The 274,312-nt window shown below is 35.7% G+C and overlaps 35 protein-coding genes, 1 long non-coding RNA gene and 2 other non-coding genes across 49 annotated transcripts; 20 read left to right on the plus strand and 18 right to left on the minus strand.

Moving 5' to 3' along the window:
- Positions 1–7,879: 7,879 nt before the first annotated feature.
- On the plus strand, positions 7,880–8,557 carry LOC121247489 (L-type lectin-domain containing receptor kinase S.4-like). Its single transcript, XM_041145825.1, has one exon. It carries the CDS (start codon positions 7,880–7,882, stop codon positions 8,555–8,557), a length of 678 nt encoding a protein of 225 aa, XP_041001759.1.
- Positions 8,558–9,743: 1,186 nt separating this feature from the next.
- On the minus strand, positions 9,744–11,433 carry LOC121246478 (immediate early response 3-interacting protein 1-like). Of its 2 annotated transcripts, none has more exons than XM_041144657.1 (2): positions 11,264–11,433; positions 9,744–10,141 (listed from the first exon to the last, which is right to left on the minus strand). In XM_041144657.1, exon 2 carries the CDS (start codon positions 10,135–10,137, stop codon positions 9,904–9,906), a length of 234 nt encoding a protein of 77 aa, XP_041000591.1. In that variant the 5' UTR covers positions 10,138–10,141; positions 11,264–11,433; the 3' UTR covers positions 9,744–9,903. The 2 variants fall into 2 exon arrangements, with proteins under 2 accessions (XP_041000591.1, XP_041000592.1); XM_041144658.1 differs by having other exon boundaries at positions 9,744–10,171.
- A 556-nt stretch (positions 11,434–11,989) lies between these two features.
- On the plus strand, positions 11,990–13,714 carry LOC121246474 (60S ribosomal protein L35a-1-like). Its single transcript, XM_041144652.1, has 5 exons — positions 11,990–12,142; positions 12,271–12,306; positions 12,800–13,028; positions 13,109–13,151; positions 13,458–13,714. Exons 1-4 carry the CDS (start codon positions 12,111–12,113, stop codon positions 13,148–13,150), a joined length of 339 nt encoding a protein of 112 aa, XP_041000586.1. The 5' UTR covers positions 11,990–12,110; the 3' UTR covers position 13,151; positions 13,458–13,714.
- A 2,175-nt stretch (positions 13,715–15,889) lies between these two features.
- On the plus strand, positions 15,890–21,475 carry LOC121246416 (probable sugar phosphate/phosphate translocator At3g11320). 2 transcript variants are annotated; one of them, XM_041144567.1, is made up of 6 exons: positions 15,890–16,176; positions 16,291–16,505; positions 18,695–19,162; positions 19,717–19,820; positions 19,934–20,162; positions 20,937–21,475. In XM_041144567.1, the coding sequence occupies exons 1-6, from the start codon at positions 16,122–16,124 to the stop codon at positions 21,081–21,083; spliced, it is 1,218 nt and encodes a 405-aa protein (XP_041000501.1). In that variant the 5' UTR covers positions 15,890–16,121; the 3' UTR covers positions 21,084–21,475. The 2 variants fall into 2 exon arrangements, with proteins under 2 accessions (XP_041000501.1, XP_041000502.1); XM_041144568.1 differs by lacking the exon at positions 15,890–16,176 and having other exon boundaries at positions 16,378–16,505; positions 18,337–19,162.
- Positions 21,476–23,107: 1,632 nt separating this feature from the next.
- On the minus strand, positions 23,108–26,925 carry LOC121246459 (LIM domain-containing protein WLIM2b-like). Its single transcript, XM_041144633.1, is given in 8 exon segments — positions 23,108–23,683; positions 24,981–25,070; positions 25,200–25,237; positions 25,328–25,399; positions 25,402–25,426; positions 25,748–25,981; positions 26,508–26,623; positions 26,735–26,925. Coding segments are annotated over 6 exon segments (570 nt in total). The 5' UTR covers positions 25,883–25,981; positions 26,508–26,623; positions 26,735–26,925; the 3' UTR covers positions 23,108–23,473.
- A 1,304-nt stretch (positions 26,926–28,229) lies between these two features.
- LOC121246408 (L10-interacting MYB domain-containing protein) lies at positions 28,230–31,226 on the plus strand. 2 transcript variants are annotated; one of them, XM_041144559.1, is made up of 4 exons: positions 28,230–28,449; positions 29,264–29,611; positions 29,715–30,311; positions 30,449–31,226. In XM_041144559.1, the coding sequence occupies exons 2-4, from the start codon at positions 29,294–29,296 to the stop codon at positions 30,917–30,919; spliced, it is 1,386 nt and encodes a 461-aa protein (XP_041000493.1). In that variant the 5' UTR covers positions 28,230–28,449; positions 29,264–29,293; the 3' UTR covers positions 30,920–31,226. The 2 variants fall into 2 exon arrangements, with proteins under 2 accessions (XP_041000493.1, XP_041000492.1); XM_041144558.1 differs by having other exon boundaries at positions 29,272–29,611.
- Positions 31,227–32,371: 1,145 nt separating this feature from the next.
- Positions 32,372–33,050, plus strand: LOC121247490. The gene is made up of 2 exons (XM_041145826.1): positions 32,372–32,380; positions 32,471–33,050. The coding sequence occupies exons 1-2, from the start codon at positions 32,372–32,374 to the stop codon at positions 33,026–33,028; spliced, it is 567 nt and encodes a 188-aa protein (XP_041001760.1). The 3' UTR covers positions 33,029–33,050.
- A 1,422-nt stretch (positions 33,051–34,472) lies between these two features.
- LOC121246393 (laccase-4-like) lies at positions 34,473–38,795 on the plus strand. The gene is made up of 6 exons (XM_041144536.1): positions 34,473–34,611; positions 35,177–35,328; positions 36,205–36,449; positions 36,570–36,698; positions 36,901–37,821; positions 38,408–38,795. Exons 1-6 carry the CDS (start codon positions 34,522–34,524, stop codon positions 38,536–38,538), a joined length of 1,668 nt encoding a protein of 555 aa, XP_041000470.1. The 5' UTR covers positions 34,473–34,521; the 3' UTR covers positions 38,539–38,795.
- Positions 38,796–38,845: 50 nt separating this feature from the next.
- TRNAR-CCU lies at positions 38,846–38,918 on the minus strand. Its single transcript has one exon. It is a non-coding gene; the product is annotated as a tRNA-Arg (tRNA).
- A 274-nt stretch (positions 38,919–39,192) lies between these two features.
- On the plus strand, positions 39,193–41,508 carry LOC121246443 (transcription factor DIVARICATA-like). The gene is made up of 2 exons (XM_041144603.1): positions 39,193–40,282; positions 40,824–41,508. Exons 1-2 carry the CDS (start codon positions 39,891–39,893, stop codon positions 41,287–41,289), a joined length of 858 nt encoding a protein of 285 aa, XP_041000537.1. The 5' UTR covers positions 39,193–39,890; the 3' UTR covers positions 41,290–41,508.
- Positions 41,509–45,066: 3,558 nt separating this feature from the next.
- Positions 45,067–52,731, minus strand: LOC121246390 (coronatine-insensitive protein 1-like). The gene is made up of 3 exons (XM_041144533.1): positions 51,791–52,731; positions 46,436–46,907; positions 45,067–46,064 (listed from the first exon to the last, which is right to left on the minus strand). Exons 1-3 carry the CDS (start codon positions 52,270–52,272, stop codon positions 45,249–45,251), a joined length of 1,770 nt encoding a protein of 589 aa, XP_041000467.1. The 5' UTR covers positions 52,273–52,731; the 3' UTR covers positions 45,067–45,248.
- A 7,104-nt stretch (positions 52,732–59,835) lies between these two features.
- LOC121246379 lies at positions 59,836–65,291 on the minus strand. Its single transcript, XM_041144515.1, has 4 exons — positions 64,657–65,291; positions 64,205–64,320; positions 61,562–61,802; positions 59,836–61,390 (listed from the first exon to the last, which is right to left on the minus strand). The coding sequence occupies exons 1-4, from the start codon at positions 65,041–65,043 to the stop codon at positions 60,047–60,049; spliced, it is 2,088 nt and encodes a 695-aa protein (XP_041000449.1). The 5' UTR covers positions 65,044–65,291; the 3' UTR covers positions 59,836–60,046.
- A 2,917-nt stretch (positions 65,292–68,208) lies between these two features.
- LOC121246458 (probable signal peptidase complex subunit 2) lies at positions 68,209–73,869 on the minus strand. Its single transcript, XM_041144632.1, has 5 exons — positions 73,616–73,869; positions 73,355–73,506; positions 72,661–72,742; positions 68,715–68,857; positions 68,209–68,557 (listed from the first exon to the last, which is right to left on the minus strand). The coding sequence occupies exons 1-5, from the start codon at positions 73,715–73,717 to the stop codon at positions 68,461–68,463; spliced, it is 576 nt and encodes a 191-aa protein (XP_041000566.1). The 5' UTR covers positions 73,718–73,869; the 3' UTR covers positions 68,209–68,460.
- Positions 73,870–74,664: 795 nt separating this feature from the next.
- Positions 74,665–81,214, minus strand: LOC121246426 (peroxisomal nicotinamide adenine dinucleotide carrier). 2 transcript variants are annotated; one of them, XM_041144585.1, is made up of 11 exons: positions 80,951–81,214; positions 80,766–80,843; positions 80,545–80,619; positions 79,145–79,275; positions 78,829–78,883; positions 78,115–78,225; positions 77,364–77,432; positions 77,190–77,297; positions 76,979–77,047; positions 76,413–76,467; positions 74,665–75,214 (listed from the first exon to the last, which is right to left on the minus strand). In XM_041144585.1, the coding sequence occupies exons 1-11, from the start codon at positions 81,029–81,031 to the stop codon at positions 75,021–75,023; spliced, it is 1,026 nt and encodes a 341-aa protein (XP_041000519.1). In that variant the 5' UTR covers positions 81,032–81,214; the 3' UTR covers positions 74,665–75,020. The 2 variants fall into 2 exon arrangements, with proteins under 2 accessions (XP_041000519.1, XP_041000520.1); XM_041144586.1 differs by lacking the exons at positions 80,545–80,619; positions 80,766–80,843; positions 80,951–81,214 and adding an exon at positions 80,007–80,116 and having other exon boundaries at positions 79,145–79,243.
- Positions 81,215–84,882: 3,668 nt separating this feature from the next.
- Positions 84,883–86,087, plus strand: LOC121246435 (protein SRC2 homolog). Its single transcript, XM_041144595.1, has one exon. It carries the CDS (start codon positions 84,946–84,948, stop codon positions 85,885–85,887), a length of 942 nt encoding a protein of 313 aa, XP_041000529.1. The 5' UTR covers positions 84,883–84,945; the 3' UTR covers positions 85,888–86,087.
- Positions 86,088–101,157: 15,070 nt separating this feature from the next.
- Positions 101,158–103,079, plus strand: LOC121246397 (uncharacterized acetyltransferase At3g50280-like). The gene has a single exon (XM_041144539.1). It carries the CDS (start codon positions 101,229–101,231, stop codon positions 102,816–102,818), a length of 1,590 nt encoding a protein of 529 aa, XP_041000473.1. The 5' UTR covers positions 101,158–101,228; the 3' UTR covers positions 102,819–103,079.
- A 1,757-nt stretch (positions 103,080–104,836) lies between these two features.
- LOC121246369 (probable LRR receptor-like serine/threonine-protein kinase At3g47570) lies at positions 104,837–108,849 on the minus strand. The gene is made up of 2 exons (XM_041144501.1): positions 106,105–108,849; positions 104,837–105,523 (listed from the first exon to the last, which is right to left on the minus strand). Exons 1-2 carry the CDS (start codon positions 108,815–108,817, stop codon positions 105,087–105,089), a joined length of 3,150 nt encoding a protein of 1,049 aa, XP_041000435.1. The 5' UTR covers positions 108,818–108,849; the 3' UTR covers positions 104,837–105,086.
- A 2,130-nt stretch (positions 108,850–110,979) lies between these two features.
- LOC121246442 (eukaryotic translation initiation factor 3 subunit F-like) lies at positions 110,980–114,375 on the minus strand. Its single transcript, XM_041144601.1, has 6 exons — positions 113,998–114,375; positions 113,474–113,553; positions 112,692–112,921; positions 111,796–111,917; positions 111,608–111,721; positions 110,980–111,370 (listed from the first exon to the last, which is right to left on the minus strand). The coding sequence occupies exons 1-6, from the start codon at positions 114,217–114,219 to the stop codon at positions 111,281–111,283; spliced, it is 858 nt and encodes a 285-aa protein (XP_041000535.1). The 5' UTR covers positions 114,220–114,375; the 3' UTR covers positions 110,980–111,280.
- A 3,495-nt stretch (positions 114,376–117,870) lies between these two features.
- On the minus strand, positions 117,871–119,725 carry LOC121246441 (probable aquaporin PIP-type 7a). The gene is made up of 4 exons (XM_041144600.1): positions 119,239–119,725; positions 118,747–119,045; positions 118,466–118,606; positions 117,871–118,325 (listed from the first exon to the last, which is right to left on the minus strand). The coding sequence occupies exons 1-4, from the start codon at positions 119,576–119,578 to the stop codon at positions 118,233–118,235; spliced, it is 873 nt and encodes a 290-aa protein (XP_041000534.1). The 5' UTR covers positions 119,579–119,725; the 3' UTR covers positions 117,871–118,232.
- On the plus strand, positions 119,088–119,160 carry TRNAK-CUU. The gene has a single exon. It is a non-coding gene; the product is annotated as a tRNA-Lys (tRNA).
- A 59-nt stretch (positions 119,726–119,784) lies between the features above and the next one.
- LOC121246481 lies at positions 119,785–144,550 on the plus strand. 2 transcript variants are annotated; one of them, XR_005937114.1, is made up of 4 exons: positions 119,785–119,795; positions 134,633–134,643; positions 143,136–143,145; positions 144,447–144,550. It is a non-coding gene; the product is annotated as an uncharacterized LOC121246481 (long non-coding RNA). The 2 variants fall into 2 exon arrangements; XR_005937115.1 differs by lacking the exon at positions 119,785–119,795 and adding an exon at positions 126,705–126,717.
- On the plus strand, positions 128,022–131,538 carry LOC121246429 (glycosylinositol phosphorylceramide mannosyl transferase 1-like). Its single transcript, XM_041144590.1, has 5 exons — positions 128,022–128,553; positions 129,724–130,120; positions 130,650–130,813; positions 130,939–131,009; positions 131,212–131,538. The coding sequence occupies exons 1-5, from the start codon at positions 128,357–128,359 to the stop codon at positions 131,370–131,372; spliced, it is 990 nt and encodes a 329-aa protein (XP_041000524.1). The 5' UTR covers positions 128,022–128,356; the 3' UTR covers positions 131,373–131,538.
- Positions 131,794–134,991, minus strand: LOC121246424. 2 transcript variants are annotated; one of them, XR_005937110.1, is made up of 2 exons: positions 133,186–134,991; positions 131,794–132,293 (listed from the first exon to the last, which is right to left on the minus strand). XR_005937110.1 is itself a non-coding variant. In XM_041144580.1 (2 exons), the coding sequence occupies exons 1-2, from the start codon at positions 133,614–133,616 to the stop codon at positions 132,176–132,178; spliced, it is 549 nt and encodes a 182-aa protein (XP_041000514.1). In that variant the 5' UTR covers positions 133,617–134,983; the 3' UTR covers positions 131,794–132,175. The 2 variants fall into 2 exon arrangements, 1 of the variants encoding a protein (XP_041000514.1); XM_041144580.1 differs by having other exon boundaries at positions 133,186–134,983.
- On the minus strand, positions 136,657–138,449 carry LOC121246407 (nematode resistance protein-like HSPRO2). The gene has a single exon (XM_041144557.1). The coding sequence runs from the start codon at positions 138,273–138,275 to the stop codon at positions 136,866–136,868; it is 1,410 nt and encodes a 469-aa protein (XP_041000491.1). The 5' UTR covers positions 138,276–138,449; the 3' UTR covers positions 136,657–136,865.
- LOC121246433 (60S acidic ribosomal protein P0) lies at positions 144,447–148,463 on the minus strand. The gene is made up of 5 exons (XM_041144594.1): positions 147,905–148,463; positions 147,727–147,795; positions 145,284–145,382; positions 144,815–145,207; positions 144,447–144,679 (listed from the first exon to the last, which is right to left on the minus strand). The coding sequence occupies exons 1-5, from the start codon at positions 148,160–148,162 to the stop codon at positions 144,542–144,544; spliced, it is 957 nt and encodes a 318-aa protein (XP_041000528.1). The 5' UTR covers positions 148,163–148,463; the 3' UTR covers positions 144,447–144,541.
- Positions 148,464–159,402: 10,939 nt separating this feature from the next.
- Positions 159,403–164,945, plus strand: LOC121246406 (auxin transporter-like protein 1). The gene is made up of 9 exons (XM_041144556.1): positions 159,403–160,233; positions 160,323–160,511; positions 160,633–160,818; positions 160,923–161,035; positions 161,177–161,360; positions 161,502–161,599; positions 162,655–162,862; positions 163,189–163,446; positions 164,467–164,945. Exons 2-9 carry the CDS (start codon positions 160,344–160,346, stop codon positions 164,674–164,676), a joined length of 1,425 nt encoding a protein of 474 aa, XP_041000490.1. The 5' UTR covers positions 159,403–160,233; positions 160,323–160,343; the 3' UTR covers positions 164,677–164,945.
- Positions 164,946–166,365: 1,420 nt separating this feature from the next.
- On the plus strand, positions 166,366–171,689 carry LOC121246398 (probable zinc metalloprotease EGY2, chloroplastic). The gene is made up of 12 exons (XM_041144540.1): positions 166,366–166,677; positions 166,794–166,866; positions 167,143–167,283; positions 168,205–168,255; positions 168,354–168,464; positions 168,894–168,968; positions 169,054–169,159; positions 169,283–169,376; positions 169,843–169,996; positions 170,548–170,755; positions 170,995–171,155; positions 171,346–171,689. Exons 1-12 carry the CDS (start codon positions 166,532–166,534, stop codon positions 171,598–171,600), a joined length of 1,575 nt encoding a protein of 524 aa, XP_041000474.1. The 5' UTR covers positions 166,366–166,531; the 3' UTR covers positions 171,601–171,689.
- A 1,186-nt stretch (positions 171,690–172,875) lies between these two features.
- On the minus strand, positions 172,876–176,896 carry LOC121246389 (zonadhesin-like). 2 transcript variants are annotated; one of them, XM_041144531.1, is made up of 6 exons: positions 176,139–176,896; positions 175,738–175,855; positions 175,551–175,665; positions 174,018–175,070; positions 173,604–173,857; positions 172,876–173,131 (listed from the first exon to the last, which is right to left on the minus strand). In XM_041144531.1, the coding sequence occupies exons 1-6, from the start codon at positions 176,332–176,334 to the stop codon at positions 173,065–173,067; spliced, it is 1,803 nt and encodes a 600-aa protein (XP_041000465.1). In that variant the 5' UTR covers positions 176,335–176,896; the 3' UTR covers positions 172,876–173,064. The 2 variants fall into 2 exon arrangements, with proteins under 2 accessions (XP_041000465.1, XP_041000466.1); XM_041144532.1 differs by lacking the exon at positions 172,876–173,131 and having other exon boundaries at positions 173,419–173,857.
- A 4,131-nt stretch (positions 176,897–181,027) lies between these two features.
- LOC121246392 (flocculation protein FLO11-like) lies at positions 181,028–185,376 on the minus strand. The gene is made up of 6 exons (XM_041144535.1): positions 184,864–185,376; positions 184,523–184,727; positions 184,107–184,224; positions 183,458–183,572; positions 181,913–182,902; positions 181,028–181,755 (listed from the first exon to the last, which is right to left on the minus strand). Exons 1-6 carry the CDS (start codon positions 184,876–184,878, stop codon positions 181,498–181,500), a joined length of 1,701 nt encoding a protein of 566 aa, XP_041000469.1. The 5' UTR covers positions 184,879–185,376; the 3' UTR covers positions 181,028–181,497.
- Positions 185,377–187,435: 2,059 nt separating this feature from the next.
- Positions 187,436–193,203, plus strand: LOC121246385 (arginyl-tRNA--protein transferase 2-like). The gene is made up of 6 exons (XM_041144527.1): positions 187,436–187,904; positions 189,039–189,077; positions 189,907–190,057; positions 190,578–191,714; positions 192,025–192,331; positions 192,801–193,203. The coding sequence occupies exons 1-6, from the start codon at positions 187,748–187,750 to the stop codon at positions 192,927–192,929; spliced, it is 1,920 nt and encodes a 639-aa protein (XP_041000461.1). The 5' UTR covers positions 187,436–187,747; the 3' UTR covers positions 192,930–193,203.
- Positions 193,204–194,846: 1,643 nt separating this feature from the next.
- LOC121246471 (protein yippee-like) lies at positions 194,847–198,100 on the minus strand. 2 transcript variants are annotated; one of them, XM_041144650.1, is made up of 6 exons: positions 197,964–198,100; positions 197,645–197,772; positions 195,932–195,975; positions 195,331–195,439; positions 195,186–195,241; positions 194,847–195,095 (listed from the first exon to the last, which is right to left on the minus strand). In XM_041144650.1, the coding sequence occupies exons 2-6, from the start codon at positions 197,738–197,740 to the stop codon at positions 195,011–195,013; spliced, it is 390 nt and encodes a 129-aa protein (XP_041000584.1). In that variant the 5' UTR covers positions 197,741–197,772; positions 197,964–198,100; the 3' UTR covers positions 194,847–195,010. The 2 variants fall into 2 exon arrangements, with proteins under 2 accessions (XP_041000584.1, XP_041000583.1); XM_041144649.1 differs by lacking the exon at positions 197,964–198,100 and having other exon boundaries at positions 197,645–197,957.
- A 2,661-nt stretch (positions 198,101–200,761) lies between these two features.
- LOC121246463 (high mobility group B protein 3-like) lies at positions 200,762–204,010 on the plus strand. Of its 2 annotated transcripts, none has more exons than XM_041144637.1 (8): positions 200,762–200,921; positions 201,588–201,675; positions 201,863–201,991; positions 202,085–202,142; positions 202,256–202,300; positions 202,821–202,901; positions 203,011–203,063; positions 203,785–204,010. In XM_041144637.1, exons 2-8 carry the CDS (start codon positions 201,605–201,607, stop codon positions 203,858–203,860), a joined length of 513 nt encoding a protein of 170 aa, XP_041000571.1. In that variant the 5' UTR covers positions 200,762–200,921; positions 201,588–201,604; the 3' UTR covers positions 203,861–204,010. The 2 variants fall into 2 exon arrangements, with proteins under 2 accessions (XP_041000571.1, XP_041000572.1); XM_041144638.1 differs by having other exon boundaries at positions 200,763–200,921; positions 202,989–203,063.
- Positions 204,011–214,518: 10,508 nt separating this feature from the next.
- Positions 214,519–219,320, plus strand: LOC121246405 (cytochrome P450 90A1-like). The gene is made up of 8 exons (XM_041144554.1): positions 214,519–215,190; positions 215,791–215,943; positions 216,347–216,592; positions 217,995–218,081; positions 218,208–218,286; positions 218,448–218,554; positions 218,683–218,813; positions 218,967–219,320. The coding sequence occupies exons 1-8, from the start codon at positions 214,672–214,674 to the stop codon at positions 219,076–219,078; spliced, it is 1,434 nt and encodes a 477-aa protein (XP_041000488.1). The 5' UTR covers positions 214,519–214,671; the 3' UTR covers positions 219,079–219,320.
- A 1,011-nt stretch (positions 219,321–220,331) lies between these two features.
- On the minus strand, positions 220,332–222,897 carry LOC121246457. Its single transcript, XM_041144631.1, has 4 exons — positions 222,331–222,897; positions 221,931–222,205; positions 220,669–220,823; positions 220,332–220,564 (listed from the first exon to the last, which is right to left on the minus strand). Exons 1-3 carry the CDS (start codon positions 222,605–222,607, stop codon positions 220,728–220,730), a joined length of 648 nt encoding a protein of 215 aa, XP_041000565.1. The 5' UTR covers positions 222,608–222,897; the 3' UTR covers positions 220,332–220,564; positions 220,669–220,727.
- Positions 222,898–246,599: 23,702 nt separating this feature from the next.
- Positions 246,600–253,126, plus strand: LOC121246394 (putative ABC1 protein At2g40090). Its single transcript, XM_041144537.1, has 12 exons — positions 246,600–246,846; positions 247,140–247,294; positions 247,532–247,657; positions 249,209–249,304; positions 249,445–249,545; positions 249,856–249,892; positions 250,846–251,064; positions 251,175–251,286; positions 251,633–251,724; positions 251,823–252,002; positions 252,168–252,281; positions 252,531–253,126. Exons 1-12 carry the CDS (start codon positions 246,663–246,665, stop codon positions 252,735–252,737), a joined length of 1,623 nt encoding a protein of 540 aa, XP_041000471.1. The 5' UTR covers positions 246,600–246,662; the 3' UTR covers positions 252,738–253,126.
- A 697-nt stretch (positions 253,127–253,823) lies between these two features.
- LOC121246468 lies at positions 253,824–255,871 on the plus strand. The gene is made up of 2 exons (XM_041144645.1): positions 253,824–254,268; positions 255,392–255,871. Exons 1-2 carry the CDS (start codon positions 253,856–253,858, stop codon positions 255,435–255,437), a joined length of 459 nt encoding a protein of 152 aa, XP_041000579.1. The 5' UTR covers positions 253,824–253,855; the 3' UTR covers positions 255,438–255,871.
- Positions 255,872–256,158: 287 nt separating this feature from the next.
- LOC121247491 (protein FAR1-RELATED SEQUENCE 5-like) lies at positions 256,159–258,814 on the minus strand. Its single transcript, XM_041145828.1, has 3 exons — positions 256,505–258,814; positions 256,290–256,403; positions 256,159–256,194 (listed from the first exon to the last, which is right to left on the minus strand). Exons 1-3 carry the CDS (start codon positions 258,812–258,814, stop codon positions 256,159–256,161), a joined length of 2,460 nt encoding a protein of 819 aa, XP_041001762.1.
- Positions 258,815–260,647: 1,833 nt separating this feature from the next.
- On the plus strand, positions 260,648–265,495 carry LOC121246449 (GDSL esterase/lipase CPRD49-like). Of its 3 annotated transcripts, none has more exons than XM_041144616.1 (7): positions 260,648–260,937; positions 262,506–262,860; positions 263,440–263,517; positions 263,961–264,101; positions 264,500–264,576; positions 264,664–264,813; positions 265,135–265,495. In XM_041144616.1, the coding sequence occupies exons 2-7, from the start codon at positions 262,750–262,752 to the stop codon at positions 265,346–265,348; spliced, it is 771 nt and encodes a 256-aa protein (XP_041000550.1). In that variant the 5' UTR covers positions 260,648–260,937; positions 262,506–262,749; the 3' UTR covers positions 265,349–265,495. The 3 variants fall into 3 exon arrangements, with proteins under 3 accessions (XP_041000550.1, XP_041000549.1, XP_041000551.1); XM_041144615.1 differs by having other exon boundaries at positions 262,554–262,860; XM_041144617.1 differs by having other exon boundaries at positions 262,689–262,860.
- The last annotated feature ends 8,817 nt before the right edge of the window (positions 265,496–274,312 follow it).

Genomic DNA, 274,312 nt, shown 5'->3' on the forward strand with positions numbered 1-274,312 from the left:
ATGTGTGAGAGAGTAAGTATATGGTGGTGGGGGCTGTATAGCACCAGAGAAAAGAAATTCAGTACTGTGATTGTGGTCCCTTGTGTTTCACCTGGTTTGGACAAGATCAAACATCACCCATCACGATCTTCTAAGATGAACGAACCGCTGATATTGGCCTTACTTACTAATGGCTGAGATCGATGAGTACTTAATTGCGAGGAAGCATTAATGGTACTGTTGATAAGCAGTACTCTACTGAATTTTATCCTTTGGTAAGAGAATATTGTAACAAATAATTAATTGAGGCAATTCATGCAAGCGGACAATGTTTGTCACTGTAGAATTTCCTCTCACACATGCTGGTTAGGAACAAACGTCCAGGATTTAGAAGGCTGAAAGATCAGTTTGTAGAGAGAGATCGATCGATCACATGCACGAGTAGTACTGATCTTCTTTTGCAAACTCTCATGTGATGAAGTTAATTAATGTTGTTCTAATTGGAGTGGGATTTATATGTACAGTGGCATTTTGTCATGATTCGAAGCTTTCATCATACCAACATATGTTAGCATGTTTTGCCGGCCAGGAACGACTTGCAATAATAGCGTTAACAATGTTAAAAGCCCAGTATTTAGCGAAAATCCCTAGCTATCAGATGCATTTAACTGTTTTCATATTATTCTAAACGAACCTAGCTAGCTAGCTATACCTTCATTTTTTTTTTATGGGAGGTTTGTTGTCTTGACGCTAGACCTTTAAGCTATTTATACGACAAGAATGTTTTGGTTCGGATGACGGACAGCTATAAGATATTCTTGTTGGTAAGACTAATATTGCACCCTTTCGGCCTATTATTATTTGGTGTCTATCCATGTGCATCAGTTATAGCTAGGCCGGCAGTACTCTTACTGGGAAAAGAAATGCATGCATGGTCGTTGATCAAAAAAAAAAAAAAACTGGCGTTTTACATGATGTGACGTGAGTTATCTTGAATCAACAAAACATAAATGCATCTTCAAGCCCGAAACTCTTGCGTTGAACTGGGAAATATTGTAGAAGTTAGCTGGTGACGTTATAAAATGAGTTATTCCCATTGTTCAGTACTCTTCATATGATCACATCTTGGGATCGGAATCAATTGGGAATAAAATCCGGATTAATCACATCTTGTATCACAAGAGAATTACACTATAAGTACACCTTTCCCGGCCATCTCTCTCTCTCTCTCTCTCTCTCTCTCTCTCTATATATATATATATAAGCCTACTGGACAGCTTGTATGCTTCGGATCTTCACACGAATGTATTTCCGAGTCAATCATATGATCGTATCAATGTCGACCATATGATCGATCAATATAAATCATGTATAAAATATTGCTTACAATAGAAAATTATGTTATATATTTATGTTTTATTCTGCAATCGTATTCATTATGAAATTACAAGCATAAAAAGTCTGACACGAAAGAGGAACATGGACTGAACCACAAGCCTTCATTAAAATAAAGGAAAATAACAAAGAAGAATATTGGTATACATCGGTATACCGTATACCCAACTTGTTGGGAAATTCTAAGAAATATACTATATATAGCTGACCCACTACCGGTAACCTTTTCCACGTGTTTGGTTTTGTTAGGGCATGGGGTCTACAAGCATGGAAATATCTTTTGAAAATTTTGTGATGATTTGGTAAATCTAAAGAAATTTTATAAAATCTGGATTATATTTCTCAAAAATAAAAAATAAAGATGAAATTTTAGGCATTCTCGAGTCTCTTTTATATCGAGGGCACCCGCAAACCACTTTCCTCTGAAGACATGATACACACATACAGGAGAGAGAAATCTAGAGAGAGAGAGAGAGAGGGGAGAGGACGTTGAAGGAAGTTTATGGGTTTTCTACGGCAACTAGAGGAGGAATCCAAAGGGATCGCATTGATCCCAAGCTCGCGCACTCTCACAACTTCGGATCATGCTATCCCTTTGGATTCCTCCTTTGGTAGCTTTTAATTAGCAGTGCACTGTGCCGCAGCCTCTTGTCATGCATGAGTAATACCCCTATTTATCAGGCTAGCTCCTCACTCACGCCAAACTCCGTGGAGGAAAGCTCGCCATGTATTGAACTTACCCCTCTAATTCAAGTAAGTCGTCGATAACTCAAACCCTTTTGCTAAAAATTAGCGCCTTTTGTCCAGCTTTCTTACTCTGAGAAACTTTCTTTTTTCTTTGTTTACTTAAGCCAAAGTATTCTTGAAAAATCGCTTACTTGCACGATCGCTTGCTACAGATCCTATCTTCTTTTCAACAAATAGAGCATCATTCATAATTGTTTATTTTCTTATGGATGAAATCATGGAAGTCATTATTCAAAACCCAAAATAATCTGGCTATGGATGTAATGGATCTGAGTTTAGAGGATTATGGCTCAACCCTAAAAAACGGAGATCGGCTCCGAGATACGCTCCCGAGTCCAAGATGTCAGCTAGCTCCAAGATCTGTTGTTGTTTAAAGTTGTCACACACACTAATTTTACTTATTTAAATACAGATAGATGTATGTAAATGTTGTCTCTCCATCATTATCCTAAGTTAAAAATAAAACCAAAGAAATACGTACGTGTTCCTTAATTTTAACTAAACAGCAGGCAAGAAAAACCGTAGTCTAAATCATCTGATCCCCATCAATAAAAGTTTGGTGAAAAACTGCAAGTTATCTCTGCTGAAACTTAGAGATCTTTTACATTTGATTCTATATATAGATCTATACACAGTTTATGATTTAGTGTTCCCTTTCTCCAAGGAATATGTATGCAAGTGACGGAAATAACTTTGGTTAAACCGTACTAATTAATCTTCAAGTCATGTGTAGACTATTGGCAAGGTACTTTTGTCTTTTGGTAAATCATAACTATATATTATATATGTAACTACATATATAGATTCAAACCTATTAGTTGAATGGGAAAAGAAAATACTAATTAATTTCACCACCTGTAATATGCTTCTGTTCACAGATGCCCTACAGGCAACAGATCAGTGGAAGCTAGCTAGCTATTATTAGCAACGTTGCAAATAAAACAGTGGCGGGTAATAAAGACATCAATTGCTAGATATATAACTGTCAATCAACCTCAATATTGTTGGAAACTTCTTGATCATTACAAGCTGCTTCCAACATTTTGATTTCACCTTTCAGAAAAGTAACTTTTTTGCAAGAAATGATGTAAACATATATAATAATTGATTGACTACCAATCGTTTGTTTTCTTGTTTCCACCAAGACCTACGTAGCAATTAGTTCTGCTGACATTATTTTCGGCTTGACCTAACAGTTTCTAAGAGTTAAGAGTGACTTCATGGATGAAAGGTAATAGAACAGATCATCATCCTAGTCACAGTAGTACCTGTGGTGGCCCTGAGTCAAGAACCCCAGATCACATGCTTTTAGGGACTTTAATTAGAATCCAAGGTGGTGAAAGATCATATTTAAGGACCTCTTTTTTTGCCTAGTACTTTGGTCCTCGCATTGAGTACTGACCCAAAGGCAAAGGAATCATGTACGTACATGTGATGAGATCCTAAAAAAAAGTCTTTTTAAGTATTGATGCCTTCTTTGCTCTAGTTGTCTTGGCACATGAAACCCATTAACACTCTTAAATCCGTCACGTCATATATTGAAGATATCTCCCTTTTCACGTGGCACCAACCTTCTACAGTACTGTCCTTTCGCTGTCCTAGCTACTTTCCAGGGATCGATGTTGTACCTCTGATCAAGAATATCTATACCGATACCCTCAAGTTATAAGAAACGACCGACGCACACAAGCAATGGAATGGACATCCATAATTATAAATTACCCTTCAATACACAAGAAACCTTACAATTTGACGAACTCCTTTTACGTACCGAGGTTTTAGTGTAGCAAGCAAATTACTGGCTTAAATTCTGGCCAGAATGAACAACGAAACGTACGGTACTTTTACCTCCTTTACCTTAGCTCTTCTGCCGTATGAGTATATTTTGGCTGTTTGAGTACTATATTGACTCAAAATCACCTTAGATCTAGTTATACTCGCGGTTTATTAGGGGCTAGGTACGTACGTAGTTATATATGTTGCCAGGTTTAGAGCATGAGAAATTATTAGCCTTCCGTCTTGATGATCTTAGGTCATGATTGGAGGCTAAGCCTGAAAATTATTATGTATGCAACGCTCAAAACTTTTTATGCATCGTTTTCGTCATTAATCCAATTGCTGTCCAAATAATTTTTTGCATCTATTTAGTTTCCTTTGATGTCGTGCGAAGTGTTTAAACCGTAAATATATATCACACGTACTCAACCAATACAGGTCGTCTAATGACATCACTAAACGTCATTAACTATACAGATTACAGATAAATTGCGATCAAATTACTTGTGTCGAATTTTTCATAAACCTAGAAAACAAATAAAGAAACTTCATGACTTCGGAGGCCTCTTAAATGCATGGAATTATATGCAGTTGACATTCATCTAGGTGATGGGATGCTAAGCTCGGATTGAAGAATTTTTGGACATGACTGCATGCATAGAACGCACAAATTTCTTCGAACTTCGTCCAAATTTTTCTGTACATGTTGACTTGTACAGATCAGATTCTTAAAATAATTAGGACACAGACATTATCTATTTCGTGTTCGTCAAAAGTTTGTATATATGACCTTGCCTGGGAAGTGGGAACACAAAACCACTGACCCCAATTCAACACCCACAACCGCCTCCTTCCTTTTCTCTCACCTACCCATTTCTGTTCTTTGTCTAAAACTGCATTTTTGTCAAAACTCACTTTGTAACCATTTATGGAAGATGTGGAGGATGTGATTTATTTTTTCCTTCCCTAAATATTTTAGGAGGGCCCATTATCTTATCTGGGCGATTTGACTGATCAAGATCTATGCTACGACGTTACATTTAAGTTCATTACACAAAGATAGATCAGTTTAAAGTTAACCCAAAAAGAAAGAAGTTTCACCACCTAATTATATACACTGCCAAATATTCCTTGGCATTTCCGTATCAGATGATTTCCATTAATTAAGGGCATTAATATGCAGGACTAACAATGCATGGGGATATGATCTGTTGAACCCCGATGTCAATTTTCAATTAGAAAAAGGCTGAGTCAGCTAAAGTGTTTGGCATTAGTTGGTATAGTACAATAATCCCCAATTTTATGGTGCGTGCACCATTTGTCAGAATAAGTTGGAACACAATCTACATAGGGCACGCCGCACCATAATTATAACGTAATTTGACCAGCTTAGCTACCGTGTCTACATACGTTCTTTTTAAGGGAAATGATGAGAATGTTGTGAGATCAACTGCACGCCCACGGTCAGAGACTCAGTGCTAATGAAGCCCCACCTCCCATGAAGATGTCTCATGTCTGTAAGATCACCCCAAGATTCAGATCTTCATAGTTTTCTAGAAATTCAAAACTTTTTCCCACCCATGTTTTGGTTTCATCACATCCTTTTTCGTGCTATATATATACATCTAGCTACCATGTCTGTAGTAGTGATGTTCGTGTCATATTCGGCGTGGGTTGGCTGGGTGGCGATTCTAGAGTTGAGGGCACTGTTCTATGGCCCTGGAGTAGTATACTAGTTCTGTAGCAGTGGCATCGGTTTTGACATACTGCAATATGTATAATCATTACTTACGAGAATTAGCTGATCTACAAATTAAGTATTGTGACTACTATCGCCGAAGCTATAAGCTATTGATGCACCTACAAAAGTAACAAAACTATTCAGGATCATCTAGATTCGATGTATTTGATATTCAAAGAAAGATCATATAGAGTGCATGGATATACGAGAACTTTCAAGCTAGCTAACTCTATGCATGGCAGCAAGCAGCAGCTGGTTTGCAGTGAAAATTGCATTTTAGGTGGCTAAAGGACAGCAGTATGCAGGAGTAGCACTAGTTGGGGTTAGACGACGACGTAGCTAGCGTGAGAAAGATTTGTTGAGTGATCATAGGATCTACGATACTATTTTCCTGTTTGTTCAATATAGGCTGATAGGCATGCATGCACTATAACAAGTAAAATGCTTTCTTCACTGTCATAAAATTTCTTGAAACGAGATCTCCTTTCCCCCAGAAAAGGGAAGCAAATAATCATTTGAAAAGCTTGTGCCATGTCTTTGACAGTAGTAATTACGTACGTCAATTATTATGATCACAAGCAGATTTTTAACATGCGTCGCGAGATAATTTGCCTTTACTGTACAAGTCCCGGCCAATATATAGGAACTGCAATTTTCTTTTTCGCCATTTTTTCGTATAATCTTCATCTAGAAGAATATCATGATCTTTAGGTAAAAATTAATTGAGTTTCGAAACTAGTTAAATATGATCATTAGCGAAAATAAAGCGCATAAATACTGGCAAATTCCACGCGACCAAATGCATTGACTGAGAGTGAGAGAGGACCAACAGGCCGGAAGGAGTAGTGGCATGGAACTAGTTCGATTTTTGGGCTAATTAACATCTGCATGGTATGAAAAGGCCAGGTACTGCTAAAGCATGGATGGATGCCCCCCCGCCCCGGCCAACTTTATCACGCCACCAACACATGAAATATTATTGTCACTGCAATCATGGATAACTTTTGCCATCCAAGGGCATTGAAAAATCATCACATAGTTCCAAATGCATGTTGCTGGAAATGATTTTCAACCTGCAAAGGGGGACCCAGATGCCTAGCTTGTATGCACACCTTGCGTGCAGCAGATGCAAGGTCTTGTCTACTCGGCTTCCACTTTCTTAATTATCGAGCTTAATTCCTGTTTACGACATTATACATACTATATGCCCGCTTGCAACAGATGCAATACACCTGTGTCTCTAACCAATTATCACCCTAAATTCTCACTTTAATTTCGACTAAATTGATCGACCAGGGACCAAGTTGTAGTAATTCAGTTCAACAAAAACTGAACCTAGTAGATGCGGAAATGTGTCCCATAACAGTACATGAAGAATATATATCCCTCAGCCATACTTTTTTGTCTTGTAAAAATCAGGCATCTATTTGTGGCAAACCATTTGGATGAGGTGCTTATTTTGTTGGTATCCCTAGATTATATAAGGTTTGCGGTTTTTTTTTTTTTTTTTTTTTTTCGTGTTCTTACAGTTTATTTTGATATCTGGATTTAAAATTTAGAATGATATGTAATCTCAGGTATTAACTACAGTTTTTCTCGTCAGAAATACATAAAATTGGACTTCTTTTAAAAAATAAAAAATAAAAAAAAGTGCTTATTTTGTTTGAATTGTCTTTTTCCTTAAATACTTTCGGGCCTATTTGTTTATTATGTCTTTACAATTGGGCTGAAACCCGCCCCGCCCCATGATCTGGTTTTTCTTCTGCGAACTGCGATAGCTTCAAAACTCAAGACGGTCGGAAATCAGACAAGGCATCGCTGAACTGACAGAATCTTCTTCTGCAAATTATGGCTGAAGTTTTCATTTTCAGAAACATCTCCTCCTTTTCTCTCTCAGTTCTCTATGCCCTATTTCTAATTTCAAATCCCTCTTCCTCTCTCTCATTCACTCGAACCCTACCAAACAGCCCCAACTTCGATTCCGAAACTGCCTTCTTCGGCGACGCCGGGTTGATCATCGTAGACAACGGCCCGCCTTGCGTGGAACTCACGCGGCCATCAACCTCGAGCACCGGGCTTCTCATGCGGACAGAACCCTTCAAGTTCCTGGATGCAAAAAAGCCGACCTCTTTCTCTACGGACTTCTCGTTCTCGATCTCCCCTGGTAAAAGTAGCGATGAGGGTAATGGGGACGGCATTGTTTTCATTTTCGTACCCGGAGAATCATGGTCAAAATGGTCGATGGTTGAAGGAGGCTCATTCGCGCTCTCCAAAGAAAACAAATTGACGGGCAATTTAGGTGACCAGCACGCCGATGACGTAGAAATCAGTTTGAACGACTTCGATTCCTCTTTGAACTTGGTGCTAAATACTGGAGACAAGTTCAAGTCTTGGATCGATTACGATGCGAGTTCGAAGAGACTGGAGGTTAGGCTGAGTAAATCCGGGGACGCGAGACCGTACAGTCCAATAATTTGGCGTGCGGTTGATATGGCTGGAATGTTGGGGGACGAGGACGTGCGCGTGGGCATAGCTTCGCGGAACGGGAACTCGTCGCAGAGCGCGAGCGTATATTCGTGGAGCTTTAGGGTGCGAAAGTATCCGTATTCGATGCACTCGTTTCCGGTGGATCCGCAAGGATATGTGGTAAAGGAGGAGGAGGAGGAGGAGCGCGGCGAGCGGGTGAGGAAGGTGAAGAGCAGTGGTTGTGTGCTGACAATGATGAGAGGGTTGATTTTGGCAACGGTGTTTGGGGCGTTGGTGACTTTTGGGGCGCTGTTTTTGTGGGGGATGCTTGTAAGTAGGCGCGAGGCTGGCTGTCCTGTCTACGCTGCCGATTTCGGGTACAAGAAGGTCGATGTAGTTGTTGAGGAAAATAGTGATGGGTTGAAGAAGAACGGGGATGAAACTAATGCATGAGGACTACGGGCATTGCTGTGTGATTGTGTATTTTTGTTGTTATGGAACTGTAGCTTGTGTTATCCTCTCTGCACGCTAGGTTAGTTGAATGCAGCGAAGATATATCGCTGTTAGAAATCGTTTGTAACATTTATAGCTTTGATGATTAGATTGTCTGGCATATCAAATTCTAAATCCGCATCTTTGCTTCATCTCCATCACCCAATTACCAGCTTTATAGAAAAGAAATGGGAGAAAAAAAATCTTCCCTCTTCTTTGGGCTGCGGTATTTGCTCTGATGAGGAGCAGGATCCTTCAATAAGCAGCCTTTGCTTTACCCGAAACATATATAGATGTGAAAAATAAATGGAGAATATGAACTGGAAGCGTAATGTGTCGCAAAACAAAATATGCTTCAGACGGGACGATGCATGCAAACTGGTATCCACTCTACACATCGCAAGCTTCTTTCCCAAAACTGAACCGGGGGGCCTTTTAGATAAGCAACAGGTGTTGGTGCTATTGCCAACTTGGTTTCATTTATTCAAAAGGATCCTTGGGACACTTCCCTGCATTCAAACATCTTGGACACTCAGAGATATGTCTGGGTTGTATCATTCTGTGTAATCACCAGTACTCAATCTCAGTTCCCAATGAAAAACATACTGGGACTGGGAGGGACATCTTTCCCTCAGCGTTTCACGGGTCATATTTTTCTGCTACTGAAATCTCTCTGACCCAATTAATTAACAACTCATACACGGCCATTTCTTTGATATGCAATTTTTACCACAGTAAGATCTCTCTCTCTCTCTCTCTCCACAATTTTAAAAGAAAAAAACTATAGGATAGCGCCATATTTCAGGTTGCCAATCCACATTTTAGGAAAACAAGGCTTACTGGTTCTCATATTACAGCTGGTTTACACAATAATTCTCCAACTGGTTACTGCTATATATCACACTGGAGGGTTTCATTCCCCGCTTAAATTTCTCTTAAAAATACCATTTAAGCACGAACAGCATAATCTTACTCACTCGGGAAAATCATAATGGTGCAGAAAAAATCCAAGCCATACTGGTCACTAAAGTTAAGGAAAGATAAAAAATAAAAATAAAAAAATTATCGTGAACATATGATACAAGTCTGCTTGTTCAAGAGATATCAGTTTCTCAACTTTCAGAAAATAATTTATAGCCTATTTGAATTAGACAATCAATAGAAACTCTGTTTTCATAAAAAAAAAAAAAAAATGAATATCTTTGTCACTTCAATAGTAACCTAATGGTGAAAATTTGCTCGTCATACTTAAACATAAAAAATCCAAACCATCACTAAAGAAATACAAAATCCTACCTAGAGTGGTATCATCCAGATACCAATTTTACCACGATGAAGATGAAGTTTAGCAATATGAGAGGAACTCTTAGGTACTGGGTTGCATAAATAAGACCGATAAGCTGCCCCTTAAATGATTTTGTCTTGCCGCCTGAGAATTCTGAGAAGCTCAATCCCCTAGGTGCCAGGAAGCGGTCCTCATTTAATATTGCCAATGCATTAGCAAGTAGTAGGCAACCTTCCAATAGTGTCCACAAACCCATTTTCCTGCATGATAAAGAATTTTACATCTAAAACCTTAATGTACTTCAATTTGAAGGTAGTCTTCACCCCACCCTCCCTACCTATTGTGTATATAAAACTGCTAAAGAAGACCGTGTCAAAATATCATCTCCGCATCTCTGGGACAGAAATGGCAGAAGGAAACAAATGCTAACTGTCGACTTTGACAACGCAATCTTTATTTTTGATAGGTTAACGACACAAATCTTTATAAGTAATATACGTGGATGATTTCCAAGTGCCATAGTGCAACTTTAACCAAAAGCTATTGGGACATGTCAGTCTGGACTATGGAGGCTGGACACAGCAGCCAAATCTTCGGTTGAAGTGAGATGAGATTATTAGAATGATGTGTTGATGTCATGCTCAAAACACTAATAAAGCACGTTTCTTCGGCTTTCATGGAAGGGGTCACAAGCAAGTTTGGTCATTTAAGTTTTTAACCCGTAAGAGAAAGTATTGTGGGTCAATTATCTAAGCTTCATGCAGTGACAAAGATGACATTTTCCTGGGGTTTCAAAATGACCGACAGAAATATCCATGTTCGTAAACACAATGTTCACATACATGACTCTATTTGCCTGAACCATGCCTCGGGTAATTCAAAGGAACTCTTAAATCAAAACCGAACACATGATGTCTTGAATCTACAGCTTATGGGCTGCACCCATACTGGTGTTCGCCATGACATTATCAGATAAATAATCCATATGATTAAAGGTTAAAAGGCTTAAAAAATGGAACTCTTTTCGATTAAGTATAAGACCTACAGTATTGTGCCTCAAAAGCAGATCCTTGATGAAAATTGGTATCAACCTTCCTTATTCGTATTAAAATCACATCCGAATCGATCCCACACAGGAAAGAGAGCCGAAATAAATCAACGGAAAGTAAGAGCGTCCAATTCAACCAACTATATAATAGCAACAGTATTTGACGAATAACCCAATTGTGAGGGACGCAAATGTGAGCGAGAACTGCACAAGATACCCAAATCGAAAGCCCAAAGGACATTGTGGAAAAGATGCAAGTGTCCGTAAATCTAAGAAATTTATGAATCTGGATTTATAGATAAATCCGGGATTTGTAGGGTTAGCAAAAAATTACCTTTTCCCGCTAACCTGACTGCGGAACCTGATCTTCGGAAAGTCTTGGCAATGGGAATGGATCGTAAGCGGAGTCTGGAGCCCGAGGCTTCACCGAAACGAGAGAGTGGAAGAAACGTGCCTAGTGCCGTTATGTGCGCAACGAAAATTTTGGAAGGCCGCCCTTGCTTACTGTGGTAAAAGTAAAACTATATTGAAATGGTACTGCGAGTCTGTACTAATAGAAAATGTTTTGTCGCAAAGTGAGGTGCAATGCAAACGTAACTGATGTAAAGATATTTGATGAAAGAGACCGAGCTGATGATAAAAATGAGAGAGAGCTGAGGAAAGGAAGAAATCGAGCTGTTAGAATTGATGAAAGAAAAAGATCGAGTTGATGAGAGAGAGCTGATGAGAAAGGAAAAATTATTTATTTTAAATCTGATGTGACATGAACGACTGCATATCAATTGTATCTATCGATTGTATATAGAAGAATTGGTATTGATAAAGTGTTCAACTAGATTGGAAAAAAAAAATAACCGGTCACCGGGCCCTGGTCAGAAGAATACCGACATTGGGGCAATCGAGTTATTAAAATAGAAAACTGGGCCTGGTTTCCAAATATAAGTTTCCCAAGAACGACTTGGGCTTATGAGTTCGGCCCAATACCAATCTATACTTGAGCTCATAGACCCAAAATGTTTCTCGTCCTCTATTTCAGGTCCAAAAAGTGATACCCCTTCCGATGGTCTAAATATGAGGACCCGAATAATCGCAACTTTCACCACATTAGGGTTTTAGGCTGTTGGCAGTTGTCTCTACCTGGTTTGTACTATCTGAAGCGAGCGCCTCCTAATCACATAGAAATGGTGAAGGGACGCCAAGGAGAGCGAGTTAGGTCTGCAATCCTTTCCTTTCCCGTTGTCTCTCTTAAATCCCTAGTTTCAAACCTTTTTTTTTTTTGTTGACTTTACGCAAATAGATTTTTGCTAGTTTTTATTTTTTTGATCCTGTATTTGTTCTCAGGCTCTACGTCAGAGGAACAGTCCTCGGCTACAAGAGGTAATCGGACTTCATTTTCTCCTATATAATACCCCAATCGAATCTTTTTTTTTTTTTTGGGAATAATTTTTTTTGGCTCTCCTAGGTTCTGTTTGGCTGCTGAGACAAAACAATAGGAAATAAGTATTACTAGGGTCTTAGCTCGGATGTTTGTTTCCTGTGATCCCAAATCCCAAAACCTTTAGGATATTCTATTGTTGTTGCTGTGTTAGGTAGATCAGGGTTGCTTTCTTTTTGTGTACTAGTATGTGCATTTGGTTTCCCGCATCTGTTTGGATGCCGAGGATTATAGGAAAAAAGAACATTGTTTTTTTCTGGATTGAGGTGTTTTTTTTTTAATAGTTCCCGAGGCACTAATTGTGAAATTGGAGGACTTAAGATTGTTCCTATAGTTTTATTATTTTCACATGTTGTTTATCGGCTAGAAAGTTTAAGGTCTGAGGTTCCTTCTTTTGGTTTTGTGTATAAACTTTTGACGGGGATGATGGATCAGGTCCAAGTCGAACCAGTACCCGAACACTTCATTGATCCAGATTGAGGGGGTGAACACCAAGGAGGAGGTTTCATGGTATGCAGGCAAGCGTATGGCTTATATCTACAAGGCCAAGGTGAAGAAGAATGGAACTCACTATCGCTGCATATGGGGTAAGGTGGCTAGGCCTCATGGTAACAGCGGCATTGTTCGTGCTAAGTTCAAGTCGAATCTCCCTCCAAAATCCATGGTATGGTATAGATGTTATTTTGATGTTTGTAGAATGGTTTTCTGTGAAAGTCACAAATTTTGTTCTTTGTTCTTTTGCAGGGAGCTAGAGTTAGGGTTTTCATGTACCCCAGCAATATATAAGGTACTTATTAATACTTACGAACGCTTTTTCTTCATTTATCTGCCTTTTATTCTCTGTTTTGTTTTGTCCTTGGTGTTTCTTTTTCAATTTGGGTTATATGTTTTTTAGATAATAAGAGATCTTGTTTTTGTTTATTTACGTACTGCCCCGACTGACTTACAAATTATTTATATGTGAACTTACTGCTGATCTTCTTGTAGTCATCTGTTGTAAATGCTGAATGTAAGCATAATTGACAATTAATTGGTTTGTTAGCTGGAATATCTCACTCTGGTCCTTGATCGCATCTCCTTTTTCCTCTGGCAGCTCTTAGGTTTTGTAGATGCTGGATTGGGTTGGTGCTGAATAGTTATTCAGTTGCTTCTTTTTATGAGCTAAGTATATGTCATATGTTTTGGAGCGGAATCATTAGATTGGTGCGAGGAATATTTTGGGTCTCTACTTATCAAAACATTGTTTGTCTCTACTAATTTCATTGAGAAGTTTCCACCTGTTTGTTTCTTGATTTGAGTATATGGGTGATCGAGATCTTATAGAATGGATACTGGGCAATGTTAGTTAAAGGCATTTGTTAGCTTTTTTATTTCGGCAGAAATTTTTTCCACCATGCTTATGTGATTGTTCTTTTCACATCAAGGTACTTAATTAAATATAATTTATTTTAGAGTATAAGTAGCTTCATTATTCGAAAAGGAATGATGTGCAAAACTATATGCTTGTTCTCTTTGGATTTGAAAAAGTTGAATTGTCTATATATTTTGTGTGAGAGTTGGAGAAAGTTGTAATGATTATATGCAATGAGATGAGATTACATAGTTTCGCAAAACCAAACCAGCCCTTATGTTCTGAATGGAGAAGGCAAAAGTCGATGTCAGGCAACTGGTGTAAGAGGAGAGGAGAGGGAGGAGAGGAGAAAGGAGACGGGGGGGTGTTGAGTTCTTGAGACAGCGTGTGCCTTGTGTTTGGCGGGGTGGAATGGATGCTAACTGAGGCGATGGTTGTGTGTGGTGGTAGGAGAGAAGCTAATCAAAGGCCGCATACTTGGCCAACAAAAGTCAGGAATATGGTGGGAAAAAAGGGAAGCTGAAAAAGTTGGAAGAGGAAGGAAAAAGGGCATGGGAAAGGGGAGAGGTTGGATTGGTGGAGAGACGGAAAAAAAAAAAAAAAAAAAAAAATTCTTTTATGAAGTGTGCTATTGTAGTTCGCTTTGGGCTGAAACGGATTCTGTTCTTTAATTCCGGTAACTCTTGCCGTGAATGTTGTAGTTTTTAGTTTGAGTAATTATTAAGTAGTCTACGGACACGTAGTCAACCTATCATGACATATTATTAAAAAATAGTGATTATGTAAAGGGAAATGCTTTTCTCACAGTAGGTGGCCACCGACCGAATTTTTTTATGATTAAGTGTGTATTTAAATAATATGTGATTTTTTTATTTTTAAAAAATATCTAAATAGTTTTAAAAAATAGTGGAAGTAAAAGAAATTTTAACCGATCGGGACGTAGCAACGTCCTTATATAAAACTCCCAATAGCACGTCTTCTTTTAATTGGATAGGAGTATCAAGCCATTTATAGTATAAAATTCTTAATAACTTTCTTTTTGGTTGTGTTCCGGTTATGCAAAGATAAAACGATCCGCATCTTTTATTATTTGCTGGATATTGAGATAAAATGAGATGAAAAATCTGTGAATAGTATTGAAATAATTTGTAAATAATAGTAAAATTATTTAAATTAAGATGTTTTATGAGATTTTAAAAAATAATAGAGAAAAAGTTAAATAAAAAGATTATGAAGTTAAAATATTGTTATAATATAATTTTTTAATATAATTTTTATTTTAAAATTTGAAAAAAAAATTGATTTTTATGTTTTGTTTGGAAGTTGGGGAAAACCGTAATGATTTAGCAATGGTTAAATGAAAAAGTTGAAAATTTGAAAGTAAAATATATTTGTATTTGAGTGGTGTTTGAATGCTAAAATGGGTTGAAACCATCTCAACATCCAAACATGAACTTAAAAAAATGTAATGTTAAAGATCTCATTTATACCTTTGTGAGCATTATGCGTTATTCAAAATAATAAACCATAAAATAAATGTTTTAAGTTTTTTAGATTAATACTCTTTTATAATATGATAAAAAAAAATTACCAGACTCGTATTCTTTTATAATTCCAAGTCTTATTGATTTTTCCGTTTTGTTTTTGTTTCTTAGTTAACTTCCCACGAGTTATCATGCAACTTAGTTGAACATGTTTTTTTAGTCCTAAATTAAACGACCAACTTCATAGGTTCTTCGTGGAGTGTTGTAATTCTCGTTCGTGTTTATTGATGAAAATAAATGTAAAAATAGCGGGTAAAATAAAATGAGAGACGAACCTAGAATTCCTTCCCATTCGCCATTTTTTTATTGTTGTGTTCTCCAATACACGGCATCCAAGCCTTGGAGTAGATTACAAAGATGGACTCTGCTACAGCCACGGAGGATCAGACTTCAGAGAATCTTCACCGAGAGGCAAAAATTTTTTTTTATTTTCTTTTTTTCCAATCATTTTTTTAAAAATTTTAAAATTTTTTAAAAAATATAAAAAAATATAAATTTATTTAAAAACACTTAAAAATTTAAAAAATAAAATAAAATACAATTCGGTATAAATTTTCGGTAAAAACTGTCTGTGGGAATAGTATTTTCTTATAAAGATAGCAGGCACCAGGCAGACGCACAAGTGTCTGGAACCCAGACGGTGCCACGTAGGCACTAGACGATCAAAATCCTCGATGTCAAAAATACTGGACCGATGTTAGGATCCGAATAATAGAATTGGGCGTGTAACAACCGAGCTGGGACTTTGGCCTCCCACTGGCCACTGGCCCTGACCGTTGGCTGAACCCTCCCTCTCTCTCTCTCTCTCTCCCCTTCCCCCCCTCTCTCTGCGCTCCTATTCTCCCACCCCCACTCATCTTAAATGGCACGACAGATTGCAGTTGTAACTGCTCCGGCAAGCCTTGTATTTTTCAAAGGTATGCTCACTCGCTCATGTCTGTCTGTCTCCCTCTGTCTTAGATGCCTAGTTAACCCTAATTTAAAAAAAAAAAAAAAAAAAACTCGTAGCTCTCTGATCGGCTGATTTTCAGGTGGAGCAAAACGTATGGGTAGGGCTCAGCTATTATCCGATGCTTCTCTGACTCTGAAAGTATCAGGGACGAAGCTATTGCTATCGGTAAGCTGTAGAAGCAAGGGGTCTGGATTTGTTAGTTCGGAGGGATCAAGGGGCTTCGAAGTTGTTGCCATGGAATCCGACGGTCAAGCTGACCCGTTATCTGATACTCTGCCAGATCATAATAGTAAGGTTGGACTTTTCTGCCAATTTCCAATTAATTGTTTTAAGTACATAGTTTTCAACCGGTACGAATAGAGGTATCAGATGCCACAGATTCGCACATTCCCCCCCTCCCTATGGCTACTGATTGGTGGCACTTGGACCTCCCTTTGCCTTATCTCTTTCCCTAAGTTTAAAGTTTCTTCTAGCTCTTTTAAGTAAATATCCGTTAATTACAAGGAATGCTACACATTCCCCCTAGGGGCTACTGATTGGTGGCATTTGGACCTCCCTTTGCCTTAACTCTTTTAAGTAAATATCCGTTAATTACGATAAATGATAAATATTATGCATCAACTATTATTTATTTTTGTATTTTATATTTATAAATTTTTTTTATAGAATGTAAGAATGTTTTTTCATAATCTGTGGAGTATTTTTTATAGAATATAAAATGTGCATAAGATGATAAATAATAATTGATAAAAATAATTTTTCGTTAATTACGGCTTTAGTAATAGAATACATAGTTTCTTCCTTCCTTTTAAGTCAACGAGATCGTGTCCCGTAATGGGTAGTTGGTCATATCAGCAAGACACAATGTTATTTGCTATTTTGTTCCCATTTTGTTCCCTTTAAAAATTCGGAGATATTATTTTTGCGGGGTGCGGGTGTTTGGAACTTAGATAATGTGACAGACAAGACGACTAAAAAAAAAAAAATTAAAAAGCCCCTCATGTATTGTTGCATGTACGAAATGGGACAAAAATTGGAATAAAATTTGAGATGGACCTGTTGATTCCTTCATCTTATCTCATTTAGATAGTGAGAGATATTTTTTTAGATAAAAATTAAAAGTTAGAATAAAATATTATTTGAATATTATTTTTAATATTATTATTATTTTAAAATTTAAAAAAATTAAATTATTTATTATATTTTTTAATAATGAAATGAAAAAATCGTTTTTTTATTCAAACGAAACCCATTTTCTAATTATATTTCTAATGGCATCATCCTTATATAAGTTTTTTTTTTTTTTTTTTGGGTTGGGAAAGGAGTATTTTTTGAGAATTCGAAGACTTGTACAAGGAATGTGAAAAGATTTTTTAAAAAAAGAAAAAAAAAGAATGAGAATTGATAGTTGCAGTCGTGAGTGTGCAAACTAATCACTTTAAAAAAAGTGAATAAATATGGATTTTATATGAAAAGAAAATTAATTTTTTAATAATAAATTTTATTATTTTTTAAAGTGTGTACTCTATGATTATATGTAGTATTGTTAGAGAGAAAATACAGGTAGTCTACTCTTATCAAAATATGGATCCCATAGCTAGAAAAATTGAAACTGGGTATTACTCAAAAAGTACAGCTTGTTTGTACTCTACAGCAGTGTACACCTCTCTACGACGTTATAATTTAATTAATTTTCTATTTTATAAAGAAAAGAAGTGTAAAACAAAACAATAAACAATACAAGTATAAAGTGAGAAAAACAAAAGGAAATGCTAGTCCTGACGAGAAAATCTACCGATAACTTTCTCATTGATTGTAATTTTTCTATTTACTTAATAATTAAAAAATATTTTTAATAAGTTTGTGATTTTTCTTAAATATATAAAGAGATTTAAAAAATATTTGTTAAAAAAAAAAACAAAAAATAAATTATACGTTCGGTAACTACTCTGTGTGTTTTATCAGTGAGAAAACAAATACTGGCACAAAACTAAAACCACCCCAAATTCCGTGGCATTAATGAAATGCGATGCGCGTTTATGGTATACACATCCCCTGTTACTGCTTTAAAACTCTCTCTGTCAAATTGTCAATCGCATTCGTTCTCTCTTCCCCCTGTTCGCAGAGGCCTGCACATTACCGTCGATCGTCCTTAAAACTCGACCCCCAATCCTTAAATCCCAGCCCTATCTTTCTCTTTCCCTCCCCCTCCTCTCTAGCTATGTCTGAGAAATGAAATGAAATGAAATGAAATGAAAATCTGTTCTCCTTCAGATCCATGGAAGTTTATCCAGTCGTCTGCAATATCTTCTCCAGTCTTTCTTCTTTATTGAGTTTACCAATGCCCAGATCTCCACACGCACAAACCCCAACAGATCTGTATCCATGTTCTCGTCTTAGTACAAACCAACTCACCTGAATATTTTCTATCCCTCTGTCTCTTCCCTCTATTTGGTTGTTGAGAGAATCTCATCTCATCTCAGCCGTCAGATCAAGACACGCCTCCGAAAATGAAGAGTTCAAGCCGATTGTTCACGATCGGGCTCGTGGCCTCCTGGTACTCCTCCAACATTGGGGTCCTTTTGCTCAACAAGTACTTGCTCAGTAACTACGGCTTCAAGTACCCGATCTTCCTCACCATGTGCCACATGACCGCTTGCTCTCTGCTCAGCTACGTCGCCATCGCCTGGATGAAGATTGTCCCCATGCAGACCATTCGGTCCCGAGTCCAGTTCTTCAAGATCTCCGCGCTCAGCCTTGTCTTTTGCGTGTCGGTCGTCTTCGGCAACGTCTCTCTCCGCTTCTTGCCTGTCTCCTTCAACCAGGCTATCGGGGCCACGACGCCGTTTTTCACCGCGGTTTTTGCCTACCTCATGACCTTGAAGAGGGAGGCTTGGCTTACCTATGTGACCCTCGTTCCTGTTGTCACCGGGGTCATCATCGCAAGCGGGGTATGGACTATTTTTTGTTTTGTAATTTATTGGGAACTAATTTGAAGTTTTGCTATGGGTTTTAGTTTTGCAATTGAATGTGCACTACTTTCTTTGCAATTGGATCCATATCATTTGGAGTTACTGCACTGCAAAAATGTGGAGATTGGTCATGAGCGAATTGATCAATTTTATTGGGAATTACTTTGAGTTGTGGTTATGGGTTTTGCTTTAATATCTTCTAGGTCAGTTTTATTGGGATTTACTGCGAATTGTGCGGATGGGTTTGAAGGATTGGTATAAAATAATGTTTTTCGGCTGTAAGATCCAGGATAATTTATCTCTGAAACCTTAAGTTTTTTTACCTTTGTCCATCTCAGCCTAGTTTATATGCCGTAGTTGAGGTTTGTATTTACTTGTGTGGTACATATTTGGTTGTTTCAACTATTGATAGTGTTTGGATTAGTGACAGGGATACTGCTTCTAGCATTAAATAATCTTTAATTTTTTGATTTACTGTTGTCTCGATTCATGGTTATGTCTTCTAATTTTGCCATCATTTCATATGGGCACAGGGTGAACCAAGTTTCCATCTGTTTGGGTTCATATTTTGTGTTGCAGCTACAGCTGCGAGGGCACTCAAATCAGTGCTACAAGGGATTTTGCTGTCTTCTGAAGGGTAAGGAACCGTGTTACTCTTGTTGAGAGTGATGTTGATGGCAGTTCTTGGTCCTGTATTTTGATTATTTTAAAACTAAAAAATGTACTAAGAGGCACTTGATACTATTCTAGGGAGAAGCTGAATTCTATGAACCTTCTTCTTTACATGGCTCCAATAGCTGTTGTCTTTCTGCTACCTGCAACACTTATTATGGAAGAAAATGTGGTTGGCATCACCCTGGCTCTCGCCAGAGATGATTTTAAGATCATCTGGTATCTACTATTCAACTCGGCACTGGCATATTTTGTGAACCTGACCAATTTTTTGGTCACCAAACACACCAGTGCTCTTACTCTCCAGGTATGGATTCATGATATATACTAATTTCTAATTGTAGTTCCACATGATTGATGGTTTCTGTTAGTTATATTCCTACCTTTAGAAGAATAACTGCTCAGGAGGAATGATCTTTACTTTGCCAATGACCAAAATTTAGCAGCTCCATGTCCAATAAGATTTATGTTTTATTTGCATGCCTTGAATATTCCCAAAACCCATGCGTGATATCTTGGAAATTTGGTGAAAATTCTCCAATGCATTTATATTCTCTTGCTGCTAGTTATGGTGGTTATGGAAAGAGTGAATAGGTAAAGATAAACAGTTTTCTCTTCATGTTGGTGCCCCTCGTTAACTTGATCGTAGCCATTTTGTTAGCATCATGATTGGACTTTCAAAAGATTATGGTAAAAATAGGGATGATGAAACGGACGAGTGGGTTGAGAGCATGGTGAGAGAATCATCTACGATGGTTTTGATAATGGATGATGGAATTCATTACATTAAAACTGTTTGAGGGGGAGCGGTTTGGTTTAAATTGAAGAAGGCACTCTAGGAAGGATGGCCAAAGGTATGTAGGTAGAAGATGTGTGGCAGAAGTTCCATGTAGCAATTCTAGGTGAGGGGGACAATTGTTTAATTGATGTTGTAGGTCTCTCTTTGCATATCATATGTTGCGTCCATCTACTGATTTGTATATTTTTGGCTATTTTTAACTACTGAATCTTTTTCTTTTTCTCCATTTAAATAATTTGGAAGTTCAAGCTTTGTAAAGCAAAAAGTTGTTGGTTCTTTCAGGTATTAGGAAATGCAAAAGGGGCAGTGGCTGTGGTGGTTTCAATTTTAATTTTTAGAAATCCTGTCTCGGTTACTGGAATGCTCGGTTACGCACTCACAGTCTTCGGAGTTATACTCTACAGTGAAGCCAAGAAACGAAGCAAATGACATCATTAAGTGGATTTTTCTATAATTCAATTTTCTAAAGCAAGTACAGCATTGACGCAAATGGAGGGGAAGTTTTGGCCATCATGGTTGGTGCCTTGGTTCTTCCCTCTAATTCTTTCCTCCCTTTGCCCGGAAGCCTCAGTGATTGGCTTCCACTTGTATCAGCAACAATTCAGGATTAGCCTTAAAAAGTAGAAAAAGTTCAATAAGCGAGCGACTTATATGCCTCTATTATTACCGTCTAAGGGTTTTGGAGGAATGTCTTCTTTCTTTCTGGAAATGTTTTCTCATTCTTTCAGGAAGGGTTTGTAGAATTGGGTCTCAACACAGTCAGTCTGTTATTAACATTCCACATATTGATTAATTAATGAAAAGCATTCATAATCTATCCATTCCCGCATGCAAGGAATTACTTCCAACTACAAGGATATCGAAACTGCTGAAAAAATTGCATTCATAGTCGAATGGGAACAAAAATTCTTTTTTTTTTTTTCCTGTGAATCTATGGAAAAAGTGGTGGCCATTGGCCGAGTTCAAATGGAAATGCTTCCCGGTTCAACTTCTTGATCCGAGTGTTTAAACCAAAATGGAATTTTAGACTATTAGGTCCATCATGCCCATTTGCTGTGGGAAAAAATAGCTCTTCATGCAAATAGGAGAGCAGTGAACCTCTGGGATATCTTCCTCCAATATGCAGGAACAGTAAAGATAATGTATTATTCTGTTTAAATAATCTGAGTGTTAGACTGCCTTGCCTGGTGCCTACCTCTATAGTCCATGGATTTGCCGACAGTTGTAACTTCTAATACACCCATATTTCAGCTCCCCAGGCCCAGCTTACCTCCTTATATTTTTATCCATTCCATTAAGATCATCTATAATTTCAAAACAATCCCTATAAATTTAAATGTTTATTATAGATTGAGAGAATAAGATAACAATCTGGATTCGGCTAGATTCGCCGACACAACAGACCATTATTATTTTTTTTTCTATTTATTAATTAATTATACTCATCATGTGAAAGTCATTTTCACCAAAAACGAACAAAAGAAGAAACAAGAAAGAAGGAACTCATGGGGATATTGGCGCAATGTTTTCCATCAAAAAGTCTACAAAAGATGGCAACTTGCCAGACGGCGGTGAACTTCAACATGCATGCTTCGATCAAAGTGAAAGGATATCTAAATAAATGACAAATAATATTATTAAACAATAACAAAAAAAAAAAAAAAAAAGGGTACGAAACCAGAATGCATCCTATCGTTTTCACAGCATTAAATAACATCAATAAACAGCATCTATTTTAACTCTAATCTATCTTATCTCATTTAATCATTACAATTTTTTTAAATTTTTATACAAGATAAAATAAACAATTCAATTTTTTTTTAAATTTTAAAATAAAAATAATATTAAAAAAAATATTTTATTTAATTTTTAACTTCAATCTCGTTTCATTTATAAAAACAAACTATACCTAAAGTCATGGTTTCCACTCTAGCCACTCTCCTTTCCGGACTGGACTTGGATCTCCGATCTAACGGTGATTACTCTTTGAGTAGACAGAAATCCAGAAATACGGTACCACTAGTCGTAACTATTTTTTTATTTGTAATTTTCTTTCATTTTCCCTGTTGTTGTGTATATAAGAATGTTTAAACGAATGATAAAAATCACAAATCGCATAATAATATATGGTGTAAGAGTGATAAGTAGCATTTCTCAATAAAAATTTTAAAAGAAGTTGAGATCTTATCGGATCCATCCACTTCCGAGAATCAGTTCTTCAGGGCTTAAATAGAACAGGCATGGGGCCATTAATGTAAGATTCTCATTAATCATTGGCCCTACAACTCCACTGGAGTGTTCAACACCACTAAACAATTCACTTGAGCAACTTTCTAGTCTTACAGGGCTTTTCTCTCCTCTCTTTTTTTCCCACTTTGCCTATTTTTGTTTCACGAGAAAATTGAAAATCTCTGTTCCTGCCCATTTGACTGATACAAGGAGAAGATTGATTTCCAAATCTTATCGTGGAATCTATTTTCTCATAAGCACAAACAGCATCTTTCAGGGTTAAGTCACAAACAACATTGCCAAATTTTCTCACTCCATTTTTTTTTTTTTTTGTAACAAGCCAATACAGAAAGCACATAAAGCTCGTAAAGTTCTGCAAATTAGTCCATTTTACAAAGGTGGCATTAGCATCCCCCATATATCAAGCAAACACAACAGTATGCTCAACACCGACGAGCTAAAAACGGAACACAGAGAAGAACCAAGTTTTGCCAGTTCTCCACCATTGAGATGAGAATAAGATGAAACACGCTCAAGAAACAAAAAGAAAGCCATGTAGTCAAACCATAATTCACGGATAGGTAGGGAGTCTAAGCCTCTGGAACGGACGCTGCTGCACGTTTCATTGATGCAGACTTGATAAGATGGTTGTAGCTCCCTTTCTCCTTGAAAAGCTGGGAGAAATGGTGTTTGCAATACAAAATGCCCTCCAGGGCTGCATAATTAGATGGGGTTATAGGACAGCCACCATGAGAGCACTTGAAACATGACTTGTGATAGGCCTGGCTCTCCACAGTCACCTGCAAATTTTTTATCCAAAACAAGCCCACGTTATCACAGCTGTAAAATGTGATTGAGTCTAATCTGGATCAAAATGCATACAAAGGGGATCATATTACCCTGGTAATGATGTCAAGCAACTGCATTACATTATATGCATCTACCTGCATACTGTTATGCATGTACAGCCAAAATAAATTGGCTGGGCAATTAATTGAAGCAACACATTTCACCGATCACTATGGTAGAAGGATTGCGCACTTGCTTTGCATAGCTCACAAAACATTTGGGAAATCACACTTTATCCTCAATCTGCCACTACTTTTGAAACATGAGTACCAAACCAATAAAGTTGTCATTTAGCCCCCAACAATATAAGTTGCAATTCACCTCATTGTGAGATTTTTTACCATTAAGATGGAAAACATTAGGTAATATGACACGATTCCAATGGTTGAATGTTAAAAGAGTTGTAAATTGCAAAAGAAGCTGAATCTTAGGGGTTAAAGTGACAATTTTGATGGTTATAATGCAAAAGAGTGGTAGTTTAAGGGGGTAAAATGCAATTTTTTATGAAAGTTTTATTGGTAGAATACTTTCTTTTTTATCAGTATAAAAGATTTATTAATAAAATACTCCAAGAGCATTTTCTCTTATCCGTATTTTGCAATTATTGCCTTTAAAAACTAGCAACCTAGAGAAAGGCTCCACTTGTTGTCAAAGAGAACTTGACTAAGCAAAGAATTAATTTGACTCCTTGTCAAATATATGCCTATCTTCCTTAGTCTTAGTCATAGCCCAACTTAGTCCCACATAGCTTTTATCTGTTCTGTCCCTTCTGTCACTTGATAATTGGCAACCTGATTCCCCAAGCATCATTCCAACTATTTTCTCACTTCACTTAACAACATTGATATAGGCCTATGCACCAAGTAATGTTAGAAGCAACAAATTTTCACTCTTGCATCTGCAGTCACGCTTTGGAGAATCACTACCGACTGTAATCTCCGGCACATATAACAGTGCAAAAAACAAACAAGCATGATCATCCTCTATATCCATGAAATGTTACACATTCAAAGTAATTTGGAAGAATATGATTAGAAGTAAATGCTCATGGGAATGCACTCACTCATCTACTAGAAACAAGCCCAAAAGGGTCATCTTAGAACCCACACTGCCAGGTTTGGACAAGGAAAAAGGGGAAACTATGCAGTGGAAGAGAGTGCAAAGAGTCTGCAAGCGGATAAAACTTCAATACAACCCCTCAAGAAGAATACCACAACCAATTGACTTCTGAGGATTTCAGAGTTTTACCTTCTCCAGTGGATAAGCTGTTTTACCACAGGTAGCACATTTTTCTTGTGTCCCAGAAAACATGCTGGCAGCTTTGCTGGGTGACTTAGTCTGAAACCAACTTAAGCTTTTGAGAATCAGTGACGATGCCCAAAAACAGATTAGACTCCTTTCAATAAAATTTTCCACTCATAATCAAAATCAAATGATGAATACACGCAGCGCAGTAGGGAAAATTACCAGCTCTGGAGTTGGCTTCTCAGCTGACTTTGCAGCTGCTGGAAATGAAATTCATGGAAAATTAAGTAGGAAGAAAAGAAAATCTCCACAAAAATCATATATTGAACTTATGTGGAAAATGGACATACGTGACTGAAAATTCTTGTTGAAACTACCAGTCTCCTTGAAGAGCTGTTCGAAATGAGGCTTACAGTACAGAACCCTTCCATTGAGGAATAGTTGCTGAGCTGTAAACATAAAAATTTTCCAAATCAATAGGCTGCATAAAATCGATCCACAAACCATGGAGTTGCTGATATTTACAAATTGGAAGGCGGGTTAATGCAAACCATTCTTGCCATGTTACATCATTTATTGGTAAGTAAGCTAGGTTACATAATAATTCCATCTAATAGCAACATGAACAATACAAGTAACTCTCTAAATAAAAATACTTGCAGATTCTTCTCACAGTGGACTCATACAAAGTGGGCAAAAAAAGATGAAAAATAAACATGTCAGCAAGAACTGCTATATCAGAAAAAAGGTGAAAAATTAGTCAGATATACCTTTAGCGTCCCCTTGCAGTGGGAGCACTTGAAGCAAGACTTGTGGTAAACAACCCCATCAGCAGATAGCTGCTCCACCGGATAAACTGTCTTCTCACAAACCTTGCATTTCTGTTGGGTGCCGGTGAAAGACATTGCTGTTGCCTCGGATCTGAACTCTTCTCAAAGAGCTAATATTTACGTCAATTCCAAGGCGATAGATCAGTTTCAAAATCACAGCCTGCTTGGATTTTCCTTTTCAGCGACAACCTAAGTTACTAATCTACTCCAATAACTAAAACCAAAAAGAAATCAAGAATGCGGCTAGACTATGTCAACCAAGGGAAAAGAACTTATTCATACCATTTGGATTGGAAGAAAACAAGGACAAGAGCGAGAACAATCCCTCAATTTTGAAACTTTAAGGGATTTATCGAAATATGTTTTTTCTGAAGATGAAATCCAACTCAGTCAATCCAATATTTGACTTGGATTAAGTAAATTGTTCACCCTCATTATATGAAAATAGAAGAAAGAAAACAGAGCCAAAATTCAAGTTTCCTTCAAAATGTCCTCTGCTTTCTCAGAAAGCGATCAGAGATTTAGAGAAACACTTAAATGTACCCAAGGAAAACGGGTACATTCCACTTAATGGTGGAATGTAAGAATCTCTAAGAGCAAACCCAAGGAAAATGGAACAACTTCGATAAAAGAGATTGAATAAGATCTTGTTCAATGGGCAATTAAATGTACCCACATTCGCAGGGTCAAGTTTGTTTACCTCGAGAAACAGAGAAATGGTGGATCTGTGAGCTTCACGGGATTTGCCTCGATCTAAAATATAATAAGAAGTTGAGAAATGGGTGATTGAATGCGGAGGGTCAGGGACGTTTTATGCTGCGAAGTGGAAAATATGGATAAATTAGAACACCCAGAGAGACGAAGAGATTATGATATTTAATAAACAAAAAAAAAAAAAAAAAAACGAAAAATCCTCGCTGGACAAACTTTTGGCTCCACTTTGTCTGGTTCAACGACTTGATTACGCGGCTGCCCACCTTGGGGAACTTTGTTGAGGGCATATTTATCACACCCTCGCCTCTTTCTGTTCTCTTTTTGTGGGGCAGACAGAATTACTCACTTTTGTTTCGGAAGATCAAGATCCGGTTTTTGTATAAACTGCGGCTGTTGACCAACGAGAAGATTTTCAGGTATCTCGAATATAATTTAGGTGATATTTTTATATTATTATAATGTATAATGTTCTTAAAATTATTTATATAAATATTAGTTTTTAATGACAACAATTCTACGTGCATGTAACGGTACAGGCATTGTATATGCGGCAATCACTGGCAACAGGGAGGGATTGATGGTGCATGCATGGAGGCATGCCATTTTGCCTGGGCACGCGCGTGGTCTCTCTATGATGAGGTGACGGCCTTTCTTATTACCTGAAAGCACGAAAAGTATGCCCGGTTGGTGCCTCAATGCAGAGTGCAAAAAGATAGCCATATTTCTTCGACAAATAGATGAGAAGCCCGAGTAAAAGACATTATTGATCATGAGAAGCTTAGCTGTTCAGAAATACACCAGTAATCCACTTTCACTATGCATGTCAAATGAAAGTGTTGGGGAAAACTCATTAGATCGAGATAACACACGGTTTCTGATTGTGCATGAGCAGAGAAGTAGGAAAGATACTGGCATTCACCTCGTAGGAATGATAAATAGTATTTATTTTTAAAAAATAGAAAAAAATTTCAACATTTCTAGATTATACATCACACATGATTTTTTTTTTTCTCTTATTAAATGTGTGGTGTATGGATGATGGTTAGAATAATTTCTTTAATTTAACAAAAATAAAACAAAAAATAAATAAATAATAAATATAGTGTAGGAATAATAAGCTCGTTTCTTTGAAATAACTTCGGATCCGTTTGAGGATCACGGTGTAAATTGGAATAATTTGATAATTTATGACACGAATTTGTTAGTTTTTATCATTTGGAGTGTAATTTAAAATGTTTTTTTTAATGATTTCTTGTATTGACTGCCTTCATCACTGGCCAGTGGAGGTGAAAAAATGTTTCTGTTTTCTTTCCCTGTTCAAATGAAACTTCCTCAAATTTAATGGACGCAATTTAAATTTGAAAGATATTTAAAAATTAAAGATTAAATTTTGAACGTCTTTATCATTACATGTTTGTTTTCAAGATTTTTAGAAAATTTTGAAATGTTTTGTTTATTGTATTTTGTGAATTGAGCGGAAAAGAAAATGCATAAATTATTTTAAATATAATTTTTTATTAGAATTTGTTAAAGTGAATAATAGAACTAAAAAATTATAATTTTTTAAAAACAGTTTTTATTTTAAATTTAATGTTTGGATAATATTAGGTAACAATTTAAATTTAAAACCGGTTTTTTTTTTATTATTTATAAAAAACTGTTTTGTTTGATTTAAAAGTTATTTGAAAAACAAAATATAAAAACAATTGAAAAAATGGCCAAACCAAACAAGGTGAAGGGCTATCCTCGCTTAAGTAAAGAGAAGATTTCTCATTTCTGTGCCGCTTTTCAAATGAGAGGAGCAATCAGGAACCATCATCATCCATAGTCGCAAAGCTCAGTCCAGATTTAAGGCGGTCGTTTCGAATGCGACTACTTCACCTCTCTGCAAATATCTTCAAAAGGGTTTCCGAATACTGGTGCTTAAGGTACAATTTTTTGCGGCCTATAAAACTAATCTAGCTACATTGAGGCTTTTTATGTATCTCTCTCTGAAAAATGGGAGGAATTGGGGGATATTTTAAGTCTTTTTTGGCGGTGAGCCCTAAGCCTCCACCTGGGTAATTGGCATACTCCAGTTTCCTACCACATTGGTTCTAAAATGTTGCTGAACGAAATCCTGATTTTTATGGGCTATAGTCATTTCTTGTATTCGTTTTGACGTCTCAATCCGTTGTAAATGTCATTAAAGGTACAAAATTTATTGGGGTTTACAGTCGAGCTTATATAAACCTCGCTTGGCAGAATATACCTATATTTAGTTTGCTTGGATACCCGTTATCTATCTGGGTCTAAATGCTTCTAATTGCTTACATTTAGATTTAGATTTATGCATTCATGATTTTAATTTTTACCCCTCATTGCGCTGAATATACAGGGCAAACTTGGTTGATTTTCTGTTTGACTTTTAACTGGACATGATAACAAATTTACATATTTCCGACTTTTAATCACGTATTTCTATTGTAGATCAATGATAGTGTTTTGGGTTCTCGGATGTGGAATTGTTATTAGTTTCATAATTTTCCCATTTGTTATTTCTCGCGAATGTTTAAATACTTTGCGGACGTGGTCTATTTTTTTTTTTTTTTTTTGGGGGGGGGGGGGGGGGGGGGGGGGGGGGGGGGGGGGGAATAGGGAATATTGATCTAGAATGTAGATCATGGTGATAGTGATTCCGGTAGGCGTCTTTTATTATGATTATTATTATAACTGATTCTTTGTTCTATGATGCCCGTGGAGTCTGTCAGGTGAATTTCAATTGAAGAAAGAATGTCTCACATACAAACTGAAAAGGCCAATTGGACTCCTTCCTACCACAAAATATTTGTTGATCTATGTCTTGATGAAACTTTAAAGGGGAATAAGCCTGGTACGCATTTTACCAAGGAGGGTTGGCAGAATATTGTCGAATCATTTTATGAAAAGACTGGTTCGAGGTATGATATGAAACAAATGAAGAATCACTGGTCGCTTACCAAGTTACAATGGAAAATCTGGTTTAAGCTGATTGGTGATAGCAGCATGAAATGGGATCCAGAAACCAAGAAATTGGGTGCTACTAAAGAAGATTGGGCCCATTATATAAAGGTATGATAGCTGGCTACTCAGCAGGTTATGCTAATTTAGTTAAAACTTTTGATGTTCTTCATGAATTCCAGATTTATGTTAACTTTGAGATTTTATTTAATAGGCCAATCCAGAAGCTGCACAATTTCAATTCATGGAACTGCAGAATACTGACAAGTTAGAAATTATCTTGAATGGAACAATAAATGGTGCATGGATACATGTTTCGACTGGGTATAAGAGGAAAAATTGTTGTCTGATCTCCTCCCCTTTGTATGTGAAAGAGGAAGCAATAACAACACCTACTGTGAAGGAGGAGCATCTACCTGATGATGAATTGAGGAGTGCTGTTATGGCTCAGTCTACTCAGGGCATACCAGTTGCAAGTGAACAAAGCATGTCTATCTCATCACCTTCCAATGCAAAAGCCATTTGGACGCCTGTTATACACAAAATATTCATTGATCTATGTCTAGAACAGAAGTTAAAGGGGAATAAGCCTGGAACACGTTTTACTAAGGAAGGTTGGAGAACTATTTTTGGATCATTTCAGAAAAAAACTGGCCTGAGTTATGAGACACTGCAACTAAAGAATCATTGGAATGTTACTAAGGAACGCTGGAAGGTCTGGTCTAACCTAATTGGCACTCCAAGTATGAAGTGGGATCCAAACACCAATAAATTTGGTGCGAGTGAAGAAAATTGGGAAGAATATTTGCAGGTTTGCTGAATGAATTGAATGATATCTGTTTCTATATAATTGACCAGGAGCTATTTCTATTTAATTGACAATTGGGGAAAAGCTAATTGGCACTGCTTGAGTTTTGGAATGGTAATAGTGAAAAGTTTTTGTTACAGGCAAACCCAGCAGCTTCACAATTCCGCTTCAAGGCACTTGAGCTTGCTGACAAACTGGAGACTATTTTTTATGGAAGCACAGTTACTGCAGAGACCGAACCAACTAGTCGGCGCAGGAAGTACAACAATGCTTCAACAATGCCTCACTTAAGCAACAGAGAACCAGAAATACCAAAGCCAGATGAAAAAACTGAACGTTTTTGTGATGCTGTTGAATCAAGAGGTGCCTTAATGATTCAGAAAGAGGCTCAATTTGTTCAATCTAGAGGAGGCAAACTCAGTTATAGTATTGGGGAATGCATTGACTGTCTTGATGGAATGGAGGAAGTAGAACCAGGAAGTGACCTCTACTTGTTTGCATTAGATATATTCCTGAAGAAGGAATACAGGGAAGTTTTTCTTCAACTGAAGAACCCTAGTGTAAGGATGGCATGGTTGCAGCGCCTGCAATCACTTGGTCCATCTTTGTAACAGAATGCTTGCCATGTTTTGTTTTCTCCTGTCACTTCCTACAGGTACATGTTTTCTGCATACGACTAGCAATTACAAAGCGGTTGTTCTTTTTCAGTCTGGTGGTCGGAACTGTCTTTGACATGCTTACACCGAGAATAATTTAGTGGCCTTTCTGTTATCAGCGTTTAGCGGTTAACTTCATGTTGTAAAATGGGACGAGGTCTATGACCCTCGCTCAGTATGCTTTGTACGTGCAAACAGTCTTTTCAATATTTATGATGTCTTATTCAGCAAAACAATAGAATAAAAAGAGTTTAGCGGTTTACTTTTTCCTTTGTAATATTTATTGATATGGTCTTACTATTTTCACTTCCGGCAGTTGAGATAAGATAGATGTTTTATTAAAAATTAAATAAAATATTTTGTATAAGAGTTTGAGAAAGTTGTAATGATTATATGAAATGAAATGAGATTAGATAGTTTGATTTTATGTAACCAAGCCAATCCTTCGTAGTAGCTAAACAGTAAGATTATTTCTTCGATTCGGCTCAAGCTGAAAATGGACAAGGACTTGCCTACTTACAGTTGTGATTGTTGGTTATTGAAAACTACCACCGAGATGCTTGGCGTACATAAATAGTTTACATTTAGTTATATTAGTATCTACTAAGCGGTGAGATGTTGGGAAAATAAAAAGAAATAGATTGAAAACCAATTCATCATTCGGGGGGTGTTGAATTGACACCATACTGTTCAAGAGGACCTTAGCCCCCATGCCACTTTCTCAGCTATCTACGCAGCAGCTGCCTCGTGGCTGACCTCTGTTAACCTTGAACTAGTATCTCCACCATCCACCCTTCCGTCTTTCAGCTCCAAGGTATTCAAAAATGTAGTTTTAATACGGCATAAGCATCCACAAGCTCAACTCAACCTTCCCATACTCACTTTATTTTGAATGAATTTGTTAAATGTTTCATATGACAAAGGGTGTATGATATGCGGGACAGTGTTTGAGAGTCAAGCTCATTCTTGTGGATATGCGGGACAGTATAAAATGTTGTAAGGAAGTGTTGTGTGTTTAATTATTATTTTCCTTCTAATTATTACCTGTCCAAAATTGTATAAATTTTGCGGAAAAGATCAATTTGGAACAAATACAGTTGCTCACCGCATTTCCCAAGAGAAGATGATTATTTAATAGCTGAATAAGACATGGGAAACAACCCAAGATTCAAATTTAAATATTGTAACTCAATGAGCAAATTAGCCTTGAAGTTATCCCTGGTAGGCTCTTACTATTTGTCTTCTAAAGTAACACACCAAAACTTGCATAGCTTGATCCGCTTCCTTGGATTCCTTGAGAAATTACTGATGTTAACTCCCTTAATCCTATAAGCAGCCATCTGGTGCATATTGCAGTAGCTAAACTTTTTTTCTAGACAGAGCTAAACCAAGAACGAGACACAGATCATGAGCATGGTATGTGTTCCAAAGCTTTGAAATTTATTTATTCTGGTAAGCGACTCTCTTTCTCTATCTGTTGGAGTAACCGTAAATCATGAGCGCTAGCTTACATATTGGGCCAGGCGAGGCCGACGAACTTTTAAGTTTCAAGATCTATTTTTGCTGCAGGGATTGGAGGCTGGAAAAGGGAAATGGCATGGATCAGTTGGAGGCATCGTGGGTGCACCCATAGACAATGTCTGGACCGTGGTTTCTCAAAGTAAAAAGCTAACAGAATGGATGCCAATGGTCGAAGAATGCACAGACGTAGCAGGGGAAGAGGGCATGCCCGGCTATGTTCGGCTGGTATCTGGTTTCATGTTCCCTCAGCAAGATGGAGAAAGGTCATGGATCAAGGAGAGGATGGTTTCCATGGATTCATCATCTCGTTGTTATGCTTATAGAATGGTAGCAAGCAATGTGGGTTTAGATGGGTCTGTAAATTCATTAAAACTTGTAGATTATGGGGATAATTCCACATTAGTGGACTGGTCATTTGAGTTAAACCCTTTAGAAGGCGCATGTGAGGACAGCCTTATTGATTATCTAGGATACCTCTATAAATCTTGCATTAATAGAATTGAGGGTGCTATTGAATTAGCAACTGCATCCAAACCAGACTGAGAAGCATGCATGCATGCATGATGCACTGTTGGAGTTTTTCATGTGATCTGGAAATCTCGTTCCGAAATATAATAATGTAAATGATTGTTGGATATTATAATATTGTCGGATCTAAACCTATAACGTTCCAAATTTCTTATATACCGAGGCCTAGTTCGGCTAGAGATTTTCCTAATGGAATCACAAGCATTCTATATCAAGCAGCAAAGAACTGCATGGGAATCAGGTGAGCATGAAGGCCATGATGAGCATAGAAGGTTTTTTATCCACTAAATTTTAATTTTGCTGTTGTAAGAGAGAATCCACTCCGTACCTTTTCTCTAGCTACCGCTTTGAATTTTGGCTTTTTGCAAGTTCTTCTTCCTTTTAACTTTTTGACTTTTCTCGTTCGTGCGACTGACGGCTAGTAAATTCTTGCGAGTAACTATTTATAGTGAATGGGAGAGAAGAATAACGAGAAAAATGTGGAAGTTGAAAGGGAGCGGTGAAAAAGACGTGGGATTTGGAACTTATAGCCTTGTAGGTGGGTTTTGTTCTTGGTACATTCCACATATGAAGAAAGGTATGATGAAAACAATATCCACGTTTGACAAAATCACTTTATATATTTATATATATATATATATTTAATGAAAAAGTTGTGGGATTTGAAACTTGCAGGAGAGTTTTAAAGCTTTTTTGGACAGCAAATCAGACCATTACATACCGATGACCTGAAAACTATGGCTCAACTATAAAAATCTCGTGTTGATAAATATTTTAAACACTCGAGGACAACTACTGAACACCATTACCACCATCTCCTACGCTAGTCACACCCTTCTCGAAGGGTATATATTAATTAAGTAGCACCCCAATACATGAATATATATATATATAAATATAAACTAATACGACAAGATGGATCGAGGGGTCGGAGTTAATTTAAGTGCCTCACAAATGTTATGAACAGTTAGAAGGATTAAGATAGATATAAATACATTAATGAGGGCTGATTCGAATCATGAAACGACCATTTGAATCTTAATTTGTGCACGGCAGGACATGGTTGCAAGACTTCCCCTGTTTTGTTATCATCAATGATCACTATCGTGAGTTTAAATCGTATTCATTACTTAATGCTAGCTTAAATTCCAAACATATGTATGTATCTTAATTAAACTAAAAACTAGGAAAAATAGGATTTTTATAGCTTTTTTTTTTCAGAGAGAGAGAGAGAGAGATTCTGTTAGTTGAGCGGTAAGTTTCAGAACTCGAGGGTTTCGGTCATTTGAAAATGGCAACGAGAGCTTATAGCTTACATACACAAACGGCCAGAGTACTTTGTGTAGCATGGAAGAAAACTAGCTAAAATGTCTGGCCGGCCTTCTTCATTCACCTACCGCTGAAAAAGGACATGACATCAAAGATTTATTCCTTTTTATAGTCGAGGTGGTCAGTCGTTTCAGAGTAAGTCAGACACTAAGCTTGGAGCAGAGAGAGAGAGAGAGAGAATGGATCGTCGGTTTTGGATATTAATGTTACTGGGAGTCTTCTTATTTCCAGCATTGGTTGAGTCCTTGGTTCGTCATTACAATTTCAATGTAAGCAAACTTTTTCAAAATACTTCGTTCATTTTGTTCGCATGAGTACATCATAATTCAGCGTTGGGAATGCCATGCAATACACAACCTAATTCAGAAAGCTTGCGACGGTGTCATCATTAATATTGCCTGTGATGGGCGAAAAGGCCATGCATTCTCGCAATTCTCTGTACATGAAATCGAAGACGAAACATTAATTTAGAACCTACGTTTATGTTTCTGGCCAATATAGAGCTTACATTATCAAGATCGGTTCTATTGCTAATCTGTTAACCACGTAAAAGTGTTTTCATGCAAGCATATATATAGAGGATCACCTAGCAAAGGGTACTACTGGCATGGGTACTGCAGCACAAGAACTCATGCATGATCATTGATCAGTGGAGTTGAAATTATACACAACACTATATAAGAATCTCGTGTATCGATCTAGTCATGATAAATCAACAAAAAGAGAAAATGGTCTGAGATGATCTCCACAAACTTCTCAAGAGACCGTACGTCGTCCCTTCATAATTCATCATATTGTTTTCTTAAAACTCACTACTGGCTGCTGTATGTGTAGGTGGTCCTGAAGAACACAACAAAGCTTTGTGCAACAAAAGCCATTGCCACTGTCAATGGGCAATTTCCGGGGCCAACTCTCTATGCAAGGGAAGATGATACCGTGATCGTAAGGGTTACCAACCACATTACACATAATGTGACAATCCACTGGTGAGAATAATTCTGCCTTTTCTTTGAACACACTATAGAATATCGAAAAATATTACTGGGACGTTTATATGGTCATCTAAATTAATTAATTTAGAATTGGATAATTAAGCCAAATTTCCATTTTAACTACGATTTGATTAGAATCCTTTGATTGATCGACCCTATATTGGAGTAGCCATCGTTAGAATGATTTTTATTTAGTTTGTTACATTTGCTTTCCAATTATGTAACTGGCAATAGCTAACTAGCTACGTACTGCAGTAGTAAAGAAAAAGAAAATAGTACTTTAACGCTTCATTTTGCACCTCATATATATTTTTTTTAATAGTTACGAAATTAACTATTAGTGTATTAATATATTTTTATATTTTTTAAAAGTGTTTTAAAATGATAGAAAAATATGAATAAAAAAACTGGTAAAAAATGAGAAGATGAATTTGTGCTGAGCGGCACACGGTCAATGTTGGGCGGCAACCTAGTACTGCTCGACGCAAAATCTTTTTTTTTTTTTTGCATATATGGTTTTTCTGAACAGGTGTAAATAAAAGAGAGAATTAATAGAGAACAATAAATCTAAATTATGGGGGCGGAGAAAATTTTAAAGGGTGAGATATTGTGTGTATATATATATGGTACTGTTTTCAAAAAATAGGTTGTTAATTAATTAGAAAAATATGAAAATTTCAGCTAAAATTAACTCAACTTTGGATAGTCCAATGCTAATACGTACTCCATTAGCAGTCACCATAAGCACAAAAACATGACAAAGCACTGTTATACGTACGCATTAATATACACTAATTACAGCTAATTAGCCTTATTTTTCTTTCGATTTAATTGTTAGCCAATTACTAGTGTTACTTGTAATATTGGTAGGCATGGGGTGAGACAACTTCGGACCGGATGGTCGGATGGACCAGCATATATCACACAATGCCCTATACAACCTGGGCAGAATTTCATGTACTCCTTCAACCTCACTGGCCAAAGAGGCACGCTTCTTTGGCATGCACATATCTCCTGGTTGAGGGCCACTTTACATGGCGCTATTGTTATATTGCCCAAGCGAGGCATTCCTTACCCATTTCCAAAACCTCATAAGGAAAAAATCATCATTTTAGGTGAGCTAGCTAGCTCTAAATTCATTCAAATTTAATTTCAATTTGTCTTTATAATAAATTCGGTTTTCAAGTAAGTATATTTTTGGAGAAATTACGTTTTATTCTTAATTGTGTACGTAGCCGAATGGTGGAAAGCAGACGTTGAAGCTGTTGTCAATCAAGCTACCCAATCTGGTTTGCCGCCTAATATATCGGATACGCATACCTTAAATGGTCATCCAGGACCTGTTCCTGGTTGCTCTTCTCAGGGTACGGACAATCTGATCATGTGGTTCATACATAATCTTGTTATATATATATATATATATATATATATATATATATATATATATATATCTCTTTGCACTATAATTATGAAACCATATAATTATCAATACTCTCTTTTTTTCTGGGTGAAGTTTAGAGGGACTGAAGGATCGATTTGAAATGTTTGGTGTTTGTACAAGTGCAGGGGGTTATACTTTACATGTTGAGAGTGGCAAGACCTATTTACTACGCATCATCAATGCAGCGGTGAACGATGAGCTTTTCTTCAAAATTGCAGGGCACAGTCTAACAATTGTTGAAGTGGATGCCTCCTACACCAAGCCCTTCCAAACTGACACTATATTCATCAGTCCTGGCCAAACTACAAACGCCCTCCTAACTGCAAATCAGGCCATTGGCAAGTACTTGATAGCAGTCACGCCTTTCATGGATGCTCCGGTTGGCTTTGACAACTTGACTAACTATGCCACATTGCGCTACAAAGGCACCCCTGCAAATCCCCCAACCATCTTAACCACCGTTCCTCCTCAAAATGCAACTCCATTGACCCATGCTTTCATGGACTCACTTCGAAGCCTTAACTCCAAACAATACCCAACAAAAGTCCCATTAAGCCTAGACCATTCTCTTTTTTTCTTTTTAGGCGTTGGGGTTAATCCATGTGCTACTTGTGTTAATGGGAGCCGGCTTGTGGCAGATATTAATAATGTTAGCTTTGTGATGCCAACTGTAGCTCTCCTTGAAGCATATTACTCCAACATACAAGGAGTTTTTACAGATGATTTTCCTGGAAACCCACCTATTCCTTTTAATTATACTGGTAACTCACCATCTAATATCCAGACCATGAATGGCACCAGGCTGTATAGACTGGCTTATAATTCTACAGTCCAGATTGTGTTACAAGGCACAGCTGTAATAGCACCAGAGAACCATCCAACCCATCTGCATGGGTTTAATTTCTTTGTGGTTGGGAAGGGGTTAGGGAACTTCGATCCCTACAAGGATCCGCTGAAATTTAACCTCGTTGATCCTGTCGAGAGGAACACAATTGCAGTACCTACCGCTGGATGGACTGCAATCAGATTCAGGGCGGATAACCCAGGTAAAATTCAGCCAGCTTGTTTTTTTGGTTTTTTAATAATATAATTTTGATGTTTTGCTGTGTTATCATTAAAGAGTCGTGTTGCACAGAAATTTCACAATCTACACACTACTTAAAAAACATATGAAATATAAAATATAAAAATAAAAGAATAAAATCATATGTTTTTAAGTAGTGTGCAGGAATATGAGGCTTATATCTAAAATTTTTCTTCTAAAAAACGTGACAATAATGCTAAAATGAATTCTAAAATTGGAAATAGTCTTTATCTTGATAATGAGGTTGCACCTAGAGTGTCTTGGCATGGAAGAAACAATAAATAAATGAAGGTGCTTTCAATTTTGAATTGAATCGCCATTGATGCGACTCCCTTTGCTTGTAGTTGTTAGTACACTAGGGCCACTGAAGGACGTGGCACAACAAAGGGAGCCCCAAAATCAAAATCAAAAGAAAAAAGACAGGGACAGACTAGACTACAGAAGAATCTTCTGGCTTGTGTGACAATTAGGCCATAAATTCACGAGTTCTTAACAGAAGATGTATGTGTCCTCAAAACTGTTGAAATATTCAACTTTGGTGAATGCAGGTGTTTGGTTCATGCATTGCCATTTGGAAGTACACACGACGTGGGGACTTAAGATGGCATTCCTGGTAGACAATGGTAAAGGCCCGAACGAGTCTCTGCCGCCGCCTCCTAGCGACCTTCCCAAGTGCTAGACTTTAGTAGTTGATTCGTTTCTTTTCTTTTTTTTTTTTTTTTTGTTCCTTGAGGAAGGTGAATAAGAAAAGTGGGCAACTTAAGTTAGTGACTTTGTACGTTTTTTTTTTTTTCCCTTTTGCTTGTGGGTTGAAATTATACTTTTTAGTGCATATATCTGAAGAATGAGTATATGTGCTTGGTCCAATTTAGAAAAAGATATCATGGCTTAGGGTCATAAATAAATAAGTTTACTTCACAAGCTAGCTGTTCGAAACTTTGACTCTCTCTCAGCTGCCAAAAAAATGAAAGAGAAGGTCTGAAGAGCGCGCCAGGTAGGGGTCGAACCTACGACTTTCTGCTTAGGAAACAGACGCTCTATCCACTGAGCTACAGGCGCTTTAGTGGGGGAGGATTTAATTAACAATATATGATCAAAAAACCTGAAAAGGTATTTATGGGAGACTTGTCGCTTGCCTCATATGGACTATAAAATCATGAAGTTACTTCTGTTATTTGGGGGGTTTTTTTTTGGGATAAATGAGATTTGAGAGGGGGTAAAAAGGGTGTGACATCAATCTCCATTCACCTTTAGGAACAAAAAATAAATAACATTGTTTATGGGAGCTTATCAATTTCCTCGAACAGCCTATAATAATGAGGCAATAGGCCAGTAGGCCTTAAGACTGCTACTAAAGCTCCGATTCTTCTCTCCCTCCGAACTCATTCAGAACCAACCGAAAAATCTCAACTGGTTGTGATTCATATCTAGGATTCACTTTGTGTATGTAGATTTACCTTCTCTTCCCAATAAAAAACTGTTTCCCGCCTTTTCTTTTCCGGATTCTTCAGAATCCATCCCTTTTTCTCAACTGGGTCATGCTTTCCTGTACCTTGTTCGATCATCTTGCTACCGGGTTCTTCATGTTCTCTGTATTTTTCTCGAGATTCCTCACTTTGTGGGCTAAGAGTTGCAATCTGGGTTGCATGAAAAATTTTAAGTTTTGAACTTCATTTTTGCAAAAGGTCTTGACTACTCTTCTTCAAATTCACAAACTCCATCTGGGTTTGGGTTTTCTCTCTGGAGGGGTTTAACGAAAGCAACAAAATCAGATTGCTCATAATTTTCCAAGATTCCTTCGATTCTTAAAAGTTGGGTCTTTTTAAGATTCTTCGATTGATGCTATTAAGAAAAGGAGATTCTTGATTCCCAGTAGAAGATTCTGATTTCAATGCCTTCTAAATCATAGTAAAGATTAAATTCTCTCTGCCTTCTGTCTCTGTTTCTAAGACTCCTCTCACTTTAAAAGCCTAGTTTCAGTGCTGATTATGTGAATTATCCAGCAATTGTTGTATATTAGCACTAGGAATTATGGAAACTCTATATCCAGCTTCATTTATGTCAGACTCCAATTGGTTTCTACAAGTAAGCCAGAGCACAGAATGGACTAGGGAGGAGAACAAGAAGTTTGAGAGAGCGCTTGCTATATACGATGAGACCACTCCTGATCGATGGATAAAAGTGGCGGAAATGATCCCGGGGAAGACGGTGTGGGATGTGATTAAGCAGTACAAGGAATTGGAAGACGATGTTAGTGATATAGAATCAGGGCGGGTTCCGATTCCCGGTTACCTTACCTCTTCTTTCAAATTGGAGTTGGTTGATAATCGCAACTTTGATGCCTATAGAAGAAAATCTTCAACAGCTCGGGGTCCTGATCAGGAAAGGAAGAAAGGGGTGCCATGGACAGAAGAAGAGCACAGGTGAATTTCCTTCCAATTTTTGTTCCTATATTTAAATTTCCGTTTCCAGTGTGAGGTTTTCAACAACTCTTTTATTCAATTACCGAAAAAACTATGAAACAAGAAAGTGTTTTGGCTCTTTAAATTCTGTTGCTAGTTGTGCAAATAAATTGAATTTCCAACGCCCTTTATTCAGTTACTGTGGAAACTGGAAACTAGGGAAAATAAACCATCAAATTGGCAGACTTGCTTTGTGTATGGTTTACACGAGTTCCTTTTTTTCTGGGTCATCCATTAAATCAATGGGAAACTAACCAAGCTCAGTTCTTTTGCTGGTTGTGAACTTTGAAAACCCAAATACACGCATAAAAACCTCAAAGCAATTGTGAATATCTTTGGATAGGTCAGGTGATGTTGTTTATCATAGAGACGAACTGCTCTAAAGTCTCGAGCTTGTTAGCATTCATGTCTCATTCACTCCTAAATGGTCTATCTGCAGTTTGAACTCTTTTGAACGTTATGTTTTTGTTCTTGACACGGGTTGTTTGGTAATGAATTACAGGCAATTTCTGATGGGGCTTCTAAAGTACGGTAAAGGAGACTGGAGAAATATCTCCCGGAATTACGTAATTTCTAAGAGTCCAACTCAAGTGGCAAGTCATGCTCAGAAGTACTTTATAAGGCAGCATTCAGGAGGAAAAGATAAGAGAAGGCCAAGCATCCATGACATCACAATTGTCAATCTCACAGAAACCTCGTCGGGAAATAATAAGCCTCCCTCACATGATCAGTCTTTTGTTCTTGCACCACAGCAAAAGCCCACCAGCGCACCAAGAATGTCACCTGACTGGAAGCAACCTCGTGATGAAGCAGTCATGATTTTCGACTCGGACTGTGGAAACCTTTCAATGTCACCTCCGTATGAATTTAAAGGGCAAGGGCACAATCTGTATGGCAGTGCTCATTACGGATTTCACACCAAACCGTACATTCAAACCCAGTCCTCAATACATCAAATACGTAAATGATCAGGCAGTTGTTTTTGCTGCACTCGTGGATTCAAAGTGCCAAGTCAGACCATGTTCAGCCTAATTCACTGTCTGTGCTTTTGCCATAGTTTTCTGTGTGACTACATAAATGAGGGCTTGAATTACATTGCTTTTGAACGTTACAGAACGATAAAATCTTGTAGTGGTTCAATCTCAATCTTTTAACTGTGAAAATCCAATGAAAGTCGATTCAGTGTCTGTATGTTTCCCTTCCCTTCAAGTAATATTCCTTGCTATCCATTCTTGAGGATGATTTTGACTGAGTCAGCATTACGTATGAAAATGGATAGTAGGCAGTTTGTGGATGAATAAAGCATAACCGCATCAATGTGGTTGCTTCTCAGAGTATAAGTTGAATATACTGATTGACTTGCATATTTAGTTTACAGACGATCATGTATCCTCAAGTTTGTGACATTTAACACAGATCAAAGCCTCAATATGATGATTTCCCAGTTATGCAAATACATGGTCTCGTTGATACGAGGCTAGAAATTCAAATCTCCTGGATTTCCAGGTTTGTCTCCAATCAATAATGATTACTTCGTTTTGTGGGTTTAAGAAGTTGTATTCAAGGTGCAAGCCGTGTACATTATGCTTTCACCTGTGGAATAGTTTTGTTATTGTTCCACACAAGCCAGCCATGTCTTTGGTTGATGTGGGCAAGCTGCCTGACTCAGTTGTTACTCTTTGTGATATTCTACAGTATCTGATTGCTTACTTTTTCTCTCAATACATTTTCGCCAGTCTCACCTTTATGGTATAATATGGCCAAGTTGACCATGCCTCGTCACCATCACTCTTTTTTTTTTTTTTGGGTTTGTTTTATGGATTCATCGCCATCCCTTAGTTGAGGCTGAGTTTGCATTCCACTCAGTAAGCATCTCCTGCTTTAATTCGCTGTAGAATATTGGAAGATCCATGTAAGAATGCCAATGTGGTTTACGTGCTTTATAATTAATTATCTTTACTTGGACCCATCCAGTTTTGCCTTGTTTTTGATATTTCTGTTTCCGCCAACCCAATTGTCGATGGTGGCAAGACTGTTGCATCAGCATATTTGCTCCTTTTACCAGTCTCTGCAAGCATCATGCTTTGCAGTGATTCTTTATTTTACTTGCAAATCCAAAAAGGGATTCTAGAGGTGTTGAGATTTTGTGCTCGTTGTAACCCCAATCATCGGAGTATAGAATTTGGCTTTTAAATTGCACGAGGAGGTCTTGACTGTTCTCTGAACAAGACTATAATTGAGGTTTATACTTCGAATGACTAGGGAGAGATCCCAATACTTCCAAGGATTGGAGCCTTATGGTCTTTCCATGCAAAAGAGGAAAATGCTCTGCAATACTAGCTTTGAGTTGATAATATTCAAGAAAGTAAAACTGGAAATCTAGAGTTCAGATCTATCCAAGGAAGTTCTCACCGCTGCTCCCCCCCCCCCCCCCCCAAAAAAAAAAAAAAAAAAAAAAGCTGTACAGTATTGGAAAAATCTAATTTCACTTTTTCATGAAATGAGGAAAAAAAAAATGGAAACTTCATTGGGCCCTCTGAAATAGGTGATGGTGGATCACTATCTCAAAGGTAAGCATTCCACAAATATAAATGAAACAAAGAAATAATGTTTCCAGATATGCTCTTACTGTGTTTGTTTTTCTTTTAGTTGCCATTGTGGGTTCTACTACCACCAATATTGCTGCTGCAACTATTCTAAAAAAGCTTAAGTGCCTAACCAAGTCACTCACTTTGCATATACCAATCTCCAAACCACATATTGAGCATTAGAATTTCCAAAGCAGCATGAGCAACATGGCTATTCATGTCAACTTTATTTTTATTTCTTTGATAGATGACATAACTATCAACCTTTCATTATATTTTAAGAAAAGCACTCTTTCTGCAAGTTGCACAAGAAACCACTCTGCCCACTTTATTCTAATTTTGATCACCTTTGAGAATTGAAAATCGTACACTTGTCATCTCTATCTTTCCTTATTTAAAGTTTCAATTAAAGACGAAATCTTTTAAAAATTACTTTTGGGAGCCATCATGCAAATGTCATATTCCATACTCGAACACAAATTTCCACTATATATATATATAATACAAAAAATCTTGAGAGGTGAAAGGAAGGTGAAGGAACAGGGCAGCAGTACAAAAGGTTGCAGGATCACCTACTGCAGACAGTGAAGCTAATTACTACAACGTCCCTACCATTGGGAAAAGTCATGCTCATTAGTGCAGCATACTGTGTAGTATGGCAAGATTTGGTTGGTGTCCAAGGTGAAAAAGGACCTCACAAATTAGAAATACCATACTATGCAGACGACAATTGTTATAAATAATTAAAACAAAGTATGCATCACTATATTGGCCTTTTACACTCATAATTGGAGATCACAGAATGGTGAAAGGGAAGTATCTGTGAAGAATCAGTGTGAGTAGGAAGAAGTACTTATTCACGATTGGAATTGACTTCATCGATGGAGTCTCCTCCCATCTAGTCTTATGGCAATTTCACTTCTGCTTTGAAAAGAAAAAAAAAAGTCACATGCTGCTTTATTTTTTCTTTGTCTAATGATCAAGTATTGAAACTTAATGTATGCAAGTGTCCAATAAATTCAAGATTCTGATACAAGCGATGACTTTTTTGCTTTAACATATTTGCTTCTCAAACACCAAAATTACTTTTGTCCCTCCTCTTCCTTCCTTTACAGCTTCGCATTTGCTTTAGATTGACCATTTGAAACTCTACTTGTATTATCTACAGATGCATGCTATCGCCTTCTTTTTCCCCTTTCGTTTCGATTGCACCACTCAGTTAACAGTTGCCATTTGATTGCTTTCCTTCGGTGATGAGCAAAAGATGATATCATGTTATGCCTGCAAAAACAGTAAATTATGCCTCTCTCTTATTCATTATGTTTGTTTTTCTTTCTTCTTTGGAGGGTTGCAAGCACTCAAGTTTCCCCATCAGCACCAATCCTGCCCTTAAACAGGGAAACATGGCGCATGCAAAGTGTATGTAATCCACCTTTTAACTCCGCCAACAATGCACATGGGAAGTGCTTTTCGTCGAGAGCGTTTACTGAATGATTTGTCAGCTCTATTCAATTTTGCCGACGGTTCTCGACAAGTTTCTCACTCTTTGTCAAATCACAGAGTTCCACAAAGCGATTCATTAAAATGTCTCATTGTCAAAGGGTCCAAGCAATTTCAATAAATTCTAGTAATATATCATAACTCCCATCTTCAATGCAACAAAACCTAGTATAGCTTCTATCGACATAAAATCAAAGCCCCACCCATAACACTGCCGAATCGGGCAACAAGTGGAACTAATACATCGACAAGTATTTGAAACTAAATCATCCTTTGATTACAAGTTGGGGATGTCCTTTGAACCCAACGATTCTGTTAATGAAAGAACTACGCAGGGCAATGCCTCCGGCCCCCTTGCTGTATGTATATTTCAATGCCCCCACCCTCAACCACAAGGCTTTTTATTACACCACTGGTCTGGAGCATCCAAGTATATTTGCGAAGGCTGGGGGCTTCCATCCAGTCAGTCAGTAGTCCACAATGACATGGCAGCAGTCACGAAATCATGGTAAATAAAATCACTCGTTATTTTTTATTCACAAACTAGAAATATCCCACCATTAATACTAGTAGTAGTAGTAGTCACCAAAGCGTTGAAGTTTAAGCCAGCCAACTGGGAAGTGAGACTATAGCACCATAGATGCAAGTGCTTCCAAATTACAGAAGAAAAACCCGAACTTTATTACAGGACTAATGTCAAGCAAGTACTAGGGCAGAGAAATGAAATTAAAATTGAAACCTCTTACAAAAGGGCGAAAAGGGCATGAATTTATGAACAGGGCGATGGCAGGAAAAAACTCCTTCGTAGAAGAGTAGTTAATAACTTGATACAGCCTGGCCTACCTAGAAAAGGCTTCTGGATCCAAAGGGATAACAGTGGCAGGAAAATCTGTTCTTGGTCCGGCAAGGGAATAATATGCAAGTATATGGGCTGGATGCTCAACTAGAACATTCTCCCCAAGCTGATCTCTAGCAACAACTCGACTAGAAGGAATTAATTCAATATTCCAGAATGGACGAGCCATTGCTAGAAGGTCCCGACTCGTTGCAGAGGCTCTATATCCTTGCACCCATAAGTACCTCAGAGAAGTTAGCTGCAATACAGCAGCAGCCAGTCCACGCTCACTGAAGCAGCAGCCCCTCATTTCTAGTTTTTGCAAGCTAGGACAGCCTCTAGAGAACTCCAAAAGCCCCGCATCAGACTCTCCAACATAACCCAGAAGCATCCATCTTACATTTTGGCTGTACTGCCCAACGTAACCGAGACCCACATCAGTCAAGCCTCCAGGTCGGAGATACAATGCAAACCGTCTAAGCTTTTCACAGCCCCTCAACAAAGCTCGAACTCCATTGTCAAGAGGCAAATCAGTTATCCTCTCTTCTCGGTCAAGCAAGACTAGGCGGAAATCGCAGAGGTTTTTAGAGTAAGTGCCAATATATTCCAAAGAAGCATTTGTGATATCGGACACATAAACAGCCATGTATTCCAGTTCTAGGCAGCCCTGAGCCAAAGCAATCAAACCTCTTTGTGAAACTACACCTTCTTCATCCTCCATTCCCTGTTCATCGGCACCTCGCTCAATTCTAAGCCTCTTTAGTTTCCTACAACTCCGAGCAAGAACTTCTAATCCTCTGTCTCCGATAACATTCCTTGTCTGTCCAGAAGAAAAACAGATGAAGAAATATATAGAAATTTCAGATACAGTTCCTAGTCCAGAAGAACACACAACACCCACTTCCCTAGGTAGTAACAACTCTGTAAACCCAAAAACCAAGGTCAAAATAATCATTATAGGTAACCAACTACTGGAGACTCTTGTGGAAGAACAAAGTTTGATGATTAGTCAAATAACAAACTGAAAAGAATTTGGACAAAAAAGCAGAAACAAAAGCCTGTTCTGGAATATGTACATATATGGTCTAAGAGTCAGATACAGGCATAGTTCTAAACAAGTGTAGAAAAAAGAATGATATAATGATAAATTGCGAATAAAGGAGAGAAAAAGAAATGGTTTTGTGATTCTACCTCAAGTATTTCTAAGTTGGGGCTCCTTTGTATTAACATACAATGGTCCTCTGTGTCAAGCAGTGCATAGAGAAGATCCAGTTTTTTGAGTTGGGGTGCATAAGGAAATACAACGGGCATTTCATTCTTCCCCATATATGTTAGTCCCAAACGGCATAATTTTGGGGGAAATAATACACTTGAGTACTTGTCTGGATTCTCATTGAAGGAACCCCCACAAAATTCCTCTAAAGCATTTGCAGTACGGAAGAAACGTAGGAGGTCCAAGATTTCAAAATCACTCACTTTAACAGAAACTAAGGAGAGACAATTTCTGGCTATGAGTTCAAGATCCTGAAAGCTGATTTTGACAAGATCAGTCATATAAAAATTCAAAGCTTCAAGAACCGTGTTGTTCAAAGCAAGCTCGTGTAGCCATTTACCATCATTCTCAACAATTGAGCTCTCTTCCAAAAACAGACTTTTTAAACTCCTGAGGAAGCAATATAACAATTAACACCAGTCAATATTGAACGCAGATCATATTAGGAATCCAGAACCCACAGCTCAATTCATTCAGAATGTGCTTGTGCTCACACATCCACAAGAACAAATGAGCATAGAAATGAAAAGGAAAGAGGATATGCCATAAAACTTTATCATGTCCCATAGAATCTTGCATGTCTCAACTATACTTTTTCTTCTCGTGGAGTGCGCAAGCGCCGCACAATCCTTTTGAAAAAAAGTGGGGTCCACTATTAAAAAATTAATTTTTTTTATGTGGATCCCATATTTACTCACTTTTTTCAAAAGGATTGTGCAGCATTTGCGCACTCCACAACTACAAATATCATTTCTCTTACACGGTTACCAACCTAGATATAATCACATGATCAATTAAAATTAGCATTATAGTCTCAACTTTAAAACAGAAAAGGCTTGTCTGACCTAATTTGCATCCACCACCGCACAAGTCCTGTTTCTTCAAATATAGGATATCTCCCTCGATAGGTTATAATTTTTCTTCCCATATCTCATAATTTTTTTTTATGCTTTAAGGGGCTGGCTCACCACCCCCATGTCATACATTTGGAAGACACAGATTTTCACACAATTAAAATGCTTAAAGAGATTTATAAAACCCACAATACAAATTCGAAGCTAAAAAAAAAACACTGAGAGAACTTTCCATGGCTTGAAATTTTCTGATTACTACACAATTCTCCAACTTTCCTTGTGTTATACTCCCAATCCCAATCAAGACTCCGTTCAGACAAATCTAATTTATAACATTCCACAAGGATGAGCATATTCATGCATTATGTAAAGATACAGAATCGAGTAGTTGACTTTGAATGAAAAAGCAAATATGTACCAATTTCCATACAAGAAAGAATACATAGAGCAGTTTTCTTTTTCTTTTTTTTGTAAGTAATAAATAGTGCAGTTAATTAAAAGGAAATGCTTGGTATAATTGCATGAGCGACCTTTCAATCTCACCTAATCCTTCATGACTGTATGGTTCCCAAACATTTGCAGGTCAAAAGTATTATTTTTTCAGTTCTTAATCAATCTACATCTGAGACTAAAACACAATTATTCATCCTGCATAACATTTCTGGAAATTAATTTTGACTCATGATCAGTCGTCACTATTAAAATTGTGACGATACCATTTTCAGTTCTACTCCATCCTTTTACAAGCATTCAGGATGAATGCCATACGTATTCCTATACATTTTCCGTATTATCTAAGTGAAACAAATGGCTTTGCCTATTACTATGAATAAAAACTTCCTGATTACTTATAAAAAAAAAAATATATTTCTCAAACTATTTCCATTACCCTTTTCCATTCTCTAAATTGTATTCAGTGCTGAACCTACCTTGAATCCCAACCTGAAAAGCTTGAGTCTTTTTGCTACCGATGACCATAACACACCCCTTAGTTTGAAAAAAAATCTCGTGAAAGTGTAAGTTACATGTGTTTCAGGATAAGTAATTCCAACCTAAGGCATGATTGAGCCAATCCCAGCTACCTGAGAAATCCTTAATGTTATCTAATATGAAATGACAACACAATGAATCCAACTAATGTTGAATATATATAGATCAAGAAATACCCCAAGTCCTATATAAATTATATAGATATATAAAATAATAACTCAAGTAAATTTTCACTTCCATTTGTACACGACCATCCGTCAGTAGCAAATTCAAACTTACTACCAATATGCTTTCATTTATAAAACTCAAATGAACATATCTCCGGAAAAGTTCACAAACCACTGAGGAACTGTATCAGAATTAAGTGAGATTGAAAGCTGCTTACGCAATGATACCAAGCTTTGAAGAAATTGTATCACGACCCTCCTAAATGAACATGCTATTAATTCACAATTAAAAATTTCTTTCAAACTAGAACTTCCTCAAAAAAAATAAGTTCAGACATTATCTACAACAATCTAAGGAAAGCTCAAATCACATTTGAGCTTATACTCCAAAAGGACTAATCAAAATTACAATCGGAGTTTGTTGGAGTCATTATAAGGCTCAGTTTGGATTAAGAAACACTTTCAACCCATCTCATCTCATCATTACAACTTTCACAAATTCCGACATAAAATACAATAAAAAATTCAACTTCAAATCTCAAAATAATAATAATTTAAAAATAATAATATTCTAACAATATTTTATTCAACTTTTAACTTTCATCTCAACTCATCTAATCTCAACTCACTATCCAAACCTAACCTAAACCACAACTTCTCCCTACCATGCAATGTGGGATCCTAATAATCATTTTTCTATAGAGCTTGGATATTACAATCTCCCCCTCACAAATCCTTGACATCCTCTTCGGTCCATTACGTCCATTACTTGTGGCACGGCTGAAGTCCCCAATTTCAGGTCAGGATTGGCTTCAACTACCATTTATAACAAGCTAAGAAAATTTCAGCCACGTCTAAACTTATACTCTAAAGGATTAATCAAAGTTACAATTTGAGTTCCTAGGAATCATTATAATCACCAGATCTCTGTGAGATCTCATTTACCCATCTTCTATAGACCTAGGGTATTCCAAAATTCCCCCCAATTCCTAGGGCTTCCTACAGCTCATTCTCCCGTGGGGTTTAGAATAAAAAACTCGCCTCTTGCCACCTAGGGATCAAATATACCTCTCTATTCAACCTCCTGCCCCTATAACTCTTAACTCCAAGAGCATATAATCACTCCAAGTCTTCGCTAGTGGCTAGCCAAGAGAAGGTGTTCAGATCGCACTGACACATTGTTGGTTTGACAAAATACACACTAACACTAAGCAACAATTATGAGGCCCTATCACTTTCTTAGCCCACAAACCAGACTTAATCTAGAGGCCTTAGAGTGACCATGAAGTCCTAGAATAGGCTGCCATTGAATGCATTGTATCATAGAAACCAAAGACCCCACAAACCTCAAGTGAGTTTATGCTGAAAATTTCTGACCAAGGACATGTTTGGTAAGTGAATATTTCTCTAATCTTTTAGAATTATTAAAAAAGAATTGAAATGTATTGTGTTTTATGAAAGTTGATAGGTAGAATGAAGATTTGTTTGGAGAACAAATTTGTGAAATTTGTTTTTTAGGTTTTTTATAAGTAATAAATCTTTATGAAAAAGCACAAAAGGTGCAATCCAAATATGTGGGAAGTATAAAATAGAGACACCTGTCTAAAGGGAGAAATAGATACAAGAAAATCTTGCAAGAAAATTGTTTTGGTTTATGTGTTCTTGAAAGTTGTCTTGATTCTTTTCTCTCTTTTTTTCTCATTCAAGAAAACTTGGGCAAATGATTAAATGAAAGTCTTTTTCAAGAGATGAAAATCTGTTCCACTGTTTAAAATTTGTTTAAATTGAAATTGAAAAAAAAATCTTAAAGCTTTTTTAAAACTTTCAACCAAAAATACCCAAAGAGTTGTAACCGTTTCTAGTTCCTAAATAGGTGTAATCACATGTATCCTTCTTGTGTACTTGGGCTATGCCTATCTCTATATCAATAAAATATCTTCTTACTTATAAAAAAAAAATACCTGAAGAGTCCTTTTCATTCAGTTCAAGAACTGAATTGAAGGGAATGGTACAGCAAGCAAGGCTAAAAGCAGATCTTGAAAAGCTTATTGTAGGTCTTAACCATGGAAAGAATAGAAATCGGGTAAAGTATGGATTGGCACACCAACTAGCAAAAAGAAAAGAATAATTCTACTTATCATCCTCACAAATCACACCTATTTTAATTTTTTTTTTTTTCATATTTCCTATAACAAGTATGTGGTGTATGGATGATAAGTAGAACAACTCAATTAGTTTAACAAGAATAAAATAAAATAAAAAATAATTTTAAAATATGTAAAATATGTGGTGTGGGATGATGAGTAGCATTCCTCAAAAGAAAAAGGGTAGTGCATGGTATACATCATTAAAAACGTGCGATTATTTTATCATCCATGAAATGCATTTCTTTTCCAAAGAAAACACAAGTGCTTAGAAAGGATCCAGATTTGTACAAGGTTCAAACCTTAATTGAATAGGTGTATATCATACAACCTATAAGGATTTTCGTTCAGGCTTATTGTATGACATTGTGTTTTTCCTAGTTTGGGATATGTTGCAAATTATTAATTTATGACATTATTAAATTCGGTAGTCATATTTGGGATTCTTTTTTTTTGTATATAAGTATATTTGGGATTCTTTAATGTCTATAAAACTCTTATTACATGATGCTAGGGAATGTAATGATGTAGCATTACCAACCTTATCGGGAAGTGGGAGTCATTGTTGCTATCATACAAGCAATTATCTAGATAAGCACCTGATGAAGTCAAATGACCTAAGTTCTGACTAAAACTTGAAGATACCAACAAATAGTGGGTAGGACTTCAAGGAAAAATCGAAAATCAGGATGTCAACAATTAAAGAAGCAACCCCCTGAACAATTAAAAGCCCCGCACATTATCGGTAACAAATTATTGATAAAGGAAGTAGAAATAACCAAAGATTAAAGGAAAATCATAAATTCGCTCACAAAGAAAATTAGGGTTTGCGGACCATATAACATCAGCCAATTCATTAGCAAGGAAATCACAATTAGAGTAAAATTATCAAATAAAATATCTATAAACAAAGAGAGAGCTTAGTAAGCGACCCAATCGAAGGAAAATTTTAAACTAATTACACGTATTGCACAACTATTTTATAAAATAAACCTCGGCCACATAATAAAGCCAAAGATAAAGTTAACAAGCAGATTCATACAAATAAATAAACCTCAGCCACAAGATAAAGTGGAAGATATCTTGAATGAAAACAAAAAAAGGTGGGGGGAAATTACCTGCAGGACCGACCGATATGAAGAAGACCATCCGTGGAAAAGCCAGAACACTTATCGATCTTGAGCGCGTGGAGCTCGCGCCCGCGAGACCGAGCAAGAAGCTCAAGATCGGAGTCCTTCACAATCATTCGCCGGAAGTGAAGCGACTTCAAGCAATTGAAAGACTCGGCGATCTCGTTCACCCACGGAGTGACGTATCCTCCCCAGTCCTCGGGTATTAGATTGAACATCGCGGCCCTGGGCTTCCCCTTGAGTTTCAGAGACTCTAGGTGCCGAAACCTCCGGCGCAGCCGATCGGGGCTTGTCGTGTAGCAGAGCGCGATCGTCAAGTGTTTCCGCGTCAGTGCGTCAAGCTCGTACCACCGGCGGCACACCAGAGACGCAGCGTCCCGGTCCTTTGGGTCGTGAATATACGGCATGACGCAGTCCAAAACCTCGTTAGACATTCCGGTACACACTCTGGTCCCATTCTGATCCTCCATTGCTACCAAAAATCCAAGGAAAACTCCGGGAAAAACTTCACTTCTTTTTTCTAATAAACAGAAATTATTTTCACACTCAAATCTCAGCTCAGAAGCTTCCAGAGCCTTAAATCTCGAAGCCGAAATCAGTTAAACGAATCAGTGAGTAAAAATAAAACAAATCAGAAACCGTATAAAGTAAAAGACCCACTCATCGGGCTTCATCTGCAAACAAGAAAAAAGAACGCCAACTAGCAAAGTGAAACTCGGTAAGTACGCAACAACGCGGTTCGGACAAGATCCACATGGTGAGAAAGAGATCGAAGGGTGGAGATCGCCGGAATTGGAAACCGACGGAGACGGTTGGAAAACAGTTAAAATGGGAGGGGGATTGAACCAGATCCTAGTGAGGGGTCTATCATGCGCTTTGAAAAACAAGAGGATCAAGTTATTGGGGGTGTGAAAATAAAGGAGGGGAGGCCTTGGAAGGAAAATTAATTAAAAAATTAAAAATAAAAGAGCATACGACAAAACTATATTGAGTGCAACCAATCAGATGTCATTATTGCTCCGCTCTGCTTTTCGCACACCACTCTCTCTCTCTACCACCGTATTAAGAAGAGGAGAGTCACCGAGTGTCATACCCATGTCTTGTAAAAATAAATCTAAGGTATATTCTCACATCACATGTTACATTTATTTATAATCTAATATATTATATTAAAATAATATAAATTTATTTATACGTAATCACTTTAAATATATCATCATTTATATTAATTTTCTCTAAAACATTTGTATAAATCAATAATAGAGTTTTGTTACACCAATATCTCCTCAGTTTACAATATGTATACGTTCTCTAGAATTTGTTTAATTTATAATAAATAGTATCTGTAAAATATGAGATATATTTTTAATTATTGTAATATTTTTAAAAGTAGTTAGATTAATAAGTAAAATGATCAAATCATTATATATTTTCAACTATATAAATACTATTCATTAATTTCATTTCAAGTAAAATAGAGATCATTTTAATTTCATTCCGAATAACTCATGCACTACCGATATCATATTATTAAAGTTTTTTTTTTTTCTTAATATAAGTTTTATAGAGGAGAGGATTATGTACTTTAAAAATATTTAATAATTTTGTAAATAAAATAAAAAGTTTCAAAGTCAATTAGTGATAATTGTGGTGGGTGGTGGGGAGGAGGCGAGTTATGATTGGTGGGTTATGTATGACTGCACCAGTCAGTGAGGGTTGGAAATGTGATGGAAGAATGCAGAAGACCATACGAACGTTGTTTTCCCTTGTCTGGTCCGGACATGATTGAACCTAGAATTATGATCCGAATCCCAAAATATTCTCGTTTATTTAAAGGCTGTGAAAGCGACGTCGTTTTTAAAATTAATTGTTATATTATCACTTAGAAAAAAAAATGAATTTATAGTTGTAAAGTGTAACGGAACGTAATTATTTTAAAACAAATAGAATTTATTATTAAAAAATTAATTTTTTTATACCGATTTTATATTTATTTTTTTTAAAGAGATTACATAGTACATATACACTTTACAATTATTAATATCATTTCTTTATTTTAAAAGATTAGTGACTTTCACAGTTCTATGCACTCATAAATTAATGTATTCATTACATTTATATATATATTTTATTTAAATATGCTCGCACATAAAAAAAATTTATATATTTATAAATCAATTTATTAACATAAGAGAAAAGTTAATCCTACCGAGGATGATCTCAATAAATTTTTTTAAAAAAATATATATTTAAAGATATAAAAATCAAAATCAAAAAGATCAATTCATCTCGTCGGGAGGCATTCTCGTCGGCTCTTAACATAATCAATACATGATTAATATAGAAATTTATAATGTTGATGGCATACTTGAAAAGGAAAAAACGATGGGGGGTAAAATGGGAATCAAGTTCAAGCAGGGGTAAGTCTTTAATGACGACTATAGTGACCTGTGGGTGCAAAAAAGTGAAACCGGAAGTGTACGTGGACGTGGTAGGAATTGTTACGGCAATGATGACATGGATGAGATCATGTTTGACAGCTAAAATGGCTGCATCAAATAGTACAGAAATCACCTACCATATATTCTTTAACAAAATTTATAGATATAAATTTTAAATAGATAAATTTTATATAAATTTTTTTATAAAATATTAAATTTTATTAATTAAAAAAAATAATTTACACATTTTTAAAGTAGAATTTACTTTTTACAAGAACATGCATAAAATTTATCTATTTAAAATTTGTATAAATTATTTTTCTTTTAATTTTTCTAACTTTTAAAAATGACAAGGAATTATTGTAAAGAAACCTTGCAATGATTCTTACTAAATTTTGTTTCCTTTCTTTTAAGTACCAATTTTCTTATTTTTCTTGTTTTTAAAAAACAAAAAAAAAAAAAAAAACATGTGCAATTTATGGTGGTTGTGAGGTGACATATCTGATCACTATTATTATTGCCAAGTAAGTCATTAGAACATGACCTTGTTTCAATTAGAGTAAAGCAATTTCCCATTCATATATATGATAGAAGTTTATTTTCATTTGAATAAGGTGTCCACCAAAGTGTAAGTATTTCCGAATGTGACCACAGGAGAGAGAAAAGAAATGCTAGATATAATCAAAGAGTGTGCTAGTCCAGCGTAAAAAAGAATAATGAAGTTTATTATTTAAAAATAATTTTTTCATATAGATTTTAATTAATTTTTTTAAAAAAATACGTGAGACTTGCACATTCTATAACTACAAATATAATTTTTGCATAATTAATTAACATGGGTCCCAGCTTTATTCTCAGCGGCCTAACCAATTAGTTGCCATTTTTCAAGTCTTTTTAAGTCAAGTGGGGGAATATATTTAAGTTGAGAACAAAAGCAGATCAACATACTTAGTACTTTAGCTGTTTTTATATGGCTAGACCACATTTACCTAACAAATATTGTGACTATATAGTAAGTGGTGAAAGGGATATGAATGAAATCCGGGCGACATTTTTTCAAGAAGAAGAGAGATGTGAATTAACTAAAAGTAAGCTACACGTATAATAGACTAGTCCTAGCTATATAACTTTCATTTCAAGAAAAAAAAAAACATTAATTGACCATATTTCTCTTGATGCTGATCTATGAGAATTAACGGATTAATAAACATGCATGAGCTCTTCCACATGAATATCGGACGTCTCATTATGATCTTGACAACAACAAAAAAAGGAACCTATTTTCATATATACAGCAGTAGCACTAATAATAAGCACGTGAGTATATTATCATGATGATCATGAGTGACATGACTATTAATTGTTGTAGCATGCATGCTTCAAGAACTTTAGTGTGTTTGTTTAATTAGAAATTACATGAGTTGCTTAATTTATAAATTAATTGTTGCATGCATGCTGAATTGGACTGGAATTATATATATATATATATATATATATGGGTTAGGCAAACCCAAAAAGACTGAGCTAGCTATCTCCTAGTACTAGCATTGGTTTCTCTATAAAGCGGTGCTATTCTGCAGCATAAGTAGCATGCCTCCATTTGACCGTTAGGCCATTTTGGTATTTTCTTTATTTTCTCATTGTTCTTTTCATATTTTTTTAACATATTTAAATACTTTTAAAAAATAAAAAAAATACGCCAATTTAAAAATCACTTTCTTAATAATTAAGTAAAAAAAATTTTAAATACACAAATGGTCAAAGTAAGAGGGCAAACTGACATTTTCCTTCTCTATATGGATATGCAAAATTGCATCTTTTGAAAATTGATTTTGTATATCAAGAAAAATTCTCACATTGGATTATGCATATTTGAGCCAAATAATAAAAAAATATTATTATTTAAATATTTTATTATTATTTATTCTATTTATTCTTTTCCTATTTTTTTTTTTATTTTACAATTAGCACCACTGCAAATTCTATTATTTATCACCCACTAGAATTTTTTCTCTAAAATTCTATCAGTTGGTGGAGAGATCGGGGGAGGAAATAAAAAAAAATAATAAAATAAGATTTTGAGAGTGAACAGTGTGTCTTCAAATTTGTAGAAATATTATTCATACCTATGCAAAATTTTAGATTTACATAATTCAAAGCAGTCCAATTTAAGATCATATTATATAAATACGTAGATATATATGCAGGTGCATAATCCAATACTAGTGCTCTAAGATTTGTGTAATGGTACTGCAAAATACATGATGGATCTTCCAAGTACCAACCAATTAGTTGTTGAATTTTGACATTTACAATTATATATATATATATATATATATATATGTAGGTCATATTCTAATAAGGCCGATTCAATCAGATTCTTATAAGTAATTTAAAAAGAAAAGACAAAAAATAGCACGTCAAAGACTTCATCTTTGAAAACCATGCATATTAACCCATCTTTTGCATTAAAAAAACCCGAAACCTTTGGTACGCGTACGTAGTAATTTCAGTATCCATACATACATATATACATACATACATATATATATATATATATATATATATATATATATATATATCTTGGCTTCTATTTGGGAAAACACAAAAACAAAAAAGCCTCCCTGGTTGGTTTGAGAATGTATCGCAAAGTTGTTTAAGAATTCTTGGTTCTTACGAAAAAGGCAATTGAAAGTGGTGACTCGACAATGGTCCACAATGATCCGCTGTCAACGAAGCTTGCTATCTAAGCCTGATAAGGTACGTACCCTGAAAAAGCACCTTGATCAATCGATCGATCCTGCATGTTATTTATTTTTCTTCCAACGTCCTGCATGTTGTCCAGTTTTTATTCTTATATTTGGTCACTTCATGCATGTATCTTGTTTACTTTAGAGTATCCTCAATGAATTAGATTATTTAGTTATTAGAGTACAAAATGCGATCATAATGAATTAACTAAATTTCAAATAATATTTAGCTAAAATTACTTTCAAAAGATTTTTCAAATTTAAAGGTTACTTTACGTATACCAAATATATAATTTATCAATTATTTATCCTTCCCTTTATTTTTATCACATATTTTATCACAATGACTGGGTTCATGTGCAAAGGTTTATGTGTTGTGGGGCTGGATTCATGCATTGATAGATTAATTTGAGTTAGTGATATATTAGTTTAATTAGAATATGATTACTAATTAATATATAATAGGTAGAATAGTAAAATATGATAAAATAAAATAAATTAATAATTAAAAAATTAAATATTTTTGAAATTATTAATTACTTATTATTATATAATGAATAAATAGACAATCTAATGTGAAAATTTGACGTGAATAACTAAAATTAAATTCATCTTATATTATTATTTACTCATTATTGAGCCAGCGCGTGCAGATTTTCACGGACACCTGCAAATCTTCCGTTTCATAAGCATTTTCCTTTCCAATCTCGTTTTCTAGCGCTAGATCATAAGCACACAGTATTTGTGCAGGATGAGCAGAAGATCAAAAGAGAATCGTTGCTAACTTTTTTAAGGAAAAAAAAAGGCCGAAAGCTCCAATAAAGAATCAAAAGGATGAGCAAGTGAGAATTAGTTCCTTTCTTTTTTCCTGCTTCTTTAAAACACAATGAGTGGAATTGGGTTTGGAAGAGAATAATGCATGCAGGCACTTACAGCTTGTTTTTCCTTGGGGGACCTCACCTGTATTATAATTCATAGAGGCACCTTATATATTTCATTAGAATGCAAAAAAGTGAGAATTTGATCAATAACAAAGAAAATGATCAGTCAATGTTTGGAGTGCATGGCAATGCTATTTTTTTTTTTTTGGTATTTACCCTCTAGTGATCTGTTCTGTACAGCTATTGGAATTGCAGCATTTTTTATTTTTATGGGGGCTACGCTTCTGCATTGGTTTCATAGATACTTGGACGGGAGAAAACTTCACAACTTGTAGTAGTCCAAGTACTGTTCATATGATGACCAAAAGCAGAATTCCAAGGGCATGTGATCTGGGCATGTTCAAGTTTTATTTATAAATTGAAATAGTTTGAATGAATATAATATTTTAACTAGTTTTGAGAAATAAGAGATAAAATGTTAAATATAATTTTTTAAATTTTATTTAAAAATTGTAAAACATTATATTAATTTTTGTACTTTATTTTAAAATTTGGAAATGTTGCACTGATTTTTATGTGTAAATAATAATTAAATAATATTTTATATTTAAAAAATATTTGAATTCTCTCATTTTGGAGACGTCATTCAATTCTTAATTGTTTCGGAAATCGGCCCCGTGCATCAAATAAGACAACTTCAAGCATGCAGATGCAGGGGGCCCAGTTCAAGACCTCCGGCCGATTTTGTTTAATGAACTTTGTTGTTCTCTTCCGTTTGTTTTTGAGTTTTGTTACGTATAAATAAATTTATGTATCAATTTATGTATTAATATTATTATTTTTATAATTTAAATTGAAATTAATATTATTTTTAATAAAATTTATTTTTTGATCAATTATATTAAATAAATATACATATTAATACATAAAATCACTTACAATTAAATTTTTCTTTTATTTTTTTGTAGCCTTCAGTTTTGTTGGGCAGGACCTGATGTTTTTTTATTCAGAAAAAAAAAAAGAAAAACTGTGGGAAGAGATCATGTCACACCTGCCAAATTCAAATCCACTTTCTCGCCAACTGGTTTATATTATTTTGTGCTGACACTATATGCACAAAGAGAGAGATGGCGTGCCGATAGAGAAGGCTAATTAGAGAAACCTCTTTCTATACACATCCTTTCTCAATCAATCAATAAGGTTTTTTTTTTTTGTTTCTGTGCAACTGCACCCCTTGTAAAGTAATCAATCAATAATTAAGAGAAAAGTGGTCACAAGTTTGAATAGTATTGTCGCCATTTCACTCCAAATTAATGTTATCTATTTAAAGCAAAGAAAAAAACTACTGTCCAATTGTTACCGCTTGGCAGTTTAGTGAATTTTATTTTTGTTTTTTTACTTAATAATTAAAGAAATAATTTTTAATATATTGATGTATTTTTTATTTTTTATTTTTTTAAAAAAAAGTGAATAAAAAAAAAACATTACTTTTACACTAGCGGTCGCTTGCAGCGCAAGCGGCACAGTAGTGCAGCTCTAAAGCAAAACATGACTTATTTTGACTATTTTACCCTTGTGTTGACATTGTATCCATAGATTATAGATTGCTGTCATCGGTTTTTTTTTCTGAAATTAATTAAAAACCCCACATTGAATTAGGCAAAAACTCAACTACTTACTTGGGAATATAGTCAGATGTATGATGTATCCCCACCAACAGAGCATCCTAATCCCGATTATACACAAGATTCAGAACTCCCAGCTACGATTTTCTTGCACATTAGATCCTTGGCAATAGTTGCAATACTACCATAGTCTAGCTAAGGGGAAGAGGAAAGGGAAAGGGAAAGAAGTCCATATATAGTTGTTAATTTGCCTAATACCATTACTCTTTGCTATGATAACTCCCACTTCTCAGCTGAAAAATTGATTGTATCAAGAATAAAAATACGAGAACGACGTTTACGACCAAAACTAAGTCCAAATTTTATTCACATTCTACTAGAGAACTTGCTCAATTGGGGCTCAAGAGAGAACAACAAATTACAAACATAAGTTTTCGCCCGTTGCAACTCAAAAGGGCAACCAAACCTACAGCAACATATCTACATTTGAGGGATGAAAAACCAGATCTACAGAGGAATAAAAAATGAGCCCATGAGAATCATTCTATCAATCACTTTCTTCCATCCAGTCTGAACAAGAAGTAGATCCCTTATCAACCGAACAAGATCCAACTGAACCACAAGATGTTGCAGGATGTATATCTGTATTATCGTAGCTGCTGTCTCCATCAGATCTCTCAGACAGTGAACCCAAACTCATGGCAGAGATGCTGTTAGCAATAACACCAACATCTGTGGTTCCGCTGCATAGACCCTGGCTCCCACCAACAAGCATGCTTTGATTCTGATCTGCTTTTGTTAGAACAGCAGGAAATACACCCATCAATGGCAGGTTAGTCCGGGATGATCCGCTGATGAGTAGACGCAATGTCTCTCTGGCACCCTTTTCTAATATGCTGTCGGTTTCAGGCATCAAAGGGTTCACAAGTTTTGTATGCAATGGATGAATGGCAGTTGAAATAGCAGGACCAACACTAACCAAGTAGCCTTGGCCAGAAGAGCAAACATCAATAACCGGAATGTGAACAATTGGATCGCACATTAAAGGTGTGAAAGTTGGTAATATCTGATGAGAAGTTTGAGTTGGCAACTGGAACAAAGGGTCTGGCTGAAAAGCTGGGAAGTTCACTGTGGAAGCTTCACCTAGACTCGGAGGCTGTGTAGAATTCAACAAACTGGATGGCATTCTAACCGGACCTAGAGAAGAAAGATGGGGAAGTGACTGTGATTCATTTGATGATGCAGGAAGTTGCTGAGGTGCCGCTGAAAATTGTAGGGTTGAAACACCAGGAGTGCAATGACAATAGTGAGGGGAGAAAAGAGGTAACCCCACACAAGAGACTTGAGTCGTGAGGCATGAAGCAGGTGCAACAGCCAATTTCCCTAGTGACTCTAGCAAACTCGATGGGGAGAATGGCAGATTCCTGGTGATATCATTTTCTGAATTATTTGATGAGGATGCTTCAACTGCAGTTGACAAAGTAACGGTCAAATTCTCAACTGATGAAAGATGGCCATCCCCTCGCCGTCTCAAATTTTCCCTAGTGGCACTCCTGAGAGAAGACAAGTTTCTGGGTGGGCCCTCTTTAAAGGAACCGGTTCTTGGACTGAGGCTGCCTGGATGAAATGAATTTGCCTCTGCGGATTGAATTCCAATGTGCCAAGAACGCAGAGATTTAAATGATATCAGTGAGTGTCCACTCTGAGATGTATCAGACAGTTCAGTGGTGGTATCCAAGGGAGGAATAGGTGAGCCTGGAGAACTTGCTTGTGAACTTCCCACTGTTGCTGCAAGATAGGCATGAAGATGAGTTGCAAAGCAGCTGAGGCGTGACTCACAGATTCCAGTTAATTCAGCAATAGAAGGTTTCCTCTTGAGTAAATCCTTCATCTGTTAGAAGGGAAAAAGAAAAAAGACTCTTTTGGTGAAACCGGCATCTTCTTCTCAAATCAAAACTGGAAAATCTTAGGGTCAAACAACCTGAAGCCTCAGGGCCCACTCAAATTATCATGACACAGTAGGTGTGTGTGCATGCATGTTCTTTCATGTAGTCATACACACCTTTACAAGCAATTCAACTCCCAAAAGCTTTGACTTCTCTGAGCACCAAAAGTATACAACCTGGCCACCTGGGATCTTTATAAGAAAGGATCGGCCAGAATTATCTGCTGGGATCTCATCCACAGCTACTAAAGACTGGGACTTACTACTCAAGGTAAATAATCTCTCCGTCTCACCATTGTCTCCAATGAATGAGAGGCGCAGATCAGATGTAGGCAAAACCGTAAGATTCAGATTTCCCCTGCAACAATGGAGAGGAGAGAATGACTTGGGAACATTGAACAGATAAATAACTGGCAATACTACATCTAACAAAGTAAATAAGCAGACCATACAATGTATTGTCTGGATTGTTATCAAGAGCAAATGAAAACAGCGTACATAATTAAATTTAATGTCTAATCCAATATTAACTTCACCTATTATTCAGTTTTAATATAAACCGTACTGCATGACAATAAATAAAGTTTAAACACATAACTTTATGCTTAATTTATCTATTAAAAGCTTTGACTGACAAAGAAACCCCAAAGCATGTCATCTCGTATCTATTTTCACTTTTGAAAATAAACACAACTAGTAATAAATCCTAGTGGAGACAATGGCAGCAGCGACACTAGATGAGGTCAAATAAACTGAGAAAGAGATCATACTCCTCATATTATCCAGAAAAGAAAATTTTCATTTGTTTTTTGGATTTTCAACCTCAAAATTATTGAAATTGAAAAAACCAAAAGATCCCAATGGTTTAAATTTCTCCAAACTTGGGTGAATGTAAATGTTGCCGAGCCAAAGTTTAAGCATAGCTCCTAATTGACCATTTCTTGTTTTTTTTGGGTTTATATACTGACCAGTTTGAACCGTTACTTATGAAACATTCTTAATTATATTCAAACTTATGCAGCGACAGAAACAGTACAGATACTAAAGAGAACATTGACAGAAAGAACACTAAATAAGACAGAAAAGGGATATATCCAATAATTACTCATCCTTAAACCAGTTGAAAGATTAATAACAGAGACGCATAGAATGAAACATCTTTTCCAGTCACATGAACTTAGAATCGTGAGCATATAGGATGAGGCCTTTCACACTGAAATTGACTTCCAATTAAAACCAAGGACCCTATATATCCAAAAAGCAGCAGCAAGCTATATAATACAGGAGCATGAAACTACCTTTACTTCGTCTTAATTCAGAGATCATAATAGAATACGCCCACTTTACCTACAAGTCAAAAGATATATTTATTTGGAATAATGAACAATTTCACCATCAGCGAGAATTTCTATTAATCATCAACAAGGATACACTTTCCAAAAATATTATATTTGGATTAAACTTGACGGTAGAAGAGTTCAAAAATTCAAAACTAAACTCCCATCATTCAAACTTAGCAGTACATTAACATGTGCAGTATGCTGCAAAACGTCAGAATATTATTGACATGATATATATTTCACACCAACTGTCTGCATAGAATATCAAAGGCATAATTGTGCAATGAATTACATTAAATAACTTCAAAAGGCCCTTGTATATATCCCGTGTACTTGGCTTCGGATCCGGCTTGCTTCCTGTTGAGAAAATAACAGGACATCTCCCGTTATGAAAAAAAATCCAGGGGGACCAAACAGCTCATTTTTCCATGGTCACAAACTAGAAAAAACAGTCATGTCAGAAAAATCCCCATCTAATTCCTTTTTGTATAAAGTTTATTTTTAAGAGGGAGAAGGGGGGGAGGGGGAGGGGGTCCTTCATTTTTCAACCCTTTTCGGCTTCATTTGGATTTTTTCGTTTGGATGCTTCACCCTCTTGGTTAAAACCATTGATGACTCTTAATATATGTGTGTGTGTGTGTGTTTCAAGTATTGGTACTGTCTCCATGTATAGCTAGTTTTACAGCATTAATCCACAGGCAATGATGGGAAAGAAAGTCCCTCTTGCATGGGCACATAAGAGAGTAGCCATTGGATTTCATAACAGGAGATGTCCTGTTATTTTTCCAACAGGAGGCAAGCCGGATCCCTTGGCTTCACCTATTTTCAATATAATACTTATTTGCTGATAAAAAATTAAAAAAAAAAAAATCAAAAGGCCCAACACTTTTTTATAAGTAAAAGGCCCAAGACATTGTCCATAAATGTATTTCCAACAGGAGATACAAAAAACATAAACTTCAATTGAACCTTGTTCACAAGAAAAATGAGATTGGCTGTTAAAAATTTCTAATTTAAAACACAACTTAATATTGATGATGTACGTAAAATCCTACTGTAAATGGATCACCAGTACAGCATTTAACTTGAATCATGCTCGAAAATGTTATAATTGACAGAGTAATGTTACTTTAAACATTCAAGTGACCTATGCTGCAACAAGTGATGAACCATACAGATACTTAAGATGGTTGTTGCCTTAGAACGCTAAATCAAATTAAAGTTTCCATAAGGAGAAAAAAAAATACGAAAAAGGGAAAGACGCAATAGAGATGAAAAGAAGCATCACTTTCAACGACTTGAAACACAACAAGATTGTAAAAGCTATAAAAATTCATATGCAAAGGTATCAAGCACCCCATTCCTCACCACGTGCATATCAAACATATAGTCGCACCAATATCTATGTTAGTAAGATTACCTTGTAGCAGTTGGGAACAAGACAGTTCCTTGCTTGCAGATCTTTCCCACTCGAAGAGAAACTAGAGGTATACAGAAGCATCTCGCTAGCATACCAACCTCTGCCGGCTCAAAATGCTGCTCATCAAATGCAAAAATAAACTCGTCAGTTTGAGTTGATGACAGAAATGCCGAAACAAGAAATAAATAAAACATGAAAGCAAACTATGACGGCCAAAACTACTAATATGGAATCATCAATTCAATACTACGCAAAATTAATCTTATGCATGTTTTGACTCTCGGCAAATTCGTGAACCCGTGCAATTGTCATCGGTCACCAAACCAATTCCTACATAGAATCGCCAATCAAACTTCCACCACGGTAGCGGTGAACTTTTTAATGAAAAAGTATCTAAAAGTATACGAACTTGACTCCCTAGTAATCAAATTATCCTCTAATCAGGTACATACCCGACTTAAATGAGCCAGCAGGCAATCCTCGGCGAGTCCATTCGAAGCATTCATCTTCAACAACGGTTTCAACCTCTCATCGGCGCGACAAGCCCCGATCACTTGCATATCCAGAGCCCGAAGCCACTGCAGAACCCTGTCCTCGCGATCGCTCTGCTGAAGTAACAGATCTCCATCCCCTCCGTAAACAAGAACATCCGTCAACCGGTCCGTGAGCCCAGTCTCGGTCCTCGACCCGCCGTTCTCTCGCGAACCAGAAGAACTCGCACCCGATTCGACGCCACACGAAGAGAGCGCATCCATAGACGAGTCTTCGGAGTCCTCGTCTCCGTATTGGTTCGCGTGTTCAAGACCCTGGATCTTGTCTTGGTTTCTAGAATTCGACATATCCAATATCAGAAACCACCCCTGGCAAAAGTCGAAGAACCGACGCACAGATTGAAAACCCAAGCTTCAAAATCTTGAAATCGGAATCAGAAACCTTTGAAACAGTCTGGAATCCTTGAGAAATCGATCGCCGTGAGACGCGTGAAATAGAAGGGGGGAGAGGAGGGATTTCTGAAGAGAGAGCAACGAGAAACAAATTTGTATCTGCAACGAACGGTATATGGCGGACTGCAAATCGGTCTATGAAATCTGATTTTTTGCATCCGTTTTTAAGTCCGCGCATGCACGGTGGCAATGTGTGTGCCCCACGTCAGCTTACTCACAGTGGGCCCTACTAAATTTTCGGAGCTACCAAGACCAATTGGTCTTTTTATTTTTATTTATTTTTATCATTTTTTCATATTTTTAAACATTTAAAAAAATTATAAAATTATAAAAAAATATTTCTTTAATTATTAAGTAAAAAAAATTTTCGAAATCCATTCTTAGTAGAAATAATTTTTCTACTGCATTTACGAAGATAATGAGTAGGGAAAAGCTAAACCCACCGGAGATGGGTCCCAATATAAAGATTTTTTTTTATTTAGTGATAAAAAAGTTTTTTTTAATGATATTATAAAATTTTTTAAGATGTTTAAAAATATGAAAAAACATCGAAGATGGTTCCCGATACAAAAAGTTTTTTTATTTAGTGATTAAAAAATTATTTTTTAATGATGATATAAATTATTTTTTTTAAGATTTTAAGGATATAAAAAAAAAATTAAATAGTCTTGTCGGGAGCCATTCTCAAGCTACACCATTGGTGGATGTAGCACGGCAATAATAAGTAATAGATGAAGTATTAGGTTGAAAAAAGTATGATCTATTATTTAAAATAATATTTGTAATATTAGAGTATGTAATATTTATGTTTTTTTTTTTAAATGAATAAATTTTAGATCTATATAAAAAAATTATTTTTTAATAATGATCCTCACTTTTTTTAAAGGGAGTACGAAATGACTGTATACTCCAGCATTATAATAGTATTATCCTAAAAAAATAACTTTTTTTACGTGGATCTTAAGTTTATTTATTTTTTTCAAAAGTAATGCGCGGGGCTTACCCACGCAGAACTTCAAATATCGTTTCTTAAAATTAAATTTATAAATTGATTTGATTTTATGTGATTCGTTAGATCTACTTTATAATAAAATTAATTTTACAATCTAACGAATTTTATTGAGCCATATTAATTTGTAGGCTTATTTTTTGTAATTGTAGTTAAAATATTTATCATTTCCAAATGATAAAATAGACGGAAAACATTATTTATTTGATAAAATTATTATTATTATTTTTTAAAATTAAATTAAATTATATGAGTGTTTTATTAAGTTTGTTATAAATATTAGTTTATAAATAAAATATGGTACACTTAGAGTATTAAAACAACTAAAAGAATTATTATTTCAAAAATAAATTAAAGAATTATAAATTACAAAACTTGTGAATGATAACATGCTAACTTATAAATAAAACTATTACAAAATAAAATTTAATATCCATTCTATACATTTAAGTCCTTTTGATATTAATACATTTCATCTCATCTTATCTAATTATTATAATTTTTAAAATTTTTTATATAAAATAATAATAAATAATTGATCTCATTTCAATTTACCGTCCAAACCTCACCTGGCCTATTTTATATAAAAATATCTTTCATTTGTGGGTCCAATTTACTGAACTTTAACATAATTATAACTTTGAAAACGAAAATGACCATTTATTGCTCGTTCCGAGGGTGCATCCGACCCCCAAAAGTCAAAAGAGGGGCCTCACGATAATTATTTCAAGAGAAAAATGAGCTACTCTACTCGGGCTACGGAAAAGCTTTTGTGGTGTGGTTACATCAACTATCAAAATCGTCGGTGTCTTTTTTTTTAAGACAAAATCGTCGGTCTATTATTTGAAGAAGACTGACGTCACTTTTTATAATACTTTTACCTAATAATATTTTAAGGTGAAAGATATTTTTATAAAATACATTATAAAATTATATCATTTTATAAAAATATTATTATTTTATAATATATATGGTAAAATATGTTGTATAGGTATTATTACTATTACCATGTGAGATTTGTGAAGTCTGATTTATTCTTGTGATGACCCAATTTGATGACAAAATTCAGCAAGAATTTGTTTTGATTGTTTTTTTTTTTTCGATAGATCTTCAATGAGACTTGGGCCATGGAATGAAACGCCATGTTTGTGACTTGAGAAATGCCAAATAGAGAATTCGCTTGAGTCTCATTCAATACCTCACTCGAACATTTAATCCAGTAATTATGAAATTAAGATTTATGTCATACAACCACATAAATATGTAATTATAAACAATATAACCAGTTTTAAGAATTATATTTCATCCCACAATGTATTTTATCATTTCTCAAAATGATGGAATCCTTTGTAACTCTGTAGAAGTATACACGTTACCGAACCAGATTTTTCACAATACGTAATCTTCATTTTACTATCTTAAGTGTTTTTTCTTAATATTTATATTAATAATCAGGTTTTAATGATAGAACAAATTATAAATTATGTTTACGAGGGAATAATATGACGATCATATCGCAAAAACAATCAAGTTTAGGAGTAAGTATTATTTTCCCTTATTTTAATTATGGAATCAATTGTGCCTATTTTTTTTCATAAATTAGAAATTAGTTACAATTATTATGAACAATTTTGTAATACTTCCTTATAATTGCTAAAAAGCTCGAGACGTTGAATTCATTTGTATAGCTAAAAAAATGGTGTGATCGAGAAAAGAAAAAAAACATATATGATGAGAATAGAAGGAGGAACCTCAACAACCATTTTCAGCAGTAAACGAAAAGGGATATTGGAAAACTGCTTGACTTTATTCCATGTGGGATATTGGATTGATGAAGGACAGTATCAACTACCAACCCAACACAGAAAGCCAACAACTGCTAAGTTTCTGGCAGCCAAGAAGATCCAAATGGAAAGAAAGCATATGGGGCAAAGCTGTGAAAAATATAAAAATAAAATCTATCAAGCCGTGCATTAAATCATGCATGATCCTTGATCCACACCCATCTCACCATTGGGTTGGAAGTAAATTGGTCGATGAAAATGAACTTGCTAAATAATGAAAACCATCTAATTCATGGATCCGAATATCATTGATTCCATTAGCTTAAACACATTTGACCATAATAAAGTAACTGTTTTTGTAAAGCTGGGAGGATTTTGGTTCCATTTGTTTGGCTCTGTCCATCAATGCAAAAAGATAAAAAACGATGTTAATGTCCAACAACTATAGTCACGTCAAAATATAACTAGAGTTCTGAACCGGTGACCCCATCAGACAACACAAGCTGTTTAACTTTCAAATCACTTGCTCTTCTTTGGTTCTCTTGCATATTCCTCTACTAATGCTTCAACATCTTTCCAGAATAGGCCCTCCACCAAAACTCCATCCTTAGTAAACCTGAAACATGGCAAGATACCAGAATTATAAACAGACGACAATATACTGATGCGCAGTTTAAGGTGTGTGCATGCAGTTGGCGTGCACGTGTGCATGTAGAGAGAGAGAGAGAGAGAGAGAGAGAGAGAGAGAGAGAGAGAGAGAGAGAGAGAGAGACCATTGGGTAACACTTTTGGTAAATTGCACTGATTGATTGGCAGAAATTGATTTAGGATCTGCACTTGCAATGCTAAGCGTGTACATATCAGAAAATCTTGGCAATTTGGAAGACACCACCAAGCCAGTGCTGGTGAAGGATCCCTGTCCAGAAAAAAATGCAACTGAGATGGTGAACAAATAACTTTATCACAGTCAATATCTTTGAAGTCAAGCACGACAAATTCGGCTGATGGAGAATTGTAGATGTATAATTCAACTGTTGGCAATGTACACAAATGGAGTCCTATAATATCTTAAATAAGCTGATTCCTTTTTAATGAAATAACCCATTGATTTACTCTTGAAGCCAATATTTGGTGAGCTCGCCTTGTGTTTGCTTCTCTTGGGATTAAGCACAAGATATTAGCCTCATGTAAAACTTCTGAGCTTACAGGGTTAGAAGACCATGGGGGCTAGACAACTAGAAATAAACAATAAACAAAGTTTAAATTGTAGAAACAATGAAGGAATAAAGAGAGGCCTAGAGCTAGCAAATTGTTTGAACGATAATCTATTCCAAACACCAGTAGGATTTTATACCATGCACATGTAGAGACAACATAAAAATTAAGAAATTCATTGCAACCCTTCTAAAATCCTACATCTTAAAGCTGACTCTAACACAAAGAAAAGTTGCTCCTTTTCCTCCCACCCAAACCTTTTTGTCGTAAGTTTTCATTTTTTTTTATGTCTTTTCTTTTCTAGTAAGTTTTTTTTTTTAATAAGTAAAAATATATTAATATCAATAGGCGTAACCAAATACACTGAGTGTATTAAAGAGAGAACACCTAGCCTATAATATAGAGCCCCTAAATGAACATCGCCCAAAGAGGGAGAAATTAGAAACCTATCCAATGTACACCAAGCCCTATTGGGACAAAACAGACCTTCCCAAAACAAAGCAAGTTACTGTAACTACCCCAACCCTTTGTCTCCCACACATTTAATACTCCATCCGAATTATCCTACAAGGACTGAGGAAGGCTTTATGCCTTCCCTCTAGTCCTCCCTCGACTTGTACTACCTCCCTTTGTGTCATAGTTGATTGCCCAAGTCAGACACTTCAACTTCCTGCTCTTCTTAAATCTTGATTTTGTTTCAAGCGAGTGACCCGCCTCAATTGCAGTGAGTAGTGCTGTGAATTGGTCGTCAAATCCTCCACAAGTAATCCCCACACACTGTTGTATCTCACTAACCTTTTGCAAAACCCAATCCGATGATGATTCAGCTATATTATTTAATGGAAGAAAAGATAACAAGGGGACAACATCTTCCGTAGACAGTTCCCAGTTGAACACCAGGTCCTAAACATTCATCATCGAAAGGCACTAACGACAAACCCATATTCAAATCCCGTACCTCCTCAACAACTCCATTGGTTCTCTCCAATGGTAAGGTCATGGTCACCATTGGAGATTATGGGTTGGCAGCAAGTTCCTTCACCTCTGGCGACCCTTTATGTGCAACTTCGACGGACCCTACATCTCCTTTAGACCTCGACGTTACATCATTTTCCTTTGACTTCGACGTGGGAGCCATAGTTTTTTCGGGTAGAACACTGACCAAGGGTGTAACACCAACTATCGGTCTTTCTTGTCTCACCTGTGGCGAAGGGCATTCCATTACGGATGTCTCTACGCCGATACCCGACGTAGAACCACTTCGAATAACCTGGTTTTCCTTTTGACCCATCACACTCTCCTGGATCTAGTTACAGGGACAGGGCCGCATCCAATTTTTCGTTTTCCTTTATTTGAGTTTAAAGGATTTGGGCCTATCTTAGGCTTGTTTCTTACGACCCTACTACCTACAGCTAAAAGCAAGTCTATTTCCGTAGACAAGAAAGTGATCACTACTTCAACTGGACAAGCTGGGGTCCTTTAATGAATTATGCATCACGACAAGCTAGCCATTTTCACAGTTCCCCTCACTCTGAGTAACCAAAGCATGACCCGTCTTCAGAGCTGCCACATATGATTGCCTCACCGCCATGGTTGTGCTTGGGTCTTTTTGTTTCCACTCCAAGTTGATGTTCTCATGATCAGATGTCCTCTTCTGGCTTTCCTTCCTAGAACCATCAGCATGAAAGGAAAAAAACATATCCGCGGCTCTGCATAATTCAATAGCAAACTTCTCCTTAACCCAAACCTTCATACCCTTCAGGAATGACTACAACACTCCACTGGCCTCCTCCATATTCGGTGACAGTTAGATACCTACCATGCATGTTAGAGCATCGTTGAGCCACAAATGCTTTGTTTCCTTTGCGTAAATGTTTTGTGAATTCCGAGTTTCTCCCCAGCTATAATACTGCTTCCACCGTAGCCACCAACCATCCTATCCCACTATGACCCATAGCTACAGACCTCCAAACCCTTTTGCTCATCTCCACAATTTTTAATGAGGACCTCCATGCTTCTGGTAAAAACTCAAAAGCCTTTTATTCCACCCAAAAACGCACCAACTGACCCATATTAAGATCAAATCTTCGATTTCAGATGCAGAGGCTTCCCAAGCTGAATTCCTGTCGAACTTGATTAATAAATAGAAAAAAGGCATATGTCCTCATTAAACTTGATTCTAGTAAGTTGAACTTGATTAATAAATAGAAAGAAGGCATATGTCCTCCGCACAGTAGGTATCTAGACACCTTTAAAGACTTAGGACCCGTTTGGATGTTCATTTCAACATCCAATATCTCATCTCATCTCAACGTCCAAACACCATTTAAACACAAACATTTTTTATCATTACCTAATCATTACAACTTTTTCAAACTTCCAAAAAAAAAAAAAAATTGTTCAGATTCCAAAATAAAAATTATATTTTAACAATATTTTAACTTTATAATATTTTTATTCAACTTTTTCCCTCTCATTTCCCAAAACCCATAAAACATCTTAACTCAAACTATTTCATTACTATTCCCAAATTTCTCATCTCATCTAACATCCAAATGAGGCCTTAGCCTAGATAAAACAAGATCTCCAAACCTCCAAAAAGAAAGTCTTCTTCATAAATAAGCATGACGATCTCAAAATTAACATTGATTCAAGAAGAGAAAATCTATTCATCATCTCTTTCTCATCATCATCTCATCATCCTATGGTGTGACATTAGATGATAGGTTCACAAGTGAAATATAATAAATAATTTCCAATCATCTAATGGCACACCATGGGATGATGAAAGGATGATGATTATTGGGATGATGAGTAGCATTACTGATTAAAGAAAGACGCATCACATATTTTTGAGCTTTAGCAAGACTAGTCCCTCATTTTAGAGATTCTTCTATTATCTTTCTTTTAACTACACCAATTTGTTTGAACTCTTGCTTCCAATAGAACAAACCAAAGTAATATTCAATAATGGCCTCTATTCATGCCTAAAGAGAGAGCACATGTTGTTGGCACAGACGGACATTAGCAGAATATATGGGAAATATTTGGGCCTTTTATCGTTAAGACCCTATTGGGTAAGATCTAAGATGCCATGAATACAATTAGCTATAAATTGTATAACTGATATGTTAAAAGTAGAGTAGTATTATGCACAGAGTACATCATCTAAAAAAATTAAACTCAGTTGATACACAACCTATAGTTGAATATCTCATTCAAGAGTGCCAGTATTATCAAAATGAATTATGGAAGAATTTAGAATCAAGTCGCCTATCAAAAAAAAAAAAATTCAAGTCAAGAACTTACAGCATGCATAAATGTCTATTTAAAGCAAAAATGCTAGACAGCAACCAATAGATAACATGTGATAGAAAAATAATTTATTTATTATCACATAATGGGCATGATTCCATTTTTCTTATAAACAAATGGATTGAATGCCTAAATACTAACACCGTGTCTAGAATTATTGCTAAGTTTCCATATAGAAAGATATCTTACCGAAGGAGGATAGGTAAAAAGAATTGCATTCTTCTCTTTTGTGTATATGATCAGCTGCAGTAATCCATTGAAGACTATATACTTGCCAGAGTCAAAGATCAAACAAACTTGAAAACTCAGAAAAATGGCATAACATACCATGACCTTATTTGACTGTCACAAAATTAGATTGAAGTGTGAAATCATAGTCAAATATTTTTTGTCCCTGTGCCAACTTGTAGTCAGTTCAATCACGTGCTCAAGGTCCCAAACAGATAAGTCTATCAACGAGGAATTTCTACCACACATAGCAATGGGCATGCATAGCAGTAAAAGTCGATCATTATTTTTTTTTCATTTCCATTTTTTTCCAATTAAGCAAGACCGAACAACAAAGCTGAAACCTACTATTTACAAACTAAAGGTTAAGCCTGAATTCCTTTTCCGTTCTCACATTTCCTCAGCAACTAAAGAAGTTTTCTCATCAACAAAAAAGAAACTGACGGTGATGGAACAGCAAAGCCAACACATTCTCCAGAAAAGCTAAAGACTTCGAAAACCTAAACCAAACAGCCCTATATTCCGTGTTCCTCTACGCATTTCCTAAGAAACGTAACAGATTTCTCATCAATCAAAAGGAAATTAAAGGTAACAGGAAGAGAATTGACACCCCAAAAAAATAAAAAATAAAACATCAGGTAAGGAAAAAGGATATAATACGATACAGCCGATGAGAAAATTCCTGTTCTCGGGGAACTTCTTCTTATAAAACTGCGCCAACAGAGCAATGATGATTATGATCGTTCCCATCACCAATCTTATATTACTCATCCTTACGTCTTCCACATATCCACGACTCGTCACTATCTACTCAATAAAAATGAAAAAGAAAAATTACAAAGATATATAAGAAAAAGAAGAAGACGATGACGGATCTATAAGAATAAAGCCGTGAGTTAGGGTTTGTAAGATTTACCTCGGATACGGACTCGTCGAGGATGTGCTTGATGGAGTGGTGGTCTAAGAGATTGGCCTTCTTAGGGTTTTTGGTGGCCGTCTCCGGTTTCTTTTCTTGCATTTTTTTTTGGCGGGGGGAGACTGACTGAGACTCGGGGGTTTCTGGGAGAAAAAATGATGGAGATCTAACGAGAGGCAGAGTGGCGCGGGTACGTAATGCGTTTGCTCGTGAAACCAGTAGACGCCTGTGAATAAAAACCAACGAGGTGAAAGACAGAAGAAGAATTACCAGGCAAGCCCAATTTCCTACGCCGAAAATTTATTAGCTATTTGTCAACTATTTACCGATAATAAAAAAAAACACACACACACTCAGAAACATCCTCTACGTAAATCAATTACATGCTTAGTTGTTAGACTGTATAAAGTTTCGTTTGGTTACCAAATTCACCTCAACTCATTATTACAATTTTTTTAAATTTTAATATAAAATATAATAAATAATTTAATTTTTTCAAATTTCAAAATAATAATATTATTAAAAAATAATATTCTAATAATATTTTATCATCACAACTCAACTCAACTCAACTCACTTCAACATCCACACACACCCTAAATCTTGCATTTTTAAAATATATATATAGATCTGAAATTAATACGAAAAATAAATAAATTTTTAATAATAGATTCTACTTTTTTATAAAAAAAATAAATATATATATATATATATATATATATCTAGTACATGTTTAGTGTGGGATGAGGGCTTATCCATTAAAATAGGAGCACGGCTATACATCAGTCACACTCTCCACACACCTTACATGTTTTTTTTTTTTTCCTCAACCCGGTCTGCTGTGGCTATAACGGCTGATGTAAATAATTTTTCTTAAAATAGATCTTTAGATTCTGATTATTATTTGTCGATATTCATATTAGAAAAATTTATATCATATAGCGATGTTATAAAATTCTCATAAACTTAAAATAATTATTTGGATTAACAAAAAAAAAAAAAAAAAAGATACGTGAAAGAATTTATTGAAAAAGTTTAGAGAATCATTATTCAATCGAAATGAGTTTTGAACTTTAAATCAGTTAAAAAAACTGCAACAAGCCTGAAGGGATTATACATGGATACAATTCTACTTTAACCAAATGCTGTTCCACCATTTGGGAAGCATTTATCATGCAATGTGGATGATTAGAGTCCAAAAAAAAAAAATACTAATGTCCTAGATTCTATAACGAAATATCCAAGGTGAATAGGGTCATAAATATAATATTTCCAATTACATCTTCTTGCATTGCTTTTATTTTGGCATACAAGCTTGTCGATGCTTGTACACATTGCAAATAAACATTTATCCAAGTGAAGTCCCACTGAGACTGTGAAAATGAGAACAAAAATCGTGGAGGAATCATGGGGGCCTTGATTTCACTGTGTTGATGCCATCTGTAGTAAGCAAGATCCGAGCACCCTTCACAAGTTCTTCCTTAACCATAAAGAGAACTGCAGCAGCAAGTACACTTTGCGCAATTTTTGTACTCATCCCTTTGTAAAAGCCATAGAATCCTTCATAACGGATCATCTTTAGAATTGCATCCGATGTTCCTGAGTCGAAGGAATGAAAGAAATGAAACATCACAATCTGGGCAAATTCTACTGGACAAAACACTGACCCAAATGAGAAATTGATATCTTGAGCATAAATATGGTTGAGAAAAACTCAGAACCGGTCCGGTGAGAAATCCCAATTTACACCGGCCAAAAGAATCTCAACATATATGAGGTTTATATGGCTTATGGTGAGTGCTAGTCTACTAAAGCAGCTCTCTTCCTCTCTCTATACTCTCCCCCGCATCATCTTTCATCTTATTTTTCTCTCCCCTTTTTCCTTCTCTCTTCTCTACACGGCGCCTCTCTTGATTCTCCTATCCGTCAAGTGCTTTAGACTAACAAGTGGTGGGCTAGTAGCAAGTAAAGGGAGATACATCAATTGTATTAGCGACCAACATCAATTGTATTAGCGACCAACAGAGGATTTCCCTCAATCATAACCTTCAAAAATCTCGAGTGGTGGGTGAAAGATTGTTTCCACTCAAATCCAACAACCTCAACGATTTCAGTTCAGTAAAATTATTAGGGACTAAGCCATTAGAGTTGTTTTCTCCAAGCCTGATTTCAATCAGGGAACTTAACTTTGCAATTGAAGGACTCAGAGTGCCATTAATATGCGTCTTGGCAAATTTATGACAGAAACTTGGGAGTTTCAGCTGCAGCTCAGTCCCAACCATGGCTCTTCATAGGGTTCATTACCAGACCATTCAGAAGTAAGGCTCAAGGGATAATTCACACCGCCGAGAAAATCCAAAAGAATTCCGTATGTGTTTCTTCCCAATTTTCTGTTTGCAATTGACTAATGTGAGAGAGAGAGAGAGAGGGTTTTGGCCTACCGTCGAGAAAGGGAAGTGGGAAAACAGAAAAAGAAAGAGAGATGGAACAGTGTGAACGTTGATTCTCTACATACAATTCATTCTTTAATTTGCTACAACTCCTACGTGTTAGCTCATTATTTGTGGGTGTAAAACAAGGAATGTCACCCATCCGGCTGGTAGCCTCTCCCAATATGGTTCTGTGTGGTAATCTCTTAAAAGAGCAATTATTTCCAAAAAAAAACTGACCAATTTTGGACTACATAACCTTTGGTCTATCATACACAGGATTATGCGTCAGATACAACATACAACAACAGGACTTGAATATTTTCAGAATACACAGTTCAAGTAAATATCAATAGAACAGTTCAAACCTTTATAATGATGCCTTTTATCTCCGGTAGAAACCTGTTTCGCTTGAAGCCTTGACTGCAATGGCAAGAATATGGAACCAAAATTAGTTACTCTGACAAATCAGCGAAAACTTTTGAATGGATAACCTAATATTTTCAAAGGTTCTTTCCATATACATGGTTGCTTTGTTAGTACATATATACTAAAAGCAAGGACAAAAATCATGGTTGGTATTTTGGCCAGCCAAATGCATCAGCGCAATAATTCTCTTTCCAGTTTGACCTTTCATAACAGAACTCTCTTTCAGGATATCTGCCAAATAACCTATGGTACTGGCAAGATTTTCCCCATTCTTGTTACCAGCACAAACATTTTTTCCTGTTATTAACCGATAAAACTTCCGTCTCAGCAAGCCAGAACCAACACCATGCTAAAATTTGAAAACAGGGCAAGAGATGAGGTTTGAGCCAGAACCAACACCATTTATAAAACAAGATTTGTTGAATTCAATTGAAATCCGTTCAAGTTGTGACTTATACCTACACTCGAGTCATGAGATTCGTTTATAGAAGCTGAATTCGTATACCTTAACAACTAAAAGAGGATACGTCACAACAGTAGCCCCAAGTTTCGCCAAAGCACCAAGAAGAAATATCTACCAAAACCAGCCAATTTATCAGCTCGAAGAGTAACATATGAAGCTGTGTGAAGCAATGCTGGAAGTACTGAAGTTAAAATTTATAACAGAAACCAATAAAATGGCACTGAAACGTGGAGCATTCAAAATGAATCAAAACCTCTAAGGCTGTCACGCCACTGTTGCCCTTCCTACTTAAAGCACGTCTTTTCTTCAGCTTCTTCAGCATAGTTTCGTACAGCATGAATTGTATGGAAGGATTGCTCACCTGCAATCGATAGCAGGAAGAATCAGTGATGTCTCTTAGCACATATTAGAGTAACTTCAGACGTACCATGATCAATGTCGGGAATACACCTTTCCAAAAACCCCAAAATCCAGCTTCATCATAGACTTCTTGAATCTGAAAATATATACCTCAATTAGATTATTTTTTTAGAAGTACATGTTACTGAATTAGATTATAGACAGAGAGAAGCATTCGAGCCCATGCCATATGAATTACAAAAGTTGATAAAGAAGTTGACAGCAAAAGCCAATATGCCTTTCATCCAAAATTTTTATGCATTCATAAACTGAGACATATTGAAAGCTGTCTACAGACGTCAGAAACCCAGTAACAGGAATGAAAGAAAAGATATTTGCAACAGTCCAAAATATTCAAACTAATTATTTGCTGTTCCATTCCCCATTTTCTACACTCCCTAACACTACTTTTCATCGGCAGTGGCATATGAAATTACATGGTTGTCAATTGCCCAGTGTTCTCTTTTGTTTCTAGCAGTTCTCTTCTACAATCCAAACAGGTCATCGCTCGATGGCTGGCAAGTCTGCGTCAGATTTCTTAGATCACAGCAAGAATGATTAAAACCCAATCTACCAATCCATCAAAAATGTAAAATATACCCTGATTACTGCTATGTCCTCATAGAAAATCCTTCATAGGAGCATAATTATGATCCATTTATGTGAAATACGATGCAATCATGCCTTTGCATGTTAATATAAAACCTATAGGAAGGGTTGTCTTGTGAGCTCTAATTTCATCTATATATATTGAAAATGAGGAACACCCCCCCACCTACCGCATGGTTTGTTCCAAATGGAGGAAGTTCACTTGCAGCAAAAACTGTCTCATCCGGAGATACTGACAACGTCTGACCAGGCTGGGTCTTCTTCGGGATTTTTGTATGTGTCTGCTTGGAAAATTACTTAAAGATATATTAGAGAGAGAGAAAAAAAGCGATCTTTCAGCCTCGCTCAGTCTTTTTTTGGGGGGTGGGGCCATGCTCCAAAATTTGAAAGGAGAGCATACATTGCGACAATAGTAATCTAAAAGTAATTACTTCTTAGGGTATTGAATTAAAGAGATATTCAGGACTGAATCATGCATTTAATCAAAGTTCATTTTAGCTTATCGCACATAAAATAATTTTCTAAACTTCAAAGTAGCTGCCAAATGCACGAGACCTTCCCCTGTCCAAGTTTTTCAACCGTTGGTACACTGGCTGTAAGAGAAACTGATCATGCTACAACCAGGACTAATAGATGGGCTTCTAACTCAGCTTCATAACATTTATCCGAAAAAAAAAACAAGAGTGGCTTTCAACTTCTGCTAGCACAAAAGTATCAAGACTATTAATCAGTGCTACTTCCAATATCATTTTCAAATTTAACTTTTACTGAAAAGTAACTCCAAAAACTATTACAAGAAAAAACCTGGAAATATCGAAATTTGCATTACTTCCACATTTACAGCATAAAAGGAACTTGAGGCTTAGGTAAATTAGCTTTTTTACCTGCATGCGTGTCACAACTACCCATATAGGGTTTGTCATAAGCACATTCACACACCTACAGAAAGGAAAATTTCAACCAATGTTTGAGCAGAAATTCACATGAATTCAAACAAATCATCAGAAGAAAGAATGCAGTGCAGCACCTATTGTGCACAATTTTGTGGCAATTAAAGCTTTACGGCTTGTGCGAATAATAAAAAACGATGACTGCTGTTCAGCCATAAATTGCATAAGCAGTCAATCACCCGCATAATTGTGCACATAAAGTAACAAAGAATTTAAGACATTTGGGTGTCTGTAAGAAAAAATAGATCACCCTGATAAAGCAGCCACCACAAGTGATGAAAACATCCCAACTGATCCATCGCCAATCCCTTTCTTCATATGTTCAAGTGAAGCAGCTTCAGCCTTATTCCTGAATATTTGATAGAAATAATAGTAAACACCCTGTACAATAACAATTGCAAGTCTATAAGAAACATGAAATCTAAATAAACTATAGGATGCAGATTCAAGAAATGCAGGTTAATAGACCACCACTTTTTGAGCCAAAACGATCAAACTTTCTCTGTATAATGTGATCCCGAAGGAGTTCAGAATGCGATGGAAGAAATAAAATAATAATAATATATTATTAAAGTATTTTCCGCCTTTAACATGCTTTAACCCGATTAAACCCCGGACTTCTGTAATGCATCTCCATCACACAAATCAGGTAAATTGACTCAACTTTTTACCGATGGGATGTAATTCCTAGAAATTGTTTTCATCCAAGAGTTTGAACCTTAAATCTAAAGGGAGCATATTACCAAAACCAAGACTCTTACCGTTTGATCCATCCCATAGAGTTAATTTGTTAAATATTTCGCATCTTGAAAACAATTTACAATTGAACCTTAAAAGGATTTATAGTTGGGTGACATGTTTAACTCTGCTGTTCAAAGAACAGCTGAATTTGTAAGAGATGATGAACTAAGCCGAGATTTCTTCATCTTAGAGAGTAAAATCGGAAGACTGAGCCCGAGTCTTATAAACCTTCTAACAATAAATATAATTGACGTGCCATAATATCGGGCTCGGCATTAAGCAATATTATAACTCCTACGGTTCGCTTATTAGTTCCAATTTTATAATTGTAAAGGACAGTGGTCTTTTAAGGCGACAGGACAATCTAATACCTGAGACCCGTGCAGATAACGTCACAGAAAACAAACGAATGCCACCAGACGGCACGTTTTACGCAGCCACTGGACCACATACCATATGCTTTGGAAATCACAATACACTAATCTATCTCTACGCCAATTTACACTCTGGTCCTGACAATTTCACATCATGTAAGCACCGTTTTGTTCAGATAAAGTTTGAGTTTATCTTGCACGGTGCTACAGAGATATAACATAACCAACCTAGTTTTTCCAGGATGCAAATAATTACTTTGCCTCAAAATAAAATTTTCAATAATATTAATACGAAGTAGAGCATTTTAATTCAGAAAGAAGGTAAGTACCGTATAAATAATAAAAGTATTTTATCACATCTTATCATTATAATTTTTTTAAATTCTCACGTATAATAAACAACTTAATTTTTTTAAATTTTAAAATAATAATAATATTAAAAAATAACTTTTAATAATATTTTATATAACTTTTAATTTTTATCTAAAATTATCACATTTCACTCTCCAAACAACGTTTAAAAAAGTGCGCTCACCTGAGATGCAGCCGTGCCCACTAGGGATGGCGTTAAGCCTCCGTACAACTGTTCCCATCCTTCATGTTTTATAACCTACATATTTTTCAGACAACAAACAAATAAGAATCAAACGAAACAAAATATAAAAATAAATTCTAAAAAATTAAGGATTCGTTTGGTTGCCAAGAAAAAAGTAGGAAATTATAAATTGAAGGTTTCGTGTGAATAAACACAGAGACCTGGCGCATTAGCTCAATTGTTCCAAACTTCCTCTTCTCCTTCTTCAGATCACGCTCTGTTTGTTGACGAGTATTCACCTACAGATCCGTCTCAAAAGAAAATTACAAAACTAACCCCCGAAAAAAAAAAAGGAGGAATAGACTGAAGCATGGCGGAAAAATAAATAAAACAGGAAAGATCATACAGTTTGAAGAGGATATGTGATGAGCTGAGCTATGATCCCTCCGCCGGCTCCGGCCAACCCGTTGATCAAAGCGTCCGACATGTTTTCTCTGGAAAATCTGTAGAAGCCTTATTTTATCGCGAAAATGTGTCGATGCATCGGGGGGAGGAGAAAAGGGAGATCTAAATACGTGAGAGAGAGACTATCTCAGACTTTGGCTGTAGCGAACAAATTTTAGAGATGCTGATGGCGCTCGCTTTCAGATGCTCGGTTGGTTGCAAGTTCCGTTCACGAAAGTAAATGACGTTACCTGCTTATATTACTATTTTACCCCTAAATAAGTAATTTTTTTTTTTTTTTTTTTTTTTTTTTTTTTTTTGCTTTTACCGGTTGACTCGTACTTGCAGCGCTATGAATGATATTTGGTAATCTAGGCTGCGTTTTCTCCTCTTGAGTTTAGTTTAATTTTAAAATGAGTTAAAATGGATATATTTAATTTTTAAATTATTAAATTAATTTTCAGTCAAAATCTTTTTATATATGGTAATCACAATTTTTTTTAATTTAAAACATCTTTATACAGATCTATAATTTTTTTCAATTTTTTATAAAAAATAATAAACTTATTTTAACATTTGAACACACTTTAAACTCAGTTTAGATGGATCCCACATAACTCTATATACTACTCAACTCATTACTATTTATAAAAAACTCAACTCAATTGAGTTCAGCTTAATATCAAAACGCAGCCTAATATCAATATTACTTCTACTTGTATCCATGTAAATTTAAGAGTAATGTTATATACTACATTCTCATTTCATTTTTATTCTATTATATAAAATATATCATATTTATCATCATTAAATGATCTTTTATTGAATTATTCTTTATTATTTAATTGCTATAAATGTGACACATATTATATAATGAAATGAAAGTAAGATAATAATGTGGTGTATAAAATTTTTTAAAATTTAATATGCAAAAAATTTGAAATTCTGATTTTATTTTTTTATAAATCAAGTTTGCTATACGGTATGAAATATATGTTTTACACACCAATTTACAAATATAATTTTTCATAATCTAATTATGCACAGTAGTAACTAGTACACTACATAAATACCAGAAATCATATGATATCATTTTTAATATTCCTCAATTTCTTATAATTTTATATTTTCATCATTTTTAATGGAAGCGATATATGACATCGGTTTTATGAAGATAAGTGTCACCCGTCATCATCATAATATTTGTAATCATCGCCCTTTCTTAATTTTTAAATATAACATTAAATTGTTCAAAGTTAAATACATTCTTCTACTTATTATCAATAATAACAAGAGATGATACAATAATAACTAAATAAATATTATTTTTCTTCTGTAAAACATAGATATGCTATAGAAGGGCAAATAGTTTATAATTGAAAATAATTTGTGATCAATGCTTAAATAGGTCAAATTTTATAATTAATATGATTATAACTAGTGAAATATACGTATGTAAATTGTGTTTTCTAACATGACACATATGGAATAATATAAAATTATGATAAATGCTTTAAACACAAAAAAATTTCATCGAGTAAATTTACAAACTGGTGTGACTTAATGTGGTATTTTAAATTATAAAACTACTCTTATTTTAAAGTAAATAAACGTATCATATGAAATAATCTCAATTTGTGAATTTTTTTTATAAAATCTATTTGTGGCTTTAATATTTCTCTAAATTTATATAATATTCATGAAATCAAAATAACGTGATACTCTCGTTTTATTGCTATATGTCATGTAATTATATATTTTGAGATTTAAAAACATAAAAAATACAAACAGGTTTTATGATATTTTGTAAAACTGGTAAGAGCTCTAAAAAAATATACTTTGATTGAGAGATTTTGAAGATATATTTATTGAGGATTGAAAAGATAGTGAGATCCATCCAAAATATTAAGGGAAGAAAATCCCGTGAGTTTTTTTTTTTTTTTTTGGGGGGGGGGGGGGGGGGGGGGGAAAGTTGTTTATTTATTTATTGTTGCAAGAGCCGAGGTAAAATATTTTGATAATTGGGAGTCTTCATTTAGTTTGATATAAAGATATTTAGATTCAGAGTATAAAGTTTTTTGAGAAAGTTTTGGTAAGCAAGCACGATAAGTGTTCATGTGAGGGTATCTCTTTTTTCCCCGAGTGATGAGACTTTTAATTAAAGGAAGATCATATTTGACTTTAGATCATGAGAAAATGCAATGACCTATAATTGAATTGAGGGTTTTTACCCATTCCTACTGTTGATAGGGAAAAAATTACAGAATAGGCTAAAAGGAGAGAAAAAGTCATTCTCGATCCACTGGTCGACCTGGGTCTTGATCAGTGTTGTTTGGAGTCCCTGGCAATGGTACTGTGTTAATGGGTACATCTATGGCAGTGAATAAAAAACTAATGCAGAAAAAATAGAAAGAAAGGAACACAAAAATTTACGTGATTCGGCATGTTGCTTACATCCACGAGCATTTAGAGAAGAAAAATTTACTATAATATACTTGTTTTCAATCTCTCATAACTTCTCATTTTTCACTGTACAACCAAAGTTGGAGATCTTATTACTTGAGAATATATCTCCCTGGAGCTCTCCCTAGAGAGGTTGAAGAAGAAGAGAGCCCAGTTAGTCATAAAGTCCTTGCTTTTATCTCACCTCCCTTGCGCGTGCCTGTCTGCTATGATGTGACTGATCCTTTTGTGTATCTATCAGCAGAGGTGAGTCCTGACCCTTAGTGTGTTTGAGCATCCCTTTATTTTCTCACTCCCTTCTGGTACCTTCCTCTTACACTTCTCGCATCTATGGTCACTTTTTGTCTACTACTCATTTTCTATCTATTTTATTATCTAGCGTGGCTTGGTAGGTTGGATCTAACCTTCAATAGGCCAGATATTTTATCCTCCACACCTACCTAGTAAGGGAGTCCATTAATTAGGTACCAATTGACATTGATGAAGGCAAGAAGGCAGGCAGGGCACCAAAAAAAATTCAAACCCCCTACCTTGATTTAAAAAGGATAACAAAAGTTTGACATTTTCTTAACAAAAATTAACATAACCTTTTTTTATCCTTAAAATATAAATAAAAATCTTGAAAAATCCCTCTTGCATCCTTCAAAGATTATACAAAATTTATTTTCTCAAAACATTCATGAATTTTAGACACGGAGACATCTTTTATCTCCCGTAGTGCAAATTCAAGTAGCAATATTCTTTTTGAAAAAATAATTCTATCTCTATACCACACGTACATATCCCATACTTTATACTTTTTTTTATGATACTTTAGTACTCTACCTATGCAAACTTCTCTCTTTCTTCCTAAAAAAATAATCCTCAAAATCTAACAAACCTATCCTTAAAAAGAAAAACCAAAAAAAAAAAAAAAAAAAAAAAAACTCAAAACATTTGGTTTGTTTTTATAACTTCTCTCAATTAATTTCATATAATTATTATAATTTTTTTAAATTTCTATATAAAATAAAATAAACAATTTAAATTTTTTCAAAATTTAAAATAAAATAATATTAATTTTTTTTAATAATATTTTTTTTAATTTTTAATTTTAATATCACCTCATCATAATTTATTTTATTTCATACGTGAAAACAAACTAATCCTAAGATGCGGCCGCGGTTTACGGACCAAAGAACGCACCGACCCATGAAGTGCAAGCGTACCGTCACGTGCAACCAAAGCACTTGGTCTTTTATCTCCCAAACAACACTTTCTCATTTTCATTTCCATTATTTTTATGTAGAGTGATTTTAATAATAAGATATATTATTAAAAAATAATTTTTTTACGTAAATTTTATATTTTATTATATTTTTAAAATAATTATGGGACGATTACATAATTTCTAACAATTATCTTTCCTCTTTTATATATTAGAACCATTCTTTATATAATCCTACGCACCCTTTTAACCTTTCCCCAACACTGCGCGCGTTAGCACAGAGCGTCATGGCCACCTCTTGCCCTGCGCCACCGAAGCGTCTGGACCTGGAGCTCACCATCGTCTCCGCCAAGCATCTCAAGAACGTGAACTGGAAAAACGGAGACCTCAAGCCATACGCGGTATTCTGGGTCGACCCAGACCGCCGACTCGCCACCAAATCGGACGACGCTGGCTCGACCCGCCCTGTATGGAACGAGAGTTTCACCCTCCCACTCACCATCCCTGTCCAGGACTCCGTCCTCACCCTTGAGATCTTCCACTCCAAACCCTCCGAGACCCCCAAGCCCTTGGTCGGCACCCTCCGTGTCCCGCTCAAGGATCTCGCTGACAACCCCGACGACCCGATCCGTATCAGAACGTTCCAACTCACCCGTCCATCGGGTCGTCCCCAGGGGAAGATCCGCGTAAAGCTCTCCGTCCGCGAACGGCCTTTGCCGCCAGATTATCATGTTGCCCCTCAGCCTAGCTACTATTACTCCGGAGCCCCTGCCCTTCCTCCGCGCGACTACAGGGGATACTCGCCCTCACCGTACACGTCACCACTCCCGGCACCGTCCCCATCGCAGCCGCCGCCGGCTCCGTACCTTTACAGCTCGTATCCCGATGCGTATTCAGGATACTATACAGGGTACTATTCCAGTGCGCCACCACCGCCTATGCCGCCCAGGCCATTCTTCGACCGGCCCGTGAACTATGGTGGGCCTGGAGGGCCCAGTGGGCCGTCGGCACCTGTGGATTACTCGTTCTACGATCAGAAGCCGAAGAACTCGAAAATGGGTCTGGGAACGGGAATGGCTGTGGGCGCGGCCGTTGGAGCGTTAGGTGGGCTCGCATTGGACGAGGGATTGAAGTACGAAGAGGAGAAAATCGTGGATAGGGTCGAGAATGACGTGGCTGCGCGCGACGATTACAGCGATTACCGAGGCGACTATCGCCCCGATTATTGATATAATCGGGAACAACGTTGGTGAGGTTAAACGTGTAATTGGCGAATGTTAATTATGCAATGTTTGAGTAGATGTATATATGCTTGTATATCTTGTGTTTGCGTTTGGGCTATGCTTTGGATGATTGCTTTTGTCTGATGAAACTTATTTGTTGTTGATTACGAATCTTCTTCCAGTAAATAAATGGTTCGTTCTTCTAATTCCTAAGTTTTTGTGGGTGCATTTGGATGTATTTGAGCATTGTGAGCGAATGAAGTGCGTGGTTGAAGATTTCCTGCCTTTGTTTTAATACCTTACTTTTGGGGAATAATCGTAGAGTTTAATTTGATTTTTTTGATAGGTATATAAGTAGGCGTCGTTGGATCGAACTCCTCGTTGAGTTTAATTTGATATGCTTGACAGCATTGTTTTGTGGCCGATTTCTGCTGTCATTTGATTTACAGGCCTAAAATGCGTGAGGTGCTGTGGCTGGGTCTAACTCACCACCTTAAATAAAGCACGGAAATTGGTATTGGAAGTTGGATTTCCATTCAATTCGTTTGCTTACCATGGTATCCCTTTTCGAAAAATGAAAATAGAAGTTTGCATCATTAGACAAGTGTTTTTTCTTTGGATTAACGAGGACGAAGAGTGAATGATTTGTGATGGTTAAAATTTTTGGTCCTGTACCCGGACCTTTTTTTCATTTCAAGACTGAAATCGAGGAGCAATGAAATTTACTTGCACTCCCCATGATGACATTAAGAGTATTGATTCAGAGTCTGTTCCGTTGGGAAAGGAATACGTGCATTCCTTGTGCCACCATCAATATCAAAGGTCTTTCTTAGTGATTTGCTATGGGCTTTCGTGCCTTTGTAATTGGTAGTTGATTTTGTGGCTATTTTATTAAGACGGCCAATTACATAATAACAAAACCGTCAATTGCATTTGCGAGAGCAGGAGTCCTTGAGATAAAAGGAGGAAAGTGTCTTTGGCCCTTATTTCATGGGTAGATTTCTAGGCTTATACTTTCTAGGCCTTCATGTTAGGTTAGGCTATCTATAGAAGTATCGAGTTTTCAAGTCTCCATCAAATCTCAGATAAATACTTCATTCCAAATAGGTGTTTTTTCCAGTACAATTTGCAGCATGGAGTTTGGATACACTCTTTGTTAGTGTGTTCAAAGTGATGGTGCTGCTCAAGAAATGAAATAGTGCATTTAGCTTGACACGGGGAATTGAAACCCAGGAATTCGAGTTTGTGGTTGCTCCTGCCAATTTGTTCTTGCCATTTAGCTTTTTCCTTTGTTCATACATGTAATATCTTCTGCCACAGCCTGCAGTTTTACTGTATTCTGCCCCACCCCACCTCTTTTAGTTCCCTTTCTTCTAAGCCTGTTTACGATCTCAAGTTTTTTTGTTGATTGGTCAGATTGATTCTTCGATAGGCCAGGCTTAGTAATGTTGGGTTGTGCCATTTCTCATTTTGCCTAGAAGCAATACAAGTTGAAAAGGGAATTAAAGGCTTGTGTATCTATCCATGAAAGGGGTTCTGTGTACGGATATGGCTGCCTAGAGACTAGTTTGTTTTGTTTCACCATATAGAGACTGTATGTCTGGCAAGAATAGAAAGTCTGCTGATATTAGCATCAAGATATGAACATTGAACAGTGCTTGCGGAACATTATTTTAACTGTTTGATTGGAATCTTCACCTTGTGGAGTTTGAGGAAAGGGGTGAAAAGGTGGAGTGAAATGTGAATTATGGAATGGTGCGGAAAGCATGAAACCAGGTCAGCAATTACGGTCAAGTAAGTCGAACTCTGATTTTATGTTGAAATTGAGCTTTGCTCCATCATGGGATTTCAGATCGATGAGGACGGAATACGTACAGTTAGGCCCTGCATGTGAATGCCGATTATTGAGCACTATAATTAAATCGCCGGAATTTTATTCTGAGGTCGAAGGTCCTGACTCGTGGTTGCTTTTATTGATGGAAGTAGTTATGCCGAAGAGAAAATCTTTCCACCGGTCGGTCTGATCTCCCTCAAATAACAGCCCTTCAATAAATGTTTGCCACGTAAAGCTCCCACTTCTCAACTCATATGCCTGCATAACAGTTGATAAAAACGCTGAAAAGAACAAAAAAATCCCTCCCTCTCTACTCCCCCCTTCCCCTCGAAGCACTCCTACCCTCTCCCGTTGACCCTCACCCTCCCCAGTGCAAGCCCATCTCCACCATCCTCAAGTTCTCTCTCTCTCCCTCTCTCTCTCTCTCTCTAAACTATAAGCTTCTTGGCAAATAAGTTTGTCAACGGTTTGGAAATCATTGACACCATTTGATTTTTGTTTTTTTACCTTTTTTATAGAAAAAACCATTAATGGAGGTTGTGGAGTATTTTGGACACCTTCCTGATGGGTTCAATTCTTCTTGTGTTTTCTGCAAATTTGTCCAACAATTTTCTACAAGTCCAAGGTTCAGGGAAAAAAAAAAAAAAAAACGTAAATTAACATCGTAAGCTTTTATTAACCAAGAGAAGCAGTTTGCTGAGAATGAAAAGAGATTTTATTGAGAATGAGGAGATCAGGGAGAGCTTGCAGAAAGAAACTGTGCTGAGCATGAGGAGAGAGAGCTTGTAGAGAGAGAGTGTTTGCTGAGAATGAAGAGAGATTTTATTGAGAATGAGGAGATCAGGGAGAGCTTGCGGAAAGAAACTGTGCTGAGCATGAGGAGAGAGAGCTTGTAGAGAGAGAGTGTTTGCTGAGAATGAGGAGAGGGAAAACTTGCAGAAAGAGATTGTACTGAGCGTGGTTTTATCAGATGATATCAATTTTATTACATCTAGTGTAAAATTTTATACTTGGCTTGTTTTTATTGAGGGCTGTTAAACGCCCAAGAACAGCCGAACCGTTCCAAAGAGAACCTGAATTCCGAATTGAATATTTTTGTTAGCTTTCTTCAGATAAGGGAGAGCCGATGCATAACTCAAGAGCTCGGGCCTCGGTGGATTTTGTTTTCATACGTAGCCCATCTTTACTTAAATAGGCCCAAAGAAGGGCCCGAAGACTCCTCTAATACGATTTCATGAGTCTACAATAGTTATTCCACCCGCTTCATTGTGGTCGAAGTTGTGCAAATATTATAGCTGATCTATCGTTACATGTCATGGCTACAAATTCGCAGTCGACTTTTCATGAGCTTTATATGTGAAGGTTATTGGCCCTGATATAATTTAATATTTAAAAGATAATTTTTAAAATTTAAATCTTATAAATCAAATTATATCATCTGGATGATGTGTAGTGTAAGATATTAAAATAACATTTTTCATGATTATATCATGATCAAATTCCAAGATTTCAATTGATTATTCTATTTAGCAGTCCTACACCACAAACCTACTTATGTGGGTTTTTCTATTTTTTATTTTTTTCTCTCAGCAGACATGTATGTGGTGTAGATCTGCTAAGTAGAATTTGTCTTCCCAATATCATATATTAATTTTATTGGCATGAATAAGACAAAGTCCTTCGTCACAAACATGTAATCTAATGAATATCTGCAGGCCCTCTACCACTAATTTGCTGGTAGAATTGCCAGAATATTAATGCCCCTACATGTTTCTGTGGAAAAAACACGAAGATCTGGGCTACCTTTACATTGACAACATAATTTTATTCATAATGGGAGGAGCTAGCACAGTTTCTTACTTTCATACAGGGAACCTATTTTGCACATATCCATAATCCAACTTAATTATATATATATATATATATATATATGTTGTTTGTGCTCCACAACCAGCTTGCACATATGATGTAGTGTCCAATGTACATCTCGCACGAAAAGGAAACATTGTTTTTGTTCGAGGAAAGGCCGCACCTCAGAGTGGCACGATTCATCCACCTCGATCTCATGGGACCGGCCATTTCAATTAGCTGGGCCACGTTTGACATTGGATAGGTATTAGATGTTGGAATTGATAGGCATTATTGAAAAGAGAATACCTAGGGAGCGGTCCATCTATTAAATTGAGAATAGAAGTCTTTCATTCACATGACGACACGTTGTCAATTTATTGTGTTTATTCTACATTTACATACACCCGATTAGGGATTCCATACACCCATTACTCACTCGTATGCCTCCTTCCTCACTTCTTCCACTCCGTCCCAATAGGCTCAAGATCTCAACACACTCATCTCGCACAATGCTCGACGCAGACAGTGGCAGAGCTTGACGGTCTTCTTGTTAAGTGCCTCTCGTTTTCTTGTTTCGTCTCGCGAAAGCTTCCCTTTTGTTTTCCTTATAGCCAAACAGGTTTTGAAAATTGAATAATAGTTGTCCTAAGAACTTTTTTATATAAATTAAAACGGTGAATCCTAAAGTTGTAAAGCATTACGAAAAGGAAATCAAATATTAAATAGAAAGTTTGCTTTATATCCTGCATCCCATTTTTTAGATTTTTGTTTTGAACGAGTGATTAAAAATGGAGGGACCAGAGCAGGACACCCATGGATAATCGGCGATGTTGGAGGAGGGACCAGAGCAATGAGCAGTAACTGAACTTGCTTGGAGAAAGAAGAAATCATGATAAGCAACAAATGTACATTACTTGTGGTTGAAGACCCTTGTAAATATTTTTCAGGAAGTGAGTTGTTTTTTTATAAGTTTAATTCGCTTGAACCGACCGTGTAAAGCGTCAGGAAGATATAGCTGTATAGAGAGTGAGAGTAGTGTCAAGTGTGAGAGCAAGGAAGAAACTGTTTGTTGTGTTTGAGTTGCTCTTCTTTGCCTTCTTTTTTGTTTTGTTTTTTTCCTCTGGATGGTGAAGGTGAAACTGGCAGAGTTATGGCCATCGAATATGTTACAAGTTATGGTCGTAAGTTGCTGATGGGGTGGTGCGAAATTTGTGGCTAACGGTGGTGCTCAATTCGTCAGTTAGTCTGAAAATTTATTGCAGTGGTAACGAATATCGGCGTTGGAATTAGATGGTGGAGGTAGAACCTTGAAAGTCTTGGGTAGTGGGCGGCGGGCTTGGTGGCGGTGCACTGAGGCGGGCTGGAAGTGCTTGGAGATGAAGACGAAGAAATGATTTTCAGTTTGGAAACTTGATTTCTGTGAATTGCTTGTGGTGATTCTGTGTGGTAAGGTCTAATTAGTTTATTATGTTTTTGCCTTCGTCTTGACATATGACTGGAAGGTTGCTCTTCTTAGTTTAATAGCCGGATCGCTCTGCAGCTGAACTATATTGAAAATAAAGTCCGGCTATCCATTAATAGCTGTGGGATCGATAAGGAAACTTTTTGACCTTTTCAAGTATGTACTTTGGATCGTGTAGCACGAGAGCCATTTAGTCTTTTTTTTCATATTTTTTTTATATTCCTAACTATTTAAAAAAATATTCATAACATAATTAAAAAATACATATTTAAAAAAAAAAAAAAAAAAAACTGTTGGGATCCATTCTGTGGACCCCAAGTATTTTCTATGTACTTTACACATGCTACACATTCTAAGTCATACATTGCTTTTGTTGGACCTTAGCTTCTGACTGTAATTGTATGCATGCATACACATCCTTGAGAAGTCGAGACACTATTTTTTTTTTCTTTTAAATATGATTAGAAAGTTCAAAACCATACAAAGGAAAAAAATATATGTAAACTTGCACGTTATGCTTACTTCGACGCCCCTACTTCAGCCATAATTTATTTAAATCACTAGATCAATTGAATTTAAGATATACATGTCGAAAAATTCTATTTATCATTTCCACACCACAGATTGCAACACATAATTTTTTTTTCTCTCTTACCAAATGTGTGATATATAGATGATAAGTAGAAGAATTCAATTAGTTTAAGAAGAATAAAATAAAAATAAATTTGGTGTGTTGTGAATGGATGATGAGTAGTAAAGCTCATACATGTCTTCACAACCAGATTGATATTAAATGCGTTTGGACGACACATGTACACACACACATATTTAGAGGAGTGTTACAACCACAAATAGATTACACAAAAATAATCTCACAAATTGTCGTGGCTTCATGTGTAATCTGTCAGATTTGTTTTATAATAAAAGTAACTTTACAATCTGACAAACCACATCAAACGACATCAGTTAATTGTGATATTACTTTTATGTAATCACTTTGTGACTAGATTATTTCTCATATATTTATATATATAACCAGACAAGCTAAATCGTTTAGATATTTGGATTGTGGAAAAACGTCGACTTAGCACTCGAGTTGTACGTTGGGCTAAGCCTAGCCCAAGTAGGTTTAAATTAAATGTAGATGGAAGTAGTTTTAGAAATCCAGACAGTGGTGGTGGGGGAGGTGTGTTAAGAGATAGTACAGGGAAGATTGTGTTTCCTTTCTCTAAATTTTTTTGTTCTTGTTCTAATAATGAAGCTGAATTGAGGACTGTAGTAGAGGGTTTAATTTTATGCCAGCAGATGGAGTGTTTAGCGGTAGATCATATTGAATGTGATTCCTTAGTAGTTGTAAATTGGGTTTTGACTAAAAGGTGTACAGTTTGGTATCTTTAGGACTTTTAGAAAAAGCTGTTGACTCTTTTAGAGGAGTTTAATTTCACTATTCATCATTGTTTTAGAGAAGTTAATAATGTAGCGGATTATTGGGCAAAAAGTGGTGCTACGGGGGAGAATAAGGTGTTCCGAATGGATAGGCAGCTTCCCAAGGCCGTAAGAAGTATGTATAGACTGGACAAAGGTTACATGCGGGTGAAATAACGGAGCAGTGATGCTGTTCTTTTGAGTATTATTTTTGTATAGTTGTTGTTTTTTGTTTTGTTGGTGTTGAGAACTGGGATAGTTTAATTCATTGTTTTTGTTTTTGTCAATCCCATATGGTTTGGTTATTACCACGGTATTCCTCCATTATAAATAAAGATTTTTAATAAAATTGAGAAAGAATCACTCATACACAAGTGACTTCGTCTCTTGAAAAAAAAAAAAGACACGACAACACAGTACTGGTACTTTCTATAGAATGACAATGTGCAGTTGAAAACCAATGGCAGCTCGATCGGCACGACGATCGACTAGCTAGATATTTCTCGATGACCAATTATTATCGCATGCGTACTCCTGATCTCTCCTAGCGCATACAATATATATATGAGTGGTAAGAAATTGTGTACGTTATTATTTATGCCAATAATTTCAGACATGCATTAATTAGCAGCACCGAATGATAATGGCGTTCTCATCAGGATACTCGTGTTCTTTCACTTTCAGCTTGGTGGAAGTTCTGGTCATGACTGGCTGGGTTTGAATTGCATTTCGCGTTGAAAAGAGGTTCATCGATTTGAGACACTCACACAGATCGATCATATGGGGGTGGGAATGCTTGGTTTCCAGTAATTGATTGGGCCCCCACCAAATATTATATATATATATATATATATATATATATATATACACACACATACATTACGCTGAAATTTGTACTAGAAATCAAATTATTTCATAGTTTTTTTTTTCTCATTTAAATGTATAAAACCGTACATTTATACTCTCGCTTGGTCCTGCAAATTGTACGTACAATATTTCTCCTAATTTAAATTATTCCTTTTGATTGTATTTCAATTTTCAATGGTACTAGATGTATTTTATATATACAATCGTACTTAATGATCGAATATGTCATTGTTGATCGATCGATGTTGAGTATAATGCATCATGATCATCAGTCCTGCATGCGCTGCGCATGCAAATTAAACAGATATAATATCAAACCATTTTATAAACATGCATGCACGCATGAATTTTGATGAATCACCGAGTCTTGCATAACCACATTAATCATGCATGCATTCATGCTGTCTTACTGTGTGTACATTTTGTTCAACGAAGGAAACAAGAAAAAATAATGGCTTTGCATGCAGCTAGCTAGCCTTTAGATCACAAAAGAAAACTTGATTGACAAGATCACCTCAATTCATGAGGCCGTACGTATCTAATTAAACTCAAAATAATTATTAATATTCTATATATATTAAAAATGAATATATATTAATTTATACAAATATATATATACATATTCAGCTGGTACATATATATATATATATATCTAGACTCTAGTCATCATATATATATATATCTAGACTCTAGTCATCGTATATATATATATATATATATATATATATATATATATATTAGATATATTTTGTTGAATATTTTTATTTCTAACTTAAACAATTGTGTATATATATAGGGGCATATATAAAAATATATATATATATAAGAGCTAGCTGCCGAGGTATACTAGATGCATGTTTGCTTGACGACAGCTTACAATAGTTGATGAGGTGATGGGAAACGACCACGTTCAGGCCATCTAGTTATATATATATATATATAGGGGCCGCCCAGATCACCTCAAGACCGGCCACAACAAATTAAATCAGGAATCTTATCCCTAGCTGCAATTTCAAATATTACTTGTGCTGGTTGGACAAACTGTCGAGTTGAAGGCTTGAAGCTAGTCCTTCTTCATCTCCCTCGTTAGCTAGGGTTTTGATCCCTTATAGCTAGCCTAGCCTAGCTAGCTAGTATGCGGAAAGTTTCTTCTCCAAACAGTTAGAAAATATAATTGTTAGTTAGACTATATATGAAATAATAGAGGCATGGGAACGCTTATTGTAATCTCTGTTAATTATTAGGTTTTCCCTGTTTGTACTCACAATCATATCAGAATAGACAAAAGATCATCAGGAGCAAATGGAAAACAACAGAACATGAGAATCAAACATGCATACAATAATATATATATTACCGTCTCAACAAACCAAACCAAACACAACCGCGTACGTGTAAATTTCATTGCATGTGTTGTTTCTTTATCATTTGATTCTTTTCTGAATCCATTTTCCCATTTCTGTATGCGAATTATGAACGCTAGCTGTTGTGAATGTTATAAATTGTATGAACCGGCCAATGATCAAACTCAATTATAACATTTTGTGAGTCATTCCAAGATCATGAATTCAGTTGTCTGAACCTTTCACAATGGAAGCATGGATGGATGGCTAAATACATCATTCGAAGATCGTACGTCAACGGGAACACCCATGCTGCAGACTCGTTATATATTCTGGTGCATGAACAGTTACCCTATAAATCTAAACTGCCTAATATATATATATATATATATAAATAAGGGTGTCAAACTTTGGAGTTGTGCCGTCATGCAGAGAGATTATTGGCGATAAAGTAAGCCATTAATGCATGACACAAAGGTGGTAGGTACCATGTATGGGCAAACACCATGTTAACTTTCATAAAAGATTCATTGTTCCATGCCCACTATCAAGCGGCAAAACTCTGAAATTCCTGTGCTCTTAGATCATGAGTTCTGTCTCATACGTGGTCACTATAATGGACTTTGCTTTCTTTCTTCTTTTTTTTTTTCAAAAAAAAAAAAAATACTTTGATCTTATATTTGTTAGAGAGATCAATTAATAGATTTAACTTACAGTTTCCGTCTTAGTTTGTTTAGAATTGATTAGAATTGACCAAATTAAGATCCAAATATCTGTATATTCTCGAAATTAGTTGAAACGCTGTTTCTAAATATCCAGTACTGTCAATAAAAAAAAAATGGGTGGGCTAGGTTGGAAATTTATGGCTGGACTCCAGACCAGATCCACAAACTTGGATTAATATTTCAAATACTTGAGGGCAATAAAATTAAATCTTCATGGCAAAGGTGTCAGATTCTTATTATAAAGAGTAACTGAACAAGTAATGTAAGAAATAAGTTTCAGTCTAATTTTAAGCAAACCTTTTATGAAAAAGTGGATGAACGAATTTTTTACACTTCTCATGAATAGGTATACTTTTTTATAACAAATTCATATGCATATTTGTGTCTTTTGTATATATATATATATATATATATATATATATATATATATATATTATTCTATTATAAATTTCCTTTGTGCATGGTTGGACGTACAGTTGGACTTAACTGGGAAGACGTGTTGCAAGTAGTGTCAAAGTTGACTGCAATGCATGCACTTTTGGGGGTACCAGCTTTGTTTCTAACTTCTCGGGCACAACAGCATGCACGGACGTTCCCGAATTAAATTCAAGTTGGTCCTGACGACTTGAACTGTCATGCACGTGGACAAAACTAAGGTACAGTACAAGAGCTAATTAAGATTAATTTCTTGGGTCCTAGTACTTAGACACCATGACTAAGCTATCCATATATCTTTCTCCGGCTATACACCTTACATTAACTGACCTTCTAAAGTCAAACAATTAATTAGTCCATGTTAGTATGTACATTCTGGCATACCCAATTAAATACTAATGTGCTATGCATTTTTTAGTTTCTAGCAAATATATTTATGAGTTGTGCCGGCCAGCTTTGACGGCCGGCAGCAGCTGTTTAGTACAAATTTTTCTTTTTATCTTTTCATATTTTTTTAATATATTTTAATATTTTTAAAAATAAAAAAATATATCAATACATTAAAAATTATTATTTTTAATTATTAAATAAAAAAATTAAAATATACGAGCAGTGAGAGTAAAATAACATTTTCCTATATTTATTTGAGCACCGCCCAAAAGCCTACAAATTATAAATGGCGGTTGTAGGAGATTATTGGTTAGGGTAATAATCCTTACATACACTTCTTTTATTATTATTTTATTATCCATCTATTTTTTTCCTTTCATTCTTTAAATTTGAATTAAAAATATCAAACATGAACTTCTTGAATGATTTAAAATAAAATAAATTTAATCAACTAACATAATCATGTAATTTAATTAAAAAAATTAATTTTATAAAAATATCTTATATTTAATATAAAAAATATATAAGTTTGATATTCTCCTTATAATTTACAATATGTATATCACACTTAAGTGCTACGAAAAATATTTTTTTGTGACAATATTTTTGAAATTTAAAAAGTAAAAAAAAAATCAATTTTTATAAAATTAAATTTATTTTTAATTAAATTATATGATTATGTTGGTTGATTGAATTTATTTTATTCTAGATTATGCTAAAAGGGCATATTTTGATTTTTTAATCCAAATTTAAAAAGCAAAAGAAACAAATATCTTAGTAATAAAACGGTAGTAAAACAAGTATTATCCTCTTGGTTAACCGACCTTTTTACCTGATGATCATCATCAGCTAGCTAGCTAGATAATCTCGTTAAATATTGGGCAATATTAAAATGTACAACTATATCAATAAAGGCATCAATATGTGACAAGCTATAAATTAAAATATCCCAAGTAGTAGGCGTATTAATTAAGTTGATTATATAGGTAAACAGTTAAAGCTAGATATATAGAATCTAAAGGCCGGCCGGCCATGCATGAATTCTGGGCATTTAGAGATCAAGAGAGTGATTGAGGGCCCTTCCTATATGAATTGTTAAATCTAGCATGATCGAATGTCGTGGAGTCTTCTCAAAAGCTTAATTAATTAATTTACATTTTTGCCAATTGGTGATAAGTATATGCATGCATGGTACCGGTTCATGAGCTAAGTTTTAGCAGTTAATAACCTAATCTTTGTCTTCATTTGTACTTATCGATTGAGTCATGATGTTACGACGTTTCGAAAGATAGTGAATTAATTATAGGTGCCGCATCCCTCTTTTTTATTTGTAAATTAGTGATTATCCATTCCTCACCAGTTCAATGTATCTAAGGTGGATCATTTATTTTTTTATCTTTTATCTTTTTATCTCAGACTTAAAAGGATTATATTAATAAAAGCATAAGATTATATATATATATATATATATTTATATAGAACTGGTGGAAATAGTTCCATGTTATATACAACAAATTATGAATATACATTAAGATCGACCTAGTGCCTATAATTACTCAATAAATGATGTGAAAAGTACGTATATATATATAGGAACCAAGTAGCTAGCTAGGGTGGTTCTTCTTAATTAAAAAAAAAAAAAAATGCAGGGTGATTCTTTTAATATTTAAGTTGTAAACAGCTAGCTAGCTAGCTAGCTAGGGTACTCATTTTTTTTTTTTTTTTAATGCAGCTAGCTAGGGTACTCATGATTCGAGTTATAAAGTGATTGTTGATTGTTATAGAGATCAACAGTCGAAAGTTGGTCATCATGTGTTTGGTCACCTTTCTAATTCGATATTGGAGATATATCATATAGCTAGCTAGTGGCCATGATGAGATCAGGAGATGAGTTCGTGATCTATCCCAAGCTAGCTAGCTAGCTAGCTAATGTGTGGAATTAGTCACATGCGATCATGACATGTACAATACGACGTTCAGTACACGATTATATATGCATGATGCGTACATAATATTACTCCCGCGCGCCACGCGTGCTTGGAATAATGTAGTATCATGACACTCACGCATCAATGCGTGACATGAGTACTACTCGTGCCTAGCTAATGACTAATTAGAAATTTGTGAGTAAATTAGAAATTTGTGAGGAGATGATGATGATATTAGAGGGTAAGGATCGGAGATCAGGAACATATATAAAGATGATTTAGCGGATCGGAAATTAATGATAAACTTGTAATTTTCTTTACCTAATTAATTACGATTGACAATCGTCATGCGAAAACTATATCAACAGTACTATAATATATAGACTAATCATGCATGCTTGTCATTGACGGTAATTAATTAATTAGTACTGTTTTTTTTTTATTTTCCGTCTCAATGGTGGATCAGTTCTATCCACTATAAACTCAAATTATAACAAATTAAGAAAAAGTTTAATGGATCAATATCTTTTCAGGCAGCCAACCAAATTAATACGCGTCTTTCTTTTGTTGGTACCTGTACTGAGGTTGCTGATCTTATAAACTACATAAGTACGTATATCATATAGGACTGCTTAATGGACATGATGATCAGCTACGGATCATGATAACTTTTTTTTTTTTTTTCTTCATCGTAATAATTAATTATACTAAGAGAAGTGCTATACGATATTCACTGTAGTGGTGTACATAATGCACACACTACGTGGATGCCTCTCATCCAATTATTATTTTTTTCTTCCTTTAGCTTCTCTCTCTCATCTCTCTCTCACCAGCGTATCTCTCCTTTCTCTCTCTCATCAACTCTCTCTCATCATCTTCACTCTCTCTCTCGTCTTTCTCTCTCTCTCATCTCTGCTCTCGGTCTCTCTCTCGTCTCACTCTCTCTCGGCTCGCTCTCTCTCATCTCTGCTCTCGCTTTCTCTCTCATCTCTGCTCTCTCTCATCTCTCGTCTCGCTCTCATATCTGCTCTCTCTCATCTCTCATCTCTCGTCTCGCTCTCTCTCTCATCTCTCGTCTTGCTCTCTTTCATCTTTGCTCTCTCTCTCTTATCTCTGCTCTCTCTCTCTCATCTCCTTCTCGTTCTCTCTCTCATCTCCACTCTCTCACTCATCTCTGCTGTCGCTCTCTCTCTCGTTCTCTCTCTCATCTTTGCTCTCTCCCTCGTTTTTCCTTTCAAATATGTGGTGTATATTTTGACACTTAATAGTTACAAAATTGATTTTAATAAACAGTAACTTTTATATATAATATTTCTTATACTAACTCCTGTAATTTTATATATATTTCTTATACTAACTCCTGTAATTTTACTTATCCAGAGATAACTCTTTTTTTTTTAAAAAAAAAAAAAATTCAAGTGAAAAAGATAAGAGATAGTGACTAGACTTAAGTTGATGCATGCTTTGTGGGTAAAGACTAGACGTTGATGTACTTTTTGTTTCATTTAGATGCGATCACATGCAGTAATTATAGTACTCTACCTGTTAGGACGGCAACTTTACAGAGACCGATTGCTGGCAATAAGTGGGATTGGGACACAAGAATTTCCTCCCACGTACTGTCCCATAGATTAGGACTGCATGTTTTTTTTTTTTTTTTTTTCACTTTTACTTTTACTGTAATTGATGGATAAACATGTATTAAATTATGAGTAGAACAAGAAAAACGGGTAAAAATCATTTTTTAGACAAAAATTTAGGATCACACTGATTGCATGCGTATCTGCTATATATGCGTAGGCACTGTATAACTGATCGAAGGCTGCATGCAGAGTTTTAGCATGGGATAGTGTTAAGACTCGATCGAGGGAAAAATCTAGAGAGATTCTTATAAGCCTCAATTAGGCACTCTCCAAATTAAGTGTGCATGTGAAAATCAATGTCCTCTTCGATCGCATGCAACAATCTCTTGGTCGATACTTGTTGATGATGTGTTTTGCAATTTGGTGATCGACCCAATCAACTTCCACCAAGAGATGCAGTAGTCCGATGTGCTTGATGCATCTCCAATGCTTTAATCAGAATTCAATATAAAAGATAAGAATGAAAAACATCTCGTAAATATCTTATATAGATTAATTTATTGTTTCTACTTTTTATATAGGAATGAATCTCATTCGATGTTGATCAAATAACGGCATGATCCTCTCCCTTTAATATTGGTGCCTTGATTATTAGTACCATGATCCATATCTATAGAAGAAAATGATTACCATCCTTTAGACAGATATCTCACCATTTTCTTTTATACGAGGTCTGTTGTTATTTATAGCGGTTACCATACTTATACAGGACGCGATCCTTTGAGGGCGTATTATATACTCCTTGCTGACTAGGTTAATAGGCCGTGTTAGTGTTTTTAACTTACCATTGGAGGGCCAGGTGATGGGAATAAAAGGTCCTTCCAATGCCATTTAGCAAAGTAAAATCTCTAAACTGAATTGAATATATAATTCAATGCAGAAAGATAAATACGTACGACATTACATTATTATTTAGGTGCGATATATTTTACTTGAGTAATTTACGAGCAATATTAATTACAATAAGAAGATTATCAGGTTCTGTGTGTTTAAAATTGTATTCTTTCTAAATTTTATTGTCTCATTCAAGCTTATTAGCGTTATATATTTCAAATGATATGGTATATTTATCATTAAAATTATTGGTTGAAATTAAATAAGAAAAGTTTAGATAAAAGAACTGGGCGTAGGGGCACAAGTACCTAATCATACCATCAGAGACTACCGCGATCTACCGAGAAAAAATTGGCAATTAAAGCAGTGGATAACAACCCAACATCAAATCAAAGCACAAAAAAAAATTAAAATAAAATAAAAGAGATCACAATTAAATTAAGAATAATATTATTTATCATCTTAAATTTTATTTATTTTTATTATTTTATAATATGATATTATTTATTATATTTTATTCGTAAATTTATCATTAATATGGATAAAAAATAAATGATTAATAAATTTACCCTTAAATTAAAGGGGAAATATACGAGACCGCAGCAAGTGCATGAACCCAACCTCCCCCTTCTCCCCCCATATATACCCACAACCTCAGCGAGAAGTTACACATTCAGTGCGAACACACAGTCCAAACAATATACCTATTCTGAAAGAAAAAAAAAACACGCAAATGCCTTGCTCAACAGCTTCCTCTTCTCCATCTCTGATATCCAAATGCACTGTGTCTCCGGATCAAATCTCCACTCTCCCAGACCTCAAGCTCTCCGTCTCAGATCTCCCCATGCTTTCCGTCCACTACATCCAAAAGGGCTGCCTTTTCACTCTCCCTTCCATCCCCATTGATTCCCTAATCTCTCTGCTCAAGCGGGGTCTCTCTCAAACGCTCTCCCACTTCCCGCCTCTCGCTGGCCGATTGAAGACCGACTCCCATGGCTACGTCTACATTGAGTGCAACGACGCCGGGGTCGACTTTGTCCATGCCACCGCTCCCAATTTGTTCGTTCGCGATGTCTTGGTTCCGACCCGTGTGCCTGATAGCTTCAACGAGTTCTTCCCGTTTGACCGGACCGTCAGCTTCGATGGCCATTTCAAGCCCATCCTGGCCATCCAGGTCACGGAGCTCGCTGACGGCATTTTCATCGGTTGTGCTATGAACCACGCGGTCATGGACGGCACGTCGTTTTGGAATTTCTTCAACACTTTTGCCGAGGTGTCTCGTGGAGTAAAGAGGGTCTCGAAGCAACCGGACTTTAGTCGCAACTCGCCGCTAATTTCTCAGGCGGTGCTGAGATTACCGGAGGGTGGTCCGAAGGTCACCTTCTCTATCAACGAGCCGTTACGTGAAAGAATTTTCAGCTTCAGCAGAGAAACAATTATGAAGCTGAAAGCAATGACCAACAATTGGAAACGGGTCGATAACGATCGCGTCGACGCCGTTGAGTTGTTGGGAAAGCAAAGGAACGACCCCTACCTAAATAACAACAAAGGTAAGGTGACGACTATTCTGGAGAGCTTGTTCAAGAACACCGTTTCGAAACCAATAAAGGACACGGAGTCAAACAAAAACATAACCTCGGAAATTTCATCGTTTCAGTCGCTCTGTGCGCTTCTCTGGCGAGCGGTGACTCGCGCGAGGAAACTGCCCTCTAACAAAACGACCATTTTTAGAATGGCAGTGAATTGCCGTCACAGACTCCAACCGAAAATGGATGCGTACTACTTCGGGAACGCAATTCAAAGCGTTCCGACTCTTGCGTCAGTCGGTGACGTTTTGTGTCGGGATCTGCGCTGGTGCGCAGAGCAGCTCAACAAGAATGTCATGGCTCACGACGACTCTATGGTGCGCCGCTTCGTAGAGGATTGGGAGAGGGATCCCAAGTGTTTCCCGTTAGGGAACTTTGACGGTGCATCGGTCACGATGGGTAGTTCACCGAGACTTCCGATGCACGACAATGATTTTGGTTGGGGCCGACCTTTAGCGATTCGGAGCGGTGGGGCCAATAAGTTCGACGGTAAGATATCGGCTTTCCCCGGAAGAGCAGGGGTTGGAAGCGTTGATCTGGAGGTGGTTTTGGCGGCCGAGACGATGGCGGGGCTCGAGGCGGATTCGGAGTTCATGCAGTATGTGTTGAATTAAATATCAGAACAGAATAAAAAACATGCATGGACATGTTTGAAATATGGTTTCCCAAAAACAAAATCACGTGAACTCTGAAAATAAATAATGCCTTTGATTGTAAGGGAAAAATTAGTGATGGTATTGATGGGGTTATGACCAACGGCGTCAAAAGCACTCATGTGTGGGGATTCTCAGGTCGTATAGGAAGGGAACGTTTTCTTTGTTTATCTGTGACATATATTTTAATTTCTAATTAATGTTTCCTAATTGCTTCCTATTAGTATTTACTCTTTTCAGCATATGCCATTTCAGAACTGCTACCAACAACCGCTGTGTACAACTCCCGTTCAATCGGCTGACTGCTACGTCAGTATTTGTCAGAAAAATTTTTTTAAAAAAGGAGAGAAATTTGAGAAAAGTGAAACTTCGAGAAGAAGATAATCCATCGTACTCTAAAGAAAACTGAAGGGACTTTCAGTGGTCTTTGTCGACGAAATCGGACCCGTTGATATGGATTTTGTGTACATCAGCATTCTTTATCGCTCTTTAATTTTTTGGGTTTATCCCTTCTTTGTCTGAGTTCAGGATTTAGCAGAGTCTAGAAAGTGGACACCAAAATTACAAAAAACAAAAAAGATAAAATTTTTCAAATGGTAGTGTCCCATGAAAAGAATGAGAACTTGAACTGTGACTTTAGTGAGGTATTTGGGTGCAGACGATTTTTTCAGAGGCCGGAAACAGACCGAAGTTAAGTGGCCAAAATACGAGATGCAATTAAAAACGGGAAGAGCTACGGTGGCAGGCTCTTGAACTACAAGAAGGACGGTACCCATTTCTGGAATCTTCTTACTGTCACTCCAATCAAAGATGACCATGTGAGAATCATCAAATTGGATTGCTTAAAACTAGATGAAATCCAGTTCATCCACACAACGACCGACGGACTCTCTTTTTTCTCCCATTCATTTCCTTTCTTCTATTTTCTTCTCCCCTGCAAGGCAAAAGGAAATACAGTACGTGGACACTCCTACCGGTTGCACATGCCAGTTGCAAGAATATTTTTCATGCCCTTTTTGTCATTTGTTTATTTTTTTCATATCTGAATTTCTTAGTCTATACTCAAAGTCATACCTTAAAAAAAGAAAAAAAAGGTTATCTTGCATGTTTTTATTATCTTCAAATAAACCGATTAATACCACACATTTTAGATAATTATGTAGATTAATTACTCAAAATCAAATCAATAAAAGTCTATAGTTTTTTAATTAATAATGAAATGTTGTAGCCAATAAGAGATCCTATAAAAATAAATATATAAATTAATGTGACTTTATATAATTAGTTAGATTGTAAAATTACTTTTATTATAAAGTAAATTTTATTTTAGTAAGATTTGTTTGTGACCGTAACATTTATAATTTTATTTATAATAAATAGCATTCGTTTAATATAAAACTAATAATTACAGCATTGCCAAGAGATTCTAGGAGCTCCATCTTTTCTTAAAATAAGTTATCTCTATTTTAATTAAAATAAATAGCATCCATTTAATGTGAAACTAATCATTCCACATTTTGAAGGAGAGAGTGATTTCATATCACTAAGAGCAAACCGTGTTACTTGCACATAAACATAAACAATACATGAATAGTATAAAGACTTTGCCCCAATGCTCCTTTACGTTGCTCAATATTTTTTTTTTTACGACTGCCGTTAGACACAAAGAAATTATATTAAAAAAATAATAATAAAGTTACAAGATGATAAGATTTCATGAATACGTTACATCTATTTTATAAACAAACCATATAAGTGACGTAAGTTTCTCATTTTTTTATTTTTTTATTATTATGGCTGCCTGTCATTTATTTCGTGCAGCATATTTTGAAGTGCATTTTGATGAGAAAAAGATATCGTCCAAATCACGTTGGTGACACTGATTAGTGAAGTTGATTTAGGAAAGTAGAAACACGCACAAATAGCAAGGAACAGGTTGGAAACAGATGCCAACCAAAGGAAACGAAAGGAGAAAACCATAAGAGAAAAGGTGTCTCGCCGACAGGGAATTATTAGAGTCGCCTCAAATACTAAGCACAGTGTGGATGTGCAGTACAGAAAATTCAGCAATAGGATAATCTGAAGGTCTTCTACAGCATTTACCTATCTATAATAAACTTTGACTCAAAAACAGAGTACTCCAGAATAAACTCAAGAAAATAAACACCAGACAGAAAACACTGAAAATTTCTAGTACTTACGGAGCAGATTGTCCAGCATACTCGCTCCTCATCCATGGTGGCCAGTTCCTAGATAAGTATTTCGGATCCGATGTAGTTTCCTGATGACTTCCCTCATATTCATTCTCTCTTCTGGCACTTCTAATGAACAAGAAACGCCGATCTCGAAAACTGAAAGTAAGCACTTCTGCATATTGGCGTTCATTTGACTTTGGTTCTCAATTTGAATTCTTTCTTCTTCTGCCACAATAACATCTTCTTCCTCGGTTGCAGTTTCTATTTCATTTAAATCTCTAGTGTTGAGAAGTTTTGGATCCACAATCTGCACAAATCTTTCCGGTAACGCCATCTTAACATAGTTATGGAGGTTGAAAATGTCTTGAAACATGCTGTCAATGGGTCCCTTTCCGGTGAATATCTCCAATACAAATATCCCGTAGCTATAGACATCTCCCTGCGTCGATGCCTCTCCACACTGTCCGTACTCTACGGTTGAAATATTTCACTTAACATACTTAATAGTTGCTTCAAAATTATATAATTCTTGATTATATGATACATGTGACATGGAAAAGTAAAGAGAGGCAATGATCAGGATCAATCATGCATGCGGTCATTTATAACTATTTTACAATTCATTTTCCTGTTAATCAATACCATCACGCTCCTACACGGTTACGTTTGGTTATTGAGTTATTTTCAGGTATTTTATAAATAATAATAAAATAATAATAAAAAAAAATAATGCACGGTGAGGAATTCTAACTATGAATTATTCATCATTTATATACATAGTGTTGTAAAATGACTAATGCTAGAGAGAATCTATTATAGCAGTGTATACTTTGTACTCACTGCATGGCTGCTTCTAATTGATTGTTCTCAACATTTACTTGGAGAGATGTGTAGTCTAGATGATGTCACATCATGTGTACAAAATAAATACTCTCAATAATAACTTCTATCTATATTTATTCATTGTAAAATAGTTGTAACTCAATCGTTTTCCCTGGCTTGATAGTCTCAGTCAAATCTGGAGCAAATTAAATTGTGATTAAAATAATTACCTGGAGCAGAGTAACCAATTGATCCTTTTATTCCAATTGTGCTGGTTTGATTCTGAGAAACATCGTTGGCATCATTGGCTGTTGAGAGGAGCCTCGCCAAACCAAAATCACTTACATGCGCAGTCATGTCAGTGTCAAGAAGAACATTGCTTGGCTTTAAATCGCAATGAATAATGGGCGGTTCACTGTGGTCATGAAGATAGTGCAGTGCAGAAGCGACATCCATTACAATATTCAGTCTTTCAAGAAGATTCAAATTTCTTGATTCATTTTCATGATTGCCTCTATCTGGATGCAACCACTTTTCCAAACTTCCATTAGGCATGAATTCAAAAACTAGAGCTTTGAACTCATTACCATTGTAGTCTATGCTAGAACAACATGTCAAGATCTTCACGAGATTCCGATGCCGTATATTCCTCAATGCATTGCATTCGGCCATGAAACTCTTGGAAGCTCCCTTTTGTTGAAGGTTCAAGACTTTGACAGCAATGACTGTCGACCTTTCTTCTTGACCCATAACTCCTTTGTACACCGAACCGAAACTGCCGGATCCAATTAAATTGTTGGGAGAGAATCCGCCAGTCACCTGATAGAGTTCCTTGTACGACACCTTCGAAAGCAGGTCAGTTTTGGGAAGTATGGAAGATGATTTCTTTTCTGATTTTTTCCTCTTGTACAGTACCAAAATGGACGAAAAGAAAATGAAACCTAAAACCCCGCTAAGAATTATGATTATTCTAGAAGCACGGGATTTCCCCCTCTTTTTAACTTTGTTGTCGCATGCTTGCAGTCTCAGTTCCGGGATACCCCCACAAAGCTTTTTATTTCTTGTCACTGATACTGCGGTTGCATTACGAAAGACTCCTTCCGTGGGCACCTCACCCTCCAAACTATTAAAAGAAAGATTCAAATATTGTAGCAAAGAAATTTTCTGTAGATCTTTAGGAATTAGTCCGGACAAGTTGTTTGCAGAAAGATCTAAATACTTGAGCTCTACTAAGGCATTCAAAGACACAGGTAAGTTACCTTGAAATGAGTTATGGTGAAGGTAAAGGGATTCCAGGCTTAAGCAATCCCCAATGGTTATAGGAATCTCACCGGAAAAATTGTTGTTGGAGACGTCCAGCAGATAAATACTCCTTAAACCCCCTACTTCCTCCGGCCGTAGGGTGCCGGACAATGAGTTATGTGATAAATTGAGTACCCGCAACTGGGATGAAAGAGTGCCTTTGGATATGGCACCAGTAAGGTTATTTTGAGAAATGTCAAACTCCTCCAAACTCTTGGCTTTTCCAAAACTTGATGGAATGCTTCCTTCCAATTTGTTCTGTGACATGAAAAGTTTGACCAATTGAGTGAGGTTACCTAGCGAGGAGTCTATCTTTCCCGAGAATCTGTTCCCATCCAAATCCAATGCTTCCAGATTTCGAAACTTCCCAAAATAAGTTGGAATGATGCCAGTAAAGAGGTTGTGAGCCAAGGATAGGAGAGTTAAGTTGATGAGATTCTGTAAAGGTGCAGGAACAATTCCTGATATTTGATTGCCATCAAGAATTAGTACCTGCAGGAGTTGCGACAAATTTCCTATGGAGTTTGGCAAATTACCTCCAAAGTTATTTTTTTGAAAATAAAGCCTCTCCAATTTGGTGCAGTTTCCCAAAGAAGCTAAGAAATCCAAGTCCTTGGCTGAATTACTTCCAAGATTATTCTCAGCAATGCTTAGCCACTCGAGATCCAATAGGCTTCCCAGATCATTTGGAACTTGTCCCACGAAATTGTTTTGGCCGAGAGCAAGAAGACCAAGCTGAGAAGCATTGGCTAGTGAAACAGGGATAGGACCAGAGAGCTTGTTTTTAGAGACGGACAAAAATTGGAGATTAGGGAGAGTGATGCCTATGTTGGCTGGAAGGGTGCCATGTAGTTGGTTAATTCCAATCGAGAAGGTGGTCAAAGTCGATAAATTGAAAAGGGAGTAGGGCACCGTACCAGACAGACCATTGTCTATAACTTCAAAGAAATATAAGTTGTTCAGACGACCAATTTCATCTGGAATATTTCCCACGAAATTATTAATCCCCAAGGATAGTACTTGGAGTGAAGAAACATTTCCCAAAGAAGCTGGGATGCCTCCGGTCAGATTATTCCCTGCAAGGTTAAGATATTCCAGCTTCTCAAAAGAGCCCAGCCCAACAGGAATATTCCCAGTAAGTTTATTCCTTAGGAAACTAATGAATGTGAGTTCAGAACAGTGGGTCAAGTTGCTAGGAATTTCCCCCACCAAGGAGTTGTTAGCAAGAATGAGCTGTTGCAGTCGGAACAAGCGAGTAACCTGTTGTGGAATTTCACCGGATAAGAAGTTGTCTTGGAGGTTGATGAGCCTAAGAAAGCTGAGGTTGCCAATGAAGGATGATATGGAGCCGCGCAAGGCATAGCCTTGAAGGTCCAAGGCAATGACCCTCTGGTGCTTGCGGCCGCATGTAACTCCATGCCAGTTGCACAAGTTGTTGACAGAAGCATTATTATTATTATTATTCCAGGACCTCAAGTTGTCGTGTGGGTCGTTGCTTAATGATTCCTTGAATTTGAGCAAAGCCAAACGATCAGTCTCATATGAAGGAGCGCCTGCAATAGTAATGCTGCTTTGTTGTAAGCATAATAGGCTTAAAGAAAAAATAAGAATCACAGGAAATTTGCGGTTTCGGAGCTCCATTTTTGGAGATCTTTGCCACCAGCCGAGAAGCAATTTTTGGCGCGAGCTGAGCTGGGGAGATCAGCAGGATATTTGTTTTAGGTAGCCTTAAAAGTCAGTGAGACCGGACTTATCACGGCCACGACCGATCCTCTAGTCCTGGTTTCGCGTCAAGCATGGAGATAGAGATAGTTGGTCCGTCCCATAATGTTCGTTCGTGATCAATACGTTGCGATTAATGTTCGTTCTCGTGATCAATACGTTGCGATTAATGTTCGTTCGTGATCAATACGTTGCGGACACGCCTTTCTTCACCAACACGATCTTCCACAAACAAGAGGGGTCATATAGGGCGGCGTAGAATCGTAGTCTTTTTAATCATCATTATCAAGATTCAAGCCCAACACCATTTAAATCTTTCAAAGAATTTTGACTACTTTTTCGGTCTAAATCTAATAAAACATTTTTTTCTCTCTTAAAAAATATTCATTTAATCATTTACCGACAAAAGAAAAAAATAATAATAATCTTCTGCATTAACTTCAAAAAACAGTAGCTGTAAAAGTCTCTAATCTTACACATATTTTTAATGGACCTCACGAAACATGCTAATTTCAACGACTTTCACAAAATCTTTATTTTCTCAGTATTTTCAATTTTTTTTAAAATAAATTCATCAATGCAAATATGGATAATTTCTAAGTTCTATTTCTGTTTTGCTTTTCTATTTATTATTATTATTATTATTATTATTCTTTTTTACTTGGCGGCTGTTGTACTCTACACTAATCCACCAAAAAAGTTCTGGTCTCCTTCGTCAACGGTCTTCACAGCAGTCCCTTTCTCAGGAACCAATTTCATCCATTGCGATGACCATAATTTTTCCTAAATTTTAATAAAAAAATCTATTTTTTCTATTTCAACTATCCACCTTTTCAAAATATCTTATGTCACACTCACTATTCTTTTTTTTATATTATTAAAATAATATTTTTATATTCTTTATTTATTATTATTTAAACTCATTTATTTTTACATTTTTAACTATTCAATCATTTCCCTATTTGTTTCTCGCAAGCGGTATTGTTTACAAGATTTGTGTCTGTAACAATAATATTTTTAAAAAAGAATTAACACGGAGATTATACAAAATAAACATATAAATTAATGTGTCTTCATGGAATTCATTATATATATATTTAATAATAAAAGTAATTTTACAATTTGACATACCAAATCAAATTATATTATTTTGTAGATTTACTTTCATGAAATTGTTTTGTAATTAAAGTATTTTCCTTTTTAAAAATTTACTTTTTCCAAATTGTCAAATTAGCATTTTTGTCAAATTAAAAGATATTGGGTGTCTATGGGAGGCGTCGCCTGTTGTATAGAACGGGAAAGATAGATAGGAGCGCACGTAAAAATTAGAACGTGGAAAAGAGGAGTTACTTTTGGGTATGGAAATATAGGAAGTCACTGTTCAAAACCCAAACTTATTCCCTGAAATAGGGAGCCGATGTGGGCTTCTTTTTATTACCAAGCTAAAATAGTTCTCCAATATTTAGGCAAGGAACACGGATGAGAGCCCAATGCCAGATGATGCTCTTAACACATTCAAACAACGTCGGTCTCTGCCTATAATAACAAAAAAACTAAAAACGAAGTTGGACGCTCCATTTCGTTCACCATTTTGATTAAAAGAGAGTAATGTAAATCCAAGTCATAAATATACAAATCTTTTTTATAAAAATATGAACTCTACGAAGAAAAAATAATAAAATTTACTTTTTTATAAAAGAGCATGCAACTTGTGCATTTGAGACTGTACAGTGTCGGTTTCTGGTCAGACTCATGATCTCAAAGGAAATTAGAGGGAAAAGTTGAGTCTCTCTCGGGCTACCCAAGCACAAGTTAAGACTGTCCTCGCTCTTGAAAAGATCAATGAGATGAACTTATTTTGAAAAGAGTGAAACCGTGTCTTCTTAGATCCTAACCAGAGATCTTCTTGTCGAGATGGATCAATCCTTTTTATCACTGGAGACCCTGCGGCGCTTCTGCCTTTCCATAGCCTTTAAGGTTGTGGAACCAGTAAAAGATGTTCTTGCTCTCAAAACTTTCCCATCCACATTGACTATAAGTAAGATACTTCCTACCATGCAAAAAATTCAGGTAAAGAAATATAGAAGAAAATCTACGGCAGCTTTTCTCATAATTTTGTGGACCATTAGAGATAAAGAGTATCTCACGCCGACCACAAAAATTTGCTCCAAACATAACTGGCTTATAGGAAACCAATTGAACAGCTACAAAGCACTCTTCTTCCTTCAAATTGAGAACACCCAACCATGTTTAAAATCATGCAAAAATATTACAACTGCCTCTAAATAAAATGTTAGCATTCCTCAAACTTGGAGATAGATCACTACAGTAAATTAAATTGTCTTGGTGAGTGGATTCCATTCCCCTTCCACTGAATCGGCATTACAGAATCTGAGCAGCCGTGTTCAACTTTTCGGCTAAGCTGAGCTGCGTCCTGATGATGCTTGACAAATATAGCAAAAGCAAATTGTCCTGTACAGCAAAAGAAAATGTACAAATTTAGCTTCAGAATAACAGCCACTTTTGGCAATCGGTTATTAAAGGTAATCATAGGAAACAAACACCTAACAACGGGAACAACCATCTCAAATATATCAAAAACATGTTATTTGGTAAGGAGAGGACATAGAGTTCATGGGAATGAGCCACTTGGATGTCGGTTAGTTCATTGACTTCTACCAACTAAATAACCCAAAACTTTTGAGTTACCTGAACGCTGTTATTTACAAGTTTATCAAGAGCTGATGGTGACAACTTGGGAAGGGATGAAACAGTCTCTGAAATAAATCTCCCTATGTTGTTATCTGGAGGAACACGCCCTTCCTGAAAGACAAATACATCTCTAATATCAAACACAAAGCATGTGAGCATTAATTGAGAAGATATTGCTACATTACCACAACACTGTCAACATATTTGTAGACATCATCAAGAAGAGCTAAGAGCCTTTCCATTGACGCTTCCATCCCTTCTAAATCATTTGGGAGTTTGTCAACCACAGTCGTCTTTAGTATATCAACTGTCGTCAGGAAATTTATTCTCCGTCAAGACTTGAATTGAGATTACAAATCTAACCAATCACACATATAAGTCACTAGAAAAAACTGGATTTAACGAACACATTGCGAGGAAAAAGCTTGGACTTGTAACCGATAAAAGCAGGACTTGTTCAGAAGACAAAATGTGCAAAACCACACGGTGAAGGTAATCAACAGGGATTTTTATGTAAATGCCATATTTTATGCCACACCGATTTAAGTAGTTCTAAAAAAATTAACTAAAGCTTTTTTTTTTCTATCTGATAGTTCTTTATATAGACATTTTCGAGGCTCAACGACTGCCTATAGCCCTTAACTAATTTCATGTGCATTGAATTGTACATTAACAAAGACAGAGTGTATTGTTCATGCAAAGCAGTTTAAGTCAGATCAAGATCAAAGATAAACTAATCCTTACTGACGGTTAAACATATTGTACAATATAATTGAGTGGTGAAAATTAATTTTTAGTAAATCCGTAAAGCATCAAATCCTTCTGAATTTGAGACATTTTCGAAATCTATAAGCCAAGGACTTCAGAAAGTTGCTTGCGTCAGAGAAGCTTTTGAAAATATGTCGAGGATAACAAATCAATTGTTAGTCTGTTAGTAGACTACAAAAAGGGACAAGCATGGATCCTGCGTCTTTATATGTGCCTACAATTCCATTCTGTTAGAGGTACAACATTTAACAGGAAAAAAGAAAGAAAGAGAAATTCATCATCACCAGAAATGAGGAACTTTAGGTTTTCTTACATCCAACTCGTTCAGCTTCAACCATACGAAGATCCAGAGGAATTTCCTGAAATTGTGCTGCAAGCTGCCGGTCTCCAAGTGACAAATTGAAAGAAACATAAGCTTTTATCGTGCCCTGTCCATTCCTGAATCCTGTATCGACAGTCAAATGAACAGGGTTCGGAACTTCGCTAGAATAAAATTCATGAATCAGTGCACTACCGCCGGTAACTCCAAGACCAGTTGAATACCTGCATATATTCATAGATGTACAAAAAAACATTAAAACCATCTCATACAAATCCAGAACACCTTACAAATTAACCCCAACATAAACCAATGAGTGGCCAAGCAAGCTTAGTTTATATTCATTCGTTGTTTTTCTTTTTAACAAATAGTTCAAACATTGACTTCATTTTCCTTTTTCATTAATTGTTCACATTCATTGCAAACAAAGTTCCCTATATAAATCTTTGCCCGGACAGCCCCCAATTTTTGTTTTATCTAAACTCAATCACTATAGAAGTTAGGAGCCAGAAACATCATAAGAGTTCAAAAACATTTCCCAATCTTCTAAAGTTGTATGAGTAACAGGTACCATGCTCAATTATGCGCAACTCTGACCTATTGAAAAGATTGCAATTACACCAAGCGTATTTCAGTGTGCATGTTTTATTGTGCAGCATAACAATTTGAAAACACCAACTATATGACTATCGATACAATCAGCGCTATCGAAATGCTTTGTTTAGAGGAATAGCGATAACTAACTTAAAACGTTGAAGATGTGACATGAGATATACCATCCAACGATGACTTCTTTCGGATTCACTTTTTGGTGGGATACTAACATATTGTGATGATACTCGATATCCAAAGCAACCTGCAATTACAATAAACAATAAAGGAAAAGCCAGCGAGATATCAGTAAATATGAATTTTATTGACGAATAGTTCCATTGACGGCAGCTATCACAACTCACAAGCACACGATAAAAGTGTACGAGACATTGAGACACTGAATTTGCATATTTATCTTGATAATAAAATTTATAAACCGAAGTAAAAAAGCACTATCAATAGCTAACAATAATTCAATTTCGAAAACACGACAAATCTCGTATCATTAGCCAAACTCAGATCCCAAATGATTAAAACCTAACATCCCAAAGTTTTCAGCATTTTTTAACTTTCGACCTTTTTTTCATGGCAACCCAAAATATCACAGGGCAACGCCAACAATTAGCATTCAAAAAATCTTATGATCCAAAAGAAAAGTTATAATGATCCGAGGATTGATGAGAATTGGAAAGGGAGAGAGGACGACCTGGCCCGAGGACTCGCTGTGAGGGACAGCATATGAGTTACGGATCTCAACGGTTCCGTCGGGCGAGATGGAGCCAAGGAGAGTGCCAATGACGCGCTCGGCTTGGTCAGGGCGTCTTACGTAGCAATCGCAGATGTTGAAGATGACTAGAGGGTGAACCCTCGCAGACAAGCTCGCAGAGGACGATGTAAATTGCAACACAGTGTGCTCGTTCGCCGCCATGATCTGCTCGGAATTATACTGGTTCGGTTGGGCACAGAGACAGCGTGTGAAGTGGCGCACAGCAAGGGCTAGGGTTTTCGCGGAGGGGAAGATGTATGGACTTTTTGTTCGATTATAATTGATTGGCAAGAGCTCTGTTACAGCGGGCCTTAGACCTTTGTATATTACGAGGTTGGGCCGAGACAAATAGGCCTCTTTAAAAGAGGCCCGCAATTTACATACAAGTTCAGAACCAAAGTGGGTAAATATTCATTGACAATTTTATACGAAAAATTTACTTAAAGAGTCTTACATTACACATTTATTGAGAAAAAATAAAATAAAAATAATAATAATAAAAACCCACGACAAGCATGTGGTGTAAGTCTGTTGAGTAGAAAAACTCATTTTATAAACATGCTACTTTTTATCTTACATTTTATTATTTTTAAACGCATTTATGGATTTAAATTATGTTAAATAATTTTGTACATTTACCTCTTCAATAAATAACAATTAAAAAGATGTTGTATTAATATGTGTGATATCAAAAATATAAATACTTTAACTATAAACGAATTACATAAAAATAAATTTACAAAATAATGTAACTTGATATGATATGTGTAAAATAGATCTATCGGATTACATAAAATCACATCAGTTTGTAAGTTTAATTTTATATGATTTATTTGTGTCTATAGTATTTCTTGATGAAAATATCATTGGATAGTGCTACTTGGCCGCCTAGTGTTTACTTTTGGGTGTACCGCTAATGCAAAATTTCTTTTTTTTTTTTTCAAATTTTTTTAAGCATCTTTCAACATTTTTTTTTTAAATATACACAAATTTATTAATAGTCATTTCTTTAATCATTAGATAAAAATAAAATAAAATATATGAATGGTTAAAATGAAAGAGCAAAAGTAGCATGGGGCAAGAGCACTCCCAATGGATTCTTGATCTTATCTTTTAAAATGCATCACAAAAATCTACTTTTTCTACTTTACATACCGATTTTTACAATATATCATACATTAGCTTATCTATTTTTTCTTCATATCATTTAAATATTATACTTTTTAATATTTTTTTATTCATTTCAAATATTTTTTTTAACTATCAATAATATCTTCAATTCTTTTGATATTTGCAATATCTCTCCATATATAATATTATATAATTATGTTCTATTTTAAATTAATCCAAATTTATAAACTAAACCAAAATATAGATTAATTCAAAAAATAAAAAAATAGATTATATAATGAAAAGAAGAGATTAATTTAGCTTCAAATTTTGTCTTTGGCACCCTACAAAGAAGAAAGTATGAGAATGAGAGAGAGAGTCTGAAATTTTTATAAATGACTTTTAAAGAAATGGAAAAAATCAAAAAGCAGGAGAGAAAAACTAATTTAAAATGTTTATAATGATGAATAATTTCCTCTACATCTAGTATGTTACTGTAGCGTAATATAAGATTCATGATAGAATACAATATCCATTAGATGACAACTTTTAAGATAATTTCTTTATATTTTAAAGAAAAATATATTATAGAGCATCTATTGGGAGTGCTCTAAGCATTTTGCAATATCATTTATCTTTTAAACATGTTTAAATTTGATATTATTTCCATTAACTTATTTTATTGAGCATTTACCAATTAAAAGATTGCTAAATCAGATTCATTTCTATTTAACTATTCTAATGTATATATAAAAGTTTGGAACAGAAACACTCGGATCTTTAGACGTCACTAGTCAGAAAGAGGCAATTACTATCTGCAGATAATCCATGGGCACATACATAGCATATACTTGATTATTATACATCGCTTTTAATTTCGTGTTCCTATAATATATAACATATTATAGGAACACGCATTTGCAACCCACATGTAATATATTTTTTCTAAGTCCTTACATTCAACTACGGTTGAGTTTACTATACGAGTTTTGCTATATACAAACCCCATTAGGAGCCTGGGTGTGCACAAATAAGGTGTTTATAGGTCATTTTCTTATAATTTTATTCAAATATAAAAAATACCCCTCACTTCATCTTCCTCCCTATGGTCAGATTAGAACACAGACCCAGCATAAATTTTCGAGATTTGATATATGTAAAAAAAACAATCCTGATTCCTAACATTGTTAAGAAAAACCACCGATGACCATTTTGCAATGTATATAAGAAGCCAGATTTCAAAACTACCCCTTCAATTAAATCTTTTTCTCCAGTCCTATAGCTTTAGGAAGCAAACACAGAAAAAAAATTGCAAAAACTAAAAACAGAATGAGGAAAAAAACCCACTAATTTGGGTAGAGACAACAAATCAAACAAATAATAACCAGGCAAAGTGAAAAAAGCAATGGATCAAGAAATTGAGTTTCCTAAAAATCGAGAAGATAAGAACTTTTGGCAAAAAAACACAAAAACAAAAATGCAAGGAAGAAAATAAACAAACTAAAACACATTAATTAAATAAACACCCATAAAAAAAAAATAGATATATACTAAACTTACTCAAAGCCAAAGAGAACAAAGAAAAAAAAAATCAAACTTGTCCAACCCAATTACATGGCCTAATGCAACACCAAACTGAGGATTGCGTAGAGCACCAGAGCCGTGGTTGATGAAGTCTCATATGCTCGGTCTTCAATGAATTTCGAGTGCCGGGGTTAAGGTTTTAAACATTCTGATAAGGAGGAAGAAAGAAATGCTTCAGAGGGAGGGAAGGGGGGAACCGAGTTTGGGAGGGGGAGGGCTTCATTTCTTAATTAAATTAAAAAGAACCGTTTCACTTCATGTGCACGAAAGCCCTAACGAAGACTACATCTAGAATAATTTTTACCATATTCATAGGCCATGGCAAAATTTATTTTTTATTCATTTGTATCGAGCTATGTTATGTTTTTTAATACTTTTTAGTATACAGAGATCATCCTTTTTAATACTTTTCATTAATTTATAAATCTCAGTATACAGAGATCATACGAAGCAATAAACGATATAAGATTTTCAGTTCATTCTGTGTAAGAAAGGGCACTCATAGTGAGACACATTCACCTTCTCTAAGATCAAACCACTTCATGAATCTTAATAGTTAATCCTTAATAACCAGTCGAGAGTTACACTTAAAAGAGACTATTTACATAATCCCTTCTCTCTTGTAAATTACTTACTTGCATCACAAAAATAATCTCTCTTTTAAATAATTCTCCCTAATCCCAACATCTAAATTCTAAAATTTGTGAATACTATTCTGATCTTATTACATAAGACACTCCACTATCAATATAATAGATTGTAAATGAACAACGATGATAAAAAATTAGTGAAACATCTATACTAAATTTAAAACATTTCCGATATGATAATATCGATTCTACTGTATACTTTGTTCAAATATTTCTAACATTATGTTTATTGAAATTATTGGAAAAGCACTTGCAAGATCAAAATGATTGAAATTTCGTTTATTTGTTTCGTCAACTAATACTTATGACACTTGATGTAGATCAGATTAGAAGAAGGACCATGCCAATTAGGAGGCAGCAGGTAGATGTCCCTTCCAACTCTCAAATATAATTGAGCGTAACTCATTCACATGTACACGTAAGCTAAAATGTACTGGTTTGGACTTCGTAACTTGAAATATTCAATAAATAGATAAAAGCACAGTACGCACTCTTTTTTTTTTTTTTTTTTTCTCAAGGTAAAAAGAACAGTACGCACTTAGTCCATACACAATTAATTCACAGCTAGAAATACAAAGCCCACCCACTATGAATGGGGCCCATTAATAATAACCTATTAACCCCCCTTCGAAGGAAAAACAAGAAAAAGAAGGGGGACCGGGGGGACCTCAAAAGAAGCATGCTCATAGTAGTATTACATATCATCTTACGGACGTACACATACACGGAGAAAACAGGGAAAGTACTGGACAGACTCGGCAAGATCTTTAACTTTCAACGTCAGTGGCCGCAAATAAAAGCATCACGAGTTGCGTGATCATGCGTAACGCTTCACTTCGATTTGAAAGGCATGGCTCTAATCACAACCTGGTGGTATAGAGCTGCAAGTGCTGCACCAATGAATGGTCCTACCCAGAAAATCCACTGCGCATAATAAACAAATAACAAAAAACGAGAAAGTTCAGAACGTTGAAACGCTACATGGATCCTGTACGTGATTTCTAGATTCTTGAAAAATAAAAATAAAATAGAAGTGACCGAACAAATTAATCCGGGTTGTTTACATGGTCATCCCAACCGAGGTCCTTGTTGAAGATGATTGCCGCACCAAGACTCCGAGCTGGGTTAATACCGGTTCCAGTTATGGGGATGGTAGCCAAGTGAACCAAGAACACCGCGAACCCAATTGGTAGAGGTGCCAAAATCTGACCAAATACCATACACCATCACCAACAATCACCGACGAATTAAAGAGAAGAACAAGAATCACTAAACAACAATCTTACTGAGAGAGAGAGAGAGAGAGAGAGAGAGAGAGATCGGGGAGCTAAGGGATATTGCTTACGGGAACGTGGGAGTCTCTGGCGCTACGCTTGGCATCAGTGGCTGAGAAAACAGTGTATACAAGAACGAAGGTGCCAACGATTTCAGCGCCAAGGCCATCACCCTTGGTGTAACCAGGGGCAACAAAGTTGGCCCCACCTTTCAAACTTTCGTACTGGCGTCTCCCCTCGAATCCTTTCACAACACCTGCACCACAGATTGCTCCCAAGCACTGCATCACCATGTAGAACACCGCCCTCGTCAGCGACAGTTTCCTCGCCAGAAACAGCCCAAACGTCACCGCCGGGTTTATGTGACCACCTACAGTCAAAATAGGTCAACTAGGTTAGTGGCCTCATATGAGCCCGTCTAGCTCACCCGGTAGAGCGCAAGGCTCTTAACCTTGTGGTCGTGGGTTCGAGCCCCACGGTGGGCGCCGCTTCAATTTTTTTTTCCCGCCGTCTTGCCACAATAATAAAGAAAATGAAAAAATGAAACTAGAATAGCGTTAAACCTGAGATGCCCGCGGTGCAGTAGACGAGGGCGAAGATCATTCCGCCAAATGCCCAAGCGATCCCTTGAATGCCTACTGTTGTGCACTTAGTGGGGGCCTTGACAACTCCCATCACCGTTAAAATTGTGATGTACAGAAACAGGAAAGTCGCAATGAACTCCGCGATCCCAGCCCTGTAAAAGGACCAAGAGGACAGCTCCCCAGGCTCAATTAACAGCGACGCCGGCGGTGGCTCAGTGTAGTCCTTGGCACCATCCTGGCTCTGAGCTGCTGTCCCGATTGGCTGCCTCTCCGGGAACTTGTTGGCCCCCAATCTAACATCCTCTTCCTTACCTTCCATTTCAGCTCCGACTACAAATTAATCTCTGATCTCGCGATGCTTTGATCTGTCTCGATGAGTCTGGTGAGTGGGTTTGGTAGGATTATATAAAGCATCATGGGACAATACAATAAGACGATAAGGTGCATGCGGGACCTAGAGGTGTTTTCAATAATTCTCTCGTGGCCGACCAATCATTTTCTTGGTTTAGAGCTAATTTCATGTTCAAATTATCCAAGTTGGCGCAACCATGTCCATACACGTGGTGAGGTTATATGAATGAGTCCACCGTCCATCTTCTTAAAAATGCATGAACGAGTAAAATGCGGATTTCGCTTCCCCTTGATAGTTTTAGTCCAAAGTCTGTTCCTGGGCCATGCATCGGGTCCCTGGTTGTGACTTGCATATCTGCTGCCATCGCATCACGTTTGGCTCCTGCTGTTTTCCTGGACACGTGGCTTACGAAAACTGCCTGATGATCCACCACTAGTTCAGTACATAAGACTCGAAGACTCCAATACAAGACGTGCGACAATAGTACTCTAGTCTAACTAGGCGAGGGATGTAAGCTTTAATTTAACTAATCCAATATCAGTTATGATATAGTTCACTCGGGACTAAGTACGTGCGCTCAGTGCTCTCATCAGCGTAGCTAGAAGTAGAAGGGCAGATTGCAGATATTTGATTTCTCCATCTGATTAACGTTAGATCATAATATAATCCTCTTTTTACTTTGATTTTACTGTAATCTGTCATCATGAGAAATGAATTATTCTCTTGGTGATCATCCTTATGGATGGAAATTGTTGGAGAATTTTCCCCCTATTGATCCGTATAGCGAGCCAACAAGAGATGTCTAGAGAAATGAGAGAGAGTTGCTTGAATTCCGACCTATGAAATACAACGTTAACAATAATCCTCATCATAACCATTCATGATTGATTTACAAGCTTAAGAGGTCGTGGTGCACGTGTTATGTTCCCATGTTGATTAAAGGTTGCTCAAATATGTAGTTTCAATTATTAGAGGTCAGATGGTGCCAAATAATTTGAACATGGCCCAGAATAATTGATTCATCATCGTTTTCCTTTAGTGATTATTCTTGGCCTTCTAATTATATTGTGTACGTTTGTTTACATGAGAGTAGTCTCAGAGTGTGTTTGAATGTTAAAATAAGTTGAGTTGAGTTAAGATGATAAAATATTGTTAGAATATTATTTTTTAATATTATTATTATTTTAGGATTTAAAAAAATTAAATTATTTATTATATTTTGTATTAAAATTTAAAAAAATTATAATGATGAGTTGAGAGTAATTAAAGAATTAAACGAAGCCTCGGTAGGAGCTAGCTAGCTAATCATCATAATTTGTTCATAGTGCAAATTAATCATGCTGGCAGTAGTTTTGTTTAGATGATAATAGTAGTGGGTTATTGTAACATGATTATACTAATCTCCATTACTAATATGTTGTGGGTTGATATATTTCATTAATAGGTGACAACTTGTCTTGATAACAAAAAATAATGTGTATGACGGATGCCATCATCATCGAATATCATATTTTGAAATGAATAATCGTAATAATCATCATCATCATCGTCGTATCATCCAGAAAAAATTACAAGCAAGACTCGCATCACATCTGAGTAGATTGCAACACGTCCTACTTCTGACGTTGTTCATAGACAACGCAACAACTTGTACAGAGCTAGCTAGCTAGGTTTTTATTATCTACGCAACTAGAGCATGGAGGTTAGATTGTCCGTAAATCATGTTGGTCTCAACTTGGAAGCCAAGAAACCACCATAGACACTAGGCATCTAGGGAGCCGATGGCTCATAAAGATACTAGAGGTCTAGTCATTTTGGCTCAATCATTATTGAAATGAAAAAGTCAAGTGGAGTAGCTTAACCTAATACCTCTTCTTACAAGTTTTGATATATATATTAATTAGCATCATGACTTTATTCAATTTATTGGAAATTTAATAGTACTCCATTATGTTTTTTTCTTTCGCTGTGTCAGTACCTAATTGCATAGAAATACTAAATTAATTAAAAAATTTTGATCATAATAAATATGTGGATAAGATAAGCACGACCGACAACTATTCCAAACTTAAACGATGGGAAAGTTCTCGATCTGATTAATTCACGTTTTAATATAAAAATCCTTTTATTTCATCTTATTTTATTATTATAAATTTTTTAAATTTTTATATAAAATATAATAAATAATTTAATTTTTTTAAATTATAAAATAATAATATTATTAAATATTTAATATTTTAATAACATTTTATTTAATTTTTAATTTTTATCTAAAATTATCTCATTTTATATCATTTTACTATTTAAACAGAATTTAAATAATGACAAAACACAATTAAGGCTAAGTTTAGATATATAAACTTTTTTATCTCATCTTATTTTATTATTATAATTTTATTAAATTTTTATATAAAATATAATAAATAATTTAATTTTTTAAATTTTAAAATAAAAATTATATATAATAATATTTAATTAAATTACTATTTAAAACAACTCTTCTCATTTCAAAATTATCTATCTATTCAATTACTATTCAAAACCGCCTGTTTAATTTGGGCCACAGATTTCCTGACATGGTCAAGTCACACTTAGGCATGCAGCTGTACCTGTACGTGAACACAGCACACCCAAAAGGAAAATTGAGTTGGATTTGTCTGCCCTATGAATTTGACTCGTCGGTGATCATGTTGCGGCCTCTGCGCAAGAATTGTGAAATTTCTCGAATTTTTGTTTGTCCAACTTATTGGAGCTGATGTTTTTGTTATGGATAATGTGTAGAGAGACTAGAGTCCAATTGGAAGCGCCCAACTAGATTAACAAAGAAATGAACATGAAGAGTGATGCTTCGATCAGGAGTCGGGTTTTGTTTGTTGCCTTGTGGGCTAATAACCTCTTATAATCTAAGAAAGCCCATTTTGGGCTAGTGCCCATCAAAAGTTGCTTGATTATAATTTATCTTACGGATGTCACAATTTGCATTTTTTTTTTAAATATTTAATGGGATAATATTTATTAGGAGTGGGCAGCGGGACCTTGCACCCCATTGCCCCTCCTCCGCATGATAGGGCAGATAATCTCGCTCCGCCCATGCGGAGGCGGGCCCCCCACCCAACATCTAGGGGAGCAAGTGGCAGGAAGGGCCCAATCCCGCTTGCATTTCCCTCTCCTTGCCCCCGCCTACATTTATATATATATATATATTATATATTAACATAAATATATATTTATATTTTATAAATTGTGTATATATAAATATATATTACAATTTGTTAAACTTGTTTACAAAATATGCATTGACAAATTTAAAAATTACATAATTTAAAAGTTAATACATTACAATTTACATAAAATATACACAAGAAAATTTAAAAATTACATAATTTTTAAATTATACTCATATTTACAAAATTTAAATTTATAATTTGAGTTTAAAAATGTACTTTTAATTACTTTTGCATTTAGAGATAATTTTTAAACTAAGTAAAATAGATAGAGGAGGGGCGGATTGAGAATCCGCCTTGCACCCCATGCATCGGGGTGGGGTACCCCCACCCCGCATCCCCGGGACGGGGTGTGTTGCCCCGCCCCCTACGGGGAGAATAGCACCCTTAATATTTATTGGTGTAAATATCTTCTGTTAAATTTGAAAAAATCGAGAATGTCTAATAAAATACTTACATGTCATTTAATTTAGAAGATAAATATTAAATTTAAATCTTACTATTTAAGTGATTGAATAATATATTTTACACATTGACTTGATAATAAAATAAGATATTAAATTAGCTCTAGATTGCACTGATTGGGACACAGGAAAAAAACACAAACTAGTCAGCTTTTAAGTGTATGAAATAAATAAGATATTTCCAACTTATCGGACCAAGAAAATTCGAAAAAGACTACTCCGAAATCGGTACAAGAAGACACAATAGCATTTTAATTCACACAGAGGTTTTAACATACGAGAACGGCTATACTGCAGCCTTATACACTACACACTAAGGATACGTTTGGTTACCAAATTCACCTTAATTCATCTCAATTTATCATTACAATTTTTTCAAATTTTAATACAAAATATAATAAACAATTTAACTTTTTTAAATTTTAAAATAATAATAATATTAAAATATAATATTCTAACAATATTTTATCATCACAACTTAACTCAACTCAATTCACTTCAACATCCAAACCTACCTTAAATTAATGCTTGTCAGAGTTTTTTTTTTAAAGCAAAACGTAAACCCACTCATTTTAAAGCAAACCCACTCTTTGGAAACATCTCTTTTAACGTTAGCAGATTGGAATGTTTGGAAACATCTCTTTGGAATTTCTGATATATTATATATGCATCTTAGCAGAGATTTTTTTTTTTATTATTATTTTATTTTATGGGAAGGGAGCTCTTTTCTTTTGGTGAAATTCCCTGAAAGGAATGTTTGCATCTCCTACCGAGCTGGGCCGAACGAGGAGGAATATTTATGTCCCTCCCGAGCCGAACCAAGTTTATCCTTGGGGCCTAATGTTCAATAGTATACTCTAGCCTATGAGTTGCGTAAAGGAGAAGCAGCCCAGGGCCCGAGTACAAAAGTTATTAATATAAACTATATATATATATATATTAAGGATAAATATATTTTATAGCATAATAAATTATAATATATATTATTTTTAATAAATATATTTTTACACATTTGATCATGTACACTCATGTAAAAAATGTATTTAACTATTATGTTATCAAAAATATATACGTAACTAAGCATATTATCACATACATATATATAATCAAATATATAAGTCAAACACTAATATATTATTGCTAACATACATAATCAAATGCATTTATATATGATACTATATGATACTATTATATATATATACACACACACACTAATACTAATATTGTTAGTGATCTACTATATATAAATAATTATATATTATCACTATCTTATAGAATATAATATATCATTATAGCCTATAATATATATAATAATATACTATAATATATCACTAGATTATTATATGCTATACTATATATCGTATATTATATATATATATAATATATCAGAAAAACCGAACTGAACCAGATTGGAATTGATAAAGTCGAAAGTACCAGTTTATAAGTATAATCGGTGTGATACCAATTTTTCAAATTTCAAAACTGGAGTATACGGGATTTGTTATGAATTATGTCCCAAACTGAACCGGTTACACTATTAGAAAAGTGATTGACGTAGAAAAGTGGGATGCCCCTACCCTAACACAACCTTGCAGAAGCAAGTCGTGCTAGAGCCATAGGGCATTTGAGGATCAGATATAGGACATGGATGGAGATCATGACAAATTCTCGTGTCACTAATAGGGCACATGGAAGCACCCTCCGGCCACCATTAAGGCAAGACTCAGGGAGGCTACGCCGTATAAAAGACGTCAATGTGAAATCCTCCACCAGTGATCAAGGCATCTGACATTGGATACATATTACCCTATTTGCTAGTCGTATAAAAGTCGAATGCCGGATTAGGATGCGGGAGTTATGCTCTCTGGTTTACTAGAATTTTCCCCAATAAATAAAATTATAACTTAGGCATTGGAAGTTACCAATCAACCTAGAGTCTCTCATCTTCTCTGTATTGTAGGTAAATGAGTCATGTACCCGATGTACGAAACACGTTGTTAACAAACCTATTTGGTGAGGCCAGTTCAACTTCTCCTCAACTCATATTGATCTTGATATCTTTATGTGAGGTGGGTTTCAACATCTAGATACAGTTTGTGTCTTTGATTCTTGGAAAAAATCATCGTTACTGTTAGGAAATGCATTTTCAATCTTATGGTTTTGGCATTGAGAGGTATTCGCACAGGGACCAGATTGAGTGGGTTTTTCCGCTTCTTGAGTGTTTAGCAGAAATGGCTTCACAGAAGGGGTGGGTTTTTGTTTTAAATCAGACGCGAGGTGAAAAAATTAAATCAAAAATAAAATCGGCTGTTTAGAATAAGAGCGCTTCTATGGCCACATAAATTGTATATCGAAAACACACTACAAAAAAATAATGTTAATATGCCCTATCATTTTACTCTCTCATGTATTTATTTTTTTTATTTTTAAAGAAAATAACTATTCGTGTATTGATTTTTTTTTTATATTTTAAAATATTTAAAGATATTAAAAAATCTTGAAAAAAAAAAAGAAACAGATGAAACCTTGGCAGCATGCCCAACAGTTACTATTAGACGGCAGCCTAGCATCACTCCACTACATAATTATGTGGTAAAAGCCACCAGACAGATTAAGGCTCAGTTGACCTATCTCATCTCATCTCATTTTATCATTATAATTTTTATAAATTTTCACATAAAATATAATAAATAAGTCAACTTTTTCAAATCATAAAATAATAATAATAATATTAAAAAATAATATTCTAACAATATTTTAGTCAACTTTCAATTTTCACTTCAACTTATTATCCAAAACTTAAAAAAAAAAAAAGTCAAAAGTCAAAAAAGTAAAATCCGTCTAACCCTTCGTTCCATCTAACCCAAATCCCCCTCCCTCCCCCTCCCTGCACCATTCTTACCGTGTAGGTACTTGTTCTTTAAGCAAAGCAAACTCACTCAGCAGAGGTCCATTCCAGCTCCCCTCCAGCCTCCAGCAACGGTGAGTAGCCGACTGTATTATTTCCTCCGATTTTCTTTTTGTTTTTTACATTTTGTTTATATATATATATATATTTTACATTTTGAGGGAAATAAGTTTTTACATTGGTGTAATTTTTTTTTTTTTTTTTTTAAATGTACCCTCTCGGAATACCAAAATGAACCCAAAAGAAACCAAAATATAAGTTTCTAGTGTATCTTTTTTTATATTTCATTTTGCTATTAAATTATATGGACAAAAAAAGAAAAATGATGAAAGGGGCGAGAGTAGCAGAGTAGAATGGCTTGGAAATGGGTTAATTGTTCAATACGTTTCTTAGCTCGGAAATGCTTAACTTTCTAGGTTTACCAATTAAAATGGGCTAATTTGTATATATTGATCTCATCTGTGTTGCTTTTCTCTTACTGCAATGTATATTAAAATTTTTTTTTTCTAAGTACTGCAATGTGTATATGAAATGGAAAGAGCTCCAAGGCAGCAATGTAACACACCAGGGAATGCAAAGATTGAAAGGGTTTTGCTCACTTTGAGGGTGACAATCCTCCAGCAAATACAGAGAGAAAGATAGAGACGAAGGTAGAGAGAATTTTAGAGGAATTGTATTCTTGTTAAAAGATTCGTTTCCTGTTGTCCCCATACACGCCTCCAATTGCTTGTAGTAAAATGCTACCACTAACGGCCTTCAGAGTCTCAGACCCTCACCCAACTGCAGTAAAGTGTTGATAACAAACGATAAGGATGAAATGGTAAAATAACTACTACTAGACTACTAGCCGTTTAAGGCTTAACAATTATGGTTAGATAGAGAACTGGGCCAAAAGCCCATACACGGATCATGCATGCAGTCCGAGTTAAAGCCTTCCGTGTCCCTGGCCCACGAACAGCCCCAAACTCCCCTTAACCTCTGCAGTGTCCTAATGCGTGTGACAAGCAACAATCACTTTTTTCCATGGAGTGTAAGGGGCGAAAAGCTACAGTCAACAGATCCTTGGAATTCCAGAGGGAATAACGGGCCAGGGGGTGCGAACTTGCGAGAGGGAGTCGAGAGAGAGTGGAGAGGGACAGACCAATTTTTTCTTCTTTTAAGAAAAAAAAACTTACCAGGTGGCAAAGCCATAATTTTCGGTAGGCAATCTTCTGTGGACTAGAATTTTAGACTAAAGTTATTTGAATTTAGAGATGGTTTAAAATGATTTATGAATAATAAAATAAAAATTAAATTATTTATTATATTTTATGTAAAAATTTAAAAAAATTATTTTGAGATTTGAAAAATTTGAATTGTTTATTATATTTTATATGAAAATTTGATAAAGTTATAATGATGAGATGATACGAGTTCTGAATGTAAATGAGTTTTTAAAGATGAGATAAGTTGAGATAAAAATTATAAATGAAATAAAATATTATTAGAATATATTTTTTTAATATTATTTTTATTTAAAAATTTTAAAAAATTAAATTTTATTTTATTTTATATGAAAATTTAAAAAATTATAATAATTAAATAAGATGAAATAAATTAAGAAGTTATAAAAACGGATTCTAATATTTCTAACATCTTTTGTGTTCCGGAACCACTCTGCGTGTGTCCAGTTCCGGAGTACGCGTGATCCTACGGCAAATAATACCGTGACCCATGAAGCTCATCGAACGGTGAGAACCGACTCTGTGATGTATAGCGGATACCACAAGGGTAATGATTTTCCACGCCTACGGGTCCCACATTCTAGACGGGTCGGCCCCCAATCCCCACCATTCAGCGAAAACCAGCTAAGAAAATTTGAGATTAGACCGTTGTTTCGACGTGAACGAGACATTGGCTGGTGATATCAGCGGCATCGGTAAACAATTACCTACCAACTGTATCATCATAGCCGTCCATCCATTTTTACTCTTTCCACTATGAATTGTTAGGCCTACGCCACTCCCACAATTCTCTCTCTGAAAACTGGACCGCACCGGCGGGAGTAAGAACCGTTTGGATGAATTGTTGTTGTTCTAGAAGGGCCGCGAAAAGGGAGGCTGACTCGACTAGTGCCTGAAACCGCCTCGGACTCGGAGGGATCGAGGTGATGAGAGGGAGCTTTTTGAGCCGTCGCACGGTACAGAGGCTTCGGCAACTCCTGATCTGCACTGCCGGATCGGTCAAAATCAAGCTCATCCTCTGCTGCTGTATCGCCTTCACGGTTATCGCGCTACTGAGTCGTGCTTCGGGTTTTACGGGATGGACCAATCGCAGTGTTGCTTTGGAACGGTTATCTATTCCCCGGTTCGTACAGTTAGATACAGAAAATACTATCTGATTTAGCTACTTTTAATTATATATCTGCTGCGTAGGTATATGCTATATTTAAGTGTATCGTCCATAAAATTTAGATTGTTTCCATGTTTAGTGAATGTCTTAGAAAACAATTCAGCTTGACCATTTCCTGGTTTAAGAGTTGTGCTTCATTTCTATTATTATAGTTTATTAAGTTACGGTAAACAGATATAATTCCGTTTTAGTAACAAGTTTTTTAAAAACTTTCTCGCCCAAAAATGAAATGACAAATCTTTAGTTACTTCATCATTTATTACCTGGAGAAAATAACTATTTTTTTTTCTTGACTTCTTTTGGAGTTATTTAGCTTGGACTTGGAGTTAAGTTAGTTACCGTACATGACTGTACAGCTCAACTAGAAGAAGAATCGGTTGTTAGTTTCTCGTATATATAGTTGTTGTATGTATGCATCTTTATCATAGGGTTCAGAATAATATAACACAGTTTCACTCTTCACGATCTTCATTGCCCTCTATTTTTCTCCGTTTCGGGTTTGTCTTCTTCCTCTTGATAGTTCCAACTTTGTCATTGTTTTTAGGTTGTTTTAAAGTAGTCGTGTTGTTGTCATAAAAAAAAGTTTCTTGTTCTGCTTTAAAGCAGTTGGTGTCATGGAGTGGGTAGGATGAATAAAAGATAAAATGAAAATTATTTGATGCATTTTATTTTCAAATTGTAGAATATTTTCAAAGATGCTGATTCTGGAAAGTGGGGAAAAAGAGTAGATATTCCTAGTGTGAACATACACTTTATTAACCTCACATGTATTTAATTAATGTTTTTAGAGCTCTTAAAATGCTTAGCTTCATATTACTCAAAGAAGCATCGAGTTGAGGTAGAGAGACTTCAGAGTTCACACACTTCACACAAATTATTTAGAGGACACTTTATGTTATGACTCAAGAGTGTAAGAAAAGGGCGAGATTTGAGCATGATGCATGGTCACAAAGTTTTTTTTTGACACAAAGTTAACAAGTGTTGGGAGGGAAAATATATTAATAGGTGGACTCAACACCCCATATTTGTTTTTTTTTTTATCGAAATTGTTGACCATTTTATCATCCCTTGAAGGGAATTACGAGTTCTTATATAATCATTCTGGATGTATATTTTGTGTTATAGGAAAGGATATGCTATCGTAATGAACACATGGAAAAGATATGATCTTTTGAAGCAGTCCATTTCTCACTATTCATCATGTCCTGGACTTGAGTCTATACACATTGTCTGGAGTGAGCCCAATCCTCCATCAGATCCTCTTAAGAAATTTCTGAACCACATTGTACAGTCCAACTCTGGACATGAGCGACAAGTTGAATTGAAATTTGATATCAACAAGGAAGACAGTTTGAATAATAGATTCAAAGAGATTAAGGATTTAAGGACAGATGCTGTTTTTTCAATTGATGATGATGTGATATTTTCTTGCTCATCCGTGGAATTTGCATTCAATGTATGGAGAAGTGCACCTGATACAATGGTTGGATTTGTGCCACGTATCCATTGGGTCGATCGATCGGTATGCCTTCCTCTTATATATATATATATTTAATTAATTGCTTTAAACCCCTTATTTCAGATAATTTTCTTACACCGAACCTCGTTAATCATCTAAACTCTTGCCTTTGTTCTTATTCTAGTTTCATATTCCATTAAAGAAAAATGAAATGACATAGTATAAATATGCCTGATTTGATCCCTCTCAGTTTCAGCCCCATCTCTCAGTCATTTCTTATCTATACTGTTGAAGAATATAGGCAGAATACTTCTCCTATTTGTCACCGTTCAAGTTTCTGCCCTACCAAATGTGGTAAAGCACATGTTCTCTTATAGCACACTGAATTACGAGTAAAACAAATTTGACAAGTTGTCAAGAATTTAACTTACGGATTAATCTGCAGAATCAACCTTTCCATGAACTGTTACTGTGGTTATGTATAGTTTATGATGCAAGTGTCTACCATCTATTTTCTGCTGGCATTACCTCAAAGGATGAGCAAGATTGATCCGTTAACACTTGCCATTTTAACAAGTCCATCTCTTTGCAGAAAGGCAACAATGATTACTACATATATGGTGGATGGTGGTCAGTTTGGTGGACAGGTACGTATAGTATGGTCCTCTCAAAAGCAGCCTTCTTCCACAAAAAGTATTTCAGTCTGTACACAAATGAAATGTCGGCATCAGTTAGAGAATATGTTACCAAGAACAGGTTCTTCTCCATCTATTTAATGCATTGCTCAATATTCTTCTCCCCTGCTTTTGTTGACAGTGTATTCATCCTTTGAAATATGTCATACAAGCTTATATCACTAAATTGTGAGATCGATTTTGCAGGAACTGTGAGGATATCGCGATGTCTTTTCTTGTTGCGAATGCCTCTGGGGCTCCCCCTATATGGGTGAAAGGTAAATGTGGCAGCACTGCATTATCTGTTTCTTGATTGTGGTGCTAGTGGAAACTGAGAATTACAAGTCAGTTATTCCCAAAGAATGATGCAACTTATTGTTGGAAAGATTATCCTTTTCTGCTTATTCACGGTATTTTGTTACTAGTTTTCGTGTTACTTCCTTTAGCAATTATTTCAAATCAGTCATTGTCTCGCTGTAGGTAATATTTATGAGATTGGTTCAACTGGAATCAGTAGCATGGGAGGTCATAGTGAAAGAAGAACCCAATGTGTCAATAGATTTGTTGCAGAGTTCGGGCGAATGCCTCTAATACCTACTACTGTAAAGGCTGTTGATAGCCAAAACGTCTGGTTTTGGTGACGCGGCAATCGTCCTTCCTTTCAATTGCTGACTTCCACTTTTTTTCCTGAGTTGTAAAATATTGAAAATTTCATTTACTATGTGGGAGATAGAAGTTAACATATCCATTGGATTGATTTCTTGTATTCTGATTTTGTAACACAATGGCAGTTGCCATTTGAGATAACCACTTATATTAATCTTTGTCAATGCCATTTCGATTTCACTATCTTGATAAAACCAGGCAAACATTAATCACTCCAATGCTCTCTCTTCATGTCAGAGTCACTATCAACTTCTTCAGAAGCTTAAACTGGTAAATTTTCTCTCAATAACATCATCATCATGTTAATAACCGATTCTTCTTACCATTACTAAGTGACTTTCTCTCTTGATAACTCTCAGGCAAACTACTCATAGAAAACAAGGCATCTTTGCAACATACTTTGAAATTGGATTCGCTGCAAGTTATTTCTGTCATCAAAGGGTCCGAATTCATGGAAACAAAAAGGCTTGAGAATATCTCTCTGCTCCACAGCCTTTGGGTATATACATGCCTCACATACGCATTGTATATTCCAAACTTCGTGGCAGCACTGAGAAATTAAGGAATAATAAACTAAAATATATGGATAGCATAATGAGATTCTAATGGCGTTCTGCCATTGACACTGCCTCTACTCGATCACAAAATTTTGTTGTAGCCATCGTAAAATGTATTGAGTGGGAAGTAAGTATCTTCACCACCAGTGCTCCAAAGGAAATTAGAATACTTGGATGCATAATAAGGGTTGCCTGGCTCAGCTGCCATTGCTTGCTCGTACTTATCTTCTGCTCCCCACAGGTCCCTTCTTGCCATCCACAGAAAAGTCTGCATATCGACACAGTCCTTCAGCATCCATAGGATCTACCAGCAATACGCGATTAAAGCACTCTTCTGCCCTGCAAGCCCATGGAAATATGAAAGAAAACAAACTTAGCAGCATCTTCACTCCAGTAAAATCACAACCCAATATAAGTACGTTTTTACTCGTCTCCCGCTTAATTGTAAGACTTGAACTTCACGATATTGATACCATATGCTAACACCATGCACTCAAGTCAAATACAGTAAAATTGAATCGTACAATTCCTAGCTGTTTGACAGGCCATTCGATTATTGAGTTACTCAACATAAAGTGTGTGCTACTTGGTTGCTATGAACTAGTTGAACTAGGCTATGGTTCTGGTTCTCTAGTGTTGTCTACATCTACGGGCCATGGTTTAGCTTTTTTGAGTCAAGAACTAAACTTTGGAGTCCCAAATGTAAGTAGTCTTCGGACATGGCTAGCGCATTCCCGGCCTAGTAGCATTTCATGGCTTCACAGCACTGCATGCAGAAGGGACAAATTCCCCACACTACTCAGAAATGCGTGACATCCAGTTATAAGGGAGCCACTCCTCATCCCAAAGCCTAAAATACAACCAAAGAACATGACATACACTGTATCTCTGTCCAATGCAATTGACCGTTCCCACAATCACATAGAAGTTTCAACTCAAAAAGCGATACCTCTCTTAATGGATATCATCTTCACTCTACCAACTAGAAGAACCTTTTTTTCAAGCTGATCCGTGTAAGTAAGAATGGAATGACTATATCAAGAGTAACCCATCTGATATGTCCCATTCGAACCCCAAATTTGCAAGCAATAAGGATTCTTTTTACATGTCGATTCAGTTTGCTAGTCTTTGTCTCTTTCACCAATTTCGTTTGGTTTTAAACTCTCTCCACTTCCAATATGCAAACAAAATAACACCACTAACTAGACTAGAAGAGCTAATTAGCAATCACCTGTCATTGTCATGAGAGACGAGGTGGAGGAATTGTGCATAGTTTGACAGCAGAAGAGTATTATTTGGCTCCCGGGATAACCCCAACTGGTAAAAGAGATCTGTCCTAAAGTAATCCTCATAATCATCTGGTTCCAGCTCCACAGTCATCGGAGACACTAAATGTTGCTTCGTTTTATGATCAAGAGCCTCCCCGCTCATCTCTGCCTGCATTCTAGAAGCTTCTTCCACCACTGAATTCCACAAATTTACCTCCTCCTCTGTGATCAACTCCCTATTTCTAAGCAATGAAATCTCAGATATCTCAACAGGAACAACATTCATATACAGATACGATCTTCTTAAGTCCTTGTCCCCACCCTCAGTGTCATCAACAACAGGGTTTAATCTGACGCTGCGACCAGCAGCAGCAGTACCTGGCCTAATTTCCATAGGACCGAGCTTAAACTGAGGTCGATCCTTGTTCTCAGTCTCTGTGATAGTTCCATGAGATCAAGGACTTAAGCTCATGGAAGACCCTAAGTTATCGGCCATAGAACATGCCGTGAAATTAGCCAAAAGAATCATCACGTAAACCATAAGAGTCGGAGTCCGCGAAAGAACTTGTTGGAAGACCCAAACAAATGACGCATTCAGTTCTTTCTGTACCTTCTCAACAATCCCACGCAAATCTTCAGAATAGAGACTTCCCCTCATTTGTAACGCGCAGCTCTGAAGCTCTCTGATTATAAATACCATTGATGAGAAGGCCCTCATCATAGAACAGTAAGTGGAGTCCCCCGCTTCTTTCAAACTCTCCTCCCATTGCTGCTTCCTCTTGATTATGCGAAGCGATATGGGGATTTCCATTCTGTTCACTCTCCTTTGAATGCTAATGCGAAGAGCCTCATCTCTCTCGGGCCACTGTGGTGGCTCAGGCTGGATACCCAGCAAAGAAGGCTCCAAAGAATTAAGCTTCAAAGCTGCAACGTGCCATAACTTGACGTTATCTTCACCTTCTATGTGCCTAGTTTTTCCCGAGGTTTCCGATACTGTGCAAGCAGTTTTCTTGTCAATTTCATCGTCATAATCTATAAGATTTAGCATCTGTTTCATCGTTTCTTCATCGGAGAGTTCATCAAAATTCGCCCCACAAGCTTGCCTTACGCCATTTTCTCTACAATAACGTGACTGGGAACGAGCGGGTTGGTAAGACAATCGGTAAGCCAGGAATGTATTGCTTCCCCCACATGTTTTCAACATGGAAGGGTAAATGTTTTCTTTTTCGGCTGAGTTTGGGGCATAACAAAGTAGAAAAGGGGATGTAAACTGAAAAGGCAGCCACCCAATTGGATTTGGACCAATCCTCAATCCCATATCCGAGCACTGAATTCGCTGATCAAGAAGTAACAGAGAACCCACGAGTATATCAGAGAGAGAGAGAGGTGCTGTTATTAAGGAAGGAAGAGAAGGAATAGGGGTTGATAAGTCAGAGCACGAACAAGGCTGTGTAAAAGAAGAGGGAAAAAAAGCTTTTCCATATATGTGTATTCTGAAACAGATAAAGGTAAGGCCATCCATTTAGTCAAGAGTGTCACGATCCCATCGCCTGATATTTCCCTCCACCTCCTCGCCTTTGTAATACACACAGAAAAACAACTAAAATCAGGAAACCAGAAAACGTATATAAGCTATATAACTCAAAGCTGATCAACAGATATTACGGATCAGAATATGAAAGATTCATAGCTCAGAAAGGATGACGATGCTGGGATTTTGGCTCTGCCTTCATTTCCAGAGAGAATCTTTCGTTATGGAAAATCAAATATATCTCAGCCCCGTTGTATCATTGTATGAATAAGATGCGTAGAAAAAAGAGAGGTGTCGGGCACTTTCTCGAGCTTCGTAGTGATTGATTGGTCGGTGACGGAACATGCCAAGTGAAGGGGTCTGTGGCCAACACGTGGCCGTCCGTCGATACGAATTTTAAGGTTCACGGTCAGAGACATGTGAACGGCCTTTTTGTAGATCAGACATCACGCTCGGTCTCGACGTGTGGAAACTTTTTTCGGCCTTTTTAACGGATCTACTTCTAGTCAAAGTAGGCTTTTTAGATTTTTCTTCTCAGCGGAGGCCTAATTTCATAGCCAAGTTGGGCTGGTTGGCAATGGTCTTGGGAAAGCCCAAAGTTGGAGGTTCTAGTCTAACAATAAATTTTATTTATCATCTCTAAACATCAAACATCATTTTTTTTTTTTATTAAATATATGGTATATAGATGATAAGTAAAAAAATTTAATTAATTTAAAAATAATAAAATCAAATAAAAAAATATGACATATAATATGCAGAGACGATGAATAACAAAACTCTTGTCTAATTGGGGCACGAAATAGCTTCTTATAAGCATTAATGTACAAGTGAAGTACATTATTCGTCTGATTTAAACTAAAATAATGGCCAATATGAACAAGAACTTAAATTGAGAAGACTAATGGAATATAAAGGATAAGAGTTGGTTTGGTCTTGAATTTTGTGCTCTACTCTCTACTTTATAGGTACTTGGTTTGGTCTCGGATGTTTTTAGTTTTTTTTATGCCTCGATTTTGGCTTTTTAGTTTATTTATATTCACGGCGGGTTGTAATCACAATTTTCTTTTACTATAAATAAGAGATTAATAAAATTTGAAATACTGTTATCTTCTAAAAAAAAAAAAAAAAAAAGGATAAGAGTTGGTTAGAAAAGACTATCTCAACATATTCCACCAACAGGGACGAGACTACGGGGTGCCACGCCCCACAACAACGTAAATGCAAATGGCACCGCTGGGCATACCGCCCAGCGTAAATTTTTTTTTTTTTTTCATATTTTTTTAACATATTTAAATATATTTAAAAAATAAAAAAAATATATCAATATACTTAAAATTATTTTTTTAATCACTAAGTAAAAAATAAAAAATAAATAAATAAATTTTGACTAGCTGTCAATAGATATCAAGTTGAGGAGGTAAAGTAGACTTTCTCAATGCAAATATGATTTGGGCCACCAACATTGCATTGCCAGCTTCCGAAGCTAGTTCCTCCCCCTATTCACCAGATAGTAATGACTTGATTTTTTAATCCCTGGCATTTCCAATTTTCCATATATATCCAATTGGCAATTTGGATAAGCGGCCATGCCCATTTTAATTTCGATTTCGTATATCACACTTTCAAATAACAACAACAAGGATTGTTCCTTCCTTGTTTACAAGAAGTCATCCAATAACAGAGTGGGAGAAGAATATCTTCAAGATCAAATACAAACAACCATCGCATGATTGGTCTTAATCCTCGTTTTTTGGGTGCCATGGTGGATGGCGAATTATTATTGTTTTTTTCCCATCAAACTGTAATTGCTTAACGCGATCTGCCCATATTTCCAATTTTCGGAACATTTATAGTGAAGATATCATGAACTCGTGGTGCATAAATTCAGCCAAAGAGGAAATTTTAACGAACGTCAACCTTTTGTATATACAAATCATGAACTAACGGTACATAAATTCAGCAAGAGAAAGAAGTATAACGGTACAAAAAATCTTCCAAAGTGTGTAAACCTAACACTAATGGCTGGATTTCCTCAACTCCGCTGAGGAACACGAGTTTGCAACTCGACTCGAACCGAATAAAGACTCGGCTGGAGTCTTCCGAGTCAATTTACCCAAGCCGCATCCCACCCTGTTCATGGTTCCAAAAATTCCCCAAATACGTCTTTGCCGCATCCAAACTCGGGAAACAGGTTGGCTCAAGGAAGATATGACTCAGTGAGTCGCCCGAGTCTGAACTCAAGACGACTTGGTTCGCGTTCGCATCCAAGCTCCCCGTCACAACCACCAGCAATTGCCTGAACGCGTAGAAGAACCTCTTCATGGCCGACTCGATTGCCTGCAAAGCCTGAAGCAGGTGAATTTTCTCCGACTCTTTCTTCTCTCTGTAGAGCTTCATGGCCGCCTCCTGGACCCTGGGCCCACCCATGGGGTCCACCTCAACGCCTAGTATGCATGGCACCTTATGCTTCAGATCCCTGCAATACCTCGTGATCTCCACGAGACCCTTTGATCTGAAGCAAAAAGGTCCCGCTTCGTTCATCGACTTAATGCAAAGCTGATTCTTGAGCCTGAGAAAATCGTCTGGGTCCATCAAGAGGTGGAGATCCTCGATCTCGGTCAGAAGCTTCCAGATCCGTTCGATCAAATAACAATCGCTCGCAGCTCTTACGAAATCTTTGTTCTCGACTTGCTCTGTGATTCGTTTCAAAAGCTGTTGCGACACATAGATCCACGACTCTAGAATTTGTTGCGTGGAGTACAGCGTCTGGTTCTCGTAGTTGTCGATGTGATCGTACGGACTCTTCTTCAGGGAGTGAAGCTCGCTCGGCTTGCACACCAGGTCGTACTCGAGGTTTGGTTTACCGGCAAGGTTCGGCTCTCCCAAGCCAAGAGTGTACGGACACCTCCGCATCTCGCACTCGATGGAGTAGAGGATCTTCTGCGCGATATCCTCCGATTTATGCCACGTGGCAAGCCTAGGAAGCAAGCTAGACTCGCTGGTGCGGCTCACAACGGTAGTGTCGCCTGCCATCTTCCATACCTCGGCATAGCTACCATCGCGAGCCAGGACACCGTTCGATGACCTCAGATCTACGATGGGAGCCGTTCCTCGTGTCGCACGGTCTTCTTCGTCGTCCTCGCAGATATTAGCAATGATCTCTATCTGACTCGTCGTGAGAGACTCTAGCCTTCGCCTCCACTCGCGCCCGTTGGCGTACGGCCGCTGATCCGACAAGACCGTCGAGAGGAACCGAAATGAAATCTCTAAAGCATGTAAAGCCGGTTTTAAAACGGACTCATTTTTCCAACTGGGAAACTCATTGGAGCTCCACAGCTTCCGAAGCTCCGGGAGGCGAAGATAGTTGTCGTAAGCGGAGCAAGCAACAGCCGGAGCCTCGGATATTTGGGCGGCACGAAAGGTGGAGGGGACCGAAACTTGAAGTTTGTTGGAGAGTTTTTGGGATTTGTTAGGCACGTCGGTTGGGACTATCTTTGCCTTGCAATCTAAATCAACCATTTTTTCCTTGAACTGAAGTGAGAGAATTGGGATCGTGTATGTTCTGGGTTTGTAGGAGTTTTGAGGGAGCCAGAGACAGGGAGTGGTATTTATAGTAGGTAGTGGATATTTGAACAGCCAAAAGGCGCGTGGAGTGAGGAAATTTGAAAGTTGCCGGTGCCTACAAATTTAACTTATTTGAAAAAAACTAAACAATCATTTTTTATAGGAAGAAATATTAAAGAAAGAATGGAAAACGAGCCTTATCCATTTCACCTAACGTAGAAGGAGCCAAAGTGTCTCTGTAGTTTGGATTCTACGAACAGTAGGGTTTTAAGTTGGACCAGGGTCATTGCACGTTGTCCTTCAATTAAGATTTGAGTTGGCGTAGATAAGGATTAAATACGCAGTATTATTCTACAATTACAGACGCAATATGTTTTGTAATGCTACATCTGCATCCTAAATATACACACTAGTATTAATAATTTTTTTTATTTATTTTTAAATATTTTTTAAGCATCCTTAATTATTAAAATAAATAAATAAAAATTTACTAATAATCACTTCATTAACTATTAAAAAAATAAGAAAATATATGAATAGACACATTTAAAAACTATATTAGTAGTATTTTATTTTAAAAAAATATGATAGAGATATAATAATGAATTATGAAGCATCCAACGTTTTCCAGCTTGACATTTGCAAGCTGTGCAATTGTCGGTGTACCGGGAATTGGGAACTCGGGAATTAGTCCGCGTTTTGAGGGACAAAGAAAAAGACTTCAGCATACCTACCAGCTAATTAATAATTGATATCTCGGCATGTTGCTATATGTAAGGAATGTATTTTCCTTACATTTCATGCGCCCACAACATGAAGAATGCAATAAAGTAAAAAAATTAAACCGATGACAAATGCTCCTCACATAGCACAAAGGATAATACCAACATAAAATATAGCATTTGTAGTCAGAATTTACCTTATCGGATTGTGTTTAAGACAATATAGTAGTTTAATAGAGCAACTTGCTCTGATTTTGGATAAGTTAGGGCAAATGGATTGGGTTTTAGTTTCCTCATTAGACTACCAACTGTTTTTACCTCGTCAGCCCAAAAGATAGGCTCGACCTCTACAAGGTTAAAAAATTATTTTTCCGTTAATTGTCAGGTTGAATCGATTAATTCATCTTGTCGGAATGAAAACTAAGGACTAATCACTCATTTAGATTGAGAAATTATTTTAATTTCTCTCGTTTCATCAGTATAATTTTTTAAAATTTTTATATAAAATATAATAAATAATTCAACTTTTTAAAATTTTAATTTAATTTTTTTAAATCTTACTATTCAAAAGACTTAAGATCCATTGTTACGAGATCAGATGCCAGATGTGCAACATTATAAAAGAAATGTGGATTTGCATTTTGCACTCTACAAAGTCAAATATTCCAAGACTGCCAGATTAATGAAACAGCAGAATATGAAACTTTTTTGTTTGCGTGACAATCCCCATTCTCTCTCTCTCTCTCTCTCTCTCTCTCTCAAGTTATTGATCCCGTAGTGTTTGTCAATATCGGAAGTCAACTTCACTCAACAAAAAATGTAGAGTACTGCTTGTATGATTTGTACGAAAAGAAAACAAATCAAATTTATACATCTTCCAATGTAGAACGGACGTACCTATCCTATCCACCAAATAGCAAGGGTAACAATTGATCCCAAATTCCCAGTATTATACAGGCAAGTATACAGTATACTCCTTTTGAAACTTTATTAAAAATGAAAACGACAATCACTATATAAAAAAATAATAATAATGTTAAATACATTCATAATTTTTATATAAGTATCGTGCTAAAAATAAAATTATTATTTTATATTTATGTTTTTTAAAAAACAAGAGTAGGCGACGAGACACCTGTAACATCAAATATCATTACTTAAAAAGAATTATCCTTGATCGTTGTTCAGTTCCGTTGGTTTTTGGCCATTTTGGTTTTGGATAAGCCTCCATTTTAGGCTCATTTGATTACGAAATTGAATTGCGATGAGATAAGATATTTTGTTAAAATTTAAATAAAATATTATTTTTTAATATTATTTTTATTTTAAAAATTTTAAAAATTTAAATTTTTTATTATATTTTATATAAAAATTTACAAAAATTATAATAATTGTATATATAAAATGAGATGAGATATTTTAATTTGGTCTAACTAAATCAGCCCCTAGTTTCGTCGCTTTCCGACGCTGTCATCTGGATTCGAAGGTTGGCGATACATAAAGAAGCTTCAGTTGGACTCGATCTCTCCGTGTTTGCCGCTTCAAATTCTCTTCGCCAATCTCACGGCCTTTTATTGGTACACGCGTATTAGCTAAAAGTTAAATGGATATTTAGTTATTAGAAAGTGAAATATACTTGCAATATATTAGTTATTTAAAATTTAGTTACAGTAATTTTTATTTTTATTTTTTAAATTTAAAAGTTACTGTATATATATTGAATATATATTTTATTAATTATTTTTTTTTTCTATCACATATTTTTACAATTATATATTAATTTGAGTCAATGATATATTAATTTATTAAGAATATAATTATTAATTAATATATAATAGGTATAATTGTAAAATATGATAAAATTAAATAAATTAATAATTAAAAAAATTAAATATTTTTAAAATTATTAATTATTTATTAGTATACAATGAATAAATGTATTATTTTATGTAAAGATTTGATGTGAATAATTAAAATTAAATTTATCTTATATTATTTTATTATTATATAATAAAAAAATAATTACTCTAATGTAAAAATTTATGTGAATAGAATAACTAAAAATTAAATTTCTATTTCATTACAAATATTCTTTAATTTTGATTAATCCGTGCTATCCTTCTGTGCTTTAGTTGATCCAACTCATCTCGCGGGAACCGCATGTGACATGCTCCCAGCCCCCGACACGTGGTCTTCCGATCACGTGTCTCGCCCATTCTTTTCCACTCTATTCCTATGCAAATACGTGGTGGACAGATCATGTTATGATGGTGATGCGCCGATGCCAAACTAAAGTTCACGATTCGTGCCACGTAGCGCTTACGGTAGATAATCCAAAGTTTATGTTATGCTCTTATATATAATGAAAAATTCTACGCATCATACTATCATTTCATTTTTATCTCATTAAATATGATATGATACATTTATCATCATTAAATTATCATTTATTACATATTTTTTTATCATTTAATGATAATGAATGTATCATATACTATTTAGTATTATCAAAATAAGATGAGAGTATGATGTACAATATTACTCATATATAATTAGTAAAACTCTATACACCAAATTATTGTTACACTTTTATAATTAGTTTAAGTTTGCCGATGGGAGGAGGAAGCCATCTGACTAGGAGGGTTTATGGATTCTGGTTGCTACATGAGGAATGTGTATTGTACTTCATTAGCTCTATCAGGTCGAAATGAATAATCTCCTTGAATTTTCAAGGTAGCATGGAGCAAGAACGCGAATTAGTCAACTGTGCTTTCATTTTGCGTTTTCGCTTCCATGGTTGAAGCATGTTGCACTTTTTTGTTGCCTTTTATTTCTCAATTATTCGCAGAAATGCTGAATTATCAAGACAATGTATAATTTGGCAAATGAAAAACTCTATACACCAAATTATTGTTACACTTTTATTCTATTAAGTAAGTTGTAGCATATTTATTACTATTAAATAATATTTCATTAGATGTTTATTTGTCATCCAATTATAGTAAATATGTTACACCTTATATAATGCGATAAAAGTAGGATTAAAATATGGTACAGATAATTAATTAGTAAAATTCTATAAATCATACTAACATTCCACTATATAAAATATGGCATATTTATTATTATTAGATGATCTTTTATTGGATGATTATTTATCATATAATGATAATAAATGTGTCAGATTTTACGTAGTAGAATAAAAGTGAAATAAAAATGTAGTGTATAATATTACTCTATTAGTCATGTATGTGTATATATATATATATATATATTTTTTTTTAGTGCAGTTTATAAAATGGGCAAAGGAAGGTAAAACTAAATTTACATATTGGATTTTATAATTTTTATTCGTGTGATTGATATAATATTTACTTTATAATTTTATATAATATTAATTGAAAGAATAAAATTGTAAATATTATTTCTTAAATTAATATTATATAAATAGTTGGTGATTTTTTTTTTTAATTGAGTTAGAAGGGAGTCGAAAAAGTCAATGGGGAGGTGGTTGTTTGGAAAGGGAGCATGTAATATGTGTCGAGGCGCACTACCAAATATCAGCATCACGCACTTAGAATTGGCCCATTTACATTTCTACTTCCACGTCCCTTTCCTTTCATTTTGTTTTATCCAGACTCTTCGATGTTTGTGGTCGACAATAAGGAGGAATCGGAATATCTGGTAGATGCTTTAACAGCACGTTTGTCTGTGTTATCTGGATTTTTATTTCTTTATTTTTTAGCTTTCTCTACAGTCTGAGGAAGTAGGAATACATCTAGTTGAAAAATTTTAAATATAACTTTCGCACTACTACATTTTATTTAAAAAAAAAATGTGATTTATAAAATATGATAATAAAAAAATAAAATTACATATTTTTAAATAGTATGACTCTATATAATTGTAGGTAAGGGGTCGCGCCTAATCAATTGCGTTGAGCAGTCATGCGTCATGACTTGGAAACCTTCATTATCAATGCTATTCCTTTTTAAATATCACGCATGTCAAAAGTTTCCCATTGGGGGATTTGTCGGTGTGGCTATTAACTATAATAATTACAGACAATTGTCCGGCCAAATTAATAAAGCAGAAACAGAGATGTCCGTCCACCTGCCGTCTCTGCCCGATTCTTATTAATTTATATTTCGTAAAGAAAAAATTTATTCATCTTTCTATTTTTTTTATCTTTTTATCATTACATCATATCTAATATTATACAATAAATAATATTTAATTATTTAATACTATATTATAAAATAATAAAAGGATAATAAGAATTAAGATCCTATAATAAAAAGACGCCACATCACCCCTTTCATAAAAAATATATATTATATCCTTTTGATAATAACAGCTTGCCGCCTCCTAGAAACCCAAACATGAAAGACCTCGAACATAAATAATTTTAAATGGGCCAGCTCCTAAGATAGGAGGCATTACTTCTCTCTCTCTCTCTCTCTCTCATTGATTTTCTTTAGAATTTAATTTTTCAAAATCTAGATCGGAAATGGATATTATACGTATACCCTTTCAACATTTTCTGTGTTTGTTTACTTGGCAGTATTAGATAGATCATAAATGTTATAAGAACTATTAAGTTTATTTATATTTACATTTTATAGTATTTGTATGATTGTATCTTTACATTTTTCTCTAAATAATCTGAATTCAAAATATATAGTAGAGATGTAAAGTTCATCTCGATAAAATATTAGTCAGCCAGTGGGTTAAAAAAAAAGCATACATTTAAGTCTCGTTTAAATAGCGAAAATATTTTAGCTCAACATTACAATTTTTTCAAATTCTCACACAAAATATAATAAATAATTAACTTTTTTAAAATTTAAAATAATAATAATAATATTAAAAAATAATATTCTAACAATATTTTATTTAACTTTAATCTAAAATCATCTTATTTTACTATTGAAACAGAATCTTATTGGGCCAAAAAGTCACTATTTGTAAGCTAGTCGACCAATTGAGAAGCCAATTCTGGTGTTACCAGTTTTTGCCCAACTGGTTTCAGCCCAATAAGGTTCGTGAAATTAACACAATAATCCTCTTAATTTTAGCCCATGATCCCTTTTCCTACGACCTCGGTGGGATGGATGGGTACACAAGACTGCAAAAAGCCTTTACAAAAAGGAAGTTCTGGCGGATGCTATACCATATCACCAATCATGAGCTCCTAGACAGAAAGAAGTATCCTGAATAATTCAACTTGAAGCTGCCTAAAGTTAAACCGGCAAAAATAGAGCCGATTTTAACTTGGTCGCCAACGTAAGAACCGAAATAGTAAGAAAGTCTCGCGAACAATAAAATATGGTAGATGGTAATTATAAGGCGTATTAAACTTGATCAATCCAGAACAAAAACTCAACAACACGAAAGACAAAAGGCATAAAATAAATAACTAAACTCCATCAGTGAAAATCCAAAAGAAAGTAAACACAAGGATCACCGTCCCATAGTAAAAGCATAACCTACATGAACTTAATCGAACAAACTAAAACCCATGTCATCATCGGACTCTTCAGCTGGCTCTTCCTTCTTCTCTTCCTCCTTAGCAGGGGCAGCACCCGAATCAGCAGCGGCAACAGGGGCAGCAGCGAAAGCAAATTTGCTTGGGTCCTGCATTAATATCCAAAACAATTACTTCCACAAGGAAAAAAAATGGGATTTAAAAATCTGCTGAAGAGTAACAGAGCCAGAGTCTAATGTACTGATGCATAAAAAGACTAAAAATCGTTGTAGCGGATGAGATACCTCTAGGAACTCCTTAACTTTCTCTGCCTGGGGGAAGGAATACTCGGTGGCAACAGCAATAGCAAGAGCATTCTTGTAGGCATTGATGAACATATGCGGTGCAGCTGCTAGTGTTGGGTACGAGAGAGCCAGTGACAATGAAGTGACCATAGACACACCAATGGCAAACTTCTCAATAAGGTCATCCTCAGTCAGATCAAGTACCTCAGGGCTGAAGACTGAGCCATTGTCATAAGCAGATAGGACAATGAGACCATAAGAAAAGGGCCTTATGCCAAGTTTTGCAAGCAGGGCAGCCTCAGAGGAGCCAACCTTGTCACCCTTCTTAATAAGCTCCACAGGGGTGATAATTTCAACAGTACCCTTGTTAATCTTGGTTGGAATGTTAAGAACCTGAAAGACAATGGCATAAGACTCGGATGTTTCAAATTAATGAAAAATGGAAGTATTTTCAATTGAGATCACGGACCTGAAAGAAAGAGGTCTGAGAAGGGTCGAGTCCAGTGTTTCCAGGAGGTACAACAACATCAATTGGAGCAACTAAACCAACACGAGCAGGTGCTCCAACCTGTTCAAGTATGGAAAGTTATATTTACAGCAGTGGAATCACAACATAAGAAAGCACATTCTAAACACAAAAATCAGCGAACAATTACAACGCAACTACAGAAAATTTAGTAAAAACCTCACAAAATTACAACCCCATAAGTTTTAGAACACGATTATACGACAATATTCAACAAAGAAAATGAATAACTCATTTTCAAGAAGGAATGAAAACAAATATTTTGCAACACAGCCATACAACATCGGTACGTTATTGTTCATTGAAAACTTGATAAAGAACCAGGAAAAACACCTATTACTAACCATGTAAAAAAGAAGCCTCCTATAAGCAAAAAAAAATAAAAACACTCAAGCAACATGAACACCATTGCTGTTGTATCAGCAAATTGGCCAAACCCCAAAATTTGTAGGGATAAAGAAAACTGTGCACAACTTATTTCTGTTGGGATTTCTTGAGCAGGCTTCCCAACAATTTTCAGTGACTTAGTCGATGGCAACAAAAACTGCATTTAACATAAAGCGACATTTACCAAGGCTCAGTGTAACACAACCAATGGATTGATAGTAAAATGAAATAGAATATCTCACTTCGAGGGTGAGAAAACCTCCAAGAAAATTCAGAAGGAAGAAGAAGATGATAGGAAGAAGTTTCTATTACTTTCTGGTTAATTCTGCTAGAGCACTAAGGCTAGGTTTGGGTAGTGACGTGATCTCAAATGATCCGTGAATAGTAGGAAAAAAATTGATGAAAAAGTAATGATAAAATATTGTATAGTAGTGAATGGTAGCAAAAAGTAGTGAAATGTATGTGAAAAGTAATAATAAAATACTGGATAGTAGTGGAGTGATCTCAGCCTTAGGGCTCGCACATTTAGCTCGGAGAAAGATGCGATAAGTAGACCAAGGACATAAACCTACTCTATGGGTTCCGGCCCGCTAGCTACAAGTAGGTCCAACGTTACAAGCAGGCTAAAGAAAATAACATAACAAAATAAAAATAAGGCCCACGAACCCAAGACTCTGTTACAGATCCTTTCACACGTCGGGCTGTTACACTCGGCAATATACTTATATGAGCACCAGCACAAGTGGCTATAATTCTGAACATTAAAATACTAAGCAACGCGAGTCCAAAATAATTCCTCTGTTTTCTAGCTCTCCTCTAGGCCTGTGCAAAAAATGAGTGACCCGGCCCATCCGTGAGCATTATGACCCAACCCAAACCGAAAAATACGGGTTTAACTCTTGATCGGGTTCGACCCGTACAACCCACTTACAAAATCTGCAAATGAAACCCTAGCCCCCCTCCCAAATCGGTTTTAACCCTTCTCTAAGTACCGAAAATTACTTCATGATAGTGAAAGCTGCCGTTGAAGGTATAGAGTCTCGAGGTCTTCCTTGGTTTTTTAGCAGCTGTGGAATGCGTGGGTGAAGTTGAGGGAGGAAGACTAGTTACAGAGGACGGCACTAGCGGTGAGGTGGAGGACTTCGTCGATGGAGACTAGGTTGTTGAGCACAGTTAGTTGGGAGTGTGACTGTGAGAGAACCAAGACTATGGCGATTTGAGTTTTCTGAATTCATCTTCCCATTTTATCAAACACTTCACAAGCTTTTCACTCTTCTCACGCAATGCACCATTTTCTCTTTAATTCATTTTCCTAATTACATCCATTTCACAATAGTACATCCATTTCTATTTCCTCAGTCATTCTATTTTACATTTTTACTTCACTTTACATTGAGAACCATAACGGCGGGGTAGAGATCCAGAGGCAACCGACGAGGTAGAGATGGACGGCGTCTACACGGCGGGGTAGAGATCCAGAGGCAACCGAAGCAAGTCGGCGACGGGCAAGCAGTAGTGGTAGCAAGGACCTTGGGTTTACAATCCGTGAAGTAAGAAGTGAAATTGAGAGCACCAACTGTGGGAGTATGGCTTGAAGGAAGAGGAGGGTTGAAGACGAGGGGAAATAAAAAAAAAAAATACGGGTTGAATATGCGGGACTGGCCGGGCCCAAATGTTGAACGGGTTGCTCGGGTTGCAGCCCTACTCTCCTCCACGACCAACTATACTCACAAAGCATTGATAAGTAGGAACCCTACATACTTGTATATCATTGTGCATCAATATGGTTCCATTATCATTATATAAGAACAGCCAGTTCAAAACAGTCTTTGTTGGTACCCAAAATTCTGATTAAGTTATATAAAAACAGTTTAACCACTTGAAGCATAGAATTCTCCACTAGTGGACAACATGGAAATCATAAATACACTACACTAAGAGCAAAAATTCGACAAGAAATAATTCTAAATGCAAGGTAAAGGGGTTTTAGACAAAGGACCTTGTACTTGGCAACCTCTTCGCTGACCTCCTTCAAATCACCCTTCGTGAAAATCAGCCCTACGTTTCCCTAATCCAACGAAAAGGTGATATTTTTAAGGTGTTATAGATTTTTTTGTAGATTATTTTTAAGATATACCACGAAAATTAAAATAAATAAATAAAAGAGCGTGACGTACAACAAGAAGGGGAATGAGGTTGAGGAAAGCATTGTTGCCAGTATTCTCAGCATGGATCCTGACGGAGCGCTTCATCATGGTGTTCTTACCCATGAGCACCACAGAGTCGCCACGTAGACCTTTCCGAATATTCTGGAGCTGGTTGGATCCGACGTTGTCGGCCGCCACCACCAGGATTTGGGTGTACTCGTCAAGCAGCTGGCATAGCTTCGCGTCGTACGCGATCTTCTTTTCCGACTTCGAGAGCTTCCCTACCATGTCTACGATTCTATGGGTTTCGAAGAAAACGTAGAAGATAAAATATACAGAATGATTGGGGCTAAGAAAAAAGCAAAATCGAGGGCCAAGACGAGGCTAGGGGCTCAGTCAAGGCGGACAGCAAAACTATGCCGTCTCTTTAACCTCTCCTGGGTATACTAGGAGATGAGAATTACGGATCGGAGGTTTTAGAAGTGGGAGGACACTACCTGAAAAAACTGTGCCGCGGAGTTAGCCATATATACTGGACAGAAGACTGAAGTCACAAAAGGATTAGGGTTTTTCGAGGAAGACCTGGATCTGACGACTAATATGCAATATTCATCAGGGATCCGAGGGTCAAGAAAAGGTAGTTAGTGAGGTAGTGATCTGGGCATTATGGAAAAATTGGGCCTTGAACTGGGCCAACAATCCCGAATCGAGCCCGTGGACAAAGCTTGGGTTAGAACACTTACACAACTAACTAAAATTACGTTTGAATATTGGGATATTTTAAATTATTCTGTAAATAGTAATAAAAAAAAATAAAAATATAATGATAAGATGAATAATTATAAAAAATAGGTGAAATTAATAATAAGATATATTTAATTATATAAAAGTCAAGTTTTAACTTGCTGACTTGGCATTCAGTCCTAAAAAATTGGTTTAACAATTAATAAATTATCAGCACATCTTACAAACCAGCAAACTGTTTATTTGTAAAGGTTCAAGCGGTGCAATGAACTAGCAAAGTTGCAAACTGTTTATTTGCAAATAGTCAAAAGGTGCAATGATTTAACATATTTACAAAGGGTTAAGCAGTGCTATTGTTAACGTACTCTATAGTTTATTTGTAAAGTTCGTCAAGATAGTTAAAAATAAATGGCCAAGCACTATGTTTTGCACCACTGAAATAGAGTAACCTTTTCCCAACCGTGCGCCACAACCAAGCCATCCCACGACGCCAGACTTTGAAGAACCAAATGTCAATCGATGGAAAAGATTTAGTTTAGAGCACCGCTTAGACGTCAATTGGTGTTAAAAAAAAAAAAAAAAAAGAGCACCGCTTTTGACGAATCTAATTTTGAGGACTACAATTCAGCATAATTTTGTTTATTTGCAAAGAGTCGAGAGGTGCAATGATTCAGCATATTTACAAAGGGTCAAGAAGTGCAATTGTCAACTTGCTCTATGATTTATTTGCAAAGTTCGTTGAGATAGTTAAAAACAAATGGCCAAGCACTCCCATGCAGAGAAACAAGAATCAGAGAAACCACTCCCAAGCACACTTCCAGACCTAAACCCGTGCCATAAAGAGGAGAGTTCCTTATTGAGAGATCGTTACGTGTGGTGACGGCATGAGTGACTATCGATGGCGGCACAGTTAGGAGTGGTGGCAGAGCACGGGGAGAAAAGGAGGGAGAGCGAATTGTCATTCACAGCGGAGAGAGAGAGAGAGAGAGAGAGAGAGAGAGGCGGTGGCTTGGGGTGACGTGGGGTGCCCGGTGGCATTGTCTATGCAAGTGGCGACGACAAGGTGGGGCTGGCGAAGTGGCTCACGGTGGGGAGAAAATTTCTCTGTTTTCGGTGGTGTAAAACAGAGCAACCCTTCAAAAGTTTTGCGATAGCTGACATGGTGGGGTGGGAAGTTTTGTGGAATATGTTGTTGTTGCATGGTGGTTGATCGGGCTTGGTGGTTCCATCGTGCATGAGAGACTAGGCAGTGTTGGGTCATGGGTGGTTTTCGTTGTGCATTAGACTTTGGTCACTGTGGTGGGGGGTTGCGACGTAGAATCTAGCTTGATTATGGGGCTTGGCAGTGGCGGTGAGGCTTGGCAGTGGCGTGAGGCTTTGGTCACTGCAACGAGGGTCTTCGTGGTTTTGTGAAGGAAAAATAAAATAAAATATAGGTTTGGGATTGTGTGGTGACTAGTGGCAGCACCCGCTTAGTAGTTTCTATATCCAGAAAAGAACGTATATGTTCATCTATATATAAGCTAAGTGGTAGGAAAATCTTAGAGATGGAGAATGAGAGACGTACATGCTTGGGACTGCTTAGTTGCTGCAGTGCTATACTTTTGGGGGGTAAAACAGGGGCATTCAGTTCTTCTTCATCCATGGTTGGTTGCCCATATGAAACAATGCTAATATTCTCTATCGTTTATGTTCGTCCTACGCTTTCTACGGACCAGCAAGACTTCGGGATAAAATAAAAACAAATGCTGCCATTTTTTTCCTTCTCTCTCTCTGTTTTTATGTTTTTAACAAAACACTTCTAATTTGTTTCAGGTTTAAATAGATATAAAAAAATCCTATAAATATTATTTTATATTTTACATTTGTTTTTATATTTTAAAATTGAAGTCTAAATTGGATTATTACAGGGGATAAGTACACCGTTTGCAAGCAATGCAAGAACCGGATCATTTTGATGACAGTATCGGCCGCTGGGCTTGGAAAAGGTGGCAGCTTATTGGAGAAGCCTACAGTTGAGAAGACAACGTCTGGAACAAATTGTTAGGCACTATTTTTTCAAGTACCCCATTATTAATGAATTTATTATTTTAATCAAAACTTTACGATCTCTATCATACTTGAATAATTGTTAGGCAGCCTAGAAAGTGCAACCCTCGCACACCCTAGTGAAAAAAATGGTTAAATTTGGGTAACTGAAAGTAGTGAATGTGCACGTATTTGATTGATGGTTTTGTTTTACTTCTTGATTTGGTTGGTAGGTTTGCTGGCTTTAATGTCCACCTTTTGTGGGTTGTACACGGTTTCAATATTAGACGGATGCTTTTGTTTCAGTAAACTTAAACCACGTAGGAGATGGTGGAGGACAGAAGCAGTGGAGAGTGGATCGGCTCGACAATGTTTTGGTTAGGAAGAATTTTGTATTCTGATATATAAGCTAAGTGGTAGGAAAACCCTAGAGATGGAGAATGAGAGACGTACATGCTTGGGACTGCTTAGTTGCTGCGGTGCTATACTTTTGTGGGGCTAAAACAGGGGCATTCAGTTCTTCTTCATCCATGGTTGGTTGCCCATGTGAAACAACGCTAATATTCTCTACCGTCTATGTTCGTCCCACGCTTTCTATGGACCAGCAAGACTTCGGGGTAAAATAAAAACAAATACTGCCATTTTTTCCCTTCTCTCTCTGTTTTTATGTTTTTTACGAAACACTTCTAATTTGTTTCAAGTTTAAATAGATAAAAAAATCCTATAAATAGTATTTTATATTTTACATTCGTTTTTATATTTTAAAATTGAAGTTTAAATTGGATTATTGCATGGGATAAGTACACCGTTTGCAAGCAATGTAAGAATCGGATCATTTTGATGACAGTATCGGGCACTGGGCTTGGGAAAGGTGGCGACTTATTGGAGAAGCCTATAGTTGAGAAGACAACGTCTGGAACAAATTGTTAGGCACCATTTTTTAAGTACCCCATTATTAATAAATTTATTATTTTAATCAAGACTTTACGATCTCCATCGTAGTTGAATAAATTGTTAGGCAGCCTAGAAAGTGCAACCCTCGCACACCCTAGTGAAAAAAATGGTTAAATTTGGGTAACTGAAAGCAATGAATACGCAAGTGTTTGATTGATGGTTTTGTTTTACTTCTTGATTTGGTTGGTAGGTTTGCTGGCTTTAATGTCCACCTTTTGTGGGTTGTACAAGGTTTCAATATTAGACGAATGCGTTTGTTTCAGTAAACTCAAACCATATAGGAGATGGTGGAGGACAGAAGCTCTGGAGAGTAGATTGGCTCTGCAATGTTTTGGTTAGAAAGAATTTTGTGTTCTGATATATACTAAATCCCATTTTATAACCTACATATTCGGATATATTTTACAATCACTTATCTATTTTATGACAATCCGTGCATTGCGTAGCTTATAGGCTCGTAATAAATAGTAGTGAGGTATTCTCAGAATACCTAAGAATACCTTGACACCCAAACTAGGTAATGTTAGTAAAATCTAAAATATAGTTAAGTTTTGTATAAATGATCTACATTGAACTAGCTAAATTTTTTTAAGTACAGTTTGGATAGTAAGATGAGATAAAATGGTTTTAGATAAAAGTTGAATAAAATATTGTTAGAAGAGTAATGTTACATACAGTAGTGGAGTATGCAAGCGTCGTGTAGTAGCTTTGAAAAAAGTGAGGTCCACTATTAAAAAATTAATTTTTTTTCAAAGTGATTACGCGACACTTACACACTCAAGACTGCAACTATTATTTTTCTTGTTAGAATATTATTTTTTAATATTCTTATTGTTTTGAAATTTAAAAAAGTTGAAATTTTTATTATATTTTGTGTAAGAATTTGAAAATATTGTAATGATGAAATGAGATGAGACGAAACACTTTTATTATCCAAACGAGGTCAGTTTAATAGTTGGTCCCGTATTTATTTAATTTTTTCAAAGTGATTGCGTGACGCTTACACACTCACGAGATCAACTATCATTTCTCTTCTTAGAATATTATTTTTTAATATTCTTATTGCTTTGAGATTTGAAAAAGTTGAGATTTTCATTATATTTTGTGTGAGAATTTGAAAAAATTATAATGATGAGATGAGATGAGATGAAACGAAACACTTTCACTATCCAAACTGGGCCAATTTAGATTTTGACCTATAGTAACTCTAAAGGAATTTTCAAAGTTGGAAAGTCATTATTCACCCATCAAACCTATATTTTATTCACAAACTTTATTAAATTCTTTTTAAAATTTTCATTAGTAAACAAGGCTATATTATGTCCATATTTTCTAAGAAATATTTTTTGTAAACAAGATTATATTATGTTGGATGGTTAGTTTGATATAAAAAATAGTTGAGAAACAATAATTTTAAGTAAAAATTAAACTATTAATTAATATATAGCGTATATTTGTAAAATATAAAAAAGTTATTATTAAAATACATAATATTATATTATTATTTTAACTTTAAAATGAATAATCTAATGTAGATTAATATCTTTAATAACTTTGACTATAGCCAAAATCTCAACTTTTAACTAAATTTTAGACTATGAGTGAGGCTATTGTGCCGCCCCACTTTTATCACTGGGAGTATCGCCCAGTGATTTTTTTTTATATTTTTTAATACATTTAAATATTTTAAAAATATATATATCAATACATTTAAAATCAATTCCTTAATAACTAAGTAAAAAATAAAATAAAAATTGACAAACGATGAAATAGAGGATTAAAGTGAAGAAGCATACTAGTTTTATTCTTTAGACTATTGCTAAATCTTAGAAAAGTGAAAACTTACGGATAAGGTAAGGTTAGTCTTGAAGCCCCAATTTTGGCTCTTTAGACCGCCCCCCACCGGGTGATTCCGACAATCGCGTGATTGAAGTCCACGTACAGAGATCGGACGTCGGACTTCCGTTCACTCTTGGAGATTGAAGAAGATCGGGCGAATCACTGGTACCGTTAATCAATTCGAAAATGGCCCAGCTTCATCAGCAACAGGGTCATATGAAGAATTAAACTATCTTCTTTATTATTGCCATTGTGAGAATTAAACTAGTACTGTTCGTAGATATCATTGTGTTCCTTTGGTAATTTAGTAAGGAAATATGCTTGAGTCTGACCGAATGGATATATCCTGTTTAATAAACTAGTCGAGCAAGAGCGACATCTTTTGCTCACGCGAGAATGGAGATATCCTGCTTACCCACGTGGACATCAACTGAAAAACTGGATATAAAGGAGAAAAGTTGATTTTATACATACAAAGCGAGAGAGAGAGAGAGAGAGCCCTACTTTTCTTGCCTTTGATCTTTTGCAATACATGAGATAAGACTTTCCAAGTTACAAAGAATCTTTATTTTTACTACGTACGATTTCTGAAAGAGTTAAAATAAGGTGGTAATGACTCATAAATTGTTTGTCTCATAAAGTGTATCCAATGCTTATTGATGATAATCCTATATATCTCACATCGATCTAGGGAAAATCATACAATTAAGTGAAAACAATAGAAGATAATGGCACACGTTTTGTCAGTAGTGTACTCCAGGAAAGCCTTGGAAATTGGGTTTGGTTTGGTTTGTTTCTGTTTTTTGGTGCATTTTACTCGACCCGTCTGGTCTGATGCAACTAAAGTTGGGCTAACTGCGGCCTCCACAAAAGTTAGACCGACTCTTAGCCGGTTCCTTGATTGCATGTTTTGGTGAAATGGAGAAGGCAGTACTGTAGATAAAAAATAAACCTTAACAGTTACTCCAGCAATGAAACAATTAATACTACTAAACCTCAACAGAAAATTACCAGTGATCATTGAATGATTTATTTTTCCTTTGCATTGGCAGCGAAGTACTTATTAATGGAGTCCTCCAAGATTAAAGTCTCCATATCCATGAGGAGGCTCTTTGAAAATAACTATACATGGATACAGAAACTCTGTGACTTTCCCACTATGCCTGAAGAACATGATACGTGGCCTTTTGCAGTGGTTGATAATGATGCATAAGATTTCCACTGTTAAGGCAGACAAATGGGAGACAATACCTTCCATTCATTTAGCAGTGTGGTTGTGCAAGAAAGAGAATAGCAGCACGGAAAGGAGCGGAGCTGTGTTTTGTGGTAGGCAGGGCGAGTGGTGGGATGAGATTTTGTCATGGCTTTGTATTATTCGACTGACCTTTCCTGCTTCTTTTTCTCTGTACATATCAAATTTGATGTTACATTTCATTGATTTTGGTGCTATAATGATGTCGCAATTGAATACCCAGCATGCTGAGAAAAACTTGGAAATTTGCCTTGTTCATGAATTTACACCTCGCATGATGTCACTGAGATGTACCCACGAGTAATGGTTCATCGACAACAATTTCTATGAAAGAAATAGAATCACAAACTTGCTATAGTGCATGTACAATCATTAAAAAAGCTGAATTATAAGCTGGCCAGGATACTTAATTGCTTTAGTATTTTCTTTTATTTTTTGAATGGATTTTTTGTTAGGTCTATGGGTTACATAACTTCTTCTCAACCTTTGAGCTGATTAATATTTATTGTCAATAAATGCAATACAATGCGAGTCATGCCCACTTTCGAGCTCCTTTAATTTTACATTTATATTATTTGCTTATTTATTTTTTGCGTGGGGGAGGTTTAGTGCCAATGGTTTCAGGCTTTTAGCAACTCTCAAAATAATATATAAATAGGCCCCGAGCCCAAAGTTTGGATAAGGCATAGTCTAGGCCCCATACCGGTCATGCCGGTAGAAATTAATGATAACCCACGACCCATAAAATAAGAACAAAAAACAAGAACAACAGATTAATCATATTCCAATGCTTTAAATCCAACGCATAGAATATTTTGTAATAATGTTGGGCTTTTTCTAAACTTCAGCCCTTTTTTGGAGGGGAAACTTTAGCTTACTTTCTTGCCGTTGCTAATGGACTGATCACCACCATTATGCCAATGAGTAGTGTTTACTTAAAACTTTTTAAAATGTTAAAAATTGGTGAAGCACTCCAAGATCTGGGATGGGCAGATTGAAAAGTTGCGTGATTGTCATATTGCAAGTGTATTTATATTTGAGTAATGATAGTTATAGTAATAAGATCGTGTGTAAGTTCTGTATATTTTTTTTTAAAAAGTAGGGTCTATTATGAAAAAAAAATAATTTTTTTATATTTATTTATTTTTTTCAAAAGAAATATGCAAAATTGACATACTTTAAGACTGTAAATATCTATAAACAAATTAGTTTGGGACAATTAAAATGACGCAGAAGGAATATAAATAATTATGACCCACGCTGCGTAATGATTTATTTCGTGTTAGATATAAATAATGAACTTTTAATAAATAAACTTGTGGGGACTTGAAGTTGAAGCTAGAGCATGTCCTAGGATGCTTTGTTCCGTGACCCTCAGATTCTGGGTGGGGGAAAATGACAGAAAATATCAATAATATAAAGTGTTTAGTTTGCAATTTTTAATGTCACATATCCTAATAGTCCAAGCCTTTTCCTTTCTAAAATAATGTCATTTCAAGCAATGTTCTCTATCTTGTGGCCACCAAAAAAGAAAAATCCTTCTAATCATGATTATACGTTTGGATCCCTTTTTTTTTTTTTTTTTTTATCTTGCGTATAAGAATGGAAACAACACCATCCCACCATCCAAATTGTCATGCTGATATTATCAGAGATATACAGATAGTTGCAATAGGCAAAGATTGTCGAGTCCGAGGGATTTTTTTTTCTTTTGTTTCTTTTTGTTTTCCACAAAAAAATTTTCTAGTCGGAGGGGTCTAATCCCACAATCCGGACTTGACAATTATTGACATAGGATTAAAAAATAATATTAATAATTAAAATATGTCATAATTATTTATATAAAATCAATACATAAATGTTAGATGAGTAAAGTAGGTGGGTGTATAATGGTGTGCAATCGAATTGCATTGAGAAGCGCATTCGGTGACGAAATGGATTTGATGGGTGGGATTAAAATGGGGGAGGATGTGCTGTAAAATCAAGAAGATGGAGGAGCCATGCAAATTACCATGGATTGCATCATTAGTCAAGAGAGTCGAGAGGAAAAGGGAGACAGGGAGCATATTAGGGAAAAAGTTGAATAAAGATCAGGAAACCAGTAAGAATGTGGTCCCTCCCACCCACTAAACTTGTTTATTCAGCTCATGATAAGGGAAACATATGCTAATGGGGGGAGGTTTTCATTTTTTTTTTTTTTTTTTTTTTTTTATTTTTATTTCCCTTCAAGAAAGGGACTAAAGTCTCTCCATTAAATGCATGCTGCAAGCAAAACCTTTTTGACTGTGAAGGCTGGCTTCAGTACTTGAAAGAGTTGTTCACCAAATTCTTTTAGAGAAAAACGTTTTCGTCAAAGTTGGCCCCTCCAATCTCCATTATATGACTGCACCATGTATTTAGAAGTTGAAACTGAAAGGATGCCACATTGTATGTTCTTAGGCTTCTTTATTTAAAATGTCAAGTTGAATGAGATGATATTGGTTATCAAAACTATGTCTTGGATCAATATGGTAATGGTAACAAGTTTATTGTTTAAAAAGGGAAAATATTAACTATTTCTTTTATCTTTTCTTTTTTTTTAAAAAAAAAAAAAAAACTTGATGGTTAAGGAAGTGTTTGTTAGTAAATTGATATTTTTAAAAAATATATATATTTAAAAATGTTTAAAAAATATGTTTTTTTTTTTTTTACTCTTATCTATCTATACCTTTTATCGGTATATACCGATAGCAGCTCCCTCGAATAAATATGTGTTAGTGGGTAAATAATAACAAAGATTTTGAGTTCGTGCTAGTTCAGGACATTGATTTGGGCCCTTTCATCGAGAAGAAGTAATGGTGCCAATTTCGAAAGGGAATCTTTAAAAAAAAAAAAAAAAAAAAAAAAAGAAAGAAAGAAAGAAGAAGAAGGCGTCAAATTAGAGGGTCAAAAAAACGACTGGACGGCAACCACAGGGCTAATTAGCAGCATCATTAACGTTAGATTGTACTCACTAATGTTCAAAATATGATCCCCAGAAAAATACGATCCCGCCGCACAAAACCCATCCGTTATTAGATGTCCAGGAAGAGAAGAAAAAGGGATCGCTAGATTAGAGTAGCCATCCCTTTTTATTATTTATAAATAATATTATTTTGTAAATTTTATTAAGATTTGTTTGAATATATAAACTACGTTAAGATATATATTTGAATGTATAAAATAAGTTGACATATGTATAACTTTTTATAAAAAATTAAAAAAATAATAAATCCTGTTAATGATTGGTTAAAATAAATTGGGATGAGTTTGACAAAACCTAACATGTGCAGTGCTAAATTTGATATCTTTTGCTAAGGTGTTATTTGGATAGTCAGTTGAGATGAAAGTTGAATAAAATATTATTAGAATATTATTTTTTTAATATTATTATTATTTGAGTTTTGAAAAAGTTGAATTGTTTATTATATTGTGTGAAAATTAAAAAAAATTGTAATAATAAGATAAGATGAGATGAAACACTAACCTTCTCAAGATATGAAGATTGGCACGTTTTTGTTTTAGAATAAATTAAAACCTTGTTTGTTTTCACAGATGAGATGAGATGATTTGATATGAATTGAGATTAAAGTTAAAAGTTAAATAAAATATTATTAGAATATATTTTTGTAATATTATTTTTATTTTGAGATTTGAAAAGCTTGAATTATTTATTTTATTTTATGTAAAAATTTAATAAAGTTGTAATGATTAGATGAGATGATATGAATTGTGAAAACAAATTTGGCTAAGATTTACTATTAAAAAATAGATTTATTTCCCTGATTTAACCTTTTTCACATTTATTTTTGTAGGCGCTGTTAGAGCATTGGTAATGGCTTATACATTTTCATATTTATCTTCATATTTTCATAATATCTCTCTAAATTGGTTTACATTGAATTATGCATCTTTAAAATTTTGTATAGTTACGAATAGTGTTTCTTTAAATTTGAAAAAATACTATTCACTCTCTAACCATTATTTTATTGTTTTTTCTCTCTCCTACCCAATAAAATCAACTTTGTGTAATTTGTATTAAGATGCTTTTCATATATAAAATTTGTATTAAATTGATGATGCAAAGTGTTTTTTAATACATATTAATATTATATTGATAAAATTAGTCATTTTGATATATAAAATTGATAATATTTACATATATGAAATTAGTATTTTTAGCACATGGTGCTAATTGTAAATTATATAAGAAATAATAACTTTTAGAAAAAATAAAAAATAATAATATTTTCTTATCATTTAGTTGTCAATGCGAAAGTTTTTCTTAACATGCAAAATTAATCTTCAAAAAATATGATTTTAAAGATGTATTTTGAATATACATATAGAAAAACACAGTGATCTTAATTCAACCTCACTCTCTTTGGGGAATTGAACACGAATTACAATGACAGGAAATTAGAATTGAAAAATACTTGTTATAAGTGCTTGGTGTAAATGGCGTATAAATGTAACTGATGTGGAGATACTTGATGAGAGAGAAACCGAATTGATAAGAGAGATAAGAGAGAGCTGAGGAGAGATGAAGAATTATTTTTAAATTTGACATACTATGTACGATTGCACGTCAATTGTATTTACTGTCTGTATATAAAAGAATTGTTTGGAATTACAGTTGTCAGTAGGGAGAAATTGCTGTACTGAGATATAGATCTGCACAAGTGCACAGACTCGTTCAATCATTTTATAAAGCCTACGCAGCACACTCGGGAATCAGGGAGAGAGAGAGAGAGAGCAGGAAAAAAAAAAGAAATAGAGCAAGTACATTGCCAGAAGATCAGAAGATCTCTGCTACTGTTAATAGAAAACGAAGTGGCAGCGGAAAAGAGAGAGATAAGGATTGGTGCTGCGAGTGTGGTGTTCCTTTTGTTTTCTCTGTTCCATAAACAACCATCAATTTGTGCTCCCTTTCCTGCAAAACCACATCCTTAATTCCTCTCTTACAGGTGCTCCCTTTTCGTCAGATCTCGATTCTCAAAGCCCAGGAAGCCAGAATCAAGCTCCAAGAAACAATTACTGGGTCTTGCGCTTCTTCGTGGTTTCCAACTCAAAAGTTTCCCTTCTAAAAAAGAGTGTCACTGTTGTGTTTATTGCAGTTTTTCTGTTTTTTTCTCAAGCGCCGCTAATATGGCAATATTAGGTGAGAAAGAGACAACATTGTGTGACAACTAAGGAACTGCCAATCTTGGACTCAGGTTGACTTTTGAGAATCTGGGTACATTAATGCAAAACTGTAAGCTGTAATTTCCTTACGCAAAGCTGTAAGCTGTAACGGACCGCCAAGGTAATACGAGTGGCACTTTTGCTCTACTTTCTTCGGAAGGAAAGAAAACGAGGCGAGCACTAATTCTATCTTTCTCAGGAGTCGCAAAAAACTTCGGATTGAGGACTGTTACACATTTATCACAAAGAGAGTCCCCTGCTTTTACTCTGCTTCTCTGCTTGTCCCATTATAAATCCCCTGTCAAACTCTCAAGCACAGAGCCACAGAGACTGAGATTTGGTATCCTGCGTACGATCTTTTCTTGGAAAGATATTCTTGGGTTTAATTTTGAGATTATTTTCTGACTTTTTTCACTCGGTATGTCGCAGGCCAATTTCTTTCGTAATAAAATGTTACCACAGAGTCAAGCAGAGGAAGCCATGGTCTCGAGCTTCAACGTGACTGAGCGTGATGACAGAGAGGATGAGAAGTCAGATGAGCCAGGTTCTGGCCTCAAAAACTTTCTCTGGCACGGTGGGTCTGTCTATGATGCATGGTTCAGCTGTGCATCCAACCAGGTATATATTAGAACAAAAACACAAAAAAATCGAAGTCTTATGTCGGATTCTATTAACTATTTCCCATCAGTTTTATCTTAGAAATTTGCTCGTTTTGGTTTTTTATTTTTGGGTTTTACAGGTGGCTCAGGTTCTGTTAACGCTTCCATACTCCTTCTCTCAAATGGGTATGCTTTCAGGGATCATACTGCAGGTCTTTTATGGTATACTTGGAAGCTGGACTGCTTATCTTATCAGTATTCTCTACATCGAGTACCGAAGCCGAAAGGAGAAAGAGAATGTCAGCTTCAAGAACCATGTCATCCAGGTAATTAAGCCTTTCAACGACACCATGCAATTTCATGCAACTCAAATTTACAGTCCGAATTCCAGTAAAGAAGATGTTTTTTTCCTTTGTGAATCTATGGGCAGTGGTTTGAGGTGCTAGATGGTTTACTTGGTCCGTACTGGAAAGCCGTTGGGTTGGCCTTCAACTGTACCTTCCTCCTCTTTGGATCTGTTATCCAACTTATAGCCTGTGCAAGGTCCTCTTCCCTTTCTTTTTATAAACTTTTTTTTTTCTCTTTTCCAGTTTCGCTTATTGATTTTCAGCTGCAAGGGGATAACAGAAGCTGGGTTACGATTAATTTATTCAAAAGTTTGTATTTTTATGGGTGATTATGCAGTAACATATACTACATAGATGACAATTTAGACAAGAGGACATGGACATATATCTTTGGAGCTTGCTGTGCCACCACCGTGTTCATACCTTCATTCCACAACTACAGGATTTGGTCCTTCCTTGGACTGGGAATGACCACCTACACTGCTTGGTATTTGACCATCGGAGCCCTTGTTAATGGACAGGTAAACAATATTAACAAAATTAACTACGTTCCTGCTCTCCCCTGAACTTATTCCTCCCTTATCTGCGCTTGATGTGATTCCAAGCTCCACTCCATTCTCCTTTTTTTTTTTTTTTTTTTTTTTTTGTCTACTGGTTTGCAGGTAGAGGGTGTCACACACAGTGGCCCGACAAAGTTGGTTTTGTATTTCACAGGCGCCACCAATATATTGTATACTTTCGGTGGGCACGCCGTCACCGTGTGAGTTTGATTAAATCTCAACTTCTTAAAAACAGTCCATAATGCTGTTTTCATTTTGGAAAATTCAGAGAGAATAAAAAGGGTAAAATTGATTGTACCGTTTTGCCACCACATAAGGAATAGGAGCCAGTATCCATGTTTAGCACTAATTGATATTATTTCGATGTCAAAGAGATTTGAAACAAAATATTTATGGGCTTCGTTAATGAACCACATGTAGTTAATTGCACTTAGACGTTTGCAAGGAAAGTATATAACAAATATATTTTTTTCATTAAAAAATTTGCTTTTTCTGGTTGATTTCCAAAATATGCTCTGTTCTTTATAATAGGTAAGCAAAGAGTGAGGTTCCCTCCAATCTCTATAAACGAAGTGTCGGCATAAGTTCTGGTTCTTCTGCCTTTTGATTACTCTATACCAGACCATGTTCAATGTATTTGTTTGACAAATCTCAACTTTTAAGTCAGTCGCCTTCCATTTACAAAGGTTATGCACTTGGTCTTCCACTGATCTGACATGGCCGCAGCGGCCTTCCATTAAAAAAATGGCATGTCAGTACAATGGAGATTTGAGGTAGTGGGTTCATTGAATAGGTATTCCAAAAATTACGCGTTTGTTATATCCAAGTTGGGATTGCTGTATGCTTCGTTCAGTTAATGGAGTTTCATAAAATAGAGAATCTTCTTTCAATATATTTTGGCAGACATCTAATATTGGACTCCTGAGTGTACCTTACACTGTTCATTGTACCCGGGTCGTAGTTGAGAGTCCACTCATTGAAAGGCCACAGGATCTTGTGGGATTTTGCTACCTGGTTCTTTTTGTTTTGTTTTTTTTGGCAAGATAAGTGCAAAGGATTGATTCTTTTGTCCTACTTTGTGCCTCATAAGTCAGAAGTCTAAGAGACAGTTTCTTAATTTAAAAGAGGCATCCTTACATGTAGTCATATTTTCCCACTGGTCTTTCACAAAATAATAAAATGCTTTGTTTATGATAAACGGCAATTGATATGTGGTGGGGGAAAAGTAAAGTTTCCAGTATCATGTTCTTTACAGGGAAATCATGCATGCAATGTGGAAGCCTCAGAAATTCAAGTACATTTACCTCCTGGCCACCCTCTATGTGTTCACCCTTACTATTCCATCTGCAACTGCAATGTACTGGGCCTACGGTGACCAACTCCTCACCCATGCCAATGCATTTGCACTCCTTCCCCGGAATGGATGGCGTGACGCTGCAGTCATTTTAATGCTCATTCACCAGGTCCATGCATTTTCCCTTTTGACTCGATTATTGTAACTCTGCAGTCTAATGCACCAATGGAATTATAGGAATTAAGTTGTTGCATGTCATTGTCAGAGCTATTTAGTAATTGCATACCAATTTAGCCTAATGTACTAATGAAATGAAATTTCAGGAAATTGTAATTGCTTAAGATATAACTGTTGCTTTCTACAACATGTAAAACACAACATGTAAAACAGATCCATACATATCGCAAACAAACCAGCAGTTTTTAGCAAATTGCATTTTTCCTTTAAAAAAAAACTCAACGCGTTTTAGCTGATGTACTTCATATGATTGGGCAGTTCATAACATTTGGCTTTGCTTGTACGCCGCTTTATTTCGTGTGGGAGAAAGTTATAGGAATGCATGACACTAAGAGCATATTTTTGAGGGCGCTGGTGCGGTTGCCTGTGGTGATTCCAATCTGGTTCTTGGCCATTATATTTCCTTTCTTTGGCCCCATTAACTCCGCTGTGGGGGCTCTTTTGGTCAGTTTCACAGTCTATGTCATCCCCTCCTTGGCACATATGCTCACTTTCAGATCTGCATCCGCCAGACAGGTAAATGGTTTTAATCTGGCCCCCACTTTTCTGCATTTTTACCTTGTGGTTGTACTCTTATCCAACTGGCTTTGCCTAGTCCATCATCTAATGCATTACCACCTGCCTCACTTCCATCCATAATGTTGACTATAGCAATTTGATGGTCAAACATGCTTATTATATATCTTGTATGGGGGCCTAAATAGTTCCTATAGTCAGGTAAGAGGGCATAATGGTCACTTACAAATGCTTAAAATGGGATCTAATTGCTAATTAAGTGAATCTCAGCAATTGAATTATTAGAGGGTCTAATTCTGACCTCCTAGTCCTAGCGAGTAGTTGGCTCCCTGGCTGTTAGTCACAAGTCAAGAGCCTACCTAATTGTAATCTGTTCAAGGTCATGTGGAAAGATTTTCTGGTAGCCTGTCATTTTGTCTTCCTCTCAATGTTAACCTCATGATTTGTTGCTTCTGAGAAGCCTCACAACTTCTATACAAAACTCCTTTTTTCTTTCTTTTCCTTTGGGATGAATTTTCAGAAACTCTTTCTGTAAGCCCCATTGCTTTACTTTCTTATAGTCCATAAAGTGAGCTGTAGTGTTTGGGTTGGGAACACAAGAAAGGGTTCAAATTTGGATAGTCTCTGTAGCAAAATAAAAATGTTTCTTGATTTAAGCTAGTTAATGCAGGTGGTTTTAATGTTTTTCAGCCTAATTTTAGATTAACTAGAACATTTAACCAGTCTATGTGGGTGCTCTTAACCCACCAATCTTATCCTTAGGCCTAACTGATGCTTCCATTGACTTGGTGGGCTAATACATCGAGCTGATTCTACTTAAGTTATACTAATTAATAGATCCTATCCTCTTATTTTACTTTAAAATTGGTTAATCCGTTGACAGTACTTTCTTTCCATTCTCGTTCAAGCAGAACTCACAGACTTCAAGCTTCAAAATCAACTGTCCCTATAAACTTTGTAGCACGCTTCTTTATTTACTTGTCTTGTAACATTTATTTGTGTAACTATCTGTGAATGTAGAATGCGGCTGAGAAGCTTCCGTTCTTCCTCCCCAACTGGACTCTCATGTTTGTACTGAACACATTTATAGTGGTTTGGGTGCTGGTAGTCGGCTTTGGCTTTGGAGGGTGGGCTAGCATGAACAATTTCATCAACCAAGTCGACACTTTCGGGCTCTTTGCCAAGTGCTATCAGTGCCCGCCTCGAGTCCCAGGAGCAAAAAATCACTAATTTCTTCCTGCATTTTTCATAAGCAGCACCAGCATTTCTCCTTTTGGGATGTGGTGTATTTTCCCTATCCTTTTGTTTAGTCTAGTATTGTGAAAGGGGATGTTTCCTTTAGTATCAAAGCAACACTTGCATTTGGATTTCTTTTTCTTTTTTTCCCTACATATGAATGAAAATATATTCAAAGGATGCCAAGGCTAAAGGGGAGCGAGCGCCAACCAAGAACATTTATCATTTGATATCAAATCTTACAAAAGCTACGATGTCAGTTTTCCTTATGAGTTTTGGTATGCTTAGGGCCTCCAAATTTTCAAAGAATACTTTGATCACAAGGAAATTCTATGGGGCATTGTATTGTGGTATCTGCTTCACATGGCTTGCACATTTGGAAACTTGTGAGTTCTGACAAGCATTAAGCTCCCTACATGTGAGTTCACATGAGTACAAAACCGTATAATACTCTGTATAATATATATTAGTCTAAATTAAGCTCCCTTTGACTGGCTCTTTGTTTAAACCAAAACAGGCCAAAATACTCGAGTTTTTCATTGAGATTTCACGAATCTTAAGTACCGAAGATTAATTTTCCAAAACAAAGAAAATTCAGAAGATCACAATCAACTGGGGAAGTAACACTTCTGCTTTAGTAGCTCATGATTTTGGCAATGAACATGAATTCATTACCTGTATTTTACTCTCTTTTTGTTTAGCTCTCCACTCCCTACTTGCATATATTTTCTTTTATCAATTTAATGCCTTCTTGCTTGGTTATAAATATGCTCTACCAATGCTCTTCTTGCATATATTTGCTGTTGTGAGGATTTTTATATTATTGATTGAGAAAGAAGTAGCCAAAATATGATTTGGTAACAAAAAAAAAATGGTTGCTTTCGCTCCCCCATGACCAAAATTTGTCGTTTAGGAAAAGGCTTGGTGTTCCTATTAATTGGGTTTCAATCCCATCTTAAATTTTGCAAGATAAAAGAAATGTCTAGAGCCTGAGTAGGTTAGCTGCCTTTATTCTGTCTATGGCTTTTGTTCGTCTGCTTTCTGGTGTTTTGCTTCTGTTCTCGGTGTTGATATGGCATGTTATATATAAGAGTGCATGTCGTTTGGAAATTAAAATGATATGAGAATTTTATGAATAATAGTAAAATAATTTATAAATAAAAGTAATATAATTTGATTAGACTATTTTTTAGATTTTGAAAAATGAAAGAAAAAAGTTGAATAAAAAATATTATAAAGTTAAAATATTGTAATAATATAGTTTTATAATATTATTTTTATTTAAGAATTTGAAAAAATTAAAATTATTTTTTAATTTTTTATTTGAAATTTTAAATAAATTATAATAATTAATTTAAAAAAATTATAATGATTAATTTAAAAATTTTATATTTAAAAATAAAATAGAATGAGATAAAACGATGAAAATTCTATGTCCAGCCAAAGCTTGCGCTTAAGTCTGCTTAAGTGGCAAGACCTCTATATAGCCACGTGGAACTCCGTTAAACCAAAACGGTTTCACTTCTTTCGGAGTTATATGGCACCGGGACGTGGACTAAAATATATTTCTCGCCAGCCCCTCATATCCACTGAATCGCTCACGTGTCCATTTGTAATTGGTGGTCCTGGGTTCGCCTTTCGATGGTCCGAAAATAGAATAGGAAAGGAAAATATCAGCAAGCTGGTATTTAAGCAACCCGCAAACCTTGCAAGGTCATTCGTTTCCCTCTCTAGCTTGGCTTGCTCACTCTCACTGGATAAGCCTCAAAGAACTCTCGAATCTTCCATTTACAAGCTTTCTATGGCTTTAGGATTTCAATCAGACTAAAGCCTGTCGTGCACTCAGAAAATGAATTTTCCAGCTACTTTTCGCATATCACAGTGCAGCTCTTGCTGCGATCTCCGTTTTCAGCCCTACTTTGCTTTCTCGACTGGTTCTTGGAAGCAACCTTGTCGTTGGAGCACCTCGAAGTCGAAGTTGTACCAGATTTCTAGGTAACTATTTTTTGCAAGTATATAGGCTTATCAGTCACGATTTTGAATTGTACAATGGTTATCGAATTTACATTTCGTTTTTTTTTTTTTCAATTGGTTATTTTTTTATAATTAAGACCTCGTGGGAAGCGAGAGATTTCCTGTAGAGCGACTGAGACACAGACTGAACCAGATAGCAATGAGGATAAGGTACCTCTACTATCTTATTTTAATTCTTAATTTTGTCTGAGGTGGTATTATAATTGCTTGATTCAATGCATTACAGAACGTTTGAGTTATGAATTGGTTCACAGAGTGCAACATAGTTTTAGTTACAAATTTGTTCACAGGGTGCAACAGAAACCATGAAAAAAAATTAACTCCTATGTTTTACCTAACTTTCGTTCAATGCAACAATTTTTTTTTTTTTTTTCAAAATTGGCAATAACCATAACTGATTTTGAACGCTTTTCTGACTATTTCTAGGACAAAGAAGTGCGTGAAGATGAGGTTTCACCTTCCATTGATTCCTCTGTGGAAGATAACTCTCAGCTTGATTCTCGGCCTTTTCTTGCGGAACAAATAAGCAATAATGATGAGGAAACTCCGACTCAAGGTGCTGTCCAGGTACTTTTGTTTAATATGGACGAAGTAATAGTCAACACGCCATAGTTACTGCTTGATCGGAACATGATTGCACTCTCCAAGCAATTAGATGTCACTTTCTTTTTTTTCCTTTATGTTAAGTGCAATTCAATGTCACTATCATAGCCTTTCTCCTTGACGGATGTGTAAATAAAATTTGATTATATTCTTTTTCAAGCGGCGCTTCTTTAGGTTGGGTTTGGATAGGCAGTTTAGATGAAATGAAATGTTTTGAATAGTAGTTGAATAAAATATTATTAGAATATATTTTTTAGTATTATTCTTATTTTAGAATTTGAAAAAATTGAATTGTTTATTATATTTTTATACGAGAATTTAAAAAAGTTGTAATGATGAGATAAGATGAGATGAGATAAGAGATATTGCGTATCCAAACTGAGCCTTAAAGTAGAAAGCCAGAGAGTTTTTTTTTTGTTTTGCCGTATTTTCCCCAGGTTGCTTTCTATACATAGAAAATTCGACTCCGTTATGTTTTTCGATCATGAACTTATGTTGACTTCATCTTCAGGATGATTGTCAGTTAAATTTTCATTCCTCCTCTAGTAAAGGGTTGTGTTCAGGATTGGCTTCCCTTACAAGTCTTCGTTTAGTGCAAGACAGTTATTTTCACGAGCATGGAACTTTGCGCCTTTAGGCCTGGTTTGGATAGTGAGTTGAGATGAGATGAATTGAAATGAAAGTTGAAAGTTGAATAAAATATTGTTAGAATATTATTTTTTAATATTATTATTATTTTTGGATTTAAAAAAATTGAATTGTTTATTATATTTTGTGTAGGAATTTAGGAAAGTTGTAATGATTAGATGAGATAAGTTGAGATGAGTTGAAGGGACTTTTGTATCCAAACCAGGCCTTATTGTGTTGAGATTTTGTTTGAAACAGGATGTTGATAGTGTAGAAGTTGCAAGCGGATCTCCTCTGCCAGGTGTGAAGGTGATTATGATGAGTGCTTGTTATACCTTGCATTAGAAATTACTTGTATTATTTATCTGTCCCCTTTGACATTTCTTTAGTAAAAAATCTCTGAACAGCCACAGCAACTGGATGAATTGATCAGGATACCGAAGGAAACAATTGAAATTCTCAAGAATCAAGTATTTGGCTTTGATACATTTTTTGTGACCAGCCAAGATCCGTATGAGGTGAGTTAATTACGTACAGGTTTGAATTTCACTCAGGAATTCTACTCGTAACACCCATATAGCTTCACTGTCGTGGCAGACAATTTTTTTTTTGATAATTGATGTGACAGGCATACCAATGCCTACCATGTCAATGATATTACACAGTTGTTATACTTGGGGTGTTATGAGTAGCAAGATTCTTCCACTCCCTCCCTCCTGTTCCCTCCCATAATGCTAGTTGGCAACTTCTATTTGAAAGGAAGTTTAGGAAAAAAGAAAAAAGGAAAAAAAGAAACAGTAAAAAGATTTGCAACATGTTATACTTTTTCTAGCCCCAGCAATTCCACCTCTCTTTTTTCTTTTCATATTTGGCTTAACCTACTACGGTGCTACCTATTAAAGTCTCCTCATCCTAACATGTTGGGTTTATTATGTTACTTCTGCCAGGGTGGAGTGTTGTTTAAAGGAAACCTGCGAGGGCAGGCAGCTACAAGTTATGAAAAGATAGCAAAGCGACTGCAGGTATCTGTAGCTGTGCTTCTATATTGTATTTATAAAGTTCTACTGATTTTTTGTTTAACTGAATTTTTGTACCCTCTATATTTAGGATAAATTTGGGGATGCATATAAGCTTTTTCTTCTAGTAAATCCCGAGGATGATAAACCCGTGGCAGTCGTAGTTCCAAGGAAGACATTGCAGCCAGAAACAACGGGTACTTATTCAGATCTTGCACATAAATTACTTGTTCTAATTTTCATAATAATTTCCATTAGACGCTGTGAATCTGAATCACTATATATTTTGTATATGATGAATTTGTTATTATGTTTTGCAGCTGTCCCAGAGTGGTTTGCTGCTGGGGCCTTTGGATTGGTCACAGCGTTTACCTTACTGCTTCGGAATGTCCCTGCACTGCAGTCCAACTTATTGTAAGTAATCCTATTTCTATATTTCATGTCGTATTTAAGTAACTACATGGTATGGCTTGTTTTGAACCCACAAAATCAATTTCATATCTTGTTCCTTTACCAATTTAGAAGAGTTAAATATTCTAATTTTGTGGCACACATCATATTTAAGATTCTTAGATTTTGTTCAAGTAAACTAGTTTATCAAGGATTCCTTTAAGCTGAGCATACTTGTCGTGTAAGAGGACCTTGACTTGATCAAATGCTTCTTTTTTGCTTATAGAGACATTTCCTCCTATTTGAAAATGTTCTTAATTATAAGTGCTTGTTTCTTTTAGTTGGAGAAATTTTTTAGTTAATTATCTGCTTCTGAGATTTTATCTTGAACTCTGATGTGTTGTTGTGCAAGCATTTATTTTTCAACTGAAGTCAACATCAGCTGTATATTAATTTTTTGACCTCAAAGGTGATAATATTAATGTCCCAGATCAACTTTTGACAATCTCGACTTGTTAAAGGATGGACTTCCTGGAGCATTAGTAACTGCGCTTCTCCTGGGGGCACATGAACTTGGCCACATTTTAGTTGCAAAAAGCACTGGAATTAAGCTTGGGGTGCCATATTTTGTTCCCAGTTGGCAGGTGACATATGTGGTTGTTCTGTAGTGATTCTTTTCTATAAAGGAATCTATTTATGTATGATTTTTTACATTTATGTCGATGGATCTTTGTAGTTTTTCTTATATTTATCCTATTTTTCCCGGATGCATTTAATGAGATGCCCGTCCTAATGTGACACTGAATCTAGAAGTAACTTTATTGGATATTGACATCTGATTGTTGCCAGACTGACTTTAAATAACCTAAATGAGGAAATTTTCTTCTGGAAATGCTCTTCTCCTACCCCTAACAAAGAGTAACTGCAGCATTTGACGCTACTTTCAATGATTGTTTTGACCAAAGTTGCAAGAAATGTGGAGCAAGTATAATCAGAGTGGCTATACCGGTTATTTTGATTTTTCTGCTTGCTGCCTACTCTGATATGGAATTACTTAAACAGCTATCCCTTAACAATTTGTATGGCATTGGTCTCATTACCACCGGGCAGTTATGTTGGCAATTAATTCGTGCCATCTTCCAATTTGTGGTATTTTTATTTTTTATGAAAATCTAATGAGTTGTTTTGGTGGCAGATAGGCTCTTTTGGTACCATTACAAGGATTACAAATATTGTACCCAAGCGAGAAGATCTTCTGAAGGTTGCAACAGCAGGCCCATTAGCCGGGTTTTCACTTGGTCTTTTTCTTTTGCTTTTAGGGTTCATCGTACCACCTAATGATGGTATTGGCGTCCTTGTTGATGCTTCTGTATTTCATGAATCATTTCTCGCCGGGGGTATTGGTGAGCACTTCAGTCTATATGTTGCCTGCAGAACTTTGTGTGCTAATGCATGCACATGTTAAATTGTGGGTTCGAGTATTCTTGATTTTTATTTTGTTTAATCCTGGATATGACAGCAAGCACATTTATTTTTCCAGAAATCCCTTGTGTATTCTATATTCCGTGATCATGTTATATTGGATTTTGTTTCATTTGTGTAGAAATAAAATATTCACTTGTGACTCTTGGTTATTTTATAGCGAAGCTGGTTCTTGGCAATGTGCTCAAGGAAGGCAGTACCATATCTGTTAATCCTCTCGTGCTATGGGCATGGGCTGGACTCCTAATTAATGCCATTAACAGTATTCCGGCAGGAGAGGTTGATGGGGGAAGAATATGTTTCGCCATATGGGGAAGAAAGGTATTCCTTTGGAAGTTGAATATACTTTACTAGAACCGGGGAACATTGAACCTGATTATTCTTACTACTGAAAGTCTTCTTTCACGTTGCTAATAAGCTGGACTAAGCTGCTGAGCCCCTTGAAACATCTGATCTTCTATGGATATTCAGATGTAGAGAGAATATACTGATTAAGCTTTTCATCTGACAGGCTTCATCTCGCTTCACGGCTGCCTCTATTGCACTGCTTGGACTATCCTCACTATTTAATGATGTGGCATTTTATTGGGTAGTTCTGATATTCTTCTTACAGAGAGGGCCAATTGCTCCACTTTCAGAGGAAATAACTGATCCTGATGAAAAGTACATTGCCCTTGGAGTACTAGTTTTGGCTTTAGGTTTGTTGGTATGCTTACCATACCCCTTTCCCTTTACAGATGAAGCGATCACCAGTCCATTTTTGTAGTATTTGTCTTAGAACCCAAATGTATTTGTTGGACAAAAATTATACTTTGAAAAAAATGTTCGATATTTTTTATTTATTTCATCAATTAGCAAATTGATGTTACACTCAAAATTTTTTGTTTGTCTAAAGCCATTCTGCCTATTAGTTAGGGCGGAAACATTGGTTTCGAGAGTTTGGCAGATAAATAGGGAGAGAGCGTCGAGAACAGAGAGCCAGCCTATCAGTATCAAATAAAAGATGGCGGTTGTGATGTTTTAAAATGCAATCTAAGCACCAGGAGAATAATGAGGTACCTCGGTATAACGTATAATACTGACTATTTGCCAATAATACTGACGGTTTCAAGTATTGAGATTCAAGATGTTCCTAGAGACGAGTTGTGTCACTGCAGTTGGTCTCTTGAATTTTGATAGCAGAAACTAGGGATTGAATTATAATCTTGCTTTCTGCAGAAAGGGCACTCTTTCATGATTATTTAAACCCATCCACTTTGGACGTGCTTGGGGGGGCCACTGGATTTACTCCATGTTGTCACCACCTTCCCGAAAGCTGAGTTTTTCCTTCCCACTTCCTTGATTGTTGAAACTCCTCGTACTGATTGCCCCTTGCTCTCACCTTAATAAACACGGTAACGGTGACCCAAATGAAGGGGAGCTGTCGCAATATGGGGCGTGTCCGTGACATTAGAATATGGTGGCACAGGACGGTTTGGTGATGGCAGTTAAATGGCTTTGAAGCTTGATTTTGATACGCCTACATGTGGTCCATCTACTAAATTTGTGATTCCCAAAACATATCTATGTATGGTATGGCAGATCCATTCCTCTCACGGGGTTTCGGTTATGTTATGTGATCCAGCTTTTAATTTTAGACTTTAGATAAAGGGAACTATTCTGTTGCACGCCAACCTTGACCATTGCTTGTATGCATCTTTCGGCAGTTAATTGCCCTCCATGTTCTATAGCTTAGTTTGTCTGGAAAGACAATTAAAGCCTTGGCATTCCATGAAAAGTAGAGAGGTTTTCTTTTTTCATCACCAACTTGTTATTACTATTAGTTGGGAAGAGATGTGCAACCCCACCCGTGATTTGGCACTTTTGCGTCTCGAGACCCCAGTTTTTATGAAGTGAACATTTTGAAATCCAAGTTTTTCAACTTTTAATTTACAGTTTTAAAACAAATTACATTAGTAATCTTGAATGCACTTTTAAAAGAAAGAAAAAAATAAAAACTGGGGATGCATTGTCACATTTTCCGTTATTTTTGTTATTAATGTTGTAAATATCAATCAGAAAGCTTACCTACATATGAAAGGATTGATGAAATACATATAACAGAAACAGGTGCGCAGCTTGAGGGATTAAGATTACTCTCCACTGCATTACTCACAATTTGATGGATTGGCATTTCTGTTACCACTAGCCGAACGATTAGCGCCACTGCAACCAATTTCATTGATTGGGTTTACTCTACATAGACTTGCAGTCCAATCGGTGACAACGAGGGCTTTGATTTCGCTAATTTCAACGTCCTTGCAGATAAGTGGAAACACGGCAGTGTAAGCAAGCATGCTTCTTCCTTTACCTCGAATTACTTGTCTCAGTAAAAGCATTAGAATGAAACAAGAATAGAAGTAAATTGGTTGCCAGCTGATTAGTGATCTTGACTTGAATCAGGGAGTAGGGAGGGAAAGTAATCCGATTCTAGTTTTCAATGACAAGGGTCAAAACTTTCAAAGCAAGTACACAACACAAACGTGTAAAAAATGGTCAGGACTGTTCAGTATACAACTAGTTTCCCTAACTAAACAACCATGAATTACATAATGTTAAATTCCCATAATTCCAGTAAATTTAAAATAATTATAGAAGCATGACTTGGGTCAGTTCATTATAGGAAGTGGATTCTCTTTTAGCTGTCGGAATGATTCAGATTCACAATGAAAATATAGGAAGACTACAACACAGTAATATCTCAGCATAATAAAGCCTTAGAACAATCACCTGCCATGCATTCTAGCGGGTGATCGACCACCCCTGTCACTACCAATATCATCTTCTAGTTCACTTCCATACAAACATAGGCCATTATTGTTCACACTAACTTCGGAACTAGCATTGCTGCTCGTGGCAAGAGGAGAGTCTGAAACACTAATAGCTCTGCTTAGTGCAGGCCCGGACCTTACACTGTACATAGACGATGCTGGAATATTTGTCATCAGCGGTCGTAAATTACCTGGAATGCTTCGCCTTATATCCTGCTTGAGGGAAATTTTTATCAGAAATTTGACTTGGAAAATGAGAAGGAGCAAATTCTGAGTCTTCAAAGTAGAGTAATATGCCAAAAATTAGCAAGAAAGAGGGATGAGCATGGCATGCCAGATTTATCAAACAATAATCTGCAAAAATTGCACATACCATATGCCTTATAGCCATATCTAGGGATTTCTTTGAGAGTGTTCTTCCAAAGCCCAAACCGTCTGGGGATGAGGATGACTTCCCTGAGAGATTACTGTAAGAAGAATGTTTGTCATCTTGCTTTGGCGGTGCCAGTTTCCGCATGTTTATTACCCTTTCAACCATTTTCGTTCCAACTAAGCCTGGGCTCACATTGTCATTAACTTTAGAATACCCACGATTTACAGCAGGAACGGAACTACCACTGCCATGAAGCATGCCATTGGATACTCGTCCTCTTGAAGGAGAGCACGATTGCCTTCTTGGTCTTCCATTAGAACCAGGCTCGATGGAGGAAGATCGAGAACTAGGTTGTCCAGGCCTACCCCTAGTAGCGGATAGTGGCCTATCAAGAACTGACGTCCTTAAATTTGGTGGGGCATCAAGTGAGAAACCAGGCATCTCTGAGGGTTTCCATGGTCTGGACTTCACCGTTGGGGAAGTGCCACGTGATGGCACAGGGTTTCTTGATGTCATTGGAGCTGGCTTTGAAACTGAAGAAGACGACTTAGTTAGAGGAGCAGAAACACTGGTAACACTCGATGGTGTGGATGGTCGTCTGGTAGGTGTTGCAGCCCTAGATGTGGACTTGGATGGAGGCAAAGTGGTTCTGGCAGTTGGAGTTGAAGACCTTGCTGTAGACCTGGATAAAGGTGTGGAGGATCTTGCCGGTACTGTGGGCTTCACTGCAGGAACTGTAGACTTAGTTAGAGGAACCGTAGACTTAGTTGCAGGAACCGTGTACTTTGTTGCAGGAATTGTGGACGTAGTTGTAACAACTGCAGGCTTAGTTGAAAGCAAGGTCGCCCTTGATGTAGGTGTCGAGGATCTTGAAGGTTTAGATCCTGTGGTCAATGTAGGGCGTCCAGTTGGTGTGGCAGGTCTTGATCCTGGACCCCCTGATGATGAAGGCCTGCGAGTCCCAGTAATTGAAGTCTTAAACCCAGGGGAGGAAGCTGCTTGTTTAGATACTAAGTTGCTCCTTGTAGTAGGCTCTGGCTGTAGGTTTGCTAACTAAAACAAGAATGGAGGAGTTATAAAGAAAAAACAAGAATGAAGGAATAACTTAGTATGTATCCGCCATGAATTCAAGCATAATGTTACTGCCAAAATATAAATAGCGGACTGCCATTAAAAGTGCCTCGTGGCCATGGAATTTCGAAAGATTACTAATTTTTTTTATTGGAATAAAGATTAATATATATTGGAGAATTTATGGAGGACCTACAACAATTTTTAACTCTGATAGAAACTAAAGCCTAGAACTCGCTTAACACTCTTAAAACTAAGATGTCTTAGTTTAGTCATGTTAAAAATTGGAAATTTTAAGTTCAGGCAATTGCAAGAGCACCCTGTCAGACTTGTGATATGTTAATTGGTTCCAAAAGTTTAAATAGTCTGATGAATGCACAAGTGAAATTCTGAACCTCAACCAACCATCAAGTTCTGAGGATAAAAGTGTATCAAAAACTATAAAAGTTTCAAACTGCTTACCCTAGATTTCAGCACAGTGGGGCGAGCCTTTGGGGTACCAAGCTGACTCCTTACGGTCTTCTGTGATTCCACCTCCAAAGAAGGAAATAGAGGTGTACCAGGAGGGGTTAGAAGCCTGAAAATAGATCAAAATTCTATCAGCACCAACTCAAATAACACAGTACCAGTCATAGTCATTTTTATTTACCAGTCATAGTCATTTTTATCATTTTCAGAATTGAGGAAATCATCAGCACCGGTCTTGCGGGCTGGCGCCGGCATCGAAGATGAAATATTAAATATAGGAGAAGTTCCAGGATTAGATCCTGCAATACGAACAACACCAAATAACAAACGCAATATCAATCATCAAGACCAATTGCTCTATCTGAATTCAGCAAGATTACGTACAAATGAAACAAAAATAGAACCCCGTTATCAGCGGAATGGACGAACAATACAAGCGCAGTAGAAGCAAGATATGTCTTTTAGTTTTAGTAATTCTACTTTCCACGAATAACGTAGAAGTGAGAACGCTCATTGTATGTTGTACACTATCTAAGCCCTCAGAAGCACAAAACTCCCAACATCGCTCGAACAAATAGGTACCTAAAGGCGCGTCGAAATCTTCCGAATTGTTTAGAAGAAGATCATTCCGTTCTTTGTCGCACTTCTTCATCTCAAGGAACAAGGCGAGTTCTTCGTCCTTCTCCTTCATCATTGAAGCCCTCAGAGCCAACTGCTGCTGCCTAAGCCTCATCGCAGCTGGCATTTGCGATTCCTGAGCCCTGAAACTCCGATTCATCTCCAAAACCTAGCTCACGGCTCTCAATAATATAAATTAAACAATAGCAGATCAAAGTAAAGAAATCCCCAAAGCTCTGAACAAAAACGTAGCTTAGCTTATCACGTCTCTGACCACAGTAACAATTTCTAAACACTCCACAACAATTTAGATCTGCAATGGAAGCGTAATCTACCGCATTTCGCAAGGCTCACTTCAAATCATAAGTTTGACCTCATCCAATGCTAGCGGCTTGCAGAAAAATCCGAAAGCTCAGCCCAGGAAAATCGCCATTGTAGCAAAGCAAAGCTGAAGCCTATAAGTATAGGAGATAGAGATCGAGATAGAGGGAACCGCCAATGAAGCTGAACGAAGCCAAAGACAGAGAGAAAGATCGGGAGATCATCGTTGAGAGGGAGGCAGAGATAGTGGCATTTGAATGGTAAATAGGTGGGGGAATGGAATGGAGTCCGAAACGGAGAAAATAGAGGGAGACGAATCTATTACATCTTGCGTGGTTTCTATCACTTCAACTTGAAGACTACGTTTTGAGGTTGGGCGTTTAGGTGGTCTCGATAATGCCCTCTCCTCCTCCTCTTTATTTTCCCATCTTCCCGTGCAATTTTTTTAATGCAAAAACTAATATTTAAATAAAATAATATTATTTTAATAAAAAAATAGCACCATTATATTAATTTTTTAACTCGTTTTGATAGTGAAATGAGATGATTTTAAATGAGTTGAATAAAATATTATTATAATATTATTTTTTTAATATTATTTTTATTTTAAAATTTAAAAAAATTGAATTGTTTATTATATTTTGTATGAAAAAATTAAAAAATTGTAATAATAAGATGAAATAAATTAAGAGTGTTTCTGTATCCAAACGGGAACTTATGAAATTCTTGTATATTTATAAATTCTGTTGGTCGATGTTTATATTTTTTTGAAAAATTTAGCATTTTGTGACGTTTATAACAAATAATACTAAAATTATTATCTTATTTTGTTGAGCTTAGAATGAACCATGTCAGCATAATAAAATAGTAGGAGATGTGAAGAGAGTTTCTAACGTCAAACTATTAAAGTTGTTACGATGTTTTCAAACTATCATTAATTTTGCAATTAACTCAATAATTTAAATTAACTATTTTAAGATAACGTCACGTATTATATTTTGATCCATCTCAATGCTTAGACTCTAACGAGATAATGGGTTGTAATTTATGTTTCAAAGTTAGGATTTAAAAGATAGCTTTGATACTTTTATGGACAATTTTGAGAATAAAGTATAGTGTACCCATATTAGGGTGAAATATCCATTGAATAAATGATTGGACATACCAAGATTGCTTAGAAAACTGGCCTTGTAGCACAAGCCAAACACGATTGTATGTACCTATCCATATAGATTAAAAGATTGATGAGTTTTCCTCAACTAGAAGTTACCAAGTAACTTGAATTCAGATTACCAACCATAACAAACATAAAAGATTAAAAAATAAATAAAAATAAATAACTATTATGTGTTGTTAAATGACAGGTGACTTTCATTATGGAATTCTTATGTGTATCTGATCTGATATATTGAATAATTAATTGAAAATGGGATACAAATTTGGAGTAGGATTCAAACTCAAGACTCACATGTATATATATATATATATGTTATACTACCGTGTATCTAAATTAATGAAAAATGGGTGAATATAATCACATAATTAGTATTTATAATCAATTACTTCAAGCCCATCCGCTACTTCACATACCCCAAGTATTTTCAATTGAATGAGAAATCAAGAAGAATTAAAAAAGGCAAATGATCTTGCCAGGTAAAGTAATTTTTGTAACAAATTACTCATGTGTAAAGATACAAAATGAGAAAATATTAGTGTGAAAATTGATGTTAAAAAAAATGCTTGGTTCATAAAAATATATTAATAGAAATATAAAAGCTGATGTAACTTCTTGTTGTGCTACATCATATTGTAAAATTATTTTTTCTTGTAAAAAACTTATAAAAGAAAAATCTAGTATTTCTCAATAAAAACAGAGACTAATGGGCTTGGGCCACAAGTTGAGAATGGTATGCATTATAGCCCGGTTCTCTCCTACTGGCTACTTGGAGGACCACACTCGCGAGTAGCGAGCATTTCGCTTTGAAAATATACCAGACCTATTACGTGTCTGTACACAACTGCCGGCCAGCCATGGCATCTTTCACCGACTCGTTCACTCAACACGGCGGCGACAGTCCCCGACGCCGGTCCTAGTCGTCCATTCGGTGACGATGATCCCCGCCTCCCTTCCCAGCGATTTGAGTCATTCACGACTCATTTTGCTGACTTCGACTCAGTCAAGGACTTGGCTATCAACTCATCGATCTTCCAGAATAAAAATTACAACTCCTTCTCTTTCGGAGATGCAATGGAGTCTTAACATGAAGATGATTTGTAGAATTATAATCTTGTTGGGAGAGAATTCCATTGAACCTAACGGGTTTGGAATCATTTCATGGTCTAAAAATTCAGTAATTTGAATTGGATTTTTAAATTTTTGGCCTATTAATTTTTTATAAAATTTTTGATTAATTTTAACGATTTTAAAATAAAAAATTTGGACCTTTGGGCCTAATTAAATCTAATAACTCGCAGGCCCATAAAATTTAATAACTTTTTTAAAAAAAATTTAATAACTCGGGGGCTATTTGATACAACCAATTAAATTTATTTTAGACCCATTAGATTTTTCATATTTCATCCTTAATAATATTGGATCAGTTCGTTACTAACTTTTTTTTTATAGGCCTAATTGAGTAAAATACATGTTTCATTATGGACTTATGACACGCAGACAAAATGGTATCCGTCTGGAGGAGGAGGAGGAGAAGATTGAGAAGGAGTTGTTGAGCCAGATAATCGATGAAGCTGATGAATACAAAGTTGACTTCTACAGGAGGAGGATAATTTCCTGTGAAAACAATAAAGGCACTAATAGGGAGAAGGAGAAGGAGAAGGAGAAGGTAAATTTATATTTTTCTTGAGAGCTATTCATGTGCTCACAAGTCACGAGATCCTACACTTGTTACTTCCACCTCATGAATGACAGCAAGATATGGGAGCTAATGGAGTCTCAATAGAAATAAATGTTGGGTCTGATTGATTTGAAAATTCATTACACTTGGTTAATTAACAAGAAACGTGTTTAAAAGTTTTAACCAAAGATAGATTTCTTGTTAGATGGACTACCAGAAAAAAATGCACTTACTGATATATATATATATATATATATATATATTTATGAGATGGCCACTTTGTCCTTTTATGGAGGTCTTTAATTCTTTTACACTTTCAATGTGTAATTTTTAGGGGCCACCTAATAGACAGTCAAAGGATGCCAAAACCAGTGGTGCAAGTGTTTCAGCTGCTCCTCCCAAGGCCGCAGTTGTCATGACTCCCGAGGTTGTTGTTGCTGCTTGATAGTTTCTTGTTGCATTATGCCAGATTTTGAACCCGAGTATGTTTCACTGTCAAGAGGTTACGCTGTTAGATTGTGTGAAGTTTAGACCTTTGAATATCATCACTTGGGTATATTTGATGGTGCGAATAGTTATTTTGTGTTTTTTTTTTCTAATGTATAAAACTCATGTCAATTAGGCTGGTCTATGACCTAGAATTTATTATTCCATTTTACTTTTTGGTTTCAAGCCCCCTGCCGATAATTTTCAAGATTGGTACATGGACAAACTATGTCATGTTTCGTCTAACTCCATTCACTCTGGACATGTTCTTGGGGCCTCTGGCTCTACTCCATGTTGTCACCACCTTAAATATTCACGTACCTGAAAGCCGAATTTTTCATTCCCAGTTCATTGACTGTTCAAATTCCTAGTACTGATTGCAACTTGCTTTGAACTTAAGCTTGGTGACACTGTTGAAAAGTACGTATCGCAATCTGAGACGTGTTTGTGACATTAGAATGGTGGCACAGGAGTCAGGAAGGTTTGGTGATGGCAGTTTAATGGCTTTTGAAATTTGCTAGTGATACGCCTACATGTGGTCCATCTACTGAATCTGTGACTCCGAAATCGTATCCATGTATGGTATGGCAGACCCATTCCTTTCCGTTCCTTTCACAGAGAGCAAGCTCAAAAACTTTTAGGTGGGGTAATTTCATGCGATCCAACTTTTCAATTTAGAAGATAGAAATATTCTGTTAAATCTCTTGGCAGTTAATCGGAACTTGATAAGTAGGAGGTTTTTTTTTTTTTTTTTTCATTATTAAATTGTTGTTATTTGGTGGGAAGATATGCAAGCCCACCGGTGATTTGGAACTCATGGATTTTGAGACCCCAGTTTTCAAAAAGTGAACATTTGAAATCCAAGTTTTTAACTTCCGATCTAGACAGATCAAAAACAAAATCACGTTTTATAAGCTTAAATGCTCCTTTTCAAAAAGAGTTTTGTTATATACAAATAAGTTTACATACAAATCTGCGTACTAATATTGTTGCATTTATATTTTAAATTCAAATTAACACTATTTTCAATAAAATCTACTTTTTGACCGATCATATTATCATATTGAATGAATGTGCATAATCGCTTACGATTAGATTTCTCCTTTCAAAAAAATAATAATAGGTATGCATGCCACATTTTCCTTTGTTTTTATTATTACTACTATTAAGAGGAATAAAAAAGCTTGCACACACAAAGAAAGGATTGAAGAAATTACATATAACAGGAAATACATATGATTGGAAACACGGCAGTAAGCATGCTGCTTCGTTTACCGCGGATGTTTGACTCCGACGAAAGCATAAGAATAGAAGTAAATTGTTCGCGTGCTGATTCGTGATCTTGAATCAGGGAGTCAAGGGAGAGGGGAAGTAATCTGATTCTAGTGTTCGATTACACGGGTCAAAGCTTTTAAAGCAAGTGAACACCACGAAAACGTGTAGAAAAATGGGCAGCAGGGCTGTTCAGTACATAACTAATTTCCCTAATTGAACAACCATGAATTACATGATCTCAAATCCTCATTTAAATTTATCACAGAAGCAAGACTTCGGTCACTTCATTATGGGAAGTGGATTCTCTTTAGCTGTTGGTGTGATTCAGATTCAAAATGAAAATATAGGAAAACTACAATGCAATTAATATATCGGGATAATTGGCGTCACCTGCCAAGCATATTAGCAGCTGACCGACCAGCTCTGTCGCTGCCATTATCGTCTTCTAGTTCAATCCCATCATAACATAGGCCATTATTGTTCACACTAACTTCAGAACTACCATTGCTGCTCGTGGCAAGAGGAGAGTCTGAAACACTAATAGCTCTACTTCCTGCAGGCCCGGACCTTACACTGTACATAGACGACGCTGGAATATTTGTCATCAGTGGCCGTAAGTTCCCTGGAATGCTCCGCCTTATATCCTGCTTGAGGGAAACTTGAATCAGAAAATTGAGTTTGAAAATGAGAAGGAAACAAATGCTGAGTCTTTAAAGTAGAGTAAATATGCCTCGTCTTGACATGAAACAGGGATGAGCATGACATGCCAGAGTTATCATAATCTGCGGAACTTATACATACCATATGCTTTATAGCCATATCTAGGGATTTCTTTGAGAGCGTCCTTCCAAAGCCCAAACCGTCTGGGGATGAGGATGACTTCCCTGAGAGATTACCGTGAGGAGATTGTTTGTCATCTAGCTTTTGTGGTGCCAGTTTCCGCGTGTTTGTTACCCTTTCAACAATTTTTGTTCCAATTAAGACTGGGCTCAAATTGTCATTGACTTTAGAATACCCACAACTTACAGTTGGAACAGAAATACCACTGGCATGAAGCATGCCATTGGGCCCTCGTCCTCTTGAAGGAGAGCACGACTGCCTTCTTGGTCTTCCATTAGAACCAGGCTCAATGGAGGAAGATCGAGAACTTGGTTGTCCGGGCCTACCCCTTGGGGCTGATAGTGGCCTTTCAGGAACTGATGTCCTTAAATTTGGTGGAGCATCAAGTGAGAAACCAGGCATCTCTGACGGTTTCCATGGTCTGGACTTCACTGCTGGGGAAGTGCCACGTGATGGCACGGGATTTCTTGATGTCATTGGAGCTGGCTTTGAAACTGAAGAAGACGACTTAGTTAGTGAAGCAGAAATACTAGGAGCACTCGATGATGTGGATGGTCGCCTAGTAGGTGTTGCGGCCCTAGATGTGGAATTGGATGAAGGTAAAGTGGGTCTGGCAGTTGGAGTTGAAGGCCTTGCTGTAGACCTAGATAAAGGTGTAGAGGATCTTGTTGGTACTATGGGCTTAACTGCAGGAACTATGGGCTTGACTGCAGGAACTATGGGCTTAGTTGAAGGCAAGGTCGCCCTTGATGTAGGTGTTGAGGGTCTTGAAGGTTTAGATCCCATGGTCAACGTGGGGCGCCCAGTTGGTGTGGCAGGTCTTGATCCTGGACCCCCTGATGATGAAGGCCTGCGAGTCCCCGCACTTGAAGTGTTCAATCCAAGGGAGGAAGCTGCTTGTTTAGATACTAAGTTGCTCCTTGTAGTAGGCTCTGGCTGTAGGCTTGCTAACTATAACACAAACATAGGAATGACTTGGGTCATGAATGCAAGCGTAATGGTACCCCCAAGATACAAAATATTGGACCGCCATTAAAATTGCCTCATGACCATGGAATTTCAAAAGACTAATATAGATTTGAGATTTTTTTTTTTTTTTTTGGGGGGGGGGGGGGGGGGGGGGGGGGGGGGGGGGGGTGTAAGACAATCTTGAACATCAATGGAAACAAAAGTCTTACAATTGCTTCGTACTTCGTTTTTTTTTTCTATCGGTAAACAAGATTTATTGATCAAGAGAATTGGCAAAAGCCCAAGTATACGGGACATATACAAGAGCAAAAAATTGCTACTTCTAAAACGTGTTATTTATTATAGTCATGTTAAGAAAGGTGACAATTTAAATGCAAGTAATCGCAATACCACCCTGTCAGACCTGTAATATATTAATTGGTTCAAAAAAGTAGAGTGGTCTGATGAATGCATAAGTGAAATTCTGAACCGCAACCAACCATCAATTACCAAGGATGGAAGTTTAGCAAAACCTATAAAATAGTAAATGCTGCTTACCCTAGATTTCAGCACAGTGGGGCGAACCTTTGGGGTACCAAGCTGACTCTTCTTGGTCTTTTGTGATTCCACCTCCAAAGAAGGAAAAAGAGGTGTACCAGGAGGGGTTAGAAGCCTGCAAATAGAATAAAATTCTATTAGGACCGACTTATTTAACACTAACTCGAACCTTGTTACACATCCGTGAAAAAAATAACCTGAATCTGATAAATTCACTCGTTGAAGGACCAGAGACAGTTTCATTTGCATAAGCAATACTTCTGATAAATTCATTTGCATAAGCAAGACTTGTAATAAATTGATTTCACTCTGAATTACATCTGTGCTAATGATGATAATAACATTAGAAAACGACAAACCCAATTCAAATTAGTTAAATCTCCAAACATGTTTACCGATAAAAAAAAAGAGATAAGAGAGAAATGCTTTAACCACAAAGATATCCTACAAAATAAACTCACAAGCTGATGTGGCTTGATGTGGTACCTTAAATTGTAAAGTTACTTTTATTGTAAAGTAGATCTAACGTATCATATAAAATTATGTCAATTTGTGAGTTTACTTTTGTGAAATCTTTTTGTAGTTGTAGCACTTTTTAAAAAATTAGTAGAAGTTACAATACAAATATAAAAGGAAATGCCCGCATTACCAGTCATAGTCATTTTTATCATTGTCAGAATTGAGGAAATCATCAGCACCGGTCTTGCGGGCTGGTGCAGTAGTCGATGTTGAAATATTAAATATGGGAGAAGTTCCGGGTTTTGATCCTGCAATTCGAACAAACAAAATGTTAATCATCAAGACCAATCGCTCTATCTGAACTTAGCAAGATTTCGTACAAATCAAGCAAAAATAGAACCCCGTTATCAGCAGAATAGGAGAAGAATAGAAACCCTGTAGAGATCCATTAGCAAGATATATATATATATATATATATATATATATATATTCAGTAATTCTACATTCTATGAATAACATCGAAGTTACAACACTAATTCTACATGGTGCACTATTTAAGCCCTCAGAAGCACAAAATTCCCCAACATCGCTTGAAGAAATACGTACCTAATGGCGCATCGAACTCTTCCGAGTTGTCTAGAAGAAGATCATCCCGTTCTTTCTCGCACTTCTTCATCTCAAGGAACAAGGCGAGTTCTTCTTCCTTCTCCTTCATCATTGATGCCCTCAGAGCCAACTGCTGCTGTCTCTGCCTCAGCGTAGCTTGCATTTGCGAATCCTGAGACCTAAAACTCCGATTCATCTCCAAGACCTAGCTCACAACCCCAATAATAGAAACCAAACAAAATCAGACCAAAGTAAAGAAAGCCCCAAAGCGCTGACAGAAAATGTAGTTTAGCTTATCAAGTCTCTAACCACCGCAACAATTTCTAAAACACCAGACGCACCGTTTTGCTCATCATCCTTCTTTCTCCGATCCACAATCAACAACAATCTGGATCTGAGACGGAAGCGTAATCTACCACATTTCGCAAGTCATACTTAGAATCAGAACTTTGACCTCATCCAATGCCAGGGGCTTGCAGAAAATTTTGAAAGCTTGAGAGAGAGAATAGCTACAGCTCGAGAATGCCGCCATCGTAGCAAAGCAAAGATGAAGCCTATAGGAGATAGAGATCGAAGGAATCGCCAATGGAGCTGAACGAAGCCGAAGACATATATATAGAGAGAGAGAGAGAGAGAGAGAGAGAGAGAGATCGAGATCGGGATCGGGATCTCACAGTAGAGAGATAAGGACGGTGGGTGAGTTGCATTTAATGGTAAATATATGGGGGACTGGAGTCCGAAACGGAGCAACTAGAGGGAGACGGACGGACCTATGTTACATCTCGCATCGCGTGGTTTTTATCACTTTATTTAAGCTTAAAGGCAACGTTTTGAGGTTGAGCATTTGGGTGGGCTTATCATACTCTTCCCAAGTTCCAAAGCCTATCATTTTTTTAACGGATATTTTTAAAGACATAAAACTTCTAACATCATGATTCTATTTGATAACATTTTATAACTAATTTGATTTCATAATAGATAATTACATAAACTTGTAAATGGCAGAGTTTTTAATTTAACGCGACAATAAAACCACAAATTTATTTTGAACTGTAACGGTAGAGTAACTTTATATATCATATTATTATTTTACTTTTATTGATATATTTATTATTATTAAATAATTATTTATTACATACTATTTTATCATTTAATAATAATAAATATGTCATATATTATTTAATATTATTAAAATAAGACAAAAATATGTTATATAATATTACTGTTATCAGTAATATGATTTTATTAGGATGAGACGGTGGGGCGATCATAGTGTTGACGGTGGACGAAGCCTTTTTCTATACAAAATAATTGAACTATCACATGCTGCCTCAGAAAAAGAAATGTCCAATTATTAGAACCATTCTGAGTAGTCAATGCCACCATCGGCATCATTCTCTGAATGTGACCTCCAGGCGGAATAATTATTTTATTTAAAAAAAAAATATATATATATATATATATTCTAACTACAAAATATAGATTTTTAATATACTTTATGATTCGTCAATATAGTTTACAATAAAATAATTTTATAATTTTACGTATTATATTAAAATATTTTAATTTATAAATTTATTTGTATAAAATTATTTTATACCTAAAATATTTCTCTTAAAAAAATAGATATCTAACATTAAAATTAAGTTGTGATTACTTTTTTTTTTTGGATGTTGCATTGGAAGAGATTCTTGAATTTTTTTTTTTAATTTTATTTACCTTTAAAACTTATTCTACTGTTTGCTCCAATCATATTGTAAAAAAAATTACTATCACATGTGAATCCCCCATGTATAAAGTGTTAAGGTTGGATTCCTTTGTTCATAATACAATTTTTCATACTTTGTTGTGATCATAAAAATAAATTATTTCACAAACAAAAATGTTTCCTATTGCAACTACACTTTGTAAGGAGCTAGAGCTTTTATCTCTAAAATCCTAAAAGGAGATGGAAGAGTGAGTGCAATTCATCCTCTCGGAATGAATGAGGGAGAAAGTTACAACTGTTTATATTAGAGATATTGAGGGAGTGATTTTGTCGTAGAGATAGACATATCACCTGAATTCCGCATCATTTATATTTGTTTGAAGAATGAATTTCTCAACAACATTAAGACTATATTTAGATGCAAGGGTGAGATCATAAGTAATAAAAATATGTTTGGAAATAGTAATAAAATATTTGTAAGATGAGGTTTTTGAGGTGTTTGATGAATAATAAAAAATATTTTACTTTTAGTATTATAACTAAAAATAAAAACAAATTTATAAAAAAAAAATCTTGGAGGCAAGTTGGCTGCTGCCGCTGCCGCCACCACCATGGGAGGCCTAGATCTTGGCCACGACGAACAACCCATATCGGCCACACTTTGAGGCCAAAAATCCCTAACCACCACGGTGGTGAAATTCTATGTTTGTATATTTTGAAATGAAATGGAATGAAAATGAGAAAATATAATTTAATAAATAGTTTTGTGTGTGTATGTGTTTTTATTTTATTTTATTATTATTATTTTTTTAAGAATTTGAGTAAGATGAATTTTATGTTTATATGCTTGGTATTTAAATGAGATGAAACCAGAAAACATCTCATGGTTTTTAGTTGCCCACACATGACCTAAATACCTCAATTCATGATTTTACTTTATATTTCTAAAACTTCGTTTTAACTTGATTTTAATGCTATATTCGGACATGATAATTTTCAGAAAATAATTAATTCTTTCGATAAGTACCAAGAAAATTACGATGAATGTTAGAAAATCAAATTATCATCTCCAAACCCTATCAATTGATATATTCATAGAAAGAAATACAAAGATACAACATTTTTTAGAAATTTTATAAAACAAAAATATAAAAAGGATGGTGTCTTCTGTTACTGCGACTTTCATTCATCCGCACGCAAAACAAACGCAAGCACCAAGCTAGGGAGAGGGAGAGAGAAAAGTTGTGATCAGCATCTTATATATCAGACGGCTATGATTATTCCATTTTTTTTCTTTTTCTTTTTTCTTTTTAATGCAACTTGCGATTCATTCTACGTTCTTTATATTTCATCGGGGAGCATTTACTGTTCACAGATGCACAAAACGATCAATGAGAGTTTCGATCTTCAGCAAAGAGATCGATTCTTGGATTATTATTATTATTATTATTATTTTTACAGCTGAGAGTAATTTTCAGAGAAACGAAGGGTCTGGGGTTGTTTAACGAGGTCGTTTAATGGCGGGGAAGATGCGGAAAGACGGAAGCAGTAGCAGCAGTGTTAGCGGCGATACGATTAGCAATAGCAGAGGGGAAAGCGTAGTGACAGACTGCGGTAGGCGCAAGAGCTCTTGCGGCTATTGCAGATCCCCCAATCGCTCCAGCATCTCTCACGGTCCGTCATTCTTTCTCAATTGATGTTCTTCTTGAAGAACAGACATATACGTTTGCTCAGTTGTTAGCTTGTGAATTGGTTGTGATTGAACAAAACGTTTGCTTAAAATCTACCATTTTTTATTGAGTTGTTTGCCCGGGGTTGATTTTTCTTTTGTATTTTAATTCGTTGATAAGTATTGAGAAAGAGTGCGTTCTGCTGGGTTTTGGAGGAATTAGTAGTTCATTTCTATGCGTAAATACTTGGATACTTCCGAGGTCAGATTCATGTGTTAATTTTGCTAAACTCTGAGGGTTGAGCTGTGAGGGCAGCTGTGAGAATTTGCGAATCCACAATAAATAATGGAGCTTTGTCAACGTTCTTAACTCCTTTAACATTGTTTGTTAGCATTATTTGATAGATTACTGGAAGAGATTGGATGGGTTGTAAGGCCCAAACCACATGGTCTATACTCCAAAAGGACTTAGCAATGATACAATTGGAGCTCTATTGGAATATTATAAAGAGTAATAACTTCTCATTCTCAAGCAATATGGGATCTCATGCACCACCTACCTTTATCCTTATCATATGGGGCATCACAATCTCTCCCCCTCCCTTAAATTCCGGATGTCCTTTTTAGGCTAGTCCATCGTAGGCGGCATGACTTTAGTCCCACATTTATGTTTAGGATAGACTTTGATACCATTTGTAAAGTTTCAATGGAAGGCACAAACCACATGACATATACTTTAGAAGGACTAGTCAATGATACAATTAGAGTCCCATTAGAATATTATAAAGAGTGAGAACTTCTCATTCCCAAGCAATGTGGAATCTCATATACCATCTACCCTTATCTTTATCATATGGGTGATACGTATGTTGTCGGGAATCCAGCGTAGGCAGTGACTCGTGCATATAGATACAAAGAAACTTTTTGTTATTATTTCGTGGCTTGAGTTTCCCAATAGGATTTTGAAAACCAAATAAAGTAGCTGTTGCACCCACACACACAAACCTACAAGCGGGTGAGTGCATGCACATGTGAACAACCTTGCGTGTTTCTATCTTCATTATGTGTCTAAAAGAAATGTAAATAAGGCAAAAGATTTATAATTTCGCTTTCTTTCTTTCTTTTCTACTCTTTTGCAGGTTTATGGGCACATAGCATTACTGTTGATGATTACCAAGGTTGGTGAATATGGCTTCTTGCTCCATTTTGAAAAACCAAACACTTGTTATTTGCATTCGGATGCGTAGAGCTTCAGAATGCATTTAATACCATCTTATTCAATTGAATTTTATGTTAGAAAAGGTCGCAAGTCATCATTGTTACCAACAGAAAATTTGTGGTGGCGCATTGTTGCTGTCCACTGCCAAGTCTTTGCCTCAATCCCCAGAGGGCCTAGTGATGCTACTGAGGGCCTTCGCATATCTTTGAAAGAGACTATGCGAATAAATAGGGCCTAGAGCAAAAATTTAGTTTGTTTTGCTATGTTAAAGGTTAGATTTTTTTTTTTTAATAAGTAATCAAGGATTTTATTGATGAAGTCAATAAACATAGCCTGTGTAAACAGGACGTATACAAGAAAGACGCTAAGTAGGAGTGACAACCTATACAAAGAAAGGTTAGATTTAGGGTTTCTCCATGTATACTTCCTGCGTACTTGGGTTTTGCCTATTTACTTGATCAAATAAAATCTTATCTTACCTATGAAAAAAAGGTTAGATCTTTTTTATGATAACTTATTGTGCCATCCATGCCCTAATTAAGTTGGACATTTTGCGTGAGTAATGATATTGCTACAAGTGCATCTCAAGAGTGTACGGATGCATATTGTGACATTGCAATGCATATTAAAGAATTTCACTTCTCTCTTGTTTTCTGGTTTGGTAGTTTTCAGTGCTTTACAACCATAAAAAAGATGTTTATTAATTTATATTTTAGGATTTCAGCACTTTTGCTGGTTATAACTATATGTTGACTGCCCTTTTCGTAAATCTAATGGTCTTTTGGTAGATCTTCTTGACCGAGGTTGGAGGAGATCTGGCTCCTTCCTCTACAAACCTGAGATGGAAACAACATGCTGCCCTGCTTATACTATTCGTTTGAGGGCAGCTGATTTTGTTCCTTATAAGGAACAACTTCGAGTGTCTAGACGAATGCAAAGGTTAGCTAAGCTTTTGAATTTTAAGTCAGTTGCAACTCAATATCTTGTCCATACTATGTAGGACCTCTTTTTATGTTTTGCTTTAATTGAATATCTTGTCCATACTTCCATATAGCTTCCCTAGAAAATTTGAGCTACCTTGTTTGCCGAGTATCATGAATGTAACGAGTTGAAAGGGGTGTATTTTGTCCTTTATCAGACGATCTAACATTGGAAGTTAAAATGATCTCATATTGCCTGTGTTTCTTCCCCTATTATTTTTTTTGTGGATATCTGATGGTTTTGCCCCCTATAAATTTGTTGAATATCTTCTCACTTATTTCCCATATTAGATGGGGTTTCTTTTCTATCTGGGTCTTCTTACGGATTTTTATAGATTGTGGCCTAGCTGATGACGTCCACCATCAATATCAGCTGACTACTTTGCTCGATGTTGATAGTTAGTTATTGTTTCTATGCACCGATTACCTTTGGTCTGAATTTTGTTCCATAAAGGGTTCTGACAGCGTTATGTGTCTAGGTTCTTAGATGGCGCATTGGATATTACGAAACCAGTTGAGCCAATAGAGGGTCCAAATACTTCTAAGGATGATATATCCAGCCTTGCTGGTAATGAAGTTTCTAGCTCGTTCACAAAGGAATCCTTGCCCAGTAACAATGGAACGAATAATGGAGCAGAACAAGTATTGCATTATTTGTCCGATCAAATTGACAATGCGGTACGCCTATGCAAGGAAAGTGGCGAATTTATATACAACATCCAATTATCAAAATCATCTGTCAAAAAAGTTCTACCAGCCAAACGGAAGATACTAGTTGAAGGATCAGAAGATCTGCTTTACTCTAGCAATATTTCATTCCAAATAGCAGCTGCTATAAGGCGGGCACAATCATGTGATAACCACGAGTTAAGACAATCAAGACATTCTGCAGAAGAAAATGACTTGTCTCCAAAAGTTATTGCAGAAAAACTGGCAAGTTATTTAAGTCAACCAATAAAAACTTCAAATCTGTTAATCAGGGCTTGCAATGGACATATAAACTTTTATTCTCCTGGAAGCCAACTGTCATCTAATAAAAGTGTTCAAACTGAAATGGTTTCAAAATCTGCAGCAGTTCATGCGTCTAAAAAGCAATGCTTGAAGAACTCTGAACAACCTCAGGGGAAAGGACGGAGGCTCGAGATCTATTTGAAAAGGTCCTGCTTTGATCCTCAAGAATTTGCTTTATACAGAAAATATCAGATTAAAGTGCACAAGGATACACCAGATCGTGTTACTGAAAGGTCGTACTGCAATTTTTTGGTAGACACTCCCTTAGTATTTGTTCCACCAACTGGTGACGGTACTGTTCCTCATTGTGGCTTTGGTTCTTTTCATCAGCAGTATGTGATTGATGGTAGGCTAGTTGCAGTTGGTGTAATAGATATCCTTCCCAGATGTTTGTCAAGTAAATACTTGTTCTGGGACCCAGACTTTGCCTCCCTATCACTAGGGAAGTACACAGCCCTGCAAGAAATAGGTTGGGTGAGAGAGAATCAAGTCCATTGCCCTACTCTTCAGTATTACTATCTTGGGTATTATATTCATTCCTGCAGCAAGATGAGATATAAAGCAGCATATCACCCGTCTGAGCTTCTCTGTCCTCTTCGTTACCAGTAAGTTCTGTATCTATCAACTTTTTGAATCCCCTGTTCTTTTTTATCTTACTAAGGTGTATACCGGAATGCCATTCAGCCCCATCTATAAATCTTAAAATTTGGTTTTCCAAATTGCTAGCACTCTTGAGGAAAACCAGAGTTCATTCTCCATTATCTCCATAATGGAGAATGAGGATTAAAGTTTTCCTTTCAGACATCCAGATGTCGGATGCCTTCCTGCACCACGCGGGTCCTGCTCACTTTCTGCTTTGCCTCTGTTGCATTCAAAGTTTCAGATTGAGCTGACAATCTGAAATCTTGTCTCCAGGTGGATTCCCTTTCACGTTGCGAGGCCTTTGCTTGACAGAAAGCCATATGTAGTCTTATCAGATTTTGCAACTTTAAAGAATGGAGAGTCCTCACCACCTCATGTTTCTGAAGATTTCATAGAAATGCAACGATATGACATTCACCAAGACTCGAATGATCTTTGGGTAGAAACGATTGACCCTGAATATGGAAGCTCTGATGATGAACCATGCTTAGAAAGCAGTGATGTGGCTTCTATTGAAGAAGAAGATGGTGACATCAGTGATATTTTAATTGAAGTGGAGGGATCTCGCTTGAGATACAAGGTATGTGCAAGTGTTTCCAGGTGCACTGATGACTCCGGACCATCTTATTATTCTAAGGGCAGATGGCACAAGTCCATCTCAATTCCCCCACGGATGAGGCTGTAGGAAACTCATGAATTACATTATAGATTTTTTTTTTTTAATTTCTCTATATAGCAAAATATTGATTATGTAGAAAACATTAATTATTAAAATAATAGGTCAGCCACCCAAAGATGGAGTCCTGGCTCTGCATCTAAGTGAATATGGTTATCTGATTGTTAGCAATGTTGCTGGTTTCTAGTGTTCCTCTGTAGGTTCAGATCACATGCTACCACCAACAGAAGGGCCGCTGGTACACTGGCATGATATAGTTATATAGAGCTAAACCTGCGTCCAATGCAAGGGATTACCATCCAGCTGAACTCTTTTTTCAAGTTCTTCATGCATTTACTCACTTGGATATTGTATTTTTTTTTTTTTCCTGAAGGATATACAAGAAGCTTATGGTGCGACAAGAGGGGGTTACTTGGAATCTCGGTTGCAATCTCGGTTGCACAGATACATGAAGGTTGTAGGTGCTGAGCTTTCCAAGCGAATGGTTTTTTCAGTTGGATGATTTTGATTCTTTGGGAAGGGCACTCCCTTGGAGTTTCATCTCAAGTAAGAGATGTATGGTCCAGGATGCAAGCTCGGGTTTAACTGCTGGAGTTGTATGTTCACCATATTGGGAGCTAGAAAGCAATTTCATTATTACTTAGTCCGGTGATTTATTTTAATTGATCCATCGTCCATTTCCAATGATGAAGTACAGATTTTAATCGTGGTTTAAGCAACATGTTTGCCTATGTTCTGCTTGTCTGATAAAATGAAATGAATTTTTTTTTATACAACCCGACGTTTCCATATATTTGGCATTGCAATATATTTAACTTTTGATTAATACACTGGAAAAAAAGAGTTCCAGTAGATTGAATGTGGCACTCCATATGATAAGGATTATGGTAAGTGGTGTATGAGATCTCACATTATTTAGGAATAAGAAGTTATTGCTCTTTATAAGGTTCTAATGGGTTCTAATTGTATCATTGACTAGTCCTTTTAAATATAGGTCATGTGGTTTGGGCCTTCTATTAGGGTATTATAAATGGTATAGAATCTATCTCAACAAAAAATGTGAGACTTGATCTGTGTTACATACGATTGATTGGCCCGACGAGGACGTCAGAAATTTAAATGAGGGAAATTGTAACACCTCATACGATAAGGATAAAAGTAGTTGATATATGAGATTTCACATTACTTATAAATGAGAAGCTTTTACTTTTTATAAAATTTTAATAGAATTTTAATTATATTATTTATTAGTCATTTTAACGTATAGATAATGTGATTTGAGACTGTTATAATGTGATTTGAGACTTTTATTATAACGTTAGAGCATTCACATTGGAATATCCAAATGTAAATGTAAAAGCTTAAATGGCTAATAAAACATGAAAAACGGCTGCATTGAATTATGCAAGTGTAAAATCAAATGGTTTTTAGTTATAGTGATTTAACTCTTTTGGTCATATTTGACTTGATACTGTAGCTCAACTAAATGTTTGTTTATTATTTTCTCTCTCTCTCTCCTCATTTTTCCAATGTAAATTAGTTGCTTTTCCAGTCCAGCCTCTATACAAAGTGCATCAAACTCAGTAAATGAACAAGTATTGACACAGAACAAAAAAATTAATATTGTAAAACATTAATATTTTCATGTAGTTCTTAATTTAGAAAAAAAAATCAATAGAACAAAAAAATTAAGAAAAAAATATTATTAAATTTAGAATATTTTATTATTATTTTAACTAATAGATAGATAATCTAATATGAGAATAAATTTTGAGTAGAATAATCAAATATAAAATCATATCATATTATACAAATTATATTTATATATACATAATCCAATACTAATGATCTTCCGTTAAACTTTTGGTTCTTCAATGTCACAAGGAGTTTAAAGTCGGCCGATTGAATGGCAGTTCCAAATGACAAAATTTCAGTCCAAATCAGAGATGTCAACTCAACGTCTCTCAACCAAAGGAAGAATTGAACTGAAGTCATTTATAGGGCAGAAACAAGCTTACACCACGAGGTAGCTTAAGAACCGACTAAAAGTAGCAGCATTCAAAGGCTTCGTTTCTTTTCGTAAGTGAGATGAAATGAATTTAAATTTAAATTAAAAATTAAATAAAATATTATTAAAATATAATTTTATTTTAAAATTTAAAAAAGTTAAATTTTTTATTTTATTTTGTAAAAATTTAAAAAAATTATAATGATTAGATAAGATAAAATAAATTGAGAAAAATTATGAAAACAAATAAAATTTTCTGATGAGTTCATAAAGAATAATAAATCACAAGGTTCGTATGAGGAGACAACTACAGGGCAGCAGCTACACCCAACTTGACATTCGGAGTTGAATAGCAACTGACCAATTCAAAAAGTAACAGGGTATTCATCGGATGCCCGAACAACAACAAAATTGGAATCAACAACAAATACTTTTCATTAATTTTTAGTAAAAGGAAATACTCGATTACTGACAGTTGGGCCAGCATCCGAAATTAGGAATTATAAGTTCGCATTTCACATGAGTTGAAATAAGAACACTGGGGATTAAAGAATGTAAAATTGAAAATGGAGTTGTCAAGCATCATCTGAATCACTGCCACCAATATGTGCTCCATGGCTTACCCAGTAATTGCTTCCATCAGGACCTGATACCTTGTACCTGCACAAAAATAATGAACTCTACATTCATCATTAACCCATAATAATAATGTATAAAATCAGAATTTTCTTTCTCCAAATATCCACTGACCGCTCAAGTACAGATTTTCCTTCCTTGTACTTCTGGCTCTTTTCGTGGGCAGTCTCCTGAAAAAGAAAAAAGGAAACAAAAACCCATCAAAACAGCTATCACAGAACAAATATAGACCAGAAATTTTGCAAGTCCCTAATCTTACATATTTCCACCCTACTATCGATCCACATCCAACACAAAATATGTCTGCAACAGTGTGCAACCCAGTCATCATCATTCTCTCCTCTTTTTCACCATCAGACACATTCACTCTGTCAAGAATAGGAGATGAGAATGAAACCAAAAAGAAAACGCATCAATTATTATGATTTCAAATGAGCATGTGAGTGGGGCTGGCCATATTAATCATCTCCTCCAGGAATATCCCATTTACTCAGATCATCTAAAGATCGAAAATGATACAAAAAACATAGGCGCAAGTAAAGAAAAACAACTTTTTTACAGACAACAAACCAAGTTCATTAAGCATATATAATAAGTAAAGAGTAAAGGCAACTGAGAAAATGTATATCTTCAGACAGTTCCAGAATGAGCATGATATGTACAAACTGGATCTTGTTCATGTCTCTTGAAGCACAAAACATAGCACAGCATTTTCTTGGTCAGTCAGTACAATATTTGTAACTTGAAATTTCTGGCATTGGCAAGTTTTAGAGTTTTTGGTCCAATTCAAAGATAGCTATAGGCAGATTACTTGGTGTTATTGTATGATGATGATATGCCCAAAATTAAAGGAAACTTACACCTTCTTGAAGAGGTAAGCTTTCCCATGCCTGCATTGGAAAGACTGAATAAAAACAACACAGGCAGAACATGTAATCAGAACATCTGCTAATTATAGAACTCTCAATCAACATTTGTTGGACAGTGGAAATTAAACATGTAGAAAGTAACTGGCGCCAATCAGTCCTGTTCAATTGTATCACTTGTGGTGATACATATTCGTGCACATATACACATGGACTTGTGTATCCAAGCATAAGAGAATCCATGTGAGTTTGCAAGACACAATTATCGTCAAAATGTTATAGATGCTTTTCTCAAAAAGGAAAAATGACAAAGATACTTCTCCCTGATTAGAAACATTCCTGAAGTTCTGAGAAAGTCGTTTATGCTCCCTCTGTATGCATGCAGTTCATACAACTAGAAACTGATTAAAAATCATTTTGATAGGTTAAGAAGCACAAGTTGAAGACACAAACATACAAGAAATGCACTTCTCAATTAAAAAACATACCCAAATTTTAATACTGTTGGGGATGATTACTATCATTACACCCCATTGAGATTTTTTCATAGGTATTTTACCTCATTAGGGCATGTTTGGGTAATGAGATAAGATGAAAATTCCGTGAATAGTAGTGAAATTTTTTTGAGTTAAGATGTTTACTGAGTTTGGGAAAGGAGAGAGAAAAAGTTAAATATAAATATTATAAAGTTAAAAAATTATTTAAATATTATTTTTATTTTAAAATTTGAAAAAGTTGTATTATCTTTTGTGTTTTGTTTGGAAGTTTGAGAAAGTTATAATGAAAAAGTAGAAAATTTGAAAATTTGAAATTGAAATGTTTTGAATTTGAGTGATGTTTGAGAATGAAATTATGAGAAGTTTCGAGATGAAATGAGATGTTCTCAACTCATCTCACTTCCCAAACATGGCCTAAATACAGAAGGTAAAGACGTGATATCCAACAATGAAGCATTAGAATCCATTTAAACCCGAAATACAATTAAAAAAACAACCTGCTATGAAGAAATTAGAAACAGAGAGAGAGAGAAAGAGATAGATCCCCTGAGCTTCTAGATCACAAATAACTATATTGTATCGGGAATGCAAGCAATCAGAATTCTAATCACAATATCCTCGATTACATTACTCGGGAAGCTTTATCAAGTTCGCTTTTGAGCGTACTTACTTAAAAACAAGACATATATGTACATTACAACGAAATTTACAATCAAAAGACATAATCCCTCAATCAACCCTAATATTGGAGGTCAAAATACTCCAACGGTCTGATCAATACTCAACCAAATAAGCAGATTTACCAATTACTTACTACCCATAATGAACGAAATACTGCTATGAATGATGATCACACACCTAAATAGTTTTTTTTTTTTTTTTTTCTTCTCATTATTCAGATCTTACCTTAGTTCTCCACAGTGATAAAAATACTACTAATCTTTTGTACTATCAATAGAGCTTACTAATAAAAAAAGATTATCGATAAACTAACTTATTAGAAAACGATACTACCATATGCAATTCAGTATTGATTATCACATGAGCATGCCTTTAAATAAATGCAAGTACAAAATTCATCAAAGAGCAAACAAACAAATTGAAAAAAGGTATAACCAAGCAAATCAACAACACCCCGATGCAAATTCCGTCGATGTCCCAAGTTAGAGACGTTTAACTAATTAAAAGAAGGCAAGTGATCAAAAGCAACCTTGGAAACGATGTCTTCAAAAAGTGCAAGATGGGTCCGGCAGTGCTTGCAGCTATAGATCTTCCCCTCGAGATTCACCACAAACAACCTCCCCATGCCTTCTCACAAGGATCTTATATAACCTAAATCTATCGAACAAAACCGAAGAGCGTATGAAAATATGAAAAATCAGAAGGAGGGTGGTCGTCGAGAAAGTGGACAGAAAATAAAAAACACTAGCTTGAATGAAAAGGCACGTCCAAAGAAGATGAAGCAGTTGTGCCCGAAGAAAGGAAAAGGGAGATGAGGGAAGAAAACTAGATTCGCTGAATATTATTACCCCTGCTTTCGGCCTTTCGGTGTAGGCTGTATTGCAATAAACGTGGACCGAGAACTAGGAGTATCACATTTCGTCCGTTTAAATTACTGACTCTGTAAAAGTGAACCCTGACAAGACAAGACGTGTATACTACGGTTTTTTTTAATATAGTTATACATCAACCGTACTTTTCACATATCTTATATAATTATTATTATTATTATTATTTTTTTTTTTTCTCCTCAACGCGGTGTTCTCGGCTACAGCTGATATAAATATATATATATTTTTTTTCTCCCTCTCCAGAGGATAGATTTCTTTGTATAGGTCCGCTCATAGCTTTTCATTGGAAAACGCAACAGTTAATAGCATAAGAATAAATTGAATAACGCTAGCACGGGTCATTTTGGTTGTGTTTAGATATTAAGGTGATTTAAGTTAAATTAAATTGAGATGATAAAATATTATTAGAATATTATTTTTTAATATTATTATTATTTTAAAATTTGAAAAAATTAAATTATTTATTATATTTTATATTAAAATTAAAAAAAATTATAATGATAAATTGAGATGAATTGAGAAGAGTTGAGGAATCAAACAAAACCTTTATCTATCATTTCGTGATTTATTTTTTTTTTCATTTTACTCATTATTTAATGAAGTGATTATTAATATATTAATATTTTTTATATTTTTAAAATTAATAAAAATTATTATAAAAATTAACAAAAAAAAATTAGTTAGGGACACGCCCAGTGAACAGCACCTAACAGCAAACGAAAGATTTTAGAAATCAAAAATATTATTTATATTTAAATAATGCTACCTACAATATTAAGATGGGCAGCTCGTGTAATCTTTGTAAATAAATTAATGAATTTTAAATTTACTATTTTTTAACGGTGGAATTTATCTTTTTAAAGGTAGTATTCCGGTTTTTACGATTTAAAACTGTACCTAATATTATTTTATATATTTATAATTTTATTTATATAGTTATACATGACAAAATTCTAAATATAAAGATTTTAAAATCTTAAATTCGGATTGAATAAAAAATTGATAATAAATATTGACTTAAGGGATGTTGGAAAATAGTTTTGTTCTCGGCTCATTCCATCACATTTTCTTTCTAAATATTTCATAAATATAAATATTTTTAAACTAATAATTGTAATTTTTTTTTAAATAAAAAACGATTCAAATTTTTTAAAATCTCAGAACAAAAATTATATTAAAAATTTATATTCTAACAATAACTTAACTTTATAACGTTTTTTCTTCAATTTTTTCTCTTTTCCTTTCTTAAAATCCCATAAGGCATTATAAAGACTCGTTTGGATAATGAGATTAGATAAGATGATTTTAAATAAGTTGAATAAAATATTGTTAGAATATTATATTTTAATATTATTATTATTTTGAAATTTGAAAAAGTTGAATTGTTTATTATATTTTGTATAGTAATTTGAGAAAATTGTAATGATGAGATGATATGAGATCGTTTCTCTATCCAAACAAGTCCTAAAACTATATCATCACTATTCACAGACCATCTTACTAAAATTTATAAAATTTTTGTCTAATCTTATTTTCCAAACATTCCCGACAATCTTTAGATGAATTACATAATAAATAGACAAAAATAGTGGTGGTGTCACTTCCCACGCTCAAATTATTTACTCCTCTATTTTATTATTATTTTCACAAGTAATCGAGTGACCAAAAAAGTGGAATAATTACTATATATGAATAGTTATTCCAATTGCAAGCTCTAATATAGTGCTAAACATGTCTTGAGAGTTCTTACTCAAACTCAGAAACAAATGCTTTGTCCAGCCTCTAATTTTGCTTATACTAGTCCGTTAACAATTTTTTTTTTTCTCTTTGAATCTATGTTGAAACATCAGCTTTCAAGTGTTTAGATCAATTTTTGGATCCTTGAGTATAATAGAGATAAGTATTTAAAATCTATAATTATATGACATCTATGATTCTCAAAATCTCCAAAGAGAGAGAAAAAAAAAAGGAAAAAGGAAAGGCAGTTTTTTATGTAAGTGGATGCTCTGTTGAAGGAAATATCTTATATTTGGTACCAAACCTAATCTTGTAATGATGCAATTGTTTATATTAGTATAATAAATCCAACCTTTAGTGAACTATAAGTTGAAAGCAAAATCTTAAATATGATCTACTTATCTCAATTGGGTACAAAATGACAAAAAAAACCCATAATTTAAAAAACCCATAATTGAAAACTAGCCATCCAATAGCTCCTTCCGACTTTACTTGTTTATTTGTAATAATGGTAGCCTTGTAGGGCTTATTCTAGTCACGTACAAACTAAATTGGTAATGTTAACTGCATTTAAAAAAAAAAAAAATTATTCTTCCCGTATTAATTATTGATATACTGAAAATTATAAAATTTAAAATTATATTTTAAAAGAAAAATGATAAAATGAGTATTGTATATAAAATTATAAGTATTCTTATTATAGTCGTAGAATCCAATTCAATGATATTGAGCGTATCAAAAAATAGACTTGTTAATATATTTTTCAATCATTATATGAGGCGTGTGATTTGCAAATAACTCTCTATTTTTCAATCCTATTGCTTTAAATTTATTTTCTTCCCTCTTGGGCGTGCAAGTTTGCAATGTTTTGCCTTCTAATTTTTAAGCAACAACAAACGGCAGTTCTCCCGACTCAAAGATCAGAGAGTAAATCGAAAACGGTGCGTCGTATTGCATCGGAGCAAATTGAGCTGAAAAGTTGAAAACCCCGGAGGGGTGGGCGCCGAAAACAAACACGCACCAAAATCACCCCGAAAACGTTGCCACGTGTCGAATTGATAGACCTCCCACAAATATCTTCTTGGCATCTTTGGCCCGATCATCGCTTTGCCCTGTCTTTGGATTTGCTATTTTTGCTCTGTTTTGGCGTTCCCTTTTCTCTTCTCTTCCATCAAAGAGGTACGTCCGGTTTCTGTTTAATAGTTTTATTAAATTTTAATTGCAAAATTGGCACGCTTTGGTGAAGATATTCCTCGGCTATATCAAATTTTTTTCTTTTCTCTTCCTCCGCGTTGATGGGTATTTTTCAAGCTTCTGAGTACCAAGTTTGTTCCTTTGAGTTTGGGTTTATTTAGTTTCAAAGTAATGAACTTTAGACTCTTTTTTTGGGTATCTAGTCCCAGTTGTTATAGGAGTTAATTATTTTAAGCTGCCATGCGCTACTTGCAAAGAAAATAGAAGAAAAGGAAGAGAAAGAAAGGTCCTGCTGACATGTGATGTGTTTAGACGATCAATCTTCTTTTGGAAAAAATAAAGGGCAAAAGTGTTGTACTTTGTGGCTTATGCATCGAAGAATGAACATTTATTCTGCGCATGAGAGCTTCAACAATCAACATTAATACCTTATGTGATCACAGCTACTGAAAACCAAACTCAGATGTCACGCTAAACACATCTTAGCATGTGTAGGAATAAATTGGGTAACAATGACAATCATCTCTTGCGTGGACTGCAATCGTGATGATCGAAGTTTAGCCAAACTCAAATCATTTCCATTTCTTAATCTGCTAGTTAGGTAATGGTGTCCTGCATAGACTTGTCTTTGATCGAATTGTGTTGTGTCAGGGATCTTTATATTGACAATGAAGGTTGCGAAGGTAAAAGCGTCAACAAGGAAGGACAAATTGGAAGTATCAAAGCCAGTTGAGGAGAGGTACTAATCCTGTCTGTTAAATTCTGTATCCATCGATGTTTTCTGAATAACTTGGTTATTTTAAGTGCCACCTCTCGTCTGATTTTGTATTGTTAGCTTCAACGTGAAATATTGATTAGCAAGTCTTAGGGACATCCTTGTTTCATTCTTTAGTGAATGCTGATGTCTTCATGTTTTCCATTTTCAGAAAGGTTGGAAAGCGAAAGGCAGCAGTTAAGGCTGATAATAGTCGCTTGAAATGGGCCAAGAAAACAAAATTGGACAAGAAAGATCCTAACAAACCGAAGAGGCCTGCTACTGCCTTTTTTGTTTTTCTGTAAGTTTATCCTTTCTCCAATGGTTGATGTGCAGGGTTTTCCTTTTTATATTCGTAAAGACTCACTGAAAGCATACAATGGAATTACTGCAGTGAAGAGTTCAGAAAGACTTACAAGGAAGAGCATCCCAACGAGAAGGCTGTTTCAGTTGTAAGCAGCTACCTAATATTATGTGTCCGTATTAGTTCCATGTGTTGTGAGAGTTTGATAAGCCATTTTATCTGGAATAGAAACTAATCTAGCTACTCAATGCTGTGCTGAAGGTTGGGAAAGCAGGGGGTGGGAAGTGGAAATCCATGTCTGCTGCGGTAAGTACTCTAGTGTTTCCCTTGGAAGGTACATGAACTGCTTAAAATGAATTGAGGACAATAAGTCATGCAATTGCCTCCGAAGCTGGTTAATTTAACTTGAAAGCCTATGGATTCTGTTTGTAAAGGCTGGATAAACCTTTCACTATTGCTTTGACTAGACCTGGCTATGCACCAAGCACATGTTCGATGACTTTGGAACTTCAGTGGTGTGGCCAGGCCAATGCCAGTCTTGTGTAGCCTACAGGTGCCCTTAACTATTTTGTATTGCTTGGGCTGAGGAAAGGACTGGATGATGGAAATGGACATATGCGTCCCTTGATTGATTTGGCAAGTTGGAAATTTAGCAGATATGTGAATTGGTTGATATAACTCAGACTTATAACTAGTTATGGAAAGGGTATTAAGTTTTTTAGTGCTGTAAGTTCTATTCTCCTTACATGGTTTGATTCGTAGCTACAGAAATGTAGATGCTCTTTGCATTTCTTAACTCATTTTTTATTGGAATCGATTTTGGCAGGAGAAATCTCCGTATGAAGTGAAAGCAGCGCAAAAGAAGTCAGATTATGAGAAGCTTATGATAGCATACAACAAAAAACAGGTAAAGTTTTGGAACATTTGTTTAGGAGAATCTAAGGCCTCATCCTTTGCTGCTTCTTTTAGTCTCTTGACTCAATTATTAACTCAGGAAAGTGTCGATGATGATGAAGGTGAACAGTCAAAATCTGCACCAAATGATGAAGATGATGCGGAAAGTGGGGAGGTAGATACACGCTAAAACTCCATGCATACTAGCTGCATATCCTTCCTTTCAAGTCTTGCTGTAGTGGTTTTCATCTAATAGTAAAAGAAATTTTCTCGTTTTCCTAATTTCTAACCATTGCTTACGTTTTTGGTTGTCCAGTTAGAAATATAAACTGCACTTCAAAGTAATCCATTTAGCAGCATAAGCATTTGAATTTTAAAGTGCTCTTGAGACTGAATTATTCTAGATTTACATAAACGATTCACCTCTGTCTCTCTTTAATCAATGTCATCAGTTATTCATCATGAGACAATATCCTGCCACCCTCGTTTTACTTCTCCTCTGTCTCTCTTTGTCCATGTCAAATCACTAACAACTCAAGTTTTCTGAACCTCATTTTTTGTGTTTCTCTGTATTTTTTGTTCGTCATCTTGATTAAAGAATTTATTTTACCTGCCTCCTACACGCATCCTTGGATTTAAAACAGTTAGGTTTACTGAATGCATGAGAGAACTACCCTTCGGCCTAGGCGGAGAGTTACGAACTTGTGAACTTTATATTGGCCTGCTGTTGATAAAAACTAAAAGGGGCAATTGGTTTGTAAGCAGTACTTGACCTTTTTGTTGTTGTTATCATACCCTATATACCTTCTGGCAGTCTATTTACCTTCCATTACCCATCAGATTGTTTCATTTATATAAATCTCTCCTAACACAAGTTGGCTTTTACTTGTGTATAGGAAGAAGATGAGGACGACGAGGACGACGAGGACGATGATGACTGAATCTGGCATGCCTTGTAATTTGATTATGTGAAGTGTCCAGTGCACGAGCTATAGACCTTGTACTGTTGTACATTTGGGCATGTTTTTATAAGGTTGATTCCCTGAGATGGAAAATGCAACCCGTACAGACTGCTTAAGTAATCAACCTCGTCAATTGAAAGCTGACTTGTATCTATACTAATTCCTCATCTGTTTCTTGTATCTGCACTACTTAGATTTGCCGTACAATATCAATCTGACACAGATATTAAAATTCTACAAGAAATCAACCATACTTAAAACTAAAATTTCATGTTGATATTAGGTCGATATTAGTGTTGCATCATAGATTCAAGTCTAGACTCGCCGGCATATTCTCCGTCCGATGCTTCTGTTCAACACCAGGGGCTCGTATCCATGGACCGTCCGTGGATTCCCAGGCTCCCAGCACAGTCGTCATCCATGTCCACAGATCACGACGTGCTGCCGATCGAGTCGTGAGATAATCAGGTAGTTGAGAAGTGCGTACTTCCAACGACTGGTTTCATGAGAAGCCCATATATAGGACCCATAAATCAGGCTCAACGTACTAAACACATCCGAGATCGGTCAAAATGGGCCAACCCTTTTCAAGAAATCTATTACGTTTTTCAAATTGGTTATGAAACACGATGCCATTACTCCAACCTAAGCTACCTGCAGATTCCCCTGAATAACAATTTGTGATTATCATCTAAGCTAGAAATATGTTTGGCAAGCGTGATGGGATACAAAATTTTCATTTTATCATTATAATTTTTTAAATTTTCACACAAAATATAACAAATAATTCAATTTTTTCAAATCTTAATTCAACTTTTTACAAATATCAAAATAATAATAATAATAATAAATAATATTTTAAACTTTTATCTAAAATAAAAAATTTCTCCTCTCACTGTCCAAACCTAATTTAACGGTGAGGAAGTCTTATCAAATCATTGTCCATCTTGAGCTGATGCTTGTATAAAAAGCAAGAGACTTTTTTAACGCATTATTATACTCAGTTATAGGGAGGGTACAATCCGGCTTTGAAATGTCGGAACATGATCATGCGGACACCTAGAAATTAACCATGATTCACACGTGTTGATGTCGGAACATGTTGCCGGAAAGTCAAAACGTGATGACCACATTGTCGCTTCCGACACCCCAAGGTGGACTACAAGCGCCATCATCATCATCATCATCAACCAAAAGCAAAAGCTAAAGCTAAAAGAAAAGCCACCCACAATGGCAACACAAAATCTATCTTCTTTTATTTTCTTGTGTTTTTATGCCAATCACGATTTAACCTATTACTCAGGCTTTTATCATTGTATCGCATTAATCTCCAACATTAAATAATTCCCGATGTCAGTTCCAACAACATGATCGATGCATGGTTCTGTCAGTAGTGTGAATATCTCATTGCACTTGTTGGCGTCGGAATTTTGTCGGTGATTTTACGCATTCACGTGTGGCAGGGTCAGAATTCTTTTCCGGTGTTGCTAGGGAAAATTAAGTTAGAGATGAATTCGATTGGGGAATGATTGCTGGGGGACATGTCACATGCATGGGGTTGAAAAAAGTCTTGAAATGCTGCTTCAATATTCGAATAATAAAGTATTCATGGGCACTAGAGGACAAGCAACGTCTAGCAACAACGATTTTAAAGTGTTTTTTTTTTTTTAAAAACAACAATTTTAAGTGGCCTTTATTTGTCTGATTATAAAAGATTCAAAACAATTTGACTAACATTGTCCGTCAAACTTATCACTAACCACCGCTTCGAGGAAGTTTACAAAATTTTGATTTTAGTTTTTTAATGTTATTTTAATTTAAAATTTATTTATTTATATTATATTTTTAACAATTAATACGAAAACATATTTTATCGTGTTTACTAATTTTTGCCACGCCACCATATTAGTTTAAAATTATTAAATAGTTCTATAGTCCACTTGCAACACACCGGCCTTACCAAGAAATAAAAAGGATATATACACCCTCGCATTGTTTATTTGAAAAGATTTAATTTATAACAGATTAGTTATCTTATAAACTAAATTTTTTAGTAATGTGGCAGTACGGTCTTACAAATATAACTATTAGTTAATACCTAATTTTTTATTAAAAAAATAACAACTAAATATATTTAGAAACTTTAAAAATTTGATGAAAAATAGAGAAAAGGGTTTCATTACAAAAAAAAAAAAATTATTTACTGCGAGTTATTTCTTGTCAAAATGATTATTTAATCACAAATATTATTTTTATCACAAATAACTTATTATAAATACTTATTTTCCGGCCAACCGATATATATAAACCTCGCCAACACCACCAGCGGTGAGGGAGGACTAGTAGGGCCTACTGCAAAGGGGACTAGGAAACCCCTCCCCATCCATAACAGTAGAAAGTCTCTGATGTTTAATTTAATTAGAAATATAAATTGTTCTGTACATGGCTTGGCTCAAAGACATGGAGCATGGGTTTTCGTAGACTGATCTGAGTATATGCTTTCACCTGCGCATGGCATGGAGGGTGATGTAACATTTCTTTAAATTTGATCCAGAGCTTGGAATGTCAGCCGAAAGTTGAATGTGTTGATTAATGACGAGGGGGAATCTTGCATGCATGGGTTTGAAGATATATATTACTGGCATGGCCCAAAGGCGCAGCCTGTGATCAGCTGGCAGTGGAATTAGATGATTTATGCAAATTTCTTGTGTTGGCAAGCAAAAAGTTGCACATGGCGGGTGACTTGGTTGGTTAGTTGGTTTAATTATTTGATATCTTCCCATCTAATGGAGATCGGTTGCAGGAGTGACTTGGATTTCTTCAAGATATTCTCCTCTAGTAACATTTAAAGCCTAAAAACAGTACAAATAAATACAGCTATCGTATGAAAAGACAATAAACATGATACGAAAAAAATAGCATATATAGTTGAGCTGTTAAGCACGTCAAAAGTTGAATCAGCTTGGGAAGGCAGTGGTGGTTTTTAACTTCATGTCAATCACTTTCGCTTGCAAAGCTAAACGCCAAAAACACAGAAACAGCCACAAAGCTACGGAACAATGCATGTGAAGTTGCCCCGTTTGTACCCCTTTTATCGTAGCCCTCTAATTAATTATCTCCAACCGGCCTCCCTCTTCCGATCTCTTCTGAGGGTCAATGTCGATCACGTCATTAAACTCGCTTTTTGACAATGGAGCCGCACGTGCACCCATTCGTGCGAGTAGCAGATCAAAAAATAATATTAGAAAAATACTGCATCTTACTGCTGAAAGTTACCGCTACAATTTTTTATTTTATTTTTTAAATTTTATTTTATTTAGTGATTAATTTTTAATCGTATTGTGATTTTTTTTATTTTTTTAAAAAATATTTTTTAAAAAAAAAAATGATAACTAACGTGGCTCCGTGGCCGTGGAGCCACCCATGCATAATATTAATAGTAGACATTGAAATATTGACATGAAGTTGAAAAAACAAGCCAGGGCTCGGTCCACAGTGTGCGATAGACCTCGGTTCCCGTAGCTGACCGGCTTGACTTCTGGCGCCACTGTACGACGTCTCTTTACGTTTGGAGCACGCATAATTACTAGTATTAACAAAAATATCTATTCCATTCAATCTCATATATTTCTTACAATTTTTTTAAATTTTTATATGAAATATAATAAAAAATTTAATATTTTCAAATCTTAAAATAAAAATAATATTATAATAATATTTTATTCAATTTTCAATAAAATAATTCATCTCATCTAAACTAGATAATTAAACGAGATCTTAATTTTATAGTTTGAAGTAAAATTATAAGTTTGTTTTTTATTATATTCATAGCTACTATGATATTCATTTTTTTAATTGAAACCTTGATGTAGGGAATTTGAGTAAGATTTTGTTGAATTGTCATATTGCATGTTGATGATGCTAAATTATTTCGAGACGGCATATTAACGCAATGACAATAGAAAATAGTATTTTTTTCTTAATTTAGGATAATTTTGAGCATGTGTCGGTATTTTAATCTTAACTTTGATTATGGGTATCAGATTCGTACATATGATTCCAATTCGAAAAGCTCTTTTTGGCATGCACGATGTGGTCACCTTGCGGCTACGCTCATTTTGCATTTGCATGGTTTTCGAGCCCAAAACCAATCTTTTTCCACTTCAAATCCCCACTTTTAGATATGTTTTACATTTTATGGTAATATTTTATTTCTCGATTAGGAAGTGATTTTGAACCAAATTTTAGCCTGATTTTTGGCAGGTTACTTCTTTAATTATGTATTTATTTTTTGTGATTATTGAAATTTTGCTATTTTTGATAAAATTATGATTTTTTTGGATTTGCAACTATTTCAGCCCGGCTTGTGGGTTTGATTGGACGATTATGATGTTTTGATAATTTTCAATTGAAAATAAAGTTGTTTTCTCTGTGTTTTGGGCAAATTTCTTGTCTTCCCTGTTTTGATTATCTGTTGAAACTAGCTGCCAGAATTAGACCTCGTTTGTTTTCAGAAAACATCTCATCTCATATCATCTCATCTTATATAATCATTACAATTTTCCCAACTTCCAATACAAAATAAAATAAACAATTCAACTTTTTCAAATTCCAAAACAAAAATAATATTAAAAAATATATTCTATCAATACTTCATTCAACTTTTTAACTTTAATATCAACTCATCTCATCTCATTTGCGAAAACAAACGAGGCCTTAATCTAAATTCTTTCTCAAACCTCATCAAAAGTATGGAGTTGAAAAGAAAGAGAAGAGAAAATTGATCAAATGGTAAGTTTAACAGATGATACATAGATAGATCTCGAAGCAAGTTAGGTACGTGGTAATGTTATTGGCCGAGAGGGATAGGATTAGGATCCACTACTTTGTGAAGCTAAAAAATTTGGCCGGGGAAAAAAATTCTATACTTTTTTAAAGTAGAAAGTTGGGGACATCGATTTATTTAATCAGATTGCAATTTCTAGTTCTAATTACGAGAGAGAGAGGAGAAGAAGAAGAAGAAGAAGAAGAAATCCATCAATGATCCTTTAATTTCTTATATAAAAGAAACCGATAGCTCGCCTTCTAATCTCACGCTATAGACGAAAATGTGGATGGCAGGATTGATCTTATCGCACTTCAAAGAGTTATAACTATAACAAATTGGCTTGAATTCTTTGGTCCCCTTCACAACATAATAAATGGCCGGGACTAATATTTGATGAGATTGCTCGCGCGATCGGTCCATTTTAGATTGATAGCGTTCATTGACATATTAATTAGTAGTAATACAGTATACTGCACCACAAAATAGAACGAAAAATCAATTCTTGCGAATTTATAATATTATATGTACAATATCTTGGGAAAATAGTGTCGGCAAACATGCCTTAATGCACATAGATATATATTATATGTGGCACTCAATTCATGTACCAGATGTCCTACGTGAACAACCTATGAACATGCAGCATGCAGCCAGCCCTTTCTTTCCTCGAAAACCAATTGACCTGATCAGTACACTTGCACGTGTTTTATTCTCCCATGATCAATAACTTTCAATTGAATGAATATTGTGCTATAATATTAAAAGGTATATATAATATGCTTAATTAGTTGCGTTCAACCCGAAAGAATTGGACAGATCAAATGGTTTGATTTTCCTCACCAAACCTTGCAGTACATGTTTCTATTAAATTTATACATGAATATGCAACGTACTCTTGGTATTAAAATATACAAATGAAATTAAGGAAAGTAGATAATTAATGTAGAGCATATCATCATGTACAACCAAACATAAATATTACATAGTCCCTTATAAGGTACTGATGATTTGTTTTCATCTAAAATTTGATATGAGCAAGCTATGAGAATCTTTCGAATTTGCAGCTGACCTTCCAACTATATTAACATGCTGATCTGATTTTGAATCGTTGGAATGTTGAGCTGGGGATGTATATGCCTGTTAATACAATCTAACTATATATTTAACTTTAATTTGATCATAGAACATGCATCAGATAGCTAGAGCACCGACCCATACCAATTTATAAGTTGGATTCCCATTATTATTAATTAATGTGCGCGCGCGATCGATCTCACTGATCTCTTGCATGGTTGAAGCTGATGTCGTTTGGTTAGCCATTACTGTCACCAATTGTCCCTAGCTAAGTGCAATAAGTGATATGGGACCCTGTCCCCCAAGAAAGGACATTTTACGTTCATACGTACGCAATCACTTGTTCATTTGCCTAAAGCCGTACGTCACTTCTTCATGAATACAAGTATGAGAAATTGCCTCTTATAATGACATTATAGAGATGGTTGTTGTCTCATGTAGAAGAAATTAGAAGCAAGGAATTATTTTTAGAATATTCGATCGGTAATTAATTAGTTGTTTGATTGAATAGATCTTATGGTACTAGAACGATATATATATATTTCATGGAAAAAAAATGAAAATACACTAGATAGATCAGATGAAAAATCCCAACAAACATATTCCAAATTAACAAACGTTGCCACTTGCCATGCAATAAAAAATAAAATCAGAAATGAAACTTAATTAGCTGGCTGTTCGAGTTCGAACGTACGATGCATTAATAATATTGATTCTTGCACATAAAATACATTAAGTGGTACTGTTACGAAGCCGTAACTCTCGACAGAGGTGCCAAAGCTTCATAGTCTAGCATCCATCCATCCATCCATCAATCCTACAAAACATCATAATATTCTAAATATTTAAAGCTTATTAATTGCATATAACATTATTCTAATTAATTTGTTGAAATTCCGGAAATCATGATGCTAATTAATTTGTCGCAAAATATAACTAATCTATCCCTTTTTTTATGCCTAGCTCCAATAATTATTAAATGGACATTAATGAAAGGTTCTTCGATTAAAAAACCGCAAGATATTTGCTTTGAAGAGATTGTCTGATGTAACATCAATAATGGGATTTTAAGAATGTTACATGATTCATGTATCTCTCATCATGTACAGCTGATCAAATGAACTAAAGAGGTCGGAGAGGGCACAAACACATGACATGATCATTAATATCTCTCATCTAAAGCTTCTTAATGTAATATAAAAAAGGTGGTGTGGGTGCTACGTACTTAGAGATCATGATTCAATGGCGCTGTCTAGTGGGTGGAAAGCTAAATGTCCCTTTATGGGGACCATGTGGATGAACATGCTACATGCATGCATTATATCATATTAAAATGCCCTAGCCCTATAGTTGAACCATATTCCTCATTATTTATCAGCACGTGCCCAGCGGTTCTTAAGCTAGCTTAATTTACTTAATACGTGACCATCATGAGAGTATAAAATAAATGTATTATTACTAAGATATAACATAAGTAATTAAATTTATATTTTCTCATCAGTTTAAATTTTTAAGATACGTAATAGTACTTTAACGGATATTAGAGACTCACTCACCGTTAATTTAACAATTTTCATATGCTTATATAATAAGAGTAGTTTTACATATACTTACAGTAGTACTTACAATATTCATTTTGTTAATTTTTTTTTTAAATTCAAATTTCATGATTTTCAGCATATCAATAACTGACATGTAGAAAAATAAGTTTTTTATAAGTTTTTCACAAGTACATTTAACATTTTTCATATAATAATGAAAACTACTATAATTTAAAAATAACTCATGATCAGTATCAGATGAAGGGTTTCAAGTATAGTATATAGAAGCGACTAATTAAGAACTATCTCATTTATTCATGTCCTTGCAATGTGGGCGTGGTTATAATGTCTTCACCTTTTCTTTTGGTATAAACTTGTATATATAAAGAAAAGCCAAAAGAAAAGGGCAACGGAATATCTTATTCAAACATGGAACTTGAAGCAGAGCTTAATGGAGAAGTAGTCATTCAAGAAAAGGAATCAATCAATATTAATCCAAAACGTACAGCTCTGCCAATATGACTACTAACGAAATTCATATATAATTCTTTATTAGATGATAAAAAAGCACGTACGAGAATTACAATTAGCTGTAAAATAATCATTTGATCTTGATCAACTCACTCGATCGATCGAGGATATATATTGATCTCTTACTCCTCATCTATATCTTTAATATTTTATTTATCACAAACTAGTACAATTAGTACTATATATATCAGATTAAATCAATCAATTTATAAAGAAATTCATATATATATATATATATATATAGGACATTAATCGCTTATGTCCCCAGATAGCTGGTCCGATCGATCCCAGCTCCCATACCCTGGCCGACTGCGAATAAATTCCGTCCGTCCAGCTTCACCGACCAAAAGAGTACTGCTGCATTGCCTCTCAAGCAATTGGCTCATCTCCCTGGAAAGAGGATTTTCGGTTTGCCGAATCAAATTAGCTGAAAATTTATTAAGATCGATGATCATATCACGTGCATTAATTTCATAAACAAACCGCAATATCATGTACTACTCGATCTTGTGAACGACGTAGCATCTTGATCTTACTATATATATATATATATATATATATATATATATATATATATATATATATATATATCAACTATAGAATATTGCATTGATCTCGATCGGGATTGGCTTTAGAAGTAGCTCATCATTGGTACCGAGTTAAAAAGGCAAGCTGCAATTACTGATAACTTCATGAACAGTACGAGCAGAGCAACTTTGCCCTTCAACTGAAGTATTTTGTATGGAAATTAGAAGAGCTAGCTAGCAGCTAGGGAAGATTATTAATTAGACTGCTAGCAGCTAAAAACATTGGACGCCATTTTTATGACAATTTGTTTCTGATGATCAAAACCTACTGTGCTCACAACTTTTGTACGTCGAATCTCAGTAAAAACATGATCTCTTGAAAAATTTTCCAATCTAAACATATTTTTAATGCATTTTACTATTTTCAGAAAATTCATCTTAAAAAATTTTCCATTTAAGGAATTCTTTGATTTGATAGACTATGGTACAAGTCATGATTAATCATCATGATAATTATAAAGGTCAGACAATCTTTTGTCGAAGGCATGATAATACTCAATGCACAATGGAAATGGCCATATATATATATATATATACACTAGGGAACGGCCCCGGAGTGTATTTGATATAATGATTTAAATAAAAATAAATAAAAAAATCAATAGCTTCTTTGTCTAGGAAAAGAAAATACAAGATTAAAGAAAAACAAAAAAATCAAGATTAAAAATAATCTAAATTTTAGCAAAATAATAAATAAATCAAATATTATACATATAACGTATAAATATTGACAATATATACATGATATATAGTTCTTTTATTATTATTTTTTTGCTTCATAATTCGAGTATTATTAATTAAGTATATAATATATATACATATTAAAACAAGAATTTCTGCTTGATAGCCACTTTGTATATATAAAGATATATATATATATTATATAGATTCTTAAATTAAACAGATGCATGTATATGTACATAGTCCATGCCATGTTTTAAGTCATGATCATTGAGGAGGAAAAAAAAAAAGAGAGCGAGCTTTGTTATGTTGAAGCAATATTTAGAAGGCGCATGAGCCTAATTAACGTGCCAAACTCCTTCCGCAATATCATAATTGATTTGTATGATGACGAGCCTCCCACTCGCCTACCAGCCTTCCAAACTTTCGATCATAACAACACATAATTAAAATCTTATAAAACCTATTTAAAGTGATTAATACTTCAACTATACGGTCCCCTGAAAATAAAAACTCTTCATACGTACGTAATTACCACTCATAATATTTTAGTTTTTACCCATTTTAGACGTCATGAAGGACCCTCCGTATTACCTCACAAATTAGGGAAATAAAAAGTTTCTTCTGGTCGGAAAAGAAAGTTGTCAGATATGAAAATAACCGGCAGGCATATGGTTTGTTTGCCACGACCTCCTTTCTGTTTTTGAAATGAGTAATGCTTTTTATCATCTCAATTTTTATTATAATTTTATTATTTTATGATTTGATATTAAATAATTTAAAATAATTTTATTATATTTTATTTATAAACCTATCATTTAATGTTGCATTATGATATTATGAGAGAATGAAGAAAAAATAAATGATTAATAAATTTTTTCTTGTAATATATATTGCCTATGCAGAAAAAAGAAGTCATGATTAATAAGGTTCCGTTTGGAGGGCGAAAGTGTTTCATAATCTCATCTCATCTCATCATTATAACTTTTTCAAATTCTCATATAAAATATAATAAACAATTCAATTTTTTTTAAATCCAAAAACGATAATAATATTATAAAAATAATATTATAATAATATTTTATTCAATTTTCAACTTTTATCTAAAAATATTAAAACCATCTAACTGTCCAAACGGGAAACTAATAAATCATTCGATTTAAAAAAATAAATTTTAAAAACTAGTGTGTTTGAGTTTCGTTCAAAATATACTCTTCAAATAAAATATACTATCTTCTCGGCGTATCAAAATAATTTATATTAGATTTTGATCATGCATTTGAATAGAGATTTCTTCAGATTTTTTTAATTATCCAACTTGTCTTTTCAATTAGAAACTTAGTCAAGAAAAAAATTAAAGAATGAATTACTTTCTTAAACTACTGTCCATTACTTACTGTACACGCGTCTTCGGCTTGATAATGCCCACCCGTGTGCTCTCTCCCCTCTCAGCCGTATTATCTTGCTCCTTGAAAGCTTCTCTCAATCTCTCTCTCTCCCTCCCTCCCTCCCCCACTCCCTCTCTAAAACACTCCATTTATTTATACAATCTGAGAGGCTCTGTATGTAAATTGCATGCATGGCCACCTTAATCTTTCTGCTCCTTTGTGCTACCCTCTCCGCTATCATTTTCTTCTTCCTGTTCCGTGCCTCCCGGTGCCGGAGGTTGCGGCTGCCACCCGGTAACCTTGGCCTCCCGTTCATTGGGGAGACTCTACAACTCATTTCAGCTTACAAGACCGAGAATCCTGAACCATTCATAGACGAGCGTGTGAAAAGGTTCGGACCCATTTTCACGACTCACGTTTTCGGCGAACCGACTGTGTTCTCCGCGGATCCAGAGACGAACCGATTTATCTTGCTGAACGAAGGGAAGCTGTTCGAGTCTAGCTACCCGGCCTCGATATCGAACCTGCTGGGAAGGTACTCTTTGTTGCTCATGAGGGGTAGCCTTCACAAAAGAATGCATTCCCTCACCATGAGCTTCGCCAACTCGTCCATCATCAAGGACAATCTTTTGGTTGATATAGACCGGTTGATCCGGCTCAACTTGGATTCTTGGACCGGAAAGGTATTTCTCATGGAGGAGGCCAAGAAGGTACGTAACAGTCAATGATATGAATTCTAAATATGTAATCAGTATTTAGGACAATTTTATTTTTTATTTTTTGAAGAAAATGAGCCTAAAAGTTTGTTTCCAAAATGCAACGAAATTGATATTAGTAAACGGACCGGACGTGTATTCGGGGTCAACTCGTTATGTATCGGCCGAGTCAATCCATCTTATAACTGATCCCTTATTCAGGTCACCAGCTCGCTAATACTAGATCCAGTTGCTCACATATTTACCTCCGCGCCTGGGTTATTAATTATATTAATTCTCTGGCGTGAGTTATGCTTCATATTAAAGAATTAGTGTTGACAACTTGTATAAGTACCCCTGCACGTTAGCATATATATAATAAGTTTACGGCTTAAAGCCGTTCTCTTTCGGCATTTGTAATAGGTTATTGATCTGTTTCTATCATGAAATCGTCATACATACATATATACATATATATATATAGATATTTCTTGTGAGTTTTTTTTTTTTTTTTTCCGTGGATTTATCACTGAATTTTCCTTAATGATCTCTATATCTATTAACAAGTTACATGAAATAATGGCTATATTTTTTTGTTTTTTGTTGTTGATGCAGATAACTTTTGAATTGATGGTGAAGCAGTTGATGAGCTTTGATCCAGGGTCGAAATGGACCGAGAGTCTGAGGAAGGAGTACGTGCTCGTCATTGAAGGTTTCTTCACCGTTTCGTTGCCTGTCTTCTCGACCACCTACCGCAGAGCCATCAAAGTATAATGTTTTCTTTTTATTATAATTGAAATTTTTGTATTGCCCAAGAAAAGAAAATTTGAAAATATTTGTTATTCTCTACTGATTGGTTATCGAGGAAACTGATAACCAATACCTACGCGGTGGACACTTTAATTGTTCTCGAAAAAGGAAAGAGAATAAAAAGTACAGCATCTTCTTAATCCATTTTATTATACAAACGACATGGTTGACATTTATCACATGATGTGAGTGCTTGACCGAGTTTTGCTTAGAAAAAAGCCTACATTATCGGATGTCTTTTTCTTTTTCTTAGTTTTTAAAGTAGTTATAATTACTTGATCTCTTAGTTTTTAAAGTAGTTATAATTACTTGATCTCTTAATCGTGTGTGTTAATTTTGTTACAATTATTATGTTCTGAAGGCTAGAACTAAAGTGGCAGAGGCATTAAGCTTGATAGTGAGGGAAAGAATGAAAGAGATTGAAGCGGGAGAGAGAAAGAACGACATGTTGGGAGCCCTATTGGCCGGGGACGACGAATTCTCCGACGAGCAGATTGTAGATTTCTTAATTGCTCTACTCGTCGCCGGCTATGAAACAACCTCTATTATAATGACTCTTGCCGTCAAGTTCCTCACCGAGACACCTCTTGCTCTAGCTCAGCTCAAGGTATGTTCTCGAATTTGGTTTGTGGGATGAGATTAAAATTAAAAATTAAATAAAATATTATTAAAAATTTTTTTAATATTATTTTTATTTTAAAATTTAAAAAAATTAAACTATTTATTTTATTTTATAAAAAAATTTAATAAAATTATAATAATTAGATGAGATAAGAATAATTGAAAAGTATTGTGAAAATAAACAGAAACTTCTTCTTTCTGCCTTATCGCTTTCTGTTTTTCCCGCCCTTTTCTTTTAGATGGTTCTAATATTGCTAATTGATCAAGAACCTCATTTTCATTATTGGCATGGACGCGGTTCCAACCGATAAAGGGATAGGCAAAGCTTTGATGGGTCGTTTCGGTGTTTGTCCTTCACCAGTCAAACTGGTGCTCGAGCTCATGATGTCTCTAACAATGTCTAAATTTTTTTGTGTTTGATGGGACATGTCTTTAACTCTTGATAAAAAAAAAAAAAAAACCCAGACTTTATTCGTCGTTCGAATGGAAAATTTCATGTAATGCTCAAGCGTGCTGCATGCATGTTGAGGCCAGACTGATTGGAAGCATTTCCAAAATATTAATAACGAAATAAAAACTTTTATTCCAGTAAAGTTGTGTATGTCGGTACTGTAATTTCGCGGTTCAAAAGTAGAGGGCAATGTACAGATGGAAAAGTCAAATTCAGTAGCAGAAAAAGAAAAAAACATTAATGATGGGCCTCTCTTCCAAACTGCACGCGTCAAGATGAACTCGACGTGTCAGAATTTGATCACTTGGTCTTTGACCGGACAGTCCTCACGTGCAATTGGGAAGGGAGTGTCTCCGGAACTCAGAGCATGGTCTGCGGTGTCAGTGTGTAGCAGAATTGTGAATAGAGTTTCTTAACATGGGTCCCACGGTTCTTAGGAGAATCATCGGAAATCGTTTGGTTTTGAACTTTTGAGTTCGAGGTATGTAGTTGATCGACGGTGAAAAAGTGGGGGATGATCATGATGTGATGCTGTCAGCACCCCTAGTGTGGCACTCTATATTCCTAGCATTATTTTGAATTAATAATCGTCCTTTCTATCATGTTAGAGCAGTCCTATAATTATAAATGAATTATATAAAATTAAATTTATAAATTTAAGTTATTTGTATTTGTTAAATTTATTTTATAATAAAAATAATATTATAATTTGATAAATTATATGATTTAATCATATCAACTTATAAAACTATTTCTATATAATTTATTTATGGATAGAATATATCTCATTATCTTATAAGACATGTATAATTGAAATATTAGGATTCAGGTTAAACCCCTTTAGCTGCAAGATAAAACAAGTAGCGTCTAATTTGTATCATAATCCTAACATGTTTAAGGATGGTCTAACGTTTCGTGCTTATTGTGTCTTTGACAGGAGGAACACGATCAAATCAGAGTAAAGAAGAGTGAGAACGAGGCTCTTGAATGGAGTGATTACAAGTCTATGCCTTTCACTCAAAATGTAAGTACCTACATTGTTTAATTAATTAGTACACAATCTGTAGATATAGCAAAAGCTTGATTTTGATGTGATTGCATGCATGCTGAGGAGCCCTTCTTAATTAATTTCCTGGTTTATGATTTCCAGGTTATAAATGAGACTCTGCGGGTCGCAAACATAATTGGTGGTGTATTCAGGAGAGCAATGACAGACGTTCATATAAAGGGTAAGAATTCCTCATGTGCAAACATGCAGTGTGGAGCTTATAAGGGGATAATTTTATATACAAATGTCTTAATGTGATGCATATACGTAGAGGTCATTTTTGTCAAACGTAAAATATGAAACATATATAAGCATCTATGTACATAATCTCGATCCAAACAGGTTACACAATTCCCAAAGGATGGAAGGTGGTTGCATCTTTCCGGGCTGTACATTTGGATCAGGACCACTTCAAAGATGCTCGCTCTTTTAATCCATGGAGATGGCAGGTAACAACACTAGTCTAGCTAGCTCTGTCCCCAGTGATATCTCACACTCTGCATGTCTTTGTTTTTGTTTTTTGTTCTATTTTTGGTTTGGCTTTTTCTAAAGTCTGCACGTACGTTTGGATATATAGGACAACTCGGGGGCAACAAGTGCAGGAAATGTGTTCACGCCATTTGGAGGAGGGCCACGGCTGTGCCCTGGTTATGAGCTTGCTAGAGTGGAGCTCTCCGTCTTTCTTCACCACCTAGTCACTCGTTTGAGGTACCTCATCATATATATATATATATATATACGTATACTCAATTATCTTGCATGCACTGTAATCCTACAATCATTAATGATATTGTATGCATGTGTGCATACGTTTCAATAATGCTGCAACAACATTATGCCTTTGTCGTCATTGACGTGCAGTTGGGTTCCTGCTGAAAAGGATAAGTTGGTTTTCTTCCCAACCACCCGGACGCAGAAGCGATATCCCATCAATGTGAAGCGTCGAGGTGTGTCTAAGCTTTGTAAAGACTGAAGACGGAGATAGTTAAGAGAGTCGATATGTAAAAGAGGTGAAATCCCTTTCATGTCAGTAATAATAAAATCAAAATATTAGCTGAGTAGCAGATCATGTAAATTAATCTTGTTCAAATGTTTAGAGCAGCTAGGACGCTGGCGGTATCGATGGTTATATTTTAATTTCTTTATACATACAACCAAGCAACGTTTGGGAAGTGAGCTCTTTCTGTTTATATAAGTGGACATATTTCACATCTAGCTAGCTGGCAAGTGGTTTCAAATTTCAGCTCTATAAGTATAATATAGAAATTGGAAAATCTTCTCCGGTGAATTAATTCAACGATTTAAATAATTCTTATTCTTTTTTATTAGTCCATAAACTACTAATTTCATTTGGACTTTTAAGAAAGCGTATCTGGCCTTTCGGGTGAGGAACAAGAAAAAAAAAAAAATCAGGCCCAGTAAAATAGGAAAAACAAGATCAGTGCCTATCATCATGGCCCATAAAGGGGAATTGTGGTGGGGGCTATACCGTTATATAGATTGCGTAAGTGTTCAACGGGGGACCTGAAACCATCATTAGTTCGCAAATTATGTTTTATGAACAATGAGTACTGAATCAGCTGATGTTCTCGATCCCAAGAAGCGGGTGACAAAATACCACGTTAATCATGAACTCTTTTTTTACAAGGCAAAGTTCAGCGGCACCACCAGGTTCAGCTCGACCGCAACCATGCGGTATTAACTATTAACTACTCTGCTTGTACTGTGGCATGAAAGCCAAAGACGCTAATTACTCGAACGCTGTACCCACATATCTTCGTGATACTGATCTATGAACATCTAATCATTACCCAACACTCGGCAGTTAATATGGAACGATGGCAGAGTAAGAAGTGGATTGCTCTCACATTCTCATGTAATGAGGATCCCTGCTGGCTAGAACTGTCTCCCAAGATTGTGGCTTGAGAAGAATATCCAGATAGAGCCATGCCAACAGAGGATGAGCACGATGGGACTGTGGATGGTCGAGTTCTTTGATGGTGGGGGTAGGAAACCTTTCAAGCAGAGAGACCGGTGCTCTTTTGAATGCCCAGCATTTGGAAAATGGAGCAGGGGACTAAATAAGGTTCTCATTTTACAAGAAGCTTCGATCCATCAACAGAGAGCACCCTCTTTTTTTCCTTTAAGAGCGATTCGTTTTTAAGGTTCACATTTCAATAATTCGGAACTGTACTGCTGATTTTGATGCAGTTGAGACGTCAGCCATTTGTAATCAATAATCTTCAATTGTACGGTTTACAGAGTATACATTTCCAGCTAGATAGATCAGGAGACAACAATAAATTAAGACATATATATGCAGAAATCACAGCCTCTGTACTCTATAGTGACTCAAGAAAACTTTTCCAATCGATTTTTACTGCTGCCTAGCTAGCCTTAATCTAGAGTTAGTTTCTATTCTTGGCTCTCCAGAAGAGCCTGGTTTTCCTCGAACGAATCTGTACAAAAAGAGATGCATATGAAGGCTAGAGTGAGTTGGTGAAAGGAATAGATTTATGAGTCAAATGTCATGTAGCTAGGCGAAACTATTTAAAAGCATTACCTGAAAATCTCACGGCCACTGAAGGATTGGATTAGCCGAATAAACACGGGATGGATATATTATAATGAAATTTCCTTCGTTGTTATGTTCGCTTCTCCCTTTCTTTCTTGTAAGACCTTCTGATACCTTAAAATCCCATTCTTGCAAGCTGAAACCTGTGCCCATTTTCATTTATTACAAATTGTTAGGACGGTTTTAGACATTGTACAAATAAAAAAACTTATAACTTACATGAATTAATGTTATATTTTTAAATTGATTTTATAATAGAGAAAACTAACTTACATTTTAATACATCGTATCAAACCACTTTAATTTAGAAATTAGTTTTTTTATTATTTTTTATATGGACCTAGCATTTCTTGATATCGTGTTAAAGTGTAAGTTATGATTCCATTGATTACAAAAAATAAAAATACATGAGTTTTGAGAACTAACGCCCGGTTTAGATTTACAATTCATCTCAACTCATCTTACTAATATTCATCAACTTTAACTCACAAATCTCACTACTATTCACAACCCATCTCAACTCATTTCCGAATTCAAACAACTAAATGGTACACGTTGAGTAAATTAAGGGACTGATCTATTACATGGCCTAAATGTCTGGACCCTAATAATAATAGAATTGATGTCAATGCTTGTATCAGTAAAAGATCATGTTAAGTGAAAAATCAAATATCTTTTAATCTGATCATTAATGAAAGAATACAAGAACCGTATTAAAGGAAACAAAATGGAGCTCATGAAGGAAAGGATTATGACAAACAGATCAACTTCGATGAATATATATAGGCTGGAAATTAAAAAAATAAAAATCCCAGCCAGCAATCCTCTAAGATCTGTTTAGATTCACTCGGAAATTTTGACCTTCCAGAAGACAGATTTTCAAACCTTTGTAATAAAAGACCGATGAATTTTCCTCTTTGTTTCATTGTACAGAGGTGGGACCAGATAAGTCAGCATCCACGTCACCCAATAAATAAATATTAGATTTCGTTTACTTTCTCAGCTTCTCTCAATTTATCATTATAATTTTTTTAAATTTTAATACAAAATATAATAAATAATTTAATTTTTTCAAATCTCAAAATAATAATAATATTAAATAATAATAATTTAATAATATTTTATTATCTCAACTCGACTCAACATCTAAACACAGTCTAAAAATCATTTTCACAGATATTTCTGATCTTAGTTATATATGTAATTTGTTTTTTTATTATAATTATATGAGATGGAGAGATTGAACTCACAGCTTCAATGTCAATTTTGTAAACCAGAAGCTTCCGTCTCGCCCTGCAACTTGTTTTATAGGCCACAGCGATATGCCCTACAGCCAGAGCCAGAGAGCATATGAACAACGCTACTTCCGTTGCCCTGACATACCCTCCTCGATCGCTGCCCGAAACGCCAAAAACATACGCAGCTTTCATCGAAACAAACATTAGAGATAACACCGAACACATCGTCGTGATTCCCAAATACGGCCCTCGTGAAAGCCTTGGCCCATCACACAAGCTGTAAACACCTGGCAAAAATGGAAGAATACTAACAAAATCAATGATTTAATTTAAGTTCCAAACGCGTTGCTTTTCTTTTGAAGCCAAAAGGGTATAGAAAAAATCATTTTGACATTACAAGTATGGTACTCACAGATTATGATGGCTGATCTTATAATGGATATGAGAGGTATATCGATTAAGGAGTACCGAAAGTCGTAGTTCTGCAGATGGGAAGTGAGAGCTTGTAATGAAAGAGGAAGAGGAGAAAGAGAAGCAGAGAGGAGCGCAGATGGAAGCAGCGTATCCGCTATAACCAAAAGAACAGGCGCTGAGAAAAGCAGCAAAGAAATAAGCATGGTGATCAAGAAGAACATAGTCTTCACACCCCTCAAAACCCTTTTTGATCTTTCTTCCTTTGAGAAACCCATTTCTCTATCTCCCTGTTTCGTTTCTTTCCCTCTCTTTATCCTCGGATTTTGATTTGGATTCTATGTTTTTGGGATTTGAAGGCTATGTGTATATATATGCATGTACAAGGGAATTGAAGTAAATGAAATATATAGGGAAAGAGTTGGGAGGGGGGCCAAATGGAGGAGTGAACTTTATGGGAAAGTTTTGGAGGGCCAAAGAGAGAAAGGCTTAATAGGTAAGGGAGGCAGAGAAGGCGTGTAAGCTGCAGGCCAAGGTGCAATATATGTTTCGACTCGTCAAGTGATGACAAAGACTTTGGAGCCTAATTACACGCTGTATTTACCGGTCAAATAGTGGCATGTTCTCTCTCTCTCGCTCTCTGTTCAAGACCATTAACGGCAATACCTTAAGTCTTTAAACGACATATTACATCTTTTTTCAATAAAACTTTTTCTAATCGGCCATTATTCATTATTTCACATCCCATATTTTATAAAAAAACATATTTATATCTTATAAAAAAATATATATAAATATAAAATGTGAAAATAAATAGTAACTGATGCATAAAATTACTTTCTTTTTAGTGTTTATCCATTGGGACATGATTGTCTGCGTGTGCACCCGAGCACTGAGGGACAAAGCTTCGGTTCTTTGTTTAAAGGTGCTGCTGGCATGTGACTGCCTCGAGTACAGCTGATTGGAATAATTTAGGTAACGGCTGTACTTAGATGAAACTTATGAGTTTGATAGGGTTAATTATTTGTTAATTAAAATATGGGATAAACTATGATCGGGTGTACGTCGTAATTATAGTAATATTGATGAAACTCATTTAATTTCGTATACGTTGATGAGATTACTTGTAAATCAAAACCTACTAAAAAAGTCGTAGATGGAGATATTGTAAATCAGCTGGTTGAATATTATATGTGGAGTCCAATGACTCTTTATTTTACTTAATTAAAGGATGAAAAAGTAAACTAAATATTTAATCAATTGATTTGATTACTAGATGGATGATAATTTATATTTACTCTTTGATACATAATTCTATCAATTAATGAATTAATTAATACTACTACTTCTCGTCAATCAAGCAGGCCGGTATAAATATAGAGTAAAGAAAATTCTATACATCATATTACTATTTATTTTTTATCTTACTAAATATAATGTGGCATATTTATTACATTAAATGGTCATTTATTACATACTTCTTTATCATCTAATGGTGATGAATGTATCACATACTATTTAGTATGATCAAAATAGAATGAAAGTGTAGTGTATGATATTATTATTTTCCATACATAGGTATGTATGTATAAATAGGTGGAACCGATGGATTGGGATCATGTGATATCACAAGCAGCATTTGTCTCTTTATGAATCTCGTTCGATCGAGTTTATACTAATTTTCATTTGTTTTGGGGTTACAATATTTTTAAAAGCTGCAAATCAATATGGTGATTAGTTATTAGTTACTACAATAATACTCTTTGGTTGTTGATGTCACAACCACCATGCCAGCGCGCAGTTAGGAATAGGGGTTGGTATGATCTTATCTATTTCGAGGTTTTTAAATTATGTAAAGGGAGCTCAGATCTATCATGTACGTGTCATTTGAACATAGGTACCGTTCATAATTAAAATAAAAAAGATAATTTTTTAGGCCTCTGTTACACATAAGCGATATATAATTTTAATCACTTGTTTCAGCATATAATATATTTCAGTACTTACGTATAATGCTCTTGTGCTTCGTGGATATGGTTCAAACTTTTAGTTGGTTTGGATGATAAGATGAAGTGGTTTTAGATTATTTTAATAAAATATTTTTTTAATATTATTATTATTTTAAGATTTATAAAAATTAAATTATTTATTATATTTTATATAAAAATTTAAAAAAAAATTATAATAACGAGATAAATTGAGAGAATTTTTCTATCGGATTTTTATTTATTACGTACGGAAGACAAAAAGGAGCAGCCTCGGTCCAACAAAACAAATGCCAATTGGCATAATTTAGAACTGTCTCATCCTGGAAGCTGCGAGAAAGTCGTTAATTTCTTTTGACCTTTTGAACGCGCAAGAACAGTTTCCATTCACATCCCGCCGTTTTATCAAATTCTTAGAGGACCCGATATATTTTTCTAGCCAAACTAAAACGTTAAAGAATACAAGAAGAAAATGAAATATGTGGATTTGATTTTTATTTTATTTATTTCTTTTTTCTTTTTTCTAAGTCCACATTGGTTGTGCCAAATTCCTACGTAATTACCTGATTGAGAAAATTAATAAACACATGATGCACCGGTTGCCTGTCGGATTTGACCATCAGACTTGTATGGTACGTTTAATTTGTCTTGGTCAAACCTAACAATGGCGGGTTCGTACACAAACATATATATATATATATATAATATGTTTTGGGTCTTCTAGTTAATTGTATTGCGGAGATTTATTTTTAGCTTATTGACGAAGAAGAGGCAGTGAAGCAAACCAACAAATGGCCCATCTGTAATACTATAAATTGATGCCGCCCTCGGCCGTCAAAGTAGCCCATGATTCGGCCAAATATTCTGGCGCAGACATCGTGCATGCATGTCTCCGAACTTGTTTCTTTTGTTTCGTTGGAGACACACGAACAGTGGATGATAGATATTTTATAGATATCATTTGCACGATATGATCAGGGACATGACTCTGATGAACAGATGTCCATTTGATAGGATTGTGCAATAAACTAGACTGCATGATTAACCATTTGGGCGCGTTGTTGATCATATTCTTTCTTAACTTTCCAATCCATGTATGATGGACCAATTTCAGAGCTAGTCTCTTCGATCGGATAATAATCCAAAACGAATTAATTGTAGCAATTGGTGCGGTACTTAATTCCATTCAAGAACTTGCTACAATTATATACAGATATTTAGGTTCCGTTTGAATGTTAAACTAAGTTAAATTGAATTGAATTGAAATGATAAAATATTATTTTTTAATTTATTATTTTTTTAATTTATTATTATTTTAAAATTTAAAAAAATTGAATTGTTTATTATATTTTGTATTGAGATTTAAAAAAATTATAGTGATAAGTTAAAATAAGTTGAAATGAATTTGAGATGAAAACTCACCCTTAGGAACTCAGAAGTCAAACCTCTTTTTTTTATTTTTTTAATCCTTTTATAAATAAATTCAACCCAAATTTCTGTACAATGTCTTGTCAGTATTTTATTTAGCTTCTCGTTGATACTTAATTGTTAAGATGGAAGTTAAATAATAAAATGATAAGCCTGAAATTTGGCTTATTTAATTAACCCAATTAGCGACACCAAAAGATTACTATAATTTTGAGTATTGATATATGATTAATTAGCCCATACTGCACGCGGAGACTTGTCTATAAGCGTGCTAATAATGTAGTACTTGGCCACGTAAATACCAGTATTCAGAAACTTGTGTTTCAAGCACAGCCACTGATCAAAACGAGACGAAACTTATTTTTCTAGAAAAATGAACCATACATGGCCCCTCCCTTTGCGTATTGGCAAAGAAAGAAGATGGCATGAATCATGATTCTATCCGAACACGCGTACTACACGCGGAGTAATTAGCACATAAGAATACGACTGATCTCGTTTTATAAACTTGGCCTTTTTTTAACCCTGGAAAGCAAGAGGGGGAAGGTGGCATGGTAGCATTATGGTTGCTGCCATTCAAGTACCCCTCAAAAGTATCACTAGTTTATTTATATTTTTTATGTTATTTTTTTCCTTTTTAAAAATATTTAATAAAAATACACACAAATGTATTAGGGATATCTTTTGAGTGTATTTGCGGTTAAAAATGGCACAATATGCTGAAATGGGAAATAGAGTCATTCATGCCCCACTGAGACTATTCAGGCGTCGATCAGTGCTATATGGAGCCCCCAACGGTGGTCTAGTGTGGATGTATGGCGTCAGTGCGTACATACATGACGGTGAACAGCAAGTAAATGTAAGAAAAATAAGAAACGGGGATACACAGATTTATATGATTCGACACTGGACTTATGTCCATAGATAGTTTGGAGGGTAAATCCACTATAGTATGCGTATTTTACAGTTTCTCTTGGTCTATCATTCTCGTTGTACAATGAAGATCTAAACTCTATCTTCTGGTGGAGATCCTGTTGTTGGAACTCTCGTCGTGAGGTTGAAGAAGCAGAAGAAATCCATCTAAAAATTATCTGAAAGCCTCATTTATCCTCTGCTCCTCCCTTACTTTACGTCCCATATTTTCTCATGTACATCACATCTCTATTTTTTCTCCTAACACTCTTTTCCCTTCCTCGGCCCTTTGTCCACTCTTCTCTTTCTTCCTTCATTCCTGAAAAGTTCCTTCACATTGGGCTGGATTTGAAAATCCAGTATGGGCATGAGATATTTTATCCATTCCAAGATGTTAAAAAGAAATAAAATAAAATAAAATAAAATAAACACTTACAATTTCTTTGAGAAGGCTTAGCATTTTTCTTTATCATGTTTTTTTTTTTTTTTTTTGGTATCGATTCATCAAAGGTTGGAACATTTTTTCACAGAACATGACACTCTGAGAACACTAGCATTTTCAAAATCACATCTTTTAAAAATTGATTTTACATATCAAGAAAAATTCTCACATTGGATTGTACATTTTTTAACCTAATAATAATAAAATATTATTATTCTTTATTTTTTATTTTTTTCTTAAAATTATTATTTTTTATATATTTTACAAGTAGCACCATGTGCTCAAAAATACCAATTCTATATATCTAAATATTACCAATTTCATATATCAAAATGACTAATTTTATCAATCAATATTAATATGTACTAAAAAACACTTTGTATCATAAACTTAATACAAATTCCATAAAATTGATTATAATGAGTAAGAGAGAGAAAAAAATTAAAAATAATGTTTGAAGAGTGAATAGTAATTCTTCAAACTCGAAAAAGTATTATTCATAACTATGTAAAAATTTAGAGATGCATAAATCAATATAGATGAATTTAAAGATATATTATGGAAATATAAAGATAAAGATAAATATAAATAAGTCATTACTAGTGCTATGAGAGAGTGAGATAAAGAAGATCAAAACTTTAAACTATTCTCTCATTTCTTCCCCCTCTATTAACTTCTCTCGTCTTCATTTTACTTCTCTCATCTTTATTTTACCTTCGTAAATATATCAGTTTTTTATTTTCTATATATAAAGAAAAAAATGATAGATCTTTTTTGCTGTTTGATCACTAAGAACCACGCACGTGCCCCATCAACAAGCATTGGCATTAATTTCATCAAAATTATTTTTAAAATTTGATAAAAAAAAGTACATGATTTTTAAAAATTTAAAACCTCCATAGCCATAACCCCAAATTGAATTAGTTATTGAATTCATCAAAAATAATAATATAATATTATCTTTTTAATAAATTTTTTTTTATTTTTTTTCATATTTTACAATTATACAAATCATATGTTAATTAATAATTTAATTTGATTCTTACATTATTCTTACAGGACGGTTGGAGATTAAAAGTGAATAAAAAATAGATTTGATAAGTGAATAGTAACCTTTCAAATTTAAAAAAACCCATCAATTTACTGTAGCTCAAAGCTTCATACTTATCTCTTTGACTAATTCAATGCAGTTCTATTTTGATAAAATTCATCATATTTTGCATTTGGTTAGGCTATTGATAAAGACAATGCCAATGCTCTAAGTCCACTGGCTGTCAATATTTTTCATTCTCATTAATTGTGTTTTTGTAATTACTCACAACTCATCTCGTCTAATTATTAAATTTTTTTTAAAATTTTTACACAAAATAAAATAAACAATTCATTTTTTTCAAATTTCAAAATAAAAATAATATTAAAAAAATATATTCTAATAATATTTTATTCAATTTTAATTTTAATCTCAATTTATTTCACCTCATTGCAAAAACAAACATCGCTTACACGTGAGGAGCTGATGGCACGTAAAGTAGTGCCATTGGGCTTCCAAACATTTTTAGTCCAGACATAACTGATCTAACTTCTAAGCGTCTTGAACCTGACCTCAATGCTTCCATTTAAAAGCCGACACTCCTCCATTGCTGGTGCATGGAGCCCATGTGCCATGAAAACAACATGATAAATATATATATATATATATATATATATATATATATATATATATATATATACATACATACTAGTAGGGAGCAGTGTAAAGCACGTTTGTCTAATTGGGTTAAACAGGTTTTTTACAAAAATAATATGATTTTTTTAAAAAAAAAAAATTGATTAATGAATACTTTAATGCTTAGAGAAAAAAAAAACAAATTTTAGCAAATATTTTTAGATAATGATAGGTCAGTAAAGTATAATAATTACATATTTAGATATATTAAAAACAAAAAAATTAGTTCAGAATTAAAGTCAAGATACATTAGAATAACATAGACATTAAAATAGCATCATTGCCGCCACAATAAATACTACCACACACTCAAAGAATGCATAACCAAGATTTTAACAGATCAAGCATTGCACAATATACAACCACCATGAAAACACATTTAAAATGAAGTGCACATTTATTAACAGAAAAGGCTAAAAAAAAAAAAAAATGCTTTGGAGAAGTTTAAACTCTGGAAAAAAAAAAAAGAGAAGTATAGTTTTGCTTTTCACAACATAATTTCATGTTGAATCAATTAACTGAGTCAATATGTTCATCTTTATGCCTCTTCAATAATATAATGGAATTTCAATTTGAAGCTACCTATTTCTTGCAAGTCCTTGAATAAAATAACAAATTATTTCAAATCTCCATTTCCAAGACACGAAAGAAATGGACTTCATCAATTCTATGCGTCTCCATTTGCATCTGCTAACCCCTCAAACACAAAGCAACCCATAGATAGATATGTTGGCTTAACACCTAATGTTTAACTCTAGTTGTATGCATAGGTTGATTTAGAAATAACCACCCAGTAACTGCCAATCATAAGCAAACACCCCGATAAAAGATTAGCAAAACAATATGATCATATATACACATTTTCTTATGATCATATAATCACGAAGACATTACAAACACTGAAGACAATCATCCATGTAAAGCATTAAAACTAAAACAAATATAACTGATATATAAAATTAGAATCACTGTATAGATCCAAAACTCATACGAAATAAAAATTCCTGCAACAAATTGTATTGCATTTTCCATGAGAAAGAGGAAAATAGAAAGCACTACAAGACACCCAAAACAGCCGATCACAAATAGTACTACGAAAATGAAGCAACCGGCGCCCATGAAAGAGAGGCAAATAACCAAATTGGATACAACAATACACATCAAAACAGAATTGGTCCTTGGTTCATTCTTTAAAGTAATAGTTTAGTTATTTATTTATTTCCAAAGACAAACATTCCAACTTTATTTTAGGGGTTTGGAGGTTTAAAATGAATGTGGTTCACAGAGCATTATTTGAAGTGAGACGGGGCTCCAAGCTCATTTATTAGACTATTACAAAGGTGGATCTAGCACTTATTAAAACATTGATATTTGATTCAAAGGTTGAGTAAATTTTATGTCTATCCCACTGTTTTGGGTTGGACACCATGCTAATGAAATTCTGGCGGAGATTCAAATTGGATAATGAGAAGCATATTTTCTTGAAAAGCAAGGACTCAATCTGTCAACCAAAGCCTTTTGGAGGTCTTGGCATCCAAAAGATGCACGACCTAAACCTTGCCCTCCTCTCCAAAATCAGTTGACAACTTTCTGTAGGCTCCAACAGTCTCTGGGCCACCAACATTAAATCCAAATACATGAGAAATGCCCCCTTTCCAAACTCTTAAGTGAAACCTTGGGATTCTTGGTTTGGGAAAGGACTATGTAAAACAAAATCTGTCATATCTCAATGAGCTTTTTTCATTGTTAAGAATGGGCCATCCATCAAAGCCTTAAGAAATAGTTAGATCCCCCACCACCCCTCAATTATCCCTAGCACCAACCTTGATGAATTTTCATGAGAAGTGGCAAACAGAAAATAAAACACCTTTAAGAAGCGAGAACAGTTTTTGGGAATTGAGTTGTCTTTGATATATCCCAGCTTATTGCTTTTAAATGCTTTCGGTATGCATTCAACATCATATCTATCCACAACTTCAACAACCTAGAAGCCAAATTGCAAATAAATAATCATTGCACTTATTGTGAGATCCATATTTTTATGGGTTTTTAAATTATTATTGGGTTATTTTATTATTTTTAATTATTTTTGTATGTTAGGATTTTTATTTATTATTTATATATGTGTTAGTAATTTTTGTGTAATTTTATTGTAGTATTATTATTTTGGGCTATGTATGAGTATGTATTTTTTTGTTGTGGGCCGTGGGTGTGTGTGTGGGTGACCCGGTTCCAGCCCAGCCCAGCAAGGGCCCAGACCATGTGCGAAACGCGGCCCAACCGTGCGACCCGTGAGACTGAGTTCTCACTTTCTGAAACGGCGTCGTTTTGGAGTGGATGACTTAGGGTTTCATCCCTTTCTCCCTTGCGCCGCGCGAGTCCCTTCTCCTTCCTTCTGCATTTCTTCTCCACGCAGCTGCTGCCGATCCCCACGCCACCACCTCATTCTTCCATAAGCATCTCGGTGGCGTTGGGCATGGGCTCCGAATGTGCTGTCGTCGCCGCCGCTCCACACGTCAGCACGAATGCATCTCAGTCATCCACGACTTGATGCCGTTTTCATCTTCTCTATCCGTGGGACACGTAGCTCTTCAAAACCGCCATTGTTGGTCTATTTATAGTCCACGGGTTCCTCTGATCCTCATCCTCTTTCTCTCTTTCAAAGCCATTTCACCTCTTTCTATTTTGTGTTAATTTGTGAATTTTGGGGATGAACCGAGTGTTGTATGGATTGAATCCGAGAGCTGTAAATCTGAAATTTGTGAGTTTGAGTGATTGAATCCGTGAGGTGTTGTGATGTTTGCCGAACTCTTTGTGCTTTCAAATCTTGTATTTTGGTTGGGATTGTTGTTGAGTTTTTCATCTGTTTTGTTCAACCCGTGAGTTGAGAGAAACGGTTTCAGCCGTGAGACGCCGTCGCCACTGTTGGCAGCACTTCCTTTTACGTGATCTTCCAGATTTTTATCAATTTCATCGTGTGTATGTAATTTTCTCTTTATTTAAATATTATTTGTAATTTCTCAATGTTATAAATAAATTGTTGTATTTATTGACTGTTGTTTATTTGTACATTATTGGTTTGATGAAAATGTATTGTATTTATTGAAGTGTTGGGCTTTAATGGTATTGTGTAATAAATGGGCCTTGGGCCGTCAAAGTTGTTGGGATTTTAAATGTAATTGGGCCTTGGGCCGGATTAGCGGATGGGACTATGCGTGTATTTATGAAATTGTGTTTCGGTATTTATTGAGAACTTGTAAAATGAATTATTTAAATGCGTATTCTAATAAACTGTTGAAAACATAAATTATCATTTTTGTTAAAATTATGCGGTAATGTCACGAAGTCTGTTGCATATTGATACTGTTGCGTGAGTGCGTGTGTTTCACGACCCCAAGCCGAGATGGGGCATTATCTCGGTGGAGCTTCTCTGGTCACTCGGAAGCGTAACAGACTGACGTGACATTCTCTGAGTTGTCGCAGGGCGACGACGGGAACGGACGAGACGGTAACGCTCTCGTACCGATTCCGTGACCTTTGGCTGGCGAGGTTAGAGGATGCTTGGCCATGTACGCGCTGAGCGCGGAACTGAGCATCGCTTGTTACGAAGTCTCATGCACGGACGTTACCCGTGATGTGACGAAGAGAGCCAGGGTGTGCGGACGGTCCATAGGGGAGGCCGTGGTGCATGCGTGAATTCTTATATGAATGGAACAAAAATGGAATTTTGGGTGAAAGAATAAAAATGATATTTTTTGGAAAGTAATGTAAGTTGTTATTTGTCCGCTTGGGAGCACGTGTTTGTGTAAATATGTTTTAAATCTCTTTGATGTTATTTGGTTAATTATATACTGAGATGTCAAAATCTCATAGTGGTGTTTACCCTACGGTTCCGTTTTATGGTGCCGTAGATTTTGACGCAGAGCCCGTGTATGAACCTGAAGGACCGACTCTGCCAGAAGCTTAAGTCGCTGTTATGTTGTTCAGCATTTTTGAGACTTGTTTCCATTATGTTATTTGCTTTCTTTAAATTATCTGTCGGAAGACTGTAAAATATTTGTAAAGTTATTTTACTGTTTTATGAACAATTCTGGTACTTTATAAAGAAAGACCTTTTATTTCACCGCTGCGAAAATTACTGTACATTTTATATATGTTGTACACGCTTTGAGCACTGAGAGTTATTGGGGTGCGTGATCCGTGTGGTCATCATCCCGGTGTCACGAACTCCATAAAAATAACACGTGGGGGTCGAGGGCGCCACAGGTGGTATCAGAGCGGTCTGGCTCTGGGTAAAACCGTATAAATACCTAGGTACAGTACCAGAATTTTTATTTTAATTTTATCAAGTTTTAAAATGGGACGTTTTTTTTCAGTAAGATGGACCGATCAGGAATACCGCATCCGGAACCTGAGATTGACTTGTCTCGCTCGGATGGGAATCTCGCCATGGCTAGAGCTTTAACCCGTAAGACAGAATTTCTTCAGCAGAATTTTCGGCCGCAAAGGGAGCAACAGAACGGTTGTCCGTACAAACGCTTTTTAGCTCATAGGACCCCTACTTTTTCTGGGCAAGAGGATCCACTTCGTGCTAGAAGGTGGATTAGTGATCTCGAAAAGACATTTGAGATCTGTGGGTGTACCGAAACTCAAAAAGTGTTATACGCAAGTTACCTATTGCAAGGTGACGCGACTGCTTGGTGGGAAACCAAGCGGGAGCTTCTGGAAATGGAGTTAGGATCTATTGCGGCAGTATCTTGGCCTCGGTTTAAAAAGGAATTTAATGATCGTTTCTTCCCGAATACTATGAGGAAACAAAAGGCACGAGAGTTTAACAATTTAGTACAAGGGATGATGTCGGTTGAGCAGTATGCCCGGAAGTTTATAGAACTTGGGAAGTTTGCTACACATTTGATTGCTACGGAAGAGATGCGGATCGAGCGATTTCAGGAGGGTCTACGGCGGGAGATCCGTAGACAGGTTGCTTGCTTGCAAATTCTGACTTTTCAGCAATTAGTTGAGGTTGCTTCGATTGCAGAGCGGGAGTTTATTGATCATGTTGCTACACCAATGGGGCATAAGAGAAGAGCTTTTGGGGAAGGAAGTAGTTCGGGGTCTGCACCTAAGTTTATTTCCAGGACTGGGGCCCGACCGCAGATGGCCACCGGAGTACGAATGGGAGGTCGAGCGCCAGTATGTGGCAAATGCAATAGGTCGCATGTCGGCGAGTGCCACATGTCTGGGATTCAGTATTTCAGATGCGGGCAAACAGAACATCTTGCTCGCAGCTGCTCTACCATGATGCAGGCGAATCGAGGCGGTTATCGTGGTGGGAGGACTACCCCTAGACCAACTGCTCAAGCTAGGGTCTACGCAGTGACACTTGGTGAGGTAGACGATGAAGCTCAGGAAACCCAAAATGCTGGAGTCATCACAGGTATAGATTTCTACTCAATCATTTGAGATACTTTATTTGGGTATTTTGTTGGTTAGACTTAATTGGTAGTTTTAAATTTTTTTTTAGGTAGAGTTCGACTATATGATTTTTATGCTTGCACTTTATTTGACTCGGGAGCATCTCAGTCATTCATTTCTGCCACCTTTGCTCGAATGTGCAACCTGGTTTTTAAACCTTTATCACGGTCTTTGTTAGTGAAGTTACCAAATGGGGAAACTGTGTGGTGTTCGAAGGTTACTTTAGGTTGTCCTCTGGTTTTAAATGGAATGACTCTTAAAGCAGATTTGATAAGGTTTGAATTACTTGAGTTTGACATTATTCTAGGAATGGATTGGTTATATCAGTATTTCGCCAGCATTAATTGTCGAAGCAGAATTGTTAGTTTCCAACTACCTGGGGATAAGTATTTAGAGTTTGCAGGAAGTAAGGTAAAGGTGAAACCTGCAGTTATATCTGCTATTCAAGCAAGCAGGGACTTAGCTAATGGGGCGGATGCCTATTTGGTTCAAGTGGTATCTGCACTTTCGGAGAGGAAATCTGTAGCAGATATTCCGATTGTGTTGGAATTCTCTGATATATTTGTGGATGAGTTGCCTGGCTTGCCACCTGTTCGTGATTTGGAGTTCGCCATTGATCTAGAATCCGGTGCGGCACCTGTTCATAAGGCCCCGTACCGAATGGCGCCAGCAGAGTTGAAAGAGCTGAAAAGTCAATTACAGGAATTGGTAGATAAGGGGTTTATTCAGCCTAGTTTTTCACCTTGGGGAGCACCAGTGTTGTTTGTTAAAAAGAAGGATGGTACCCTCAGAATGTGTATAGATTACCGAGAACTCAATAAGGTAACCATTAAGAATAAGTACCCCTACCTCGGATTAATGATTTATTCGATCAACTTCAAGGTGCTACTACTTTTTCAAAAATTGACTTAAAATCGGGATACTATCAATTGAGGATAAAAGATCAGGATATACCTAAGACTGCCTTTAGGTCTAGGTATGGGCATTATGAGTTTAAAGTGATGCCGTTCGGATTAGCAAATGCCCCTGCAGCATTTATGGATATGATGAATAGAGTATTCCGACCCTATCTAGATTCCTTTGTGATAGTCTTTATTGATGATATTTTGGTTTATTCTAGAGAACTAGAAGAGCACGCCGGCCATCTTCGATTGGTGTTGGGTAAGTTAAGAGATCATCAACTCTTTGCAAATCTGAACAAGTGTGAATTTTGGTTGAAGGAGATTAAATTTCTTGGTCATGTTATGTCCCGGGATGGAGTAGCAGTTGATCCAAGTAAGGTCGAAACTGTATTGGCATGGCCACGTCCTTCATCGGTGCACGAAATTCGAAGTTTTTTAGGACTTGCTGGTTATTATCGCAGGTTTGTGGAAGGCTTTGCTCGATTGTCTAGACCTCTCACTACTCTTACCAGGAAAAATGTTGAGTTTGTTTGGTCAGACAAATGCGAGATGAGTTTTCAGGAGCTGAAAAAGAGGTTAACTACAGCGCCTGTTTTGGCTCTTCCAGAACCTCATAAGCCGTTTGTAGTTTTTAGTGATGCTTCCAAATTTGGTTTGGGATGTGTGCTTATGCAGGAGGGAAGAGTTGTGGCGTATGCATCCCGCCAATTGAAAGATCATGAGAAGAATTATCCCACGCATGATTTGGAGTTAGCAGCTGTGGTTTTCGCTCTCAAAATTTGGCGGTACTATTTATTGGCGAGACTTGTGAAATTTACACTGATCATAAGAGCCTCAAACATATTTTCTTGCAGAAAAATCTTAACATGAGACAAAGGAGGTGGTTGGAGTTAATCAGTGATTACCAGTGTGAGATTAAGTATCACCCAGGGAAAGCAAATCTGGTTGCAGATGCACTAAGTCGGAAGTCTTATTCAGTTGATGAGGTTAAGTCATCAGGGTTGGACTCTCTTCTTTTTGGTATAAGGAGACTTCTTACCACTAGTTCTCAGCAGGAAGAGGTGTTAACTTCAATTCTTGATATCCGAGTTCTTGATTTTGAGGAGTTGAAGACTCTGCAGGAAAATGACTCTAAGTTGTTAGACATTAAAGAAAGAGTCAAGAAGTCACAAGGACCCGCGCATTTCAGTCTAAGCAAAGATGACATTCTGTTATTCCGTAATCATAGGGTGATTCCTACTGATTCAGAATTTAAAGAAAGAATCTTGTCTGAGGCCCATGCAGCACCTTATTCAGTTCACCCTGGAAGTACAAAAATGTACCGAGACTTAAAGAAAAGTTTTTGGTGGGAGGGAATGAAAGGAGACATTGCTTTGTTTATTGCGAAATGTACAACTTGTCGGCAGGTTAAAGCTGAGCATCAGAGGCCCGCTGGCTATCTGCAACCACTCCCTATTCCTGAGTGGAAATGGGACGACATCGCAATGGATTTTGTAATTGGTTTACCAAGGTCACCTAGTGGGAAGAATTCAATCTGGGTTATTATTGATCGGTTGACCAAAAGCGCCCATTTCTTACCTATTTCTAACACTGATACTTTGGGAACCTTGACTCGGATTTATATCAAGGAAATCGTACGTTTTCATGGAATACCCATGAGTATAGTGTCAGATAGAGACCCACGATTCACGTCTCACTTCTGGAAGAGTTTGCAAACAGCCTTGGGCACCAAGTTGAAATTCAGCAGTGCTTATCATCCTCAAACCGACGGTCAATCTGAACGCACTATTCAGACTCTTGAAGATATGCTGCGAGCTTGTGTTTTGGATTTTAAGGGAAGTTGGGAAAGTCATCTGTCGCTTATAGAGTTTGCGTATAATAACAGTTTTCAAGCGACTATTCAAATGGCCCCTTATGAAGCCCTTTATGGGAGGAAGTGTCGATCTCCCTTATTTTGGGATGAAGTTGGCGAAGGAAATCTACTTGGACCGAATATTATTCAGGAGATGAAGAATCAGGTTCAAATTATAAAAGACAAGATGGCAGCTGCGCAGAGTCGTCAGAAGAGCTATTCGGACACGAGGAGAAGAGATTTATTATTTGAGATTGGTGATTGGGTTTACCTCAAAGTTTCTCCAATGAAAGGTGTTAAGCGTTTTGGAAAGAAAGGGAAACTTAGTCCGAGATATGTTGGCCCTTTTCAGATTCTGGAGAAGGTTGGACCAGTTGCTTATCGTATTGATCTGCCAGTACATTTTGGTGGAATTCATGATGTTTTCCACGTATCATCCTTAAAGAAGAGCTTTGGTCAGCTGGAGCCACGTTTCGTTGATCCAGAGAGCATTCAACTCCGATCTAATCTCACTTATGAAGTTGTTCCAACTCAGATCCTTGACATGAAAGAGCAACAATTAAGATCCAAGTCAATACCTCTAGTTCTGGTATCTTGGGGAGATCCGTTAGCCCAGGATTTTTCGTGGGAAAGAGAGGCAGACATGAGAAAGTTCTACCCTTACTTATTCGAGTAGTTTTGAATATTTGTATTCTTTCTCAAGTTTGATTAGAGTTTTGTATGGTATCACGTTTCAGAATCAATATAGGAACTTGGCAATTTCGAGGACGAAATTTCTTTTAAGGGGGGAAGGATGTGAGATCCATATTTTTATGGGTTTTTAAATTATTATTGGGTTATTTTATTATTTTTAATTATTTTTGTATGTTAGGATTTTTATTTATTATTTATATATGTGTTAGTAATTTTTGTGTAATTTTATTGTAGTATTATTATTTTGGGCTATGTATGAGTATGTATTTTTTTGCTGTGGGCCGTGGGTGTGTGTGTGGGTGACCCGGTTCCAGCCCAGCCAAGCAAGGGCCCAGACCATGTGCGAAACGCGGCCCAGCCGTGCGACCCGTGAGACTGAGTTCTCACTTTCTGAAACGGCGTCGTTTTGGAGGGGATGACTTAGGGTTTCATCCCTTTCTCCCTTGCGCCGTGCGAGTCCCTTCTCCTTCCTTCTCCTTTCTTCTGCATTTCTTCTCCACGCAGCTGCTGCCGATCCCCACGCCACCACCTCATTCTTCCATAAGCATCTCGGTGGCGTTGGGCATGGGCTCCGAATGTGCTGTCGTCGCCGCCGCTCCACACGTCCGCATGAATGCATCTCAGTCCTCCACGACTTGATGCTGTTTTCATCTTCTCTATCCGTGGGACACGTAGCTCTTCAAAACCGCCATTGTTGGTCTATTTATAGTCCACGGGTTCCTCTGATCCTCATCCTCTTTCTCTCTTTCAAAGCCATTTCACCTCTTTCTATTTTGTGTTAATTTGTGAATTTTGGGGATGAACCCGAGTGTTGTATGGATTGAATCCGAGAGCTGTAAATCTGAAATTTGTGAGTTTGAGTGATTGAATCCGTGAGGTGTTGTGATGTTTGCCGAACTCTTTGTGCTTTCAAATCTTGTATTTTGGTTGGGATTGTTGTTGAGTTTTTCATCTGTTTTGTTCAACTCGTGAGTTGAGAGAAACGGTTTCAGCCGTGAGACGCCGTCGCCACTGTTGGCAGCACTTCCTTTTACGTGATCTTCCAGATTTTTATCAATTTCATCGTGTGTATGTAATTTTCTCTTTATTTAAATATTATTTGTAATTTCTCAATGTTATAAATAAATTGTTGTATTTATTGACTGTTGTTTATTTGTACATTATTGGTTTGATGAAAATGTATTGTATTTATTGAAGTGTTGGGCTTTAATGGTATTGTATAATAAATGGGCCTTGGGCCGTCAAAGTTGTTGGGATTTTAAATGTAATTGGGCCTTGGGCCGGATTAGCGGATGAGACTATGCGTGTATTTATGAAATTGTGTTTCGGCATTTATTGAGAACTTGTAAAATGAATTATTTAAATGCGTATTCTAATAAACTGTTGAAAACATAAATTATCATTTTCGTTAAAATTATGCGGTAATGTCACGAAGTCTGTTGCATATTGATACTGTTGCGTGAGTGCGTGTGTTTCACGACCCCAAGCCGAGATGGGGCATTATCTCGGTGGAGCTTCTCTGGTCACTCGGAAGCGTAACAGACTGACGTGACATTCTCTGAGTTGTCGCAGGGCGACGACGGGAACGGACGAGACGGTAACGCTCTCGTACCGATTCCGTGACCTTTGGCTGGCGAGGTTAGAGGATGCTTGGCCATGTACGCGCTGAGCGCGGAACTGAGCATCGCTCGTTACGAAGTCTCATGCACGGATGTTACCCGTGATGTGACGAAGAGAGCCAGAGTGTGCGGACGGTCCATAGGGGAGGCCGTGGTGCATGCGTGAATTCTTATATGAATGGAACAAAAATGGAATTTTGGGTGAAAGAATAAAAATGATATTTTTTGGAAAGTAATGTAAGTTGTTATTTGTCCGCTTGGGAGCACGTGTTTGTGTAAATATGTTTTAAATCTCTTTGATGTTATTTGGTTAATTACATGCTGAGATGTCAAAATCTCATAGTGGTGTTTACCCTACGGTTCCGTTTTATGGTGCCGTAGATTTTGACGCAGAGCCAGTGTATGAACCTGAAGGACCGACTATGCCAGAAGCTTAAGTCGCTGTTATGTTGTTCAGCGTTTTTGGGACTTGTTTCCATTATGTTATTTGATTTCTTTAAATTATCTGTCGGAAGACTGTAAAATATTTGTAAAGTTATTTTACTGTTTTATGAACAATTCTGGTACTTTATAAAGAAAGACCTTTTATTTCACCGCTGCGAAAATTACTGTACATTTTATGTATGTTGTACACGCTTTGAGCACTGAGAGTTATTGGGGTGCGTGATCCGTGTGGTCATCATCCCGGTGTCACGAACTCCATAAAAATAACACGTGGGGGTCGAGGGCGCCACACTTATGAAGGTACAAAAGGGCATGTAGGCAGCAACATGATAAGCTTAAAAGTAACTACAGAGAACGCTTACACTTTGAACGCTTACACTTTGGGAAGCATAAAGAGTAACAAGGCCGTTAGAAACGAAGATGGTACCCATCAATAGAAATATAGAAATGGCCTGCATAAGAGATTCTCAACACCATAAACACACAAATTAATAACAAAATATACACATTCAACAATATATACTCAACTTGAAAACAATATATATATATTTTTTTGGTAAGTTCTCAACTTGAAAATAATATACAAACTGAATCAAAAGATTATATACAGACCTCAAAGCAACTGAACTGCAAACCAAAAACTAGATACTTCCTGCAAAAAATAAACCAATAAATCAGATCAATTAAAATGAAAAAATAATAACACAACAACGCGGTGAGATGTAAAAAAAAAAAAAAAAAAAAAAAAAAAAAAAAAACTTATATTTCAAAATCTGCTGACACAAAAGAGTTTAAAAATATCAAAAAAGAAACATGCACGAAGAAAAGAAACTCAAGAGTAAGACACGGAAGGGAAAAAAATCGAAAAATAAATATGTACTCAGAAAAGAAACAAAGAGAAGCATAATAATAAAATGCCATAGTTAAGAAACTGAGCACCTAGAAACCAAATAAATTAAGAACAAAAATAAAACAAACAGTAAATTTCAAACAAAAAATGGAAAAAAAAAAAGAGAAAGTAATCAATCACTCAACCCTGCTGCGTAAATAGATCTTTTTTTTTTTTTTAAAAAAAAAGGTCTAGATGATTGCTGTCATCAAACTTGATAATATTAAATCATAGCATTTAAAGCTTCATTTTCTTTCCATTCCTTCCCTTTCGGAGCAGCTAATTTACCCATAGTTTATTATCATTTTTCTTTACGATAACTTTTACTCTAAAGACAGACTAAAATTAACTATCTCTAACACCTAATGAGTAAATGTACAAGTGATTAAAATTTTGGATATCAAACACGACCATATGATAATATTATGGAGGATTTTTCATCTTCTCTAAAAAAGAAAAAAAAGGCTTAATATATATATAGATATTCATTTCCTACACTCTCTCATCAACCAAACAACTTATAAAGAACGAAAAAACAGCAAATGCTACTCACCTGGTCGTGATCAACGGTATCCTCCAAACATTTGATCTTTGACTGAAATGAATAGTACCAGAACAAGTAAGTCTAGAGACGCTATCTCCCTCTATTCGATGACAGCTACAGGCTTCTTTCCTTCAGGATGTAGCACATTTAGTTTAGACTGACTCAGAATTTCATAAAAGGCTTCCACCGCAGAGACACCCTGGAACATAATAGGGCAGATTTGGAATTATCATGTCGTAAGATGCAAGAAAAACAAAAAATAAAAAGGAAAGGAAAGTTACTAATTATGAATCTGAATATATATATATATATATATATATATATATATATTCTTGTGCATGTATCAACCAAGTTGGATCATCTTGTTCAACCCTACAATATCAGCACATTGTATAAACCTTGGTAAACAAAGTGCAATGTATAAACCTTTAAGAGGTTTTTTATCATCTGAAAGCTGGGTGATAATGTAAATGAGTGCTGCTGCAATTGATATAGGGCTCCTCCTGAGATTCAGGAAAAAGAACAGTTGATATATGCAAATAGTAAACAAAAATCAACAAACACAATAGATATACATTGAGCATCATGCTGATGAAGAGAGCCGTGCTTGAAAATATACATGATAATAAACTTTATATATATATAGATATAAGCACATAGTAAGAAAAATAATATCAACAAACACATTAGTCGAGTGTCATGCTGAGGAGAGCCATGCACGAAAAATATACATAATAATACACCTCGTAAACAGCATCCCCATAAAAAAAGGGGCAGGGTAGCACCAAGTACATCCCACCCATGTATCCTAGATCTCTTGAGTAACACAGCAAATATCTATAAGTTGTTTTATATCATTTCCGTTGTGCCTGTGATTGATCTTTTCCACTTTACTACCTAATCATTAGTTCATGTGTCATGAAACATTTTTAATAAGTTATATGTCATGAAGCCTTCCGTGACAAGAAACAAAAATAAAAATAGTTGATATTTTAGTTGCCAATAAAATATGACGATACAGGCAAAATTCAAAAACTACCTTATATTAAACTCTTCTCACTTTGTAAGAGCTTCTTGAATCTTGGGCAGCTTTAACCGCTTGATTATTCATACCAAGATTGGAACAAAATCGTCAATAAGATTAGTAGATATCAAAGTCAATCTCTGTATATGGTCGTGAACACTGTAAGGAAGTTACTTATATCAATGGTTCCTTCAAAAGAAACTTAAGGACACGTCAGTTTCATTGCCTAACAAAATCCAAACCATCCCACAGATTCACATCCAACCAAGAGAAAATAAAAACAAAACCATAAAAACCATACCCAGACCACACCGACAACAAGAACAGAGAATAGGAACCCAAAGATACACCAGTATGAGAGGAAGCTTTTCCTCGGCGTCTGACGTCCAAAATCCCTCTTATGGATACTGAAGACCAAGAAACCAAAACTTTCGCCTCGAGAGGGTTTAAAACTAAAAAAGTCCCTCCAAGAGAGATCAAAACGTCTTTAGCTTGCTTGTACTAGTCTCTGAGCATCTAGTCTGCTTACAAAACCTAAGAAAAAAAAAATTTGAGACAAGCTATGAGAATCGAAAGCTCTAGGGGAAGAATGAGAGAGAGGGAAGAACCACAATGTGAAGAATCGAAAGCCTTTTTTTGAGCAGATTCCCGTGGAGTAGGCTGCCATCAAAAAAATAAAAAATCAGATCTCAAAGAATCTCACATTCAGATTTAAAGAAGCAAAAAAAAAAAAAAAAAACTCCACCTTTCTCATGAAGAACAACCGTGTTCTTCGTTGGCTGACCTAAGCTGCAGTTTTCTTCATTTTCTTTGAGATCAAACACAGGAAACGTCTATAGAGAGGAGATTTGAGAGACACAGTTGAAGAATCGTGAGGACAGAGAGAGAGAGACCTTTGGTTTCAGACGAAAAATAGATTACAAAAGAGAGAGGTGGAGTGAGTTTGAGGAGGGTTAGAGAAGCAGATGGAGGTTGAGGGTTAGAGAGAATCAGCGAAAAACAGAGATAGCTGAGAGAGAGTTGGTCTGAAGGGGAAAAATATACAGAGGATTGAGAGAGAGCGAGAGAGTGGGAGGGAGAGAAGCTTCGAGAGAATGAGACCTTCCGTTTGATAGCCGTTAAAACAAGAATTTCTATCTAATGACGTTAAATAGCCACTTATATAATAGTAGAGATATATATATATATATATATATATATATATATATATATATATGTCTCCTACGTACATGTGTAGTTGCTAAAGTCTCACTACCTTATTATAATTTATATTCCTATTGTTTTTAACGAGGATTCTGAGATAGCATGCATACATAAATTCCTCATTCAAAACTATTAAAATAATTAATTAAAGCATGCATCCTTATACTAGGGGTTAATTGGTGAGTGTACGTAACTTCTAAAACAAATATTCTTTTTTAGCGGTCCTGACCTCCTTGAATTTGTTAAGGAATATGGCCCCTACGTACGTACGTACTTAGCCAAATAATCATTTTTTGTGTTGCGTTTTTTTTAAGGTTGTGTTTGTATATTGAGTTGAATTGAATTCTTTATTCATAATAGTGAATTGAGATGATAGAATGAGTTCTGCAGAATCCACCTAAAATGAGTTTAGATGTGTCTAGATATTAAGATGAGTTTAAATGTATTTATGAGAATTTGAAAAAGGGGGTCTCACGTGTAAAGAAGTTTTGAGTTAAAAAATATCGTGAGTCTCACGTATAAAGAGATTTTGAGTTGATATAAGTTTAGTGATTTCAGAATTTAGTATTTGGATATTAGAAAATATCTAAATCTAAATCGAACTCAGCTGAGATGCTGAGCTAAGTGCAGTCAATGAACCAAACGAATCCTAAGGCCCCGTTTGGATTTAGAGATTAGATGAGCTGAGATGGTTTGTGATAGAGGTGTATAGGAACTGCTAGAACCGGCCGTGAACCGATTAGACCAACCCTTGAAACACAGAACCGACCGAAACCAACAAAGATCCAGTCGACGGGTGAAAGGAATTGAGGAAAAATCGATAACGACAGTTCGATGCCAGTTTGAACCCTTGGGAAACCGCTGAACCGGCCGATTTGATCTATTTATATATATATTTTAATATATTTATATAAAACGACGTCATTTCACTTAAATTAGTGAAATCACGTCATTTTAAGGCCCGAAAGTTAAAAATATATATTCGTTTCAAAATGAATTAATAACCCCCCATCCCTCTTCTTCTTCCCTGCGTCTTCTTCTTCCTCTCTGCAACTTTCTTCTTCTTCAATAGCAGACAAAGTCGTGACGTTTCTTCTTTCTTTCTCAGTTCCTCCTCCTTCACAAAAGATGCCGACGATAGACCGAAGACCGCACCGACGCACGTCGAGACCGATATGAACGGTTTTCTCTCCCCAAACCCACAGTTTCAGCCAGTTCAATAGACTCATAGCAGACGTCGGTGTTATCTCAATTTTGAGCCGAAACCGATGTCAAACCCATCAATGTACAGTCCTAGTTTGTGAATAGTAACGATATTGTTTAGTTGAGAAGAGATGAGATGAGATGAAATAGTTTTTAAAAATTCTGTGTGTTTGGATTAGAAGTGAGATGAGATGGTTTTTTAACTTTTTAGAAATGAGATAGATGTGGGTCTTACAAATTATTGCATTTTTTTTTGTAATGATTTTGTTTTATTTATAAATAAGTAATAATATTTATAAATTACCTACCCAATTTTTATTTTATATAATATATTTCATAATAATAGTATAAGTTGACAATACTTTTATAAAATCAAATTATTTTGTATAATATCAAATAAAAATATTAATTATTTACAAAATAATTAAATAATTATTTTTACATTTATAAAATATTTTTTATATAAATATTGTGCTTAAAATCATTTTTCATTTTCAAATATTAATGGTCATTTTGCCCTGTTTTTGAATTTACTTTATGCAAACATCGTATGTCGTTGATGATTGAAAATTAAGGGTGTAAATCGAGACCAAAATTTTTGGTCCATCATTTTTCTCAGACTGAATATTCATAAAGACTAGATCGGTAGCTATCGGTTCGGTCTGGTTAGGTCCGTTTGGTCTGACCTAATTATTTTATTATTATTTTTTATCTTTTTTTGTTCAAATAAATTAATAAAAAAATTATTTAAATTACTAAATTAAAATGAAGTGAATTATTGATGTTGATTATGTAACTAACTCATTAAAAAAATAGTTTACTATAATTATATTTATGAAGTTGATAGTTAATACTTACCAACTTAGACTTTACTCTTTAGTATGCAGAATCATTAATTGTTAAGGTGGAGACTGGTTTTGGAACTGAAAATTTAAAAAATAGTAAGTTCGCTAGATTGTCATTTAAGCGAAGATCAAATGGTGAGTTCGCTTAATATGCACTCGACAGTGGGCTCGAGTAAAAAGCTCGACTCGTGAGTTCGCTTGATTGTCGTTCGACCTAACATTCAAGCGAAGATCAAATAGTGAGTTTGCTCAAAGTGCATTCGGCAGTGGGTTCAAGCAATGTTCAAGGAACTTGTTCACTCGAGATGCATTTGATAGTGCGCTCGAGCAAAGCTCAAATCTTGAGTTTGCTTGACTCTCGCGCGACGGTGGGCTTGAGCGAGACACAAACCACATTGTTCGTTCAAGTATTGCTCGCCACCCCACTCGAGTCAATATTAATGAATTTTAATAATTTAATTGTATATAAATTATTCATGCTTGCTAGGAGTGCTACTCGCACTATACGGTGCCGATTAGCCCCTCCCCACCTCCCGCCCTGCATCCCGGGGCCTGGGCGGACTCCTAATCCGTTCCGTCCCCCACCCACTTTAATAATGGACTATAGTCTACTAAGCTCAAATTAAATTATTCCTTAGTTTAAAAGTGATCAAAAGCACATTTTTTTGACCCAAATTGTAAATTTAAATTTGTAAATAAAACTATAATTTAAATTTGTTAGTACATATTTTGTGTAAGTTGTAGTGTAATAGGATGATCCTTTTATAGATTGTCTTCACAATACAAGTATCGCACTTAAGTAATGTGAGATTCTTGTATTGCTATGACAATCTATAAAAAGGTCATCTTATTATACTACAACTTTTATAAAATATTAAATAAAAATTTTACTTAATATATATTATTATATTTATAAATAGTATAAATAATAAATATTTATAAATATGTATACAATATATATTTATAAAAAGTTAAAACCATAAGTAATATCGCCCGAAATTAGGTGGATTTTGGAACAAGGCCATAGCCATACTACACGTGACAGTTGACAGTTGACAACTTGACATAGCGCGTAAATGCCTCAACCCTTCTGCTACGTGTAGCCCTAGCCCACATTTGCATTTTGCCGAGGCGCAAGTTCTGAAACATGGCCACCCGATCCCTGTGGCGCACAGGAAGGAACCTCGCGGTGTTCTCTGCCACCGTTTGCGGAGGCAGCGCCGCGGCCGCTGTTGCCACCTCGGAAGATCCGGCGAAGACGCTGAAGCTCCTCACCGCTGTTCCTATCCGCCTTTTCCGCGACTCTGTCACCGCTGCATCCATCGTCTTTGGTACCCCCACCTCTCCTAGCTACATTCGTGTTAGGGCTTAGGTTTCTTAATTCAGGACCTCCATTTTTTGCTTTCTCTGCAATCTAGTTTTTTTTGTTTATTTGAAGTTTTATTATAATTATTGATCTTGAATATGTTGACAATTAGTGGTGCTAATTCACGAGGGATTGATTGAATGTTATGTATCTTCTTTCTTCTGTTGATGTTCAATTGTAGATTAATTTAAGTTCCGTGGAAAATGGAAACCGCTGTTTTTCGATTTTGATACAATTTTATTGTTGCTGTTTTATTAGATTATGAGTATTCACTATGGGGACTACGCGAAGGTAGTGTTGAGATCTCAAAAGTTAAACACGAAGTTCACCTCAGGTCCGCACGCAAACTTCAAGAACTATGCTTCAGAAATGGAGGAATATATATCAAGCTTGGTCAACATATTGGGCAGCTGGTATGCTCTTTAATCTGCTTCCTTTGGTATCTGTGATAAAAAACAAAAGTTCAAATTCTGCATCTATCATTTAGCGATTAGTTTTCAAAATTATTGGCAAGAAAAGAAAAAAAGAAGAAGGATAAGAACTGGAAAAGCTAGAAATAAGCTTTGGGGTAGATTAGTTATTTAATGTTCTATATAATCGCTCTCATTTGCAAATATTGGATACCAAAATTTTCTCCTTTCTGTATACAGGAATATTTGGTTCCTCAGGAGTATGTCCAAATTATGAGGGAGTCTATGTTGAATAAATGCCCGGTGTCTTCTTATGATCAAGTAAGCGAAGTCATTAAGAAAGAGCTGGGAGAGACACCAGATAAAGTATGTATTATTGTTTCGGCTTTGTAGATTTCTGTCTGAATTGTTTCACTTGACATTTTGTTAATGTTTTTAGTGCTTATCAGTTTGTAAATACATTTTAATCGTTACTTTGTTTTTTTGGTGATCATTTTTTTTTATAAGTAAGAGATACATTTTATTGATATGAATGAAATAAGCAAAGCCCGTGTACACAAGAAGTATACAAGAGAACACCTAAATACATTCTAAGAGCCAGAAATTAAAATTAGAAAGTCATGAACATTGTTTCTATTAAGCACAATAGCTGAAAACCAAAGCAATAAAGTGTGTAGAACAAAATTCTGAAGCTCCGCCGTTGTATGTTCCTTATTTTCGAAGCACCATGCATTCCTTTCCAACCAAATACACCACATAATGCACAACAGAATCATCTTTCACACCGCCATCACTTGGGGACAGCCTTGAATCTCTTTCCAACAAGCTAGTAAATCCACTACCCTCAATGGAATTACCCAAGCTAAACCGACTCTTCTAAGTATCTCATCCCATAGTATCTCATCCAATAATAAATGATCCACTGATTTGCTATGCTTTTTACACAAATAGCATCAATCCATCACAATGAGCCCCTTCTTCCTCAAATTGTCCGTGGTTAAAATATGACCAAGAGAAGCAGTCCATACGAAAAAAGCTACTTTGGAAGGCACGCGTGACCTCCAAATACTGTTCCACGGAAAAGGAAAATTATCTTGTGGTGCCAATAGTTTGTAATATGACCTCACTGTATATTTCTTGCTACCATTAGGCCTCCACTGCATCTTGCCCCCCCTGTGCCATTATACCTCCCGTGGAGTATATCATGCTGAAGAATTCTGAAACAGTATTCAATTCTCAATCATGAATATCCCTATTAAAGAGGACATTCCACTGGTGGGAACCAGGAGAAAATGCAATCAGATCTGCCTCAGAAGCATCCATGTTGACTGAGATGCAATAAAGAGCTGGAAAAACCCTATCAAGAGCGCTATCATCACCCCAAACATCATGCCAAAACCTGATTCTGGAACCCTTGCCTGCCACAAAACAGATTTGAGTTTCAAAACTCTGCCAGTCCCTCCTAATAAATTTCCATAAGCCCATGCCATACCCTCCCTCCCCCCACTTCATTGGAACACTAATCCCCCCAAGCACTTCCGTGTCGGAGATCAATAACTTCCTTCCAAAGCGCATTCCCCTCCAAGTGATATCTCCACAACTATTTCCCCAATAGAGCTTTATTGAATGTCCTCAAATTGCGCACCCCACATAAAAGCCCTGAATAGCTTTTCAATCCTATTAGCCACCCGTGCAGGCAAAAGAAATAGAGATTAAAAATAGGTGGGGAGATTAGATAAAGTACTTGTAATTAATGCCTTTCGATAAATACATCCGTTTCCAGCTAGCCAACCTTTTATGAACTTTCTCTATAACTCCATCCCAAATAGCTCTAGCCTGAAATATTTTTGGTGATCATACTACTTGTTTTTATTTAAAGGCAAAAATTGGCCCACTTAATTGAGGCTTCTTATGCAGTTATTTTCTGAATTTGATCCTGCTCCAATAGCAAGTGCTTCCCTTGCACAAGTTCATGTTGCTCGCACACATGATGGCCAGAAAGTTGCTGTGAAGGTCTGGGTTGTTGTGGCATTTACATTAAATAGAAATTATCAATGATAGGTGCAGCCAAATTTTTTCATTGAGATTTCCTTTAGAGACATGTTTTTCTTATGATGATATCTCTCCATATCCAAATAATTTCAAATATTCAGGTTCAGCACACTCACATGACCGATACTGCGGCTGCAGATCATGCCACTGTGGACTTGATTGTGAAAACCATACATCATTTTTTTCCGGCTTTTGATTACAGGTCCTGCCACACTTATTTTTTTCCAGCTGGTTATATTTGCATTGTTTACGATTACATGAAATTCGGTACAGACCATCTTGGTGTAAATAGCTTTTGGTAGAGGCCATCTCGATCTTCAGCATGCCAACCTGACATGGATGCACACTTAGAATGCAACCGTTATTACAACTCATGCATAGCTGCATAGAGTTTCTTTCTTCTATACACATGAGGATGTATCGCACTTTTCTATGTGTGCCTGTATGTGTAGGAAGTTTTCTGGTCTTTAATTGGTATTTTTGACTGACATCTTCTTGAATTTTGTATGCAGGTGGTTGGTTGATGAAATTCATGAAAGTTTACCCAAGGCAAGCCGCTTTAACTGCATTCTTTTCAGTATTTAATCGTAGATTTCTATAATCATAATGAATGATTACTTTCAACATGTTTAGTAACAAAGATGCATCATTTGTAGTTGTATGTTATTGTTATTTATAAAAACAATGTGGTGGTCCTGCCAATAAGGCCTAGGTTCCTTTTGTATATGTTCTATGTACTTGGGATATGCCTAGTTATCGTTAATAAAATTCTTATTTACTGATTAAAAAAAAAAACATTGTGGTGGTCCGCCATGAGAATTATACATGATAGGTATTTTTTTCCCGTTGCTTTTTCTTTGGATTAAAACTTATGCCCAACACGAACCCCTTGTTTTCGTGGTAAATATTTTTGCTTCAAATCTTAAATTGCATTGAGGAAAGTTGGGCATAGTTTCTTTTAAATGCAAAAGTTCATCTTTTTTTTTTTTTTTTTTTTTGATAAGTAAAAATATTATATATATAAAAAAGGAATAACCAAGCACACTGATGTATACAAGAAAACACCTTCCCCATTGACCCAAATGACCCAAAAAAACTGTGAAAAACAACCCAAAATACACTAAGCCTGACCCCAACCCCTTGTTTCCCGTAGAATTAAAACGCTACTCGAAAACCCAACCCCAAGCAAAAATTCATCTTTAGCTTCTCTTATATTACAAATTTGTGCTCTCTCTCTCTCTCTCTCTCTCTCTCTCTATTTATTGGTAAGTTTGTGTTCTATATATTCTTTGAGTAATGCTACTCATCATCCAAATTCTCATCATCCTCCCATCATCTCATGATGTGACATTAGATGATTGGAGACTATTTATTATATTTTACTTGCGAACCTATCATCTAATGTCACATCATGGGATGATGAGAAAATGGATGATGAATAGATTTTTTCATATTCTTTTCTTTTTGTATTGTTATTTGGTCTTTGATGCCATGGCCATCAGGAACTGGATTTTTTGGTTGAGGGGAAGAACAGCGAGAAATGCTTGGATAACTTTAGGAAGCTGTCTCCTCATATTGCAGACTATGTATATGCACCAAAGGTATATTGGAATTTAAGTACCTCAAAGTTGTTAACCATGGAATTTATGGATGGTGCACAAATAAATGATGTGAAGAACATTCGAAGGCTTGGAATTCAACCAAATGAAGTTGCAAAACTAGTAAGTTCATGGGTCTTATGAAGAAATAGACAGTGTTTGAGTAGAGATTAAAGACTGAAGACATAAGCCTTCTGAACATCGAGGATGACTTTTTTCATGTACTTTATCAGGTTAGTCAAGCTTTTGCTGAGATGATGTTCAAACATGGGTTTGTGCATTGTGACCCCCATGCTGCCAACCTGCTAGTTCGTCCTTGGCCTTCTAGCAAAAAGAGCATTCTAGGTAAAGCTTTCTTGTTCTAAAAGTAGAGGCATATTTTTTGTTCTAATCTACTGCTGGTTTAATATTTTAGTTGCGACTATCATGAATCTGCCTAGTCCCAACCCCAAACCATTTGATTGGAACCATTCCAGGTCCATTTTTGCCCTTGCGGGCATATCATCTCATCTATAGTAACTGTCGAATGAAACATAATACAGCATTATATGACCCTTAATCCCATCGTATTCACCCTGGTATCATGTAATCTCTCTCTCTTCACAAATTTCACAATTATTCCCTTCTAGTGTTTTCTTTGAAAAATTCTGTACTTGGAGTTCTTTATGAACTTCTCCCATCTCGTATACAGGTAAGAGAAAACCACAGTTGATACTTCTAGATCATGGATTGTATAAAGACCTTGACTTCTACACTAGAACCAACTATGCTGCACTTTGGAAGGTACAACATTGCTTTGCATAGAAAGTGTCTTCTTTTCTTCTAGTATTGTTTCTGTTTTAAGCAGCTTGCTTCTTTCCTTGTTTATGTTGTTGTTACAGGCATTAATATTCGCTGATGCTAAGGCAATAAAGGAAAATAGTGTAAAATTGGGCGCTGGGGAGGATCTTTATGCACTATTTGCAGGAATTCTTACTATGAAGCCATGGAATCGAGTTGTTGACCCAGCCGTTGATCATTTAGTCATTCAAGGTGCTGATGGTGACCGTTCAGAATTACAGGTGATCTTCTGTCCAAAGAAGCTCTCCGTTCTAATTTGGTCCACTTCTATAGGGGGCCTGCTATGATGGCAAGTCTTATATACACTGCTCATTCTTAGATGTGGCGGATGATATGAACGTAATATTTTGTTGTTAATTGCTTGACCATCTCTACCCCCTTTTCAGATGTATGCTTCTCAATATTTCCCTCAAATATCGGAACTTCTGAGGAGACTGCCACGTGTCATTCTGTTAATGCTGAAGACAAATGATTGTTTACGAGCAGTTAACAATTCTCTGGTATCAAATGCTCCTTGTTGTCCATTACCTTATTTTTCCAAGTGATCTTTAGCTTTCTACTGGAAAGCATTTCATTTGACAAGCGATGCTAAATCAATCAAAAAATGATTTCCAACTGTGGTTTCAACATCATCAAACCTATTTTTAGTCCTAACTCAGGAACTTGGGAACTTCTTGATTAAGATGTTTGATAAAATATTGCTCTAATTTGTATTGCAAAGTAAAATCATGTACCATTTTCTTGAGCAGGTGCAGGAATCTTCTCTTCAGACATTCTTCGTCGTTGGAAAGGTCTCTTCGGAGGCAGTGATTGAGGCAAAGCTGTTACAAAGGAAATCACTGCTATGTTGGTTGAACGTCTGGTTGGATGAAATGTTGTTGGAAGCTCGACTCTTTGGAATGCAGATAGCTTTGTGGCTCTTACAACTCAGGAAGGCTCTGTCCTGGGGAAACTGACATATAGGAAAAAAAGTTTTTTTTTTTCCCCTCACGATCCAGTTATTTTTCTTTCATTTTTTCACACAAACTTAGGCTCTTATTCTTTGTCTCCGTGGTGAAATCTCAACCCTCTACTTGCAGGTTTTGAGCACGGATTGACAGGTTGAATTTTTTTATAGAGGAAAAAGAAAGAAAGAATATAGATTTTTTCCTATTTATAGTTTAGGGCCTGAAAGGCCCTCAGCGACTCGGTGGTGTAAATCCCCATCTATGAGACAAGTGAGATTTTTAAGGACAATATTTAGTAGGACATAAGAAATTCAAATAATAGAAAAAATCCAAAACATCATTGTATTTGGGATATTATATGTAGTAGCAATAAAACAATGTGCGACATCTTCCAGTTATTCATTCTCTGGTTGATTAATTTTTGTAATTTAGAATGTCAGAATGAAAGTAATGACTAATGAGCAGTATGCATTCATGACCTTCTTCAGCTCAAAACTCCACAGCCTTTATTTCTCCTTCTGGTAGGAAAGTTCAGACACAACCGTGACGAACGTACACAAGATCCAGCAAATTGGCGTTGAAAACCACCGAGCCATCACTAAAGCGTCCAGTCTGCAGCAAACTTGACCATTGATCTTACCAATTACGTAGCAAGGACACTGAGGCGTGAAGGTTGAGGCTATTAATTAAGCTTACCTATCCATTTTTCTTTCGGTATTGATGGCTATTGAAGTTGCGAAGTTATGGGAGAATTGAAGGCAAATCGTCTGGTTGTTGCCTGGTTTTATTAACTTCTGTTTCTTGTTGTAGTCCAATTTGTTGCTCGAACAAGAACAACTTGACGCTTCTAGCTTTTCATTTAGCAACTCATTTTCTTTTTCTTTTAATAAACTGCGTCGACTGTTCAAAAAGAAGAAGAAAATGTTCAAAAAGCCACACAAAAAGAATTAAGTGGAGTATGGCTTCAACGACTTAACAGCCGTCTATAATTGGCCGTTCAGTTTGTAGTTTGGAGTTTATTCTCGGAACAAATTCAAAAGTTTGTCCAAAATCCTTTTTTCTTTTGAAAAGAAAAGTCTACAAACATAAGAATAATTCTTCTTGCAGTCCCCGAATGCGGGACTGCAATGCAGTCCTTTAATGAAACGTTACGTTTCATTAAAAGAGCAAAACGCAACGTTTTATTAAATGCAAAGAAACCAATCCCCAGAGGCAGGCCTCGGCTCCTTTCAGTGTTGTCTCTCATTCATTTCAGACCCCTTCATCACCCAGACCAAGCCAATCGCGCACGAAGCCCCCCATCGCGCACGCACACGAACAGCGCCGTCGCCGTGCTGAAGCCCCCCATCGCGCAACGAACAGCGCTGTCGCCGTGCCCAAGCCCATCGTGCAGTGCCGTCGCCATCTCCGTCTACATCACGCAGCGTGGCCATCTCCATCTTGGTGAGGATTTCCCCGAATGCGATTTGAGCGTGAATTTTTCTGGTCTGAGCGTGAATCTTGACTTGGTTCTGTTCATAATTCTTCTCGTTTTTTATCTGTAAGATTGGTTTTGCTTGGTTGTAAATTTGTGTTAAGATATTTACTTGTTAGTAGAAAATACTTCTGGTTTAGAAATGCACTCTACGTGTTTGTTGAAATTTGTGAATGGGTTCCGATTTGGTAATTTATGCTAAGAGATGGCATAAATTATTAATTGAATACTTCTGGTAACTTATTAATTGAATACTAAGAGATGGCACATTAATGAATGAATAATTTCAAAAATAGCTGAAACTTAACATATTCTATTTTTTCATGTGGTTAAAGCAGTCCATATGCATCGTGTGTCCACACTTCAATAACTTAAGTGGCTTTGATCGAGTGAAAAAGATACTGTCAGCATAAATTAGAACAGAAAACTCATCTTTAACTTTTAAAAAATTCACATCTGAAAGCATGAATCTCAGAGCAGAAATTATTCATGGAGTTCTATACACACGAGTGATTATCAAGAATAGCTTCATTATCAAGAATGATGAAACAGTTTTATGCTATTCACAGTGTAAAATATCATTTTGTGTACATGTGCTGGTGAAAATTGAAATACAAATCATTATCTTGTTTATGCCTTGCATTTGTTTGAGGCACATTCCATTAGTGAATAGTTAAGAGTGCAGTCCTTACTGCTACTGTTAAATTATTGGCATATTCTCCTTAAATTATTTATCCAATGTTATGCAAAATTTCTTCAATATTATTGAACACTTCAACAACAATGGACTTTTGGTGTCTTCTCTCTCATGGTCCTAGTGCATAAATTATCGACTGGGAGACCAAACACATAAAGATATTAACTTTTATCTTAACTTTTATCTATTTTCTATGTAGGCATAACACATTTTCAGCATTACACAGCTTCAAGAATTGTGTAAAATTTTTGATACGCAATGTCTTCATTGCGTTCTTCATCTTCTTCGAATCATGCTCCAAAATGTCTATGCGGAGAGATGGCACGTTTAAAATTATCGAAAACAACCAAAAATCCAAGCCGACCTTTTTATTCTTGTCCAAATTACAATAGAGAGGTAACACTAAAAAATTTTAAACAATACAAAGGTTACATTTATCAGATATTGTTGTATTAATTGTACTTTCTTACACTAATTAGGTGTTTGCTGCAGGGAAGGTCATACTGCGAGTACTTTTTATGGGCAGATATTGAAATAGAAAATGAAGGAAAAGTTGTGTGCGAAAGAGAGCGTCGTCTCCAAAAGAGAAAGGAAGAACTCCAAAAATGGGAGGAAGAACTCCGAAAGAGGGAGGAAGAACTCCGAAAGAGGGAGGAAGAACTCCAACGTGCAAGGGTACAAATGCAAAAATTGAAAGATGACATCCAAAATGATCAGGATGAGCTTCATGGTGTAATGAAAGATATTAATCATACAAGCATACGACCCTGCGTGTATTGGGGACTTGCAATTCTAATATTTTGTTGTTGGATAGGATCAAGAACAGTTACAAATTAGTAGCAGTGTATATCAAACTGTGTAATGTTGTTAAGTATGTTGTAATAGATATGTTTACAACCTTTATCAATATTGTAATATTCAAACCCATCAGACTTGTGAACATTATGAATGGTTATGAGAAGTATTTTTCTTGCACTATATTTCATGTATTTTGTTCTACATTGAATAAAACCCATGAGATTATAACTTTGAACCAACACTTTTATCAACACTTTAACTTGATAACATATCTCATACTCATAACATAATTCATACTCTTAAAATGATATAAATATCCAATCTTATAACAATACACCAAGTTTACAACAATGCAAAGTAGAGTTATACAACTGAAGTTATGAGCTTTTGTCAACATAACAGTCTACAACGTCTTCAAATCATTACTTCTTTGATGGGGCAGCAGTCTACCATGTCTTTCATCAATCATCGAGAGGGTCAGGACATGCGAAGTTCGCCTGCAAGTAATTTAAAATATTTTGTAAAACATCATGCAAAACTTAGCATTATTTGTTCAAAATATAGAGAAAAAAGAATATTATTTAACATTTACCTGAGAAATAACGCTTTGTTGTGTACCAGGTAGTTGCGAAACAATAGCTTCTGGTGTGTCGTGCAGTATTACTGATTCTGTGGGGTTTAATACATCTTCCGTCCGCGATGGGGCCTACATTTGAATACATAAACAAATGACAAAATCATATTATTTAAATCTTCCATACATTTGTTAAAACTATATCAAAATCATATTATTTAAATCTTCCATACATTATTTCTTTGTCGCTTGCCACTAGCCTTTTTATTTTTGGTTTGTAACTTCTCTATTGTAGGTTGTCTCCTCTTTGATGGCGGCCTGCCTTTGCCTCTGACAACATGAGGGCTCAACACTTTCTTCGAACTTCCAGTTTCGGCATCAATGGAAGCATGAGTGCTTGCAACTGTGGCTTGAGGCTTCAATTTAGTGTAAATTTCATTCATCGCCTTTAGCTTTTGTGTCATGTCCAAAGAATTATCTTCGCTTTCACATGCATTTGTAGCTACTTGGAAACATAATTTTATCAAACCAGAGTACCGACTAGCAGCTGGTTTACCACTCAAGTCATCGTAACTGCTTCGAATGAGAGCATATCTACGTTTAATGTCCTTCCTCCACCTCTCCATAATGTATTTTTCTGGCAATACTTGGACATCCCTTGCAGCAAAAATTGAGAGAATGTGCCTACATATAATCCCTCTCATCTCAAATAGTCCACACATGCACTTTGCCTCACACTCATCTTCATTGAAGTACGCCTGCAAAGTTGACTTCTTGATGCCGTCTTCAACTACCCTTTGGTCATTAACTTGATACGTGGTAATTGCCCCTTCTGTTTTTATGACAACACAATGAGAGTAGATAATTCCCATTACTTCTGACTGCACTTCCTTAAATTTAGAATTCGTGTACACTGCTTGGAATTTTTTCTCCACAGGTAAATGAGTTATACAAGGGACTGTGCAATTGAATGAGTGGAAATCCGTTGCCATCTCATTTTCTACTTTCTTCCTCAGTGCATTGTCGAATTGATCAACGAATTCTTTCAACATAGTCCCTGAATGAACATATCCATCAAAAAAGGCATTCATGCTCTCACTCCTCTGAGTTGTGCTCATCCCAGCCCAAAATGTATTTTTCAAATATACGGGAACCCAATACATTCGCTCACTATAGAGACTTTGAAGCCATGCATTTTCCTTCAAATTGTAAGTGTTAATAAAAACCTCCAAAGACTTCTCAAACTCGTCAGAAGTCTGAGAATCATAAACACATCTCTGCAATGCACTTTTCAACCCACTCTTAAATTCAGTATGTGAGCCCAACTTCTCTGGTAGTTTTCTCATTATGTGCCACAAACAGTATCTATGCCGGGTATTTGGAAAGACTATTGCAATAGCATTTTTCATGGCCCTGTCTTGATCAGTGATGATAGCTTTTGGCGCCCTCCCATCCATACATTTCAACCAAGTGTCAAATAACCAAACAAATGTTTCAGTATTTTTACTTGATATCAAGCCTGCTCCCAAAAGTATTGACTGTCCATGGTGGTTAACACCAACAAACGGAGCAAATGGCATGCCATATCTATTTGTTAGGTATGTTGTATCAAATGTCACAATATCTCCAAAATAATCATATGCTGCTCTGCTGCGTGCATCGGCCCAAAAGACATTTTTTAATCGACCATTATCATTCAAATCCATCGATGAGTAAAACCCATCATTCTTATACTGCATCCTCTCAAAATAACCACGAAGTGCATCAGCACCTCCTTTGCCAAGTCTAAGGTGGCGAGCCTTGTCTATATAATTTCTTGCATCTTTTTCAATAAATGGAAGTTTCTCAAAACCACCAGCCTCGACAACCAATGCGTTAAAACTTTTGGCCATACCTATGCCTGCCTTGTCGTTAATATCTAACTGCCTCTTCACAGAATCATCAATTGCTCGATTACATCTAAAAAATCTTGCCTTTTGTGGACTTAACCCATGGTTATGTGCATTGCAAACAGTAGTTATACGTAAGACACCATCAGCCAAAACTGCATTAATTCTCGCCTTACAATCAGTCTTTGTTGTCGGGCGTGGTTTAGAAATGTTGGTAATACGTTTCCTTGCCTTACCACCACGAGCACACCCAAGTGTTATATATCTAACACTCCCATCATTTTCACTTTTACTTCTTTGGGTCATTATGCCAAATCCAGCCTGTCTCCCATATTGCTTGTAGTAGTAAATGAGTTCTTTCTTAGTTTTAAAAAACATCCCCGGCGTTGGCTCTGAAATCCCATCTTCATCATTTCCCGGTGTTGGTTCCGAAACCCCATCATCATCATTTCCCGATGTTGGCTCTGAAACTCCATCATCATTATTTCCTAGCATTGGCTCTAAAACCACATCATCATCATCATTCTCCAGCATTACACCATGATTATCAATCACTACCTCATCATCTCTCACATTTGGGGGATCCATATAATTACTGCTTTCGGAAAAAAACAGTGATCGCCTAGTAGATGTGCATTCTTCCCCTTTCTCCATCAGCAACAATCTTCATATATTTAAAGCACAACATGAAAGTAAAAAAAAAAATTAAAGCACAACAAATTAGCAACATTTACATAAAAATCTAACCACAGCATATGATAAATTTAGCTGGTACACAAGAAAAAACATGCTGCAAGTTCATAGTCTATATAAGTTCAGAAATCGATCTATAAGATCCATCTGTATATTGACCATTGCAAATTATTGTGCTACATAGGTCCTAAATAAAAAACTAGAAACGCTACGAAATTGTAGAAATATGTCAAGAAGTTAGTATTGCAGATGCTCATTCATCTTCCAGATAATTATAACGCAATGAGGTCTCCATGCATGCCAACAAGAACAGCAGCACAAGCAACATTTTGGATTTAAAGTCCAATAAAGTAAAGAATGGCAATTGATAAAAAATAAACATATCCAATCCTTTCGAAATTAATCATATGCCCACCAAAAGGGAATCTAGAAGTCTTGATGATATCCAGCACAATAGATGGAGTTAGATTAACAAATAGGACGAGAAGAAAAAATGTAAAAATTACCAATTTCTTTCTTTGATAAAAAAAAAAAAAGAGTGAGAGGGAGGAACGTAAACAGTATTTTGGTATAACAAATGGAGATTAATTGATAGAGTACTATATAGCTAATAACAAATAACATCACAATCTTTTCTTCAACATAAACACAAGCAGCTTTCGCAAGAATTCCAGAACTATCAGACAATAAAAATGCAGGACCCATCCAAAAGTCAAAGATGATATGTTAGAGAACGAACATCTACAAATGATATTTTTAGGAAATGATAAGAATGCTAAAAAATGGAGAAGCTATTAACAGAGATAAGAGTGCAGCTGAAACTTGACCATAAGATTCTCAAGAACTTAAGTGCTTTGCCTCTTGATTTTATTCATGAATGATTACTCTGTATTTATACAAACTAATTCACCAATAAAAAATCAGATCCCTAAAAATCAGATTGTCCATCCTAAAACATGATTATTCTATATTTATACAGACTAATTTAGCAAACAAAATTCAGCAAGCAACCAAAACCCAGCAGTAGGTAAAACAACCCATGATATGTATGTAAATAAACAAGTGCAGATCAAGGTTTTTACCAAGGAGGTCATCGGCAATCGGCAGTCGATGGTGCAGAAGGCATTCCGTCCGTTGGTGGAGAAGGCGTTTCGTCCGTCGATGGTGGGTTGAAGGTCCTCTTCTCGATGGTGGAGGAGTGATTCGTTCGGATCGATGGGCATGCACAGCGCAGAGGGAAAACGTAAGAGCAGGGGGTGCGAGATTTGAATTTGGTTCCAATTTTCGTGCAGATTTATGTTCTAGATAAGGAAGGTTAATTTGGTCAATTCATAAATTAAAATGGGGATAAGATGGACATTTCATAGACCAGGACTGCAATATAGTCCTTTTAAGAGGACTGTATATAGAACTACTCCAAACATAAATGAACCTTTGGGAGAGAGTGTACTGACGATGGGACTCTGGTTAGTTGGGTGGGGGTTGTTTACCTGCTTTATGGCGTCAAACCAACCCATAACTGGCATTAAATTATTATTTTTTTTATTTTTTTATTTTTTCTAAACAAGCATATTTTAAATAATAAAAAATACAATATTTATAGAGGATCATTTCCACTATCATATTATTTAAATGTAAAGTTCGAGTCAATTTACATAAAATTAGCTGCATATTGATGATCATATAAAAAATATAAGACTTTTAGCAACAGTATATCTCAGTGGTCATATTTGCAAGACTACTGTAAAACACCAAATCTTATTTTTATTCAATAAACCTCAACGCCGGTTCCTTTTCCCTCGAACCGAGCTTCCTTCTTCTCTCCTCTTCACCATTTTAGTTCCATCCAGTGTCCAGAAACCCCAAGAAGGATTTTCTTTGCTTCATTTCTGTTTTCGGCATTTGAGATTATTTTGGGAAATACATGTCCCACGGTTGCTGACTAGAGACGCACTGGCCTTTTCCGACATTCGGGAGGGGATCTTGCAGTTAGAGTGAGATGCAGAGAGCTTCAACTTTGTGGCTCGGCATGAAGTAATCTTCTCCTTTGATCTACAGAACGGTGTTCCTCTTTTCCAGCTAAAGTACGTCAACTCGTTTTATGCTGTATCTGTTTTTTGGGTGTCCTTTTTCTTTTTCTTTTGTTTTGCTTGCTATATACTTCCATTAGATCTATGCGCTTGTATTTTCATCCATTTTTATTTTCTTATCCTGGGTATTGGAAAATAAAAGCGATTTTAAATTTATCGAAAGGAAGAGAAAAAAAACAAAAGAAAAGAAGGCATGTACTTTGTTTTTGTTTTCCTACTTGTTGATTATGATTTCTCTTTGGTTCTTTAGGCTCAGTTATGTCAGATTTGGTTGTAAATACTCGTGATTTATTCAGTGTGAGTTCACATTTACATTACGATCTGTTTCTTTGAATTATTTGAATCTTTTCAAGAAAAAGGGGGGGGGGGTGCGAGCTTGATTTCAGGCAATGATTTTAATGTATTTTTGTTGCTGACTTGAGGTAGTAAATCCTGGTACCGACTTGATGATGCAAAAGAAGAGATCTCTGAGTTATTTTCGAGCAATTTTTGAGTTTGCCCCACTTTCTGTTGTGATAGCAAACATGGTTCCTAAAACGGTGGAACTAGGAGAAGATCTATATTGCTTTTTATAGAGAGGGAGCGCAGGGCAGAAGCCTTTGGTTTTTGTTTGAGGTCGTTATTATTTTGAGATATAAATTTATCTAAATTCATAGAATTTCGTTGTGACAGTCATTTATTTATTTTCTCATTGCTTGAAGCCTCTTGGGCACATGATTAATGAATATACGTATACTCTGTATTCATAGATAATTATTACTCAGTTCAAGCAATTCTAATTGACTATTTTCATTTGTATTACTTCTGCTTGGTCTTTGTGAAGTTGGAGTGAGAGTGGAGTGAAGTGGTCTTTGTGAAGATGAAGTGTTTGATGAAGTGCTGTTGAGGAAGTTAATTAATTGATAAATTGATGCAAACCTAATGCAAATTCAATAAGTGATGGGCTGACTTTTGGAGGTGTGCATATTTTTGTGATGGGCTGAAATGTGTTGAACATTAGTGATGACTTGTGTTTTTCTCAATGGTGTTTTTTTGAGGTGAAAATGCAATAAATATTTAGATAGGTATATTTTTCAATGGTGTTGTATTAAATATTTAGAATGTATTTGTTGCACTCTAGGACCCATCCACATCTTTATTCAAGTCTCATATTATATAACATTAATATTTCCATGTAGCTCTTAATTTAGGAAAAAAAAATAATAGAACAAAAAAAATTGAAAAAAAAAATTATTAAATTTATAATATTTTATTATTATTTTGACTAATAGATGGATAATCCAATATGGGAATAAGTTTTGAGTGGAATAGCCAAATGCAAAATCATGTCATATTATTCAAATTTTACATTTGCATTTGCATAATCCAATGCTAATGCTCATGCATGATTTGTGTATAATCTAAATATCTTTTTTTCCTTAAAAATTAATAAATAAAATGGGGATGTTATCTGTTTCACATAGTTAAGTTCAGATTGATTAAAAATTTACATGGGTGGAGATATCAGTATATTCCACACACCATTATTCTGCATGTAAAGTTGTGAGCTGTGAACCAATGAGTGTGCTAAAGTATTTCGAAAGTTTATGTGTCGGTGCCATTAACGACAGCACGTGCAGCTTTTTCTCCATGCGTAAGAACATTCAATAGATACACCCATGCCGATTGCCGAGTAAAACAATATCAATAGCGTACTAGTATTGATATTATTGTCGTGCTGGATCAATTGCTCTGTCCGACACTAGTTGGTGTTGGGTTTTGGTTTTTGGAGTTGTTCTCTCGAGAAAGAACCAGTTTTGGAGAGAAATGGCGGGACCGGCGAGGCCTCAATTCGTTCTTTTCGGATCCTCCATTGTCCAAATGTGCTTCGGCCATGGTGGTTGGGGTGCCGCTCTCGCTGAAATCTATGCTCGCAAGGTATCCTCCCTCTCTCTCTCTCTCTCTCTCTCTCTCTTTCTCACACACACACACAAAATACATGTGTATTTGTGTGTCATTTAGTTCGATGTTGGCTTATTAGCTTGGTTTGTGAAATTTGGTTCACTCTTCAGTCCAATATTTGAGCACAGTAAAACATGTCATCAAAGCCGATCTTTTTTCCTATTAAAATGAAGCCCATTTTGGTTGACTCTGGCAAGGAGGGCATTTATCTTAGGTTTCTTAAGAATTTTAGCCTGTTGGGTGTTGAGTAGATTCATATATGAAATTTTGGGCAAGATGCGGGGTTCGAGTTATCCGGCTTCATGTATTTGGGTAAGCTTCTTTTGAGCCGAATATGACGTGCTGAAGTCATTTTCCTCTTAGCATTTAAATATTTTTCTGTTGTAATCTTTGGGTCCCGGATTGGTTGCTTTCCACATGGGAGATTCTGATCAATATTTGGATTCATGGTTTACTTCTTTGGCCTCGATATTTGAGAGTCTGGAGTATTTTGTTTCTACTACAGTCTCTATTAGTAATGACTTTATTTTAACTCTTTTTCATGCTTTGTTGTAGGCAGACATTGTGCTGCGAGGGTATTTTGGGTGGAACTCACGACGTGCTCTCCAGGTCCTTGATCAGGTTTTTCCGAAGGTATTATACTTCTGGTATTTACAAAAAAACTATAATGATACCTCAATGGCACTTTGCTGTGTCATGCTAGTGCTCATTATTATAATTGTGGACAGTAGAGGCCTATCTACATATATGTTGGTAATCTCAGAGCTGTTATTGTTTATGACTGTGGAATTACTCTACCATTTTGTTCTGATCATAGCATTCCATAAGAACTTCATAGAGACAGTGGAAAGGGAGTTCTAGTTCCCATAGCAGTTCATTGTTAATTGGACCTTATCGTTGCTCTTGATAGCTCCCTATGTATCCCTAAAATTTGGTACTAATGTTTGGGAACTGTGTCTTCTATTTGATGTAAGATTGCCAACTATGTTAGTAGAACTTTCTCTAGTTAGGCCATCCGGTATACTTTTGTCTTACAATTAAGCTCTGACTCCCAACATTACATTTCTTGGTTCTAGGATGCTGCTCTACAGCCTTCCTTGGTGATAGTTTATTTCGGCGGTAACGATTCAATGGGGCCTCACTCATCTGGCCTTGGCCCTCATGTACCACTTCCTGAATACATTGAGAACATGAGAAAGATTGTGACTCATCTCCAGGTACTTTCTTCACATACCAATTGATACAACGTTGCCATGTTTCATGTTTGAAGCAAATGTAAGACTGTGTAGTAAGATAGAATCAGATACTTAAAAACAACTTGTCCAATTTGATTCTTGAATTTATATCGTTATCGTTTCTATTCTGGGATTTACCAGCTCCTGGAAACTGCACAGGGAAAAAGGGATTTACTTTTAACTTCATTGATCTATATAAAAACGAAGGAGTTGAAATATTCACCTCTCCCAAGTAAATAAATATCTTTAATCTTTATTTTAATGACGAGAAAGGTAGATTCATCTTATTTTGGTTTCTACCTACTGTGTTGATGTTGTCGTTGATTATCCTCAAATTTTGGTATGCGCGACTCATATCCTGTTGCAAATTTGTATATCAGAGCCTTTCAAAGCAAACACGCATTATTGTTTTAAGTAGTCCTCCTGTCAATGAGGCCAAGATTCGTGAAAACAAAAGGTGCTTTCATGCATATCTTGAGTATTCTGCTTCCTGGTTTTTGAATGGTAGTGCCATTTTTAACACTGGTTTTCTTTCTTAAACCAGTGAGTTTGTAAGTGAGGTTGTTAGGACAAATGAGTTATGCCAGAGTTACTCAGAAGCTTGTATAGAGCTGTGCCAAGAAATGAGTGTGAAGGTTGTCGATCTTTTTACTGCACTTCAGAAAAGAGATGATTGGATGGAAGCTTGCTTCACGTAAGTGTACTTGGCCATAATTTTTGTATGCCATTTTTGTTCTGCCAACACCATCAACTTCTACGTCTTATTGTTATAGTTATGACTGAATCCTGCAGTGGAACTTCTTAGAACTGCAGTTAATACGATTTAATGAATTGGAGGACTTACTGACTCTGGTGTTGAGTGTTTGAGAGGAGTCTTTTCAACGCTGAAACTCAAAAGTCAAAACCAATGCCTTAATTATTATGTTTATTGACTCTGTTTTGACTCTGGAAGTTGGTGTCAAAGACCGCTGGCTCTCAATGTCAATTTTTATTTTTATTTGTTATACTTTTTCAGAGATGGGATTCATTTATCAGCTGAAGGGAGCAAGATAGTTGTTGGGGAGATACTGAAGGTTCTCAAGGAAGCTGACTGGGAGCCATGTCTACACTGGAAGTCTATGCCGACAGAATTTGCTGAGGATTCCCCATATGATCTTGTCGCTGCTGATGGAAAGACAACCTTGAATCCCTCGGACTGGACATACCACATGGAGAATCAGTGGGACTAGTTTGCAGAATCAAACATAGACGACAATAATAATACATCTCTCTCTCTCTCTCTCTCTCTATATATATATATATACATATACACATAAACTTATTGTAGTTGGTTATTCATCATTCAGGAAATTAAGGGCTGGTGTGTTACAAGCTAATCCCATTTCAGCTAGAGCTTTACCAATAATAGTAATCAAACAAAATGAATTTCATACTTGTTTACCAAAATTTAAAACAAGGCATAAAAACCTCGTATAATTACTCGCCTCTCCGTATCGGCTATATAGATAGTTCCCCTCCCGCTCTAGTTTATCCCCGCTGCGAAAGCTGAGCAATTTCGCTTGCCCCATATCAAATTCGAATAATAATTCGTTATCTCTTAGCCTTGTTTGGGTGGTGAGGTATTTTCAAAATAACTATTTATTATTATTTTTTAGGTATTTTTCGTTACTATTTAATATTATATCATTACTTTTCATTACTATTCACATAACACCTAAAAATATCTTACTACCCAAACGCAACTTTAGCATCTTTTCATTTTTTTATTGGCACTGGATGGGAAAACAGTATCCCAACTAATCTCAAGATGCACAGGCTTTCGAGAGAGTGTTTTTTGTAAATGCACTTCGGGTAATTGAAGAGAAAAATCTCTTTGATGACCCCTAAAAATTATTTATACATAAAGAGATTTGAACTTTAGCACGAGGGAAGCATACCCTCAAGACCAAGACGTTTGTACCACTTGAGCCAATCCCTACTAGTTTCTTTTCATAACTCCTAAGTAAGTGCAATGCATTAAAATAGTTCAATTTATTAAATAAAAACTACTCTACATAACTCCTCACCCCTTATCCATTAGACAATAAATTGAAAGAGTGCTGTTAATAATATTTTTGTAGAGTAATTTGTTGTTCTATCCATTACTCTTCTCTATTTTCACCAGTCATGATAAATCTTATTAAGGCATCACCAGCGCAAATAACAAATTCCACAACAACATAGCACTAAGTGGAATGAATACTGCTGTGTAACAACCCTCTGCTGTGTAGTATTCTAGATGCCTTAATAAATCTCATAAATTTCACATGAGTTGAGAATAAGACAGTAATAAATACATAATTAGGAAAACTAGAAAAATAGCTACTTTTAAATAAAAAGTTAGTAATTTTATTTAGAATTTCAATTTGATTTAAATAATAATTAAATACGATATTTTTGTATAAGTTCAACTTTAATTACATTTATATAATGTAATACAAATGACCAAGAATGATGTGACTAATTGTCATTTAATAATAACATTCGAAATATTTTAGACCTACAAATAAAATTTATAAAAACTTCATAAACTGTGTATATCCGAATTAATTAACAATATAAAATAATAAAATATTATGATTTGTAATTATAAGATATTTTGAAGCGTCGATTCTAATGTCACTCTCTAAATTTCCATGTTTTATAATTTGAGATCTTATTTTTAAATTTTCGTAAAATTGAATATATCTAAACTTCAAAGAAATTCGCAATTAAATACAATATTTTATCACAACTGACACCCAAAATACAAGAGTATTTTTCCTTCTCCGACCGTATTCTCTCTGTTTCTCTGTTCTCTTCCTCCTCAAAAACCATCTCCTTCCCCAATCTCTTTCACCATAGCAGACCCACGACACTATCGAGCGAGCTGACACACGACCGTAGCAGACCCAAGTTGCAGTAAACGGGTTCCTTTGTTGCCGACAGAGAAATCTCACGGAGCACCGCAGCCATCGAGCGAGTATTTTTCAATTTTGGAGCACCGCCAGCCATATATAGTTGAGACTAGGGGTGGGCAGCGGGGCCCCGCCCCCGCTGCCCAGACCCGCTTCCGCCCCGCCTTCGTTAGGCGGGGCGGATCACCCCGCCCGTCAGATGCGGGCGGCGGGGCCACCCGCCCGCATCTGGGGCAACATCCGGGGGCGGAGGCGGGCTGGGGTGACCCCCGCCCCGGATATAACCCGCCCCGCCCCGCGGATATTATTATATATAATTATAATTATATATAATTATATTATATATTATACGTTATTTACATATATTTAAAAAAAAAAAAAACCCAGGCATGAAACGACGTCGTTTCATGCCTGGGTTTAAAATTAAAACCGAAACCCTTCGTCCCTTACGCAGCTCCCCCTACTTCGCATCTCAGTTCTCACCTCTCGGCTCTCACTCTCGCTCGCAGCGGCGCAGCCTCGCTCTCGCCTCTCTCTCTCTCTGAGTTACTTCTCGCAGCCGTGAGCCGCCGCCCGGTCCATCACCTCTCTCTCTCTCCGGTTCATCTCTCTTCATCTCCGAAGGTAAGCCGTAAGAAACCCAAATTTTTAAATCAATTTTTTTTTATTTACATATTTAATGGAGATTGGAGGAAGGATGGGGTTTATTGGAGATGGAGGATGGGATTTTGTGAATTGTGTGCTGTGGAGTTTAGATTGTGCATGTGGTTTGATCTTTGAAATTTTGAATGTGACCCGTGAATTGTGTGCTGTGATTTTTTTTTTTTTTTTTTTTTGCATTATATAATGTGTGTAAATCACTGAATTTCAATATTATTGTGTCTAGGGCTCCAATCCGAAACCCTAAATTAATTTAGGGGTTTTAATCTTTGAAACCCCTAAATTAATTTAGGGTTTCGAAATACCCTAAATTAATTTAGGGGTTTTAATCTTTGAAACCCCTAAATTAATTTAGGGTTTCGAAATTCCCTAAATAGCCCAATCCGAAACCCTAAATTAATTTAGGGGTTTTAATCTTTGAAACCCCTAAATTAATTTAGGGTTTCGAAATACCCTAAATTAATTTAGGGGTTTTAATCTTTGAAACCCCTAAATTAATTTAGGGTTTCGAAATTCCCTAAATAGCCCAATCCGAAACCCTAAATTAATTTAGGGGAAATTAATTTAGGGTTTCGAAATACCCTAAATTAATTTAGGGGTTTTAATCTTTGAAACCCCTAAATTAATTTAGGGTTTCGAAATTCCCTAAATAGCCCAATCCGAAACCCTAAATTAATTTAGGGGTTTTAATCTTTGGAACCCCTAAATTAATTTAGGGGTTTAATCTTTAAAATTGCTATGCATTAGGGGTTTAAAAAATTAATTTAGGGGTTTAAAAACAGAATTTGATGTTCCCTACCAAATTGAACAAAAAAAAAAAAAAGAATGCACTAGGGTATTTCGAAATTCAATATAATGAATTAAGATGAAATATATATATATATATATATATATGAAATTATGAATGTCAAGTGGTACTTTTTTTTATTCTACTTTTTTTTTTTTTTTATGTTCATTATAATTTATATAGTTGCTATGCTTATGCCTTATAGTCTTTCAAGTTATAAATATATATATATATATATATATATATATATATATAACTAAAACCACTATAAGTCTTTTTATAACTTGAATAATTAATGTGTCTTTTTAATGCCTAAAATTTATGACTTTAAATTTTTTACAATTGTTTGATGAATTATATATATAATTATAATTTTTTATTCTAATTTTTTTTATGTTCATTATATATTTGCTATGTTTTCTATAATTTCAGATTTGTTGTTTGCTTGAGTTATGGATATGCCAGCAGATTCTAGTGCGAGCTCTCCTTTCCAGGCCGAGGGCACCCCTACCCCTACCCCTACACCTACACCTACCCCTCCTAGTCAAACCCCTACCCCTAGCCCTACGGCACCTTGCCCCGCCCCCAAGCCCAACAAGAAACCTGCTTCAATAGTTTGGAGTCATTTCACCAAACTAGAGGGTGGTGACTCAAGTAACCCCCAAGCCAAGTGTAACTATTGTGGAAAAATTTATGGATGTCACTATAGGAAACATGGCACCTCACAATTAAAGGTGCACTTAGAAGAGCAATGCAAAAAAAGTCCAATATTAAGATCATTACAAGACAAAAGCCAATCTAGGCTAGAAATTGGACTTAAAAAAATGGCGGATGAGACTAGTAGGGGTGCAACTTTGAAGGGGTATACTAAGTATGATCCCGATGAGTGTAGAAGACACCTAGCTCGTATGGTCATAATGGACGAGCTACCTTTTCAAATTGTTGATGGGAAAGGGTTCCAAGCGTATTCTCGCTACTTGGAACCAAGGTTTAACATTCTTTCTCGCCACACGGTGGCAAAGGATGTAAAAAAACATTATTACATTGAAAAGGAGAAGTTGAGGGGTCAATTGGCGGATCAATTTGTTTGTCTCACCACTGACACTTGGACATCGATCCAAAATTTTAATTATATGTCTTTGACTGTGCATTTTATTGATTGTCATTGGACATTGCAAAAGAAAATTATAAAATTTTGTAAAATCACCGATCATAAGGGTGAGACAATTGGAAAGGCCTTGGAGGCCGCAATAAAGGAGTGGGGGTTGACCCGAGTGGTTACAGTCACAGTCGATAATGCCTCGTCTAACGATGTTGCATTGGGACATCTAAAGACCTATCTTAGAGAGGCAAATAAGACACTCATGGGTGGTGAGTGTCTGCATGTGAGATGTGCGGCACATATTCTGAATCTGATTGTCACTGATGGTTTGAGAGATCTTCATGACTCGATTGCTCGGGTTAGGACTGCTGTGAGATGGGTGAGATCTTCTCCTTCGAGGTTGGACAGATTCAAGGTTGCTGCGAGATCTGCGGGCCTAACATCTAAGAGGGGCCTTTGTACTGATATGCCTACACGATGGAACTCAACATTTCTGATGTTGGAGGCGGCCCAAGAATATAAGCTGGCATTTACATTATTGGGTGACGAAGACATCCAATATGTTAAATATTTTGATGATCACGGGGGATTGGGGAAACCCGTAGAGGATGATTGGGAAATTGTAACTAATTTTGTAGAGTTTTTGAGGCTTTTTTACGATGTCACCATGAGGCTATCTGGAACTTTGTACCCTACATCCAATATTGTATGTCAGCAAATATGTAGGGTAAAAGAAGAATTAGATGACATGGTCACGGGTGGTCACATTAGAATGCGGGAGATGTCATTGATTATGAGGACAAAGTACGACAAGTATTGGGGAGATTTAACGAAGGCTAATATTTTGTTATATGTAGCTGTCGTCTTTGACCCGAGGTATAAGTTGGATGGCATGATATTTGGATTGGGCCTTGCGTACGGGCAAGTATGGGCAGAGCTTATTGCAGCAAGGGTTCGGGAAACCCTTACTAGATTATTTGATGAGTTTTCCACCCTGCGGGGTGGTAATATTGCGGCACCTACACCTACCCCCTCAGCCTCAAGCTCACAGTTTCCTGAAGTCGAGGTTGGGAAAAGACGTAGATTGGAGTGGGGTGAGAGGTATGAGCAGACCCCCTTACTTCGGAGTTCTATAGAGGCTCAGTCAGAGATAGACAGATACTTAGCAGCAGAGATTCTACCATTTTCCCGAGATTTTGATATATTAAGTTGGTGGAAGGTGAATGCCGTGAAGTATCCCATCCTTGGAGAGATAGCCCGCACACTTTTGGCCATCCCTGTTAGCACAGTAGCCTCAGAGTCAGCCTTTAGCACGGGAGGACGTGTATTAGATTCATTTCGGAGTTCATTAGCTCTTGCCACTGTGGAGGCTTTGATTTGCACGCAGAATTGGATCAAGGGAACTCCAATTCATGTTCCGGATGTTCTTGAGTATGAGAAGGCCGACGTTGAGGAGGATAGTGATGATCAGTTTGGATCTGGTATTTATTTTAATTTCATTTTATAATTTCTTATTTTAATTTATTTATTTTCATTTAATTGGTATTCATTAATTTGATTTCAAATTTAATACTTATAGTGATACATGAGACGACGTCTACGGCTACCTCCGATGCAGTATGACTTTGTATTGGACCCACCATTGTCATGGTTTGCAATTTCTTCCATAATTGTTTTTTGCATTTAAAATTTTGTTTCATCTTTATAACTTTTTAATTCTAATTTGTTTTATTTTTAACTTATTAATATTTCAGGTTTTATAACTTATTGACTTTTATGATCTTGATTTTCAGTCTCACAGCAATCGACATAACTCACCACTCAGTGAACTCACCGCTACGGCTCCACCCCAAAATCAAATTGATCAAATTGAAAAATTATGATTTTATTCATTTAACATTGATTGTAATGTTGCTACAATAGTTAATTGTATAATTTGTAATATTTATTTCTTTTAGAGGAGTTTGTAATAGTGTAATAGTTTATTAGTTCTCTTAATTTGTATAATTGTGAACAAAATATTTTAGCATAGTGCCTTACTGCCTTAGTGATGATTACTACTTAATTAGTTAATAACGTAATAGTTCAATGTATGATTCTATATATCCCTTATATATATATATTTTTTTTTCCTGTTTTTAAATATATATACTTTTTAATCTAAATAATGGGCTCAAATGGCCCAAAAACGAATTCTGGGCCCAAAGTGGCCTAAAAACCGATTCTGGGCCAATTAGGGCCCAGAAAAATGTACTGGGCCGAAGGCCCAGTATGGGGGCGGGGGGTGCGGACGGGTGGGGGTCCACCCCCGCACCCCGGCCCAACGGACGGGGGACCCCGCCCCCGCCATGCGAGGGCGGGGTCCGGGGAGAAATTCCCCACCCCCGCATATGCGGGGGCGGGGGGCGGGGGAGGGGTGGCCCCGCCCCGTAGGGGGCGGGTATCACCCCTAGTTGAGACCCATTACATCGAACGACATCCATTGTTGCCGACAGAGAAATCCCACGGAGAACCGCCAGCCATCGAGCGAGTCTTTTTCAATTTTGGAGCACCGCCAGCCATATATAGCTGAGACCCATTGCATCAGCATCCATTGTTGTTTTAGTCCTTCAAGCAACGTGCGAGAGATAAATTATTGGAATGACGAAATTTAGGGGAGGAAGACGTTTTTTGGGATCGAGCGGCACTGGGATAAACGGAAATAGTCACATTTCGCTCGAGCAGTTCTTACATGCCTCAAGCGCCAACTTCGAGCGACTGAGCCCCCTCGAGCGATAGACAAATGTCTCGAGCGCTTTTTCGAGCGACGACCCAGGTCAAATTTTGTTTTTCTCCCATAATTTTTGACATTTTTTATTACTAATTAAATAATATATAAATAAATAATAGAATAAAATGTAGGCAGCCGCTTACGAATTTTATTCATAATTATTTTATTTTGTGTTTTTAAAACATGGAGGAAGAAAATTTTGTTTTGATAGTGTTCGAAATATGTTGTTGTAATTTTTTTATATACATAGAAGAAATTTATATTTGATTTATGTTATTTATTAGTAAAGGATTTAATAAATTAATTATTCAATCATTATAATAACTTTCCAATAATTGGTAGGCTCATACATTTTTTAACTTTCATAAAGAAAAAATTTAATTATAAACGATTATACGCATTAATACACACATCCATTCAATATCATTGGTTAGAAATTAGATTTTATTGAAAACAATACTAATTTAAATTTTAATTATAAAGATAATAATATTAATATGCAAATTGGTATATAAATTTACTTGTGCATAATAAAATTTTTTTATAAATAGTAGTAAACTCATTTTAGATAAATTTTACATAACTTACTCTACTAATTCAAATCATTACTATTTATAAAGAATTTAATTTAATTCAATTCAACATTCAAATGTAACATAAATTATCTTGAACAAGATAAAGATTGTTTCATTATCGTCTAGGGAAGTTGTTCCACTTACTGATTTACGTTCGAATTCCCATTTTGCAAGTCTTTTTGAAATGTGACTACTCATCCCCATGGCTTGCCTTGACATTTCCACGACTTGTGCCGACCCCCCCGTGGCATGCCATGACAGCCTCGTTAATGTGCCTCATGGCTTGCCTAGACAGCCCTCTAAAGAGCATTTAGAGTCAAATCCCAACTAGCAGGAGGAAATATCAATTTTTCAAGAAAACATAAAGACTTTTTTTATAGAAATACTTTGAATTTGGATGAGATTTTTTATAAACATGTTTAGATAAATCATATCTTGAAGTAAGAGCAAACCTCACAATTTTTTGACATTGAAGTTTTTTTATTTAATTTTTTTGAGATATTCATTGGAAAGTACACTTTTGACTTTGCTGCTGATTTCAACGTTGGTTATTACAAGGATCAAGATGACACTATTATATATTTTCTACTTTTTTAGCAAAAGATCATAATGTTTGTGACTATTTATTTTTATAGTTAACATAAGATGAGTTAAAATAAAATATTATTAAAATATATATTTTTTAATTTTAATTTTATTTTTAAATTTAAAAAAATTATATTATTTATTTTATTTTAGATAAAAATTTTAAAAAATTATAATAATTAAATTAGATGAGATAAAATAAAATTAAAAATTTTGTAAAAATTAACTAGATCTTAATCCTCGTCTTTTTCAATCGCAACTCAATATTTTCTTACGTGTCCAGAAACTTGGTTTGCGATAAGTCATGCTTATTTAATGAATGAAAATGGGAGAGTTTAGATGGAGAAAGGGAAGCTGCCGACAGGAATAAAACACCCATCGATAAATACATTGTAGCAAATAAGTCTCTTTCAAGGGGGTACAGTAGAGATGATAATTCAAGCTACAAAGGCAGATTGTCTCTTTCCATATAATATATTATTTATATATATATATAGCAACGAGCTTTGTGCATTCGGATAAGATAGCAAGCTTATTATTTTCTTGATGATTGAAATCATTTTTCAATTTGTAAATTTATGCTATGTGATGAATTTGGCTCGTATCTTATTAAAAATTTATTAGATACATTTATTGGAAGTGAATAGGCTAAATTGAAAGATTGATGAAAAAATTAATTTATTTTTTATTTAAAATAATATTATCTATTTATTTTTTAAATAAAATTATCCAATAAATGTTTAACAAAATATAAGGTAAATCGATGTCTTGGCTGTCA

The sequence above is a fragment of the Juglans microcarpa x Juglans regia genome, chromosome 1S, assembly GCF_004785595.1.
Source record: "Juglans microcarpa x Juglans regia isolate MS1-56 chromosome 1S, Jm3101_v1.0, whole genome shotgun sequence".
NCBI classification, from domain to species: domain Eukaryota; kingdom Viridiplantae; phylum Streptophyta; class Magnoliopsida; order Fagales; family Juglandaceae; genus Juglans; species Juglans microcarpa x Juglans regia.

Excerpts from the sequence above, each read along its gene's own strand:
- LOC121247489 (XM_041145825.1), top strand. The coding sequence starts at position 7,880 with ATGGTTGAAGGAGGCTCATTCGCGCTCTCCAAAGAAAACAAATTGACG.
- LOC121246478 (XM_041144657.1), bottom strand. The coding sequence starts at position 10,137 with ATGGGTTTGTGGACACTATTGGAAGGTTGCCTACTACTTGCTAATGCA.
- LOC121246474 (XM_041144652.1), top strand. The coding sequence starts at position 12,111 with ATGGTGAAGGGACGCCAAGGAGAGCGAGTTAG. Across the intron at positions 12,143-12,270 it reads CGCCAAGGAGAGCGAGTTAG|GCTCTACGTCAGAGGAACAG; the intron begins GTCTGCAATCCT and ends ATTTGTTCTCAG. Across the intron at positions 12,307-12,799 it reads ACAGTCCTCGGCTACAAGAG|GTCCAAGTCGAACCAGTACC; the intron begins GTAATCGGACTT and ends ATGATGGATCAG.
- LOC121246416 (XM_041144567.1), top strand. The coding sequence starts at position 16,122 with ATGGCACGACAGATTGCAGTTGTAACTGCTCCGGCAAGCCTTGTATTT. Across the intron at positions 19,821-19,933 it reads ATTTTGCTGTCTTCTGAAGG|GGAGAAGCTGAATTCTATGA; the intron begins GTAAGGAACCGT and ends ATACTATTCTAG. Across the intron at positions 20,163-20,936 it reads CCAGTGCTCTTACTCTCCAG|GTATTAGGAAATGCAAAAGG; the intron begins GTATGGATTCAT and ends TGGTTCTTTCAG.
- LOC121246408 (XM_041144559.1), top strand. The coding sequence starts at position 29,294 with ATGTCTCACATACAAACTGAAAAGGCCAATTGGACTCCTTCCTACCAC. Across the intron at positions 29,612-29,714 it reads ATTGGGCCCATTATATAAAG|GCCAATCCAGAAGCTGCACA; the intron begins GTATGATAGCTG and ends TTTATTTAATAG. Across the intron at positions 30,312-30,448 it reads ATTGGGAAGAATATTTGCAG|GCAAACCCAGCAGCTTCACA; the intron begins GTTTGCTGAATG and ends TTTTTGTTACAG.
- LOC121246393 (XM_041144536.1), top strand. The coding sequence starts at position 34,522 with ATGGATCGTCGGTTTTGGATATTAATGTTACTGGGAGTCTTCTTATTT. Across the intron at positions 36,450-36,569 it reads GGAAAAAATCATCATTTTAG|CCGAATGGTGGAAAGCAGAC; the intron begins GTGAGCTAGCTA and ends TTGTGTACGTAG. Across the intron at positions 36,699-36,900 it reads TCCTGGTTGCTCTTCTCAGG|GGGGTTATACTTTACATGTT; the intron begins GTACGGACAATC and ends GTACAAGTGCAG.
- LOC121246443 (XM_041144603.1), top strand. The coding sequence starts at position 39,891 with ATGGAAACTCTATATCCAGCTTCATTTATGTCAGACTCCAATTGGTTT. Across the intron at positions 40,283-40,823 it reads TGGACAGAAGAAGAGCACAG|GCAATTTCTGATGGGGCTTC; the intron begins GTGAATTTCCTT and ends AATGAATTACAG.
- LOC121246390 (XM_041144533.1), bottom strand. The coding sequence starts at position 52,272 with ATGGAGGATCAGAATGGGACCAGAGTGTGTACCGGAATGTCTAACGAG. Across the intron at positions 46,908-51,790 it reads CATATCGGTCGGTCCTGCAG|GAGTTTAAAAAGTCTGTTTT; the intron begins GTAATTTCCCCC and ends TTGCTTCCTCAG. Across the intron at positions 46,065-46,435 it reads CCAACTTAGAAATACTTGAG|ACAAGGAATGTTATCGGAGA; the intron begins GTAGAATCACAA and ends TCTTCTGGACAG.
- LOC121246379 (XM_041144515.1), bottom strand. The coding sequence starts at position 65,043 with ATGTCGAATTCTAGAAACCAAGACAAGATCCAGGGTCTTGAACACGCG. Across the intron at positions 64,321-64,656 it reads TGCTGGCTCATTTAAGTCGG|CATTTTGAGCCGGCAGAGGT; the intron begins GTATGTACCTGA and ends TTTGATGAGCAG. Across the intron at positions 61,391-61,561 it reads GAGTTGAATTGCTTGTAAAG|ATGAAGGATTTACTCAAGAG; the intron begins GTGTGTATGACT and ends CCCTTCTAACAG.
- LOC121246458 (XM_041144632.1), bottom strand. The coding sequence starts at position 73,717 with ATGCAAGAAAAGAAACCGGAGACGGCCACCAAAAACCCTAAGAAGGCC. Across the intron at positions 72,743-73,354 it reads CTCATCGGCTGTATCGTATT|GTATATAGTCTTCAATGGAT; the intron begins ATATCCTTTTTC and ends TGACTCTGGCAA. Across the intron at positions 68,558-68,714 it reads ACCAAAAGTGTTACCCAATG|GTTTACTAAGGATGGAGTTT; the intron begins GTCTCTCTCTCT and ends GCCATGTTTCAG.
- LOC121246426 (XM_041144585.1), bottom strand. The coding sequence starts at position 81,031 with ATGTCGGACGCTTTGATCAACGGGTTGGCCGGAGCCGGCGGAGGGATC. Across the intron at positions 79,276-80,544 it reads TGGGCACGGCTGCATCTCAG|GGTGTTTACTATTATTTCTA; the intron begins GTGAGCGCACTT and ends GTTATTGTACAG. Across the intron at positions 77,048-77,189 it reads GTGGCGTGACAGCCTTAGAG|ATATTTCTTCTTGGTGCTTT; the intron begins GTTTTGATTCAT and ends TGGTTTTGGTAG.
- LOC121246435 (XM_041144595.1), top strand. The coding sequence starts at position 84,946 with ATGGCCACCTCTTGCCCTGCGCCACCGAAGCGTCTGGACCTGGAGCTC.
- LOC121246397 (XM_041144539.1), top strand. The coding sequence starts at position 101,229 with ATGAACCCAACCTCCCCCTTCTCCCCCCATATATACCCACAACCTCAG.
- LOC121246369 (XM_041144501.1), bottom strand. The coding sequence starts at position 108,817 with ATGGAGCTCCGAAACCGCAAATTTCCTGTGATTCTTATTTTTTCTTTA. Across the intron at positions 105,524-106,104 it reads AATTGGTTACTCTGCTCCAG|AGTACGGACAGTGTGGAGAG; the intron begins GTAATTATTTTA and ends TTTCAACCGTAG.
- LOC121246442 (XM_041144601.1), bottom strand. The coding sequence starts at position 114,219 with ATGGCGGCGAACGAGCACACTGTGTTGCAATTTACATCGTCCTCTGCG. Across the intron at positions 112,922-113,473 it reads AAAGAAGTCATCGTTGGATG|GTATTCAACTGGTCTTGGAG; the intron begins GTATATCTCATG and ends GAATATATGCAG. Across the intron at positions 111,918-112,691 it reads TGAAGCTGAACGAGTTGGAT|TTGATATACTAAAGACGACT; the intron begins GTAAGAAAACCT and ends TCCTGACGACAG.
- LOC121246441 (XM_041144600.1), bottom strand. The coding sequence starts at position 119,578 with ATGGAAGGTAAGGAAGAGGATGTTAGATTGGGGGCCAACAAGTTCCCG. Across the intron at positions 119,046-119,238 it reads CTGCACCGCGGGCATCTCAG|GTGGTCACATAAACCCGGCG; the intron begins GTTTAACGCTAT and ends TTTTGACTGTAG. Across the intron at positions 118,326-118,465 it reads ACCTCGGTTGGGATGACCAT|TGGATTTTCTGGGTAGGACC; the intron begins GTAAACAACCCG and ends TATTATGCGCAG.
- LOC121246429 (XM_041144590.1), top strand. The coding sequence starts at position 128,357 with ATGAGAGGGAGCTTTTTGAGCCGTCGCACGGTACAGAGGCTTCGGCAA. Across the intron at positions 128,554-129,723 it reads GAACGGTTATCTATTCCCCG|GAAAGGATATGCTATCGTAA; the intron begins GTTCGTACAGTT and ends TTTGTGTTATAG. Across the intron at positions 130,121-130,649 it reads TCCATTGGGTCGATCGATCG|AAAGGCAACAATGATTACTA; the intron begins GTATGCCTTCCT and ends ATCTCTTTGCAG.
- LOC121246424 (XM_041144580.1), bottom strand. The coding sequence starts at position 133,616 with ATGGAAATTAGGCCAGGTACTGCTGCTGCTGGTCGCAGCGTCAGATTA. Across the intron at positions 132,294-133,185 it reads GTCTCTCATGACAATGACAG|GGCAGAAGAGTGCTTTAATC; the intron begins GTGATTGCTAAT and ends ATGGGCTTGCAG.
- LOC121246407 (XM_041144557.1), bottom strand. The coding sequence starts at position 138,275 with ATGGTTGATTTAGATTGCAAGGCAAAGATAGTCCCAACCGACGTGCCT.
- LOC121246433 (XM_041144594.1), bottom strand. The coding sequence starts at position 148,162 with ATGGTAGGGAAGCTCTCGAAGTCGGAAAAGAAGATCGCGTACGACGCG. Across the intron at positions 147,796-147,904 it reads ACCTCATTCCCCTTCTTGTT|GGAAACGTAGGGCTGATTTT; the intron begins GTACGTCACGCT and ends TCGTTGGATTAG. Across the intron at positions 145,383-147,726 it reads AAGAGGTTGCCAAGTACAAG|GTTGGAGCACCTGCTCGTGT; the intron begins GTCCTTTGTCTA and ends ATACTTGAACAG.
- LOC121246406 (XM_041144556.1), top strand. The coding sequence starts at position 160,344 with ATGTTACCACAGAGTCAAGCAGAGGAAGCCATGGTCTCGAGCTTCAAC. Across the intron at positions 160,512-160,632 it reads TCAGCTGTGCATCCAACCAG|GTGGCTCAGGTTCTGTTAAC; the intron begins GTATATATTAGA and ends TGGGTTTTACAG. Across the intron at positions 162,863-163,188 it reads TTTTAATGCTCATTCACCAG|TTCATAACATTTGGCTTTGC; the intron begins GTCCATGCATTT and ends ATGATTGGGCAG.
- LOC121246398 (XM_041144540.1), top strand. The coding sequence starts at position 166,532 with ATGAATTTTCCAGCTACTTTTCGCATATCACAGTGCAGCTCTTGCTGC. Across the intron at positions 166,678-166,793 it reads AAGTTGTACCAGATTTCTAG|ACCTCGTGGGAAGCGAGAGA; the intron begins GTAACTATTTTT and ends TTTATAATTAAG. Across the intron at positions 168,969-169,053 it reads AGATAGCAAAGCGACTGCAG|GATAAATTTGGGGATGCATA; the intron begins GTATCTGTAGCT and ends CTCTATATTTAG.
- LOC121246389 (XM_041144531.1), bottom strand. The coding sequence starts at position 176,334 with ATGAATCGGAGTTTCAGGGCTCAGGAATCGCAAATGCCAGCTGCGATG. Across the intron at positions 175,071-175,550 it reads CCACTGTGCTGAAATCTAGG|TTAGCAAACCTACAGCCAGA; the intron begins GTAAGCAGTTTG and ends TTCTTGTTTTAG. Across the intron at positions 173,132-173,603 it reads CCCGCTAGAATGCATGGCAG|GACGTTGAAATTAGCGAAAT; the intron begins GTGATTGTTCTA and ends CTTATCTGCAAG.
- LOC121246392 (XM_041144535.1), bottom strand. Across the intron at positions 184,225-184,522 it reads AGAGTTCGATGCGCCATTAG|GATCAAAACCCGGAACTTCT; the intron begins GTACGTATTTCT and ends TTCGAATTGCAG. Across the intron at positions 182,903-183,457 it reads CCACTGTGCTGAAATCTAGG|TTAGCAAGCCTACAGCCAGA; the intron begins GTAAGCAGCATT and ends TTTGTGTTATAG.
- LOC121246385 (XM_041144527.1), top strand. The coding sequence starts at position 187,748 with ATGGCGGGGAAGATGCGGAAAGACGGAAGCAGTAGCAGCAGTGTTAGC. Across the intron at positions 189,078-189,906 it reads TACTGTTGATGATTACCAAG|ATCTTCTTGACCGAGGTTGG; the intron begins GTTGGTGAATAT and ends GTCTTTTGGTAG. Across the intron at positions 190,058-190,577 it reads GTGTCTAGACGAATGCAAAG|GTTCTTAGATGGCGCATTGG; the intron begins GTTAGCTAAGCT and ends TTATGTGTCTAG.
- LOC121246471 (XM_041144650.1), bottom strand. The coding sequence starts at position 197,740 with ATGGGGAGGTTGTTTGTGGTGAATCTCGAGGGGAAGATCTATAGCTGC. Across the intron at positions 195,440-195,931 it reads GCTTACCTCTTCAAGAAGGT|AGTGAATGTGTCTGATGGTG; the intron begins GTAAGTTTCCTT and ends TATTCTTGACAG. Across the intron at positions 195,242-195,330 it reads CGATAGTAGGGTGGAAATAT|GAGACTGCCCACGAAAAGAG; the intron begins GTAAGATTAGGG and ends TTTCTTTTTCAG.
- LOC121246463 (XM_041144637.1), top strand. The coding sequence starts at position 201,605 with ATGAAGGTTGCGAAGGTAAAAGCGTCAACAAGGAAGGACAAATTGGAA. Across the intron at positions 202,143-202,255 it reads ACGAGAAGGCTGTTTCAGTT|GTTGGGAAAGCAGGGGGTGG; the intron begins GTAAGCAGCTAC and ends GCTGTGCTGAAG. Across the intron at positions 202,902-203,010 it reads TAGCATACAACAAAAAACAG|GTGAACAGTCAAAATCTGCA; the intron begins GTAAAGTTTTGG and ends ATGATGATGAAG.
- LOC121246405 (XM_041144554.1), top strand. The coding sequence starts at position 214,672 with ATGGCCACCTTAATCTTTCTGCTCCTTTGTGCTACCCTCTCCGCTATC. Across the intron at positions 216,593-217,994 it reads TTGCTCTAGCTCAGCTCAAG|GAGGAACACGATCAAATCAG; the intron begins GTATGTTCTCGA and ends TGTCTTTGACAG. Across the intron at positions 218,555-218,682 it reads TTAATCCATGGAGATGGCAG|GACAACTCGGGGGCAACAAG; the intron begins GTAACAACACTA and ends TTGGATATATAG.
- LOC121246457 (XM_041144631.1), bottom strand. The coding sequence starts at position 222,607 with ATGGGTTTCTCAAAGGAAGAAAGATCAAAAAGGGTTTTGAGGGGTGTG. Across the intron at positions 222,206-222,330 it reads AAGATCAGCCATCATAATCT|GTGTTTACAGCTTGTGTGAT; the intron begins GTGAGTACCATA and ends CATTTTTGCCAG. Across the intron at positions 220,824-221,930 it reads ACAAAATTGACATTGAAGCT|GTTTCAGCTTGCAAGAATGG; the intron begins GTGAGTTCAATC and ends AAATGGGCACAG.
- LOC121246394 (XM_041144537.1), top strand. The coding sequence starts at position 246,663 with ATGGCCACCCGATCCCTGTGGCGCACAGGAAGGAACCTCGCGGTGTTC. Across the intron at positions 246,847-247,139 it reads CGCTGCATCCATCGTCTTTG|ATTATGAGTATTCACTATGG; the intron begins GTACCCCCACCT and ends CTGTTTTATTAG. Across the intron at positions 251,287-251,632 it reads TAGCAAAAAGAGCATTCTAG|GTAAGAGAAAACCACAGTTG; the intron begins GTAAAGCTTTCT and ends TCTCGTATACAG.
- LOC121246468 (XM_041144645.1), top strand. The coding sequence starts at position 253,856 with ATGCAGTCCTTTAATGAAACGTTACGTTTCATTAAAAGAGCAAAACGC. Across the intron at positions 254,269-255,391 it reads ATTCTTCTCGTTTTTTATCT|GGAAGGTCATACTGCGAGTA; the intron begins GTAAGATTGGTT and ends TGTTTGCTGCAG.
- LOC121247491 (XM_041145828.1), bottom strand. The coding sequence starts at position 258,814 with ATGGAGAAAGGGGAAGAATGCACATCTACTAGGCGATCACTGTTTTTT. Across the intron at positions 256,404-256,504 it reads GCAAGCGACAAAGAAATAAT|GCCCCATCGCGGACGGAAGA; the intron begins GTATGGAAGATT and ends ATTCAAATGTAG. Across the intron at positions 256,195-256,289 it reads AACAAAGCGTTATTTCTCAG|GCGAACTTCGCATGTCCTGA; the intron begins GTAAATGTTAAA and ends AATTACTTGCAG.
- LOC121246449 (XM_041144616.1), top strand. The coding sequence starts at position 262,750 with ATGGCGGGACCGGCGAGGCCTCAATTCGTTCTTTTCGGATCCTCCATT. Across the intron at positions 263,518-263,960 it reads TTGATCAGGTTTTTCCGAAG|GATGCTGCTCTACAGCCTTC; the intron begins GTATTATACTTC and ends TCTTGGTTCTAG. Across the intron at positions 264,102-264,499 it reads AGATTGTGACTCATCTCCAG|AGCCTTTCAAAGCAAACACG; the intron begins GTACTTTCTTCA and ends TTTGTATATCAG.